General features: G+C 37.3%; 7 protein-coding genes and 2 long non-coding RNA genes across 17 annotated transcripts; 5 read left to right on the top strand and 4 right to left on the bottom strand.

Annotated features, from left to right (window-relative positions):
• Nucleotides 1-57,615: 57,615 nt before the first annotated feature.
• Nucleotides 57,616-178,832, bottom strand: Cadps (calcium-dependent secretion activator 1). The gene is given in 26 exon segments (XM_068296871.1): nt 57,616-57,882; nt 57,952-58,091; nt 59,394-59,774; nt 81,886-82,195; nt 82,698-82,865; nt 83,342-83,483; nt 84,039-84,195; nt 86,249-86,461; nt 104,237-104,349; nt 104,410-104,699; nt 104,759-104,946; nt 105,010-105,069; nt 105,071-105,147; nt 131,394-131,600; nt 131,660-131,835; nt 131,895-132,001; nt 132,068-132,212; nt 132,270-132,500; nt 132,568-132,582; nt 132,675-132,925; nt 132,986-133,217; nt 133,278-133,453; nt 171,584-171,751; nt 171,811-171,931; nt 177,626-177,997; nt 178,567-178,832. Coding segments are annotated over 25 exon segments (4,602 nt in total). The 5' UTR covers nt 177,955-177,997; nt 178,567-178,832; the 3' UTR covers nt 57,616-57,677.
• LOC137583170 (uncharacterized) lies at nt 169,480-170,058 on the top strand. Its single transcript, XR_011033376.1, has 3 exons — nt 169,480-169,650; nt 169,743-169,843; nt 169,930-170,058. It is a non-coding gene; the product is annotated as an uncharacterized lncRNA (long non-coding RNA).
• Nucleotides 178,833-179,243: 411 nt separating the features above from the next.
• Dyrk3 (Dual-specificity tyrosine phosphorylation-regulated kinase 3) lies at nt 179,244-189,193 on the top strand. 3 transcript variants are annotated; one of them, XM_068296544.1, is made up of 7 exons: nt 179,244-179,331; nt 179,600-179,838; nt 179,901-181,424; nt 181,544-182,433; nt 182,578-183,184; nt 185,482-185,874; nt 188,318-189,193. In XM_068296544.1, the coding sequence occupies exons 3-7, from the start codon at nt 180,029-180,031 to the stop codon at nt 188,617-188,619; spliced, it is 3,588 nt and encodes a 1,195-aa protein (XP_068152645.1). In that variant the 5' UTR covers nt 179,244-179,331; nt 179,600-179,838; nt 179,901-180,028; the 3' UTR covers nt 188,620-189,193. The 3 variants fall into 3 exon arrangements, with proteins under 3 accessions (XP_068152645.1, XP_068152644.1, XP_068152646.1); XM_068296543.1 differs by having other exon boundaries at nt 179,600-181,424; XM_068296545.1 differs by lacking the exons at nt 179,244-179,331; nt 179,600-179,838 and having other exon boundaries at nt 180,376-181,424.
• A 3,993-nt stretch (nt 189,194-193,186) lies between these two features.
• LOC137583037 (uncharacterized protein PF3D7_1120000) lies at nt 193,187-203,359 on the top strand. 2 transcript variants are annotated; one of them, XM_068297919.1, is made up of 12 exons: nt 193,187-193,252; nt 193,884-193,922; nt 196,983-197,300; nt 200,507-200,557; nt 200,739-200,884; nt 200,938-201,104; nt 201,191-201,916; nt 201,980-202,113; nt 202,253-202,747; nt 202,824-202,969; nt 203,036-203,117; nt 203,174-203,359. In XM_068297919.1, exons 2-12 carry the CDS (start codon nt 193,908-193,910, stop codon nt 203,174-203,176), a joined length of 2,283 nt encoding a protein of 760 aa, XP_068154020.1. In that variant the 5' UTR covers nt 193,187-193,252; nt 193,884-193,907; the 3' UTR covers nt 203,177-203,359. The 2 variants fall into 2 exon arrangements, with proteins under 2 accessions (XP_068154020.1, XP_068154019.1); XM_068297918.1 differs by having other exon boundaries at nt 200,736-200,884.
• PIP4K (phosphatidylinositol 5-phosphate 4-kinase) lies at nt 203,305-210,043 on the bottom strand. 2 transcript variants are annotated; one of them, XM_068297926.1, is made up of 10 exons: nt 209,891-210,043; nt 209,568-209,779; nt 209,415-209,512; nt 208,777-209,026; nt 208,583-208,713; nt 208,356-208,524; nt 207,058-207,209; nt 206,893-206,987; nt 203,541-203,605; nt 203,305-203,473 (listed from the first exon to the last, which is right to left on the bottom strand). In XM_068297926.1, the coding sequence occupies exons 2-10, from the start codon at nt 209,586-209,588 to the stop codon at nt 203,357-203,359; spliced, it is 1,098 nt and encodes a 365-aa protein (XP_068154027.1). In that variant the 5' UTR covers nt 209,589-209,779; nt 209,891-210,043; the 3' UTR covers nt 203,305-203,356. The 2 variants fall into 2 exon arrangements, with proteins under 2 accessions (XP_068154027.1, XP_068154028.1); XM_068297927.1 differs by having other exon boundaries at nt 209,568-209,775; nt 209,891-210,032.
• Nucleotides 210,044-211,987: 1,944 nt separating this feature from the next.
• On the top strand, nt 211,988-233,501 carry Mitf (transcription factor Mitf). 5 transcript variants are annotated; one of them, XM_068297920.1, is made up of 9 exons: nt 211,997-212,432; nt 214,678-215,008; nt 215,070-215,189; nt 215,263-215,682; nt 228,105-228,125; nt 231,549-231,708; nt 231,789-232,030; nt 232,104-232,268; nt 232,340-233,501. In XM_068297920.1, exons 1-9 carry the CDS (start codon nt 212,257-212,259, stop codon nt 232,913-232,915), a joined length of 2,211 nt encoding a protein of 736 aa, XP_068154021.1. In that variant the 5' UTR covers nt 211,997-212,256; the 3' UTR covers nt 232,916-233,501. The 5 variants fall into 5 exon arrangements, with proteins under 5 accessions (XP_068154024.1, XP_068154022.1, XP_068154021.1 ...); XM_068297921.1 differs by lacking the exon at nt 228,105-228,125 and having other exon boundaries at nt 211,995-212,432; XM_068297923.1 differs by lacking the exons at nt 232,104-232,268; nt 232,340-233,501 and having other exon boundaries at nt 211,988-212,432; nt 231,766-231,972.
• Nucleotides 233,502-233,610: 109 nt separating this feature from the next.
• Nucleotides 233,611-234,600, bottom strand: Arf4 (ADP-ribosylation factor 2). Its single transcript, XM_068297928.1, has 4 exons — nt 234,419-234,600; nt 234,077-234,339; nt 233,889-234,014; nt 233,611-233,811 (listed from the first exon to the last, which is right to left on the bottom strand). Exons 1-4 carry the CDS (start codon nt 234,483-234,485, stop codon nt 233,725-233,727), a joined length of 543 nt encoding a protein of 180 aa, XP_068154029.1. The 5' UTR covers nt 234,486-234,600; the 3' UTR covers nt 233,611-233,724.
• Nucleotides 234,601-235,534: 934 nt separating this feature from the next.
• Nucleotides 235,535-238,884, bottom strand: LOC137581707 (uncharacterized). The gene is made up of 3 exons (XR_011033229.1): nt 238,129-238,884; nt 235,685-235,733; nt 235,535-235,625 (listed from the first exon to the last, which is right to left on the bottom strand). It is a non-coding gene; the product is annotated as an uncharacterized lncRNA (long non-coding RNA).
• pho (pleiohomeotic) lies at nt 238,349-240,745 on the top strand. The gene is made up of 5 exons (XM_068295952.1): nt 238,349-238,899; nt 238,964-239,075; nt 239,134-240,024; nt 240,158-240,277; nt 240,337-240,745. The coding sequence occupies exons 1-5, from the start codon at nt 238,782-238,784 to the stop codon at nt 240,500-240,502; spliced, it is 1,407 nt and encodes a 468-aa protein (XP_068152053.1). The 5' UTR covers nt 238,349-238,781; the 3' UTR covers nt 240,503-240,745.
• Nucleotides 240,746-243,447: the final 2,702 nt, after the last annotated feature.

The following is a 243,447-nucleotide window of genomic DNA, read 5'->3' as shown; positions in this document are numbered from 1 at the left end:
TGACCAAAGTCACAGTTTTCCACATATCGTTCCTATGGGAGCTATATGATATAGTCACCCGATCTTTATCAAATTCGGCACAGTCATTAACAGATATACTAAACTAACAAATGTTTAATTTGAAAGCAATCGCGGTAAAAGTAACGAAGTTATTTATAAAAGTCACTGTTTTCGACCGATCGTTCCTATGGGAGCTATATGATATAGTCATCCGATCTTGATCAAATTTGGCACAGTCGTTTATAAGCGTAATAAATCTCTCTAATATTAAGTTTCACGATAATAACATAGAAAATAACGAAGTTATTGAGAAAAGTCACTGTTCGTGACTTTGGGGTTTGTATGGGAGCTATATGATAAAGTGGTCCGATCCGGCTGAATCCGAGATATACAACGCCTGCAGTATATACAAGCCTAGGTGCAAAATTTCAGCTCTGTAGCTCTTACGGTCTAGGAGGAGTTTGCGTTGATCCAGACGGACGGACGGACATGGCTATTTGAACTCGCCTCGTCGTGCTGATCAAGAATATATATACTTTGTATGGTCGGAGATGCTTCGTTCTATGCGTTGCACACTTCTGACCAAAATTAATATACCCTTTTTGCAAGGGTATAAAAATATTTGATTGACCTATGCTAATCTATTTTGTTTTTTCTAGCAATCTAAATGAAACAAAACTAGCATTAATGTAGATATCTATGTAAGTACATAAATATATTAAATGTTTAATAAAATATATATATAATATATATAGGTTATAATATAAATTACATAGCATATACACAACGAATATGTAAGCAACAATATTAATTTTAATATTAAAATAAATTTTTAAAAAAGGGCGGGGGTGTGGGCGTGGACAATTTCAAAATCCGAAACTACTAAAAACTCATACTAATATACATAAAAAATTTCAGGCTTCTATCTCTTCAGGGACAATTAATGCCAAAAATTCGGCCTTTTTTACCCACAGTGCAGTGTTTCGTTGTAATCGTTGGGCCCAAGATGACGTTGAATTTGCTGTGGTGTGGTTTTTAACGAAGTTTTAGATTAATTATATAAATGACAATGAAATATACTCCATAGGTTACCTAACATATATCATAATGAGAAAAAAATGAAATAAATTTATATTGTTCTTTAGTAACAGTGGGTAATGATTGATTTCAATAAAATGACAAATGTGCAAATTTTATAGATTTTACGAAAGGCTGACTCAATTTAACACTGTCTTTAAACACACTGGGTTACTATTCAGACGGTTTTTGCATTTTTTGTGTGGTCTATGAGCGACATGTGCGAGGTAGTGTATTTACGTGACCATATGACGACGACTAATTTATCCTCAGCTTAGATAGCTCCCTCATCGAAGTAAAACGAGGTATTTGGATCTTAGGTTTTTCCGGAATTCATCACCATCCTTCAGCGCTTAAAGTTACTGTGTGGTGAACCACGTGGCGTTTGACCCCCCTCAGATTTTGAAACTCCAGCTACGAGATTCCGAGGCCTAGGCTATCTCAGCGCTAGTAATAAATATTCGATTTCTCGTTCCGCCTGGGACTGTGAAAATATGGTTTTAGTTTACTGGGTCTGAGAGTTATAACCTCACTCAAATATATAATATCACCTTATAACTCTCGCTTTAAATCGACGAACTTAAAGGCTGTAGTGGGCACTGTACTACGATTTCTAGAAATTTCACGAGTATTGGCTAGATAGCCTGGTAACGATTTTGTTAAACACGTGGTATTACGAATTGAAATTTCTTAATAAGAACAATATATGTATATTATACAACTTATCGCTTTAGCAGACCAGAATAGAATGAACTGGGAACTCAAACACGCGTCTTAGGCGAAAGAATTCGCAAATAGAGCTTTATAACGGGTCTTTTCCCAAAGACGTGGCGGCTTTTAGTTGGCCGATGTGAATGCATTAGTTAACTGACTCAAAGCTCAAACTCAATCCTGCCATTAAGTTGACCATAATCTTATCAGAGTGAACGTTTTCTGATTTTATCTTTATATAAGCGCGGGTGATTTTAAAAAAAAACAGAGGGCCGGGGCTAAATTCGCAAATAGAGCTTTATAACGGGTCTTTTACCAAAGACGTGGCGGCTTTTAGTTGGCCGATGTGAATGCATTAGTTAACTGACTCAAAGCTCAAACTCAATCCTGCCATTAAATTGACCATAATCTTATCAGAGTGAACGTTTTCTGATTTTATCTTTATATAAGCGCGGGTGATTTAAAAAAAAAAACCAGAGGGCCGGGGCTAACTTCGACCGCGTCAAAGTTTGTATACCCTTGCAACTTTTTTGTTAACTCTTTCCTTACCTATTAGCCATCAATGTGGAAGAACGTTTTATATAAAAAGGCTTATGTTTGCGAAAGAATGGCCTACAATCATAGGAAATAACGAAAATATTGATCATAATCACTGTTTTCCACTGATCGTTCCTATGGGAGCTATATGATATAGTCATCCGATCTTTATCAAATTCGGTCACAGTCATTAACAGATATATTAAACTAACAAATGTTTAATTTGAAAGCAATCGCGTTAAAAGTAACTAAGTTATTTACAAAAGTCACTGTTTTCGACCGATCGTTCCTATGGGAGCTATATGATATAGTCGCCCAATCTTGATCAAATTTAGCATAGTCGTTTATAAGCGTAATAAACTCTCCAATATTAAGTATCACGATAATAGCATAGAAAAAAAATGACTTAAATTACTAGTATCTTAAATATAAAAGAAAGAAACGTTTGTGCTACGGTAAACCGTATAGGAATATTTCATATATGTTTTCAAATAATTATTTTTGTTAAAGGATTAACTCATTACTCACGAATTTGGTATACTTCACAGTGCACATTGGGTAAAATTCCCAAAATTTTGGCATAAATTAAAAATTTTTTTTTTTTGGAAAATCTGATTTTTTTTATTTGTTTCTAATTAAAAACATTCCAATATGTGTAAAAATAATTTTTAAAAATTAACCATAAATTAACATCTGAACTTGCTTCACAGAACGACAACTCGACTCCTCTTTTAATACATGCCGCATTGCTTTCGTCAAAAAAATTAAAAGAGACAGATACATCCTTTGTTCTGAAAAAAGCCATAAGCAACGAGAATTTAAGTGAGATTAAAAAAAAAACTGGAAAAAGGTGACCCATTGCCACTAAGTGTTGATGAAGCATTAGCTTTTCTGATTGAAAACGGATTGACCAAACAGCAATACCTGAGCATCAAGGCCCTTAACAAACAGCAAGGATGTGACATTTATCCACCTTACGCAAAAGTAAGAGAAAGTAAGCTGAAATGTAGACCTGAAGAAATCATGTACTCCGAAACTAAACCACACAGTGGATCGTATTCTGGAGATGCAGCAAGACGTTCTTGAAATATCCAATTCTTCACGTTGTACATTGATGTTAAGCTACGGCTTCGATGGTTCTACTGGACAAGGCATTTACAAACAGAAATTTCAGGAAAATTACCTTATCGGATTAGACCATTCACTATTTGTTACACCGATAATCCCATTACAATTAGTTGATGAGTTCAATCAAGTCATTTGGCGTAATTCTACTCCACAATCTGTAAGATTTTGTCGGCCATTAAAACTTCAGTTTATTAAGGAAACAACCGAACTCATACTACAAGAAAAATCTAATTTGGATGAAGAGATAAAAAATCTTCAAAGTCATTTGTATATTTTCAAAGAAAAAAGGCTCCTCGTTGATTATAAACCCCACATGAAGTTAATTGACAGAAAAGTTTTAAGCGTGTTAACTGGTACGAATTCATGCCAAGTATTCCCATTATGTGGAGCAAAGCCAAGTCAAGTGCTAAAGACCTTTGACTTCAAATCAGGAATATTTGCTGTTAATTCCAAAAGTCTGCAATATGGAATTAGCCCTCTACATGCATGGAGTAGATTTCTGGAGTTTGTACTGAAAATATCATACAGACTAGAAATAAAATGAAGCAAGTAAGTCGACTCGTCGACTTGGGTATACCATACACCAGGTGAAACAAATATTTCAAATTTCGAAAACCAAATGTATGTCTATTAAATTGTTTTTACATGTTTCATACTATGTGCTATCTCGCTCACTCTACGAACTCACGAGCACTCTAGCGCCGCTACTAGCCAACGGCCAATTCTGGCCTTGTGGACCGCTTAGTAAAATACGTTCATACGGATATTTTGCATGTTTCTTGTCCGATTTCAATAAAATTTGGTAGTTTTGTAGAAATAGATAAGATTAATTAGTCTGCCGAATTTGAATGCGATAGTCAAAAAACTACAGGAGGGAATCGGGTTTTTTTTCTAAATTATGGAGGCGGAAGTGGGCGTGGCAAAATATGACAATATATATACTCTGCGCGCATATTGAGCCAGTATACATACTAAATTTGGTGACTTTAGCTTTGTTAGTTTTTGATAAAATCAGTTTTGTTTAATTTGCGGTGGCGGAAGGGGGCGTGGCGAAAAGTTTAAACAATTAATTTCTGCGCGCTAACTAAACGGGTATACAAAATAAATTTGATGTCTCTAGCTGTTATACTTTTTAAGAAAAATAGTTTTATGTGATTCCTGGGAGCGTAAGGGGGCGTGGCCATTATTCCAATTAACTCTATACATTTGCATACTACAAGAGTATACATACCAAATTTGGTGGCTCTAGCTCTTATAGTCTCCGAGATCTGCGTGTTCATACAGACTGACGGACGGACAGACGGACATGGCTAGATTGACTCGGCTGTTGATCCTGATCAAGAATATATATACTTTATAGGGTCGGAGAAGCTTCCGAAAAAAAAAAAAAAAAAGTCAACGAAAACAGTACATCCAAAAAAGGCTTTGGAATGAAATGGGTCTTAATGTGGACAGTCCCAAACAAAATGGAAGTGGGAATACAAATGATGGCAATACAGCACGAAGAGCTTTTGAAAATGTTAATACTTTCTCAAGCATTTTAAGTTTTGATAAGGAAATTCTTAAAAACTTTTACATAATATTAATTGCTATCTCTTGCGAGAATAATGTGAACTGGAGTTTTGGGAGAAAACGCTTCTGAAGCTCGAAATAAAATTTATAAAAACGATCGAAAATCACATGATAGAAAGTGCAGCCGGTTGGAAAATATAAGTGATGTATTCAACAGAGCACATGACTCATCTGACCCACTTATTTCAAGCCTTAATTTAAAAGCACGAGCTAAAGCAAATAGGAAGAAGAAAATACCCACACACTTGGAAAGAATGCTGGTTCAACAGAAAGCCAAGAAGAGGAATATGATTCCCAGGATGATGAAGACAGTGATGAAGACACTGAAGTTAATTGTATTGAGTTGGAAGAAGAAGAATCAGAAGAAGAAGATGATGAATAAGTTGAAGCATTTGCCCCGGTAAGAAAAGCAAATTGACAAAATATTTGATTGACCTATGCTAATCTATTTTGTTTTTTCTAGCAATCTAAATGAATCAAAACTAGCATTAATGTAGACATCTATGTAAGTACATAAATATATTAAATGTTTAATAAAATATATATATAATATATATAGGTTATAATATAATTAACATAGCATATACACAACGAATATGTAAGCAACAATATTAATTTTAATATTAAAATAAATTTTTAAAAAAGGGCGGGGGGTGTGGGCGTGGACAATTTCAAAATCCGAAACTACTAAAAACTCATACTAATATACATAAAAAATTTCAGGCTTCTATCTCTTCAGGGCATTAATTAATGCCAAAAATTCGGCCTTTTTACCCACAGTGCAGTGTTTCGTTGTAATCGTTGGGCCCAAGATGACGTTGAATTTGCTGTGGTGTGGTTTTTAACGAAGTTTTAGATTAATTATATAAATGACAATGAAATATACTCCATAGGTTACCTAACATATATCATAATGAGAAAAAAATGAAATAAATTTATATTGTTCTTTAGTAACAGTGGGTAATGATTGATTTCAATAAAATGACAAATGTGCAAATTTTATAGATTTTACGAAAGGCTGACTCAATTTAACACTGTCTTTAAACACACTGGGTTACTATTCAAACGGTTTTTGCATTTTTTGTGTGGTCTATGAGCGACATGTGCGAGGTAGTGTATTTACGTGACCATATGACGACGACTAATTTATCCTCAGCTTAGACAGCTCCCTCATCGAAGTAAAACGAGGTATTTGGATCTTAAGTTTTTCCGGAATTCATCACCATCCTTCAGCGCTTAAAGTTACTGTGTGGTGAACCACGTGGCGTTTGACCCCCTCAGATTTTGAAACTCCAGCTACGAGATTCCGAGGCCTAGGCTATCTCAGCGCTAGTAATAAATATTCGATTTCTCGTTCCTCCTGGGACTGTGAAAATATGGTTTTAGTTTACTGGGTCTGAGAGTTATAACCTCACTCAAATATATAATATCACCTTATAACTCTCGCTTTAAATCGACGAACTTAAAGGCTGTAGTGGGCACTGTACTACGATTTCTAGAAATTTCACGAGTATTGGCTAGATAGCCTGGTAACGATTTTGTTAAACACGTGGTATTACGAATTGAAATTTCTTAATAAGAACAATATATGTATATTATACAACTTATCGCTTTAGCAGACCAGAATAGAATGAACTGGGAACTCAAACACGCGTCTTAGGCGAAAGAATTCGCAAATAGAGCTTTATAACGGGTCTTTTCCCAAAGACGTGGCGGCTTTTAGTTGGCCGATGTGAATGCATTAGTTAACTGACTCAAAGCTCAAACTCAATCCTGCCATTAAGTTGACCATAATCTTATCAGAGTGAACGTTTTCTGATTTTATCTTTATATAAGCGCGGGTGATTTAAAAAAAAACCAGAGGGCCGGGGCTAACTTCGACCGCGTCAAAGTTTGTATACCCTTGCAACTTTTTTGTTAACTCTTTCCTTACCTATTAGCCATCAATGTGGAAGAACGTTTTATATAAAAAAGGCTTATGTTTGCGAAAGAATGGCCTACAATCATAGGAAATAACGAAAATATTGATCATAATCACTGTTTTCCACTGATCGTTCCTATGGGAGCTATATGATATAGTCATCCGATCTTTATCAAATTCGGTCACAGTCATTAACAGATATATTAAACTAACAAATGTTTAATTTGAAAGCAATCGCGTTAAAAGTAACTAAGTTATTTACAAAAGTCACTGTTATCGGCCGATCGTTCCTATGGGAGCTATATGATATAGTCATCCGATGTTGATCAAATTTAGCATAGTCGTTTATAAGCGTCATAAACTCTCCAATATTAAGTATCACGATAATAGCATAGAAAATAACGAAGTTATTGAGACAAGTCACTGTTTGTGACTTTGGGGTTCGTATGGGAGCTATATGATATAGTGGTCCGATCCGGCTGCATCCGAGATATACAACCCCTGCAGTATATACAGGCCTACGAGCAAAATTTCTCTGTAGCTCTTACGGTCTAGGAGGAGTTTGCGTTGATCCAGACGGACGGACGGACGGACATGGCTATTTAAACTCGTCTCGTCGTACTGATTGAAAACGGATTGACCAAACAGCAATACCTGAGCATCAAGGCCCTTAACAAACAGCAAGGATGTGACATTTATCCACCTTACGCAAAAGTAAGAGAAAGTAAGCTGAAATGTAGACCTGAAGAAATCATGTACTCGAAACTAAACCACACAGTGGATCGTATTCTGGAGATGCAGCAAGACGTTCTTGAAATATCCAATTCTTCACGTTGTACATTGATGTTAAGCTACGGCTTCGATGGTTCTACTGGACAAGGCATTTACAAACAGAAATTTCAGGAAAATTACCTTATCGGATTAGACCATTCACTATTTGTTACACCGATAATCCCATTACAATTAGTTGATGAGTTCAATCAAGTCATTTGGCGTAATTCTACTCCACAATCTGTAAGATTTTGTCGGCCATTAAAACTTCAGTTTATTAAGGAAACAACCGAACTCATACTACAAGAAAAATCTAATTTGGATGAAGAGATAAAAAATCTTCAAAGTCATTTGTATATTTTCAAAGAAAAAAGTCTCCTCGTTGATTTTAAACCCCACATGAAGTTAATTGACGGAAAAGTTTTAAACGTGTTAACTGGTACGAATTCATGCCAAGTATTCCCATTATGTGGAGCAAAGCCAAGTCAAGTGCTAAAGACCTTTGACTTAAAAACAGGAATATTTGCTGTTAGTTCCAAAAGTCTGCAATATGGAATTAGCCCTCTACATGCATGGATTAGATTTCTGGAGTTTGTATTGAAAATATCATACAGACTAGAAATAAAAAAATCAATTCATCAATATACAAACAAAACCATTTTACTCTCATATTATCACATATGTAAATTTCATAGCATACTCGATTTTAATGAAAATGTTTCTTCTAGTTCTTCTAGAGCTATATGATATAGTGCTCCGATCCTTATGGTTTTCATACTTTAGTTTTGCCGGGTAATAAAAACCCCCGAAAAAATTTCAGCCCGATAGCTCTTAAGACGGCTGAGTAAAACGCGTACGCACAGACGGACGGACAGACGGACATGGCTATATCAACTCAGCTTCTCATGCTGATCAAGAATATATACTTTATGGGGTCGGAAACGTCTCCTTCTGTGCGTTACAAACATCTGATCAATTTTATAATACCCTCTGCAAGGGTATAAAAATTGCGTGTTAAGGGATCTGAAAAGGAAGAAATAAGTCAACGAAAACAGTACATCCAAAAAAGGCTTTGGAATGAAATGGGTCTTAATGTGGACAGTCCCAAACAAAATGGAAGTGGGAATACAAATGATGGCAATACAGCACGAAGAGCTTTTGAAAATGTTAATACTTTCTCAAGCATTTTAAGTTTTGATAAGGAAATTCTTAAAAACTTTTACATAATATTAATTGCTATCTCTTGCGAGAATAAAGTGAACTGGAGTTTTGGGAGAAAACGCTTCTGAAGCTCGAAATAAAATTTATAAAAACGATCGAAAATCACATGATAGAAAGTGCAGCCGGTTGGAAAATATAAGTGATGTATTCAACAGAGCACATGACTCATCTGACCCACTTATTTCAAGCCTTAATTTAAAAGCACGAGCTAAAGCAAATAGGAAGAAGAAAATACCCACACACTTGGAAAGAATGCTGGTTCAACAGAAAGCCAAGAAGAGGAATATAATTCCCAGGATGATGAAGACAGTGATGAAGACACTGAAGTTAATTGTATTGAGTTGGAAGAAGAAGAATCAGAAGAAGAAGATGATGAATAAGTTGAAGCTTTTGCCCAGGTAAGAAAAGCAAATTGAAAAAATATTTGATTGACCTATGCTAATCTATTTTGTTTTTTCTAGCAATCTAAATGAATCAAAACTAGCATTAATGTAGACATCTATGTAAGTACATAAATATATTAAATGTTTAATAAAATATATATATAATATATATAGGTTATAATATAATTAACATAGTATATAAAAAAAAAAAAAATAAATAAATAAAATTATTTTTATTATTAAAATAAATAAAAAAAGGGGGGGGTGTTGGTGTTGTATATATTAAAATACAAAATATTAAAAAACTATAATATAAATAAAAAAAAAATTTTTGGCTTTTTTCCCTCCAGGGAGAGGGATTAAAGTCACTGTGTGGTGAACCACGTGGCGTTTGACCCCCCTCAGATTTTGAAACTCCAGCTACGAGATTCCGAGGCCTAGGCTATCTCAGCGCTAGTAATAAATATTCGATTTCTCGTTCCTCCTGGGACTGTGAAAATATGGTTTTAGTTTACTGGGTCTGAGAGTTATAACCTCACTCAAATATATAATATCACCTTATAACTCTCGCTTTAAATCGACGAACTTAAAGGCTGTAGTGGGCACTGTACTACGATTTCTAGAAATTTCACGAGTATTGGCTAGATAGCCTGGTAAGGATTTTGTGAAACACGTGGTATTACGAATTGAAATTTCTTAATAAGAACAATATATGTATATTATACAACTTATCGCTTTAGCAGACCAGAATAGAATGAACTGGGAACTCAAACACGCGTCTTAGGCGAAAGAATTCGCAAATAGAGCTTTATAACGGGTCTTTTCCCAAAGACGTGGCGGCTTTTAGTTGGCCGATGTGAATGCATTAGTTAACTGACTCAAAGCTCAAACTCAATCCTGCCATTAAGTTGACCATAATCTTATCAGAGTGAACGTTTTCTGATTTTATCTTTATATAAGCGCGGGTGATTTAAAAAAAAAACCAGAGGGCCGGGGCTAAATTCGCAAATAGAGCTTTATAACGGGTCTTTTACCAAAGACGTGGCGGCTTTTAGTTGGCCGATGTGAATGCATTAGTTAACTGACTCAAAGCTCAAACTCAATCCTGCCATTAAGTTGACCATAATCTTATCAGAGTGAACGTTTTCTGATTTTATCTTTATATAAGCGCGGGTGATTTTAAAAAAAACCAGAGGGCCGGGGCTAACTTCGACCGCGTCAAAGTTTGTATACCCTTGCAACTTTTTTGGTAACTCTTTCCTTACCTGTTAGCCATCAGTGTGGAAGAACGTTTTAAATAAAAAGGCTTATGTTTGCGAAAGAATGGCCTACAATCATAGAAAATAACGAAAATATTGATCATAGTCACTGTTTTCCACCGATCGTTCCTATGGGAGCTATATGATATAGTCAAGCGATCTTGATCAAATTTGTTACAGTCATTAACAGATATAATAAACTAACAACTGTTTAATTTGAAAGCAATCGCGTTAAAAGTAACGAAGTTATTTACCAAAGTCACTGTTTTCGACTGATCGTTCCTATGGGAGCTATATGACATAGTCATCCGATCTTGATCAAATTTAGCATAGTCGTTTATAAGCGTAATAAACTCTTTAATATTAAGTTTCACGAGAATAGCATAGAAAATAACGAAGTTATTGAGAAAAGTCACTGTTCGTGACGTTGGGGTTCGTATGGGAGCTATATGATATAGTGGACCGATCCGGCTGAATCCGAGATATACAACCCCTGCAACACTACGTGCTCTTACGGTCTAGGAGGAGTTTGTGTTGATCCAGACGGACGGACGGACATGGCTATTTGAACTCGTCTCGTCGTACTGATCAAGAATATTTATACTTTGTATGGTCGGAGATGCTTCGTTCTATGCGTTGCACACTTCTGACCAAAATTAATATACCCTTTTTGCAAGGGTATAAAAACTCTTCGTTTGAAGGTTAAATATTTTAGAGAAAAATCCGATCACTACAAGTATGTAAATGAATAGAGTTAATTGGAATTTTGGGCACGCCCCCTTACGCCCTCAGGAATCACATAAAACTATTTTTCTTAACAAGTATAACAGCTAGAGACATCAAATTTGGTTTATATACTCGTTTCTACCAAACTACCAAATTTGATTGAAATCGGACTAGAAACTTGCAAAATATCCGTATGAACGTATTTTACAAAGCGGTCCACAAGGCCAGAATTGGCCGTTGGCTAGTGGCGGCGCTAGAGTGTTTGTTATTTGTCGACGAGTCGACTTACTTGCTTTATTGAAATTTCTTTCCAGCAACTCAGTTCATCAATAGACAAAAAAAAACATTATTACTCTTTTTACTATATGATATAGTGGTCCGATCCTTTTCATACTTTATCTCACACGGGTAATAAAAAGAGCGCAAAAAAAAAAATTGCATCGCGGTAGCTCCTAAGATGGCTGAATAAAACGCATATCAACGCTATATCAACTCAGCTTCTCATGCTGATCAAGAATATATATACTTTATTCGGTCGGAAACGTCTTTTTCTGTGCGTTACAAACATCTGACCAGTTTTATAATACCCTCTGCAAGGGTATAAACATACTTTTCAAATAAAACAAATAAATAAAAAATCCAAGATTATCGTTGAAATAAACCAATATTCAATTTTAAAGTTTCGACTTTTTGTAAAAAGTATAATTTATTCCCTTTTACTAAAAATGTCGCAACTTTGGACTGCTCTAGCACCCATGAGCTTAACCGATTTCAAAATTTGGATTTGCGTTGCTTTGAATGCTCTTCGGAAACTCTTCACCTTCATGCCGTCAATCCATGCTGGTGCTGCGTAAAGAGCCGTTGATGTAGTAACGCTAGAGAGCTTCAGGTGGTGTGTGTTTAGCAGAATGCACGATAAAGCGTTTGGATTTGGCTGTCTCTCGCCAGCGTGTTTCAGGTGCTCCCTAAAGTTGAGCCTTGTGCTTAGTAGAATGCCAAGGTATTCGATGGCCCTTTTAGATTCTATCACCACGCTGCCCAGCCGTACTTTCGCAGATTCCACCATCTTCTTGCTGCTGATACGCGCAGCCTTTGTTTTGTGAGTTGCCAACTCGGGGCCGACGGCCTGCAGCCGTTCAGCGCTTTCGATGGCGGCATTCGAGCATTCTTCCACCTTATTGACGGTCTTAGCAAGCACGGCTAGAACTACGTCATCAGCGAATCCTGTGATGGAAGTGCTAGGCTGAAACTGCCGTACTGATGCTCTGCGAGCCTTTCGTTGGCTTAGATTGCTGGACTCTAAGACTTCACCAGCAATCCTCGTCTACATTTGCTTGGCTTGTCAATACAACTATTAGGTCACGTGGCTCAATCAATTCATCCAGGTCGCGAATAATTGCGTGTTTGATTGCAGCAGGGACACGTATTCCGGCTGACTCCCCTGCTTCAGCTCATCCTTCAGCAACTGCTTCTCCACCGAGGCCCCCCCTTAGCTCTAGTAGCAACCCGTCTTTTGCAGTTTTCTATATGCTTCGAGCTGGTGTGTGGATTCGGGAGCAACGGCTCATTTATGTGGCAGGCGCAGTATGTTTGCGAATTATGTTGCACATGAGGAAGATGTTGTATTGGCCAACAACAACGTCATAAAAGCAGTTGGCAGAGGTGGCGTGCTTGTACAACACTAACTAGGGTTGGAGACGAATTTTATGTCGGTTGATCGAGCAGTCGATAGACGATGCACTGTGACTTTCGACAAAAATTCAGCGACGGTTCGCCAAGACGACGAGATGGTACTAATAGCAGAGAGGCAAGGAAAGCTCTTTGTATTTACGGAGACAGTCAATCGAATATTGTTAAACGCAGGATGGTGACTGGCATGGAAAATGTGGATTTTTCCGAGAAGATGCCATGTGTGATTTGTATGAGAAGCATGATTCATACTCAACCTTTCCCGTCAGCGTCTGAACATAGAGCTCAGCATCTTTTGGAATTTGTACATACAGATGTATGTGGACCTTTTAAGCAACGTTCTCTAGGCGGCTCTTCATATTTCTTGACATTCATACACGACATGTCGAGACGAATATTTGCTTATTGTCTAAAATCGAAGGATGAAGTATTCGAGAAATTCGTGGAATTTAAAGAGATGGCTGAAAGACAGACTGGCCAAAAATTGAAGCCAATAAGAAGTGAAAACGGCCGAGAATTCATCAACAGGCGTTTTCATGGGTACTTAAAGGATCATGAAATTGTGCGTCAGTTGACGGTTCCATATAGCCCTCAACAGAATGGAGTGGCTGATCGAGCAAACCGGACGCTAGTCGAGATGGCTAGATGTTTGCTTGTACACGCGGATATGCAGGAGTTTCTCTGGGCAGAGGCAATAATGACACCGTGTTACATTCGAAACAGATCACCAACAGCAGCTTTAGTTGGTATGACACCTTATGAGGCATGGACTGGAAGCAAACCCAATGTGCAGCGTTGTTGAGAAACGGGATGCAATGTTCAAGGATCGAATGACGTGGTTTCGATTGTTGAATCCCCATGTCCAGCACAAACAGTAACAGGTTTGGAAATGCGGTGGGACGAATCAAGTAAAGATGATCTGGAAAATGAGGAAGTTGTTAGCGCTGAAGACTTCGATAATGGGAGTTTAGGGCAGAGAGATGATGAAGCTGGCCAAGCGGAAGAACAAGAACTGGAACAAGAGAAACGGCAGGAAGGACAGATCGGTCCTGGAAGGCCACGTTTGATTCGCACCGGTTAGCCAGGACGTCCCAAGAAAATATACAATCGTGTAAACAAGTTACATGTAAAGGAACTGGATTTGCCACAGACATTTGATGATGCGATGCAAGGTAAGCAATCTTCATTCTGGAAGACTGCTATGGATAAGAAATATGAGGCTCTGTTGGCAAATAAGACATAGACACTGGTAGATTTACCCAAAAGACAAAAAGCGATTGGTTCAAAGTGGGTATATACTATCAAACGGAGTGGCGATAGAAGCGTGGAGCGGTATAAGTCTCGGTTGGTGGCTAAAAGGTGCTCACAGATATACGGCGTCGATTATACCGAAACCTTCTCACCAGTGTGTCGTTACGAAACGATACAGCTAGTTTTGGCTATAGCAGCGGAGCTGAAACTATATCTGCACCAAATGGATGTGTGCACAGCCTATCTTAACAGTGATCTAAACAAAGTCGTCTATATGAGGCAGCATCAGGGATATGTGGACAAGGCAAATTCACAACAGGTGTTGAGGCTGAATAAAGCTATATATGGATTGAAACAAGCAGGAAGGGAAAGGAATGCCAAGTTGAATGCAGCGCTATGTGATCTTTGATTCACTTCTTGCAAGAACGAGCCGTGCCTTTATCAGCAGGATATAAAAGGTGGACTTTGTTTGGAACTAATATATGTAGATTTACTTATAGCTTGCCAAAAAATGGATGACATGATCGCAATTAAGGCAAAGATTGCGATGAAATTCGAATGCGTCGATAAGGGTCCGTTACGAGAGTTTTTGGGTATGGAAGTAGACCGGAATGATGATACAGGCAGTATCGTGATGAATCAGGATCAGTACAAAAAGGGCATGCTTCAAGGACATAGTATGGAAGTGTCAAGCAGTTGCTACTCCATTGGATGCTGGTTTCCAAGTGGCGTGCAGAGACGAGAAATGCGTCATACAGGATGTGACAATGTATCAGTCAGCAATCGGAGAGTTGATGTGGCTTGCATTAACATCAAGACCTGATATCTACCATTCAGTTATCAAATTAGCGCAAAGGAAAAAGGAACCTCACAGTGAACATGTTGCAGCAGTTAAGCATGTTATGAGATATTTGGCAGCAACGAAGGATCTTAAGTTGCACTACCGATCGTGTGGAGATGCTCTTACGGGATACGCTGACGCAGATTGGGGCGGTGATGTGAGCAACCGCAAATCGTAAACAGGGTAAGTGTTTTTCGTGGCAGGTGGCCCTATTTCCTGGAAGTCAGAAAAACAATGCAGTGTGGCGTTGAGCAGCACAGAGGCCGAATACATGGCTATGTCTTCAGCGGCGAAAGAGGCTTTGCATTTGAGGCGATTGTTGATCGAGATTGGATGTGGAGACGCTGGGACATCTACGAAATTGTTTGGAGACAATTTGAGTGGTCAATCTCTGGCCAAGAATCCTGTGTTTCATGCTCGATCGAAACACATTGACATCAGACATCATTTCGTTCGAGAAGTTGTTACAAGCGGCGAGTTTGATCTGGACTATATATCAACTAAGGACATGGTAGCTGATATATTGACGAAAAATTTGTCTAAGCAAAAGCATAATCATTGTGTCAAGTTATTGAATTTAAACTAAGAAAGAAATTGTAATTGGCACACAGAATCATATTGATGCTGGCTGGACCAAGAGAGCTTTTCGATTGACTCTGTGCGACTTTCCAGATTTTTGATGTGCCGCCTGAGGCGACGCACCGACTTGCTGCCACTCGTTGTTGTCCTTCTGGGCAGGGTCATGTCGTCCGTTTGTTCCTTCGCAGGCTGCCTGGCACCCTTTTTTCACCTTGTCGCGTCTTGGTAAATCTCCGCAGTCAAGCTGCCACAGACGACTCAGAAGTATGTGGAGCAAGCCTAGAGATAAATAATTGTTTGCGATGAGGCACTACAGTTAGTGGAGGCGGAGGAGCATTGGGATCCGCAAGTGATTGAGAGCCAGCATGATCCTGTGACTGATCAGAATTCTCGTGAGGGATAGATTGAGGTACACCAGGGCTTGTAATGGGTACTTCAATCTGGAAAGAAGAGCAAAAAGAGGGACAAGAAGATGGTGTAGGCGAAAGTAAAATGGGAGACGAAGTAATAGAGAGAGCTGGCGACTGCTTACGAGGCAACTCAAGGGTACATTTCTTGGGCAATTTCTCAGAAGGTGGAACAAACTTGAATTGCGACAATAAATGAACGCTAGAGTCACACTCGTTAGACAGCTGTTTGGCCAGTTTGTTTAAAGAAAGAAACTTTAAACGAAGATCCCTATACATACGGCTAAAATCAAGCTGCTGGCTGGCACAAGATGGGCAAGTCTAGCGCATTAAGCCAAGCTCAGGCTTAGACACAGACAAACCAGAAAATTTGTCGTAGTCGCGGCCATTGAGGCCAGCACATTTTAAGTGAATAAGATTATCGCCAACAAGATATGGCTCTATACTGATCATCAAAACGATCAGAATGCTTGCAATTAGGTAGACAACAAACCATTGAAAAGACAAAAGAATCACAAGGCAAAAAAAAAAAAAAAATATAAAAGAATATATATAAAAATTTAAATACACAGCACATAGATAATTATTGATAAAAATCAATAATTACAAAATAAAAAAAGAGACAGCTAGAGTGCACAGCACAACAGAAAGTGCAAGAACAGTTGTAAGCCGAGCTTTGAGAGGCGGCCTTACAAAAGTGATTACGCGGGAGAGAAGCTAAGCACAAGCACAAAGCAGAGAGAATAACAAAGCCACTAGCACTTATGGTATGATGGGGGCGATGAGGGGAGCAACTGCAGAAGCAATGACGAAAGAAAAAAAATACAAAAATATGTAAATGCACCAAACACTAATCACGAAAAAGAAAAAACTGTTTAAACTGGTAAATTTGGCGAATTATGGAAATAAAACACAAGGAAGTCAAGCGAACAACACCAGCGAAAGCGTAAACAAACTAATCACAATTAAAAATTGAGAAAAAAAACAAATATTAATAAAAACTCTTTTTGCGTAGCTAAAAAACACGACCGTCACGTCAGAGAGCAGAAAGCTGAGTGATAAAAGGAAAAATATCAAAGAAACTAAATTCGGCTATGCCGAAGTTTATAAACCCTTGCAGTCCTTGACAATAATAATTTTACGTGTTCAAAAAAAAAAATGCATCAAAATACAAACAAAACAATTTTACTTTTCATACTACACAAATTCGTCTTCCCTCATTCCCAAAGCGAAGCACCGCACGCATACACATACAGTTTATGTAGCGTTGCGTCTGTTTTTTTATACCCTTGCAAAAAGGGTATATTAATTTTGGTCAGAAGAGTGCAACGCATAGTGCAGCATCTCCGACCATACAAAGTATATATATTCTTGATCAGCACGACGAGGCGAGTTCAAATAGCCATGTCCGTCAGTCCGTCCATCTGGATCAACGCAAACTTCTCCTAGACCGAAAGAGCTACAGAGCTGAATTTTGCACATAGGCTTGTATATACTGCAGGGGTTGTATATCTCGGATTCAGCTGGATCGGACCAGTATATCATATAGCTCCCATACAACCCCAAAGTCACGAAGAGTGACTTTTCTCAATAACTTCGTTATTTTCTATGTTATTATCGTGAAACTTAATATTAAAGAGTTTATTACGCCTATAAACGACTGTGCCAAATTTGATCAAGATCGGATGACTATATCATATAGCTCCCATAGGAACGATCGATGGAAAACAGTGACTATGATCAATATTTTAGTTATTTCCTATGATTGTAGGCCATTCTTTCGCAAACATAAGCCTTTTTAGATAAAACGTTCTTCCACATTGATGGCTAATAGGTAAGGAAAGAGTTACCAAAAAAGTTGCAAGGGTATACAAACTTTGACGCTCTGGTTGTTAATTCATTTATTACATAAATAACAAAATATATATGTATATATATCACAAATTGAAGGCTGCCAATACGTATTAGGGGGTAACTGCGGGACGTCCCTCGGGGAATTGCTTCGCAAAAACCTATAACCCTTTAGGTATGGCCATTTCGTTCACGCTCTGCCTTTCTTAGGCTGATTCCCACGAAGCCTGTTAAGCTGCTCACTGCTTCCCCGCGTCTGCCAGCATTATAGGCACCAGATTCTCGGTAGTCAGCACAGTGCCGACCGTTTCCTCCAGAAGCCGCCGTTAACTAGTAAATCGCCTGCATGGGAAAAGGGCGTGTTCCGCGTCCTCTACCATTCCTTCATTACATGTCAGGCAGTACTGCACAGCCTCGTGTCCGAGGTAGAGGTAGGATCTGAAACAGCCATGTCCTGTGATGAACTGTGTCAGATGGAAAGTGACCTGTCCATGCTTCCGTTCAATCCATGGCCTGATCGTGGGGATAAGGGTGTAGGTGTACCTACCCTTGCTAGCTGTCCGCTTTGGTGTGCTATTCCTTTTTGCGTCCGCGATGTTCCTGGCCTCGTCCGCAAGTAAGATGGGGATCATGCCTGCAACCACCAGCGCAGCATCCTCAGAGACCGTCCTAAAACCGCTGCAGACCCTTAGCGCGCAGAGACGGTAGGTAGCGGTAATGTACACCGTAGTGTGTATGGCGTTGGCCCAGATTTGTGCCGCATACAAAATGACCGATTTCAGCACACTCATCAGCAATAGTCTCCGCTCCTGTTTCGGTGCTCTCGTGTTCAGCGTTAGCCTTGATAACGCCTGTCCTGTGCTCGATGCTTTCCGTTGAACGTTCACCAAATGCTCTCTGAAGCATAGACGGATGTCTAGCCACACGCCCAGGTACCGGATGGCTCGCTTTGAGGTGATTGTGGAACCTTCTACTTGCACTGAGGCATGCTCAACTGTTTTCGTACTGCTGATCAGGACCGCCTCAGATTTTTCGGCTGTATGTAGTATGTTCATACAAATAATCATTCAATACAATGAGCTCAACTTGTAACACTCTGTTGCAAGTATAAACAATTAAACACATACGCATTAAAATATAATTGTGCACTTGAATATGTTTATACATTGATGTATGTACATAAGCATATTCACATAAATCTACAGCTAAGCATGATCATATATGTATGTACATTTGTATATGCACATACATATATTCACATAAGCAATGTATGCACAAGCGTAACATGAGCAAGAGCCAGGCCAGCGTGTGAACGCTGACCAAGCACTTTGATGCAAGCGCTTCAACAACATGTATGTTTGTACTTACACTCTCCCTCTCTTTTGTAGCTGTCGCATAAGTCTCAGCATAAGAATATATATGTAAACTTAGCTTAAGCAAAATAATAATTTGGAATAAAGAATGATTTCTGAAAACGACTATGCATGCACACTGACGTGTTCATCTTGGATATATTATTTTTACAAAAGGAACCCGGTCTTGGCATATATCACATGGCGACCGTGACAAAGGATCCAAAAGGACCTACAAGGACTCTCCATGCTATAAATTTTCTGTGTTCGAAAAAAGAAACATAAAGCTGCTAACAAAAGCAACAACCAACGGCAGAAGAGCAATGAGAGGCCCAATCCATCAAAACTAAATGCAAAAATCAAACCATCAATCGACGTCAATGTTAGAAGAACACCAACTGCAAATATTAAACACAGCACAAAACATGAACATTTTATTTATTTAAGAAATGAAAATTTAATTTTAAATCAATTGGAATAAATGCCCAGAAGTACTTTCGCAGATTCCACCATCTTCTTGCTGCTGATACGCGCAGCCTTTGTTTTGTGAGTTGCCAACTCGGGGCCGACGGCCTGCAGCCGTTCAGCGCTTTCGATGGCGGCATTCGAGCATTCTTCCACCTTATTGACGGTCTTAGCAAGCACGGCTAGAACTACGTCATCAGCGAATCCTGTGATGGAAGTGCTAGGCTGAAACTGCCGTACTGATGCTCTGCGAGCCTTTCGTTGGCTTAGATTGCTGGACTCTAAGACTTCACCAGCAATCCTCGTCTACATTTGCTTGGCTTGTCAATACAACTATTAGGTCACGTGGCTCAATCAATTCATCCAGGTCGCGAATAATTGCGTGTTTGATTGCAGCAGGGACACGTATTCCGGCTGACTCCCCTGCTTCAGCTCATCCTTCAGCAACTGCTTCTCCACCGAGGCCCCCCTTAGCTCTAGTAGCAACCCGTCTTTTGCAGTTTTCTATATGCTTCGAGCTGGTGTGTGGATTCGGGAGCAACGGCTCATTTATGTGGCAGGCGCAGTATGTTTGCGAATTATGTTGCACATGAGGAAGATGTTGTATTGGCCAACAACAACGTCATAAAAGCAGTTGGCAGAGGTGGCGTGCTTGTACAACACTAACTAGGGTTGGAGACGAATTTTATGTCGGTTGATCGAGCAGTCGATAGACGATGCACTGTGACTTTCGACAAAAATTCAGCGACGGTTCGCCAAGACGACGAGATGGTACTAATAGCAGAGAGGCAAGGAAAGCTCTTTGTATTTACGGAGACAGTCAATCGAATATTGTTAAACGCAGGATGGTGACTGGCATGGAAAATGTGGATTTTTCCGAGAAGATGCCATGTGTGATTTGTATGAGAAGCATGATTCATACTCAACCTTTCCCGTCAGCGTCTGAACATAGAGCTCAGCATCTTTTGGAATTTGTACATACAGATGTATGTGGACCTTTTAAGCAACGTTCTCTAGGCGGCTCTTCATATTTCTTGACATTCATACACGACATGTCGAGACGAATATTTGCTTATTGTCTAAAATCGAAGGATGAAGTATTCGAGAAATTCGTGGAATTTAAAGAGATGGCTGAAAGACAGACTGGCCAAAAATTGAAGCCAATAAGAAGTGAAAACGGCCGAGAATTCATCAACAGGCGTTTTCATGGGTACTTAAAGGATCATGAAATTGTGCGTCAGTTGACGGTTCCATATAGCCCTCAACAGAATGGAGTGGCTGATCGAGCAAACCGGACGCTAGTCGAGATGGCTAGATGTTTGCTTGTACACGCGGATATGCAGGAGTTTCTCTGGGCAGAGGCAATAATGACACCGTGTTACATTCGAAACAGATCACCAACAGCAGCTTTAGTTGGTATGACACCTTATGAGGCATGGACTGGAAGCAAACCCAATGTGCAGCGTTGTTGAGAAACGGGATGCAATGTTCAAGGATCGAATGACGTGGTTTCGATTGTTGAATCCCCATGTCCAGCACAAACAGTAACAGGTTTGGAAATGCGGTGGGACGAATCAAGTAAAGATGATCTGGAAAATGAGGAAGTTGTTAGCGCTGAAGACTTCGATAATGGGAGTTTAGGGCAGAGAGATGATGAAGCTGGCCAAGCGGAAGAACAAGAACTGGAACAAGAGAAACGGCAGGAAGGACAGATCGGTCCTGGAAGGCCACGTTTGATTCGCACCGGTTAGCCAGGACGTCCCAAGAAAATATACAATCGTGTAAACAAGTTACATGTAAAGGAACTGGATTTGCCACAGACATTTGATGATGCGATGCAAGGTAAGCAATCTTCATTCTGGAAGACTGCTATGGATAAGAAATATGAGGCTCTGTTGGCAAATAAGACATAGACACTGGTAGATTTACCCAAAAGACAAAAAGCGATTGGTTCAAAGTGGGTATATACTATCAAACGGAGTGGCGATAGAAGCGTGGAGCGGTATAAGTCTCGGTTGGTGGCTAAAAGGTGCTCACAGATATACGGCGTCGATTATACCGAAACCTTCTCACCAGTGTGTCGTTACGAAACGATACAGCTAGTTTTGGCTATAGCAGCGGAGCTGAAACTATATCTGCACCAAATGGATGTGTGCACAGCCTATCTTAACAGTGATCTAAACAAAGTCGTCTATATGAGGCAGCCTCAGGGATATGTGGACAAGGCAAATTCACAACAGGTGTTGAGGCTGAATAAAGCTATATATGGATTGAAACAAGCAGGAAGGGAAAGGAATGCCAAGTTGAATGCAGCGCTATGTGATCTTTGATTCACTTCTTGCAAGAACGAGCCGTGCCTTTATCAGCAGGATATAAAAGGTGGACTTTGTTTGGAACTAATATATGTAGATTTACTTATAGCTTGCCAAAAAATGGATGACATGATCGCAATTAAGGCAAAGATTGCGATGAAATTCGAATGCGTCGATAAGGGTCCGTTACGAGAGTTTTTGGGCATGGAAGTAGACCGGAATGATGATACAGGCAGTATCGTGATGAATCAGGATCAGTACAAAAAGGGCATGCTTCAAGGACATAGTATGGAAGTGTCAAGCAGTTGCTACTCCATTGGATGCTGGTTTCCAAGTGGCGTGCAGAGACGAGAAATGCGTCATACAGGATGTGACAATGTATCAGTCAGCAATCGGAGAGTTGATGTGGCTTGCATTAACATCAAGACCTGATATCTACCATTCAGTTATCAAATTAGCGCAAAGGAAAAAGGAACCTCACAGTGAACATGTTGCAGCAGTTAAGCATGTTATGAGATATTTGGCAGCAACGAAGGATCTTAAGTTGCACTACCGATCGTGTGGAGATGCTCTTACGGGATACGCTGACGCAGATTGGGGCGGTGATGTGAGCAACCGCAAATCGTAAACAGGGTAAGTGTTTTTCGTGGCAGGTGGCCCTATTTCCTGGAAGTCAGAAAAACAATGCAGTGTGGCGTTGAGCAGCACAGAGGCCGAATACATGGCTATGTCTTCAGCGGCGAAAGAGGCTTTGCATTTGAGGCGATTGTTGATCGAGATTGGATGTGGAGACGCTGGGACATCTACGAAATTGTTTGGAGACAATTTGAGTGGTCAATCTCTGGCCAAGAATCCTGTGTTTCATGCTCGATCGAAACACATTGACATCAGACATCATTTCGTTCGAGAAGTTGTTACAAGCGGCGAGTTTGATCTGGACTATATATCAACTAAGGACATGGTAGCTGATATATTGACGAAAAATTTGTCTAAGCAAAAGCATAATCATTGTGTCAAGTTATTGAATTTAAACTAAGAAAGAAATTGTAATTGGCACACAGAATCATATTGATGCTGGCTGGACCAAGAGAGCTTTTCGATTGACTCTGTGCGACTTTCCAGATTTTTGATGTGCCGCCTGAGGCGACGCACCGACTTGCTGCCACTCGTTGTTGTCCTTCTGGGCAGGGTCATGTCGTCCGTTTGTTCCTTCGCAGGCTGCCTGGCACCCTTTTTTCACCTTGTCGCGTCTTGGTAAATCTCCGCAGTCAAGCTGCCACAGACGACTCAGAAGTATGTGGAGCAAGCCTAGAGATAAATAATTGTTTGCGATGAGGCACTACAGTTAGTGGAGGCGGAGGAGCATTGGGATCCGCAAGTGATTGAGAGCCAGCATGATCCTGTGACTGATCAGAATTCTCGTGAGGGATAGATTGAGGTACACCAGGGCTTGTAATGGGTACTTCAATCTGGAAAGAAGAGCAAAAAGAGGGACAAGAAGATGGTGTAGGCGAAAGTAAAATGGGAGACGAAGTAATAGAGAGAGCTGGCGACTGCTTACGAGGCAACTCAAGGGTACATTTCTTGGGCAATTTCTCAGAAGGTGGAACAAACTTGAATTGCGACAATAAATGAACGCTAGAGTCACACTCGTTAGACAGCTGTTTGGCCAGTTTGTTTAAAGAAAGAAACTTTAAACGAAGATCCCTATACATACGGCTAAAATCAAGCTGCTGGCTGGCACAAGATGGGCAAGTCTAGCGCATTAAGCCAAGCTCAGGCTTAGACACAGACAAACCAGAAAATTTGTCGTAGTCGCGGCCATTGAGGCCAGCACATTTTAAGTGAATAAGATTATCGCCAACAAGATATGGCTCTATACTGATCATCAAAACGATCAGAATGCTTGCAATTAGGTAGACAACAAACCATTGAAAAGACAAAAGAATCACAAGGCAAAAAAAAAAAAAAATATATAAAAGAATATATAGAAAAATTTAAATACACAGCACATAGATAATTATTGATAAAAATCAATAATTACAAAATAAAAAAAGAGACAGCTAGAGTGCACAGCACAACAGAAAGTGCAAGAACAGTTGTAAGCCGAGCTTTGAGAGGCGGCCTTACAAAAGTGATTACGCGGGAGAGAAGCTAAGCACAAGCACAAAGCAGAGAGAATAACAAAGCCACTAGCACTTATGGTATGATGGGGGCGATGAGGGGAGCAACTGCAGAAGCAATGACGAAAGAAAAAAAATACAAAAATATGTAAATGCACCAAACACTAATCACGAAAAAGAAAAAACTGTTTAAACTGGTAAATTTGGCGAATTATGGAAATAAAACACAAGGAAGTCAAGCGAACAACACCAGCGAAAGCGTAAACAAACTAATCACAATTAAAAATTGAGAAAAAAAAACAAATATTAATAAAAACTCTTTTTGCGTAGCTAAAAACACGACCGTCACGTCAGAGAGCAGAAAGCTGAGTGATAAAAGGAAAAATATCAAAGAAACTAAATTCGGCTATGCCGAAGTTTATAAACCCTTGCAGTCCTTGACAATAATAATTTTACGTGTTCAAAAAAAAAAAATGCATCAAAATACAAACAAAACAATTTTACTTTTCATACTACACAAATTCGTCTTCCCTCATTCCCAAAGCGAAGCAACGCACGCATACACATACAGTTTATGTAGCGTTGCGTCTGTTTTTTTATACCCTTGCAAAAAGGGTATATTAATTTTGGTCAGAAGAGTGCAACGCATAGTGCAGCATCTCCGACCATACAAAGTATATATATTCTTGATCAGCACGACGAGGCGAGTTCAAATAGCCATGTCCGTCAGTCCGTCCATCTGGATCAACGCAAACTTCTCCTAGACCGAAAGAGCTACAGAGCTGAATTTTGCACATAGGCTTGTATATACTGCAGGGGTTGTATATCTCGGATTCAGCTGGATCGGACCAGTATATCATATAGCTCCCATACAACCCCAAAGTCACGAAGAGTGACTTTTCTCAATAACTTCGTTATTTTCTATGTTATTATCGTGAAACTTAATATTAAAGAGTTTATTACGCCTATAAACGACTGTGCCAAATTTGATCAAGATCGGATGACTATATCATATAGCTCCCATAGGAACGATCGATGGAAAACAGTGACTATGATCAATATTTTAGTTATTTCCTATGATTGTAGGCCATTCTTTCGCAAACATAAGCCTTTTTAGATAAAACGTTCTTCCACATTGATGGCTAATAGGTAAGGAAAGAGTTACCAAAAAAGTTGCAAGGGTATACAAACTTTGACGCTCTGGTTGTTAATTCATTTATTACATAAATAACAAAATATATATGTATATATATCACAAATTGAAGGCTGCCAATACGTATTAGGGGGTAACTGCGGGACGTCCCTCGGGGAATTGCTTCGCAAAAACCTATAACCCTTTAGGTATGGCCATTTCGTTCACGCTCTGCCTTTCTTAGGCTGATTCCCACGAAGCCTGTTAAGCTGCTCACTGCTTCCCCGCGTCTGCCAGCATTATAGGCACCAGATTCTCGGTAGTCAGCACAGTGCCGACCGTTTCCTCCAGAAGCCGCCGTTAACTAGTAAATCGCCTGCATGGGAAAAGGGCGTGTTCCGCGTCCTCTACCATTCCTTCATTACATGTCAGGCAGTACTGCACAGCCTCGTGTCCGAGGTAGAGGTAGGATCTGAAACAGCCATGTCCTGTGATGAACTGTGTCAGATGGAAAGTGACCTGTCCATGCTTCCGTTCAATCCATGGCCTGATCGTGGGGATAAGGGTGTAGGTGTACCTACCCTTGCTAGCTGTCCGCTTTGGTGTGCTATTCCTTTTTGCGTCCGCGATGTTCCTGGCCTCGTCCGCAAGTAAGATGGGGATCATGCCTGCAACCACCAGCGCAGCATCCTCAGAGACCGTCCTAAAACCGCTGCAGACCCTTAGCGCGCAGAGACGGTAGGTAGCGGTAATGTACACCGTAGTGTGTATGGCGTTGGCCCAGATTTGTGCCGCATACAAAATGACCGATTTCAGCACACTCATCAGCAATAGTCTCCGCTCCTGTTTCGGTGCTCTCGTGTTCAGCGTTAGCCTTGATAACGCCTGTCCTGTGCTCGATGCTTTCCGTTGAACGTTCACCAAATGCTCTCTGAAGCATAGACGGATGTCTAGCCACACGCCCAGGTACCGGATGGCTCGCTTTGAGGTGATTGTGGAACCTTCTACTTGCACTGAGGCATGCTCAACTGTTTTCGTACTGCTGATCAGGACCGCCTCAGATTTTTCGGCTGTATGTAGTATGTTCATACAAATAATCATTCAATACAATGAGCTCAACTTGTAACACTCTGTTGCAAGTATAAACAATTAAACACATACGCATTAAAATATAATTGTGCACTTGAATATGTTTATACATTGATGTATGTACATAAGCATATTCACATAAATCTACAGCTAAGCATGATCATATATGTATGTACATTTGTATATGCACATACATATATTCACATAAGCAATGTATGCACAAGCGTAACATGAGCAAGAGCCAGGCCAGCGTGTGAACGCTGACCAAGCACTTTGATGCAAGCGCTTCAACAACATGTATGTTTGTACTTACACTCTCCCTCTCTTTTGTAGCTGTCGCATAAGTCTCAGCATAAGAATATATATGTAAACTTAGCTTAAGCAAAATAATAATTTGGAATAAAGAATGATTTCTGAAAACGACTATGCATGCACACTGACGTGTTCATCTTGGATATATTATTTTTACAAAAGGAACCCGGTCTTGGCATATATCACATGGCGACCGTGACAAAGGATCCAAAAGGACCTACAAGGACTCTCCATGCTATAAATTTTCTGTGTTCGAAAAAAGAAACATAAAGCTGCTAACAAAAGCAACAACCAACGGCAGAAGAGCAATGAGAGGCCCAATCCATCAAAACTAAATGCAAAAATCAAACCATCAATCGACGTCAATGTTAGAAGAACACCAACTGCAAATATTAAACACAGCACAAAACATGAACATTTTATTTATTTAAGAAATGAAAATTTAATTTTAAATCAATTGGAATAAATGCCCAGAAGAAAGCAGAAGCAGCGGTTGGAACCATCTGATAAATCAAGCGAACCAACCAACAAGGAACACGAATGAACAGTGAAGATATTCCCTTTGCGGAATCTGCTCCTATCGAGCAAAGGGATGCACCGACGCACAGTGGGGCCTTCTGGCATTTAGCATTGCAAAAATCATAGCGTTTAAACCAATAAAGCGATTTCAAAAAAAAGCAAATAATAGAGAATACCTTAAGCTTCAAAATGAATGTTTGTCATGAATGCTGGGTGTTCGTGGTGCTGTAATATTCAAGGTCAAAGTCAGAAAATATTTCCAAGCATGTTTTTCCTTTAAAAATGGATCGAAACCCGGGTTTTTTCAATCAAAAATGGAATTTTTCATTGTTTTAGACGACTATGTAACATTTTTTAATGTTTTAATTTGATTTTTTAACATAATTATAAAAAGAAAAAAACAAATTTTTAAAATTTTTTTTAGGCTAATTTTGAAAATTTGCTATTGATGGCTGATTTTCTTCAAAATAATTTTCAATATTTACATCAGTATCTAATAAACTCAACATTTCGGAACTATAGTAATCCAAATCCTTTCGTGATCGCACGTGTCTCAGTGATGCGATAAATGGGTCCGAAGAGGCTGCTAGCATGTTAAAAAGGTCTTCATTTTGTCTAACACGAGAAGTTTTTATTGTATTAGTGTATCTGAACCTTTTGTAGTCCTTGTTTTTACATTCCTGTGCTTCTTCGGATAGTGGTAAACGCTGATAGAGCGCACAGAAGAGAATATTGCAGCTGTAGCGGCCAGTGTCAATGAAGATCGTGAATTGTCCATTCGTCGGCGTTCTCAGCAATTGGGACTGTGTCCTTCGACTACGTGGAAGATTTTGCGCAATGTCGCGGCCAACATTTACATGAAGTCATTTTTAAAAAGTAATTGGCAGAGATTGTTTTATCATCTCAAATAAAAACTTAACAATAATATTCAAATTTTGTTTCATTTCAATTTAAAAAACCAAACGCTTAAAAAATCACCCGTTATTATATAAGGCTTACCTATTACACAATACATGTGTAACAAAAAGAGCTCTAAGCCAAGCTAATGATCTAGATAAGATCTAACCAGAGTGCAGGGGCTAACTTCGACCGCGTCAAAGTTTGTATACCCTTGCAACTTTTTGGTAACTCTTTCCTTACCTGTTAGCCATCAGTGTGGAAGAACGTTTTATCTAAAAAGGCTTCTGTTTGCCAAAGAATGGCCTACAATCATAGGAAATAACGAAGATATTGATAATAGTCACTGTTTTCCACCGACCGCTATATGATATAGTCACCCGATCTTTATCAAATTTAGCACAGTCATTAACAGATATATTAAAATAACAAATGTTTAATTTGAAAGCAATCGCGTTAAAAGTAACGAAGTTATTTACAAAATTCACTGTTTTTGACCGATCGTTCCTATGGGAGCTATACGATATAGTCATCCGATCTTGATCAAATTTGGCACAGTCGTTTATAGGCGTAATAAACTCTTTAATATTAAGTTTCACGATAATAACATAGAAAATAACGAAGTTATTGAGAAAAGTCACTGTTCGTGACTTTAAGGTTTGTATGGGAGCTATATGATATAGTGGTCCGATCCAGCTGAATCCGAGATATACAACCCCTGCAGTATATAAGTTATGATGTTGAATATGTCCACTGGTTCCTGTTAGGGGTTGCCGTTGGTGGGATCCAGCTTATGGATTGATTTATGTTGATTAGGATGAGATACGATTAGGTATCTGAATCACCGTCCTTGTGGATCAGCAATATATTAGAGATACATAAGAAGAAAATATGTAAAGCGTATGGTCATGCTATGAGCTCTTGGTCAGACGCTGTGTCAGCGTATTTATGCTTATGTGGAATTCGTCACATCGACGTTGCAGCTGCACAGATTCTTCTAAGACTTAGTGCAGGGGCAGTTCGCTAGATTGTTTGTTAACTTCTCCCCTTCTAAGTTCATTGCCGTCCTCGGTGATGCATGACTCTTGGACGAATTTTTGGAGTTTAGCAGCTGACTTCCTCTGGTACCTGCAGTAACCAGCTACGACGAGCCTACAGAGCAAGAAGCTTACAAGTACTCCGATCGCCAACCAAACCTTGGGCGATCCGTTGGATATCATATCATCATTCAACTCCTGGATGGCGTTTAGGTTGAGTTCATTCATTCGCTGTAGCAGAGGTAGACTTAACACATTATCGTGTCCCGTTATATGTAGCAAAGGGGAAGCTGGGATGCCAGGAACCTTGCTTACGACCTTGTTGTGGTTGAGGTACATGGTTCCGTTTATCGTAGCGCTTTCCTCAAACGTTATAAGATGGGTTCCGTTGACGTGTAACGTAGGGCCATCATCTACGCTGATACTCGCACGCGTGTTGACAATAATTATCCCCTCGTTAACCCTTGAAATGGGCTCCAGGTGACTGGGCTGCGTGCGACATATAGCAGAATGTAGTCCGCGAGCGCATGTGTCATACTTAGCCAGTTTGCAAAATGTACCGTGATTGTTGGTAACGCATTCTGTGACTGCCTTCACTCCGTCGTCGCATTCTGCCACTATGTTGTCGTGTATCTGTAGTATGGTGTCCCCATGTAAAACAGGGAAAATAATGACCTTCTTACATAAAAGTTTAATTCTAAGGTAATCTATAATTATATCGATATTACTATCGGACTGAAATATTTTATTGTTGGACGCAGCCATTAAATTAACTATGGTCTCCAGACTGTTGTGAACTGTTCGGTAAAAATAGATTTTAAATCTTCTTGATCAAAAATGGCTGGGTTTATTATAATAGATTTGGCAAGTGTGACAGTAAGCATAAGGTCTTGAATTTCTGTAATTAGCATTCTATTTCTTGCTAGTAAAGTTTCGTATAAGTGTGGGATATCGGTAATTTCACCACTTCTGGACTGTATTATTTTATTAACAGTATTTGTAAGTAAATTAATCTGCCTTTGAGTTTCTGTGTTAATTATTATTTGTCTATTGTTAGATTGAATTAACTGTGCTTCTGTTATTTTAATGCCCAAAAAATCTAGACTTCTTGCTATCCTGTGGTGTATCATTAACGCGGACAAAAGATTTTTAACATGTTTTATGTCTACTTCTATAAATTTTCGCATGTTCGTCAAGGGAAATAATTCAGCCAGTTTTATCGTATCGTCTATGATTTTCGTGAATTCAGTCAGGTTCGTCGAATGTCTTGCTCCCATATTAAAACATTGCCGTCTAGCACGGGAATGTAATTTGCATTGGAGTAGTCGGTAATGCGTGCCCCTGCTGCGGCTAGGACTGACAGTATTATGGTGATTAACTTGTGGGGAATGTAAACAATGACTATAGTGACTTTGTGGTTTGACATAGCAAATAAAGAACTTGATCAAAATTACTTCAAATTGTCTTTATGGACCACCCTCCCCTTAATAAGTACAGAAGTTCCCAGGTCTGCTTGTACGCGTCCCTCAGAACACAACGGGGATAATTTGTTTCCCAACCTTTTATTGTTGTTAATAAATACTTTGTCGCCTACGTCAAATACCCTATTTTGCCTATCTGGGTTGCATCTGTTGAGTTGATCTTGTGCTTTCTTTATTCTGTCTTTAATATTTTCCTTCAAAATAGTGTGTTGTGCATGGATAACGTCTATTGGCTTTTCTTCCGTAATCGAATGAATTGTTTTATTATATTCTGTTGCTGCTCGTACTATGATCTGTGTCGTATCATTAAGTTGTTTATCAATTTTCATGCATCTGGCTATCTCTAGCAATGTACTGTGGAATCGTTCCACTTGTCCATTTGAGCAGCTATGCAATGGAGGTGCGTTTACTACGTCTATTTCGAAATGATTTTTCAACATCGAAGTAATCGTCTCTGAATTAAACGATGCTTCGTTGTCACAATAAATTGTCTTTATTTTTGGAAAAATATTGAGTAATTGCAATATGGGGATAGTAATATCCGTTATTGTTCGGGATAATAAGGGTTGTACAACAGCAAATTTGGAAAATTTGTCCACGCAGGTCAAGAATAGCTTGTGGTCAGTGGAGAATATATCGATATGCAGCATTTCGCCGGGATAAGACGGAATAGGTGTTTGCCCAAGTTCTTGTTTTTTTGGGGTGACGGTCGTACTTAGCTGTGGTGCAGACTTTGCAATTTAAGACGATTTCATTGGTTAATTTGTCCATTTTTGGGAAGTAATACTCCCGGAGTATTTGTTTGATATTTTATTGCGCTGCTCTATGTGCGCGACTATGTTCGGTATTAACTATCTGAATCTGATCATATTTGTTGGTTATATCAGTAACCATGTTCTTGCAATGCCCAAACATTGTTGTGGGGAAAAGTCGCACTAATTCATATTGAAAGGCGGCTAAAGTAGGAAGATCGCAATGGAATACATTTACAACAACACGGGTCACTACAAGCTTTAAGGACTCAAGGAGATCGTTCTTGTCTGTGAATTGTATCACATGGCGAGTTTTGCTGCCGAATAGAATTAGTCTCCGATGCAAGTTGTAGCGCGCCTCTTCTAGGATTACTTTGTTTCTAAAACGATTAACAGGCTTGTCTGTTGTCTCGATTGTGTAGGTCATTGATGCAATTGATTATGCGATTGATGCAAAATCCTTAATAAACACCTTTTAATAACTAGCAAGGCCCAAAAACGATCTTAGTGCATAGAGGCTCTTTGGCTCGGGGTACTCCTGAATTGCCTTGACCTTTTCGGGGTCAGTTTTTGTTCCGTCACTAGAGACGATGAAACCCAAATATTCGACGCTTTCCTTTAAAAATGTTGTCTTTTCTTTCGACACTCTCATGTTAGCGTTGCAGAGCAGCTGGAGCACAGTGTCAATGTGTTTGACATGCTCGGCTTCATTTTCAGAAAATATTAACACGTCATCTACGTAGACGTAGCATATTTTCCCGATTTGTTCCTTAGAACATCATCGATTGCTCTCTGAAATATGCTTCCGGCATTTTTCAAACCAAAGGATAAGCGACAGAATTCGTATTTCCCTCCGTTTACTGAGAACGCCGTTTTCGCGCGATCCTTTTCAGCTAGATAAATTTGATGGTATCCAGATTTTAAGTCCAGAATCGTGAAAAATTTTGCCTTTCCAAGATTCGCTAGAATCATTGGAATGCTTGGTATTGGGTACTGTACGCAGACCGAGATGGTCTTATAATGCCGTCTTTTAACAATTGAGCGATTTCGTTATTAACAAAATCGACTACACCCATATGATATGGGTATGGATATGGGTAAGACTTGGAGTACACTTTTTGGTTGTGGTTCTATTGTGTGAATTGTGGCAATAACTGAAGTGTTATATGGCAATGCCTCGTTAGAGGTCGAAAATGCGCCGATCCTGTTCAGTATTACCTTTTTAAATTCCTCTCTTACGCTATCAGGAACTATTATGTCATCAATGCGTGTGAAATTAACGCTATCGCAAGTATGGTGTTGCAGTGCTTCCGCCGTACTGCCATATGTAATACTACCGCTGTGTAAGTTTAGGGTTACGCCTGCTTGCGTTAGCAAATCAAAGCCTATTATGGCATCAAAAGTATCAAGGGTATCTAAAATGAAAATCGGGGCATTCTTTCCGAAAATTCTCATGAAGCATTATTCTTTAATTTTACTGGACCCATGTATGGAGTTCACAGTAAATGGGGTGTCGACAAGTGTTATGTTTCTTAACTCCTTTACGGGTTTTACATAATTCTTTGCCGCCCCAGTGTCGATTAGAATTTAGGCGACTCTGTCCAGTCATACGCTCTGATGAGTTCTGTCACTTTTGAGATTCGCCGTAAGTGGCGCTACCGCGGGTTTTACCCCAAGCAGTCTGCTGTCTCAGATTGGAAACTGATGGATCAACATCCATCGGTTGTCTTTGGTCTTGGGCTCAAATTTGTTTACTGTTTGATGTTGGGCCCTGCTCACCCTGTTGGGGTCTGTTTTGGACTTGTTTTCCTGTAAAATGGGGGTTTTTCTCAAAATGTTTTCCCTGTCTGGGCATTGAGCGATTCCCTTGCTTGTTATTTTCCCCTGGGTGGCTCCTATCTTGAATTGCTTTAGCATGCGTAGCAGCGAACATGCTCTTTTCTATGCTATTCTCAGCCTCACGAGCCAGTGCTAAAGCCGAAGGCAAATCTTTGGGCTGTGCTGGTATAACTAGAGCCTTAATAGGCCTGCCTTCAAGGCGTGCAGAGCATCGCTCCTAAATTCTGTATTAAGAATGACGGCTGCTTGCGTCATGGCAATTTTATTTGTAATAAGAGTGAGTTTTTTCTCAACCTCATCATAGTACTGCATTAATTCTAGGTCTCCTTGTCTGATTATTTATAATTGATGTCTAAGAACGCGCAGAGACGTTGTTACGCTTTCGTACACCTGTACTTGGGGCGCTTCAATTCTAAATGAGTTCACTTGGTTTCTCAGATGTTCGAGTTCGGCGTGTATCTCGCCTCTTATGCGTTGTTCTTGTGTGTTAAGCGCGGTGCTGACTGCGCTCTTTATTATAACTTTTAACGTTTGTGGATCCAATTCTGTTTGTACTATAATATCTTCGTCGCTATCAGATTCTTTTTTAATGTCCCTATAGGACCAACTCATTGGCAGTTGTTTAACACAGTGTCTTAGCGAATTCAATCTAGCAATATAACCGCACACATTCAAACTCACAATTAAATTCAATGCAAATAAATTCTATGCAAATTAGTTACAAGATCACTTTATGCTGCCACTATTATTATTATTTTTTTAATATTGTTTTTATATTTGTTTGGCTTCAAATTTATATATTATAATTTGTCTTTATTTTTTTCGAACAGTCACTTACATGTTGGTAGGCTGTGGATTCTTAGAGGGTAATCCAATTCCGGTTGGGCGCCAGTTATGATGTTGAATATGTCCACTGGTTCCTGTTAGGGGTTGCCGTTGGTGGGATCCAGCTTATGGATTGATTTATGTTGATACGGATGAGATACGATTAGGTATCTGAATCACCGTCCTTGTGGATCAGCAATATATTAGAGATTACAACTTGTGTTACGGCTAAGTGCCGGAGTTATGCTTCTTTATTGTTAAAGGGTTGTATCAAAACTGAATATATTGAAGGAAAAAAAAAGAGAACTAAACCTAAGTACATAAATTGGAATATGAATCTAAAGCTAAATACATAAGAAGTAAATATGTAAGGCGTATGGTCATGCTATGAGCTCTTGGTCAGACGCTGTGTCAGCGTATTTATGCTTATGTGGAATTCGTCACATCGACGTTGCAGCTGCACAGATTCTTCTAAGACTTAGTGCAGGGGCAGTTCGCTAGATTGTTTGTTAACTTTTCAAGCCTATGTGCAAAATTTCAGCTCTGTTGCTCTTACGGTCTAGGAGGAGTTTGCGTTGATCCAGACGGACGGACGGACGGACATGGCTATTTGAACTCGTCTCGTCGTGCTGATCAAGAATATATACAGTGGCGGACACGAATTTAAGACTTTTTTTGTTTTAGTTTTGATTTTTTCGGTTCCTAAATAACTTATCCGAATAATTTTTTCTTTAAATTGTTGGTTATTGTACTCAGATAATGGACCGTAAGAATGGTCTTCATAGTTTAATCGGTTTATTTCACAGGTGCATTTAAACAAAGAGAAGTCCGTTTTTTGGGGGGCATTTATTTAAGACGTTTTTTCCAAAATCTTAAATATTAAGGATAGACGTTTGAAATCTTCGTAGAAGTTGTAGATCTAGCAAAACTAAGATAAACTGCATCAATATGGGAAATTTTTTTTCAAAACTACCCTTCTATTCTCCATCTCTTTCTTTTCATGCGTATACCCCGTCCAAAGGCCGCTGTTTAGATTGGCCATATTGATAGGCGATGAAAACTATCTAATTTTTATCCGATTTGAATCAAAAATATGTTATTTGACAGGAAATTCAATTCACTTTCTTTCGTAGTTCAAGGAAAAAAGTACTTTAGTATGAATTAGTGTCGTAAAATGGACTCGCCCAAAGGACCAAAAATTTTCATACAAAATACAGATTTTCAATTCGCTCCAAATCGAAAGTTGGGGCTAAATTTAAAAATGTTTGTATGCAGTTTATCTTAGTTTTGCTAGATCTACAACTTCTACGAAGATTTCAAACGTCTATCTTTAATATTTAAGATTTTGGAAAAAAACGTTTTAAATAAATGCCCTGTGAATTAAACCGATTAAACTATGAAGACCATTCTTACGGTCCATTATCTGAGTACAATAACCAACAATTTAATAAAAAAATTATTTAGATATGTTATTTAGAAGCCGAGAAAATCTGAATTAAAAAAAAAAAGTCTTATATTCGTGTCCGCCACTGTCTACTTTGTATGGTCGGAGATGCTTCGTTCTATGCGTTTTTATATTTTTATACCCTTTTTGCAAGGGTATAAAAATACATATGCACACAAGCAATTATAAATCAAAACCTTTTTAACAAAAGATACAATATTCATATAAAAAAAAAAAAAAAAATAACCATGTTGACAGGTACTTTGAAAAAATAAACAACAGGCATCCTAGCATAGTCCAAGACTTAATTGAGGTTTTTAGGAGCGAGGGAAGTAACTCACCTCAACGCTTGATAAACTTGGTACAAATTAGGTTAGCTTACCTTGACATAACGGGCGAAGATTTCCCATTCAAAGGAGGCACTAGGGTACAGATGAGTTTCATTCTCATGGTACCATATGTAAGTATGCTGTTTTTCAAACACAGCAGGCACACTGCGTTTCTACCTAATGGAGGAACCTGTAATGTACACAACCGGAAATAATTCCAGATCATGTACATCCCCTCTTAGTCAAAATCTTTCTTGATCAAAGAGGAGGTCGGGTTCGGCCTAAATAGGTGGCCACTCTCTTGCAGTCCCTGTACATCCGATGTCATGATGGGCAAGAGCACCACAAATCAAGCCGAAGCCAACATATACGGGCTTAATGTATTGAGAAGTTTGGATCCGGTTGGGACTTCTGGCTGTCGGCTAGCAAACAGTCTTTGGGGGGGTTCTTTGGACCAACATATTCTCAACACACCCGTATTACATAAAATAAAACAAAGTCCCTGTTGCACTAATATTACACAATTACTTAATTGAAAGAAATGAACTAAAAAGATAGAGAAAAAGGGATATTAGTGTCGCACGAATAGGGAAGCTACTAAGATGTTATTGTAGCTTCGCGTCTTAACCCACCCAACCAATGATTTTCCCAGAATTTGCTCACCGCTCACGTTTCGCCACAAGGAAGATTACGCACTCTTTACTCAAACATTATAAACGATATTTATTCACGAGGGTTACGGAATACTAAAATACTTCGATAAGTCGGAAACATAATCCGATTGAACTAAACTATTATTATTATTATTATTATTATAAGTATAGGATATAGTTTTAAACTATCAACCTAACTATATTTTACAAGCACTGGCAACTAAGGCCTTCGGCTTAGACGAAAACTACATCCATACACTAGCCTGGGATTCGAACCCGGATCCTCGTTGTTCAGTTGCTCAAATGACTGGGTCACTTAGACAACTCGTCTACCGAGGACTGCATGAACTAAACTAAAATGATGATTATTATAATAAACGATACTCAAATTAAATAATTGAATCATTTCAGACATCCAAAAGCCAAATTAGGAATAATATGTTTTGTTTTGTTAAACCTTAATTGTAAGGTGGATATATATAAAATTATAGATATTCAAAATAAAAATGTTAATTAAAATTTGTAAATCTTCAATTTAAATTATGATTTCAAATATAAATGGCGACTCTGCTCACACAGTCAAAGGCGATTATCGACACAATGATTGACAATTTCCTTTTCTTTTCAATACTTCCAATACTTTTTAGCTTTACTGTACTCGAGATGGTTTTTCTTATTTGCATCTGCAATTAATCTGACAATGAACTCTCTTTCTTTTTGCAAAAAAAAAAACAGGGAAATACCAGATCGGTCATGATTTATGGTTTAGACTTAGGACTTACCCATCCGTCCGGTCCGTCGAAGGCCTTCGTCGTCCGCTGGATGATGCTTAGGAATAAAATATTAGGTTAAATCAAGCGACTGGCATTCCTATGCAACAAATTCGGTCCACGGGACTCTCAATCCGCAACGAAAAAACTTTCTCTGCCCTATTTCTATTCCAAGTTAATTAACTTCCTCAAAAAAAACCCGGTGTCCTTCACGGTGTGCAGCTTTTGAGCGGTGTCTCAACAGAAAAATATCTTTTGCAAATTTACCGAATTGATTTTTCCAGGTTTCCAAAATACAAATCAATTATGGCTAATTTTCAAACGAACTTGTTAGAAATTTACAATAATTCGAATATCCACAAAAAATATAACTTACGATATTAAGATTCACAAAACCCTATAATAATAGTTGTCCTTGATGCTCCAAATTAGTATAAAGTTAATCATTAGGTTTGATGGCCGAGAAAATTTCAGATTTAAATTTATATATTTTTTCTTGAGGAGCGGCGCACATAGGTAGATTTTGCAAAATTAGGCGGCCAAAAGTCAAAAAAAAAAATATTGATGCACATTGTTAGGAGATACTTCCGGGAAACTAACCTCATCATTCCCACCTTTCAAAATAGCGCCCGCGCCGAATTACAGGTAGTCAAACTTCGATTATCATTCACAGTGTTCATATTTAATTCTCGCCGTTTTCAGTGATACATTTTTCCAAAGTCAATATTTATTTTTGCAAAGCTACTATCAAAGTAATTGTGATGGATATCAATAGTCCAGATATGTATCTTTATGTGTTATGTAGTACTCACCAATTTTAAGAATGTTTTGCATACATTAGCATTGTTATAAAAGACCACATTTTTTGAAACAGATTTTTCTAAAAATAAAACTTTCAAAGGGGCTTATAACTACTTTCCCTGTCCGTCCCTGTAATATTTCTTAATTTAATAATTTATTCATAGTTTCAATAATTATATTAAGTTATAGTTGGCCACCTATAGCCACCTATTCACGAAATATAGGTAGTCAAAGTTAGCCCATATTCAATAGAAAAGCTTGCTATTTTAGTATTAAATTAAAAAAAAATTAAATTAATGTATTTTAATAGGAAATTAATGTATTTTAATAGGAAACAATAATATTTAAATATTTTTTCCATTTAAAGTGTATTCTATTGCAAAAATGTTTTTGGCCGCCTAATTTTGCAAAATCTACCTATGTGCGGCGTGGTTAAGGCGTCTAGCCAGGGCGGAAGTTCGTCAGAAAAGAGTGTGACCAATGCATGCGATCGCGCATGATACCACTTCGCTAGGGTTGCACTAATAGAACTATCGAACTTCTAAGCTCAGCTGATCATTTTTATCGATGCCCTTACTCACCACTTACTGAAATTCAAATTAACGCCTTAATTTTCAAAAATAAAACTAACGGCAGAAACTGGGCACTACAACCACAGGATAATACTAGAGCGTGCTTCGGAGTATTAATCTGAAAAAAGACAGTTACTGCCTAATGTCCTTAGCATGATAAGTTCCTAGCAGTTTGCCATTCAAATCTTCTAACATGTAATAACAGTTTCTCTTACTCGAGACTTTAACCATAGCAAGTTCAATTTGGCATTAACACATTTTTGAAAGTTGCTTTGACCAAAATTACGTTTGAAGACTTCTTGTCCAACCTTGAAATTAACCTTATTGGTTTTCAGGTAATATACCTTTGCATTGTGCTCTGCTGCCTGGGCTATATTATTCTTGAGTAAATTACGCCGTAGTGCTAACTGATCGTCCTTTCGTAATACGTTATTCGGTTCATTTAGCTTATTTATCCTTTCGAGAAGAGTGTATTGGGAACCATGTGTGGCCATGTCAAAGCCAAACAAAGCATGGAAAGGAGATCATCCTATACTCTGATGATACAAATTCCTTAGTGCACAGCTTATAGCGGGTATACATATGTAGATCCCATTCGCGCTGGTCCACTTTGAGATAGGCGCGGATTGCTGAAATAATAGATCTGTTCACTCTCTCAGAGGCATTCGACTGTGGGGAATAAATTGCTGTATACACATGTTTTATGCCCAATGTCGTTAACCATGCATTAAATTCGTTTGCCTTGAATTGTGAACCATTGTCGCTAACTAAAATCTCGGGAACTCCATATCGAAAGAATATATTATCCTGCAGATACTCTTGAATCACATTGCTCTTAAATACTTTAAGGGGTTGAAGCCAATGATACTTAAATAAATGATCAACCACTAACAGAAGTCCGATATGCCCACGTTTGCTTCTCGGATATGGTCCCAAAAGATCAATATATAATCGCTGAAAAGGTCTCTCTGATACTACAGCTTGACCCATCGGTGGCTTTAAGATTTGGTTGGGAGCTTTCGTTGACTTGCACGTCTCGCAATTCCGGATATAATCGAGCACTTGTATCACCATGCCAGGCCAATAGAATGTCCGACGTATGAGCTCCAAAGTTTTTGCCATCCCGCCATGTGCAGGTATTTTATCTTCATGCGCTCTTTTGATAACTTCCTTTGATAAACTTTGTGGAATCCATAGTTTCCAAATATTGATTTGGCTGAACTCTGTTCCATCATCATGTTCCGTGCGTATATATACAAACTGATCCATTATTTTCAAATCCGGATATCTGTCTTGTTCTTTTTCAATTTTCTCTTTTAGTTGTTGATATTCGTCGTCATTGAAACTAGATGAGTTCAAATCGACTAAGGGGCGGAGTTCCTCCAAAGCACACAAATCTTCCGAAAACATTCTGGACAATGCGTCTGGTACTACATTATCTTGACCTCTTCGGTGACTTACTTCAAACTTGTACCCTTGCAGCTTCATCGCCCATCTCGCAAGTCTTCCTTTCAAATCCGATTGTCGCATTAACCAAACTAAACTGGCGTGATCGGTTATATGGATGTTCGTCAGACTTTAATTTAATTTCCGATTTTTTTGTTTTTTCAATTTGACCCTGATTTGACCCCTATAATTTTTTTCCTTTACCAAGTGTGTAAGCAAAATCTAATCAATAAATAAATCTAAATATGAAGAGTTGCACTTGATATTTTTTGCCGTTAGTAAGAATTGGACACTTCTTTTAATTTTTTGTTATTATACCATACACCCATAGGGTGAAATGGTATATTAAAGTCGCCAAAATGTATGTAACAGGCAGAAGGAAGCTTCTCCGACCCTATAAAGTATATATATTCTTGATCAGGATCAACAGCCGAGTCGATCTAGCCATGTCCGTCTGTCCGTCCGTCCGTCCGTCCGTCCGTCTGTATGAACACGCAGATCTCGGAGACTATAAGAGCTAGAGCCACCAAATTTGGTATGTATACTCGTGTAGTATGCACATGTTCAGCATTAATTGGAATTTCGGCCACGCCCCCTTACGCCCCCAGGAATCACATAAAACTGTTTTTCTTAAAAAGTATAACATCAAATTTAGTTTGTATACCCGATTAGTTAGTGCGCAGAAATTAACTGTTCAAACTTTTTGCCACGCCCCCTTACGCCCCCGGAATTTACATAAAAGTGATTTCCTTAAAAACTATGATAGCTACCGACATCAAATTTAGTATGTAGACTAGTTTAATAGACGCGCAGATATTGGCTATTTAAACATTTTGCCACGCCCACTTCCGCCCCTGTAAATTAAACAAAACTGATTTTATCAAAAACTAACAAAGCTAAAGTCACCAAATTTAGTATGTATACTGGCATAGTATGCGCGGAGAATTTATATATTTTCACATTTTGCCACGCCCACTTCCGCCATAATTTAGAAAAAACCGATTTCCTCCTGTAGTTTTTTGACTATCGCATTTACATTTGGCAGACTAATTTATCTTATCTATTTCTACCAAACTACCAAATTTTATTGAAATCGGACTAGAAACATGTAAAATATGCGTATGAACGTATTTTACTACGCGGTCCACAAGGCCAGAATTGGACGTTGGCTAGTAGCGGCGCTAGAGTGCTCGTGTGTTCGTAGAGTGAGCGAGATAGCACATAGTATAAGACATGTAAAAACAATTTAATAGACATACATTTGGTCTTCGAAATTTGAAGTATTTGTTTCACCAGGTGTATGGTATACCCAAGTCGACGAGTCGACTTACTTGCTTCATTTTTATATTATGTTTCTTATATTAATATTACAACAAAAATATTTTAGTAACATGTTTTTTATTTATAACTAAAATTAGTCGCATTTTTCTTCTAATTCAATATCAAATGCAATATCCTCATCTTCTGTCCATTCGTCACTTGAATCACCTTCATGATTTTTCAAAATATGATCGGGAGATTCAAGTAGCGCAACAACTTCATTCGGAATATTCATTTTTTTATTTAATTTTTGGCGTTCATTTAGGCAGAGGCTGGATAATAGAGGATCCGACGAGTCTAATGCTCTGTTAAAAACATCGGTTATGTTATCCAATCTACTGCATTTTCTTGCATGAAATCTTCTGTCATTCTTGCATATTTTATTTCTGGCCTCAGATGCGTTCTCTCCAAGCACTCCGACAGGAACTATGCATTTATTCATTATTTGGTGTCCGTGTACCAATACTTTGTGTACTGTCGGTGACATTGGGTACCAATCATACAATTTAATGTAAAGCTCGAAAGTGTGTTAATCTTAAATTCGGAAGATATTGCAATTAATATTATATAAAAATTCTTTATAATTTCATAATTAATTTTTAAAATATCTGAAAACAGTTTGGTATTACAAAAAGCCCTCCTAGCAGTATTGCCATCATTGCTACTACCACTGCCGTTCTGTTTTGGCTTACTTACATTAAGACCTAATTCTGACCACAAGTTTTCTTGAATGTGCTGCTTGCGTAACTGTACAAGCTCTTTGTCCATACCTTTGACGTGCCACTTTTTTATATGAATTCTATAGGATACATTTAAAACAAATTCAAAAAAATCTAATCCACGCATGAAGTGGGCTAATTCCATATTGTTAATTCTCGCTTTCAACATTAAATATTGACGAATTAATATTTTTTGTATGCAATAATTGAGTCGGCTTGGCTCCACACAAAGGACAGGACTGGCATGAGTTGGTGCCAGTCAAAATGTTTAAGACTTTGCCATCAATAAGCGTGCAATGCATATCGTATTTGGTATGCACTATTTTGTTTTTGTAAATATACAAATGATCTTCAAGATTTGTAATCTGATTGACCAAATTGGATTTTTCATTAAGAATAAGGTCCGAGCTTTCCTTGGCAAATTCCAGTTTTAATGGCCGACAGAATCTAACAGACTAGGGGGTCCTATTAATCCATATTACTCGTTTCAATTCATCAATGAGTTTCAACGGAATGATTGTTGTTACAAACAAAGAATGGTCCAGAGAAGTAGGTTCATCAAATTGAAATTTTTGTTTGTAGCAGCTTTGGCCTGTTGAACCATCAAATCCATAGCTAACTATTAATTTACAATACGATATGTCCGATAAAGTCTCGAGAACCTCCTCTTGCATAGTAAAAATACGGTCCGTAGTATGATCCAGTAAGTGTTGTAAAGAAACTTCCGCTTTTGTTTCGGAAATACGGATTCCGGATGGTCTGCATTTTAGCTTGGCTTTCGCAACTTCTAGGTACGGAGGATAAATATCAGATCCATGCTGTTTATTCAACAATTTGATGTTTATGTATTGCTGTTTCGTCAACCCATTTTCTATGAGGAACGCCAACGCTCTTTCCGGGCTGATTGGGTTCGGCGGATTTGCTTCAAGTTTTTTTCTAACATCGCTAATGTTAAGTCGTTCATCACCCGAAGTTTTGTTTAATAAGAAAGCAACATCTTTTTTTATTCGATTTCCTTGCCGAAATCAAAGCAGCGTGTATTAAGAGTGGAGTTTCGTAATTTTCCTTTGACGCGAGCTCTGATGCTAACTTTCTTTTTAAACGACATCCTGCATTTTCATAATTTAAACATTTACGTCCAGCTTTATTTGGAGACGTCTCGTGCTCACCAAAAGTAATTACAATATTGCCATCAAGCCAAGTAGAATGTTTAACTTTAAATCGATCTAACATTCGATTGCATTTCAACAAACATTTTTTTATGTAGTGAATAAATTCCTCGACTTCTTTTTGGATAATTTTTTGAAGATCTTCATTCACATTGTTGTTAAAAGATTCGGCAATAAACGATATTACAGCGTCTTCTTGGCGGTTGTTGCAGCTCCAAATTTCGAGCAGCACTGAGCGTCTAAACTTAAGCGCACCTACAACATGTCAATTTTCAGGAAAAGGGGCAAAAACGGGCAAAAGTTATTAATTGGACCTTATAGTATAAGGATTAGTTAATTACCCTTAAGTAAAACTGCCGAGGCCTAGCGAGGACTGTTAAAGCAATACTCCACAGAACACAAACATATTTGTTAGGGTTAAGCTAAAAATACAAATGAACAACACATTGCACAGTTACACAAAAACACAGAAGTATACAAAATCACTTCGGACACTTATTATACATACCTTTATTAACTTTTTCCATAGTAACTTTTAATTTATGCGATTAACAAACAAATTTAATACAGCTGAAAAGTTGATCTATTTGGCGCGCTTTTTCACGCTGCAATGCAACTCTAAATCAGCTGACTTTGTAAAATTATCAAATAAAAAAAAATATTTTGATTCTATCTATTGAATTTAGAATTGGGAAAAAATATTTGTTTGGCGATTTGAGACAACAAAAAAATTTGATTAATGCCAAGATATCGTAATTTTTTCCCATAGTTGCAACGCAGAGATCGTCTAGGTATCCGAACACACAATATTTCAGATCTGCTGGGATTAGATCGTCTATTTAACGCGCCATGGTTTGCGAAGCGTTGCATAATCCGAACGGCATTACGGTGAATTGGTAAAAGGAAGGGCCGGGTATCGTACAAGCTGTTATGGGTTTGGATTTTTCTGAAAGGGCAATTTGCCAGTAGGCATCTTTTAAATCGATTTTTGTTATAAAATTGGCCTTTGGCAGTCGTGCGAAAATTCCATCTATGCTTTGCAGAGGGTACTTCATTTATTTTTCTTGCATCCAAACATAATCGCATTTTTCCTTGTTTTACCACCATACGCATAGGAGAACTCCAAGGACTATTGGCTTTTCAACCGCTGGCGACACAGGATAGAAGCGTTGCTTGATTGGAGTTGCTCCTTTGATCTTTATGTCATGAACAATAAGTGGAGTTCGACCTAATCCTTGTTGTTTAAAATTCGGAAACAATTGAATAACATCCTTTAATCTTTTCTCCTGCTCTGGTGTTAATAAACATTTCTTTTCGTCATCAACCGAGTGAATATTTTTATCTAATGTGGGAGTCTTACAACGAAATGAAAATTCTGGACATAACTCAAAAGATTTCCAGAAATCGATTCCCAAAATAAGTCGTTTTGCTAATGATGGGATAATAAAAAGAGAAAGAGGTTTTCGCTTGCTTTCATATTGCACCTCTGTTCTTACTATTCCGGTAACTGGATGTCTTTTCCCATCAGCTGTGGCCACACTTGATATAACGTAACATTCGCAAATAATCGCAATTTTTAAGTTAATTGCGATCATGTCATCTATCTTTTGGCAAGCTTTAAATAAATTCTACACATATTAGTACCCAGCATATTCTACTTTTTATATCCTGCTGATAAAGGCACGGCTCGTTGTTGCAAGAAGTGAAGTCAAAGTCACATAGACGACACCCACTTTAAACCAATCGCTTTTGTGCCTAAGGTAAGGGTAGGTGTGCATGTTTTATTTGCCAACAGGTCCTCATATTTCGTATCCATAGTAGTCTTTAGTAGTCTTAGTCTTTATAATAGTGAATATCTTACGAGCCGATATTCCCTGCCCCTGGCCTGAAACTTGCCTCGCCATCTTTTATTTAATGCGAATACTATTAACCTAAAAATGAACATACCCTGCAAATTTGGTTTCCTTCCACATCACGCCTCATAAGGCGTCATGCCAACTAAAGCTGCTGTTAGTGATCTGTTTTTATTGTAACAGGCTGTCATTAATGCCTCTGCACACGCTGTCATTAATGCCTCAATAACAGCATGTAGAAGCACACATTTTGCCATTATGACAAGAGTCCGGTTTGCTCGTTCGGCTACACCAGAAAAACGAAAGACCGAGGGAGACAAATCTTGAGGGCATTTGCCTCATATCGAGACTCAAAAGCGCAGAGTGGGAAAGACAATAAGAGAAATGCATGCACTTGTCTAGCATGCGTGGGGCCCATGGAGCGAGATAAGGGAGAGCGGACACACGTACACTATGCGTGTGCGAGGGAGAGTACCGGTGGCTAATGCAGGTGCTCTCTGACTACGCTGCTCATCAGAGCCGAGCGTGTGGAGATCGGGTGAAACCGAAGCTCAATGAAAGCATAAGTGGGGGCCAAGCAAGCCCAGGAGACGGGTGAGGTGCGCATCGTGCCCGAAACAAGTGCAAGCAAGGGCAGCTTGTGGGTGTGTGAAGGTACAAGTCGAAGAAGGGGAAATGAAACAATGTTCGTTCGACTTGTTAGCAATAGAAAACCCATATCTTGTATATGAATTATGCGCGATATGATTAAATAAGATGCTAGCATGTAAAATAATCATACTATTTAACATAAAATATAGACTAAGTTAATTATAGTATAGATGTATAGTTGAATATGTAGAAGAAAATAGCAAAGCTGGTAAGACTAATGGATCAGGGGAAGCGACGAACAACGGCAGCGTCGGCAGAGGAGTTAAGGCATAGGGAAGTCAATGTGAGGAGTTGGGCAGGCAATGGGAAGGCGCCGCGAAGGAGAGAAAGGGACGGAAGCCGGCAGCACGACTAGGAAGCGAATGGGCGCGCAGCCACAAAGAAAGTGGACACATATGCGCCAAGGATTTGCGGGACTTTCACCACGCATAGCAACAAGAAATGCGTGGGTGAAAGCAGAGGGCCGATGGAAAAGTACCAGCTGTATAGCGGTACTACACCAATCAATTCCTGAGGCCGTGGGAGCTGCCTATATAAAGGCAACACACATCAAGGAAGTCATCAAGTCAACAAGTCGTGATCAACCAAGGAGTTTTAAGGCCTTACGAGTAACCTTAAAGCTCAAGTAAGTGAAAGCAAGTCCTGTACAAAGGATCAAGGAGAAATACAATAACTGAGAAGGCCTTACGAGTAACCTCTCAAGTTATCGGCAACCAATAAGTCCTTTGATTATCATTCACAGTGTTCATATTTCATTCTCGCCGTTTTCAGTGATACATTTTTCCAAAGTCAATATTTATTTTTGCAAAGTTACTATCTAAGTAATTGTGATGGATATCAATAGTCCAGATATGTATCTTTATGAGTTATGTGGTACCCACCAATTTAAAGAATGTTTTGCATACATTAGCATTGTTATAAAAGTCCACATTTTTTGAGACAGATTTTTCTAAAAAAAAAAAAAAATTTCAAAGGGGCTTATAACTACTGTTCGGAAACCAACTGCCTAGTTAGACTGTTTAAGGCGCGACCGCCTATTTGATTTATTGTTCAATTTGTATAAAGTTACAACCGGTCAATTCAATGGTCTTCTCTAAAAAAAACCCTAAGCTTTTACCCGATATCGATTACATATCGACATATGTTTTGTCTACTTTGGTACCTGGTAGTGACCTTCAGGACTTTTTTGCTCATGTCAATTAGATCGGATATTGTTATCCTTGTTATCTTTACCTCTCAAATACTCTACTGTAAAGTCGTACTCTTCCAATTCTAGCCGCATGCGTGTTAGTTTTGAACTTGGGTTGACCATGGAGAACAAATATGTTAATGGTCTATGGTCTGTTCGCACTGTGAAATGTTTTCCATATATACATTTATGGTCGAAAATATGTTATTGCCCAGTGTATTGCTGCTAGCTCTTGTTCTGTAGTACTCTTGTTGCTTTCACCTTTAGTGAATGCTCTTGATGCATATAAAACTGGAAGCTGGAGTCCATTATAGTTTTGTGTTACAACTGCACCACATGCTTGTTTGCTTGCATCTGTGATTATGGATTAGTAGAGAAAAAAATAAGAAACTATCATATAACTTCCAAGGATATTCTTAAAACAGCAATTACTAAAGAGTGGGAGAAAATTTGAAGCCAGGAGATGACGAACTTGGTAAAAAGCATGAAGAGACGCCTTCAAGCTGTCATAGAAGCCAAAGGGGGCCCAACGAAATATTAATTTTTAGTTTATTTTTATTTTTTTTTGTATTTTTCTTAATCTACTATGAAATTGTGCCATTACTTTTTTGGCGTAAAGATGTGCCTATTTTTTAGTTTATAGAACAGAACTGAAAATAATGGTAGAAAATTGAGTTTTCCTTGGTCACGGCATCACGGGTGAATGTCTGGACCGATTTTACTAATTCTTTTTTTTGTTGTATTTGTTATTATTAAGAGTAGGAAGTTTAATAATAATGTTTTTGAGTCACTACATTTTGTCTGTCTTTGTGTGTCTGTTACAATCGAATTAATGCATGTGTGTATGTATGTTTTATGTATGTATGTATGATGATTTCTAAGAACAGGAAAGAGTCGATGCCACGTCTTCTTTTCTCGTTCCCAAATTTAGTGACCAGGGTGTTGGGTTGGTAACTAGCGCGAAACCGATGAGCAACGCGAAGCTAGAAATTTTGTGTTTAATCCCCACAGAGCTACATTCAGTTGTAATGTGGCAATTGATTACAGTTCAGCGAAAATTGTTGCTATTGGACAAATGAGTATTGTGTGTCCACATTGCAAGGCATTGAATTTCAAAAATGAAGCCCCTTGATTGTGTTGCGTTAGCGGCCAAGTCAAATTGACGCCATTGGTACCGCCGCTCCGTTTCGAGGAATACATTCATCTTCGGGATGCCATTAATGCTGACGGAAATGCACAGAATGTTGGCAGAACAACTATTCTCCCAGCAACATATTGCAGCAACATATCCCAGCAATTATTTACTAGCCAATCACCCATTGGTCGCCACGATATCACTGCAAGGGTGTTCAAAATGAAATTAAAATCACTCATGGATTTTATTTTTAAGCAGTTGAGTGGCAAAAACGCGGATTACCACATGCACATATCCTCATTTGGTTGGTTGAGAAGATAAGACCGAATGATATTGATCATGTGATATCAGCAGAAATTTCCGATTATAATGAAGAGCCACTGTTACATGAGGTTATTGCAGAAAATATGATACATGGTCCATGTGGAATATTAAATCCCATTTTTCCGTGTATGGTTGAAGGAAAATGTTCAAAGCGCTACCCAAGACAATTAGTAGCAGAAACTCTTACTGGAAATGATGGATATCCACTTTATCGCCGCCGATGACAATGAAAAGTCAACAATAGTCAAAGTAAATCGACAGGACATTGAAGTTGATAATCGTTGGATTGTTCCGTTTTCGCCATTACTCTACAAGGCATATAAAGCACACATAAACGTCGAATTTTGCCATTCCGTAAAATCCATAAAATAAATTTGAAAGTATGTGAACAAAGGTAGTGATATGGCTGTTTCGGAGTTGCTGCCGAAAATTCAAACGATGAAGTCACTCAATATCAAATAGGCCGCTTTCTTAGTAGTAACAAAGGCATGTGGCGTATATTTTCGTTTCCTATACATGACCCTACTGTTTTTCACTTGGCCGTACATTTGGAAAATGGTCAACGGGTGTATTTTACAGATGCAAACGTATTACAACGAGTTGACAGGGCACCATCGACTAACCAGCTTCTTTGAAATGTGCCAGAATGATGATTTTGCCAGAACGCTACTTTATTCAAAAATTCCAAGATATTGTACCTGGAATAAATCGTCAAAAAAAAATTCTAAGGAGCAAAACGAGGACAACCAGTTATAGGTTATCCCCAAGTATTTTTTCACCGATGCACTAGTCCGTCTTTATGCAGTCCATCCCAGTCCATATATATGTTTCTATTTGGGTTTACTGTTAATCAATGTTTGTGGTCCAACATCATTCCAACATCAGCGAACAGTTAATGGTGTATTGTGTGGCATATACAGAGAAGCCTGTCAACATTTGGGATTGTTAGAGAATGACACTCATTGGGACCACACTCTCGAAGATGCTGTGATTTATTCAAAGCCTAAACAAATACGAACATTATTTTCTATAATTTTGTCTACATGCTTCCCATCAACACCGATTGATTTATGGCATAAATACAAAGATCATATGGCGGAAGATATATTGCATCAGATGCGTCTTAGAACATCAAATGCGGATTTACAAATGAACGAAGAAATTCACAATGAAGCATTAATTATACCATACAATGGTATATTAAAGTCGCCAAAATGTATGTAACAGGCAGAAGGAAGCTTCTCCGACCCTATAAAGTATATATATTCTTGATCAGGATCAACAGCCGAGTCGATCTAGCCATGTCCGTCTGTCCGTCCGTCCGTCCGTCCGTCCGTCTGTATGAACACGCAGATCTCGGAGACTATAAGAGCTAGAGCCACCAAATTTGGTATGCATACTCGTGTAGTATGCACATGTTCAGAGTTAATTGGAATTTCGGCCACGCCCCCTTACGCCCCCAGGAATCACATAAAACTGTTTTTCTTAAAAAGTATGACAGCTAGAGACATCAAATTTAGTTTGTATACCCGATTAGTTAGTGCGCAGAAATTAACTGTTCAAACTTTTTGCCACGCCCCCTTACGCCCCCAGGAATCACACAAAACTGTTTTTCTTAAAAAGTATAATAGCTAGAGACATCAAATTTGGTTTATATGCTCGGTTAGTTAGCGCGCAGAAACTAATTGTTTAAACTTTTTGCCACGCCCCCTTCCGCCCCCGGAATTTACATAAAAGTGATTTCCTTAAAAACTATGATAGCTACCGACATCAAATTTAGTATGTAGACTAGCTTAATAGACGCGCAGATATTGGCTATTTAAACATTTTGCCACGCCCACTTCCGCCCCCGCAAATTAAACAAAACTGATTTTATCAAAAACTAACAAAGCTAAAGTCACCAAATTTAGTATGTATACTGGCATAGTATGCGCGGAGAATTTAGATGTTTTCACATTTTGCCACGCCCACTTCCGCCTCCATAATTTAGAAAAAAACGATTTCCTCCTTTAGTTTTTTGACTATCGCATTTAAATTTGGCAGACTAATTTATCTTATCTATTTCTACCAAATTTTATTGAAATCGGACTAGAAACATGTAAAATATGCGTATGAACGTATTTTACTACGCGGTCCACAAGGCCAGAATTGGACGTTGGCTAGTAGCGGCGCTAGGGTGCGCGTGTGTTTGTAGAGTGAGCGAGATAGCACATAGTATAAGACATGTAAAAACAATTTAATAGACATACATTTGGCCTTCGAAATTTGAAATATTTGTTTCACCAGGTGTATGGTACACCCAAGTCGACGAGTCGACTTACTTGCTTCATTATTTTAATTAATGACATGTGCTTAATGCTTACCAACAAAGTATTGATACAAATAGAAATGATAGCACCCAATCGTCCAATGCACAACTCATTTGATCAAGAATTGAAACATTAAGAGAAATTGTTAATAGAACAGTACCCCTTTTAATCAACAACAAAAATATGCCTATGATACGCCCATGAAAGTAGTGAACGATGGAACTGGCGGATTTTATTTTTTAGATGCTCCTGGTGGAACTGGGAAATCGTTTCTGTTATCATTGATTTTGGCCACGATTCGATCGCAGAATGGAATCGCACTAGCCCTAGCTTCATCAGGTATTGCAGCTACGTTGTTGGAAGGCGGTCGAACAGCTCATTCAGCTCTCAACTTGCCGTTGAACCTTCAAATAAATGAAACTCCAACTTGTAACCTTTAAAGGAATTCTGCCATGGGCAAAGTGCTGCAGCAAACTAGATTGATCATTTGGAATGAATGTACAATGGCACATAAAAAATCTTTAGAGGCATTAGATCGCTCAATGCAAGATTTACGAAATAACAGAAACCGGTTTGGTGGTGCAATAATACTATTGGCAGGTGATTTTCGACAAATATTGCCAGTTGTTCCACGCTCAAAGCCAGCTGATGAACTAAATGCATTTTTGAAGTCGTCCATTTTATGGAAATAAATTAAAACACTTAAATTGAGTATAACTATGAGTCTTGAATTGCAGGAAGACCAGTCTAGAGAAGTGTATTGGTAATGTTAATATTGCTGTTGATACATCATCGGGATACATTACATTCCTTACCAATTTTTGTAACTTTTGTGAATCAAACACCGAACTCATGGGGATGGTTTTCCCAAACATAGCTCAAAATTACGTAAATCTCGATTAGTTAGGCGAACGTGTTATATTGGCCGCAGAAACTGTTGATGTAAACGAAATGAATTTTCAGATTCAAGAGAAAATAGCTGGCGAATTGAAGAATTACAAATCAGTTAATTCCGTTACTAATGATGATGATGTTGTCAATTATCCAACAAAATTTTTAAATTCACTGGAATTACCAGGCTTACCATCTCATAATCAGCAAGTAAAAATCGGATCAGTAATTATTATGTTTCGGAACATAAACCAGCCACGTCCGTGTAATGGCACCCGGCTTGCGGTGAAGAAATTGTTGAACAATGTCATAGAAACAACAATTTGAAAAGGGAAGTACAAAGGCGAATATGTTTTAATCCCACACATCCCTATGATACCGAACGAAATGCCATTCAGCATTAAGCGTTTACAGTTTCCAGTGCGGCTTACATTTGCAATGTCAATAAATAAATCGCAAGAGCAGTGTATGTAGCATCAACATACAAAATCCAGGTTTTTCACATGGCCAATTATATGTCGCCTGTTCCCGTGTCGGAAAACCAACAACATTATTTATTTACGCGCCAGAACTTAAAACTAAAAATATAGTTTATCAAAAAGCATTCGAGTAGAGAGAAGCAGTGAAGAGTACAGAGCTTAGTGTTTAAATCAGAGGTAGGCACCCATAGCCCGTGCGGGCACTTTTCTTCGGCATATGATCGTTTTACCATCTGTGTGCATGCCGAAGTCAACACGAAGTGCACTTGAGAGCGTAAAAACCGAATTAGTCTGTTGCAGCATTTCGACGCGAGCGCATCTATGTCGCGTTGTTGGATAACTGCACATGAAAAAATTAATTTGGGGGTTGTTTTCTCATTTATTTTCTTGTGTGATTGAGCCATATTTTATTCACTTTTCATTTTTCGCAGTGTAAAGCACACACATACACTGACAGTTTGAGCTGGCTCTCTTTGTGCCTACCCCTGGTTTAAATGAATCCTAAGAAATAAACACTATTATGAAAATATATATTTGTTATTTATTTCATTAAAAATTAGTAGTCATTTTCAGGTATAGCGAGACCAGGGAATTATGGATTCATTTTTATATGGAGGATTCAGTTCAAATTGAATAGGTACTCATACCTATGATAGGTCAGCTATACAAAATAAAGTAGTGCATTATTGCAACGCTAAGGCGGTACGAAGTTCGCCGGGTCATCTTATAGAGAGTAAGTTTCCCAGATAGTGAACATAAATTTCTTCAAATGTACTTCATCGGTGATGATAGAGACGAAGCCAATGCACGATCTAGAATATATACCTCCGTAAGCAGGTCCATCATTCCGCAGCTACAGGAGCTTCTCCACAATCGAAGAAATTTAATGCGTTTGTTCAAAATAGAAATAGTGGAGGTGGGGGCAAACTGGGAAAAGATTCCTAATCAGGCGGGGGCACAGCGGAGCGTGGCATGGTTTCTAACATACATACAAACTTACAACAAGTAAGCTATTTTTGGTCTACACTATAAATTACTAGAAAATTTTTTATATGGCAAAGTAATGTTTGCCGAGTTTTCTAGTTTCCAATGAAAATAAAAAAATTTTCATTAAAACAATTTTTTTCAGGGCCAATGAAAAAATTTTCATTCAATTTATTTTTTTTCAATGCCAATGAAAATCAATTTTATTAGAAATCCTTTTTTTAATGCCAATGAAAAGAATTTTTTTAGCAATATTTTTTCCAATGCTAATGAAATGACCAATGCGTTAGGAGCGACTCTGTTTGATATACATATCCTTAAGCATTAAGTACTTAGCATACACAGCATAGCATCGAAAATTTACCGCATTTTTCCGATAAATGATTTCGACAATTAAAAATGATTGAAAACACCATTTCTTGTAGTTGAAAGATTTAAATATATTTATAAATTAATGTATACATATTTCGTCTAACTAAAGTTTATTCAATTCTTGGCTATAAATATTGATACAATTTCGAATATATATGTATTTTAAGCATTTATTGTTCTAAATTAAGGAATAATATTTTATGTTTGGGAAAATAGTTATAAATTAACCGTAACCACAATAAACAGTAAGTACATACATATTTAGGGTGAAATAGATTAATAAATTCCACTCTTTTTAAAAATATAATATACATGATTTGTCTTAATTTTAATATTTTGAAATTTCACAAGTGGTACGAATATTGTGCTAAATGGAAAACAAAAAATATGTAAAATATGTTGTCTCGCCGACTTACGTACACCAGGCACCAGTAAATCAAATATACTTTAAACTTATAATAACAAACGCAATTATGACTTTTTGAAAAATTCTGTTCACATGCTTTTTAAAGGCTTGATCACTTTATATACTGCACGAGTCTACATGCTATATTTGGGGGCTCTAGCTTTTATAATCTCTGAGATGTAGGTGTTCATACGGACAAGGCTCGATCGACTCGGCTGTTGATCAAGAATTTTAATACTTTATGGGGTCTGAATAATCCTTTAGTAGGCGCGCAGACATTTGTTGTCAAAAAATTTTGCCACTTCGGTCCACTTTTTATTTACCTGCAGAGACTATTACAAAACTGGTCAGATGTTTGTCTAAGGTTATATTCTTAATCAGCATGATAAATTGAGTCGATAAAGCCATGGCGGGATGAGCATGAGTAGATAAAGCCATGGCAAATGATAATATTGGTAAGATATTTATAACCTGTTTGAGATAGTGCCTTAGAAAAATCGAAAGGGAATTGGAGTATCTTTAACTAATGAGGCAATGGACTGAAATGGACATTAACTAATAAGATCGAACCGAATAAACAGAACACAAGGTTTAGTTAAAAAAATCTGCCAAAATGTTGCCACGGTCCTTTGCACCCAGTGATCGGTCTGAATCGATTTAAAACGAACACTCACCAACGCCCACAAAAGGCTTGCTTGTACCTTGTTTAATTAAGGAGATCAAACCTTTGGCTTTAGCCAGTTGAAGTGATTCGATATTTGTTCACAATTACACTTTCCGATTGCATGTGATCAAGTGGCTTTTGCCAATATCTATCGATTCTTTAGTTTCTCATGTTAATTGATATCAAAACGCAAAGGGCGAATTGTGATTTGGTCATATTATCGGATATAATAAGGTCGGACAAAACCATATTACCAAATATTACATAAGGCAGTACTTGTGGAGCTTTTTTAAAGTTCACCGGCAACAGACATACAATGTGGCAAGACATATGTCGCTATTGCAAAGCAACAAAGCAAATACTAAATTTAAGATTATGTCAACATTGGATAAAGCTGAAGCTGTTGAAAGATGTACAACATGCGTCACAAAAGACTGCTGACCCTTTTCCTCAGTTGGAGTTCCTGGCTTTTTGAGGCTGGCTATAATTACCCTTGAAGAGGTTATTAAACAATTGGTCAGATGTTTGTTATACATTAGGAGACTTTTGCGACCCTATAATGTATATTACTAATCAGTTGAAAAGCCGAGACGATCTATTCATATCTGTCAGTCCGTCAGTGCGCATGTACTTTTTTACAAAATGTTAATGTGGCCTCGCCGACTTCGGTATACCATGCATCAAGTGAAACAAATATTTGAAATTTCGAAAGCCATGTATGTTTATTAAATTGCTATCTACCTCATTCTTGTAACTACAATGCACTCTAGCGCCGCTACTAGCCTTCGGCCAGGTTCGGCCTTTTGGATCGCTAGGTAAAACACTTTTAAACGCATATTTTAAAATTTCACGCCCACTTCCGCCTCAATAATTTAGAAAAACCGATTGACTCCCGTAATTTTATGTCTATTGTAATCAAAATCGACAGACTAATTAATCTTATTTATTTCTACCAACCCAGAATTTTATTGGAATTGGATTACAAACATTCTAAATATACGAATGAACGTGTTTTACGGGGCGAAGTTGGCTCCAAGATAGTGGCGGCGATAGAGTGCTCGTCTGTTTGTACGAGTAAGCGGGACGACGATAGTTTTAAATCTTTGTGAGATGGTTACAAATAGCTTAAAAAACAAAATTAAATATAAATTTTTGGTAAATGTTTACTACTACTACTCGGGCCCAAAACGCGCTTAAACTACATAATTTTGGTATCAAACGAAAGAGAAAAATTCCACGAGCACGGTGCGCCTTGGCGATTTATTTCGTAGTTTTTGAGTAATTAACAAAAGAAAATTTATATTTTTAGCGGGACTATAGCTAAAAGTAGCTGTTTCCGGCTAAAAAAAAGCTGTTCAATTTTGAGATGGTGTTGCCAAATGCCGAATTTTGGATACTCGAATACGCGGGCTTTTTTTTGCCAGAGCAGCCGAATATTCCTCGACTTTAGAGTTAGCTTTAGCCGATTTTTCCACTTTTCAGCACTGAAATCTCGAGTAGTAGTAGTAAACATTTACCAATTTTTTTTTTAATAAAATAAAAATCCAAAGTAATAATTATTATTAAACTAGCTGCACAGTGTGTTTTGCTACACATAAATAAAATTTATGAATGATTTGTATACCCCTGCAGATGGTATTTTAAAATTATTCAGATGTTTGTAACTCACAGAAGGAGGCGTAAGAAGAATTTTTCGCCACCTAATGTACCGATTTATGTATGCTTTTGTAAAATAAAAGTAAAATATAGCGCCTAAAAACATTCAAGAGTTCACCCTTCACAAATAAAAATGCTCGTTTGATTTTGATATATGTTTATACACATTTACTATACATATACAATATACATACCAAATTTGGTGGCTCTAGCTCCTATAGCCTCCGAGATCTTCGGGTTCATACAGACGGACGGACGGACGGACAGACTTACATGGCTAGATCGACTCGGCTGTTGATGATGATCAAGAATATATGTATGTATATACTTTATAGGGTCGGAGAAGCTTCCTTCTGCCTGTTACATACATTTTGGCGACTTTAATATACCATTTATTTCTTTGGGATAATTATTTTATTCCTAAGTTAAAATAATAAAATTTATAGGCAATACTTGTTTATGAATATAATGTGTATGTTTAACAAAAACCTCACCACCTATTAAACTTTAAGCACTTTTTATGAACTCAAAAATGTCGTCCTGTGTTTTTTATTCCGGCTCTCTTGTGCAATTTTCATCACATATCTAAACTCTGTAAGTTATTAACTCGGATGAACTCCCTGAATCAGTGGCCACAGTCGTAATTACAGTTAGGCCTGTTGATTTAACCTGGTACGTTTCTAGAGCAGAATTTTAAAGTATAAGATTAATTATGAGAGTAGTAGGAAAACAGGCTTCTGTTATCAGAAAATTGTTTCTATAACTGTGCAACTCTGACCGGAGACATGGCTACATCATTTCACTTCGTCGTGCTGATCAGAAACATTGTATTAATACATGTGAATGTGTATAGAAAAAACTAAAAAAAAACTGTTTTTGGCTTGCATACAAGTGAATAGTCTTTAGTGAGCCGCACTCTTAAAAATGTTTATATTTATTACCCTTTGTATACATCAGAATGTGGGATCGTCGGATACCTCTTTAAGCTTTTTCTAGTTTCAGAATTTTAAAAATCTTTTAGGGTTTGAATTGGTGGATTTAACAGTATTGTGCATTAACGCCGCTGTAATTTAAGTGAAAAAAAATCGACTGCAAAATATTTTTATATGGATTATTCTATAAGTATTGTTGCGAAAGTAAATAATCATTTGTTAAAAGTAAATTTTTTGATTGATAAGTAAGCAAGCTAATCTCAGAGCTTGTGAGCACTGAATATTAAAAAATTATTAATTAATATTTGCATATTCCCGTGGACTTGGCTTTTTAAGATATGAAGCAACGATACATAGGTCATTTTTTTAAAGCGCTTTCGAATATATTTAACAGTTGCAAAATAATTTAAGACCTTAGCAGTCGTGTAGTTGGATAAATTGTTTTTTTTTTTTTTTTTTTTGGAAAAGTTTGTATTCAGTTGATAATTTTTGTTACATGCATGCAGGTACCCAAACGAATAACTTATATAACGACTTTGAAAAGTGTTATTTAAAACCAACTGCCACTTCCTAATTTCGAGCTGAGTCCACCTATCCCCTTTCCCAACAAATTACCAACGCGCCCAGCTACTACATTGGTCACAGCAGCAGCTTGCGCTGCCGCAATTTTTGGCTTTGGCAAACTTCGAGAAGCATTAGAACTAGCTTCTTCACCACCGTCTTCCTCATCTCCATCTCGTGGATCGTCATAGAGCCTGTATGATTGGGAAAAACAACTTAATAACTAAATTTCTAGTTTAAAATTTATCCAATTCGCTACTTACTCGTCTCCCTCGGTCACTTCTGGCATGGTTAATGCGCATGTTGCTTCTTCGGTTGCCATGCGTTGCGCTATTGCCTGATATGCTTTAGAATTTAGCTTATCCTCGAGTATTCCTTGCAGTTCAAAATCGGAATATATTTTCTACAAATTAAGTGTTAAATTATATAAATATTAATACATTTAATGAAGTAGTGAAGTGCATCAGGTGTACAAATATTTTGATTTGGAACATGAAATGAATGCCTATTAAATTTGTTTTACATGCCGCATAGCACATGTTATCTTTTTCACCCTCACAAAAACACACGAGCGCCGCCACTAGATTACGGACAACTCCGCTCTAATGGGCCGCATAGTAAAACTCGTTTATACGTATTGACGTAAAGTCCGATTTTAATCAAATTTGGTACGTTGGTAGATATTAATAGGTCTAATTAGAATGCTGAATTCGCTTCATGTAGAAATCCGTTTTTTTCTAGATTATGAAGGCGAAGGTGGGCGTTGCAAAAATACTAAACAAATCTACGTACCAAATTTTGTTGTTCTAGTTTTATTAGTTTTCCGAAAACAGTTTTATTGGATTTGCAGGGGCGGAGATGGGCGTGGCAAAATAGTTATAGTCTTAGAGAAATTGCCACAGGGACAGACAAGGATAGATCGACTCAGCTGTTTATTCTGATCAAGAATATTTATAGTTTATGGGCTCGGAAATGCTTCCTCTTACACGTTACATACATTTTGGCGACTTTAGTATATACTTAGCCGAATTCATCTGTTTGGATACCCTTTTTTATATCCTTGCAGAGGGTATTATAAAATTGGGTAGATGTTTGTAACGCACAGAAGGAGACGTTTCCGTCCCCATAGAGTATATATATTCTTGATCTGCATGAGAAGCTGAGTCGATTTAGTCATGTCCGTCCGTCCGTCCGTCTGTGCAAATCAACTTCACGCCGCCATCTTAAAAGCTATCAAGATGAAACTTGATATTTGAGCTCCTTATAGCCCGGAGCAGATAAAGTGTGAAAATTGTCGGGATCGGACCACTATATCATATAGCTCTAAAAGAAACATTTTCATAAAAAGAGAGCACATGCATACACACACACAGACGCAATGCTACATGAACTGTATGAGTATGCTTGCCGTGCTTTGCTTAGGGTATGAGGGAAGAAGAAGTAAAAATTGTAGTAAAAAGAGTAATAATGTTTTGTTTGTGTATTGATGAATTGAGTTGCAGGGAAAGAAATTTCAAAAAGTAAAAATGTTATTGCCAAGTGCAAGGGTATAAAAACTTCGTCATTTTTTATATTTATATTTTTATTGCATTTAATAATTCTCATTGAAGACTAATATTCTATAATGGGTGCCGAAAAATTTTACAAAGCTATAACTATAGTATTGAAAAATATTAAATGTGTAAATTTATTTTGTTTTAATTACCTTAATTATATGAGATATAGATGTAACTTGGGCATAATGTAGAGCATGATCCATGCGTTCTGAAAGCCAGTTCGACAGCATATTGACCTGATGAGAATACCATTGTTCAAAAAAATTCAGCGTCCATAGATCATCACCAATTTTTCCTCGTATTTGATCCATGTTATTTCGAAAAAAATTGACATATCCTTGACCGAGATCCTTTCCTGAACTAGAGACATTCGTAAAGCTGAGAATCGAACCAATCAGGCTGCCCTCATCATAGCGGGCCAGTTTCGACAAAGTAGACTCTAGCACTGACATAAGTTTACCGCTCAGCCCTTGTGTCATGGCTACATTCGCCTTGTCGATCTGATCGTCGATTTTTGCGTGGAATTTGTACTAAATGCATAGAAAAAGATAATGTAAAAATGAATTCTTAACGAATAACAATCGATATCTGTTGTCTCAATTATATCTCAATGATCCACAATAATCTATAATAATTCGTGACTTGAGTTCTGAACTCTTTTCAATTAAAAATGAAGTAAGTAAGTCGTCTCGCCGACTTAGGTATACCACACACCAATAAAGCAAATATTTCAATTTTATTAAACAAATGCATTTTCACATGCTTTTTACAAGCATTTCTTAGCATCTCGCTCACTCAAGCATACGAGCACCCTAGCGCCCTTACTAACCAGCGGCCAACTGCGTCCTTATGGAAAAACGTTTATATGCATAACTCGACTACAAGCATATCTTAGTTTCTCGCTCACTCAAGCATACGAGCACCCTAGCGCCCCCACCAACCAACGGCCAACTGCGGCCTTATGGAAAAGCGTTTATATGCATAACTCGACTATTTTTTGTCCGATTTTTATCAAATTTTACTTGATATTAGTATCAAATTTAAGTATGCCATATTTGATTGCATAAGGTAGAAAAATACGGGAGATAATCGAGTTTTCTCAAATTACGGAGGCGGAAAGGGGCCTGGCAAAATCTTTACACATACATAGTGTGCGCATTTACTAAGCAAATATACCAACCAAATATGGTGTCTCTAGCTAGAATAGTTTTTGAGATAAACGGTTTTTTAAATTTCAAATAAACTTGATCACATGTACTACACGAGTCTATATACCAAATTTGGTGGATCTAGCTTTTATAGGCTCCGAGATCTGCTGGCTCATACGGACAGACGGACATGGCTAGATCGTTACATACATTTTGGCGACTTTAATATACATACCGTTTCACCCTATGGGTGTATGGTATAAAAATATCAAAGAAGCTAACTTTGACTAAGTCTAGAGAGCTTCATCAACAATTTGGACGAGATTGCCTCTGATTCTCGCAAGCAGTCCAATAATAAAGCGGTCGATTTTAGTGCGTCGTCTGTAGAATGGAGCACCTCACTCACCAACGCGAGAGGACGTTACTCGAAGCCTTCGCAGGTCTTGAAGTGGCCTTGTTACACAATGGTGACAAAAATACTTTCAGCCGCGCGGGCGTTGTAAGTTGCAGCCAATTTCGTGTGACGTCGTGGGGGCTGGGAAACGTGTTAACAGTAGGAGAGCCACCTGCCTGACGAGCTCCCACAGACGTCAGCATGGAGCGATACTTCAGAAATGTAGGCATTCTCAACGGAATCGTAAAATTGTAAATGCATATGCAGCCAGAAGATCATATGGCCGAACAGTTCACGGCCAAAATAGAGGCAGCCTGTAACGCAAGCATCTCCAAAAACAGGGCCTACAGGAAGCACAACCAATCCGTTTTCTGGTGGAATAGCGGAATTGGAAGTATCCGCAAAATATGCCTAGCGTCACTTCGCCGTTATACACGGATAAGGAGACTGGGAGAGGGAATATGGGCAAAGGTAAAGGTAATCCAATCTATTGAATAACAAAGCTATTTAGCTCGTTCACAGCACATTAACAGCCGCAAGAGAAACCAAGAATGTATTGCCCACAGCTCTAGTTTATGCATTGAATTCAAACGGATCATACACCACTTGTCGTGTTGTCTTTGATAGTGGATTAAACTATAATACATATCGGAGCATTGTATAAGATTACCAGGACTCTCACGCTCATTATCTCGAATAATTATCTCAGGAATTTCTTTAATCAAGGCCGATACTACAAGAGGAATCAGAGCTGCACAATTGAAATCCAGGTATTCGAAGCATACACTAGATATCACCGCTCATGTTTCAGGTAAGATAACCATATAAAATATTGCCAAAGGATGAAGGATGTCCGGCTATATTGCGAGTTTTCGATGGATTAGAACTGGTTGATTCACTCAAAACCAGCGCCATGCATGTGTGTAGATAACCATGAAAACATACACATAATATTTGGGTGGTCGCCTCAATTGCAGCTAAACAAGTATCAAATACAGCATCACTGTTGTTAACGATCGATATAAACACATCGCTCCGCAGGTTTTGGGAATTGGAAGAAATACGTGGCAGTTTACCGGTTGTGTTGAGCTTCCATTTAAACGTTCGGATGCCAAATTCGGAGGTACTCTTTAGGGAGCAGTATCTCGATTTTATTTAGTAGAACCTCGACTTCATAAGGATAGAAAGTTAAAGGCAGGCTACATCTCACTGAGACAAATGCACATTCTTGATGAGGCAGAGAGGACGAATGCACCGCAAGAACATATGTTTTATATGCCTAACCATACAGTTCTTAGTACCAAATTGAATTGTAATTGCTAGATCTTATTTCTAAATGAACGATGTTATGACGGGAGTAATCAGCAAAAGATAAACTTATTCATTTATAAAGTCGAGCCCATCTAGAGCTTGGAAAATGGGTCTCCATATACCGGAATCGTTTATGTAAAAAAAAGCACCATCGACATCAATCAATTTATCGGGAATACACTGGGAATCAGAGTCTGACATCTTTAAATATGGTATAAGCTTGAGCGAATGCACAAAAATTTTAAAATGAAAAGTGTTATTAGACGGATTATGATTGGAAATCGGCCAAAAAAACAAATCGCTTCACGCAACAATCGCACCTTCTTTTGCGAAAATCGCTACTCAATTAAGCATGCGTGCCAAAAAGCTCGATGCTGTGTACCCAGACGAAGATTCTAGACGACGTTGGGCTTCTACGTGATGGAAGTCGCCTGAAGAATTTAGGGTTAGGCCAAGCATCCGCAAATCGTTCGTCAACGTTTCTAGATAATGGGAGCCAGAAATCTAATTCGTAAGGTTACCCACAACTGTCTAAGGTGCTTCAGACAGTGAACACATACCAACTAATGGCTTCATTATGGGCAGTGAGAGTTCGGCAAGTATTTCCGTTCAAGAATACAGGCTGCTATTATACTGGCCCAATCACCATTAAGACACACGAGGGAAGAAACGCTCGAAATGAAAAGGGTGCTATTTTCAATATATGTATGTATGTATGTCAAAATAAATCGGCAAATCTCTTTCTCCCCCGCGGCATCCTGACCCAGATGGTCCAGTACGAACCCTGAAGATAAAGACAGCTGCAAGAGAGATGAACCGTCCCATAACCAAGGTGGCTCCTCTGCCTGTTTCAGAAACCTAATTTCAGGGCCCGGCAGTTTGTTTAGGAAGTCGTTTGTATTTTATGATTTCGTCTTTATGATACGTGGACACACTTTTTTTTTGCTGATGCATTATCAAGCGTCATGGTAAATAAACAATGTATGTTGAGTTTAGTTAATTACTTGTTGGCCAACAGAAAACATCACAATGAGTTGAAAAAATCTATATTTTAATTTAATACGAACCAGCAAAATTATTTTATGTATCACCACAAAAAAATTATAAGATTCGATTAGAATTGAATTGAGTAAGTTCATGCTTACAATTAAGTAAATGCGTGTGATTATTGAATGCAGACAGCATCCAACGAAAAGAATACTGAACGAACCTGCTCAAATCAAAAGGGCATATAAGTTAAGCACTTATTTAGCGAACGTTGACAATACTATGCGCAGTACGTTCAAGTGGCCCCTACGACACCAGGACAAAGCCTCTTACGCGCGAGCCCAAGCAGATAACTGACCACCTCCCACCCGACCGACCGAGGGGTGCAGCCGTATAACGCACGGCACGAATCGAATACACAATAGAAAAAACAGACAAACAAATAATACTAAAGTATGGCTATCTATTAACTAAATGGGATAGGATAGATGTTTTAAGTGTATTAATAGAAAACTCTGAGCCGATTATAGGGAATAGAAGGTTGTAATCAGGGCAGAGGACCAAAAAGGTTCATGAATGGCATAGTTAGAAGAACAACGACTAAGGGATGATGGTATCAAAGGATGTCTACTCCGTCTACATGGTACCGACATATTTACATGAGCTAATAACTCAGGCGAGTCGATATCACCAATTAGAAGCTTGTGCATGAAAATAACACCAAGTATAACTCTACGGTTAGTTAGGAAAGGAAGGTTAATCAAGAGAAGTCTACTAGGTTACGAAGGCAAATTGATATTGCGATCCCAGCTTAAGCCACGAAGAGCCAATAGCAAGAACTGCTTTTAAACGGATTCAAGTCTAATCTGGTACGACTCATATTGAGGTGACCAAATGGAATATCCATACTCTAAAATTGGACGGACAAGCGAAGTAAAAAGTAGTTGTGTAGGGGTCGTCAAAGTCTTTTGACCATCTTTTAATGAAACCCACGACATTCATGGCCTTTGCGGCCTTTGTGTTAAAATTTAACTTATGGTCCATAAGTACGCCCAAATCACTTATATAAAGGACTGTTGTTTAGAAAATAAGTGACCAGTTGAGGAGAGTTACGAAAAAAAGTCATTACCTTACATTTGGTAGTGCTAAGTTTTAATACTGTTTAAGATAAAACATCGTGTTCATCTGAAATGGCTTCACCGAATCAGATTGAACAAAGAAATATACAAAACATAAAACAAAAATAAGTCATAAAGACTCAAATGACAATTATTGCAGTATCAAGTAACCGACTCTGAGCATGAAATATGTATAAACAATTTTCAACCCCCGAAAAACGTGGGTCATTAGAATTTTTTTTTATTGTTACCTCCTAGAGCCTTATATTCCCTATATAAACTCCATACTTTTGTTAATAAAATCAGTTCATATTTTGAATTCAACAGATGAAGATGGTGTTTTAGTTTTGCGGTGCTGAAACCCTATTGAGAGTTTTTAAGATCAGATTGTAGCCGACTAAATGAATCTGTATCCTTATAAGTGGGACAATGCTTAACATCATCAGCATACATAAGCACGCAATGACTGAAGGAAGATCGTTAATGAATAATGTGTGTGAGGTACACCAGAAGTCACAGGATTGGAATTATCATAACTCGGAAGACATAAACCCAAGTCCGTCAACACATGCCCATTAACCGCATGATCATTGGCCGACCCTATTTCATCATTACATGCAATATCCATTGGTCAACCCCACTCAATCGTCACATGCCCATTTGTCGCATGATCGCCTATCCCAAGTAAGCTTTCGAGAGGATAAACACTCTGCACCCCACTTTCCCAGGCCCTCGAAGAATGGTGTCGGGTTCGGTGCATACCCAGAATCACTCCACAAATTTCGGCAGTAAACAAAGAATGGTTCTGATCAATTGTGTTAACAAAGAATGGTCCCACGCACTTAGTGGACTATTGGACTCAGCCAACGCCGCCTGCGACGACGTCAATTACCCAAGCCTTCATGCAACATAATCGAAATCTCCGGTAACTTCGCTTTAGCTCCGCGGAATTCACTCAAAAGTCAGAATTAAATATACTGTACTTGTAATAAAGTGACTTAAAATAAAAACTTTTTTATACCGTGAGTGAAGGAAGTGTTTAATTGGCGCCCGAGCAGGGACCCTGCTATTTAAAACTTGATCGAGTGTTAGTGAAAGATACCAGTGGTCGTGGCCGAGAAAACGCGTTAAATGCCTTAAGTGTCAACGAAATAAAAACGCTATATCGAACTACACCAAGAATCAGACAGAAAACTGATAACCCAAAAGTGTTTGCCCAGGAGCGTTTATACGTTCAACGTATAAACGAACCCCTCAGCGAACCCTCTTACAAGCCGATCAGTAAAAGTACCGAAGATCTTATTGCTACTAAGTTAAGCAAAATAAATTTAAGTGAATGAAAATTAAAATAAGAAAAAGAATTTGTGTAGACACAGTGGAAAAAAATTGGGAACCAAAACAAAAGTTAAAATTTAAAAAAGAAAGAAACAAAGGAAAGCAGAAGATAAAATTTTTATAAAATCCTTAATTAATTTTTTCCTCACTCAAAAAAGAAAAGAAAAAGAATGAAAAATTTAAAAAGAAACTAGTTATAAGTAATCTAAAAACAAAAAAGGAGAGAAAAATAGAAAACAACCATATAATATTGAAAAATATATATAAATATATATATATTATATTTTTCGCGACGTCATAATATTCTCGATATCGTAACACCTTTTTCCTTAAAGTAAACCCGGTTTAAAATATTTTTTCCAAAATGACTAAAGACAACTGGGTTAAAGCAGCAGTCCTCCAGCAGGGTGGTATTCAGTCAGCAGCTTCCGATGCTCCGACAGCATCCACCTCAAGTGCAGCAACCGCAAAATGAATAGAGGCACTGTCAATACAGGATTAGATGTAGCTATCCAGACAATTTTGTCGTCTCAGCTACAGGAAATAGTGAAGCAATTAAATTATTCTCAGCCAGGACATATTCCCATTTAGGGACCAGGCAGCTAGGGTCCAGGATAACTGGCATGAATTAGACAAAGTGCCAGACATTGTAAAAAATTTTGACAAATTTTTAAGTAGTCGTGAAGAATTCTCAACATGATTTGATCACTTTAGAATATCAGCTATTCACCATGACCCAGAAGGGCGCTTCTGTTCATCAATTCTACTTCGCCGTTTACCAACAGATGTCGTTAGTACTCGACCAAGTAGAAACAGTGGGTTATATTTCCGAGACTATGAAAGCCATGGCAAAACAGGTCAGAGATAGGGCTCTAGATACCTTCATCAGAGGACTTAACGGAGATCTCTCAGACAGAATGAGCTTAGCTTAACCCAGAGATCTGAGGCATGCATTGCAATTGTACGAGATGTATTTTTCAACGCACCACCGAGGCCATTTTCTCCGAGGCCTCAGCCAGCACCAACTCCAATGGTTGTCGACGGCTCTATTTTAACAGAAAAATATCAAAGAAGTTAAATTCGGCTATGCCGAAGTTTATATACCCTTGCAGTCCTTGACAATAATAATTTCACATTTTCAAAATTTGTTTTCTGCAACTCAATTCATTAATATACAAACAAAACAATTTTACTCTTCATACTATGTACAATTTGTTCTTCTTCTTCCCTCATTCCCTAAGCAAAGCAACGCACGCATACACATACAGTTTATGTAGCGTTGCGTCTGTGTGTGTATGCATGTGCTCTGTTGATTTGATGATGACGTAGTAGGCAGCAAGCAGAGCTGCCGGCAGCGATTGAACCGATTTATATAGACTGTAACTTGTGTTCTATTTATCCGATCAGGGTCAAATTTTGGGATCTGAGATTTTATATCAAATTCTATTATATTGGTAAATTTCATGGGGATACTCCAATTTTTGCAAAAATTTTTGTTCCAGAGCTATATGATATAGTAGTCCGATCCCAAAGATTTTCATACTTTATCTCACCCGGGTAAAAAAAAAGCTCCCAAAAAAAATTTCATCCCGATAGCTCTTAAGATGGCTGAGTAAAACGCGTACGCACCGACGGACAGACGGACAGACGGACAGACGGACATGGCTATATCGACTTAGCTTCTCATGCTGATCAAGAATATATATACTTTATGGGGTCGGAAACGTCTCCTTCTGTGCGTTACAAACATCTGACCAATTTTATAATACCCTCTGCAAGGGTATAAAAAATTAACTACATGAACAAGCCAAACGGTAATTCACCACAACAATTTGCTCTCAAAAGAGTCAACCAGTCTACTACAAATTTTCCCAATAAAGTACAGAGGCAACTCCATATCGAAACTGGTATATCAGGTCAACAATATATCACCATACCACCTCATGAAAAGCATTACTCCGATATGTCCGATTATCAGGCTGTTTATCAAGGCCAAGAAGACCTTTTCGAATTAGTCCCAAATTCTGAGGTTCGTGAAAATCAACAGCAGGAGGAATATTTTACCTCACAAGGGGACATTTCAGAGTTAGTCCCACAGAATAAAGAGGAAACCGGATCACAATCACAGGAGCCTCAACAGCCACAAATTGAGGACACCGTTAATTTTTTAGGTTAAAGTGTTCCTCTTTGCCATACTTTGTTGTCCGGGACAACAAACCGCATACAATTTCTTAATAGATACCCGCTCGAACAAAAACTATGTCCAACCAAAAATCGCCAAAAATGTCAAAACGAATGAACATAAGTTTTACCCTAAAACCTATAACTTTCTTCCTATTACCTAATTTGAATCCGTTCCATGGAATTCTAGGTAATGACACACTAAGAGAATTAAACGCTATTATTGGTGTAGAGAAAGATCTACTATATGTCAACAATACTCACGTTGTTAAAATAAGCAGATGCGAGCCCATCAGGTCCATACGATCAAATCAGATGAGCTCACCAATCAGCAGAAACTAAGGTTAAAGGCACTCCCAGAGGAGTACGAATCGCTTTTCGCAGACCCAAATAAAAAGTTTACTTATGCTACTAATGTCCTAGGAAAAATCCGAACGACAACAGACACTCCAGTCTACACCAAACATTACCCGTACCCAGCTTCTCTCAGACAAGTAGTAGAAGACCAGCTTCAAGAATTACTACGAAATACGATAATTCTCCTGTACGGATAGTCCCTAAAAAGAGCGACAGCCATGGGAATAAGAAATAAAGGATGGTCATTGATTACAAAAAGCTCAATGAAGTTACAGTTTCGGATAAGTATCCTATTCCTGAAATCGGAGAAATGGTTGCACAGTTGGGCAACAATTTTCTCTGTTCTCGATCTAAAGAGCGGATTTCATCAGATTTCCCATAAGAAATCTGATATTGGAAGGTAAATGTTTACTACTACTACTCGGGCCCAAAACGCGCTTAAACTACATAATTTGGTATCAAACGAAAGAGAATTCCACGAGCACGACCTCAGGTGCGCCTTGGCGATTTATTTCGTAGTTTTTGAGTAATTAACAAAAGAAAATTAATATTATTAGCGGGACTATAGCTAAAAGTAGCTGTTTCCGGCTAAAAAAGCTGTTCAATTTTGAGATGGTGTTGCCAAATGCCGGGCTTTTTCAATCTTTTGTTCGCACTATTCTCAACAAACGAAAATATTTTTGAGTTTACAATATTTCTTGATTTTATAGAACAAATATAGTTTAGAAACAATATTCGGCTGCCAGAGCAGCCGAATATTCCTCGACTTTTGAGTTTAGATTAAAATATTTGGCTACCAGGGCAGTCAAACAGCGCGCCAAATAAAAAATAGCGTTTGACAACACTGAAATCTAGCTTACCCGATTTTTCCACTTTTCAACACTGAAATCTCGAGTAGTAGTAGTAAACATTAACCCCTCTCTCGATCACATTTCGAGAGATCTCATTCGAAAAATGGTAAATGTTTACTATTACTACTCGGGTCCAAAACGCGCTTAAACTACATAATTTTGGTATCAAACGAAAGAGAAAAATTGCACGAGCACAACCTCGGGTGCGCCTTGTCGATTTATTTCGTAGTTTTTGAGTAATTAACAAAATAAAATTAATATTTTTAGCGGGACTATAGCTAAAAGTAGCTTTTTCCGGCTAAAAAAAGCTGTCAGATTTTGAGACAGTGTTGCCAGATGCCAAATTTCGAATACTCTATTACGCGGGCTTTTTGAATCTTTTGTTCGTACTATTTTCAACAAACGAAAATATTGTTGAGTTTACAATATTTCTTGATTTTATAGAACAAATATAGTTTAGAATACAATATTCGGCTGCCAGAGCAGCCAAATATTCCTCGACTTTAGAAATTAGATTAAAATATTTGGCTACCAGGGCAGTCAAACAGCGCGCCAAATAAAAAATAGCGTTTGACAACACTGAAATCTAGCTTTACCCGATTTTTCCACTTTTCAACACTGAAATCTCGAGTAGTAATAGTAAACATTTACCCGAAAAATTTGTTACGGCTACATTGATGATATAATAATATTTAGTAAATCCGAGGAAGAGCATTTCCGATATCTAGCTCTAATATTTTCTACTTTGTCCAAAGCAAATATGAAGGTCCAAGTAGATAAATGCAAATTCCTAAGACATAGTAATTTGAAGGGAGGGAGTTAAAACCAAAGAACCTAAAACAACTAAGGTCCTTCCTGGGATTAGCTAGTTATTACAGAAGATTTATCAACGATTTTGCTAAGTTAGCTAGACCCTTGACCGCGTTATTACGAGGAGAACATGGCAGAGCTAAAAAGAATGTCTCAAGCAAGATCGAAATCCGATTCGGTGACGCCGAACTCGATGCCTTTAAGAAAATAAAAAATGCATTAGTGTCACAAGACGTGATGTTAGCATACCCCGATTTTAAACAAGAGTTCCATCTAACCACTGATGCCTCAAACTTTGCATTAGGAGCTTCTTTAGAACAGAATAGTAGACCCGTTACATTTCCTTACCGTGCGTTATCCAAAGCTGAAGAAAACTATGCCACAATTAAAAGAGAAATGCTAGCAATAGTATGGGCATTGGATAAGGCAAGGATGGATGTATACTGCAGATCCAAGGTGATCATTTACACTGACCACCAGACTCTCACTTATGCTCTCAGCCCAAAAAATAACAGCACAAAGCTGAAAAAATGGAAAAGTTACCTGCAAGAATATAAGTACGAGTTGAAATATAAACCGGGTAGCTCAAATGTGGTAGCAGACGCACTCTCTAGAAACCATACCAGCACCTTAGAGCTTATACAAATTATACATATACGGCCAAATAGAAAGATTCCATTCCACTTATGGGTAATTCCGAAATCACTTACACGACTTTCGGAAGCAGAATAAAACTCTATATGTGAAAGAAATCAAAGAAAATCAAATTTTTTACAATTAATCACTAATAATTTTTTAAAGTACTTTTAGAGTACTATCAGTCGTAATAAAAATTTTTCGCTTCCTGTTTTTATCTGTTGAGAAAAAAGCTCCAAACGAGCGGTCACTCACACGACATCAAATATAAATGTATAATATATACATACATGAGATTAGACATCGTTGCTAACAATCGCCAAACTCTCCGAATTGTCTGAGAATTTTAAACTTTGAATATTTTTTGCATATATTAGAAATGTTAACCCTGCAAGCATTTGGAAGACTATTTTAACAGAAATCGTCTTGATGAGTCTTTTTTGAGTCCCCTTGACGATTAAAAAACGACTAATCTCCTGGGCGATTGAAAGAGGACTCATAAATGACCCTTCCTTATGCTCAAAGTATGATTGGTTTGAAATACAAAAACGAAATGCAAAGCAAACGCCATTACCTATCTATTTACCTTTTTATTTTTGTTATTTTTTAAGATCATATATGTATAATAATAAATAAAAATTATATTAAAAAACAAATTATTTTCGTTGCAAATTATTGAAAATTTTATTCGAATATGAGTCAGAAATGATAAAATTATGACTCGTGGAAGACTCTTTTATGATTAAAAGATGACTTGTGGAAGACTCTTTTATTATTAGAAGATGACTTGTGGAAGACTCTAAAAAAAGAGTCATAAGCGTCATAAGGGAAGCTTCGCCTCGCCCTTAATTTAATTTAATTTTCTGAGTCACTCACACGACATTTTTTCCAGTACAGTTTTCAATGTATTTACATAGAAAATTTTAGTTATTTTATAAGTATTTCATTAATACAAACCAAAATAAGAAAGGGATTTTTTACGAGTTGTTAGCGACTAATAAATACTCTATCCCAGCAAGCATTTTTGAAGTTAACAGAGCATAATTGAGTCTTTTATGAGTCGCGCGACGATTGAAAATAGTCATATTTGCGCTCATTTTCTGATCATAAATGGTCCATTCGTCGGGAGAAAATGGTACCCTAGCCGCGACTCATCTATATGAGTCGCCTCTGACTCTTTTTTTAGAGTCTTCCACAAGTCATCTTCTAATAATAAAAGAGTCTTCCACGAGTCATAATTTAATCATTTCTGACTCATATTCGAATAAAATTTTCAATAATTTGCAACGAAAATAATTTGTTTTTTAATATAATTTTTATTTATTATGATCTTACAGAATAACAAAAAAAAAAAAGGTAAATAGATATTCAAAATAAATTGATATATTGTTTGCACTTTGCACTTTCACGATCGAATGACAAAATTTTCACATTTCGGCATGTGCTGAAGAAAAAGTGCCGTTTAACTTATTGTTAGATCTAATTGTAAGCCTAAATAAGAATCGCTTTTGGATCAGCCAAGCAAGCAGAGTATGAGTGCACAGTAAGAAAGCAAAACCAAGCAATGATCATATTTTAATCACCTGCATGCTCATTTGGCGATTGCTTTTCATTTCGTTTTTGTATTTCAAACCAATCATACTTTGAGCATATGGAAGAGTAATTTATGAGTCTTCTTTCGATCGCCCAGGAGATTAGTCGTTTTTTAATCGTCAAGGGGACTCAAAAAAGACTCATCAAGACGATTTCAGTTAAAATAGTCTTCCAAATGCTTGCAGGGATGTTAGAGAAAGAAAAATTTATTTTCAAATTGTGCCTAAAGAATATATATTAATTTATGTATGATTTTTGGGAATAGGAAGTTCGGCCCACTTTTATTTTCTTTTCGGTGTCATATTCCCTTAGGTTAAAAAGAACCGACTTTCGACTTCAATTGGATTCTCTGCCTTTATTCCTGTAATTTCGGGCTAATTGTCTTAGTGGGTCTTTTTTATTTTGACCAATACCGCCTTTGATTTTCACTTTTTTTTATTTATATTTTCTTTCTCCATCTAGATTTCAATTATGTTGATATGGCAATTCTGTACTGTATCTGTCAGCCGTGTACATGTGGCAACCCTAGTTAAGCTTATGTATGATAAAATTGAGCTCACTCTCATCTAAGCAACCAAACGTTGTAGATCTACATATGTATACTTTTCACAAACCAACAAATTAAAAAAACGATAGCAATAACTTTACAAACAAAAATATATACATGTGCAAAATATGCACTTACGGTCACTCACACGAAAAACTTTCATAGTTAATAAAACAAAAAATGATTTGACAAAATCAACAAACAAAACAATTCGACTCTTCATACAACAATTTGTTCTTCCCTCATCCCCTAAGCAAAGCAACGCACGCATACACATACAGTTTATGTAGCGTTGCGTCTGTGTGTGTATGCATGTGCTCTGTTGATTTGATGATGACGTAGTAAGCAGCAAGCAGCGCTGCCGGCAGCGATTGAACCGATTTATATTGACTGTAACTTGTGTTCTATTTATCCGATTGGATTGAAATTTTGGGATCTTATGTTATATCCAATCCTATCACATTAGCAACCCTTGCAGAGAGTATTATAAAATTGGTCAGATATTTGTAACGCACAGAAGGAGACGTTTTCGACCCCAAAAAGTATATATATTCTTGATCAGCGTGAGAAGCTGAGTCGATATAGCCATGTCCGTCTGTCCGTCCGTGCGTATGCGTTTTACTCAGCCATCTTAAGAGCTATCAGGCTGAAATTCACTAAGAAGAGAACTTTCATCAATCACTGGATTAATAATACAATTAGCCTTTTTTAAATGATAAGGATACGGACTTGGTCGATATTCCATTGAGGAATAAGTTGTTTTGAAAAAACTCGCTAACATATCGGCAATTGTCTGATCAGTGCTAGCTTTTTTATTTTGAAAGGACAAAAAAGATGTTTGCACAGAGGTCTTACGTTTAGAATTAACAAATTCATATAACATTGTGTATTGAGCGACTGTAAACAGAGCGTATTCTAATGAACGACGTGTTTTTTGAAACTTTTTATAATATCGAGTCATTTTTCAAATTGGATATCTCTCGAGAGAACCAGGGAGGTTGTTAAGCCGCTCCTGCCTACCAAGAGGCACGCAAATATCAAAAAGTGAATTCAGAGTATCGTAAAAGAAGCGAACAGCCGAGTTCATATCTCTGCAATTGTATAGATAGGCAGGGCCGCAGAGAGAAAATCAGGGCCCGGGGGTAACCATGTTCGGGCCCCCTACTTCACTTCAAATAAATCCGCTATTTTCGACTGTGATGTATCGCGGGCCCTTCTGAAAACGGCGGGCCCGGGGGAAACCTAGCTGAGAAGCTGAGTCCATATAGCCATGTCCGTCTGTCAGTCTGTCTGTTCGTGCGTATGCGTTTTACTCAACAGTCTTAAAAGCTATCAGGTTGAATTTTCTTTTTATACCCTTGCAAAAAGGGTATTTTAATTTTGGTGAGAAGTGTGCAACGCATAGAACGAAGCATCTCCGACCATACAAAGTATATATATTCTTGATCAGCACGACGAGACGAGTTCAAATAGCAATGTCCGTCCGTCCGTCCGTCAGGATCAACGCAAACTCCTCCTAGACCGTAGGAGCTACAGAGCTGAAATGCACGTAGGCTTGTATATACTGCAGGGCTTGTATATCTCGGATTCAGACGGATCGGACCACTATATCGTATAGCTCCCAAACAAACGGCAAAGATCGGGTGACTATATCATATAGCTCCTATAGGAACGATCGGGGGAAAACAGTGACTATGATCAATTTCCTATGATTGTAGGCCATTCTTTGGCAAACATAAGCCTTTTTAGATAAAACGTTCTTCCACATTGATGCCTAATAGGTAAAGAAAGAGTTACTGGTTTTTCTGTGCTTTTTATTATCTGGAGCAGATCAAGTATGAGAATTATCAAGATCGGACTATTATATCATATAGCTCTAGAACAAACATTTTCATAAAAATTGGAGTATCGCTATGAAATTTACATATGTGATAATATTGCATATAAAACCCCAGATCTCAGAATTTAAATCGGATCGGATAAATATAACACAAACTACAGTCAATATAATAATATCTGCTCTGCTCCCAGCTCTGCCGGCAGCGCTGCTTGCTGTCTACTAAACTCTGGTGCACGACTATAGCCGCACCCTGTTTTTTCTTATAACTCAAAAACGAATAGACATAGAAGAAATCCAAAACTACCGTTAGATAAAGCATGAAGCAAGATGTAGAAATAAATAATAAAAACAACAACATTCGCACAAAATAACTGTAATTTTTCAAATTTCGTTTTGTTCTAAGTGCATAACAATAGCCGCACTTTTCATTTTTTATAAACAAAAACAAAGTATTAACAAATTTATAACAACCTACTTATATTAATAATGTGTGTAACCACCTTTAACTGAAATAAGCTCAAAAATACGATTTGGCATGGAGTTAATCAAATTACTTATATCTAATTGGGAGATATTGTCCCATTCTTTAATAATAGCCAGTTTAAGGCTATTAACATTGCTAAATTTAGTGTTACGGGCATAAATTCTACGCACTAGTAAAGCCCACAAGTTCTCCATAGGATTCATGTCTGGAGAACATGCCGGCCACATCAATGTTGTAATTTCATTCTCATCAAGCCATGACCGGGTCTCCCGGCTGACGCCCACTGATGCGTTATCCTGCTGGAAAACAAATGAATCTTCTCGTTGTGCGCGAAGGCACGGTAGAAGATTCATTTTTAGTAAATCGATACACTCTCTGGAGTTCATATAAGTGCTTGGAAATGCAATCTCCAAGCATCCTGACTCACAGAAAGCAGCCCATACCATGAGAGATCCTCCACCGAAATTTCTCTTCGAGAAATAGACAGGTTCTTTTCTTAAATCTCTCCAATAATATGAGAATCCGTCCGGACCATCCAAATTAAATTTTTTCTCATCCGAAAAAATTATCTAAAATATAAAATTAGTATCTTTTTATAAGAAAACAAATCCGTTGATGAGTACAATAAAACTATCCACAGTACCACCAACAAAACCCCAATAGAAGCATTTTTTGCAACAAAGGGAAAAGATTTCAGAAAACATTTAAAGAAGCAAAATAAAGACCTAGGGTACCACAATAAAACAAAAAAACCAGTCAAAATTTACGATCCAGGTGAAATCATCTACGTTAGGATTAATAAACGGCTAGGCTCGAAACTAATTTCTAGATATAAGCCAGAGGGCCGGGGCTAACTTCGACCGCGTCAAAGTTTGTATACCCTTGCAACTTTTTTGGTAACTCTTTCCTTACCTAATAGCAATCAATGCGGAAGAACGTTTTATCTAAAAAGGCTTATGTTTGCGAAAGAATGGCCTACAGTCATAGGAAATAACGAAGATATTGATCATAGTCACTGTTTTTCACCGATCGTTCCTATGGGAGCTATATGATATAGTCACCCGATCTTTATCAAATTTGGCACAGTCATTAACAGATATATTAAACTAACAAATGTTTAATTTGAAAGCAATCGCGTTAAAAGTAACGAAGTTATTTACAAAAGTCACTGTTTTCGACCAATCGTTCCTATGGGAGCTATATGATATAGTCACCCGATCTGGATCAAATTCGGCACAGTCATTGACAGATATATTAAACTAACAAATGTTTAATTTGAAAGCAATCGCGTTAAAAGTAACGAAGTTATTTACAAAAGTCACTGTTTTCGACCGATCGTTCCTATGGGATCTATATGATATAGTCATCCGATCTTGATCAAATTTGGCACAGTCATTAACAGATATATTAAACTAGCACATGTTTAATTTGAAAGCAATCGCGTTAAAAGTAACGAAGTTATTTACAAAAGTCACTGTTTTCGACCGATTGTTCCTATGGGAGCTATATGATATAGTCATCCGATCTTGATCAAAGCGTATAACTCTCTAATATTAAGTTTCACGATAATAGTATAGAAAATAACGAAGTCATTGAGAAAAGTCACAGTGTTCGTGACTTTGGGGTTTGTATGGGAGCTATATGATATAGTTGTCCGATCCGGCTGAATTCGAGATATACAACGCCTGCATTATATACAAGCCTAGGTGCAAAATTTCAGCTCTGTAGCTCTTACGGTCTAGGAGGAGTTTGCGTTGATCCAGACGGACGGACGGACATGGCTAGTTGAACTCGTCTCGTCGTGCTGATCAAGAATATATATACTTTGTATGGTCGGAGATGCTTTGTTCTATGCGTTGCACACTTCTGACCAAAATTAATATACCCTTTTTGCAAGGGTATAAAAAGAAATAGTAGCCGAAGATCGTAATACCAAAGAATATAATGGATCTTAATGCTGTAATGCTGTAACCTTAAAAATCGATCATGTCATCGAATTAGAAAAATATCAAATGGCCATATCCGTCTTAAAAGAAGTTGTCAAGAATTCGACAAACCTAAGTCCGCATCAGCCTTTTTTGGCCTATGAAATAACCTCGAAAGATGGTGTCGGGTTCGGTGCATATCCAGAATTACTCTACACATTTCGGCAATAAACAAAGAATTGTCTTGAACACTTGTGTAAACAAAGAATGGTCCCACGCATTTAGTGGACTATTGGACTCAGCCAACGCCGCCTGCGACGACGTCAATTACCCAAGCCTTCATCCAACATAATCGAATCATAGAAAATCACTCTTGAGCCTAAGTTCAAATTATCCGGTAACTTCGCTTTAGCTCCGCGGAATTCACTCAATAGTCAGAATCTTTCAGTTATCATTGAATATACTGTAATTATAATAAAACGACGTTAAATAAAAACTTTATTTTTTTATACCGTGAGTGAAGGAAGTGTTTAATTGGCGCCCGAGCAGCGACCCTGCTAAATAATAAAATTTAAATAAAAACTTTATTTTTTTATACTGTGAGTGAAGGAAGTGATTAATTTATATATACATACACACACATACGCAACGCTACATAAACTATGTGTGTATGCGTGCCGTGATTTGCTTAGGAATTGAGGGAAGAAGAAGAACCAGAGGGCCGGGGCTAACTTCGACCGCGTCAAAGTTTGTATACCCTTGCAACTTTTTTGGTAACTCTATCCTTACCTCTTAGCCATCAATGTGGAAGAACGTTTTATCTAAAAAGGCTTAAGCTTGAGAAAGAAAGGCCTACAATAATAGGAAATAACGAAGATATTGATCAAAGTCACTGTTTCCCACCGATCGTTCCTATGAGAGCTATATGATATAGTCACCCGATCTTTATCAAATTCGGCACAGTCATTAACATATATATTAAATTAAGAAATGTTTAATTTAAAAGCAATCGCGTTAAAAGTAACGAAGTTATTTACAAAAGTCACTGTTTTCGACCAATCGTTCCTATGGGAGCTATATGATATAGTCACCTGATCTTGATCAAATTTGGCATAGTCGCTTATAGGCGTAGTAAACTCTCTAATATTAAGTTTCACGACAATAGCTCAGAAAATAACGAAGTTATTGAGAAAGTCACTGTTTGTGACTTGGCCGTTTGTATGGGAGCTATATGATATAGTCACCCGATCTTGATCAAATTTGGCATAGTCGCTTATAGACGTAGTAAACTCTCTAATATTAAGTTTCACGATAATAGCATAGAAAATAACGAAGTTATTGAGAAAAGTCACTGTTCGTGACTTTGGGGTTTGTATGGGAGCTATATGATATAGTGGTCCGATCTGGCTGAATCCGAGATATACAACGCCTGCAGTAAATACAAGCCTACGTGCAAAATTTCAGCTCTGTAGCTCTTACGGTCTAGGAGGAGTTTGCGTTGATCCAGACGGACGGACGGACGGACGGACGGACGGACGGACGGACGGACGGACATGGCTAGTTGAACTCGTCTCGTCGTGCTGATCAAGAATATATATACTTTGTATGGTCGGAGATGCTTCGTTCTATGCGTTGCACACTTCTGACCAAAATTAATATACCCTTTTTGCAAGGGTATAAATATTGTAGTGAAAAGAGTAATAATTTGAATGTTTGGTTTGTTGTACTGCTGAATTGAATTTCAGAAAAAGAATTTTGAACAAAGCCAAAGTTAGGTTCCGTGATATTTTATTCTACAATAAAAAGAAGTGAAAAACTGAATTCGGAACCAATACCCTTTACGTAATTAAATTTATTCACTTAATTTTTTTGCGATGTAACATTGTGTGACTAAGTCCTTTGATAGAGCATGTTGAAATAATTGTAGCTCAACTCAATGCATGCATGATCACACACATATGTATGTATACTCTCTCTCGATCGTAAAAGAGAGCAACGACTCGATGAGAGACATAAAAAAGTTAGTCGCGAATAAACTGCACAACCGACCGCATTCCGATTTTCTTATTTCTTATAACAATAGGTTATGGGCCCAGGCAACGTGCCTATGTGGTTGTTGTGGTAATTTCTGGAAGAAATTAGTTTTCGCGCTGTGTTCTAGACGTTTTCTTACAAAGTATATATACACGACTATAATGTCATCGTTATATCAGATTGATAAACTCGAGGACAGAAATTATGACAAATTTGACAATTTCGTTGTTGCCATAGAGACGCGCGACAGTTTACCGTGTTTCGACATGTTATGCATAAAGCTGAGAGAGGAAGGAGAACGCAAAAGAGAAAAACCGATCGAGAGTGCAAAAGCATTTACAGCAGAGCCAGGCACTCATATCCCCCGGGGGACGAACACGTTCGGCTCGTCGTATGCGTGTAACCGAACGGCTGCCGAAGTCCTCACACAAAAAAATCAAGATGGATTTAGTTTTCCTCAGCATTTCGACGCAAGCAAGTCTATGTCGCTTTGCTGAGAGAAGACACATGAAAAAATTGATCGCTACTTTGTTTTTCTATCTTTCTCTTGCATCAGTTTAGCTGCTGTACTCGTTTTCTTGATTTGAGGCAAAATTTTGTCAACTTTCATTTTGCGCAGTGTAAAGCAACTTACGCACACAAGCAAGCGCACACATACAACTACATCTTTTCAGCGCTCTCTTTGACCCGGGCCCTGCTGTAAAATTTACAGCGCTGAAAAGATGTAGTTGTATGTGTGCGCTTGCTTGTGTGCGTAAGTTGCTTTACACTGCGCAAATTGCATGTGACAAAAGCAAGAAAAATTAGAAATGCGATGGAAAACCAATAATTTTGAATTAATATTTTTTTTGAAACTCAACTATTTCCTTTACTTCTATATTATTTGGATAACTTTTTATCCGAAGGAGATCTTCTAAATGGCTATCAGTTAGACTGTTTCGAATAGAATTTTTAATTAATTTCATTGTAGAAAATGTAGTTTCACAAATATATGTTGTGGAAAACATAGAACATAATTCAATAATTCATAATTTCAATTAAAAATATAATATATAATTTTTGCAAAAGTTGCCAGTTACATAAAAAGAATAAAGGCATTAATTTTTTTCATGTGTAGCGATCGAGCAAAGCGACATAGATGTGCTGGCGTCGAAATGCTGACGGCAACTAAATCAACCCTCTGTGTGAGGTCTTCGGCAGCCGTTCGGTTACACGCATACGAGGTGCCGAACGTGTTCGTCCCCCGGGGGATATGAGTGCCGGGCTCTGATTTACAGTGGTGGAAAAGCAATCGATGCAGAGAGACAACTGGAAGAAAAAGCAAAAAGTTTGGAATTGTTTTTCATGTGGTGGCAAAGGCCATTTTAAAGCAAATTGTCCCAGTGTAAGCGGTCGGAAGGTTGCATCGAACCCGAATAAGACAGTACAGTCATCGTTAAGTTTGCTGAACGCCTTGGACGCAACATGTTTTGAACGATCGAACTGGTGTCTGGACAGTGGCGCCACCAGTCATATGGGTTGCGACAGAGATTTGTTTTCAAAATTTGAAAAACATTCGGAGAAAATTGTTTTGGCTGATAATACCATTTTTCAGGCTGAAGGAAAGGGCGAGGTAAAGCTGAATACCGAGTTACGTATACTTACATTAAAGAAAGCCCAAAGGATACGCAACTGAAGACAAAAGAAAGGTACTTCTGTTGAAAAAGGCGTTATATGGACTCAAACAGTCTGGACGGGAGTGGAACTCCAAACTCGATAGTGTTTTGCGAGCTAATGGTTTCATACCTTGCGACAATGAACTATGTCTATACAAACAGCAAGCAAATGGTAATCTATCATTAATCCTTGTCTATGTGACGATCTTCTTATAGGATGCCAGGAGAAATCGGATCACGACAGGATTAAGTCAGCTATTACGGCAGCGTTTGATTGTGTTGACAAGGGACCTGTGCGTCTGTTCCCTGGCATGGAGGTTCACCGTGATGGCGAACTTGGCGAAATATCATTGGGTCATTCACAGTACATCAAGGATCTACTGGAGCGCTTAGTGCAGACCAGCTACAACACCGTTGGAAGCAGGGTATCAGATATCCTGCGATAAAATGGAGTGTAAAAGGGTTGATGCAACTCTTTATCAGTCAATGATAGGCGAGCTAATGTGGCTTGCGTTAACTACTAGACCAGATATACTCCACTCAGTATCGAAAACCTTGCAGCCATAGAGCATGTTTTACGATATCTGGCTTCGACAGTTGGCTTTAGGATTCATTACAAGCAATCAGAAGCGGCATTCACTGTTTTCGTGGACGCAGACTGGGGAGGCGATAAGATTGATCGCAAGTCTTATACAGGATATGTATATTTTCTGGCTGGCGGACCGATTTCATGGAAATCAGAGAAGCAGCGGAGTGTTGCTCTTAGCAGTACCGAGGCAGAGTACATGGCATTATCTACAGCGTGCAAAGAAGCCATTGTATTGCGTCGATTAATTATCGAGGTTGGTTGCGGAGAAGAACATACATCTACCGTTTTGTATGGCGATAACCTCAGCGCGCAGCAATTGGCTAAGAACCCGGTACGCTATTCAAGGACGAAGCATGTGGACATTAGATATCATTTTATTAGACGAGTAGTTAATGATGGCCAGATTATTTTAAAGTATAAGTCTACTAAAGAGATAATAGCTGATATCCTGACCAAGAATCTTCCGAAGAAGAAGCAAGTAGAGTTAACGAATTTGTTAAGTTTAAGATAAATTTGTGGATATACTTGCATTGAGGAAGGGTGTTGAAATAATTGTAGCCCAACTCAATGCATGCATGATCACACACATATGTATACTTTCTCTCGATCGTAAAAGATAGCAACGACTCGATGAGAGACATAAAGTAAATATTCAATTACCCCTTATTTTACATAAATTGCAAAGCTTTTCGTTTGTCTACCTCTAAATCGCAGAGCTTTTCGCAAACCTTACACTTTCTAAAACTTCTTCAATTTGTCACAAAATAAGAGTTTTGCAGATGTTCATACAAATGATCACAACTAATGTTTTATACTCAATTTACAATTAGGAGCTATTCGACTTACCAAATCAATACCATCAATAGTAGTTAGTTTAAAGCTTTGATTTTTAGCATCTAATATCACATTAACCATGGCGCACATCTCTGATGGAATAATATAATCGGTTGATATGAAAGCAACATTCTTCTTTAACCACGACTGAAAAGAAGAATCCGTTCGTTGTATGCACTGTTCAATCATATCAACTGCCATCATTTTTAGTCTCTGCTCCAGGTGTTGTCGAAACTCCGCATCCGGCCAATGAAGGTCTCTTATAAATGATTGCAGTGCGTCAAGTTTCCAAAAGAGATCTTCAGATGTTGCACAGCCATTTCTGAGTATAAAAACGTAAATGTGAACATATAGTTAAATTTTAATAACAAACTTTTAAATTGTAATAGAATGGCAAATTATTTGCTCATTTTACTTTTTTGTACATCTGTCTATTTACAGTTACACAAAAAATTACACATACTACTTTGTACTATACTTTGTTTTCAATTAATATATGTATGCAACTATTAATTGCTATTGAAATCTTGAATTTCATTAACTAGAGCTATAAACATTAATTGAACAAGTGAATTACTAATTAACTATAACTAGAACGCATACAAAATGGGCAATATTATGTTTGCAGTTGCAATTACGCGTATTTCGTGATATGCGAATGCATGGGCTAATAGCAATGGCATTTTAAATACAAGTATGCGGAAAAAGAAGTATTAAGAAATGCATAATAATTGGTGAAAATTAGACGAATCCAAATGCAAAGGCAGTATGTAGTAAGCTAAGAACATGTATGGAATAATTGGGTAGGTGCTTCATTTAAAAACCTCATATCGTCTGCTGTAACAGCCACTGCGGATCGCCTGGGTAGCTTCGGAACATAGAAACTTATATGGTCTTTCTTGCCGCTGAGTAGTGCTGATGGGTTGAGTGCCGCTGTGTTGAGCGCCTGGGCTGCATTATTAAGTGCCGCAGGGTTCAAAGCAGCGTTTATCCTAAAGTTTCACAGAAAGGAGATTACAAGATATGAGGATCGTTGAAAATGCAGGAATGAAATATGAATCGAGTGAATTTGCACTGCTAAAATTATTCAGCTAATCGATAGGAAAATTTAAATAAATTTCTAAAGAAATATTCCTTTATACCCTACAAAACAAACAGTTATTCGTTCAAAAGTGTTTAGTAGCCCTTTCTGGTACCTGAAATGCTTAAAATCGCATTTTTTATCAAGAGCCAATAAGTAAATAAATATTTGTCTGAATTAATTGGAATGAATACCGTAATAAGCCAAATTCAAAAAAGGTTGTGAAAGCTTATGTATTTATACACAGTGCACCCAAAAATAAACGATTTAAATTAAAATTGAATTGAAATAGTATTCACTTAATGCCCAGCAATGTATGTATGGGTATGAAGTATGCTTAAGTGTTTTTGTGTTTCTGTGTTTTCTCAGATTATTTGCATTACTTACCCTTTGCTTTCCCAGCGTTCCTTCTCAAAGCCTTTATGAATTGATTGGGCTATAGAAGATTCCATAAGATCCACATAACGCACAACCAATGGCGCAAATGTATCTCTGAGGTGTTGATGGAAGCGCCCGTTTCGCAAATTATCTTAAATATATGATAAAAGGTTAAGTAACTAAAAATGTTACATAAAATAAGGTCTTAAGTTTTCCTTCCTAGAGGAATGGGGCTAATGAAATGGCAGAGTTTGTATACACTGGCAATTTTACTGTTACTCTTTTTTTAACCAAAGGCGTCAAAGTAAACAAAAATTTAATTTAAAAAGTTCAATTTCCGTGAAGGAACAACTACTTTACTACTTTATCGTTTGTTTATATGACAGCTAATTAAAATAGATATCCGAATTTGATCGAAATTGTCATAATTATAGTTTATGTGCGATAGACAAGTCAATAACTTAGTTTCGTGATAGACCCATTAGTTGCAAAAAGTTTTTCTGATTAATAGATGTAATATATTGTCTTCCCTTCATAATAAAATTTGACATAGTAATTCCCTTTAAACTAAACACACGAATCTCAATATTTATAAAAATGGCGTCAAAAATAAAGAAAACCTCCGACGTTTTTCAAGTTTATCTCCCCAATAATAAAAGGGCTCTTCAATACAAATCATGAATTGTTTATCTAGAACTCGACTTACCATCCACTCTTAAGTAATCATTCAGAATTTGAAATAAAGGAAATGAATCCCATGTATCTGGCGCTTGCTCTGATAGCACTCGATCCATGTCAACAGCGAAAAGAGACCAAAATATTTCAGCATGTTCAACAAGCAGGTCGCTGAACCAAGCAAAAGCCTAAAGTGAAAATAACGTTGAGAGTAAAAAAAATTAAGTTTAAAATTTCACATTAAAATGGTTTTCTTTACTTTCCCAATCGGCAAAAGGTATGTCATATAAATTTCACGGACAATGGCCTTACAACCGTTTTAAAAGGATAATATAATGAATCTAAAAAATGAAGCGAACTGCTTTATTTATTATTTATTTTCTTTTCAGTTTTTAACATCACCGACACACAATTTGTACTGAATAATTGCACGCTACAAATTTTCGTTTATAGTTCATTTAACGATGCAATAATATAAGGTAAGCAAAATAAAAGCTTTCTTATTTTTAAAGGTGCTTGCAACGTACATGGCATGCATTGACGAGGTTGATTATAAATCATTGTCTACAAATACTTTACAAAAAAAAAAAAAATTGTATATTATGTAGCAAACGGCATTATACAAAATTATACAAAAATACACAGTATCTTTATAAAGAGTAAACAATTATATCTATTTGCAAAGAATATAAATAATACAAACTTTTAAACAAATTTTACGAAAATTGTTTATTCAAGTCAGAAACTACAATATATAAAGTTATAACACAAAAACTATATTGTACTTTTTTAAATTCAGAACAAATAAAGCATTCACAATATCTACCGCCTAAAGAAAATGATTATTTTTGAAATATAAAGACGTGCAATATAAAGTGCAAGGTAAAAAAATCTTGTTCTAAGTAACAGTTAGACAATTATTTTTGTTGCGACTGATTGCTGATGATTTTTTAATTTTATGAACAATTTCATGCATTGAAATTAAGTTTTCCACTATAAAACAAAATGGTAAACATCTTGGGAAAGGACAACTGATATTTTTAAATATTCGTCCCATGTACATACGTCGTTAATAATAAACGAAAATGAACATAATTTCCAAAATCTTGAAAATGTTAATTAAATGAAGTAGATGATTATTCTGTTCTGTTCTAACTTTAAAAAATGTTGATAGTTATTTCCAACTAAAACTTTTTAAATTAAATCTTATATTTATATTCACATATGTATATGTACATATGTATATAGCCGGTTCTTTGTTGAACGGAGCAGGACTGTTTCCAAAAGTGTTTGAAAGTAATTCCAGTGGAGGGTCTTATCATATTGGTTAACATAAAAATTTACAATAACTTCTCAAAAAAAAAAAAAAAAAAAATCCAATTAAAATTTTTGGTGTAACGCATTTAGGGTACCTGAAGAGGTACTACCATAGATTAAAAATATTCATAATAAGGTATTTATTTATATTTTTTTCTAATTTACCATAAATTTTATGGAATTTATTCTATTTATTCCCCTTGCAGAGGGTATTATAAAATTGGTCCGATGTTTCTTGTTTAAATTTGTCCGACTTTAAACTGTTTAAAGACATCATTAGTAGAAATCTTTTAAAAATCCACTCGGGGATCCAATCGGGGATTTAGGATACAGCCTTGTTCCGGTTGATAAAGAACGGTATAGTTATATATCTATATGTATATATGTACATCTACACATATTTATAAAAATATATACTTATTAGTAATTAGTTGAGTGGTTAATAATTAAACTCCTATGCGATGCTGAAGTGGAAAGCTTTTATGGTTGCATGTGCGAGTGTAATTGGTTTCAGTTTGATTTATACCATAAATGAACACATTAATAACAGCGTTTCGAATTTAAAGAAAAATAGATTGGAAATATTAATACACAAATTACCCAAGCAAATTATACAGTTTTTTTGAGGAATGTTTTCTAAATTGATCGTATGATTTTTATTAGAGCGATTGTAAATTTTCAATTTCAGCTTTGTTGTCAGCAAAGAAGTCGTGTGCGCTTACATTGCATTTACAGCCATTTAAAACAGATTGGAAAAACTACCAAAAAACTAGTCAAATAGTTCGACCTTAAGTATTTAGCCTTGTGAACTTATATACCAATCTATTTTACCTGACGCCGATTAATGTGCAATGTATCAATGTCTCGAGTATTTTAAAATATAAGTGATTTTTAGTTCATATCTGTTTCAACTGGAGTACATGCCGTTGGTACTGGCGATGTGTAGACAGCATGTGTGGGCATACAGTATTTGAATGGTGCTGATCCATCGGTAGAACCTCCTCTTACTCCAGGATCCAATGTTGCCCTGTTCGCCTGATCTCCCGAGCCTGTGGATACATTTGATGTCTCGCCGGTGCTGTGTTCTTCTGCATCTTCACCAACTTCCTTAATAGTTTTCTTATCCACTTTGCGCAGCTAGATGGATCAGGCATATAAATACACACATACGTACTCATATATATATATATATATGTATATAGTATTACAATTGTATTTTTGTAAGAAGTATGAAAACTATCTTTGGTATTTTAGTAAGGAATTTTTAATTAGTTCGATAACGCAGAGGGTGTTTTAATTTTGGTCAAATAGTTGTACTACGCGAACTGAAATTTTCTATCAAATGTGAAGTTTTTCAAAAACAACAGTGAAAATCGTTTGCCAATTATTATAATTTTTTTTTTTTTTTTTTTTTGAGTAACTGCACTATTTTAAATTTATAATTTATTTTCGATATGGTATTGTAGATATTCTGATTTAATAGTTTATTTTAAGCAACAATTTAATTGTTGTAAAATCAGTTGTTACTAAATCATTAAATGGTAGGTATAATAAGGCGTGTTTTAGGAATATACAACATATACTCCAATTTTAACATTTAAATATTCTAAAAACCTAACGACTAAAACTAAAATACCCTCTAAAAGTTTTAAATAAAATCTTCCTTCTTCATAAGATATTATAGCTATAGGTAACTTATGAGCTTAGTTTTAAAAGGTACGAACATGTTTTCTGTGTATCTGAATTAATACTAATTGTGATATATATTTTTAAAATAGGTAAATGTTTTTCTGCGTCCAGTTCAGCATCCCACGATGTTTTTTTATACTAATGTGAACAGTGGAAAATAGAAAAATATTTTCCTACGTATGTATGTATATCGCTCGGTTAAAAAAATACATATTTACATCAATTCCTAAATGACTGAATTTTAAAATCATATTACACAATAAATCACCTATGTAAAACGTAAAAACTAGTGGTGTTACATACCGTGTAAGTATAGGGTACATATACAGCAATATAAATAAATTTTGGCATGTGGATTGGTAGAAAAACTTATAACACATACAAACACGTATAATAAATACATATAGCAATCATAAGAGTATGATACGCAGTCGGTTAAAACGGATTATTCAAAAATTTAAAAGTTGACATTACGATAGAAAACGTATTTTAAGATATTGCCCTATAACAGTGTAGATTTCAATTTGTGAATATGACCAGTACATACTTATGTATTATATGTACATATGTACATATGTATATGCATATACAAAGAAACAGCTTCAGTTGTTGAAAATAGGATTTAACATAGTTGTTTTTAACATAAGAAACCTCAAGTAGCTTGTCTTTCTTTTTATTTATTTCTGGAAAATTTGATCTTTTTTCTAATGTAATTATACCCTTGCAAAAAGGGTATATTAATTAAGTGTGCAACGTACATAGAAGGAAGCCTTTCCGACCATCTAAAGGATCAGCGCAAACTCCTCCTAGACCGTGGGAGCTACAGATTTGAAATTTCGCATGTAGGCTTTTATATACTGCACGGATTGTATATCTCCGATTCAGCCGGATCGGACCACTATATCATATAGCTCCAATACAAACGGCAAAATCACGAAGAGTGACTTTCCCAATAACTTCGTTTTTTTCTTTGCTAATGCCGTGAAATTTAACATTGGTTAGTTTCTTACACGACTATTAACGACTGTGCCAAATTTGATCAAGATCGGGAGACTATATCATATAGCTCCCATAGAAATGATCGGTCGAAAACAGTGACTTTTGTCAATAACTTTGTTATTTGGAATGCTAAGATTGTAAGGCCGTCCATTAGATTTTTTAAATAAAACGTTTGACGGGACATTACCGTTTGTATGGGAGATATATGTAGATACATACATTCGATCTGGCTGAATCTGAAGCCTATGTACATGCAAAATTTAAGCTGTGTAGCTCTAGTCTCGACATGCTCATCAAAAATATGTACATATACCTAATATGGTCGTAGATGTTTCGTTTTATGCGTTGCACACTTCTGACCAAAATTAATATACCCTTTCTAGCAGGTTCTCTCTCTCTCTCTCTCTCTCTCTGACCATTCTGGCATTTTTCTCAAAATGCCATCAAGTTGTCCTAAAGCCCAACTAGCGCCAACCAAATTCCAATCGAGAGACGTGGCAGCTCACCACCTATGAACGGCGAACAGGATTTCTCAGGTCACGATCTGAAGCAATTACCCAGACAAACATCACCACGTCAGGGCGACACCAATAAAGACGACGCCTTGAAGCAACAAACGGTAAATTCATGCGAATTCTCGTCGATCCGACGACTGTTTGAACATCTACAGCAGAGGTAGGCACAAAGAGAGGCAGCTCAAACTGTCAGTGTACGTTGCTTTACACTGCTCAAAATAAAAATTGACAAAATTTCGCCTCAAATCAAGAAAACGACTACAGCAGACAATATGATGCAAGACAAACAGAAACCAGAGGGTCGGGGCTAACTTCGACCGCGTCAAAGTTTGTATACCCTTGCAACTTTTTGGTAACTCTTTCCTTACCTATTAGCCACCAATGTGGAAGAACGTTTTATCTAAAAAGGCTTATGTTTGCGAAGGAATGGCCTACAATCATAGGAAATAACGAAGATATTGATCAAAGTCACTGTTTTCCACCGATCGTTCCTATGGGAGCTATATGATATAGTCACCCGATCTTTATCAAATTCGACACAGTCATTAACAGATATATTAAATTAAGAAATGTTTAATTTGAAAACAATCACGTTAAAAGTAACGAAGTTATTTATAAAAGTCACTGTTTTCGCCCGATCGTTCCTATGGGAGCTATATGATATAGGCATCAGATCTTTATCAAACTTGGCACAGTCATTAACAGATATACTAAACTAACAAATGTTTAATTTGAAAGCAATCGCGTAAAAGTAACGAAGTTATTTACAAAATCCGATCTTGATCAAATTTGGCACAGTCGTTTATAAGCGTAATAAACTCTCTAATATTATATTTCACGATAATAACATAAAAAATAACAAAGTTATTGAGAAAAGTCACTGTTCGTGACTTTGTGGTTTGTATGTGAGCTATATGATATAGTGGTCCGATCCGGCACTATAACATATAGCTCCCATACAAACCCCAAAGTCACGAACAGTGACTTTTCTCAATAACTTCGTTATTTTCTATGTTATTATCGTGAAACTAATATTAGAGAGTTTATTACGCTTATAAACGACTGTGCCAAATTTGATAAAGATCGGGTGACTATATCATATAGCTCCCATAGAAACGATCGGTGGAAAACAGTGACTTTGATCAATATCTTCGTTATTTCCTATGATTGTAGGCCATTCTTTCGCAAACATAAGCCTTTTTAGATAAAATGTTCTTCCACATTGATGGCTAATAGGTAAGGAAAGAGTTACCAAAACAGTTGCAAGTGTATACAAACTTTGACGCGGTCGAAGTTAGCCCCGGCCCTCTGGTTTCATGTTTGTTCTCTCAACAAAGCGACATAAATCTGCTTGCGTCGAAATGCTGAGGGAAACTTTATCCACCCTCATGCTCTTGAGATTTTTGTGTGAGGACTTTGGCAGCCGTTCGGTTACACTCATACGAGGTGCCGAACGTGTTCGTCCCCCGGGAGATATGAGTGCCGGGCGCTGATCTACAGTTGTTGGTTCAAGGCCATAAACAAGCTCCCAAGGGATCTTCACAGAATTCGGGAAATAGTGGCGATGCCACCACCAATGCCAATAAGTATGGCAACTCGTCTGAGCCTACGATAACGATAGTGGCACCATCAGTAACTTGAAGTCTGGCAACTCCTTCATCGTTGCTCCAGGGATGGGTCTCGCTGGCCAAAGAAATTTTGTTTGACTTCAATGGCACATAAAAAATTGAGGAATATCGGCGAAGCTTATAACCTGAACGACAACCACTTGCGAACGCTCTTTATATGTAAAATGAAGGGAAATGCCCAGTCAATTCCGAACTTTCTCGCATTCGTGAGCCGAAAGCTGCTGCTTTGTGCGATCAGTTGATTACAGTCTTCGGTGAAAAGACTTCTAAATCTGAGATGCGTCGCTAATGCTGGCTTATGCTGGCTAGTCAAGTCAACATCGACGACGCACATATGTAGGTAGATTTTGCAAAATTAGGCGGCCAAAAGAACAAACTATTGATGCACATTGTTAGGAGATACTTCCGAGAAACTAACCTCACCATTCTCACCTTTCAAAATGGCGCCTGCTCCGAATTACAGGTAATCAAACTTCGATTATCATTCACAGTATTCATATTTAATTCTCGACGTTTTCCAAAGTCAATATTTATATTTGCAAAGTTACTATGACCAGATATGTATCTTTATGTGTTATGTAGTACTCACCAATTTTAAGAATGTTTTGCATACATTAGCATTGTTATAAAAGACCACATTTTTAGAGACAGATTTTTCTCAAAAAAAAAATTTCAAAGGGGCTTATAACTACTTTCCCTGTCCGTCCCTGTAATATTTCTTAATTTAATAATTTATGCATTGTTTCAATAATTATATGAAGTTATAGTTGGCCACCTATAGCCACCTATTCACGAAATATAGGTAGTCAAAGTTAGCCCATATTCAATAGAAAACCTTGCTATTTTAGTATTAAGTTAAAAAAAAATTAAATTTATGTATTTAAATAGGAAATTAATGTATTTTAATAGGAAACAATAATATTTAATTATTTTTTCCATTTAAAGTGTATTCTATTGAAAAAATGTTTTTGGCCGCCTAATTTTGCAAAATCTACTGCGGTTCAATGCAACACTGGGCAGCCAAATGCCTTGCCAAGATGCGCTATTCGAGTAAGGACGACTTTCCAGAGCCTGGCGGAACAGCCAGGAGCAGCGGCCCAAATGATGACGCCTACCCAAGCAGAATCCATGTCCATATAACCCAGGACAACAACAATTATGTAAGAAGATTTAATTTCGTAGACATTGCTTATCATTCTATTATTGTAGCGTGCCTCGTAGACTCGGGGAGTTCAATCTCTATAACTAAGAAGTTCCTACCCATCGAAGCGGAAATATATTCAGTCGATACACCCTTTCAAGGCATTAATGAAAGCCAACTAATTGTTTTTGGAAAAATACCATCAGGCGTCCTACGGAAATCACTGTCAGTTTCAATTTCGCACGGAATCCGAATCGCTTCAAAAACTAGGTGACACAGAACCTCGAGAGATTTTTTTTTTAACATAGTAGGGTTGTTATCATGTATCAATAAATTTTCCCAGCATTATTACATTTTTATAAAGCTTCATTAATAAATTATTTGAGACAGAAAAAAACTTAAACATTTGTTATATTGGTCAGATGTTTGTAACGCACAGAAATAGACGTTTCCGACCCCATAAAGTATATATATTTTTGATCAGCATGAGAAGCTGAGCTATGTATGTATGTCCGTCTGTTCGTCTATCAGTCTGTCCGTCGGTGTGTATCCATATAACCCGGGTAAGATAAAATATAAAACGTTGGAAACTTCTGACCAATTTTAATATACCCGCTGTAACAGGCTCGCTATTTTTATAAAAAAAGGCTGTTTAAATGCTTTTTATAATAATAACACAGTATCTCGCTCACTCAAGCATATGCGCAGCCTAGCGCCCCCCACCAGCCAACGGCCAACTCCGGCCTTATGGAAAAATGTTGTCATGCATAAGTTGGTTTTTTTTTGTCCGATTTGGACATTTACTGGTATGTTTATAACCTTGCAAAAAGGGTATTTTAATTTTGGTCAGAAGTGTGCAACGCATAGAAGGAAGCATTTCCGCCCATATAAAATATATATATTCTTGATCAGCATGACGAGGCGAGTTCATATAGCCATGTCCGTCCGTCCGTCTGGATCAACGCAAACTTCCTGACTGTTAGAGCTACAGAGCTGAAATTTTGCATGTAGGCTTGTACATATATACTGCAGGGGTTGTATATCTCGGATTCAGCCGGATCGGACCACTATATCATATAGCTCTCATACAAACGCCAAAGTCACGAACAGTGACTTTTCTTGATAACTTCGTAGTTTTTTGAGCTTTTGTCGTGAATCTATTAGTGAGTCTATTATAGTTTTAAATGACTGTTCCAAATTTTATCAGGATCGGGTGACTATATCATATAGCTCCCATAGGAACGATCGGTCGAAAACTGTGACTTTGATCAATATCTTCGTTATTTTCTAGCTAAGATTGTAGGACTTTTTTTGCAAACTTTAGCCTTTTTAGAAAAAACGTTTTCCCACTTTAATGGCTATACGTAAGAAAAGTCACCAAAAAAATTTCAGGGGTATACAGGGTGGGCCATTTAAAGTGGAAGGATTTGTTTTTGCAATAGCAAAGTAGAATGTGGAATTTCAAAAACATTTTTTTGAAATTCATTTTTTTGTGTCCAAGGAGATTTGTTCTAACTACTCTTTGAATATGATAACTCGTAAATGACCGCCTCTAGCCTTGACCGCAAAATGTGCCCTTTTTTCGGCATTTCGCATCACTTTGCCCAACGTTTCGGCCGATATGGCAGCAATTTCTTGTCGGATATTGTCATTCAGCGCAGCCAGGGTCCTTGGTTTACCACTGTATACATTGGATTTTAAATATTACCATAAAAAAAGTCCGGGACGGCAAATCAGGTGATCTCGGTGGCCAGTCATAATAGCCGTTTTTCGATAATAATCTTACGGGGAACACTTCGCGCAATAAATTGGTCGTGACAGGCGCTGCCGTCCTGTTGGAACCAGTAATTATCCAATTCATTTTTATGAACAAATGGCAATAAAAAATCGGTAACCATTCCCGGTTACCGTTGCTCCATTTTCGTTTTCAAAGAAGTACGGGCCGATAACTTTATCGGCATAAATGCCACACCACACTGTAACTTTTTGGTCGTAAAGAGGTTGCGTTTTGATTAATTGAGGGTTCTCAGTAGCATAAAACCGACAATTTTGTTTATTACCTCCTCCATTCAAGTTGAAATGCGCCTGATGAGACATTATGATTTTTTGCCAAAAGCCAATCTCCGTGGACCTCAATAAATGAATTTAAAAACAAAATTTTTTTTTAATTCCACTTTTTACTTTGCAATTGCAAAAACAAATCCTTCTTCTTTAAATGGCCCACCCTGAATAAACTTTGACGAGGTGGAAGTTAACCCCGGCCGTCTGGTTCTGGATATTAATATAAAATTAAATTGTGCCAAATTTAATAGCATAAGGTAGATAATTACGGGAGACAATGGAGGGGCGTGTCAATATTTTCACACATTATAAATCTGCGCATTGATTAAGCAAATATACAAACTAAAAAGGGAGTCTCTAGCTAGAATATTGTTTGAGATAAACACTTTTTTTAAATTGCGAGGGCGGAAAGGGGCGTGGCAAAAATTTTTAATAAATTCGATTGCTTTACATACTATACGAGTCGGCATACCAAATTTGGTGGCTCTATCTGCTATCGTCTTGTTTTCATACGGACGGACGAACGGACAGATGGACATGGCTAGATGCACTCGGTCGTTGATACTGATTAAGAATAAATGTACATACCTTTTGGGGTCGGAAACGTCTCCTATGCGCTACAAACATGACCAATTTTATTAAACCATCTGCAAGGGTGTAATAATGCTAAGCAAACTGATGTCAGCAAAGCTTTTGATTTTGTTAATCATACTCTATTACTTTTTAATCTGAACGACATGGGGATCCACCTCTCTTCCTTTCTTTGGTTTGAGAATATCTAACAAATAGAATACAGAATGTACTTTTAAAGTCTTCTTATTCCAACTACAAGGTAGTCATTCCTCTGCTTTTCACACTATTCATTAACAATCTTCCATCAGTCATTATTCATTCGCGTGTGATTATGTATGGTGACGATGTCAAGCTTTGTCTCACTTTTAAAGAAATAGACTCACTTAGTCGGCTACAAGCTGATCTGAAAAATTGTTTATCTTGGTGCCAGTTTAATCTATTAAGTCTTAACAAAACTAAGATAATGACGTAACTCTCCTTAAGTAATCACATTTTTTCTAAGTAATAGTCCCTAAGAACGTCTTGATAGTAAGAATGATTTGGGCGTACTCATGGTCGCAAAGGCCATGGGTGTTCTGGGTTCATTAAAAGGTGGTCAGAAGAATTTGACGATGCATACACAACTTAAGTTCCATTTTAGAGTATGGATCTTGCATTTGGTCACCTCGCAGCTGACTAGACTTGACGCTTACATAGTGACGTGCATTAGACGGCTGCACTGCTCGGGCTATCCTGGTGTCGTAGGGGCCACTTGAACGCATAGTAAAGTCAGCGTCCGCTATTTATTCTATGTTTTTTTTACTTATATAAACGCAAATTAATATACCCTTTTTGCAAGGATATACATATAAACATTCTTTCTCATTGTTTATACCCTTGCAAAAAATTATATATTAATGTCAGAAGTATGCAACGGATAGAAGGAATCATCTTCTACCAAATCAACTATATATATTCTTGATCAGCACGACGATACGAGTTCAAATAGGCATGTCCGCTGTCCATCCGCCCGTCCTTCCGTCCATCTGGATCATCGCTAGACCTTGAGAGCTACAGAGAAATTTTACATGTAGGCTTGTATGCATAAATTGTATATCTCAGATTCAGCCGGATCGAACCACTATATCAAATAGCTGCCACACAGACGGTAAATTCACGAAAAGTGACTTCTCTTAATAACCACGGTTTATTCTGAGCTATTGAAAGTTAATATAATTAGATAAAACGTTTTCTACTTTGACGGCTATAGTTAAGAAAAGATTATCAAAATAAACTTGCAAGGATATGCAAACTTCGGAGCAGTCGAAGTTAGCCCCGGCCTTCTGGTTTAAAATTTTAAGGTACCTCATTTTTTTAGGCCGTCGATTAGACTTTTTAGACAAAACGGTAAGGAAAGATTAACAAAATAAAATTGCAAGGGTATACAAACTTCGTGATCCAAGGTAAAACCGGCCCTTTGTTTTTATACCCTTGCAGACGGTATTATAAAATTGGTCAGATGTTTGTAACGCACTGAAGGAGGCGTTTCCGACCCCACAAAGTATATATGTACATATATTCTTGATCAGCATGAGAAGCTGAGTCAATATAGCCATAACCGTCTGTCCGTTCGTGCGTATGCGTTTTACACAGCCGTCTCAAAAGCTATCGGGTTGAATTTTCTTTTTTTTTTCTGTGGTTTTTATTACCTGGAGCAGATCAAGTATGAAAATCTTGAGGATCGGATCACTATATAATTTAGTTGTATACGAAAAGTAGATGAAGGAGTTGGACTATCGCCATTTTACATATGTGATAATATTGGATATAAGACCTCAGATCCCAAAATTTGAATCTGATCGGATAAATAGAACACAATTTACAGTTAATATATGTACATAAATCGGCTCTGCTCAAACGCCGGCAGCGCTGCCAGCTGCCTACTACGTCATTGTTCAAACTTGGAATCAACAGAGCACGCGTATACACACACAGACGCAACGCTACATAAACTGTATGTATGTATATAAGTGCCTATCACACCATGCAGGGTAAGAAGAAGAATAGATGGAAATAATATTTGGAAGATTTCGTCTGTGCATCGAGTTACAGAAGAAGAGTTTGGAAGATGTAAAAGAAATATTATGGCCAAGGACTGCAAGGGTATATAAACTTGGGCACAGCCAATGCCAGCTTTTTATACCATACACCCATAGGATGAAATGGTATATTAAAGTCGCCAAAATGTATGTAACAGGCAGAAGGAAGCTTGTCCGACCCTATAAAGTATATATATTCTTGATCAGGATGAACAGCCGAGTCGATCTAGCCATGTCCGTCTGTCCGTCCGTCCGTCCGTATGAACACGCAGATCTCGGAGACTATAAGAGCTAGAGCCACCAAATTTGGTATGTATACTCGTGTATTATGTACATATATAGAGTTAATTGGAATTTCGGCCACGCCCCCTTAGGCCCCCAGGAATCACATAAAACTATTTTTCTTAAAAAGTATAACAGCTAGAGACATCAAATTTAGTTTGTATACCCGTTTAGTTAGCGCGCAGAAATTAATTGTTCAAACTTTTTGCCACGCCCCCAGAAATCACATAAAACTGTTTTTCTTAAAAAGTATAACAGCTAGAGACATCAAATTTAGTATGCAGACTAGTTTAATAGACGCGCAGGAACTGGCTATTTAAACATTTTGCCACGCCCACTTCCGCCCCCGCAAATTAAACAAAACTGATTTTATCAAAAACTAACAAAGCTAAAGTCACCAAATTTAGTATGTATACTGGCATAGTATGCGCGGAGAATTTAGATATTTTCACATTTTGCCATGCCCATTTCCGCCTCCATAATTTAGAAAAAAACGATTTCCTCCTTTAGTTTTTTGACTATCGCATTCAAATTCGGCAGACTAATTAATCTTATCTATTTCTACAAAACTACCAAAACTACCATTTTATTGAAATCGGACTAGAAACATGCAAAATATGCGTATGAACGTATTTTACTAAGCCGTCAGAATTGGCCGTTGGCTAATAGCGGCGCTAAAGTGCTCGTGTGTTCGTAGAGTGAGCGAGATAGCACATACTATGAAACATGTAAAAACAATTTAATAAACATACATTTAGTTTTCGAAATTTGAAATATTTGTTTCACCTGGTGTATAGTATACCCAAATCGACGAGTCGACTTACTTGCTTCATTATATATTTTTTTGCACAAAGTGGGTTTCTAATATTTTGTGTTTCCACCTTTACCGTTACCAACCAGGCTGGATTAGATTGAATGGAATTTAGATTGGAGCAAAGTCAGTTGTTAATTTTGACAAAAATTATCCTATCTATGTATATGATAGGAGGGATATTCGGTCTTCATCGATTGTTCTTTTTCCCTTGATGAATGACCCATGGGTACGAAATAATCCTTTTACCAAATTATAAACCTTTTTTCTGAACACTTTATAAGATTGAGCCAATTGCGATGCTGAAATACCACTTATAAACTTTGTAACGATCTCAAACAGTGTTTCAATAATTGCCTCTTCTGTTTTCGCCATTTTAATACTTCGTTTCCGAATAATCAATCTTAATATTTTAATTGGTACTTTTTTATTCCAATGAAGGCAAACACAACTTAATTCTGGAAACTAAGGTGAAAGAATAAGAGCACATCTACATTGTGAACATTTTTTTGTAGCAATAAATAACTGTGTATATAGTTTTAACAACTGTATATTATTTGTTAATTTGCTTATAATTATCTCTACATACCGGATTTTTTATATTTTTCATCTTCATTGTATTCTTGAATGATCAAGCTTCAAAACATAGAATGTTTCGTTGTTGTAATTCACTTACAAATACTTTTGACCACTCCTGTATGTAGCTTGTGGTTTTGAAAATGCCTTCTTTCTTTACGCTACAAACATCTGAACAATTTTGTAACACCCTTTATAAATTTAAATGTCTGAGCACATTAAACAAACAATTTAATATATTGAATATATTGTCACTGGTTAACTTCATCACCGCTTTCTCATTATACATCATTATTGAGAAATTCATTGGATGTGAACTTCGACATGGACACATGGATCTTTAAGGGGGAAAAAGGCTTTAAAAAATGTTTTTTTTAAATGTTTAAAAATGTTTTTTTTTAATTTTAAGCATTTGAAGAATTTGCTTTAAGTTAAGTAAATCAGAAAAAAACAGACAAAGATATATATGGTATACGTATACCATGCAGGTGAAACAAATATTTTAAATTTTCCATGTCTCACTTCTAGAAACACACGTGCTCTCTAGCTCCTCCACTGTCCCACGGCCAACTTCGGCCTTTTGGATAGCGTAGGTGGCAAAAATTTTAGATAATCATAATCTGCACAAATACTAAACAAATTTAAGCACCAAATTTGGTGAAATGTGAGAAAATCAGTTTTATTTAATTTGCGGAGGCGGAAATTGGCGTGGCGAAATTTTTAACAATGAATTTCTGCGTAATAACCAAGCCGGTATATGTACCAAATTTAATGTCTCTAGCCGCTATACTTTTTAAGAAAAACAGTTTTATGATAATTTTGGAGGCGTAAGCCCGCATGGAAAGAAATTCCACTAAATCTATATATTTACACGAGTCTACATATCGAATTTGGTGGCTATATCTCTTATAGTCTCCGAGATCTACTGGTTCATATAGACCGACGGAGGGACATGCCTACGTCGACTCGGCTGTTGATCCTGATCAAGAATAAATATATTTTACGGGGTCAAAAAAGCTTACTTCTCCCTGCAACATACGTTTTGGTGACTTTAAAATACCATTTCACCCTATGGGTGCATGGTAAAAATACTTTAAATTAATTTTTTGACGAACAGCATTTGCCAAGTCGGAGAGCACTCTAGCGGGAAAACTATTTGACCGTTTTCAAATTTTTTTCACAAAATTCTACACATATGTATATATATAAGCAGCGTTTTTAAAAAAAATTTTTTTTTTAGAATTTAATATTAGTCAACAGTTTGGCTGAAAAACGAAATTTTTATTTCAAAACCGTGCCAAAAAAGAAATTCGAAAGAAACGGTTTGTCATTACCAGCGGATATCTTTTAGCTTTTAGAAGCAATTAAATTTTTTTGCTAGGATGATCCTGTTCCTCAGCACCGTAAACCATATTTAAATTGCTTCAGCAAATACGTATGTATATATACATACAAATGTCAATGTCAAATACATATTGTCACTCATCGAAGTCGGTCGTGTTTTTTTTTGCGCTCTCGTTTAATTTTTGTTTTTCATTCTTTCGTGAAGCTAATTTATAATATTCAATTTAAATTCATTGCCTTACTAATTCTTAATAAATCGCTATACTCATCGCGAAGTTTGCGTTAAATTTACAAACATTTATATAAATTTATAATCAAAACTTTAACAAACGAAAATATAATTTTGTTGTTGCGCTGCTTAGTTTTTGATTTCGTTCTATCTTTTGCTCCCACCCGCGCTCTCAATTTACAGTTCATAGTTTGCTTTTGTTTGTGTGGTGTTAATGCTCTCTATTCTTTTGTTTTCTCTTTTGATCGCGCTCGCGGCCGTTAACTTCGCGCTTGTGACAAGTTTTTGTTGTTGTGTGTTTTAATACAGATAAGTACAAATATTCTCTCTTTTTGTTTTCTCTTTCTAATTTGCATATTGCAGTTAGCTTTTGCCTTGGTTTGTATACGTCTCTCTTTACATACATACATATACAGTTGGCTGTGTGACAATGTAATGCACTTTAAATGTGCTGGTTACACAGTCAAGGTGCGGGACAGTATTGCACAGGGTGGCGGCCTTAAATGGGGCTGTGATTCGTGTCGTGGTTTGGAGCTCGAGATGCGAAGTTTTATGAAACGGACTGGGGAAGCGTTTAAAACCCTATCAGCTGGCGTTCATAAGCTCCAAGAGGAGCTTTTGGCGATGGAGGTTCGATTCAGAAGTTCTAAACTTTTGATTGAATCTCCGACGCGCAAGAGGGCCAGGTTTCAGGGCGCGTCCCTCAGTCCGTCGGCACTTTCGTCTCTACCAGTTCCGGCTTTCGACATTGACCCAATGTCACCAAATGTACAGCAGCTGATGTCGTTTAGGAGTCCGGCTTTGGCAGGTGTGGAGTCTCTTCCCATTTCCCCTGGAGACAGTATCCCACCTACTAACACGATATCGGTTGTAGTTTCCGAACCGTCCGGGCAAACATCCGTTTCCAGGAATATTGCCAATAAAGTAGTTACAAGAGGAGCTAGTAAAGTGCTGGCTGCTTCAGCTGTAGCCGCTACAGCTGTGCCTAGTATTCCTAGTTCCCTTGTTGTAGTTCCACTCAAAAAGCAAATTTTTATTTCGAGGCTTGATCCCAATACTACTTCTGAAGAAGTCATAGCCTACATCCAGGGCAAAGTTCAAGCACCAAACATTGCGGTGGAAAAGTTCCGTTTCTCATATACTCGGGACATTTCGTCCTTTAAAATAGGTGTCTCCCCAGATCTTTTTGGCCAAATATGTCATAAAGATTTTTGGCCGGAACACCTTGTTGTAAAAGAGTATACAATAAAAAAGAAGAATCGGCCTCCGATTAGTTTGCTACCTGCCTCTGTGAATAACGTTCCTTCCGGCTCGTCTGCACCTGTTGGCGAGTCAAAAAACTAATTTCGTCCCTAACTCTGGGACTCTATCAGAACGTACGGGGACTAAAGTCTAAACTGTCTAGACTCTATGTAGATAGTATTGCCTTTGACTTTCATATTCTTGCCTTTACTGAGACTTGGCTGAAGCCTGATATTGCTGATGCTTCAATTTTCCCCTCAAAATATTTAATATATAGACATGATCGGACTATCCGTAATGGTGGTGGCGTTTTGATCGCTGTTGACTCGGCGTTCTCGTCTCAAATTGTCCAGTCCTCCAATCAGGAGATTGAATTTGTTTGTGTTAAAATTTCGTTTAATTCTTTTTCTGCCTATATTACTTGTTCGTATATTCCACCACAGTCCGACTTGGCAGTATACACTCACCATTTGGAAGCTATTCAACTTATATCCTCATATCTCTCTGACAAAGACTTGCTCGTTGTTCTGGGAGATTTTAATTTACCTGAGATTGCCTGGACCCTCTCATTTGATTCTTTATTACTGTTGCCCTCCTTGTCACATTGTTTCATAGATGGTCTGCTTGAGTTGTCCCTAACTCAAATAAATCCTGTCCGGAATAGTCGTAACAGATCACTAGATCTGGTATTTGTGTTGGATTCTTCCAACTGCGATATTTCCAGGACTGATCCCTTAGTTATCCCCGAAGACAACTTTCATCCAACTCTGGATATAACCATTGACCTTCCTTTTGGTGTTATGTCTCGACATATTACTTGTTCGTATATTCCACCACAGTCCGACTTGGCAGTATACACTCACCATTTGGAAGCTATTCAACTTATATCCTCATATCTCTCTGACAAAGACTTGCTCGTTGTTCTGGGAGATTTTAATTTACCTGAGATTGCCTGGACCCTCTCATTTGATTCTTTATTACTGTTGCCCTCCTTGTCACATTGTTTCATAGATGGTCTGCTTGAGTTGTCCCTAACTCAAATAAATCCTGTCCGGAATAGTCGTAACAGATCACTAGATCTGGTATTTGTATTGGATTCTTCCAACTGCGATATTTCCAGGACTGATCCCTTAGTTATCCCCGAAGACAATTTTCATCCAACTCTGGATATAACCATTGACCTTCCTTTTGGTGTTATGTCTCGACATAATAACTCGATGCCTCCAACCCGATGTTTTCGAAAGACAAACTTTACTAAACTTAAAAAACTTTTGTTAACTAATGATTGGACATATCTGTATACTTGCACGGATATGGACTCGGCCATTTCTGTATTCTATAAAACTCTTGAGTCTTTCTTTGATGTTTGTGTCCCGCGTGTGACTCTAGGATGGTCTGATAGACCTGCTTGGTTCTCACGTGAGTTATGTAACTTGAAGAACGTAAAATCGAGATGTTATAAAAGATTTAAAAAATCCGGTAAAGCATCGGATTTTTCACTAAATGTAGTTGCTCGATCAAATTTTATGGTGCTGAATTCACAGTGCTATAAGGATTATCTTCAGCGATGTAAACTCAGGTTTTCTCGCGATCCAAAGCAATTTTATAAATTTGTAAATGTTAAACGTAAGACATCGGTGCACCCGTCTTACTTGTCTTTCGAAAACAATAAAGCTGACAATGATCAGGCAATTGCCGACATGTTTGCTGATTTTTTCAAAACAACTTATTGCTCTTCGATTTATCAAGCAAATCCTCCTTATCCTCATCACTTGCAATCGTCTAATTGCATTTTAGACCCTGTGTTTGATGAAAGTTCGGTTCTTAGCGTGCTCAGTTCCGTCAAACCAATATATGCACCTGGCCCTGATGGAATACCAGGCTGCGTTTTAAGGTTTTGCGCGGAGGCCCTATGTAAGCCAATACTTATTGTTGTTTACACTGTCCGTCACATCTTCCGCCTTCCCGCCTATCTGGAAGGAATCATATATTATTCCTCTTCATAAAAAGGGGAAGAAGTCCGAAGCCTCCAATTATAGGGGTATTTCTAAATTGTCTGCCATACCCAAAGCATTTGAGAAAATAATAACATCTCAATTGCAGCATTTTTGTAGTTCAATCATTTCGTCATCCCAACAAGGGTTTAAAAAACGTAGATCGACAACTACTAACCTATTAGAATTTACATCTCACTCAATTAAAGGGTTCAAGACTGCCGTGCAAACTGACGTCATTTATACTGACATCAGCAAGGCCTTTGACTCCGTTAATCATACTCTGCTTCTATATAAATTAAACGCACTTGGCATCCCCAGCCTTTTGCTAGATTGGATTCTTCAATATCTTTCTAAGCGTACACAAAAGGTCCTCTTTAAGTCTTCATTTTCTAAGACCATCCAAGTGACCTCTGGAGTACCTCAGGGTAGTCATTTGGGTTCATTGCTATTCACTCTTTTTATAAATGATCTTCCATTGGTAGTGTCACATTCTCGGGTGCTTATGTACGCGGATGATGTCAAGCTTTACCTCAGTTTTAAAGACATATCATCTTCTAGCCTACTTCAATCGGATCTTAATGATCTTCAGAGTTGGTGTGAAACAAACCTATTAAACCTTAACGGCTCTAAATGTAAAGTTATGTCTTTTTATAGATGCACTCCATATTTAGCAACTTATTATCTTAACGACACTGCCTTAGAGCGGTTAGATATTATCAATGACTTAGGTGTTCTTATGGACCATAAATTAACTTTTAATCCTCATATTTCTGCTACAGTTAGTAAAGCTATGAATGTTCTTGGGTTTGTGAAACGATGGTCAAAAGAGTTTGACGATCCGTACACAACCAAAATTCAGTATACTTCTTTAATCCGTCCTATCTTAGAGTACGGAGCTTGCATATGGTGACCTCAATATGAGATTCACCAAAGTAAAATTGAATCTGTTCAAAAGCAATTTCTGCTTTTTGCTCTTCGCGGTCTAAATTGAGATCGCAATGTCAATTTGCCATCATACTCCAGTAGGCTTCTTTTAATCAATCTTCCATCTTTAATTAATCGTAGAGTAATGCTTGGTGCTATCTTTATTCATAAACTTTTAATAGGTGAAATAGACTCTCCTATTGAACCAGTTAAACCTATCTGTACCCCGTAGACCTACTAGAAATTTTATTCCTCTATCCTTAAAACACTGTAGTTCTAACTATTCTTTGCATGAACCTTTTCGAGTCCTATGTTCTGATTACAATCTTCTGTATCCCGTAATTATATCAGAAGCCTCTCTTTCGCATTGTACGCGTCAACGTCCAGACAATATAAAAAAATGTCAATGTCAAATGTCAATTTACATGCCTATAAAACAAACAGTCGTGGATTTTTTTTTATCTTCACAAAATATGTTTAAAAAAGCTTTTTTGAGCTTTAGACATGTAATCATACATATCTATATAAGTTGGTTTATAGATACTGATCAAGAATATATATTGTTGTTTAATTGCCAAAAACAGTTAATTCCTTTTGAACATAAAAATTATCTTGTCATGCAAAGATAATTAGCTGAAAGAACTATTTAATCCAACATTTAGAGCGCTATAATACTGAGTAAATAAATATATTACAATTATTGTGACCTTTCTTATCAACTTAATTGTATTAAACAACAATTAAGTCGCAAAACACGCACATTTATTTTTCCTATTCCCTTTTGAATTAAGAACATGCACCGAATGACAAAAAGATAACTTACTTCTCCATAGTATTCCTCATTTTGTTGTAGTAGGTCAACGCACAATTCGGACAAATGGATTAAGTCCTCAAGTTTCTTTGGTGGCGGCACAATAATTTCTCCACGTAAGTCTTCTGTGAAAGGATGATATTGTATTAGATGAAATGGGCAAGACTACTTATTAGACATATCACCTTCAATTTTAGCTTTATTTGAAAGCCTTGTGTAGTTAACAAGCGCAGCTGTTTCCAAACTCTTCTTGATCATCTGACGAACCTCTTCAGGTGGTACAGGTGTAACAATATCCTTCATTAGAACTCGCTCCAGCAAGGACAGTGTAGCTTTTAATGCTCCTTCTGGGCGGCCAAATGGAAAACAATGTCTAAAGTTCGTGATTTGAAATTCAAGTAGCTGGCGCAGGCGCTCCTTAATCTCTGCAAACTTTTCTTTTTCCTCATGCGTGATGCTTCCTACACCATCAGGTCTATAAAAATGATACAAATGTTGCAGCTAAAACCAGGGGGTTTAGCATCAGTATATTACCTATTTCCATGGACGTGACTTGCACAGAATGCGAACGAATAATGTATTAAAGTGGGGTCAATCATATGTTGCTTTTCGGCACGATCCAGTAAATCAGATAGATAGCACAAATGCCTATAGCATCCACGGACGCCGTAGCGAGCGCAATACTCGTCTAAAACAAATACTTGTCCTGGACTAAACCAACCCTATGTATGTTAAAAACAATGCAATAAATCACATTTTTTAAAAAGCTTTTTAAATAAACTCACCAATGATGCATACGGGTCGTTCAAGCGATATTCAAGAGTTAGATTTTGCAAAGTTTTAAAAAAGATTGGCATGGTCAAATGTACACGGATCCGCGCTTATATAGTCCTCCATGCCATGTTTTCGTGCCTTATCCGCATCTTAAAAAAAAAAGTAAAATCTTTATATTTATAGCTGTGTTCACAAAAAAAGCAGTGCCCTTAAGATTTGACTTTATACATAGTTGATTAATCATATTGTAACGATCCTTTTTCGTCCTTCGGGATATTTACAATTAGCTCTTGGGCTAGGTTCGGCACAACAAAATTTATTTTGTGCCCCGGTGAAATTAGAATAGGTTTGTTTAATGATTTGTCTTGGTGGTATGTTTATTTACGATTGTTTATGGGCTTGGTTGGATATGACAAGTTTCTTTTAGAGGAGTCCCGAGCTCTTTCCTGGAATTTCGGTAACAGGATATATCCTTGTACCTTCCAATATGCTGGGGATCGTCCTGGAGCAGTTTGACCTTACTCGATTCTTGCCTAAACACGGTGTTTTAGTCCTATTCCAAGGACTTGCTGGTTATAGGATAATTTGAGAGGTTACTTGTAAGGCCGTCTCGAATTATTCTGACTTTTCTTGATCCTTTCACTTGTTTTGTTTCACTAGTCTGAGCCTTTAAGGTTACTCGTAAGGCCTTAAAAACTCCCTTGGTTGATCATGACTTGTATACTTGAGTCAATTAGTTCCACGTCTAAACTAAGACTACCGGCTCTGTCGAGCGTGGTCCCTTAAATATATCCCGAGATGCCCATAGGGCGCTGGCTGCGGCGTCGTGCTGTTGGCAGCGGCGTTGGGATCGTGTCAGAAGTGGGTCGCCTCTTCCGGCGAATTCTGCTGTAGTATGTTCATACAACTAATAACTCAACACAATGAGCTCAACTTGTAACACTTTGTTGCAAGTATAAACAATTAAACATATACGCATTAAAATATAATTGTGCACTTGAATATGTTCATATGTATACATTGAAGTATTCACATAAACATATTCAAGTAAACATACAATTAAGCATGAACATATATGTATGTACATTTGTATATGCACATACATATATTCACATAAGCACTGTATGCACAAGCGTAACATGAGCTAGAGCCAGGCCAGCGTGTGACCGCTGACCAAGCACTTTGATGCATGCGCTCCAACAGTATGTATGTATGTATGTACTGACACTCTCCCTCTCTTTTGTAGCTGTCGCATAAGTCGCAGCATAAGAATATGTATGTAAACTTAGCTTAAGCAAAATAATAATTTGAAATAAAGAATCATTCTAAAAACGACTATGCATGGACACTGACGTGTTCATCTTGGATATACTATTTTTATCGAAGGAACCCGGTCTTAAAAATATATATAACATGGCGACCGTGACATGTGAAAAAAAAAAAAAAAAAAATGAAAAAAAACAAAAAAGAAAAATTAATCTAGAATTCATGTGATTTTTCTATTATCAACTCTTGGGTGCTGCTCCAAGGTGCACTCCCATAACACACATACGTTTCTCCAATTGTTTACAAAAAAAAAAAAAAAGAAATTAATTGGAATTTAAAAACAATAATGAAAAAAAATAATATGAAACATTAATATGAAACCAATTAAATAACAACAATATACATAACAACAAGATACTGATGTCCACGGAACCCTCCTTCGAGACCGCTGTTCCTAACGAACAAAGGGATTTGCCGACGTTGCAAGAGGCTTTGCAGGCAAATCCATTCGATGGACCACGGCCACTAACAATAGAGGAGTACAGGGCCCGGCAGCAGAAGAGAATCCCAAAGAAGACGAAACGAGGCGGTGAGGTGAGACGCCTACTCACCCAGAAAAGACTGCAGCAGGATTTGCTAAAGGCCAGCACCAACGAAGAAGACCGACAACGCTGCATAGAGCGTATTGAGGACATCAAAATTGAACTGCGCCAAAGAGCGCAGAAACGCAAGCGGGCCGCAGAAATGCGCAAGCCTTAACTTGCCTTTAAGTTAATAATAGTAATAATAACCCTAATAGCAAGTTGAAGCACGAAAGTGCAACTTGCGAATTACTAACTGTCCGATAGGCTATTACTAACAATGTGGTTGGAGATTTTTTTTTTTTTAACAATAAATGAAAATGAAATGTATACCTGAATTGTGAGCCAACCACATTTTCTATAATTTTTCCACGTCTCTGGCTCGCTGTGCAAGACACAGTTGAGATAAATTTTATTTCTCTCTTACTTTTTTTTTTTCTATTCACAAATAATTAAAAATAAAAAAAATACGCATGAATCCATAACAAATTCAAATTCAAATTCAGAAATTTTATGAAAAAAAAAAATTAAAGTAATTGCTAAAAAACAAGTTTTTAACCTGTCTTTATGAACTTTTTGCTCCATGTTTCAATAAACATTTCGAATCTGTCAGAAAAATAGTTTCAAGAAAAATAATTTAAAAAAAAAAAAAAAAAAACTTTAAATGAAAAATAAAAAAAAAAAATTTTATATATATATATATTCTTGAGTTAGTATTTTTTTTTTTTTTTTTTCTATATGCACCCTAATGCGATTCCAAAAGACAGTAACATAGAAAAAGTTGACAATATGTTAGATCATGAATCTAAAGTAGCGGATTCAACCGCGAATGTCATAAATAATGTCGAAACTGTCTCGGTTGATTTGAAAATCATAACCTTAATGCTTGTAATAATTGTTATTCTTTTATTAACAAACGTTTTAACAAAACTATATAAGATGCACAATAAGAAAGATGCCTTAAGAAAAAATATTCCAGTAGGGCAGATAACCAAGATGTTGTTTAAGACGATAGACATAGTAGAAAAGTGTATAATAGGGAACCCAACTTTAGAATAAATGCTTTGATACTTTTAATTGTGCAGCAAGCCCATTAATAATATGTAACAACAAAATAAAAAAGGGCATAGTAATGAGTACATTACCATGTGTAATGGTAAAAACAGTAGAAGAAAGTACAATGGCTAACCAAGTGGAATTAGACAGGCAATATGTTAGACAGGTTTCCACTTCAGTTCCTGAATTTGATGGTAAAAAGTTATTATTAAACAGATTCCTAACTGCATTACGCATTGTGGAAAGAACTAAGGGAGACCAAGAGGATATAGCAGTTGAGGTTATAAAATCAAAAATAACCGGCACAATCCTCTATAAAGTAGAAAATGAAACCACTATTGCAGGGATAATAAATAAGCTCAAAGAAAATGTAAAAGGAGAATCTCCTGACGTTTTAAAGGCGAAACTAATGAACATAAAACAAAAAGGCAAAACTGCTTCCCAGTATGCAACCGAAATGGATAATTTGCGGAAGCAACTGGAGGCAGCCTTTATTGATAACGGATTAGACCCAATCAATGCGGAAAAATTCTCTACAAGCGAGTCTGTTTCTGCAATGATTAAAAATTGCGAGCACGAAAAACTCAAAGTAATATTAGAAGCTGGAAACTTTGTAAATTTCAATGATGTAATGGGTAAATATATCCATTGCAGCACGGAAATGACTGGAAGTGCAAATACAGTATTATTTCAACGAGGCCGCAATAATAGAGGAGGTAGTAACCATTACCAAAGAGGTAAAGGCAATGGCCGCGGAAACTACAACTCCAACTATAACAATTACAATAACAGAAACAACAATAGAGGTGGTCGATATGTGCAGATATTTCAATTATAAAAGAAAATTCCGATGTCTTTCATGACATACAATTCAATAAAATCATAGACATTCGAGGCATAGGTGAAGGAGTAATTAACTCCAAAGGACTAGCCTCAATTGAATTACAAACAGGGAAATACATTATTCCATATAAATTTCATTTATTACATTCAGATTTTGCGATCCCTTGCGATGGAATAATAGGACTAGATTTTATAAAGACTTTTAATTGACAATTAGATTATAATACTTCAGAGGATTGGTTTATAATCAGACCTTCAAACCTAACGTATCCCATTAATGTACCGATAACATTTAGTTCTGGTAATAATTCAACACTTCTGCCAGCGAGATCCCAAGTGATACGCAAAATAGATTTGTCTTCAGAGGAAGAAAGCATTTTCATCCCAAATCAAGAAATCAAGCATGGTGTTTATATTGCAAACACTATTGCCCAAACCAAAAATATTTTTGTCCGATTTTTAAATACGACAGATAAATGCCAACTAGTAGGCATTAATAAAATAAAATTCGAACCGCTCTCAAAATACGATGTGGTTCAAACTTCAAATAACAATAGAACAGAGTCTGTTATTAGTAAACTAAAGAAAAATTTTCCAATCATGTTCAAAAAGCAACTTATGGAAATATTCACCGATTATAGTGATGTGTTCGGACTTGAAACCGAACCAATCACAACCAACAACTTTTATAAACAAAAATTGAGACTTAAGGACGAAGAGCCAGTATATGTAAAAAACTATCGATGTCCGCATAGCCAAACCGAAGAAATTAAAAAACAAGTAGAAAAGTTAATTGAACAAAATATTGTTGAACCATCGATTTCACCTTATAATAGCCCACTCTTGCTAGTCCCAAAGAAAACACTTTCGGGATCTAAAGAAAAAAACTGGCGATTAGTAATTGACTATCGTCAAATAAACAAAAAATTGCTGTCAGATAAGTTTCCGCTCCCCAGAATTGATGATATTCTTGATCAATTGGGAAGAGCAAAATATTTTTCTTGCCTTGACTTAATGTCAGGTTTTCATCAAATTGAACTAGAAGAAAAATCAAGAGATATAACGTCTTTTTCAACAAGCAATGGCTCATATCGTTTTACACGATTACCTTTCGGTCTAAAAATAGCACCTAATTCATTTCAGAGAATGATGACAATAGCATTCTCGGGGCTTGAGCCAAGTCAAGCTTTCCTCTATATGGATGACTTAATCGTTATTGGTTGTTCTGAACAACATATGATTAAAAATTTAGTAGATGTTTTTAAACTCTGCAGAAAAAATAATCTAAAACTGCATCCAGAAAAATGTTCATTCTTTATGCATGAGGTGACATTCCTAGGTCACAAATGCACAGATAAAGGAATCTTGCCAGACGACACAAAATTTGACGTCATCAAGAATTATCCAGTCCCACATGATGCAGATAGTGCTAGACGTTTCGTTGCATTTTGCAATTACTATAGACGTTTCATAAAAAATTTCGCCGAATATTCCCGGCACATAACAAGATTATGTAAAAAGAATGTTCCATTCGAATGGACAGCAGAATGCGAAAATGCATTCCAATACTTAAAAGAAAAGCTCGTTCAACCTAATCTATTGCAGTACCCGGATTTTAGCAAAGAATTTTGCATAATCACAGATGCAAGCAAACAAGCATGTGGAGCAGTTTTAACACAAAACTATAATGGACTCCAGCTTCCAGTTTCATATGCATCAAGAGCATTCACTAAAGGTGAAAGCAACAAGAGTACTACAGAACAAGAGCTAGCAGCAATACACTGGGCAATAACATATTTTCGACCATATATATATGGAAAACACTTCACAGTGCGAACAGACCATAGACCATTAACATATTTATTCTCCATGGTCAACCCGAGTTCAAAACTAACACGCATGCGGCTAGAATTGGAAGAGTACGACTTTACAGTAGAGTATTTGCGAGGTAAAGACAATTTTGTGGCAGACGCCTTATCGCGGATAACTATATCCGAATTAAAAGATATGAGTATAAAAGTCCTGAAAGTCACTACCAGGCAACAAAGTAGACAGAAAAACTGCGCAGTTAATAAAGAAGACCTTTTGCCAAGGCAAAAACTTCAAAATGCTTCTAGGCCCAACGTATACGAAGTCATCAATAATGACGAGGTACGAAAAGTAGTGACCTTGCGAATAACAGAATCTAAATGTTCACTGAAACATGGAAAGAAAGTTATGGCAAGAATTGAAGTTAGCGATTTGTATACCAATGGAATTCTCGACTTAGGTCAGTTCTTCCAAAGGCTTGAAATGCAAGCCGGTATACTTGAAATCAGCCAACTAAAACTGGCACCGAGCGAAAAGATCTTTGAAATTATTTCAATAGATTCTTTTAAAAATATGGGCAATACTATATTGAAAACATTAAGAGTAGCGCTACTCCAGCCGGTGACCCTAATAGAAAATGAAAAAGAAAAAGAAGCAATACTGTCTACATATCATGATGATCCAATTCAAGGAGGTCATACTGGCATTACCAGAACGCTGGCAAAAATCAAAAGACACTACTATTGGAAAAATATGGGACGCCATATCAAAGAGTACATAAGGAGATGTCATAAATGCCAGGTGTCAAAAACGACGACACATACGAAGACTCCCATGATAATAACAGAAACACCAGCGAAGGCTTTTGATAAGGTTATAGTGGACACAATAGGTCCACTACCAAAATCAGATAATGAAAATGAGTATATTGTCACATTGATATGCGATCTGACAAAATACCTAATAGCCATTCCAGTTGCATCTAAGAGTGCAAGTAATGTAGCTAAAGCTATATTCGAAAATTGTATACTACAGTACGGTCCAATGAAAACACTCATTACGGACATGGGAACTGAGTATAAAAACCAAATTATAACAGATATATGCAAGTACATGAAGATTAAAAATCTGACATCTACAGCATACCACCACCAGACCTTAGGGACAATAGAACGAAGTCATAGAACATTCAATGAATATATTCGTTCATACATATCAGCAGATAAGTCCGATTGGGATGCTTGGATACAATATTTCACTTATTGTTACAACACAACAGCCTCGGCAGTGCATGAATATTGTCCATACGAACTAGTATTTGGAAGACTACCAAATCAGTTCATAGATTTTAACAAAATCGATAGAATAGATCCAATATACAATTTAGACGACTACTCTAAGGAAATAAAGTTTAGAATAGAAATAGCATATAAAAGAGCTAGGATAATGTTAGAAAACCATAAGTTAAGTAATAAAAAATACTACGACAAACATATTGCCGATTTCAATTTAAACATAGGAGATAAAGTTTTATTAAGAAAAGAAATAGGTCATAAACTAGATGCTAAATATATAGGGCCTTATAAGGTAGTGAGTATAGAAGAAAATGACAATATATTAATAGCAGTTAATAAGAATAAATACCAAAAGGTTCATAAAAACAGACTAAAACCATTTTCGGAATGATCAACCGAAAAAAAAAAAAAAAAAATAATTATCATGATACTTAAGTAATTTTTACAAAAAAAAAAAAAACAAAAATCTTTATGGATTCATCTATTATTGAAAACAAATTCACGCAATTTCGAAAAACAAGAGAAAGAAAATTTGCCTAAAGAGACACAAACAAAAAAAAAAAAAAAAAAAACTTTCCTAAGATACACCTTTACTTTACCTTTTATTTTACCTTTCTATATAAATAATCATTACAATAACTACATAATATTACGTTATTCTCTAAAAGGGGAGGTGTAGTATGTTCATACAACTAATAACTCAACACAATGAGCTCAACTTGTAACACTTTGTTGCAAGTATAAACAATTAAACATATACGCATTAAAATATAATTGTGCACTTGAATATGTTCATATGTATACATTGAAGTATTCACATAAACATATTCAAGTAAACATACAATTAAGCATGAACATATATGTATGTACATTTGTATATGCACATACATATATTCACATAAGCACTGTATGCACAAGCGTAACATGAGCTAGAGCCAGGCCAGCGTGTGACCGCTGACCAAGCACTTTGATGCATGCGCTCCAACAGTATGTATGTATGTATGTACTGACACTCTCCCTCTCTTTTGTAGCTGTCGCATAAGTCGCAGCATAAGAATATGTATGTAAACTTAGCTTAAGCAAAATAATAATTTGAAATAAAGAATCATTCTAAAAACGACTATGCATGGACACTGACGTGTTCATCTTGGATATACTATTTTTATCGAAGGAACCCGGTCTTAAAAATATATATAACACTGCTTACCGGCAATATTCAAAGAATGGCTAGGCTAAAAAGTGCTTATGCTAGAAAAGGGAAGTGAAGTACCTAGTGTGTCTTGGGTCACATATTTTGCTAGGGTCGCATAAACATAAGTTGCTTACATGGCTAAGTGTGTTTACAGGAAATAAAAGACGTATGTAGCTTAGTTGACTAACAGTGATATGGGTCGCGATGCACGCGTGCTGTGTGCACTCGTTTAATTTCCCCCTGCAATGCACTTTCATACGTATATCGTATCTATCAGATAGAGGGCTTCCCCATCGTTCATCCCTCCCCCTTCGGTTCGCATATTCCCCTATGCAATGCACAAACCATTATCGTTTCATATAATGCATGCATGCCCCCCCCACGCATCTTCCCGCTTGTACGAAATCGCCAGCGGTCGCATGTGGTTCGATCGGTAATGTTTGATCGTAAATCATGGGATCGAGCCATATTGGACTTGGTTGCCCATCGCATGTGTGTGCATATCGGTTTCTTGCATTATGCTTCCCACGCATCTTCCCGCTTGTACGAAATCGCCGACGGTTGCGTGTGGTTCGACTGGCCACGTTTGATCGTATGCCACTTCGATCCATCAGCAGCGGATTCGGTCGTATATCGTACGTTTGGTTTGTGTCTCGGCTATATCTTGTATCTGGTGCATCCTTTGCACCGCTTGATTGTGTTGTTGCTGGCTTGTTGTGTGGGATATTATAGTTAATTATAATGTTCCTCACAATATTAAAAACCATTGTCACCAATATTTTTATACCCTTGCAGAGGAAAAACGCACAGAGACGTTTCCGACCCCATAAAGTATACAGCTGCGAACTTAAAAATAGCATCACTTGCTGAGGTAATGTGGTCAAGGGATTCCTAGACTTATTTTAAGGTTCAAGGAACATGTGAATATGTTTTTGAACGTGGAATATTTCCTACTAATGGACGCCAAAAAAAAAATTCTATCAATATCCAACGTTTTCAAAGATTTTTACAAAAATCCTTGATATACTCAAAAAATACCCGAAACTGAAAATAGCACCACTTTTCAAATATTTACTCAAAATTAAAAAATAACAGAAAAAAACAAAACTAATTAATAAGTTATGATTAGAGATTCAAAATATTATTAAATTATAAACTTAATATTTTGTGGCATTGCCCTTATTGGCAAGAACCGCTGCACATCGTCCTGGTATTGAGTCAACCAGGTCTTGACAGCATTTGACCGTTATTTTTGCCCAGGACTCCTGGATTACTTCCCAAAACTTCTCAATTTTTGTTAGTAATGAAACAGCAACTACTTCTTTAATATCAGACCAAAGAGTTTTAATGAGGTTTTGGTCTGGTGACTGTGCCAGCCACTTCACTACATTTAGATAATTTGCTGAGCACCACTGCCTGGCTTTCCTACTTGTGTGCTTTGGGCCGATGTCCTGTTGAAAGGCTCATATTAGCGGTTTATTATCCTCAGCGTATAGTGACAATAAAATATTTACATGAACTTGGTGACCCATAATCGATTTGTGGACTAATATGTGACCGACACCATAATAAGAAAAACAGCCCCATACCAATGACACTGATTCTAGACTCAGGATTTTTGTAAAATTCTTTGAAAACGTTGGATATTGATAGAATTTTTTTTTTCTGCTTCCATTAGTAGAAAGTATTTTACGTTCAAAAACGTATTCACATATTCCTTAAACTCAGCCATCTTAAAAGCTGTTTATATGAAACTTGGTATTTGAGCTACTTATAACCCAGGTGAGATGAAGTATAAAATCATAAGGATCCGACCGTATAGTTTTATACGAAAAGTTGGTAAAGCAGTTGGAGTGTCGCTATATAATTTACATATGTGATAATATTGGATATGGATAGGGAATAAGAAAAAAATGTAGTGAAAACAGCAATAATGTTTTCTTTGTGTATTGTTAAATTGAGTTGCAGAAAAAGAGGGTATATAGACTTTAGCTTCTTTGATATTTTTTTTTACAAACTTTCTTTAACAAAGAATTAACCGGGCTACAAATGTTGGGAAGATATTTATCCCATATATCCGTCCGTACTGGACTTTTGCCCATAAATGTCAAATAAATCTTGACCCACTTAACTTTATGTTTTCTTTCTCGCATTTTGCTAATATTGAAATTTTATTTATTTGACAACAATACCATAAACTTCTTTTATTAAATTCCAACATAAATCTGCAAGCAACATGTCAAGCCATGATACTGATTTCGGTGTTAAGGTGCTAAGGATATTTACATATAAGCATACATAATTAAAATTGAGATTGAAATGGTGAAGCGGTTCATTGTTTAACACAGATATTTCCAAGATTCAGAGTAGAGTTGGGCATGGGCTGGGTTGTATCGTGTCACGTCGTGACACGATGGGCGCCGGCGTGCTCATGTTGAAAAGTTGAATTTTGTCCATGGGCGTGCGTGTTCGTTCAGAGCAACGTGAGCACGAAAAAACCAGTAGTCGAACAAGAATTAGAAAACTACAATGCCACTGAAACACCGTCCACTGTGGATGTATTAAGTTTTTGGAAAGACTCGGTTAAAAAAGGGCTACGGGTACTAGCCCGTAGAGTATTAAGTATTCCAGCTAGCACAGCTACGACGAGCGAAAGGGTGTTTTCAACCTCGGGGCAAATTTTAAATGAGCGACATACTCGACTTTCGAGCTCCAACCTTGACAAATTATTATTTTTGTACAAAAACTTGTAAATTATAATATATGATTGTTATACATATTGAAAATTGGACGCAAAAACGTGGAAATTTAATAATATAAAAAAAAAGTAAAAACAAAAATCAAGTAAAAAATTTTGTGCTAGGCCGTGTTGTTTTTTTTTCAATACCACAGATAAACCGAAGCTTTAAACTTCTTTCTAGATTTGTTAAACAGACCATAGAAAAACCATTAGAAAACCTATTAAAATAGTAAATTTTGCTAGCTTCTAAGGCCAAAAGAAACGATCTCCTCGAACTTCATAAAAATTTCTTATTAAAGCCGATTGGAAGTCGCCATATTGAAAACTGGCACGAAAATGTAAATGAACGTAAGCCTATTTTTGATATCTGTTTATTTTTTAACGTGAAAAAATAAACAGTTTTATGTTCCTTGTTACGGTCAAATATGACTGTGACGCACGGGGTTTTGTTTGTATTAAAACAAACTTAAGTAACAGTTTATATAGCATTTAGTTTATTTAGCGCGATTTTACAACATGTGTGATGTAATTTGACATTTTAAACGAAGAAGGCTTTAAAAAAGTTTGTCGCTTTCTTCCACTGGTGCCATCACAGACTGACGCCAAACTCTCGGTTGGTCCCGCTCGTGTTTTTCAGGGCTGCCATATCCCAGTATTTTCAGGGCTGCCGGCTCCAGCATTTTCGGGTTGACGGTTAATTTTTAAATTTGTAATGACGGCGCTAACAATGACCCCACATGAAAATTCAATAAGATACGTTACAAAAGATGCATGCCAGTTCGAGAATACGATTGGGTCTCATTATGTAGCTTGGACCTTTTTTCATGCTAGACATTTGCGGTATAAATGCATTTATGATATACACCAATGTAATAATGGATCCGCAAGTGAAATCTGTCGACGAGAATATTTAAAAATATCAAAGAAGCTAACCTTAGCTGTGCCGAAGTTAATAAATTATTTTTCTGTATCAATGCACAGACAAACCCTTCCAAATATAATTTCCATTTCTTCTTCTTCTTCCCCATTCTGATCAGCATGAGAAACTGAGTCAATATAGCCATGTCCGTCTGTGCAAATCTACTTCATGCCGCCATTGTAAGAGCTATTGGGATGAAACTTGATGTTTGAGCTACCCATAGCCCGGATTGAATACTAGGGGCAGAAAAACTGAAAAACAGGTTACTTGCTCACTATGGTCATGAAGAGGAAAATGACAATAGAGGGAACGTGATTGATGAGGATCAGGCGGATCATTTAATTTAGAAGAGACTCAGTTACAGCAGGGTGTAAATAGTTTCTCCAAAGAGAATTCGGTTCCATTGTTTCGTTCATGGTTTTCTCTAAAGGATGTAGAAGGCAGCGTTTATGGTTTTTTTTTTTTGGTACTAATAGCCCTGATGTTAATCAATGGATTACGGAAATCGAAGAATGCGCTCTTACTGTCGGTTGGTATCAACTTCAACTTCGTGTACGCCAAACAATTGTAAGGTGGTGCTACCAAATTGTTTGTTCGTAGTAAGCTTTTTATTCGAAATTGAAATACGTTACAGGAACTTGTAATTAAAGAATTCGGAATTAGGGTCAGCTGAAATACACCGTAAATTGAGTAAGAAGCAGCAGACAAAGAACGAAATGTTACAGGAATTTCTTTATGCCTTGATGGAATTTGCAAAACCAATAGGTTTGGAAGATGAGAGTGTCATTAAATATTTCGTCCATGGTAGGATAGTCGTACAAATAAAGCTTTACTCTACCAAGCTAAAAACATAAGACAGTTGAAATTTAAGATGCTTATCAGAAGATGCGTAGTTGAGAGAGGAGCGGAAGGCATAAGGAAATGTTTTAAATGTCGAGATGCATTTCGTATAAAAAAGGATTGTCCCAAAAATGTATTTAAATGCTTTAAATGCAATTAATACGGACAAAAAACGTCACAGTGCACTACCAGGGTTCTAGTGAAACAAGAATCGACTAATTTGATACAGACAGAGAACGTATCCGAACTATAAGGTACATATGTTTTCTTCTTATGGGGTAGAATTGAAACCTGTGGTGCATTCAAAAGACACTTTTGAAGGATCATGCGATCAAAAGTGAGTGTCATAAGTAATAGAATTGTTGCGAAATTACGTATTGGTCAACCAAAATATCTCCAGAAGCGTCTAATGGGAATTGGTGAGGTTCAAATCATAACTCTTGGAAGTGTTACAGTCCCAGGCGAAGGTGAAATCATAACTCTTGGAAGTGTTACAGTCCCAGTTAAAATAGACGGAATGGATATGCGCATTGATTTTCCTAGAAATTTGGAATACGCATAGTGTCGAAGAAGAATGGGGAAAAAATGGGAAATTGAGCGATAACTTTTCAAACGGATTGCGTCCTAGAAAAATTGAGAGGAGCAATGATTTTTAATACAGTCATTCTATCGAATGGATATTTTCATTTGCCGGTGGATGAGCACTCACAGAAGTACACATTTTTCGTGATTTAAAATGGGAAGTATGAGTTCAACTATTCGTATTGAAGTTTTTTTTAACTGATTAAGTGACGCATAGGCTAAAAAAAGCCACAACTGGCGGATGACCGGTCAAAGGTAGTGAGAAAGTTAGTGGAAAATAAGGGGTATAAAGATTACTATATTTCCAACCAGATTTTGTCACTAACTAAACGGGTATACAAACTAAATTTGATGTCTCTAGCTGTTATACTTTTTAAGAAAAATAGTTTTATGTGATTCCTTGGGGCGTAAGGGGGCGTGGCCGAAATTCCAATTAACTCTATATATGTACATAATACATACCAAATTTGGTGGCTCTAGCTCTTATAGTCTCCGAGATCTGCGTGTTCATACGGACGGACGGACAGACGGACATGGCTAGATCGACTCGGCTGTTCATCCTGATCAAGAATATATATACTTTATAGGGTCGGAGAAGCTTCCTTCTGCCTATTACATACATTTTGGCGACTTTAATATACCATTTCACCCTATGGGTGTATGGTATAAAAATAAGATTTATCGAGTGGTAGCGAACTGTGTCGCGTGTATTTTGGTAAATCCTAAGGCCGGTAAACAAGAGGGGTATTTGATTGCAATAGATAAAGGCGATAGACCGTTAGTCACATACCATGTAGATCACGTAGGGCCAATGGAAATGGAAAAACCATGTAATCATATTTCGGTTACCGTTGACGGTTTCTCAAAATATAATTGGTTATATTCAACTCACAGTATAGGGGCTAAAGGGTGATTAATTTGTGCTGTGCACTCTGATGGTCCATTTAGAATAATTTCATATAGGGAAGATGCGTTCATCGCTCACTCATTTAAAGATTATTCTGATTGGAATAACACACAGCATTTGTTGAGCACTACAGAAGATAAAATTTTAAAAAACTAGCACGTTGTCCCTCGCAAGTAAACTAAAAATTTACACAGCTATCGTGGTACCAACATTCACATAAGCCCTTTCTATTTGGGGCTCTGCAGCTACATTTACTGTCAAAAAGTTTCCGATAGGGGTAGTGGTTTCCCTTCATCAGAATTCAAGGCGTTCTTAGATAATCAGGGTGTGCAACTTGAGTATCGCTATGAAATCTACTAAAATGATAGTATAGGATATAAAACCTCAGATCCCATAATTTGAATCTGATCGAATAAATAGAATATAAGTCAGCTGTGTTCAAACGCATTGCACTACAGGTTGTACAATCGTTTTTGGAGCATTTAATTCAAAAATCTATGTTTAACATTAATTTTTACTCTCATTGCACTGCATGAAGTAAGTTGTGATTAAGGCCAATTATGGCCTTGTGGACCGCTTTGTAAAATACGTTCATACTCATATTTTGCATGTTTCTACTCCGATTTCAATAAAATTTGGTAGAAATTGTTAAGATTGAAAGGTCTTTGATTGCGATAGTCCAAAAAACACAGGAGGAAATCGGTTTTTTCTTAATTGTAGAGGCGGAAGTGGGCGTGGCTAAAAATGAAAAAATGTATACTCTGCACGCATACTAAGCCAGTATACATACTAAATTTGGTGACTTTAGCTTTGTTAGTTTTTGATAAAATCAGTTTTGTTTAATTGCGGGGGCGGAAGTGGGCGTGGCAAAACTTTTAAATAGCCAATATCTGCGCATCTTTTAAGCTAGTCTGCATACCAAATTTTATATCTCTAGCTGTTATACTTTTTAAGAAAAATAGTTTTATGTGATTCCTGGTGCCGTAAGGGGGCGTGGCCGAAATTCCAATTAACTCTATACATTTACATAATACACGAGTATACATACCAAATTTGGTGGCTCTTACAGTCTCCGAGATCTGCGTGTTCATACAGACGGACGGACAGACGGACATGGCTAGATCGACTCAACTGTTGATCCTGATCAAGAATATATATACTTCATAGGGTGGTAGAAGCTTCCTTCTGCCTGTTACATACATTTTGGCGACTTTAATATACCATTTCACCCTATGGGTGTATGGTATAAAAAATTATAAAAATGTTCTTGAAGTTGATCAATATCATTATCAGCATAAAAAATAAAGACACTTGAAGCAAGCTACTGCAAGCAACTGCAAGCTACTGCTACTAGCGTAATAGACGCGCAGATATTGACTATTTAAAAATTTTTCCACGCCTACTTCCGCCCCCGCAAATCAAACAAAACTGATATTATCAAAAACTAACAGAGCTAAAAACACCAAATTTAGTATGTATGTACACTGCATTGGTATTCGCGCAGAGTATATATATTTTCATATTTTGCCACGCCCACTTCCGCCTCTATAATTTAGAAAAAAACCCGATTCCCTCCTGCAGTTTTTTGACTATCGCAATCAAATTCGGCAGTCTAATTAATCTTATCTATTTCTACCAAACTACCAAATCGGACTAGAAACATGCAAAATATGCGTATGAACGTATTTTACTAAGCGGTCCACAAGGCCAGAACTGACCGTTGGCTGGTGGCGGCGCACAGTTGGGCCTCTGCTCGGATAGCGTTGCAAAAATACGTTTTTTCATGATCGCGTTTGGCAAAAATTATATATGCAATCGATAGGAAATACTTCAGAGATTATGAATCCGAAAAATTTTTTAAATCGGTTGAGATTTATGGGTGCTAGAGGCGCCCAAAGTTGAGACATTTTTAGTGAAAAGGAAAAAATGATAATTTTTAAAAAAAATCGCAACTTTAAAACTGAATATTGGGCGATTTCAACAATCGATCTTGGATTTTTTGGTTTTATCTGAAAAGTATGTTCTTTATTAATAGCATGTTTCATAAATTTTAATAATTACTTAAATAGTTATTGAATTAGAAGCGTTTAAAAAATGAACTAAATATTGGCATTTTTTGAACTTTGATGGAATAAAACTAGCAAGACTCAACTAGTATCACTACCGGACTATATACACTAGGTAGGTGAAATATTTACCTATCAGATGTATATAGTCCCAATATGCGGAGACCTGCGACAGCGATGCGTAAGCCATAAAACTAAGGCAACCTCGCCTAAAAAATGCGCTGCAGGTTTAAGGAAGAAGAAGAGCGCATGCGTATTGGCCTGTAGCTTCTTTGTATTTAAATGATAACATTGCGTAATGCTGTTTTGCAAATACTACCTTACATATATGCCTTTCTACAATGATAAATTGCTAATTACCTGCTTTGGAAAAAATGACAAGACTTATTATTGACAAGACTTGTTATTTAAGTTGATGAAAAGTTTGTCCTATTTGTGGGTTGGTCGTTTTTATTTCCGTTTACCTAATTGGATGTAAATATTAAGTTGTTTACCTAATTAATACAAAAAGGGTAATACCGAAACACGAATGATGGAAATCTTTCAAGGAGATTTTTTGAAAATGATGAAGTGACATCTTTTATAACAGGGGTTAGTCAAGAGATCATTAAACGGTTGGCTGTTATCTTAAATGTTATAAATTGCAAGGAAATGGTAAATGGTGAAAAATTTGCCGAATATACTTCAAAGACTGCTCATCTTTTGACTGAATTGTATCCGCAAAAAAAACTTACCCCAACGGTACATAGGATTTTGGCTCACAGAAAGGATTTAATAGAATATCAGTGTTTACCACTTGGAGAGCTATCCGAAGAAGCACAGGAATGTAAAAACAAGGACTACAAAAGGTTCAGATACACTAATACATTAAAAACTTATCGTGTTAGACAAAATGAAGACCTTTTTAACATGCTAGCAGCCTCTTCGGACCCACTTATTGCATCACTGAGACACGTGCGATCACGAAAGGATTTGGAAAATAGCAACTATAGTCCCGAAATGTTGAGTTTATTAGATACTGATGTAAATATTGAAAATTATTTTGAAGAAAATCAGAAATCAATAGCAAATTTTCAAAATTAACCTAAAAAAAATTACAAAAAAATTTTTTTTTCTTTTTGTAATTATGTTAAAAAATCAAATTAAAACATTAAAAAATGTTACATAGTCGTCTAAAACAATGAAAAATTCCATTTGTGATTGAAAAAAATCGGGTTTCGATCCATTTTTAAAGGAAAAACATACTTGGAAATATTTTCTGACTTTGACCTTGAATATTACAGCACCACGAACACCCAGCACTTTTGACAAACATTCATTTTGAAGCTTAAGGTATTCTTTATCATATGCTTTTTAAATTTTTGAAATCGATTTATTGGTTTAAACGCTATGATTTTTGCAATGCTAAATGCCAGAAGGCCCCACTGTGCGGCGCTAGAGTACTCGTGTGTTTGTAGAGTGAGCGAGATAGCAAATAGTATAAAGCATGTAAAAACAATTTAATAGAGATACATTTGGTTTTCGAAATTTGAAATATTTGTTTCACCTGGTGTATGGTATACCCAAGTCGACGAGACGACTTACTTACTTCATTTAATTCAGTGTATGCAACAATTAAGGTGTTATGGTCTGAATAGGGATTCCAAGGAGAAGGAAAATAACCCAATCTTCATTCCTCGAATTCAAAATATGAACTCATTTTATTAACAAAAGTATGTAGTTTATATGGGGAATCTTAGGCTCTAGGAGGTAACAATTGTCCTTAAAATATTTTATTCTAATGAGACTCAAACCGACGATTTCGGGGGTTGAAAATTATTATTATTTTGGGCACAATGTCGGCCACTTGACGGATGGCTGGATGCCGTTGTGATCTTTTTGGTTAGTTTAGAATCACAAGTGTTTTTCTGCTCTGTGGATTTCAAGCAATAACTTACTAGGCTGGCTGCAGTGCTGTCGATTAATATTGACTGTAACTCGTGTTCATTTATCCGATCTGATTGAAATTTCGGAATCTGAATTTTTATATCCAAGACTATCACATAAGTAAATTTCGTAGAGATACTCCAATTTTTGCATTTATTTTTTTTCTAGAACTAGTTGATACAGTGGTCCGATCCTGACAATTTTTATAACGCTGCCGGCAGCAGAGCCGACTTATATTGACTGTAACTTGTGTTGTATTATCCGATCGGATTGAAATTTCTTACGGTTTGATTTCGTTACGACACTAACGATGGTTAGTGGTTACGGTTTAATCCGTCTAACCACCTGTTCATAACGTGCGAAAATTAACTTCGTTCCAAAATAGATATTAAGTTATTTAAATATAAATTTACTGAATAAAAAATAATCCATGTTAAATGAAGTAAGTAAATCGTCTCGCGGACTTCGGTACACCATGCATGCATATGTGAGCAAATATTTAAAATTTCGAACACCAAATGTATTTCTATTAAATTCGTTTTACATGCCTCATAGCATATGCTGACTCGCTCACAGCATACGAGCACTCTAACGCCGCCACTAGCCTACGGCCAACTCCGCTCTAATGGACCGCCTAGTAAAACTCGTTTATACGTATGTACATTTTCTATGTTTCTAGTTCGATTTTAATTAAAATTTGTTAGATATTGGATAGTCAAAAAATTGCGACAGGACAGGCTTTTTCTAGATTATGAGGCGAAAGTGGGCGTGGCAAAAATTTAAAATAAAATTAATCTGCGCGCATACTAAGCAAATCTTTATACCAAATTTGGTGGTTCTAGTTTTGATAGTTTTCGCTATTAATTTGAAATATTTTTCGGTGTGCGGAGATGGGCGCATCTGATGTCTCTAGCTAGTAAGTCTTTGGGATAATCCGTTTTATCTAATTCGCATGGGCGTGGCAAAAATTTGAACTAAATTTGAACACCGAAGGTATAACAGGGGTCTAAGTGACTCTAGCTCTTATAGTCCTCAAGATCATGATTGGGATGCCCAAAGAGTTATATTTATATTCTCATCAACTACAACGCACAACATAAGCGATGACATATTAAATAAAAGAAAGTTGCCTTCAAAAATAAAGATATTCGCTGGACAGAGTTCCAAACGGTGATATCATAGATACTGTTTAAGTAACGAAATAAGTTTTCGTAGCCAACAAAATAAGTTTAATATTTGAAAAGTACCAGAGGTCAGATTGGAATCCAACCATGAAACACATTGCTGATATTATAGGTACACTAAAAGCCTGCGAAAGCGGTATGGCGTTTTGTTTACTGTTTAACATCTATAGAAATACATGTGGAAATCGCATACTCTCCAACTATAGACTCGTGCATTTTGTTTAGCCTCAAAAAGCGCTTCAAGAGAACTGACAATAGCGCTAGAGTAAATAAATAAACGCGGAGAATGGATAAAAAAAGAGAGTCGAATGGAAATTTATACTAGTTTATACATACTAGCAAAATTCACAAAATTTTGGAGGCTACTGGGAAAGGATGGGATTGGATGCTTTAAAAGAGAATCCGTTGCAAGTAATCCCACTGCTGCAAACTGTAAAAAAGGTTTAATAGGATGCGGCGAACCTACGAATTTGTTGTCGAACTATTGCCAAATTTTTTTTTTTTTTATGATAATATTTTTTTTTTTGTGTTGTCTCCGCTTTAGACAGCTTTGACAAATTTGAGCTTTATAAATTAAGTCAATGTTATCGAGCAATCGGTGTTGGTCGTCTGTCCAAAAGATGCAGACGCTTTAGCCTACGCCTGGAGGTGTTGACGGCCAAATCATTGGTGTGAAACTCATAACAGCGCCGGGTCACGATCTTATCGATGGAAGACTGCTTAAGGCACTACTTGACAAAGCTATAGACTTTCTTGAGGTCCTATGCAATGCTACATTTCATATTCGACACTTTCCAGCTGTCTGGAAGCTTGCTGTAATTGCAATGATTCCTAAACCTGGCAAACCTGAGGACGAAATTGGTTACTTCCAGCCAATTAGCCTGCTGCCTGTGCTCTCCAAAGTTTCCGAAAGAATACTTCTTTCTTTCTTCTGGCACACCTGGGTAGCCATGAAGCTATCTCGAATCACCAATTTGGCTTCAGGAGTCAGCATGGTACGACTGCCAGCATTGCCACATATTTGGACGTCACGATAGACAGAAGATTAAATTGAAAAACATCTTCAAAAAACGATAAGCAAATGTACCAGAAAACTCAAAATTCTGGACTGGATGCTCAGAGGGTCTAGCAAGTAAAGTAAAAATTTACACAGCTATCGTGGTACCAACATTCACATTAGCCCTTTCTATTTGGAGCTCTGCAGCTACATCCACTGTCAAAAAGGTCCAAGCTATGCAGAATAAAGCGCTTCGTCGCATTACAGGAGCAGAATGGTACGTGCGAAACCTAGTTCTCCACCAAGACCCGAGCCTACCTACTTGCTTTTGCTAGACACTAAACATTTAACGTTATAGCTCGTAAATGACTGCTGACAGATTCGTGATGTCACAAAATAAGTGTTGTTCAATGAGACTTTGAAAAAAAATTTCGATAGCTTGGTTAATGTAATAACTCAAGGAGCAGTTTTTTATACCATACACCCATAGGATGAAATGGTATATTTAAGTCGCCAAAATGTATGTAACAGGCAGAAGGAAGCTTGTCCGACCCTATAAAGTATATATATTCTTTATCAGGATCAACAGCCGAGTCGATCTAGCCATGTCCGTCTGTCCGTCCATCAGTCCGTCTGTATGAACACGCAGATCTCGGAGACATTAAGAGCTAGAGCCACCAAATTTAGTATGTATACTCGTGTAGTATGCAAATATATAGAGTTGATTGGAATTTTGGACACGCCCCCAGGAATCACATAAAACTGTTTTTCTTAAAAAGTATAATAGCTAGAGACATCAAATTTGGTTTGTTAGCGCGCAGAAATTATCTTTTCAAACTTTTTGCCACACCCCCTTTCGCCCCCGGAATTTACATAAAACTTATTTTCTTAAAAACTATGATAGCTACCGACATTAAATTTGGTATGCAGACTAGCTTAATAGACGCGCAGATATTGGCTATTTAAAGATTTTGCCACGCCCACTTTCGCCCCCGCAAATTAAACAAAATTTATTTTCTCGAAAACTAACAAAGCTAAAGTCACTAAATTTAGTATGTACACTGGCTTAGTATGCGCGCAGAGTATACTGTAGTTTTTTTGACCATCGCATTCAAATTCGGCAGACTAATTAATATTATCTACTTCTACCAAACTACCAAATTTTATTGAAATTGAAAATTGATTAGAAACATGCAAAATATGCGTATGAACGTATATTACTAAGCGGTTCACAAGGCCAGAATTGGCCGTTGGCTAGTGCCGGCGCTAGAGTGCTCGTGTGTTTGTAGAGTAAGCGAGATAGCACATAGTATGAAGCAGGTAGAAACAAAAACAATTTATGTAGGCAAGCAATCAGAGCCCGCTTGGCAAACGGTGGCGGCGAGACCAGCGAAAAAGGCGATACCCAAGAAGCGTCCACCGGCTATTTTGGTCCAGGGAAAGGACAACATTTCATACAGTGAAATAGTAAAGCTGGTTACTAGGAGCCATGACGAGAAGCTCATTGCTGTGGGCGACTGCGTTCGGACGGTAAGACGGACCGCGAAGGGAGACCTGCTGCTCGAACTAAATCCATCTGGCGCCGAAATAGTCGACCAGCTGAGACAGGACATAGGAGTGGCGCTAGCCGGACAGGTAGAGGCGCGCGCACTGTCAAACCTCACCAGGATAGATGTGCTGGATATGGACGGCGAAACCACGAGGGATGAGATAGTTCGCGCGTTAACAGAGCAACTGAGCGTGCAAATCGAAGACACGCATATTAAAAGTCTGCGCCCAGCCCATAACGGCTGTCAAAGGGCAATCTTATGCGTCCCGTCAGCAGTGGCCGAGATCATCTTGAAGGCCGGTACCCTCAAGATAGGATTTTCTGTGTGCCGCATCCGCAAAAACACATCGGCGGTCAGATGTTATAGGTGTCTGACGTTCGGCCACGTAGCAGCTCGCTCTTCGGACCCGGTGGACAGGACAAATTGGTGCTTAAGGTGTGGAGGCAAGGACCATAAAGCGAAGGGTTGCAGAAATGGGTATAATTGCTGCCTATGCGATGCCCGAGGCATAGCCAACAGAGCGCATGTAGCCGGCAGCCAGCGTTGCCCATCGGCTTCCAAGAGCGGACCAAATGCGCTGTTTTTCCGGACGCAGCATGATTAGATTCTTACAGCTAAATCTAAATCACTGCGATGCAGCCCAGGACCTTCTGCTGCAGACTCTAGTGGAACAGAAGAGCGACGTGGCCCTTGTTAGCGAACCATACAGGATAAAACCCAGCAGGAACAGCGTGTGCAGCGGATCAAGCAAGGCCGCCATCATCGTCTGCAGCACTCACATCCCACCCCTGACGAAAGTGAAAGCTGCGAGGCGACGCCCGTTTGCACACACCCTGCCTTTTCGTCGGTGATTTCAACGCCTGGGCAGTTGATTGGGGCAGCACCTACACCAACTCAAGGGGAAGAGCGGTTCTGGAAGCGTTCGCCCAACTGGACATAACCCTGCTAAACAGTGGCGGTAGAAATACCTTCAACCGCGCGGGCTATGGTTCGGTGATAGACCTGACGTTCGTCAGTAGCTCACTGTGCCGAAACGCGACCTGGGAAGTCGGCAACTTCTACACCGCCAGTGATCACGAGGCCATACTGACCGTTCTCGGCTCCAGAGAAATCCTGCCTGTGCCAATCCCGCAAGAGAAATCGTACAAAACCAGCAGCTTAAGAGAGAGCCTCTTCAAAAGCTCTATAAACGAAGCTACAATTCAGGTGGACAGCGCTGAAAATATGGCAAATTGCTTGGCTAGCTCAGTCCTCTCGGCATGCGACGCCAGCATGAACATAAGAAGGACCTACGCAGGCCCCCACCGCCCGGTCTTCTGGTGGAATGAGGCGATCTCCGGAGAGCGGCAATCCTGCTTCGCTGCAAGGCGGCGGTATCAGCGTGCCAGAAAGAGCGGCGACCCGTCTTGGCCCATCCTGACGGAAACTTTCTGCTCGGCTAGGAAGTCACTCAAGAAGGCAATCCACTCGAGCAAGCGGAGTTGTTTCCTTGACCTATGCGACTCGGCGGAAAATGACCCATGGGGCAGGGCATACAAAATCGTGATCAAGCGCATTTATGCCTCGAAGCAGCGACCACCAACGGATCCAGAAATGCTTAAAGACATCGTGGCAGGACTGTTCCCGACGGATCAGCATCAATCTCCCCTTCGCAGTGGAGCCTATTGAGCGGGAGGAGATACGCGCGTCAGCAAAGAGGCTGAAAAACGGCAAAGCACCCGGCCCAGACGGAATCCCAAACTCCGCCATAAAACTTGCGATGACAGAGAGACCAGAATTATTTACCGAAGTCTACACCCAGTGCCTGCGAGAGGGCTCTTTCCCTGCAAGGTGGAAGCTCCAGAAATTGGTGCTTCTCCCGAAGCCTGGCAAGCCTCCAAGCGACGTGTCTGCCTACAGGCCGATATACCTTACACTTTGGGCAAGGTTTTAGAGTCTATCGTATGCTAAAGGCTGCAGCAGGGGATTCAGGATGGTGGCGGACTCTCTACGAACCAATTCGGTTTCCGGAAGGCCCTGTCCACCACAGACGCAATAGCCAGGGTTGTAGACACGACCTCGCAGGCGATCAAGGGCTCGAGGTGGAAAGGCGGCACGAAGAAATACTGCCTCGTCGTCACGCTAGACGTGAAAAATGCTTTCAACACGGCGGACTGGGGGCGTATTCTGGATGCCCTTCAGTCGTTCAGCGTTCCTGCCTACCTGCGCGTCATCGTGTGGAGCTACTGGCGAATCGTACAATGTTTCGGCTGGAGTACCCACAAGGCTCTGTCCTAGGCCCAACATTATGGAATGCCATGTACGACGGCGTCTTGAGGCTGGCTGTGCCTGCTGGTTGCCAACTCATAGGATACGCAGACGATGTGGCCCTCATAGTGGTGAGTAAGACCATCAGACAGGCCGAAGATGGGGCGAACTCTGCAATAGCGACCATCATGCGTTGGATGAGCTCCGTGGGCCTGAGCCTGGCAGCACAAAAAACCGAAGCGGTGCTGATTAGTAGCCGAAAGATCGTAGAGACCGCCACAATCCTAATCGACGGAAACACGGTGCAATCAAAGCGTGCAATTCGCTACCTCGGAGTATGGATCGACACCCGCCTCTGCTTTAGGGAGCACTTGGCGTATGTAAGCGAAAAGGCAGCCGCGAGCGTTCGTGCCCTCTCAAGGATCATGCCGAACACGAGGGGCCCCAAGCAGGAGTCCAGGAAGCTGCTAATGATAGTCTGCAGGTCGATCATCTTATACGCGGTGGATCGTCGCACAGGCTAAGCGCGCTGCGAATCTGCTCGGGTTTTCGCACAATATCTGACGATCGCCGGAGTGGTGCCTATCGACCTACACGCAAAGGAGACGGAATTTATATCTGCTACAGAGCGTGGAACTTTGGCCAGGCGCCGCGCGCGATCGGACGCTAGAGACGCAAGCATAAACCTATGGCAGGCTAGATGGGATGCGTCGGACAATGGCAGGAGGACCCACAGATTAATCCCGAACATAAGGAAGTGGACAGAGAGGACTCATGGTACGGTAAATTTCTACCTGACCCAGTTCCTGAGCGACCATGGGTGTTTCCGACAGTACCTTCATCGTTTTGGGCACGATAGCTCTCAATGCTGTCCAATCTGCCCCGGCGAAATAGTGGACAACGGCAGGAGGGCTCTTGAACGGGAGGTAAACGTTGAAATATGCGCCGAAAATCTTGTGGATCTGATGGTGGCGAGAAAAAGCATGTGGGAGGCGGTGAACAGTTTCGCCGCGTCAACAATCCGCGAGCTGCGCTTAGCCGAGCGTGGCAGGGCTGGACCTGAAGCGGCATAGGAGGTAGCAGCTATCCTGCGAAGCAATTCCCTCGAGGAAGTACCGCAGGATCCCGGCCGCCACTGTTGCCAAAGCAGCGACTCTCCCATTTTTTCCTCCTTTTCTCTGTTACCCACCTTCTTCTTCCTTATATGTATTTATTTCTTTACCCTATCTTTCTGTTGTTAGCCCTTTCATCTCTGTTCTATTTTGTTGCTTAATTAATAAATAAATAAATGAATAAAAAAAAAAAAAAAAAGAAACAATAGACATACATTTGATTTTCGAAATTTAGAAAAATTTGTTTCACCTGGTGTATGGTATACCCGAGTCGACGAGTCGACTTACTTCATTTTTTTTTGTTTGCTCTGGTCATTCCCTGACTTTTTTTCACTTTAATGAAAATTTATAGTCTTTTGAGCATGTACATATGTATGTACATATGTATGTATGTGTGTATGTAAAATTACCACTTGCCTTGACTTTTTCGGTCAATCGTACTCTTAATAACTCTGTATTTCTGTGCGAGCGTCGCTCTTTTCGGTCGGTAAAGTGCTCAACCGAAAACCGAAAAAAAAAAATATCAAAGCAAAATTTGGCTATGCCAAAGTTTATATACCCTTGCAGTCCTTGTCAATAATAATTTTAAATGTTCACAATTTTTCTTCTACAAGTTAATACACAAACAAAACATTATTAGTCTTTTTACTACAATTTGTTCTTCTTCCACCATTCCTTAAGCAAAGCAACGCACGCATGCACTGTTGATGAAGAATGACGTAGTAGGCAGCAGGCCTCGCTTCCGGCAGAGCTGGGAGCAGAGCCGATTTATGTTGACTGTAACTTGTGTTCTATTTATCCGAACAGATTCAAACTTAAATTCAATATTATCACATACATATGTAGCGTATTCTTAGCGATACTCCAACTTCTTCATCTACTTTTCGTATAGAACTATATGATATAGTGGTCCACAGAAAAAAAAAAGAAAATTCAACCCGATAGCTTTTGAGACGGCTGAGTAAAACGCATACGCACGAACGGACAGGCGGACATGGCTATATCGACTCAGCTTTTCATCAAGAATATACATATTTACTTTACTTTACTTTTTACGGAAACGTCTCCTTCTGTGCGTTACAAACGTATGACCAATTTTCTAATACCCTCTGCAAGGGTTTAAGAACAAGGTATGCTGCTTAGACCGAAATCGATTGTGCTCGATTTTTTCAGTTATTCACGTGAGCAAAGCGTAGGGAAAAACTGTAAACAGTTATTTGGGAGCTACTTTAAAAACATAAATTGAGATAGTGTAACTGACTTCTTACGCGCGGCAAACTTACCTCCTTGAATTTTTGACATGGCAGAGTTTTTGTCCTGTGTGATGGGTGGCGTAGGCTTATGCAATTGCCCAGTTGCCCTGTACATGGCCATTACCCAAAGACTACATTCGTTTTCATCATCACAGGCAAATGAAATGCTATCTCCCTCGCGCACGGCGTTGAAGAAAAACCGCCCGCCGTTAAGGTCAATGCCGAACATAAGATTAGCTAAATAATTTATCATCAAATTAAATTTTCTACCGAAATTATAGGTTAGAGATTATTACCGCTTGCCGCCTCAATATAGTCTACTGTATACCCATCTAGTTGCATCATCTCAGACGGCTCGGATTTTTTCTCCTTGTAACTGCACATTGCAAACGTGTATTGGGAAACTTGAACGAGGACAAAATAACGCCGCTTCCATTTTTTCCACACCGATTTTCCAATAGCATATAGATGACTAAAGCAGTCGTGGTAGTTGCATAATATTTTTTAATTTGATTGCGTATCTCAACTTACCCACAATGTTTCATATTCAACGGTTTGTCGAGTCGGCATCCTATCTTGATTCTTAAATCTTGATCGGGTAGATTTTTAGGCACTATCATGCGATGCCACTCTGGCGACTAGCGAAACAAAAACGAACGGATATTTATTCTAACCACCTGAACAGTAATTTCGTTCAAACTTACTTTGGACGATAGTGGTGTAGGCTTTATTGTGACTTTTCCTAATTCTTTATCCTCAAGCGCAAGCATTCCCGGATTTTCGGTATATAATTTGACCTTTACCACTGGTAAAGGATGGGTGGTGGTGAAGTCTCCTTGGGTATCCCACCTAAATAACATTAGGCAATAAATCACGCAGCAGCAACATTGATAAAAATTTTCTTACATTGGCTTTGAAGCTTCGGCCTGATCTGTCTGTAGTTTCTCACCGTTTTCAACTTCCATTGTGCAATAGACAATTCGATTTGGTGCTAAAGACTTAAGCCCTTTAACTTCCATAACAATAACTTCTAGCTGAAAGGTAAGGACAACGTCCAACTTTGTTAATTGTGTTGTGCCGTCTTCGGAATCGCCTTCTAACTTAGAAAGAGAACCGTGGGAACGCAATATCATTTTTCTAGAAGTGGATTATATTAATTTAAAGGATTTTTAAAACATTATTTTAAGATGTATTTATTACTTACAGGAAAGACGGAGTGCTATGATAACATAAAGGAACAGAATATGAATAAAATTGAGAGATCAGTAGATAAAGCTGTACATGCCTTAAATGAAACGAAATAACACATACCTATGGTTATAACGCTTTAGCTTCTGCAACCCATATTTACTATCCATATTGCCCTTGGAAACTGGCAGCGATTCTAGATTTGCCATTAAAAGATTAATAGATGACTTCAGTTCCTCAATGTATAATGATTCCATCTCCTTCAGAACAAATTTCGGCATAAGTTTACGATTTTTCTCCATTTCACCAACACGCTGCATTCTCCCATCCAATTCGCGTCGAATAGCCGCTGCCTGCTCGTCCGCCGAATCAAGCTGCAGAAAATCAATAAATAAAATAATAACTGGTAACATAGTGTACCATAAGAACCTTACCATTAATGCGTTAAATAGAATTTGATGTTCAAATTTTTTAACTGATAATATTTGCTGAAACATATCGTACAATTGCTCCTTGGAAAGAATTAATTCGCTGTTGAGTGACTGTTGCATCCGCGACGGTCGCTTTGAGTCCTCGTCACCACTTCCCTTTAGTATGATGTCAAATTTTGCCATCCAAGACGTTAATACTGTTTCCTTACTAAGGCCATCAATCTCTGGTAAAGACCTTTGCAAATCGATATTATAAATAGATAATTAAGTGCATAACACAAGATTTTAAGCTTACCTGACACGCTTCTCAATATTATTTCGAAACACCTCGCGAAAATCGTGTTGAGAGCATGCACCAGATTGAACCATTTTTAAGACACGTTCGGACTTCAAAAATACATCGTGATAACTTTGTACAGCATTTTGAAAGGCTTCGTCTGCCATTATTTGCGTTTCCCCCTTTAAAAATGCCTAAAGTACAAAATTTTTAATTTATTCAACTTTTATCAGCAACAATGCTCGTTTAAAATATATGATAACAAAACTGAATGAAAACAAGGCATCCTTAAGCGAGAAATGGTTTAAAATTCTTGGCGAGCAGCAAGACGCCCAGAAAGGTGCCACCGCACCATGGAAAATAGTTTCATATTTTGTTGTTGTTTGGAATTGTCAAATTAATATTTATTTCAAATTCGAAATACTTCACATAGAGAAAAAAATTTTTTTTATGTATTTGTTGTACCATTTATATCATACACCCATAGGGTGAAATTGTATATTTAAGTCGCCAAAATGTATGTAACAGGCAGAAGGAAGCTTCTCCGACCCTCTAAAGTATATATATTCATGATCAGGATCAACAGCCGAGTCGATCTAGCCATGTCCGTCTGTCCGTCCGCCAGTCCGTCTGTATGAACACGCAGATCTCGGAGACTATAAGAGCCACCAAATTTGGTATGTATGTGAGATGGGATAAGGTAGTTGCAGAGTGGTGGCAACTCCCTTATGCAGATTGGCAACGCAGCAGTAGTCGTGAGGTGTCATGGGAAGTCGGCAGTCGATGTTCAGCAGTCGGTGTTCAGCAGTCAGAAGTAACAGCAGTCAGCAGTAAGAAGCCGATAAATCAGCAGTACACAGAACCCGAGATTTAATTTAGATATTGTAATCATTATTCGCCCGTCCACGATTTATAATACTATTAATAAACTATAATATAATACATTTGGGGACTCAATTGAGGACTCCATCTTACATTTGGGGGCTCAACCGATCGCGGACTTTGAAAATTTGTACATGATTGGAAAGCTGACAGTGGAAAGAGTGAGACAGCGAAAATTTTCGACAGCAGAAAAAACGAGAGAGCGAGTACAGTCGGACGAAAAAACGAATTCCAATTTCGCAAGAAGACGCGATGCTCTGGCGCCAAACGAAATAGGCAAGACGAAAACATCAAACGAAACGAAAGAAGAGACAGCAAGCAGACGCGAAATTCTGGCGGAAAACGAAACGAAAATAGAGACAGCAAGTAGACGCGAAATTCTGGCGGCAACCGAAACAAAAAAAGACAAACAAAACGAGACGAATACAGCAAGCAAAAAACGAAGAGGAAAAATCGCGAGCAAGATTCCAATAAGAGAGGGGAAGCTTCCAACAAGAGTGTTACGAAATCGCATCATTATGTCGGACCAAGAAGACCAATTAGCCCCGATGTCGCACCCAGGTGAAATGATGAATGAATTAGAGGCAATTGAGAACAAACATGGAAATGATGAAAACCCGGCCGGAATAACTGCAGCAATGCTAGTTGAGAACACCGCGACTCTTCAACAGCTGGTCCACCCGCGACTTTGTGATACGTGTTTTTGTTTTTGTGCTTTCATCTCTTTTTATTCTCTAGTTGTGAAGGCTTACTCTGCACATTAACCCTTGTGTCAGAACTGGTCAGTATATTCTTATACACAGAATTTTAACCCTTAGAATTTTTATTTTTTGTATTTCCTTTTTTAATTAAATTAAACTTTTTGATAAAATGGTTGTCTGCTCAAAAAATAATTGCATAGTTGCCACTAATGCGGTTGACTCCCATGATTATATTCTGTGTTGGTTGTGTGACAATGCGGTTCACGTTAAGTGTGCAGGTTACACAGGCAGAATCAAGGAGTCTATTGCTAAAGGTGGTGGCTTAAAATATGGATGTGATGCTTGCCGAGAGGTCGAGAATGAGATGCGCTCTTTCATGAGGCGGACTAGAGATAGTTTTGACACTTTAAGGGCAGGTTTTAATAAACTCCAAGCGGAGTTTACTGCGGTGGAGACTCAGTTCAGAAGTTTATCGCTTATGAATGAGTCTCCGAAACGTAAAAGGACCAGTCCTTGGGGTGTTTCTGCATCTGTAGACCCGCCAGCGTCTCTTATCGTCCCCGACCGGTCTCATGCACCGTCCACTCCTAATGTACAGCAATTGATTTCGTTTAAGAGCCCGGTTGTGAATGCTATTAGTAAGGAATTACCGGTATCACCTGGGAATGATCTCTTAAAAACGATGCCTATTGTAGTGTCCGATGTGTCCGGGCAATTACCCATTCCAATGGAAATTGCCGATAGTTCTAAAAGTATCGAGGGCCCCGTAAACAAGTTGACTGCTGCAGTGGGTGACTTGTCCAACGTTACTGCTGCGGCTGACGCTTCAGGACCGCGGCCACTCGTTGGCATACCACCAAAGAAACATATATTTGTTTCTAGGCCAGACCCTGTTGTCACATCTGATGATGTAATAGCCTATATTCGGAAGAAAGTTAACGTCTCGAATATTGCGGTGGAGAAAACAGAAGGTACTTTTTAAGTCTTCTTTTTCCGCTTCCATTCCTGTGACTTCTGGTGTACCTCAAGGTAGTCATCTTGGCCCTCTGCTCTTCACACTATTCATTAACGATCTTCCATCAGTCATTGTTCATTCGCGTGTGCTTATGTATGCTGACGATGTCAAGCTTTGTCTTACTCATAAAGATACAGATTCATTTAGTCGGCTACAAGCTGATCTTAAAAACTTTCAATCCTGGTGCCAGTTTAATCTACTAAATCTTAACATTACCAAATGTAATGTAATGACTTTTTTCCGTAACTCTCCTCAACTGGTCACTTATTTTCTAAACAATAGCCCTTTAGAACGTTTAAATAATATAAATGATTTGGGCGTACTTATGGACCATAAGTTAAATTTTAACACCCACATTTCCACCACGGTCGCAAAGGCCATGAGTGTTCTGGGTTTCATTAAAAGATGGTCAAAAGAATTTGATGACCCCTATACAACTAAAGTTCTTTTTACTTCACTTGTCCGTCCTATTTTAGAGTATGGATCTTGCATTTGGTCACCTCAATATGAGTCGCACCAGATTAGACTTGAATCCGTTCAAAAGCAGTTTTTGCTATTTGCTCTTCGTGGCTCAAGCTGGGATCGCAATGTCAATTTGCCTTCGTAACCTAGTAGACTTCTCTTGATTAACCTTCCTTCTCTAACTAACCGTAGAATTATGCTTGGTGTTATTTTTATGCATAAGCTCCTAATTGGTGATATCGACTCGCCTGAGCTATTAGCTCAGGTAAATCTGTCGGTACCATGTAGACGGAGTAGACATCCTTTGACACCTTTATCCCTTAGTCGTTGTTCTTCTAACTATGCTATGCATGAACCTTTTAGGGTCCTCTGCTCTGATTACAACCTTCTATTCCCTGTAATCAGCTCAGAGTTTTCTATTAATATGCTTAAAACATCTATCCTATCCCATTTAGTTAATAGATAGTTATAGTATTATTTGTTTGTCTGTTTTTTCTATTGTGTATTTGTCCACGCGATTCGTGCCGTGCGTTATACGGCCGAGGGGTGCGGTCGGTCAATGGGAGGGGGGCAGTTATCTGCTTGGGCTCGCGCGTAAAAAAAAAAAAAAAAAAAAAAAAAACTATTTTCTCTGAAAGTACATGCCGACGAAATAGACAAAAAGAATGACACTAAGTTGGTGGTGAAGAACTTTGCCAAAATCATCCCAGAATTCTGCGGGGAAGGAATGTCTGTACAACAGTGGTTCCAAAACTTTGAACTCAACGCCGATGCATATGGATTGAACAATAAACAAACAAATCGGACACAAGCTTTCTTAGTTTTATTGTGAAATTTTTTCAAAAACTAAAGACGTACACATTTAAATTTTTGGTTTTATTTTCAGTTAAAGGTCTTACAATTCTAGTGAAACAAAAAAACAACAACATTTCATTTTGTACTTAAAACGAAAAAAACAAAAAAAAGTCGGATTCTTGCGCTCATCGCATAATCGGACACTGACAAATTATAAGACCTTCAACTGAAATCAAATCAAAAATGTACATTCTTCTTAAACATTTAAAAAAATTTCACAATAAAACTTAGAAAGCTTGTGTCCGATTATGCGATGGAGCCACTGTACGTTCAAGCCCGAGCGAAAATGACTGGTACCGCCGCTCTATTTCTCTAGTCTACGGCTGTCTAGGAATATGAACAACTTCGCCAGCAAGTCCTAGAGGAATTTGATTGCGATCAGCCATGCAGTGCCGAAATTCACAACCCATTATCTCTATAATGGGTTCTAAGTTTTATTGTGAAATTTTTTTAAATGTTTAAGAGGTAAGAATGTACATACGTAGAGACGTATGAAGTCCGATGGTGAAAGTTTTCATGAGTACATTTTACAAATGAAACGGATAGCGATTCGTGCCCGTGGGATTATTGATATGGAGTCAGTTATCAAACACATCGTTAATGGATTGAACCTAAAGATTGACTACAAATACACGTTGTACGGCTGCAAGTCACTGAAGGAGCTGAAAGACAAATATGACATTTATGAAAAAATCGCCAGTACCAACGTTAAGCCCGAAGCAGCAAAACGAGTTCCGAGTTCAATAGGAATGACAGAAAGCAACATTGCTTCAAATGCGGATCAATGGCGCATCTGCGCAAGGACTGTAAGGAGGAAGTCAAGTGTTTCCGCCGCAACCAAAATGGACACATGTCCAAAAATTGTCCTACTTCCTACTCTATAAACATTGTGTATGAAGAAAACCGACTCAAATCATTGCAGATAGGCGAGGTTAAGGTAAAGGGATTGATAGACACCGGAGCTGACGTGTCTCTACTCAGAAAGTCTGTGTTCAGCAAGTACGTCTTTTCTGAGAGGACTAGGACAGAACACCACACGTCCAGTAGGTCAGTTCAAGGCAGAGGTGCAGATCGATGGTATTTGCCTCACACACACGTTTCTGGTAGTGGATGACTGCACAATAGGAATTGAATAACTGTTGGGATACGATTTCATGTCAAGGTTCCAATGGACATTAACTCCCGTGGGATATACATTCGCACAGCTATTTGAGGAAGAAGCTGCCAACCAAAATCAGATAAGTATTTACAATGTAGTCGAAACAAACACTGACCCTGAGGTGCCTTCACAGTATACCAATGTTGTTCAATCGATGATTAAGGATTTTGGCAAAAGAAAGCAGACAGCTGACTGCCCGATCACGTTGAAAATCGTGCCTGACGACAACATCAAGCCTTTTAGGCACGTACCAAGCCGAATAGCCATCTCCGAAGCAGATGTGGTCAAGCAGTAGATCGACGAATGGCTAAAGGATGATACAATACGACGTTCATCATCTAACTTCGCCAGTCGTACAGTTATCGTAAAAAAGAAGGATGGCAATAATCGAGTGTGCATTGACTACCGGCAGTTAAACAAGATGGTATTGAAGGATTGTTTCCCGGTGCCTATCGTCGAAGATGTTTTGGGAAAATTGGGCAATGCAAAAGTTTTTACCATCATGGACCTTGAAAATGGATTCTTTCACGTTCCAGTTGAGGAAAGCAGCAAGAAATACACCGTATTCATTACGAAAAAGGGCCTGTTTGAGTTCAACTGCGCGCCCTTTGGCTTTTGCAACTCCCCAGCCGCTTTTATCCGTTTTGTTAATGACGTATTTCAAAACCTCATTAATGATAACGTTCTCGATCTTTACATGGACGATATCATAATACATGCCGAAACAGTCATGTCAGAAATTGCGAAATGTTCTTGGAAACGGAAACATAAAACCGGGAGCATAGTTTTAAGCTTGAGTAAGAAAGATGTTCCTCGGGAGGTTGCCAAATGGGTTCTATACTTGCAAGACTTCGATTTTAAGGCAGTACACAGACCAGGAGAGCGGCTAAAACACGTGGATTACCTAAGCCGATACACAAGTCAAATAATGTTAGTATCGTCAGTAGTCACAGCGAAGATTAGAAAAGCTCAGCAAGATGATACGATGATTAATGCGATTTCCGAAATTCTTACAAGGAACAGATTTGCTCGCTATACCAAAATCCCTAGAAAGAGAAATAATTATAGAAGCTCACAACGCAGGACACTTTTCAGTGCAGAAAACTATGCACGCAGTACAACAAAGTTTTTGGATACCACATCTGGATGGCAAAGTGATCCAGATAATAAACAATTGCGTTAAATGCATTATCTACAACAAGAAACTTGGCAAAAAAGAAGGGTTTCTTTATCAAATCGACAAAGGATCCGAACCGCTGCACACTTTACAAGTGCATCACCTCGGCCCGATGGATGCCACATCAAAGCTGTATAAATACATATCTGCAATGGTCGATAGTTTCAGCAAATTTGTATGGATGTACCCAACAAAAACCACTACAATGGATACAATGCCGACGAGGTCATCAAAAAGCTACAGGAATGGTCAGATATATTCGGACATCCAGCTCGCATTATAAGTGATCGTGGATCAGAATTTACATCGTCTAGTTTTGAAGAATATACGAACCAGAATGGAATTGAACATGTTTGGAGCACCACTGGAGTGCCAAGAGGAAATGGACAAATTGAACGTGTCAACCGATCGATCCTTAACATTATATCCAAGTTATCATCGGCCTGAGAGATGGTATAAGTTCGTACCGAGAGTTCAAAAAGCGATTAATTCTTCTGTCCATAAGTCCACAAAGCGGTCTCCATTTGAACTGATGCTCGGCGTGAAAATGAGGAGCGGAACCGAAAGCGATATCTTACAGTTGCTCGAGGAAGAAATTCTTGATACCTTTGACTAAAAAAGGCAAGAGATGCGTGACAAAGCAAAAGAAAATATACGGATGGCTCAGAAACGTTATAAAGAACAGTTTGATGAAAACCGAAAGAACGAGGTTGGATACAATGTTGGAGTTCTGGTGGCCATTCGTAAAACCCAATTTGTAGCAGGCAAAAAGTTGGCAAGCGAGTTTTTAGGACCTTACGAGATAATGAAGTTGAAACGTGCAGGACGCTATGATGTTCGAAAAGCAGCAACAGACACCGAGGGACCAAAACATACGACCATTAGCAATGACAAGATAAAATTGTGGAGATTTGTAGCAGAGAACGAGGATGCATGGTCATCAGAGGCTGATGACTAATCAGGAAGCCCGAATGTGAGAAGGGATAAGGTAGTTGCAGCGTGGTGGCAACTGCCTTATGCAGATTGTCAACGCAGCAGTAGTCGTGAGGTGTCGTGGGAAGTCGGCAGTCGATGTTCAGCAGTCAGCAGTCGGTGTTCAGCAGTCAGAAGTAACAGCAGTCAGCAGTAAGAAGCCGATAAATCAGCAGTACACAGAACCCGAGATTTAATTTAGATATTGTAATCATTATTCGCCCGTCCACGATTTATAATACTATTAATAAACTATAATGTAATACATTTGGAGACTCAATTGAGGACTCCATCTTACATGCATACTCGTGTATTATGTAAATGTATAGAGTTAATTGAAATTTTGGCAACGCCCCTTTACGTCCCCAGGAATCACATAAAACTATTTTTCTTAAAAAGTATAAGAGCTAGAGACATCATTTGGTTTATATGCTCGTTTGGTTAGCGCGCAGAAACTAATTGTTCAAACTTGTTGCCACGCCCCTTTCGGCCCCGTAATTTACATAAAACTGATTTACTTGAAAACTATGACAGCTACCGACATTAAATTTGGTATGCAGACTAGCTTAATAGACGCGCAGATATTGGCTGTTTAAAAATTTTGCCACTCCCACTTCCGCCCCGCAAATTAAACAAAACTGAAACAACAAAACCAAATTTAGTATTTATTATATAAATGTTTATTTATATGTTTATTTATATTTGATTTATTACAAGCTACAGTTTTGTGCGCTTGGAGTTCGAATTATAACTAACTAAACATTATTAAATAAACTACCCAAGAACCCTAAACATTGGCCACCGGAATGCTGACACTGCGCCTCGTGCCGCTAGCAGCGGTCAACGTCTTGCGGGCCGGCTCATATTACCCAGACCGTGGGATCGCTGACCCAGCGATTGTGGCCACTGCCAAATGCAGTATTAGCTATGTATATTCATTTCGCTTAAGTGGAGGCCGTCCCCGGACTTCTGTAGGTCAAGAGACTTTTGAAGAGTTGTTACTAAGTTGGGTCTCTGGAGTCTGCGAATGGCCAGATAAATTGCGAACCAAATTGTGACAATCCCAATAGTGACACTGCTGCTCAATACAGGGCCCGATATTATTTTTGAGCGTAGTCCAGTTATATGCCGGAGATTGTTTATGCTCAGTTCATGGAGGAAAGGCAGGCTTAAGTGTTCCCGGTACCTCGTAATGTTGATTTGTGACTCGGCTGACACCATTGGCTTTTTTCTGAGCACATCATACTTGTTGACAAACATTGTTTGGTTGATGGTAATCTTGTCGGTGAATGTCACCAGGTAGGTGCCGTTCACCCTTTTTTTGTTGCCGACTTCGTCTATGATGTCTATGGTGGCGTTGTTGATGACAACCATTCCCTCGTCCACAACTATTAAGGGTTCCAGGTGACCTGGTCTGGAGCTACAATGGGCTTGAGTTCCGGCTACTAATTGTTGCGTGCAGCCATTCGTGGGCGATCTTTTGCAGAATGTTGTCGTTACCGCCAATTGGCAACCCTCGACTGAGAATAGCTCCATACCACAATCAGCAACTACGTTTCTGTTATTAAAATCTAAAATTATGTTATCCCGCTCTACCGGGTAAAGGCTGATTTTCTTACAGACAGATTCTGGGTGAGGATATTTGATTAAAAAGTACAAAATGTTAAAATTTTGAAAAATCTTAATACTACCTACAATACCTAAACTGTTTGAACAAATTTTTACGTCTTCCCTTTTGTTGAGGAACGGTTGCTGAATTCTTAAACTTAAATTTATTTGAATGTAAACGATCTTTGTATTTTATTATTTTTAACTTTAAGTTGCATGGTCACACCGTTTTGGCTGATGCAATAGGTAGCGTGTTGTGAAAACGAGAAAATGTATGTTGAGTTAGTTAATTGCTTATTGGCCAACCGAAACCATAACCATAGAGTAAATAAAAGTTTTTTATTATTATTAAACGAACCAGCAAAGTTAATTTATGTATCATCATAAATTTGGTCCTTCGAGCCGGATTTGGATTCTGTTGGGATAAGCAATTCTACTCAAGTTAAGATGGAAAAACTAAAGGCAACACGCACCAAGTTAAAGTCCAGCCTCACGCGGCTGCTGACACTTTCGGAGAATCCGCCTGAGAACTGCACAGCGGATGTGGTGGATACTATGATGACCAGACTCGACAACGTGTGGAAGGAGTTTGATCGGTCCACTGATGATATGTTTGAATTTCAAGAATCGCAAGGTTACGTCGACCCCATGGGTGACTATGGAGATTATGAGATGAAGTACTTAACTGCACAACTGCACTTAAAGGAACTGGGAAAATTGGTTAACCCAGTAAAAGCAACTAAGGTCGTGGACTCCAGTGAGGGAGTCAACGAAGTAGTGTCGCAGATACTACACAAGCAGATGGAACTTCAACGGGAGTTTTATGAAAGCATGACAGTAAGTGGAGCTGCCTGTTCGGCGTTAGGGGGACAGGTCCAGCTGCCCAAATTACACATCAAGCCTTTTGGTGGCGACTACCTGGAGTGGCCAGCCTTTAAGGATTTATACGAGAGTACCATTCACAACAGGGTGAATCTGGATAAAGCTCAGAAGTTTCAATATCTCAAGTCTTTTCTCTGTGATGAGGCTGCAAGTTTAATAAATCATTTGCCGTTAACAGGAGCGGCGTACGAGACGGCTTGGGCAGGCCTAATGGAACGTTATGATCGACCTCGTCATGTCGTTAACTCGCTGTTGGATAATTTTAGACGTCTACCATCAACAAGGGTGACAGATGTATCCATTCTACGAAAGATTGCCGATGGGGCGAGTGAAGTTGTACGTGGCCTAGATGCACTTGGCCAAACTAATCGCGACTGCTGGGTGATCTATTTTCTACTGGATAAAATTGATACAGAGTCTCAATGCAAGTGGGTGTCCTACAGCCGTGAGGGGACATCTCCAACCATTAAGGATTTTCTTAGATTTCTCGGAGAACGTTGCGATGAGTTCGAATTAAGCCGCTGCGAACAAGTCGCACAATCAAACGTTAAGAAATATACTCGGATACTGATTTCCACAGACTCAAGAGGGTGTCTTAAATGTGAGTCTAAGGAGCATAACGTATACAACTGTGACCAGTTCTTGGCCCTCTCCGTGGAAAGGCGCTACTCATTTGCTAAGGAGAAACGTTTGTGTTTCAGTTGTCTAAGGCCTGACCATGGTATTTCAAGATGTGAATCCAAGTATAGATGCAAACATTGTCAGGACAAACACCACACGCTGTTACATCGCCAAGTCGAAGAAAAGAGCATTAATCCCACAGTAGCCATGATTGCCGAAACTAAGCAAGGAAAGGAAGCTCAATCTATAGAATCACAGAGTTATTTAGCACGTTCTGCGGTAAATCTACAGCCGCGAGGAAAACCAAGGAGTGTATTGCCCACAGCTCTAGTTTTGGCATTAAATTCAAAGGGATCATACACCACTTGTCGTGTTCTCTTTGATAGTGGATCAGAACTATCATACATATCGGAGCATTGCATGCGTTCACTGGGCCTCTTACGCTCACCATCTCGAATACTTGTCTCAGGAATTTCGTCAATCAAGGCCGATACTACAAGAGGGGTCAGCGCAGTACATTTGAAATCAAGGTTCTCGAAGCATACACTAGATATTACAGCTCATGTTTTAGGTAAGATAACCACTCTATTGCCAAAGGATGAAGTCGACCCGGCCGTTTTGAAAGTTTTCGATGGGTTAGAACTGGCTGATCTACCGGAAACCAGCGCTAAGCATGTGGACATTTTGTTGGGTAGCGACTACGTGTGGTCCGCATTCACAGGAGAGAAGGTATTAGATAAGCATGGAAATATAATTGCAATATCCACAATATTCGGGTGGGTGGTCACCTCAATTGCAGCTAAACAAGGATCAAATACAGCATCTCTGTTATCAACCATCGAAATAAATACATCGCTCCAAAGGTTTTGGGAATTGGAAGAATTAAGTGGCAGTTTGCCGCCGACTGCTGATGATTTAAAGGTCGAGAATCATTTTCGCTCTACACACTTTCGTGACTCAAATGGGAGGTATAGTGTTGAGCTTCCATTTAAGAACTCGGATGTTAAGTTTGCAGATACTCTTCAGGGAGCAACATCACGATTTTATTCAGTAGAACGTCGACTTCAGAAGGATAAAAGGTTAAAGGAAGAGTACACCAAGTTCATGCGCGAATACATTGCTTGGGGACATATGCGCATCCTTGATGAGTCAGAGAAGACGAGTGCACCTAAAGAACACATGTTCTATATGCCTCACCATCCGGTTATTGGTACGAAATTGAGAATTGTATTTGATGGATCTTATAAAGATAAGAGTGGCAGATCACTAAACGATGAGTTACTAGTGGGCCCAAGTATTCAGCGTAACCTAATGGATGTGTGTTTACGCTTTCGACTTTATAAGTTTGTTTTTTGCGCAGACATCATTAAAATGTTTAGGCAAATATGGATTTCTGAAAATCACCGAAATTATCAACGAATTGTATGGAGAGAAAACCCAACTGAAGAGCTGCAACATTACCAGCTTTGTACTGTAACCTATGTGACAGCCTGTGCACCGTTTTTAGCTGTACGTGTGTTAGAACAACTTGCCACTGATCTAAAGCATAGATATCCAACAGCTGCCAAGATTCTATTGGAAGATTTCTATGTGGACGATGTCCTGACCGGAGCAAACACGGAAGATCAACTTATACGTAACAAGGATGAACTTATTCAACTATTAGGTAGCGCACAGCTGGAGCTTGGGAAATGGGTATCCAATACCCACGGAATCGGCTCTTTAGAAGAAGCAGCAGCGACAAGTGTAACTGGAGATGCCTCCTCCGTCAAGGTATTAGGAATACATTGGGAACCAAAGTCTGACATCTTCACATATGGTATAAGGTTGAGCGAATGCACCGGAAGTTCAAAAAGACAAGTATTATCAGACGTATCACGCATATTTGACCCGCTTGGTCTACTGGCGCCGGTCATTGTTCAATTCAAGATCCTTTTCCAAGAGCTCTGGCTTCTTAATCTAGATTCGGATTCACCGCTTCCAACTAAGCTGGCAGACCGATGGCGTAAGTATCGCGAAGACATTATCAACATAAGGCAGTTAAAGATACGGCGTCATATTGGGTATGTCGGCAAACGAATAGAGTTACACGCCTTCTCAGACGCCTCAATAAAAGCATACGCAGCAGTCGTATACTCTCGGATCGTGAACCAGGATGGCAGCATAGAGGTTTCACTGATTGCAGCGAAAACACGGGTCGCTCCACTTAAGCAGCAATCGCTCCCTCGTTTGGAATTATGTGGCGCACTTCTGCTAAGTCGGCTGATCGCATCAATTAAATTAGCTTGGAAGGATCTAGAAAGCACCGTATATGCTTGGTGTGATTCGACAATTGTGTTGGCATGGTTGAACCACTTGCCAGCTAGTTTAAAGACGTTCATTGGCAATCGTACTGCCGAAATATTGGAAGTAATACCAAGGGACTCGTGGCGCCATGTTAATACCAAGCAGAACCCCGCAGACTGCGCTTCTAGAGGAATGCTGGCTGAGGACTTACTCCCGTTTACTCTCTGGTGGAAGGGTCCCGACTGGCTGGCTGAGACACATCTTAACTTAGGTAACGAAGATGATATACAAATCTCTAACTTAATTTCAGAAGACGAGTACCGAAAAGAGTTGAAGGCTACAGTATTAGTTACTCTCGCGGAAACCATGAACGAGTCATCTCCCCTCGAAGAACTCATTGGTCGTGTTTCTTCCTGGCCGAGACTTGTGCGCATTGTGGCATACATTTTACGATTCATCCGACACATGAAAAACCCCCAAGAAAAGTCAGACACTTTCGCCGTAACCTATGACGAGTACAAGGCAGCCAGGAACCTATGTTTGCAGCAAGCTCAAGACGAATGGTATAAAGAACGAAAAGCGCTACGAAATGAAGGATGCGTACCAAAAGGCTCTAAGCTGTGTACCCTGACGCCGATTTTAGATGACAATGGGCTTCTACGTGTAGGAGGTCGCCTCAATAATTCAGAGTTATCATATTCAGCCAAGCATCCGCTCATCTTGCCGAGGAAGCATCGCATATCTCACCTAATTTTGGAACACGAGCATCAACATAATCTACACCCAGGAGTTTCGGCCCTCTTTGTCATCATTCGTCAACGTTTCTGGATAATGGGAGCCAGAAATCTGATTCGTAAAGTTACTCACAACTGTATAAAATGCTTCAGACAGCGAGCACATACCAGCAACCAACTAATGGCCGCACTACCGGCAGTGAGAGTTCGGCAAGCATTTTCGTTCGAAAATACAGGCTGTGATTATGCTGGCCCAATCATGATGAAGACACATAAGGGAAGGACCGCTCGAAAGGAAAAGGGATACATATGTCTCTTCGTATGCATGGCAACCTCAGCTTTACACTTGGAGCTGGCAACTGACCTTAGAACTGATACATTTTTGGCTGCTCTTAGACGTTTCATTTCACGGCGAGGCAAATGTGTGACGATGTTCAGCGACAATGGACGAAATTTTGTGGGAGCCAAAAGAAGTCTTAACGAAATGGAACAATTAGTTCAATCCCAGCTGCACAATAACAAGATAGCAGAGGCGTTATCGATCGAAGGCATCAACTGGAAGTTCATACCGCCACATGCGCCCCACTGGGGAGGCAAATGGGAATCGGGTGTGCGCTCTGTGAAGCTTCATTTACACCGAGTAATCGACCACGCCGTTCTTACATTCGAACAAATGCATACGTTGTTAACACAGGTGGAAGCGGTGATCAACTCAAGGCCTCTTTGTGCCACTTCCGATACAGACGTTGGATATCTTTCGCCCGCTCACATGTTGATCGGTCGTCCTTATACCACAATGCCAGATGGAGATTTGGACCAAGTGCCGGCAAACCGATTGGATTACTGGCAGCAATCTCAGGCCATGTTACAAGGCTTTTGGAAAAGGTGGCATCTTGAGTACCTTACGTCGTTGCAGCAAAGGCCAAAATGGTTAATGAAATCGGCAAACCCGAGGCCTGATGATCTCGTTCTAGTAAAGGATTCTCATACTCCTCCGGCTTCTTGGATCCTGGCCCGCATTATCGAGACGATTCCTGGCCCAGACGGTCTAGTACGAGCCCTTAAGTTAAAGACAGCTACAGGAGAGATGACCCGTCCCATAACCAACGTGGCTCCCCTGCCAGTTTCAGAAACATTGTTTCAGGGCCCGGCGGTATGTTGAGGAACGGTTGCTGAATTCTTAAACTTAAATTTATTTGAATGTAAACGATCTTTGTATTTTATTATTTTTAACTTTAAGTTGCATGGTCACACCGTTTTGGCTGATGCAATAGGTAGCGTGTGGTGAAAACGAGAAAATGTATGTTGAGTTAGTTAATTGCTTATTGGCCAACCGAAACCATCACATGGAGAGTAAATAAAAGTTTTTTATTATTATTAAACGAACCAGCAAAGTTAATTTATGTATCATCACCTTTAACATCTATCTAGATCCAGATCCACTATTTCTCCTTGTCAGCATGGCTTCATGAAAGGTCGTTCGTCGCTTACCAACCTTTTAGAATTGACTACCCTTGTACACCATGGCTTCCGTAAAAAGGCTTCCTTGGCTAATTCACGCGTGCTCATGTTTGTGGATGACGTCAAGATTTGTTATTTCTATAATGATCCTTCTTTCCAACAGTACTTGCAATCAGATCTCGATGCGTTCTGTGATTGGTGCCACGTTAATAAATTACACCTTAATGCCTCTAAGTGTTCTTTTTATGACTTTCAGTCGTTTGTCTCCGCTCCTAGCTCATTACTCTATTAAGTCTGTTCTGTTAGATTGTGTTCCATCATTCAAAGACTTAGGCGTTATGTTTGACCCTAAACTTTCATTTAATGTTCATATTTCTTCAATTGTCAACAGAGCAAGCAGCCTTCTCGGCTTCATTAAACGTTGGGCCAAAGAATTTGATGATCCCTATGTAACAAAGGTTTTATACACTTCGTTAGTTCGCCCTACTCTAGAATATTGCTCGCCAGTGTGGAACCCGCAATATGATGTTCACCAGCGTAGTATTGAATCGGTACAGAAGCAATTCCTTAAGTTTGCGCTACGCGGTCTAAATTGGGACCCGGGTCTTCGCCTACCTTCTTATTCTGACAGACTTCTTCTTATTAATCTTCCTTCACTTTATAACCGTAGGCTTGTTTTTGGCATTCTCTGTCTCCATAAACTAGTCAACGGCGAAGTCATTTCTACCAATTTACTAGATACGCTATATTTGTGTGTTCCCTCACGTCGGACCAGAAACTTTTTTTCTATTCGCCTTATTAGATGTCTGACTAACTACTCTCTTCACGAACCTTTTCGTGTTCTTTGCCAATCTTTTAACAACCTTTGTCACCTTATCTCTCCTTATCTTTCTGTCACTTCTCTTCGCGCTATACTTTTTAATCATCTACAGCGAAACCAATGAAAATATTCTGGACTTGGATTGGCTGCAACTCATCTCCGAACACATTGGCTGTGAATCGGGGCATAGCCTCCACCGGGTCGGGGATGTTTAGTTGTGTATAAAGCTTCTTCATTTAATTACTATCTGTCTTTAGCTTAAGCTTTTTCGTCGACTGCTGTGTTAGTTGACGTAAATAAATAAATAAATAAATCTAATAAATCTGACACACTAATATTTGTGAGATTTTCGTTCGTCATTTCATTGACATTCAAGTCATCGAGGATTATTGGGTTCAACAAATTCGCTTTTGCCAAAGTGGTTGTTAGAACTAAATATTCAAGGTCTGAAATGACCATTCTGTTTTTTGCTAGGATGGTTTTATAAAAATGTTCGTGATTGACATTTTCTGTTTTACTTATTTGGTTTATGGAGGTCGTTATTGCATTCAGTTTTTCCTGTAATTTGTTGTTGATCTTGACTTGCTCATTTTCTGACTCTATTAATTGCTCTTGTTTAAACTTGATCTGTTCCCAGTCGTCAAAATCGAGTGTTCCGGCCACTACTTTCAATGCAGTGCCTAAAATGTTTAAGCTTCTAGCGCCTCTATGATGAACCATCATCGTTTCTATTAGCTTGTCGATTTTCCTAATGTCTGTCAAAATAATTATTTTAATATAATCTTCCTTTAATAATTCAATAGTTTTCCTGGTCTCGTCCGCGTATGTCCTGTACGAGGTAATGTTTGTCGTATGTCCGAGGTAGCTGTACTCTTTACAAACACGTCTCCGTCTAGTATCTGTATAAAGTCTGCTTTGGTATAGCCCGTAAATTTCATGGTCATTGTCGCGTGTGTCCTCAGTATTGTCAGTATCAGTATAAAGTCCGTTCTGTAATTTCTGATATTATAAAATAGTCTTATTACTCTAGTAGTTGTGTGTGCAAACCTAATTTTAGAAAAACAATTTTAGAGGTTCTATTTTAAATTGTCCTTATGGACCTCCCTCCCCTTTATAAGAACATTAGTTCCTAGGTCAGCCTCTACAATTCCTTCCTTGTACAAAGGAGTAAGTTTGTTACCAAGCCGTTTGTTTGACTTTACCAAGACTTTGTCACCCCGTTGGTACTTTTTGTCTATTCTAGTTCTGTTTTCCTGTTCCATTTGTTTGTTCTGAGCGTCTTTTATCTTTTTGGCAACTTGCAATCCCTCTTCTACCGCAGTTTCATGAACTGCTTCGATTGGTTTTTTTTGTTCAAGACTGAATGGATTGACCTGTTATATTTTACTGTTGCTAGTAGTATAACATCGATAGTGTCGCTAGCCTGAGCTGTTATTTTGTCGCATGGTGCGATCTCAAGTAACGTGCTGTGGAATCTTTCCCCTTGGCCATTAGATGTACTGTGTAGGGGTGGGGCGTTGACGATTTGTATTTCAAACTCATTTAATAGGAGGGACCGTATTGTTTCAGAGTTAATCGACATTTCATTATCGCAGTATATTGTCTTAACATTAGCAAAGTAATTGACTAACTATAGAATGGCCGGCTTTACGTCAACTATGGCTCTCGATGCTATAGGTTGGACTATCGCAAATTTAGAAAATTTATCTATGCAAGTCAGAAAGAATCTTTTATCTGTGGAAAAAACTTCGATGTGTAAGAATTCTCCTGCGTAAGCTGGTACTGGTGTGGTACCCAACATATGTTTTTTTGGATGCCTGTCATATTTTGCGACAGAGCAGATCTTGCAATTGGCTGCAATTTCTGTGGTTAATTTTCCCATGTTCGGGAAAAAATAATCTTGCAAAATTTGTTTCGTGTTTTCCTGGGCTGCCCGGTGCGCCCTGTTATGTTCGGTCACTACAATTTCTTTTTGTTCCGACTTGTCTGGTACATCTGTAACGATGTGTTTGCAGTACCAGAATTTTGTTGCCGGATACAGTTCAACGAATTTGTGCTGAATGAGAGCAAGAGTTGGCAGTTCGCAATGGCTTGCGTTTACGATTTCAGCATTTATTACATCTTGCAATGTCTGTAAGAGTGAATCAGGGTTTGATGTGCGTATTATATGCCTGGACTTACTTTCCTGGCGTATAAATTATTTTTATCGCCATGTCCATCAATATATGCTTTCCAGCGTGTTAGTTTTGCGTTCGAATTTTTGTCTGATACGGCGAAGGTTAATGGCTGATGGTCGGTAAATATATTTAGGTCTCTTACCCCGTAAAGGTAGTTTCTCAAGCTTTTTAGTGACCACACTATGGCAAGAAGCTCTCTTTCGTTAGTAGCAAAATTTCTTTCGTTATTACGTAATTTACGGGATATCATGGTAATTGGTCCGCCTTTTTGTGAAAGGACACCGCCTAGCCCATCATCAGATGCGTCTGTGGTAAGATCGGATGGTTGTCGATAATCTGGGTAGGCTAAAAAAACTTCTTCTGATGCTAAAATATCTTTTAGCTTGGAGAATGCCTGTAATTATTCTGAAGTAAACTCGACTTTTATTTTCCGAGACATGTTTTTGCTAACTTTTCCATTATCGCCCTTTAAAATATCTGTAAGGGGACCTGCGATTTTCACGAAGTCTTTTATGAAGCAGCGATAATAGCTGGCAAGGCCGAGAAATGATCTGAGATCAAAAAGGGTACTTGGCATTGGAAAATTTTTGATTGCCTGAACTTTTTCGGGTGAAGTTGTAATACCATCCCTAGATACGATAAATCCCAGATACTCCACATTTTTTTTTTAAAAATTTTGATTTTTCCTGTGATACTCGCATCCTCGCGTCTTGAAGGCTTTTAAGGACCCATTCAATGTCCCTAACATGGTCTTCCTTTGTTTCGGAAAAAATAATAACATCGTCTATATAGACGTAGCATGTTCTACTTATCTTTTCCCTAAGGACGTCATCGATGGCCCTCTGGAAAATACCGGGTGCATTTTTGAGACCAAATGGAAGTCTGCACAATTCATACTTCCCATTATTGACAGAAAAAACAGTTTTCTCCCTGTCTTTTTCTGCTAGTGGTATTTGATGAAATCCCGATTTAAGGTTCAATGTTGTAAAATATTAGGCCTTTCCCATGTTCGACAAGATTGTTGAAATCATTGGAATAGGGTACTTGCCATCTGTAGTATTTTGGTTTAGTTTCCTAAAGTCAATTACTAGCCTCTTTTTATGGAAGCCGTTTTCATCTGTTCCAGGTCGGATAATTGTACGGAGATTTTGAGGGTCGAATTATGCCGTGAGCTAGAAGTTGTTAAACTTCTGCGTTGACAAACTCCGTAACGCCCATTGGGAGTGGGTATAATTTGGAGTATACCGGTTCCCCATTTGTTCGAATAGTTGCTACAGTATTTATGTTATATGGCAGAGCCTCGTCAGGGTCTGCAAACGCTCCTACTAAACATTATTAAATAAACTACCCAAGAACCCTAAGCATTGGCCACCGGAATGCTGACACTGCGCCTAATTTAATAGACATATGTAGGTACATACATTTGGTTTTCGAAATTTGAAATATTTGTTTCACCTGGCTTATGGTATACCCCAGTCGGCGAGTCGACTTACTTACTTCATTTTTTTTTTTTTTTAAGTATGGAGGCGAAAGTGGGCATGGCAAAAATTTTAAACAATCATAGTCTGCCCGAATACTAAACAAATCTACGTAAAAAAATTTATGATTTTGGCGGAAGTGGGAATGGCATATTACTGCAGCACACATACCAAATTCGGTGTCTCTACCTATTATAGTCTTTGAGAAAATCGGATTTGTTTCACAGGCAGAAAATATTTTATACATGTATGTAAGGTTTGGATTAATTTAATGTTTATTATAATGGTTATTTAATAGGTTCATGTAAATACAGAGTCAATATATCTGATGCATTTAATAGTTTTAAATCGACTTTTTACACAACTTTGAGACAACTTCGTACTTCGGCTAACGACCAACGAGAGAGACTGCCAACTGTGAGCCGATTACCCAACGAACACTTGCTCCCGAGCCAGACTACCCAGCAAACAGTGTAGTATGGTGCATTGCCAGCTATCTGGTATCTCTATCTCTTACATTCGGCCCTCCTGTTCATCCTCATCTGTCCCAGATGATAATATCTCGTCATTTTCGGAAACAAAACGCCATAACTTCATATTATCACAACTTGTTGATGTGTAATTTGGTCCTTTGACGCTTGCCGCTTTTCTCACGTCATATCGGCCATTTCGTTTTACCTCGGTGACTTCATAGGGGCCTAGATACTCGCTCGCCAGCTTACGTCCTGCGACGAACTGTGTCCTCTTGACCGCTACCATATCTCCCACTCTATAGCCGTGCTCAGGCCGACGTATTTTATCAAAATTCTTTTAATAAGCTTGTTGAGCGTTTTCAATGTTTTCTTTTGTTCGACGACGCAACTCTTCGCGCTCGATGTTAAACTGCGAAATGAGCTCTTCATTTAGGACCTCTAATAATCTTCCATCCGCGTTGTTGTGCATTTTGGTCCCAAACATTACTTCAAACGGTGATGACTTCAACGATGCATGCACATGGGAATTAATAGCTTTCTGGACCTGGTGCACAAACTTGTACCATTTTGCGGAATCATAAGCCGACAGCTTTGCGATGATACCCAAGATAGAACGGTTTACTCTTTCGACTTGGCCGTTTCCTCTGGCTACGCCTGTTGTTGTCCACACGTGTTCCAACTTGTTTTCATTAAGAAACTCAGCAAAGGCATTGGATGTAAACGCCACTCCTCTGTCGCTGATTATACGCCTTGGGAAACCAAACACAGCAGACTAGTCTGTGATCTTTTTTAATAACTTCTTCATAGCCGGTTGACTTAGTAGAAAAAAGCCATACAAATTTAGAAAAAGCATCCACAGCCGTCAGAACATATTTGTATTGCTTCGCCGTCGCGTCCATCGGACCCAAATGATCTATGTGAAGCGTATGCAGTGGCGTATCCCCTTTCTCTATGCAGTGAAGATAGCCCTCTTGTTTGCCCAACTTTTTACTGAAAATAATACAGCTTATACAATTAGCAATCACTCTAGCTACTTTCCTTTCAAGATGTGGGATCCAATATTGCTGTTGGATCGAGTGCATCGTTTTTGCTGTCGAGAAATGCCCCACCTCATGCGACCCTTGGATTACGTCTCGTTCCATCAGTTTTGGAATAGCCAACAAATCATTGCCCTTTACGACTTTATAAAGGAGACCTCCTTTCAGCTTGAAATCTTGATATGGATGTTGTTTTAAAATTTCCAATACTGCCTTGATGAAGTTGTCTTCTAGCTGGGCCTTTCTTATGCGAGTAGTCAATTCCGTTGTTACGACCATGCTTCTGAGCGGAAAACGGCTGAGGAAGTCCACGTGTCTCATCTTATCACCCGGCCGGTGAACTGCTTTAAAAGTGAAGTCTTCCATATACAAAATCCATTGCGAGACTTCTCTTGGTACATCGCTCTTAGTAGTTGTCTGCTTAAACGCTGCACAGTCAGTGACAAGATCAAATTTCAAACCTAAGAGATAGTGTCGAAACTTCTTGAGAGCGAGATAGGCTGCTTTGACTTCCAGGTAATAGCTATGACGTTTGGACTCTGCTTCTGTGCTTTTTCTGCTCCAATAATAAACTGGATGAAGATGGCCATCAAAATGCTGCAACAAAACTGCTCCAAATCCGTCTTTGGATGCATCCGTATGGAGTTCGGTTAACGCTTCCCTTGGGTAGATGTGCAACACCGGCTCCATTACCAGTAAATTCTTTAGTGTTTGCAGCGATTGCTGCTCTGCTTCTCCAATATTAAAAAGAGCTTCCTTCTTGAGAAAGTTCCCAGTACCCAGGGATACATTTACGAAAAAACCCCGTAAGTCCCAGAAGAGCTTGAACTGATTTTACGTCCTTCGGCGTAGCAAATCGACTGACGGCTGCTGTTTTCTCCTTGCCAGGCCAAATACGTCCGTTTTCAATAATATGGCCAAGAAAACTTATGCGTGGCTGCATGAAACTGCACTTCTTCCATTTCATCTTTAAGCCAAATTGGGCTGCCGTTTCAAGTACCATCTTTGTCCTTTGCAACAGCAAATTCCTCCACTAGGGCGCTTTTAAGTTCTTCATAATTGCAAATATTCTCGGATTCTAGAAACAGTTGGGCTGTACCACTCATTTTAGCTCTGGCATAGCAATATTTCTGCTTCTCACTAAGATCATAAACTTCGGCATTTCTCTCAAATACTTCCAACCATTTTTCCACTTGTATAGATTTTCCATCATATTCGCCCACAACTTTTCCAAAGTTTTCCGCAGAAATTTTCATCTGACCATCACGTTTCTCATCGGACAGAATTTTTAGGCTCAGCAGCTGTATTATTTGTTCCATTTTCGCCTCTCCAGACTGTCCAGCTTTCTCTATATGAAATTCACTTGGGCACACTTCAAGTTCATCTGTCATCTTGTTTTGAATTGGAATCGGCGTTGCGGGTTCAGCTTTCTCGCTCTAACTTGTTGTTTTAGATTTAGTATCTGCTATCTCTTTTTGACTCGCACGTTTTACCACCGGCTTCGCAACTTTTTTCCTCGCCTGAGGCGTCGACATGATATTTCGCGCCTTTTTTTTTGTTCTGTCTCTTTTCCTCTCTTTTTTTTTTTTTTTTGTTTTGCCTAACTTTGAGAATTTTCTGGCGACGCCAGGGCGGCTTCGAATTTCACAACTTTATGCAACTGATTTTAAGACCACGTGGATGCAAAGAATGTTCTGTTTTGAATAGTACAACTTAATGTTTTTAGCTACTTGTAACAACTTTAACAACTTTTCAGCAGCATATAACAACTTAGCAACTTTTAACAAAACGACACTCGACTTTTCGCGATCACATATGTATGTTTAAGTCTCTGTATTCGACACGGGCGAGCCCCCAAATGTAAGGTTTAGATTAATTTAATGTTTATTATAATGGTTATTTAATAGGTTCATGTAAATACAGAGTCAATATATCTGATGCATTTAATAGTTTTAAATCGACTTTTTACACAACTTTGAGACAACTTCGTACTTCGGATAACGACCAACGAGAGAGACTGCCAACTGTGAGCCGATTACCCAACGATCACTTGCTCCCGAGCCAGACTACCCAGCAAACAGTGTAGTATGGTGCATTGCCAGCTATCTGGTATCTCTATCTCTTACATTCGGCCCTCCTGTTCATCCTCATCTGTCCCAGATGATAATATCTCGTCATTTTCGGAAACAAAACGCCATAACTTCATATTATCACAACTTGTTGATGTGATATTTGGTCCTTTGACGCTTGCCGCTTTTCTCACGTCATATCGGCCATTTCGTTTTACCTCGGTGACTTCATAGGGGCCTAGATACTCGCTCGCCAGCTTACGTCCTGCGACGAACTGTGTCCTCTTGACCGCTAATATATCTCCCACTCTATAGCCGTGCTCAGGCCGACGTCTTTTATCAAAATTCTTTTTATAAGCTTGTTGAGCGTTTTCAATGTTTTCTTTTGTTCGACGACGCAACTCTTCGCGCTCGATGTTAAACTGCGAAATGAGCTCTTCATTTAGGACCTCTAATAATCTTCCATCCGCGTTGTTGTGCATTTTGGTCCCAAACATTACTTCAAACGGTGATGACTTCAACGATGCATGCACATGGGAATTAATAGCTTTCTGGACCTGGTGCACAAACTTGTACCATTTTGCGGAATCATAAGCCGACAGCTTTGCGATGTTACCCAAGATAGAACGGTTTACTCTTTCGACTTGGCCGTTTCCTCTGGCTACGCCTGTTGTTGTCCACACGTGTTCCAACTTGTTTTCATTAAGAAACTCAGCAAAGGCATTGGATGTAAACGCCACTCCTCTGTCGCTGATTATACGCCTTGGGAAACCAAACACAGCAGACTAGTCTGTGATCTTTTTAATAACTTCTTCATAGCCGGTTGACTTAGTAGAAAAAAGCCATACAAATTTAGAAAAAGCATCCACAGCCGTCAGAACATATTTGTATTGCTTCGCCGTCGCGTCCATCGGACCCAAATGATCTATGTGAAGCGTATGCAGTGGCGTATCCCCTTTCTCTATGCAGTGAAGATAGCCCTCTTGTTTGCCCAACTTTTTACTGAAAATAATACAGCTTATACAATTAGCAATCACTCTAGCTACTTTCCTTTCAAGATGTGGGATCCAATATTGCTGTTAGATCGAGTGCATCGTTTTTGCTGTCGAGAAATGCCCCACCTCATGCGACCCTTGGATTACGTCTCGTTCCATCAGTTTTGGAATAGCCAACAAATCATTGCCCTTTACGACTTTATAAAGGAGACCTCCTTTCAGCTTGAAATCTTGATATGGATGTTGTTTTAAAATTTCCAATACTGCCTTGATGAAGTTGTCTTCTAGCTGGGCCTTTCTTATGCGAGTAGTCAATTCCGTTGTTACGACCATGCTTCTGAGCGGAAAACGGCTGAGGAAGTCCACGTGTCTCATCTTATCACCCGGCCGGTGAACTGCTTTAAAAGTGAAGTCTTCCATATACAAAATCCATTGCGAGACTTCTCTTGGTACATCGCTCTTAGTAGTTGTCTGCTTAAACGCTGCACAGTCAGTGACAAGATCAAATTTCAAACCTAAGAGATAGTGTCGAAACTTCTTGAGAGCGAGATAGGCTGCTTTGACTTTCAGGTAATAGCTATGACGTTTGGACTCTGCTTCTGTGCTTTTTCTGCTCCAATAATAAACTGGATGAAGATGGCCATCAAAATGCTGCAACAAAACTGCTCCAAATCCGTCTTTGGATGCATCCGTATGGAGTTCGGTTAACGCTTCCCTTGGGTAGATGTGCAACACCGGCTCCATTACCAGTAAATTCTTTAGTGTTTGCAGCGATTGCTGCTCTGCTTCTCCAATATTAAAAAGAGCTTCCTTCTTGAGAAAGTTCCCAGTACCCAGGGATACATTTACGAAAAAACCCCGTAAGTCCCAGAAGAGCTTGAACTGATTTTACGTCCTTCGGCGTGGCAAATCGACTGACGGCTGCTGTTTTCTCCTTGCCAGGCCAAATACGTCCGTTTTCAATAATATGGCCAAGAAAACTTATGCCTGGCTGCATGAAACTGCACTTCTTCCATTTCATCTTTAAGCCAAATTGGGCTGCCGTTTCAAGTACCATCTTTGTCCTTTGCATACAAACGTCGGGCGTCTCGGCATACACAATTATGTCGTCCATGTAGAGCTGCATTACACCAGAGTTAATCAGTTCTTGAAAAATATGATTAAGGAACCTTATAAACGCCGCTGGAGAGTTTTTAAAACCAAAAGGCGCTTGATTGAACTCGAACAACCCCTCTTTTGTGACAAATGCTGTATACGGCTTGCTTTGCTCCTCAATAGGGACATGAAAAAATCCATTTTCCAGATCCATTATGGTAAACCATTTCGCCGGTTGTAGCTTTTCCAACACCTCCTCTATAATCGGCACAGGAAAACAATCAACCAATACCATATTATTCAGCTTTCTGTAATCCACGCAAACACGAAGTGTTCCATCTTTTTTTTCACGACGACTACTCTGCTGGCGACATTTGAAGATGATTTTCGAACGATCCCTTGTTCGATCCATTGCTCGACTTGCTTCCTTACCTCGTTGGCTTCATCTGCTGCTAGGCGACTCGGTGAGTGATGGAACGGCTTGATCACTCCATCAGGGATAATCTTCAATTGAATCGGGCACTGCTTTACAACCACTGATGACCCATGATAACTGCTTTCAATCATCTCTTCAACCTCTTTGTTATATTCTGGCGGAGCCATAAAAGAAGATTCTTCTGTGACATTATATATAAGTGCAAACTCGTTAATTGGCATTTCATCTGAATTCTCCTCCAGGAATGTATATCCTTGTTTACTGCCCACCAAACGGAATTTTTTGATCAAATCATCCCCCAGCAGTCCATCGTAATCAATCTGGCTATTCGGAAGTACTATGAACTTTTGGTTTGTGTTCAACTTATCCACGACCACATCTGCAATGAAGTGTCCAATAGGATTTGCTGTGCCATTGCCTAGACCGTGCAACATACGTACATCTTCAATTAGTGCCACGTTTTTGAACTTCTTGAAAATACTCTCCTTGATCACTGGGACTTCTGATCCTTTATCTACCAGACATTCGACTTTTACACCATTTATACGGATTTTCTTTAAACGACTGCGATTGGAAATAACACGAACTTTATCAGCATTCTGAGGACAGTCACGGGATATATGTCCGTTTTGGTTGCACTTAAAGCACCACATTTTGTTCCGGCGTCACATTGATTGCGCTTATGATTTCCCGATCCGCAGTTGAAACAATACTCTTTTTAGATATTTGCCCGTTGTTTTGCTTGAAAAATGGTTTTTGTTGTTCTTTATTGCCTTTTATTTCCGATATATTTAAACGATCATAGATATCAAACTCTTCTTTTAAAGCCTTAAAAGACTTACAACGATACATTGCAAACTTATACTCATTTTTTATATCCAGACCATTGACAACGTGGCTTATAACAGCGGCATCTTCAATATAACCAAGTGAAGCTATCTTTTTCATTTAAAGTAAGTACTCATGCAGTGTTTCACTGTTCTTTCTCTTTCTTTCTTGCAACAGCAAATTCCTCCACTAGGGCGCTTTTAAGTTCTTCATAATTGCAAATATTCTCGGATTCTAGAAACAGTTGGGCTGTACCACTCATTTTAGCTCTGGCATAGCAATATTTCTGCTTCTCACTAAGATCATAAACTTCGGCATTTCTCTCAAATACTTCCAACCATTTTTCCACTTGTATAGATTTTCCATCATATTCGCCCACAACTTTTCCAAAGTTTTCCGCAGAAATTTTCATCTGACCATCACGTTTCTCATCGGACAGAATTTTTAGGCTCAGCAGCTGTATTATTTGTTCCATTTTCGCCTCTCCAGACTGTCCAGCTTCCTCTATATGAAATTCACTTGGGCACACTTCAAGTTCATCTGTCATCTTGTTTTGAATTGGAATCGGCGTTGCGGGTTCAGCTTTCTCGCTCTTACTTGTTGTTTTAGATTTAGTATCTGCTATCTCTTTTTGACTCGCCTGTTTTGCCTAACTTTGAGAATTTTCTGGCGACGCCAGGGCGGCTTCGAATTTCACAACTTTATGCAACTGATTTTAAGACCACGTGGATGCAAAGAATGTTCTGTTTTGAATAGTACAACTTAATGTTTTTAGCTACTTGTAACAACTTTAACAACTTTTCAGCAGCATATAACAATTTAGCAACTTTTAACAAAACGACACTCGACTTTTCGCGATCACATATGTATGTTTAAGTCTCTGTATTCGACACGGGCGAGCCCCCAAATGTAAGGTTTAGATTAATTTAATGTTTATTATAATGGTTATTTAATAGGTTCATGTAAATACAGAGTCAATATATATGATGCATTTAATAGTTTTAAATCGACTTTTTACACAACTTTGAGACAACTTCGTACTTCGGATAACGACCAACGAGAGAGACTGCCAACTGTGAGCCGATTACCCAACGAACACTTGCTCCCGAGCCAGACTACCCAGCAAACAGTGTAGTATGGTGCATTGCCAGCTATCTGGTATCTCTATCTCTTACATGTATATATATAGTTAGTAATTTATATAATTTACATTTATCTGGTAGGCCATGCCCATGTATAAACATACATACATACATATGTACGTGTATGTTCTATAAGCCCTTCTTATAAGTCCCTTCAGTAGCATTTTAACTAAATTAAACCTAAACATAATATATTGCATGTATTTATTGAAATATGTATGTATGCATGTACTTATAAAAAGCCACCGTCAGAGTCGTCTACATTGAAAACATGGTAGAATCAAATATGTAAACTATTCAGTTATTTATTTGTTTTCGTATGTAAAACAAATGTATATAGTTTTATGCATAAAAAATCGATCTTTGATATATTAAAAATCTACATTCAGGCCGAATTGGGCAGAATTTTTTAGTAAAATTTCGGCACGCCAAAACCTATTAAAAACAATTTATTTGAAAATAGTGATTGATATTGATTGCAAGCCAGATACATCTCAAACGGAACAAATGACTCAAATAACAAGGTATGTTAGAACTATTAAGGAGGGAACTCGTTTTATTGAACCGCGTTTTATCGATTTTATTGGAAAAAAAAAAAACAGAGGGCAATAAAGAACCCTTGCAAGTTTATTTTGTTAGCCCTTCCCTATCTACAACAGTTAAAGTGACAAACGTTTAATCTAAAAAACCTAATGTTGACGAAAGAACGTCCTACAATCTTACCATAGAAAATAACGAAATTATTGATCAAAAGCGCTGTTTACTATCGATTGTGGAATTGGAGTCGTTAATAAGTGTAACAAACTTACCAAAATTAAATTTCACGACAATACCTCCGGAAAATCCGTTCCGTTGAAACCTGAGCAATATATGTATACTGTATATACAAGACTACATTCCAAATTTCTGTAGCTCTTACGGTCTAGGAGGAGTTTGTGCTTATCCAGACGGACGGACAGATTACTATAAGAATTCGTCGCGTCGTGCTGATCAAAAATATATATGGCCGGAGATACTTTCTTCTATGCGTTGTATACTTCTGACCAAAATGAATATACCCCTTTTGCATTAAGACACCTTTTTAACAAAACTAAGTCTAAAATTAAAATAATAAAGCTAAGAAAGTTTATATCGGAACCACAAAATTAAAAATAATGAAGCAAGTAAGTCGACTCGTCGACTTGGGTATACCATACACCAGGTGAAACAAATATTTCTAATTTCGAAGACCAAATGTATGTCTATTAAATTGTTTTTACATGTCTTATACTATGTGCTATCTCGCTCACTCTACAAACACAGGAGCACTCTAGCGCCGCTACTAGCCAACGTCCAATTCTGGCCTTGTGGACCGCGTAGTAAAATACGTTCATACGCATATTTTACATGTTTCTAGTCCGATTTCAATAAAATTTTATAGTTTGGTAGAAATAGATAAGATAAATTAGTCTGCCAAATTTAAATGCGATAGTCAAAAAACTAAAGGAGGAAATCGTTTTTTTCTAAATTATGGAGGCGGAAATGGGCGTGGCAAAATGTGAAAATATCTAAATTCTCTGCGCATACTATGCCAGTATACATACTAAATTTGGTGACTTTAGCTTTGTTAGTTTTTGATAAAATCAGTTTTGTTTAATTTGCGGGGGCGGAAGTGGGCGTGGCAAAATGTTTAAATAGACAATCTACATACTAAATTTGATGTCGGTAGCTATCATAGTTTTTAAGGAAATCACTTTTATGTAAATTCCGGGGGCGGAAGGGGGCGTGGCAAAAAGTTTAAACAATTAGTTTCTGCGCGCTAACTAACCGAGCATATAAACCAAATTTGATGCCTCTAGCTATTATACTTTTTAAGAAAAACAGTTTTGTGTGATTCCTGGGGGCGTGGCAAAAAGTTTGAACAGTTAATTTCTGCGCACTAACTAATCGGGTATACAAACTAAATTTGATGTCTCTAGCTGTCATACTTTTTAGGAAAAACAGTTTTATGTGATTCCTGGGGGCGTAAGGGGGCGTGGCCGAAATTCCAATTAACTCTGAACATGTGCATACTACACGAGTATACATACCAAATTTGGTGGCTCTAGCTCTTATAGTCTCCGAGATCTGCGTGTTCATACAGACGGACGGACGGACGGACGGACAGACGGACATGGCTAGATCGACTCGGCTGTTGATCCTGATCAAGAATATATATACTTTATAGGGTCGGAGAAGCTTCCTTCTGCCTGTTACATACATTTTGGCGACTTTAATATACCATTTCACCCTATGGGTGTATGGTATAAAAACTAGACTATCACAGTACAAATACAACAAACGATTTACGATTTTAAAAAGTATCAAAAAAGATATCTTTGGTCTTGTATACCCCTGCAGTCCTTGGCCATAATAAAAAATGCTAAACAAACTGATGTCATATACACGGACTTCAGCAAGGCCTTTGATTCTGTTAATCATACCCTATTACTTTCAAAACTGAACGACATTGGATTTCCACCTCTTTTCCTTTCTAAGGTTCGAGAATATTTAACAAATAGAAAACAGAAGGTGCTTTTTAAGTCTTCTTTTTCCAATTCCATTCCTGTGACTTCTGGTGTACCTCAAGGTAGTCATCTTGGCCCTCTGCTTTTCACATTATTCATTGACGATCATTGTTCATTCGCGCGTGCTTATGTATGCTGACGATGTCAAGCTTTGTCTTACTTATAATGATACAGATTCATTTAGTCGGCTACAAGCTGATCTTAAAAACTTTCAATCCTGGTGCCAGTATAATCTATTAAATCTTAACACTACCAAATGTAAGTTAATGACTTTTTTTCGTAACTGTCCTCAACTGGTCACTTATTTTCTAAACAATAGTCCTTTAGAACGCCTAAATTATATGTCAAGTTTTAACACCACGGTCGCATCGGCCATGAGTGTTCTGGGTTTCATTAAAAGATGGACAAAAGAATTTGACGACCCCTATACAACTAAAGTTCTCTTTACTTCACTTGTCCGTCCTATTTTAGAGTATGGATCTTGCATTTAGTCACCTCAATATGAGTCGCACCAGATTAGACTTGAATCCTTTCAAAAGCAGTTCTTGCTATTTGCTCTTCGTGGCTCAAGCTGGGATCGCAATGTCAATTTGCCTTCGTAACCTAGTAGACTTCTCTTGATTAACCTTCCTTCTCTAACTAACCGTAGAATTATGCTTGGTGTTATTTTTATGCATAAGCTCCTAATTGGTGATATCGACTCGCCTGAGCTATTAGCTCAGGTAAATCTGTCGGTACCATGTAGACGGAGTAGACATCCTTTGATACCTTTATCCCTTAGTCGTTGTTCTTCTAATTATGCCATGCATGAACCTTTTAGGGTCCTCTGCTCTGATTACAACCTTCTATTCCCGGTAATCGGCTCAGAGTTTTCTATTAATATACTTAAAATATCTATCCTATCACATTTAGTTAATAGATAGCTGTAGTATTATTTGTTTGTCTGTTTTTTCTGTTGTATATTTGTCCACGCGATTCGTGCCGTGCGATATACGGCTGCACCCCTCGGTCGGTCGGGTGGGAGGTTGGCAGTTATCTGCTTGGGCTCGCGCGTAAGGGGCCACTTGAACGAACTGTGCATAGTATCGTCAACGTCCGCTAAAAATAATAGTGGTCTGGTTCTAACGATTGCCCGGTTTATAATTAGCTGATATCAAGTTTCATTTAAGCTTTTAAGCTGGCGGCGTAAAGTTGATTTGCACCAACCGATGGACACGGTTATATCCACTCAGCTTCTCATATTAATAAAGAATATATAATAAAGTGGGTCGAAAACGTCTCCTCCTGTATGTTATATACATCTGACCAATTTCATAATACCTTCCGCAATGGAAGGTTACTTAACATGGGTATGGAAAACTTTTCCATAGCATACCTCGCAAATGACAGTTGATCGTTTTTTCTCAAGAGTCTCAACAAAAGACAGTTTGACTAAAAAACTCAACAGAAATGAACTTTTGCCTATCGTTTGCATGTAAATACATACATACATACATATACATAAATGTAAATACCCTTCAGTACCAAATGTCGCCGGGGACAAAATCACCACATATTCCGAACCACTGACGTCGACAGAAAAAAATTCTGCCAGCGCATTTCATGCTGAGGTTAGCCGAAGGCACCCGAACGAGCTTATGCCGTCATTGTACATACATATATATATATACTAGAAAACCCGGCAAACGTTGTTTTGCCATATAAATAATTTTCTAGTAATTTCTAGAATATAAAAATAACAAAAGGCAAACCTTATTTTTAAATTATTATAATTTATCCCTTAATACATTATCAATCTCTTAATGCTACAGCGTGAACAATATTTTTTGTTATTCCATCTTTAGCTAACACAAACAAACTGGATGGTTTACCCACTCGAGGGCATGCCACGTATAATTGTCCGTGTGAAAAACATGTTCTCAAATCTAATCCACAAACAGACATCGTGTGACCTTGGGATTTGTTGATAGTCATTGCAAATGCCAATCTAATCGGAAACTGAATACGTTTGAATTAAATTGACATGTCACGATGTCATTTGAAAGCATGAATTGAATCTTCAAATTGACTTCAGGAACACGTTAGAATCTGGATCCGTGCCGATAAGTATGCCGTTCAATGGTTCCGATGGTGTTTCAATTTCAGGTAGTTGCACTTTTCCTGACGCGCAACACATCCCAGTTGGCTCATTTTTGAATTTCAGAGCATGACAATGCGGACATTCCTTTTCCATAGCACCAATTACTACTTTTGAATGAGCATAATATTCAATATCGGGCTCATACTGAAATGCTAGTCGAAGAAATGAATGTGATGTAAATGCTCGAAGTACTTGTTGATGTTGGTCAATCCCTCTACGTCTGTTGGCTACGAATCTGCGCGCTTCTCTTCGTTCCAATTGTCTTTGTTGGTTTCGCTCATCTCGTACCTCTTGTAATTGTGATGCACGTAACTGCGCCATTCTTACACGGACATCTGCATTACTTTGTTGCCTTTCTGCATCTGATCTTATTGCTCTTCTATCTTGCATGCCTCTAGATCTGTTTGTTTGACGACTCAAATTAGCCCCCCTGCGTGTTCGTGGCATTGTTGTAATAAATCAAGTTGGAAAACTGATTGGTGTATAACGTGTATTATTTTCTTGATCAATAATTAGCGCAGCGAGTTCGGTCGCACTCGAGTTGTAACAACGACTGAACTCGAGACGCACAATTCTTGTGCGCGCCTTCCACCGAACCACACTCGGCGACAGCGACAGAACGCTGGCGCCCCGCTAAAACGGTTCTTCTTAAACCACAAATGCGCCGCCATAATGATGAAATTACTATTATTGTGAAATACCCGAAAACACAAACACACACTCTCACACTCACGCACCGACATACATATGTGTATTTTGCTCATAACATGAGAACACTGAAAGCTGAGTGAAAAATTGTGAGAGGACAACGCATGCGACAGAAGCCGATTTTTGCATTCTTCTTTCTGTCGCATCCGCAAACGTTTCTTGCTTGTATGCAAGTATTAGTGTGTTAAACAAATAAACATTTATTAAAATTATTTAATTATTTATTATTTGGGTATTAAAAATAGATGTTGGCCGATTCTCAGTCCTACACGATCTGCATAAAAAATTTCGTGAGAATCGGTCGAGCCGTTTCGGAGTAGTTTGGTAACAAACACCGCACTCGAGAATTTTATATATATAGATTTCTCATTTGAAAAAAAAAACCAGAGGGCCGGGGCTAACTTCGACCGCGTCAAAGTTTGTATACCCTTGCAACTTTTTTGTTAACTCTTTCCTTACCTATTAGCCATCAATGTGGAAGAACGTTTTATCTAAAAAGGCTTATGTTTGCGAAAGAATGGCCTACAATCATAGGAAATAACGAAGATATTAATCAAAGTCACTGTTTTCCACCGATCGTTCCTATGGGAGCTATATGATATAGTCACCCGATCTTTATCAAAATCGACACAGTCATTAACAGATATATTAAATTAAGAAATGTTTAATTTGAAAACAATCACGTTAAAAGTAACGAAGTTATTTACAAAAGTCACTGTTTTCGACCGATCGTTGCTATGGGAGCTATATGATATAGTCACCCGATCTGGATCAAATTTGGCACAGTCGTTTATAGCGTAATAAACTCTCTAATATTAAGTTTCACGATAATAACATAGCAAATAACGAAGTTAATGAGAAAAGTCACTGTTCACATGATATAGTGGTCCGATCCGGCTGAATCCGAGATATATAACCCCTGCAGTATATACAAGCCTACGTGCAAAATTTCAGCTCTGTAGCTCTTACGGTCTAGGAGGAGTTTGCGTTGATCCAGACGGACGGACGGACATGGCTAGTTGAACTCGTCTCGTCGTGCTGATCAAGAATATATATACTTTGTATGGTCGGAGATGCTTTGTTCTATGCGTTGCACTCTTCTGACCAAAATGAATATACCCTTTTTGCAAGGGTATAAAAATTGGAAGAAGTAAAGCATGATGATTTTTGTCTACGCCAATTCACTTCGTTCGTCAGTGCATTATAGTTATTGTTTTTTCCAACTCCTGCGCGCGTCGCTTTGTACTTTTCGTTTCTTTGTTCATTCGCGATTGAATTTCGTAGGTCGACATTCAAACCAGGAACTGTTGAATTTTTTCAAATTTAGTGTATACAGTAATAAATCAATTTTGTTCTTTTTAGAATCCAAGCAAAATCCGATTCCGGATGAGCCGGCGGAGAATGTGCTAAGACATTGGTTGGCACAAGCCAAAAGAAGTAAAGCAATAAAAAAAGTAAGAAAAATGTAAATATACATAAATATTAAAATTTAATGTAATATATTTAAGAATAAAAATAAACAAATTTAAATGTATACATATGTTATTAAATAAAAACTAATGCGTGTTAAAAAACCAAATCAAATCAAGTTTTTATTTATTTTTGCAAAAATGCGGGGATATTCCACCGACAATGTCGCCGCAATGTCGATTGTAAATCCGAGCTATAATTTCGATGGGACATTGCGTCGATATGTCGCCGCTACTTCGATTGAAAAATCAACCACTATTTTGGTGGGACATTCCGTCGACATGTCGCCGAAATTTCCGTTGAACACACGAGCGACTTTGTTATTCGTCTTCAGAGGAAATTCCGGCGATATGTCGCCGAAAAATCGATAGAATGTCCGAGGCGCTAGGATACACAATGCTAAATGTCGCCGCAAATTTGTATGGCATGTCCCCTGAAATTCCGAGGCGGCATCTGAAAAATTGCCTCGGATTTTCAGAGGAATTTGCGGCGACCGGTACTGAAGGGTAAGAACGCATCAATCGCGTGTGTTTACCCATACATACGCAAAAGACAATTTTCTTCATTTAACTCAAGCAATCGATCAGTGTTTGATTTGAGCGAAATGAAAACAGGAATGACTGTCTCGATCAGAGCGCGAGCGAGCTAAGTCAGTCGCGACAAGAACAGTTTCTGTCTGAGTCTTTATTATTGTGTCAGTCAAAGACACTTACTATTTGCAGACAATGGAAAAGTGTCAACAGTTATTTGCGAGCTATGTATGTGGAAAAGCCGTCATGAAAATACATAAATATTATTTGATGCTGCATTTTTCCTATTCTTGCCTTTTTTTTTGTCAATTTTTTTCAAGAAATTGTGTTTGCTCAATTCTTTTCGGTAGCCGAAGTGTTTCAACGACGACATTGGGTAGTTCGGGCACCGTCGGCTGGTCTTTGCATGTCGACGCCGGCAGAATTTAATTCTGCCGACGTCGGTATAGTCGACGATGCGGCGAGATTGTCGACCGGGGACATTTGGTACTGGAGGGCTACGTCATAACTCATCAACAGAGCACATGCATACACACACAGACGCAACGCTACATGAACTGTATGTGCATCAGTGCGTTGCTTCGCTTAGGGAATGAGGGAAGAAGAAGAACAAATTGTAGTATTAAGAGTAAAATTGTTTTGCTTGTATATTGATGAATTGAGTTGCAGGTAGGGTTGTGAAAATGTGTAAAAAATATCGTATCGATGATTATCATTGTTTAAAAATATCATCAGGTCTTTTGCGATATTTATCACCAAAATATATCGATATATCGGATATTTCTGATTTTTTTCTATTTCTCTATAAAAATCTTGAACCCCCCAAAATAACATTAACTTTAAATGCATTCTAATTTTTGTTTATTAATTAATAATAAAACAATAAACTTTTTTCAACTAAAGAGATCTTATGGTTGAAGTAAGGATACAATAAAATAATAAAACTTAATGACTTCATTTCATTTTTTAAACAATGAAAAATTAATTACAGGTTTATAGAGTGGTGTAAGTAAAATTAGATATATATGTATGTAACATGATTTTACCTCCAAAATTCTTTTTTTAAGGATTTCAAAAAAACTCTTTGTTTTTTATGAACATCTGTCATGCGGCTTCGCGTGTCGTAGACAACGCATTTTATGGCGGAGGCCAGCCGCTCTGAAGGAACCGAGCTACCTGGTGTTATAAGGTAACTCATGGCCAATTGATTTAATAACTTTTTATATAAAAGTTTTTTGCCGCGCTCATCTTTCTTTAAGATTTCTAAGTGAAGTGTGACCAGCCATAATATCAAAAAATATATTTCCAAATAATATCGATATGCGATATATCAGGGGAAAAAATATTTCGATATAAATATTTATTTTTTTTGTAAAAATATCGATATATTTTTACATTGATATATTATCAACAGCCCTAGTTGCAGGGAAAGATATTTTAAAATGTAAAAATATTATTGCCAAGGACTGCAAGGGTATATAAACTTCGGCATAGCCGATGTTAGCTTCTTTGATATTATTATTTTGTAATAATTTAATTTTTTTTTTTCTCAAAATAAAAAAAACATTAGCAACTGATCTGGATATAATTGACTTTAAGAACAGCATTACGTCGGAAAGTCAAAAAAGGGATGTAAGGATACAGCTGTTATATGAAAATCACAAAATTTTAATTTTTTTTCATATGTATCTCTCTCTGTATCTCTCTTTATATGACATCTCAAGTGGCTGGAGACAACTCTCTCTTCTGAAGAGACACAACCCGGATACGAAAAACCAAAAGGTGAGACTTGGAACCTATCTAAAGGTTTTGAACATTTTACTTGGTAAGTAGGTTAATTGTTGAAAGCAAAAGCGTTAGTTTTGATATTTTAATCATTTCGTTTCTAATAATAACTCCAATTTTTTTTAGGAAATTCAAAACACTTCCCTGGGACAGCCAGAATGGGCTTTACAATGCGATGGCCTGAATTAAAAATTTGAAGCAGCAGCTGCCAAATTATCTTAATAAAGAATAAATAAAAATCCAGAGGGTCGGGGCTAACTTCGGCCGCGTCAATGTTTGTATACCCTTGCAACATTTTTGGTAACCCTTTCCTTACATATAAGCCATCAATGTGAAAGAACGTTTTATCTAAAAAAGCTTATGTTTGCCAAAGAATGGCCTACAATCATAGGAAATAACGAAGATATTGATCATAGTCACTGTTTTCCACCGATCGTTGCTATGGGAGCTATATGATATAGTCACCCGGTCTTGATCAAATTTGGCACAGTAGTTTATAGGGGTAAAAAAACTCTTTAATATTAAGTTTCACGACAATAGTACAGAAAATAACGAAGTTATTGAGAAAAGTCACTGTTCGTGACTTTGGCGTTTGTATGGGAACTATATCCGAGATATACAATATATGCAGTATATACAAGCCTACATTTAAAATTTCAGCGATAGTCAAAAAACTACAGGAGGAAATCGGTTTTTTCTAAATTATGGGGGCGGAAATGGGCGTGGCAAAATATGAAATTATATATACTCTGTGTTGAGATCTCGAGATCGCCTAGCGACATTGTCCCCTCAGTCCAGTCCAGACCAGAGGGAAAAATTTCACAGTACCGGCGACTAGAGGGACAATTGTCGCTCAATGGTCCCGTGCACAAGACCCCGGCGATTCCCCGGCGACCGGTACTGAAGGAAATCGACATAGGCCTGCCTTCGTCGTTTTGTAGTCTGTGCTAGACTAAATTATTTTCGTAGCTGCTTGGCCCTCTCCCCACTTTACGTTTTCATTGAGAGTACGAACGTTTGGGTTTTTTCCCAAAGTTCTCTGGAGTTCCATGACTAGGCTAGCGTTTGTAATCCAAAAATCATGCGATGCACAGCGATGCAATTTGACGATTTTAAGTGATAGAGACACAAAGATACATAAGGACATTTAAGACGGGTACACAGAAATCCTACGTTCTGATTTAATGAAGTTATAGAAGATCGCGGATATGCTTAGGATCGCGAAAAAATTGGAGATTAGTCCTTATAGCATTGTTAATTTAGCACCTATAAATTTGACCAAGCTACTGCATAAAAAGATAAATTCGTTTAATACACGATTTTTTAAATCTTTAATAGCATTATGTTCTTCAAGTTGAGTAACAGTAACTTAAGTTTAGTAAAGTTTGTCTTGCGAAAACATCGGAATCGAGTTGGTGTCTTTTACCATAACCCGACGAGAAAGGTCAATGGTTACATTCAAAATGGGGTATAAGAGCAAAGTTGGAGAGAGCTAGGTATTTTTGGAACCAATAAACATATTTTATGGGTTGGCCATTCCATTTTTGCCGGGCTGTGTTAAAACATATTATTGATTCAGTTAATATAAATATTTTTAAACAAAACTTTATGTCAAAAGAAAATTTCTGGAAAAATGATTAATAATGAAATCGAATGATCAGATTTTTTCGCTTTAACACAAGTAAATGTACAGCCGAAAATATCCCAGCCCCATGGGTTGAAATATATAGATCTTCAAAGATTTAAACTAGCACTTTAACATTAAAGAAATCACATGTACCTGGAATCGTTGTGTAATTACGTCCAACTGTTGTTTTGTTATCTTTGGCTGCCGCTTTGTCATGTCAGTGGGCTGCTTAGCATTGAATGGATACGAAATACACCTTGAAATGAACACGTAAAGTTGAATGCGTCGTTTCCGCTCTTCCTCCTCCCTTTCATGTTTTTCCTGTCCGACGATATCGAAAAAATAAAAATGGTTTTCAATCTGGTTTTAAGCGAACTTACATGTGGATCTCCTCCTTCGTGCTTTTCACTGGAAATGGAGGGCGATGGGGATATAGGTCGAGGCAGTGAATTCGCCCTCGAAGATCCAATACTTTGGTTTAGTGTTTCTTGCGACACGCCACTAGATGACAATAGCAACGTTTGATTATTACAATGGATTACCTTTTGAAACTGAGCATCTAATGATGCTCCTGTTCGTGCACCGCTACTGCTGCTGCACAGGTGCGACGGAGCTTTCATCATTTGCAAGTCGACACTGCCAACAGCAGCAGCTAGCTTGTTCTGCTCGGCGTGACATGGGTGCAATCTTGGTTTTGATGAATCAAATTGGTATTGATACTTTTCAAGTTGATACTTTGACTGTTTCGGCTGTTCATGTTCATAGTATTGGTGGTGTGGATGATGGTGATAAGAATAAGGATTTTCTTGCTGCCTATGCAGATTTGTTGATACGCTTGACTGTTGCAATACAATTCTACCCTTGCCGTTCATGGGGTGTTTATAGCTTGAATTACATTTATATGACCCCATTGACATCGAGTACGAGCCGGGACTGGAACCGGTCAGCCCACTACGTAATGAAGATGCCACAATTGATGGTTGATGTGAACCGAGTCAGTTTTTGAAAGTACATGCCAATTTAAATCCAAGCCCAAACGTGAACCATTCACACAACAGCCATTTGTATATCATTTTAATTCATATGTGCAAATAAGTTAATGCGTAGCATGAATGTATATTATTATTTTTTTTTTTTTTTTGATTTTGTTTTTATTGCAATTTTCAGATTTACGATGTGCCAATTCGGATGCATTCATACGTGTGCAGGAATTATGATTTCGATAAACCAAAAAAACATGAGAAAACGAATTAATTTTTCAAACATCAAATTAAAATTTTTAAGATGTGGTATAATTAAAAATTGGAAACATTCTTTTAGAATCTTTCTTTAATCTTTACTTATATTATAATAAGACTGTCTATTACAGTATCTAAAGATGACAGAAAATACTAAGTATAGTTAATGCCGCTGGCCATCCCCTTTGCAACACTGATCGCACCATCTTGGAAACACGAATTTAGGCAAAGTCGACCAACCAAGTTTCATATTGTAAGCTTGAATATATTTTTTATGATTAACGTTTTTTCAGCTGTTCCCAAATTGGTACAGCACTTAGCAAAATTCGTTAATTCACAAACCTGTAAATTTTTCTATGGATAACCTATTCAGAAGAGTGGTAACATTGTAAAAGCAATGTATTGTCTATGTTTAGAAAATATTGGCCAGAAAATGTTTGCATACATATGTATGTCTTTAGAGTGGCCGAACCAACAGACATTCCGCCCTTAAGGCCCACATAGTAAAAACGTTAATACGTTAAACTTGGCTTTTAAGCTACTTTTAACCCGGGTAGGAATGTCAAGATCGGCCCACTATTTCATATAATTATAGAAGAATAGGTGAACATAGGTGAAGATATTGGAGTATCCCTATGAAATTTACTAATATGATAGTTTTATATATAAAATATCAGATCCCGATTTTAATCAGATCGGATAAATAGAACACAAGTTACTGTCAATATAAATACCCTCTGCTCAAGCGGTGCCAGCACGTCATTGCTCGAAGAGCATACGCATATACACACAGACACAACGCTAAATAAACTGTATGTGTATGCGTGCCAATCGCGTCGAGCATGTTAAAAGGGATAGGGAAGAAGAAGATCAAGAAATGAATATGATATTCGGAAGCGTTTGTTCGAATTGAGTTACAGAAAAAGAGTTTGGAACATGTAAAGAAATTATGGGCTAGGAGTACAAGGGTATATAATCATATTATATTTTTGTGGAATACAGTGTTGTACAAGAAGCATAATTTTACGATTAAACGGGCAGAAAATTTGATTATTTTGATTATAAAACAATTTAGAATACTTCCATGCAAATTAATCTGTCCTGATGAAGGTTATAGGGTCCTGAATGCTATGCGCACATTACCAACTCTTTAGGAGCATTATGGATTTATGGCCTTAAAATTATAAAAGACGAAGCTTTAGATTTGATATTCAGTGAAAGAGCTCGTCGCAATCGATCAGAACCAGTTACATGTTCAAATTTTTGAAGCATATGTAGGTATCTACATACATATATGTATGTTTTTAAAAATGACAAGTCTACCTTAAGGCACTTCGGTAAGCACTTTCTGACCAAATATTATTGGCGTGTTGCGTTAATTTTCATTGGCTGAAAGATGCTCCAGTAGTAGATTTAGATAATTATGTATGAGTCAATTATACAGTTCATTACCGCTGATGTCACAAATACAGATTTTGCTTGCTAGCACCAAACCAACACTCACGCTTCTATGAGTGCACAACACAAACGTTTTGAAAAATTTTTTATCGGATTCAAGATTTTTGTACATCTAGTTTTTACCCTGACGTATTTCTTCACTTGAGCAAAAAGCTTTTTTTCATATGAAAGTGTGATCCCTAATTATGGGGACCACAAGTTGCTCCGAGCTCTGACCTAAGGGCACAATTTTTTTTTCAAAAACAAAACGTCTATGCCAAAGTTTATATACCCTTGTAGTCCTTGGCAATAATATTTTTACATGTTCAAAATTTGTTTTCTCCAACTCAATTCATCAATATTCAAACAAAACAATTTTACTCTTTATACTACAATTTTTCCTTTTTCTGCCCTTATTTCCTAAGCAAAGCACGGCGCGCATACACATACAGTTTATGTAGCGTGGCGTCTTTTTTTTTTTTTTTTAATTCGTTTATTTGGTAAAAAAGGAATTACAAATAGGTTAACAAAAAAGAAAACAGTTGGCAACCAAGAAAGATAGGTTTAATCGAAAGAAGGAGAAGAAAGTGGGAGATTGAAGATATAGGAGACTGCGGGACCGCCTGGGGGTATTGCATCGCATTGTAGCGTGGCGTCTGTGTTTGTATGAATGCGCTCTGTTTATGACCTATGACGTAGCAGTCAGCAGGCCTCGCTGTCGGCAGAGCTGGGAGCACAGCCGATTTTTTTATTGACTGTAACTTGTGTTCTATTTATCCGATCAGATAAAACTTTTGGGATCTTAGGTTTTATACCCAATATTATCACATAAGTGTTTCACCTACTTTTCTTATAAAACCACATGATATAGTGGTGCTAACGATTTTCTTACTTTATCTTACCCGGGTTAAAGGTAGCTCAAATACCTAGTTTCATCAGAAAAGCTCTTAAGATAGCTCAGTAAAACGCATACGCACCGCCGGACAGACTGACAGACCGACATCTCTATATCGACTCAGCTTCTCATGCTGATTAAGAATATACATACATATATACTTTATGGGGTCGGAAACGTCTCCTTCTGTGCGTTACAAACATCTGACCAATTTTTTAATATGTACCATCTGCAAGGGTATAAAAACTTTTGCTAAAATTAAGCTTAATATGTAATATACACAGCATTCTTATACCATACACCCATAGGGTGAATTGTATATTAAAGTCGCCAAAATGTATGTAACAGGCAGAAGGAGGCTTCTCCGACCCTATAAAGTATATATATTCTTGATCAGGATCAACAGCCGAGTCGATCTAGCCATGTCCGTCTATCCGATTTCCTCCTGTAGTTTTCTGAGTATCGCATTCATATTCGGCAGACTAATTAATCTTATCTATTTCTACCAAACTACCAAATTTTATTGAAATCGGACTAGAAACATGCAAAATATTTTACTAAGCGGTCCACAAGGCCAGAATTGGCCGTTGGCTGTTGGCGGCGCTAGATTGCTCGTGTGTTCGTAGAGTGAGCGAGATAGCACATACTATGAAACATGTAAAAACAATTTAATAGACATACATTTGGTTTTCGAAATTTGAAATATTTGTTTCACCTGGTGTATGGTATACCCAAGTCGACGAGTCGACTTACTTGCTTCATTTAATTCTTAAGACGGTATTTTTATATACATAAATCAGAAAATAACTTTTATGTAAAGTTGGCTGTTGGCGGCGCTAGAGTGCTCGTGTGTTTGTAGAGTGAGGGAGATAGCACATGGTATGAAGCATGTAAAAACAATAGACATACATTTGGTTTTCGAAATTTAAAAAATTTTTTTCATCTGGTGTATAGTATACCCAAGTCGACTAGTCGACTTACTTATTTAATTTTTTTTACAAAGGGTCAATATGGACCTTCAGGTCTTACTAAACCAATAAGCCTATTGCATCTCACTGCAGCATAAAGGCACCCTAACGCCCCACCAGCCCACGGCCAAATCCGGCCTTATGAAAAAATGTTTATATGCATATCTTGGCTATTTTCCGATTTGGATAAAATTTGGTATGTTGCTGGATATTAATATGAAATTTGCGTGTGCCGGAATAGAATAGTCTTTTGAATTGTAATAATCCGATGTTGATAAAATATGTAGCTATAGGATATGGTAGACCGATTCTAATCAAAATTGGCCATTTGTAGCAAGTAATTTAGTCAATGCTCGTGAACTTAACGTATGTATGGAATCTATATTATATAGTGTTCCGATCCGCCTGAATCTGAAATTAACAACCCGTGCTGCCTGTAGTATGTATGTATGTCATATAAACATACTAGAAAATAGCATGCAACATCCCCAGAGTGCTCTAGCCTAAACTTGTACTCTGTTCCTTCACGAACATTAGACTTTTGACAAAAATTAATAAACCCTTTTTGCAAGGTATAAAAACTTGGTTATAAAAACTTCGGCATGGTCGAACTTAGCCCTGGCCCGCTATTATTTGTTAAGCCTTTTTTAACCGCAGTCGTCACAGAGAAAAACGGAAAAAGTCAATTTCCCGCAAAAGAACGGCATACAAACTTTGGCTGAAAAAAAAAACCCGGACGCATGTAGCATGCCTACTTATTATATGTTATTAAATTTTATACAAATTTGTACTCTATACCAGACTTCATGCAAAATTTCAACTCTGTAGCTCTAATGGTCTAGGAGAAGTTTCGGTTCGTCGTGCTGTCGTAATCGACTTAAGGATTTTACAACAAATATCTTCAGTGAAGTCGATGCGCTATTTCATTACCAGTTGTCAATTTTATTTCAGTTTACTTCAAAATTTTCACAGATTTAAATAAAAAATATAAAAATAATAATAACATTGAGTTGGTCATTTAATAAGGATTATGATGATGATGATGATTTTGAAGGCACGACTTTAATGGTTTTTTTTATGTGAACTCTGATGCAAAACCTAAAAAATTTGGACTCAGCACAAAAAACCTCGGCACCTGACGACCCCAAGAAAAAGTTGTAGGTCTAGTAATCCTTATACATATGTATAAACGGTATGCCACAGACTTTTAACCAGGAGCAAAGTTACATTTCTCGTCAATAGAAACCATATACATACATATGTCTGTATGTATGTATCTACATTAACACATTAAAACTTTTTACTAACATTATGTATACAAAAATCGCATGAAAGCAGAATTTATGTCTTAAATTTTTTGCCGCCAAAGTATGTAAGTATTTGTGTATTTGTAAGATTGTGACAAAAATTAAGATATGTCATATGTACATATGTATGTACCTTTTGAATCGTATATGTATGTATGTATGTACATACATACATATGTACAAATGTATATACAAAAGTACATATGTGCACCAGCGTGCAAAATTTAAAGTTCTGTTTAATTAAATAAGATAGTTGAAAAGTACCCTCTTAATTATAATTTTTAAACTAAAATAAAAGTGAGTGCCCTGCATTTTTAAATAATGAACCGTAGATTAAGATATACACAAACCTGGGTATGCCATTATTAGGAACCTCAAGACATGCACTACCACCATCAGCACTGCTAGTAATCGTCTGTTCATTTTTGGATGAAGCGACGACTGCTACGGTACCACCTATGTTCGCAACGTCTCCCCGAGTAGACATCCTATGATTCCCGGCGAAGTCACCATTAGACCCAGATACAGGTATATTGGAAATTGAACCAGGACCCGGGGCACCAGCCGTTGTTGATGTGACGCCGCCTACTTTATTTGGCGGGACCATACGACCTTTAGTTTGCACATTAACCACTGGGTCGTCATCGCCCTCCTCTTCACTAGAGCTGGGGTCAATCATGATTGACGATTAGTTGTCTCAATCAGATTCAAACGTTAACGACCTAAAAGCAAAAAATTCAATAATATCAGATTACGGCAATTGCTTATATGTATTACATATGTATGTATGTATGTACATACAATCATATATCCCATATATGTATGTGTGTACATATGTACATACATACATAAGTGAGTGAACTTGATCATACTTGTTATTTTTTACACGGTTGCATTTCTATTTGTTAATCTCTAAAGTAAACTTTTTCACACATTTTTGTATTGAAGTTTTTTTTCTAAATAATAACGTATGAATTTTATTTTTAGAAACTGCAGATTTTTTTAAAACAATTATTCGTTTTTGTCTAGGATTATTTGTAATATACACATATGTACATACATACATATGTATGTATATATGTATGTATGTTCTACATGTGTACATACATACAAACATACATATGTAGTTAACGGTCCGCACCCCCTTTTATTCATACATATGTATGTATGTATGTTCTTATGTATTTACATACATACATATGTATGTATATACATAACATATAAGAATAAGCTCACCATGGCTCTAAAACAAGGGTGGAAAACCAAATTTATCAGGAGTAAAAGTGCTTACGTTGGGTGGGGGGAAAATAGTGACAATCCGAAATGCCAAAATTGCTAAACAAAGCCCTTTTAGTTTAAACGTGACCGTAAAATTTTAATTATATTAGGAGTATACTGTCTTTATGCATCTTGATTGATTAAATTTTTTTTAGAATGTATTATTGTAAACAGGGTGCCATTGCTAAGTTTTGACACGTACTTTATGCACTATGTAATACATACACACATTTGGACTAATAAGATTTGACAAACTGATTTCAAATTAAAACAAGACGGAATGATTTTCAAAATCAAGGTTACGTTTTTAATACTGCAGCACTATATACACATATATTCAAATAAATGAAAATACATGAATTCAATATTTAAAACTGAAAATTTAAACACACATACACAGACAAGAGGTAATCAGTAAACTTAAAACCAGAGTGGCCAGACAGGAAGAAATACGATTATTTTATTGACCCAAGGCTGTCCCGTTATGTCACGGAAACGGTTTCGATACACACACATATGTACATATGTATGCCGACAAAAAAATGTATTAACTGATATCGTTTTAACATGTGTAGTCTACCTTAAATATGTTAATATATTATGTAAGAAGTACATTCTCAATTTTAATGTTGTTTCAAAATTACGATACAATACTCAAAATAGCGATTTCCGTCTATCGACTCATCGATGCATGTTTATCGATATATTTATGTATGTGTAACACTGCGTCTGCGTCAATTGATTGAAATTTTTCAGACCTAGAATGGTGCAATCAATGGTAAGCACTTTAAAAAAGTAAATACTTTCTTACATTAGTCGTTCTGTTTGCTTTTCGTAAACCTTTCTAAGATGAAACATAAATTTTGCTTTGTATGTTAATATCAATCAATGCTTGCATGCATCGTGACAAACAGGCATACATACATACATATGTACATATGTATATACATATGTACATACCTACATCCAAATGTGTATACAATATGTGATTAAGTATGTGTAAAGTTGAGTAATTTACAATGAAGTTTTTCTTTTGTACATTTTAGAGTAAGTCCCTTGCAAATTGAACATGCAAGTGTATATTTTGGGACCGTGTCTAGCCAATATAATGTTCACACCACGGACGTACAGGAATTGGTAACGTGAGAATTTCAGCATAGAGAACTGGTATTTGAATGTGGAATTCGGATCAGGAGCAGACGTCATCTCTGAATTGGAGTAAGAGTCCACATAAATTAAGTGCAAAGACGAAAAGCAAAAGCCTTGAAGAGTGCTCATATATAGGGTTGGTTCAACAACAAGGATTAAATTCAAGTATTACTGCAAAGTCACTTACGAATTTTTTAGGCTTTAATGTATTAAGCGGCATTTGTGGTAGCCGCCTTCATCACAACTTACAACTGCGAAAATCAGAACAGCTATCTTACTATTCGTCGCCACAAGCAGAACCAGTCGACTTTCCACAGTCGCAGTTGATGGTAAGGCCAGAAATAAAGCAACACCTTAACAGCAATCATCGACTTCTTAGCCAAAATCACCATACTCATCAGCAAGAAGTTGACACTGGCTCTACCAGAGCTAGCTATGAAATATTCCACCAAAAACGATTGAGCAACTACGATGTGAGCAAAAAACAAACCTGCGTTCAAAAAATCGCGTTATCTTCCAGCAATCAGTTGGAAAATACCAACTTAGATTTAGGCCACTTTAAGCATCCCAAGTTAATCAACAAGGGTAATTGTGATTATTGTGAATGTGTGGACAATAGATTTGGCATCAAGAACGGGATTAATCGAGGCAATATTTTGAATAACACTTACAGTGCGCACTTGTTTGATGACTATAACAGGAAGAAGTACCACAGCCGCAGTAGGAGTACCTTTTGGGCGACACACCAGCAAAGCAATAAACAGTGTGTCGAAAGGTGCGCGGGTTCACTGCAGTCAGTGGGAGAAGACGTTTTTCTAAAAGACAAGCAGCAGGCTTCATGCGATAATGTTACGACAATCGCTTTTAGTGTGGCTTCAGTTGACTTGGATACCAGATTTAAATCGCTATATCAAACCAACCGATGGAGGCAAAGTTCCCTCTCTAATCAAAATGAATTTAAAGTAGAGAGCTTGGAGTTTCTACAACAATCTGCGATTGCGAAGAACGTAAACAACGATTTGGATGTCCATCCAAACATAGTGATGCCAGCGACGCATCAATTAAATCAGTTCACCTCTAGCATGACCCAAAAAATAGTGGATGTGACGTCAATATTGAGTGTGAGATCAAATCCAAAAACTGTTTCCACCACTTCTTCTGGTTTGATGAGGCACCAAAGTTCTGAAGAAAAACGAGGTCTTCGAAGATCTTTAGTAGATATTTCTGACTGTGAACAAAGCGAAATTACTGAATTTTCGCCAAATTACCAGAATCTACCATATACACCTAAAAAACAATTCAGCCAGAAGCAGGAATCAAACTGTTTAAACAATAATCAATCCGGCTCTGAAATTGGTAAATCAAACAACAATATGGTAGGACCACAGCCTAATAGAATGAACAAAGCGGATCTGGATGTGTTTGGAAAATCAGCATCGCACACGGCTTCTACCATTGACATGGTAGATATGCAAATGAACACTCCAAATCAAAAACAGGACCAAGTTCCAGCACAATCGCACTTAAAAGTTAGTCCGAATAACCAGGATCAAATTAAAAATCGCCCTTGCCCAGTGTCTGAAGAAGTCGTTCATTACTTGAGCAGCAGTTACGGAGCATCGTTACGCCTTCCGCCAGATGAAAAACGTGATTTGGATCCGGCACACGGAATCTCAAATTTAATTGCCGATGGCCAGAGTGATTCAATTTCTATAAACAAGAGTAAAGTATCCATTTTGTTTTATATACATATTTAATTTAATTTTTTCTAGTTGATTTTTGAATTTTGTTAGAATTATATTTTATTAAGAAACTACCATCTTTGTAATCTGTGTTTGCAGCGAAACCAAAAACTTCAACTACCACAGCCAATTCGGACTATAGCTTGTGTTTAAATGTTAAAAATTCAAACTCACATAACGAAGGAGTTTCTAAAGAACCTCTCTCTTCGGAGCCACTTTCTGTCAAAAATGAGCAAACAGCGTGTAGCGGAGACTTGGTGATGAGCGTCGAAGGTGATGCTTTCTCATTCCATGAACAGATCATCATGTCTGGTCAGCAGAAATGCGCATTGCACGAAAAACCTAAGGCACTTGTAGTATCGCCACAGCAAGTGATGATTCTTTACTTGCATAAGCTGACGCCCTATGAACGGACTGAAATCTTAACGTATCCACAGATATATTTTATTGGAGCTAACGCTAAAAAACGACCCGGAATCTATGGACCAAACAACTCGGACTACGATAATGAACAAGGCGCTTATATCCATATTCCACATGACCACGTAGCTTACCGCTACGAAATGCTCAAGATAATCGGAAAGGGTAGTTTTGGGCAGGTTATAAAGGCGTACGACCATAAGACCCATGAGCATGTCGCGCTAAAAATCGTGCGCAACGAAAAACGCTTTCATCGACAGGCACAAGAGGAAATACGCATTCTCCACCATCTTCGGCGACATGACAAGTACAATACCATGAATATCATACACATGTACGACTACTTTACTTTTCGCAACCACACATGCATTACATTCGAGCTCCTCAGCATTAATCTGTACGAGCTGATTAAAAAGAATGGTTTCAAAGGATTTAGTTTGCAGCTCGTGCGAAAGTTTGCACACTCTCTATTGCAGTGCTTAGATGCGCTCTATAAAAATGAAATTATCCATTGTGATATGAAGCCTGAAAATGTACTGTTAAAACAGCAGGGGCGCTCTGGAATAAAGGTATGTAGGTGTATAATTTATATTTTGTGTTTTGGTAAGACTTGACTTATGAAGGAGTAACAATAGTTCAAGAAATGAAATTTTATTGTGTAAACACAACTTATCCAACAATTACATTTATCTAAAATTATGTATCTGTTTTAGGTCATTGATTTTGGGTCGTCTTGTTTTGAAAATCAACGTGTCTACACCTATATACAATCGAGATTTTATCGTGCTCCTGAGGTTATATTAGGCGCGAAATATGGAAGAGCCATTGACATGTGGTCATTAGGCTGCATCTTAGCAGAGCTGCTTTCAGGTCATGCCCTATTTCCAGGTGAAAATGAAAGCGATCAATTAGCTTGCATAATCGAAGTACTTGGAATACCTAGCAAAACATTGCTTGCAAACTCGAAGAGGACGAAAACGTTCTTCAGTCCAAAAGGGTATCCACGATACTGCACAGTAAGGACAATTTCTGATGGCATGGTTGTACTAACCGGTGGCCAGTCCCGTCGTGGAAAGCCACGCGGACCACCATGCTCAAAGACCCTCTCCAAGGCACTGGATGATTGCAAAGATCCACTTTTTCTTAATTTTATCCGTGGTTGCCTGGAATGGGATGCTGACAAGCGACTAACACCGTCAGAGGCACTAAAGCATCCTTGGCTACGCCGTCGTCTACCTAGACCGCCCAGTAGTACAAACGGTGCTAGCGCCGACGGAGGAATTAGTGGCTGCATTAGTGGGGACCAATCGCCAGTAACAGGTAAGCATAACAGGTAACTAAGCAAGAAAATAATATCATAACTAGTTTCGTGGCTTTTGTAAAAATAGAACACAAGGTAGGGATCTAATTGATATTATACCCAAAGGAACAATATAGATGCGTTAATAAAGAATGTTTGTGTTAATTTTTGTGTAACATTATCGTCCAATACCCCCTTACAAGTTTTGGCATTACCTTTTCCAGTGTCACTATAACAAACTTTTTGTACAGATACTCATATAGTGTGCAATTTTAGTATTTGTTTGTACTGCAACTATGTGATATAGTCAACTGATTTTGATCATATATTGCGAAATATTAGCTAACTATGTTTCTTGCATGTTGCCGAACTGTGTAAAACTTGAAATGGTCATTAACTTGCTAGAATAGAATCGCTTGCTTGGATTATGATTCAATTTAAAATACAAAGGATAAAGCACAAAGAAGTACAAAAAAACTTTCCTATTTTTATGAACATAGACCACTAATACTGATTTTGCCACCATAATTAGCCAGCAAGTTGCATTATTTATGTACTTTTGCAAAGACTTATTAACTTTTGGTCAGAAATGTGCTACTCATAGAAGCAAGTAACTTCAACCATCTTTATATATATATAAATCAAAAGAACGTTTATTGATGTGTAGCGAAGCACACTGGGCACATATATTAGGGGTGTCTTTAGATCTATAAGACCAAATGGATGTTTTAAAAATCAAAGAAGCTAACATCGGCTATGCCGAAGTTTGTATACCCTTGCAGTCCTTGGTAATAATAATTTTACATGTTCAAAATTTGTTTTCTGCAACTCAATTCATTAATATACAAACAAAACAATTTTACTCTCATATATGTAAATTTCATAGCATACTCGATTTTTATGAAAATGTTTCTTCTAGTTCTTCTATTATATAGTGGTCCGATCCTTATGGTTTTCATACTTTATTTTTGCAGGGTAATAAAAACCCGCGAAAAAAAATTTCAGCCCGATAGCTCTTAAGACGGCTGAGTAAAACGCGTACGCACAGACGGACGGACAGACGGACATGGCTATATCGACTCAGCTTCGCACTCTGATCAAGAATATATATACTTTATGGGGTCGGAAACGTCTCCTTCTGTGCGTTACAAACATCTGATCAATTTTATAATACCCTCTGCAAGGGTATAAAAAATTAATTTTATTTAAATATTCGATAATCCATCATATCCTTTATGGATCTAGCTACTTCACATACCAGGGCGTTTGAACCCGATAACAACAGGACTTCAAAAATATACAATACAAATAAATGCTAAATATTAAAATCAGAGTTGGGATTCGAATCATAGCAACTTATTGCCTTACATTATAACTCATTCAATTCGATTTGTTATGTTTTAATGTTGTGGGACTGAGTTTTACGTTAGCACACTCATTCACTTGAAGTCGATTTTCAAAGTCATTCATTTCGTTTTGAACTCATCACTGTACATACTGCTCGAGTATACATACCAAACTTCTGCAACGTCTATATGGGCAATTCCGTAAAAAGCTCAACTAGGGGATCCAACATGAAAAGCCAAAATCCTATTATTCTTTATTAGGAGTTCGTATATAGTTGAGTTTGTATATATCATGACTTTTGTATATTTTATAGGGTTATTTCGTTAAAATTTTTACCACTTTTAGAGTTCTGTTAATGTTTTCTTAGTTCTCTACCTAAATTCGTAGATCAAATTAGTTATTTGGATCGCTGGAATATTTTTGCGTGTATTTTTTGCTCATATACTATTGTAATTAGTAAAATTGAGTATGTAGCTGCATTGATAGCTGCACTGGATAATCCTTTAAAAAAAAAAAGATAAAGCCAATTTGGAAAAAATCATAAGTACAAATAAAGTTTGACATTTTTTATTTATGCAAAAAAATTTAAAAATTCGAAATTCTCACAGAATTTGTCAATTATTACCAATGGTGTTTTTAGTAGCGGAGCCGATCTAGCCATGAGCGGCTATTAGGCCATCCACCCACTTAATTAAACAAAAAAAAAAAAACGATTATCTGCACCTAAATTTGGCACACTATTTTTATAGTATAAACGTTTTTCACGTTTTTTAACTAAGTCATAATAGCGGAGTTGCCTGTTGGCCGGAGGCGGTTCTAGAGTGCTCCTGTGCTTGTAAGAGTAAGTTAGAATTTCTTTATACATATGTTGCACTGTTTGCCTAGGTCATCTTACAGCTTAATTGTTTTTAAAAATAAAGTTAATTTTTAAAATTAATGCTTATCTATTTTCACTTTTAATATTCACCAGGCAATAATCCTGCTCCGTCCTCTACTTCGGCTTCCTCAACCATGGAAAGAGAAAATAGTAATTGCAGTGGCCGAACTAATATATGCGGTATATCAGATACTAATGCCCCTGGTGTTCTCGGACCGGAGTCATTATGCTCGTTGTCAACTGCCTCAGTTGCACATACTACGGACATAATAACTGATACGCTAAAAAGAACAACCATTAATTGTAGCTGCACATTAGCAGCTAGTATTTCACCGCATTTAAAGCTGACCTCTACACACTCTGCTGATTGCTGCACAAGCAATGGTCTCCGCGGGGCTCAACGTGTTAGTACAACGCCTGGATTCCCACAGTCATCATTATCGTATATGTCAGTGCTTCACAACACTAACCTAAACGGAAATGAACGTAAGAACATAATAAACGACACCTAAGTAAAGATATTGTAAACCCTTTTTAACTCGAGTATGTAAAAGAACTGTAGGCCGATAATCGAACGCATAGATTCAAATTTGAACATATCTTCAATTTGGAAGCTTCCTTACTTATTTTATTGTTTTATTGTTCGGTTCCTAATTAGGTTGTCTTGTTTTGTAAGGTATACCGCTAAGTTCGAAATATAGTTGAAAATGTTTTGATCAGCATGAAGGTTAATATAATTTATTTTACAATGATACGTAAAGATATAAAACTCATCAGTATCCGTCTTTTCGTTTCTCTAGACTTATTCTGATCTTATTCAAATTGTTAAGAACCATTATTAATGTGTATCACATATTCAAATCATTATATTGTTCCCTCAAGTTAAAATTATTTTTTGCAAGCAAAATAATTTTATTATTGCAAGAAACTTAATTGCTGCTGTACGTAATTAAGTGAAGACTCAATATTCTTTAAAGCAAGGGTAAAATTGCTCTTTTGTAAGAAACTTACCATACTTTGCACACGCATGTATGTATGTAGGTCTGGCCAGACCCTGCAAGCGCAAAATACTCAAGAGTGATTTGTGAAATTTTAGCTATGAAATTTGGAAAATATCTTACGATAGAAGATAAGAAATGAAAGAGGTTGACGCTGTTATTATCGTATTTATTTACATTTTTTTGTTTTAAACAATACACAGGTATTTTAATATTTAACCACTTGCATATAGATTTTCCATTGAATACAAGATAAAATGCATTAAAATTCAAAATGGTTCTATACATGATCTCGACGGACCCAGTGCAAAGTAAGGTGTAAAATTTTAAACTTGAATTTTCATCCATTTCCATTTCTTTCTTAAAATCGTTACCTTTAAATCAATTAAAAGTACAAGTCGCTAGCTATGGTAGAAATATGTTAAAATCACGTTCGAAGTCGAAAATGGTCTATCCAGACCCAGGTGTACAACAGCGGGCTGAAACAGCACCCTAAATTTCGGGCAGGTTCGAATATTGCAGTTAGAATTAAAAAAAAGTCATTTAGCCCAGGATGGCCTGGGATGAGATTTTTAACCTACTATGTCTGAATAATTCCAATATATATATTTGATAAAAGGTAACCTGAAAACCATAGAAAACCGTCAGTGTTCTACAAAAAGAATCAAACACAGATGTTGTTGGGCATATTTTATGTACATATTTAAATGAGTATATTTAATGCATCTTAATCTTTTTGTGCGAAGTTAATGTTGCAGATTACAAATGGGTGTTTACAACACCTGAAAGTGGGTTAAGTGTGGGTAACCTCCATTTTAAGTCGCTGCGTAGCTGGTCTTGCCCCATAATGGCCATGTCAATCTTAAGATCTTTAAGATAAAATAAATTAGAAGTCTAAAATGATTCATAACATTGGAGCTTGTTCGAAGAGAGCTTGTTATCAAACAAAATGGGAGTGCTTCTTTTTGACATTAATAATAACGGTCCCAAAAATAGAAGCGCATACCACAAATCCAAAATAAAGCGGAAAAAAACGAATTTTAACCCTTTTCTTTTTATAAATATAAACTTACTGTCAGCGACAACCAGGACATCAAGTTACAAAAAATAACACCACAGCCTCCTCATAACGCCTTTTAGAGTAAACCTACGATTTGTCTCCAAAATTATTTCACTCTTTTATTTAAGTTTCTTAGGCAAGTTTGGTATAACCTTAACTCTATCAAGCGTCATCAAAATATTCGTACAAAACAAAATTTGTCACAATTAATTTCGTTTTTCTCGAAATCATTGTTTGTTCTGAATTCAAATCCATTTCATTTCCAATACTCTGTTTCTATGCGTTTGAATCATTATTGTAGGCTAACATCTATAATATGAACCGCACAAGCTGGTGTTACAAACTGTCTGTGTATTTTGACCGTCCGACATTTTGTTTCATAAAAATATATTTGCAATTGTCAACTTGTCTGAACTAAATTCTATTGCAAAACAGACAAAATAGTACGTTAGATTTGTGACTATTCAAGGAACTCGAAACATAAGCAGATAAATCTTTGACAAGTGCCTTGGCAACTACGATGTTTTAGTGCAATAAACAAATTCTAGCCAAATTTGTTATTATTTGTACAGAACTCCAAATTTCTTGTCTGGGCCCTTTTCCACATGGAAAATTAGTTTGATGCTGATTTTAACAGGAACACGAAGTTTTTTATTAAAAACGAGTTCTTTAAAGAATTACGAAATAAATTGTTGTATGTTAAGGCATAATATTGTTATTATAGAAGGTGATAACTGTCTAATTTGGGGGGTTTCGTTTTGTACTCCTATTTTCAGTAATTATTTCAGTGTACTATAGTTAATTTTAAAAAAATGTATGTTCCATAGTTTTTGTAATGTTCAACTTGCAATAATGAAGTGTTTAATTTCAGGATTGACTACCTACTCGAACGCTTCGTTAACGCATTTGGAACCAGTTTCTTCAAGTTTGGGTTTATTAAGTGCATTTGCTGTTGCAACGGACACGCCAAACTCGGCCACTTCTACTTCCGCGTCTGTATTGGATTATTCTACACCCGGCAATGAACAGCAGCCAACTCCCACGTCCATGGTCGGCGTTAAAATCTATAAACCTTTTGCAACCGACAGTGGTCCTACAGGCACAGCTGAAAATTTACACCACAATCAGTATCAGCACGTACGCAACCTACGAATATCAACTAAAGATATGTAGCAATCTTTGGCAAATATGCAAATTCTCGTCAAATGAATGTTTGGAGGCAGTTCAATATGTTGTTAGCCAACTTAGCAACACACTGCCATACAAGTGATAGACTTAAGGTAACTCAATCGTGCGCATTGATAAAAGTGCACTGAGGCACCAAGCGAGAAAGCCTTGGCATATATACTCATAATCAGATACGGCAAAGATCTCAACAAAAGAAAACTAAACAAAATGAAATTATACATTTAAATAACATAAAATCATCTTGACTATAGGGTTGCATTACATTAAATGAGCCCAATTACACTATGTGTGTTTTATTATATAACACTTACCCACAACGAAATATTGTCTCAAATTTGACGAACAATTTTTAACCATAAGCTAAATTCTTCGTTAAATAATTTACCTACATTATTTAACGAATTCCTGACCGTACTTTTTTTCTGTCTTTAAATATTGGACTTCTATGAAATTTCTAGCATTATGTGTTGCCCTCAATAGAATGTCTGTGCCAAAGGACTATTTCTATTGCATTCATTGAAAGAATTGACACCACATTTATAAATGTATGTAGCTAAAATTGGAATTTTTTTGATTGATTTGTGCACATATAGTATAACATATACATATGTACTAGTTCCTCATTATTCTTTACATAAGTTAACACTGCTAAGGATGTAGTTTCTTCATAGCTTCTATTAAAAAAACTTGCCCATAAAATAGCTACAAAACGTTTTATACTTAGCATTGTTTTTATTTATTTATCAATCGGGTCACACTAGAAGTGTAGCAAAATAATTCAAAAATTCATCCACCAGTTAGTAAAGTAATAACGTAATATTGAAAAATTGCCTAAAGTGAAAAAAAAAGGAAATATTAAAAATATGATAAATACCTAATTTGGTATTTTCGATAAGGGATAAGTTTTAATTTATTTAATTCTGTGTTGATGGGAAATTGAAAATCTTGTCCTTACAATTGACTTACTTTATCGATTTACTAAAAATAAATGTTGTTAATAAGCTGAGTCCTGTTCTCTACCAATTAGATACGCAAGTTCACTCGCGAAGTTACGCAATTTAACTTCAGCAAATCTTTTCAAAAAATAATAGAAGGGCTAAAATATATTTGGCTTCAAAGAATAATAGGAATAGAATTATTTATTTTGTTATTAGACTTATTAAAAGGCTAAATTAATGAAGAAAATAATACAAAAAAAATGGTATAAAGAAATTAGAAATATCGAAAAAGCTAACTTAGGCTGTGCCGCTACAAGCTGCCAACTTGAAGGAAACCCAGAGGGCCGGGCCTAACTTCGACCGCGTCAAAGTTTGTATACCCTTGCTACTTTTTTGGTAACTCTTTCCTTACCTATTAGCCATCAAGAAGAACGTTTTATCTAAAAAGGCTTATGTTTGCGAAAGAATGGCCATCATAGAAAATAACGAAGATATTGATCATAGTCACTGTTTTCCCCCGATCGATCCTATGGGAGCTATGTGATATAGTCACCCGATCTTTAGCAAATTCGGCACAGTCATTAACAGATATATTAAACTAACAAATGTTTAATTTGAAAGTAATCGCATTAAAAGTAACGAAGTTATTTATAAAAATTCCCTGTTTTCGACCGATCGTTCCTACGGGAGCTATATGATATAGTTGCCCAATCTTGATCAAATTTAGCACAGTCATTAACAAATATATTAAACTAACAAATGTTTAATTTGAAAGCAATCGCGTTAAAAGTAACGAAGTTATTTACAAAAGTCACTGTTTTCGACCGATCGTTCCTATGGGAGCTATATGATATAGTCGCCCAATCTTGATCAAATTTGGCACAGTCATTAACAGATATATTAAACTAACAACTGTTTAATTTGAAAGCAATCGCGTTAAAAGTAACGAAGTTATTTACCAAAGTCACTGTTATCGACCGATCGTTCCTATGGGAGCTATATGATATAGTCATCCGATCTTGATCAAATTTAGCATAGTCGTTTATAAGCGTAATAAACTCTCCAATATTAAGTATCACGATAATAGCATAGAAAATAACGAAGTTATTAAGAAACGTCACTGTTCGTGACTTTGGGGTTTGTATGGGAGCTACATATATGATATAGTAGTCCTGAATCCGAGATATACAACCCTGTAGTATATATACCCTTTTTGCAAGGTTGTTTAAACAACGATTTTGATAACCGAAAAAGTATGAGTACAAACCAAACAAACCAACATAAAAGGCACTTATTCATAAAAAAAAAAAACTAATAGGAGGTGGGATAACCCTTTCGGCCAATCGTTTCGACATTAACATAACTAATTTTTGGGTTACGCTAGCCAAAATTTTAAGCCACTCCACCATTTTTACGGTTTTCAACATATCCTTTGATGGAATGGTTCGCTGTCATTCGCCTATGCTCCAGAAAATCCCACAGATGTTCAATGAGATTTAAGTCTGGTGTACTTATGTCTATAAACATCCCTTAAGTAGCGTGTCAACTAAATTGAACCCGAACATATTACAGTTGGACCCCAATTATCCGATCTCCCATTAACCGGACACCCCTATTATCCGGGATGAAGTTGAGATTTTTCCAATGTCTCTTTGGTAAATGTTTACTATTACTACTCCAGATTTCAGTGTTTAAAAGTGGAAAAATCGGGTAAAGCTAGATTTCAGTGTTGTCAAAAGCTATTTTTTTATTTGGCGCGCTGTTTGACTGCCCTGGTAGCCAAATATTTTAATCTAAACTCAAAAGTCGAGGAATATTCGGCTGCTCTAGCATGTATTCTAAACTATATTTGTTCTATAAAATCAAGAAATATTGCAAACTCAACAATATTTTCGTTTGTTGAGAATAGTGCGAACAAAAGATTCAAAAAGCCCGCGTATTTGAGTATCCAAAATTCGGCATTTGGCAACACCATCTCAAAATTGAACAGCTTTTTTTAGCCGGAAAAAGCTACTTTTAGCTATAGTCCCGCTAAAAATATTAATTTTCTTTTGTTAATTACTCAAAAACTACGAAATAAATCGCCAAGGCGCACCTGAGGTCGTGCTCGTGCAATTTTTCTCTTTCGTTTGATACCAAAATTATGTAGTTTAAGCGCGTTTTGGGCCCGAGTAGTAATAGTAAACATTTACCTAATTTTCTTTTGTTCATTACTCAAAAACTACGAAATAAATCGCCAAGGCGCACTTGAGGTAGTGCTTTTCTCTTTCGTTTGATACCAAATTTATGTAGTTTAAGCGCGTTTTGGGCCCGAGTAGCTGTAGTAAATATTTACCTAAATTTTTCTCGTTGCATTTACAACAAAAATTAAATCAGCTGCTAAGCGATGGTGGACGGTGTCAGTAGGTAACGGGTTCAAAGTTATTATAGTGTTGGAAACTGAAAAAGGCGTTATAAATTTGGCGGTGTCTTAGATAAGTGTTGGGAAACATATTTTATGGATTGTGGCGTAGCCAGATAGTCTTGTTTCATGCCGCGTATTTTAAAGTCTGTTTTTTGACGGGTAAATTTAAACCGTGTTATTTCTACCAGTGACAAAACAAATTTTTTACCAGCCTACAATACGTTAAATTTGTTTGGGTACTCTAGTGGGACAACCTCTTAATTAATTAATAATAATTTTTTTTTTAATTAAATATTAGTCAAAAATTTGGCCAATAAACAAATCCGTGCCAAAAAAATTTTTTTTAGAAAAAAATACTTCATTTTTTTGTTTGGATAATCCTAATCGCGCTCACCGCAAGCCCTTTTTTCATAGAGCCTCAGCAGAAGAAAGCGAAAATACTAGCTAAAACATTTAAATTAAATCACATTTTTCTGCCAATTTAAGCGACACTATGATAGAAGATTGTGAAAAAGAGTTATTTACATTTAGTGCCGTTGTAAAAAAAAAAAAAAAAAAAAAACTGTGCTTAAATCTTTCCCCGACAACTGGCAGTTCTTTACTAGAGAAATCAGATCTGCAGATCTGCCAACGCTACGATAATAAGCTCCCTCAATGTTTGCAGTACAAACTACAAACCGGCAACGGAACCTGAAAATTTTCTTCTTTAAATGGATAATTGTGATAGCAATATAAATACATTTCAGAGTTTCAACTTGATATACGTATGTACATATGTATGTACATACAATGTATGTATGTATGTATATACATATGTATGTCTTTTCAGCGTAGATATTAGATAATATTGGGAATTAAAAGTTCCATGAACCCTGAATTTTTCCTTAAAACTGTTGATTCTTTATTAAGTATGTATGTATGTAGGTATTGCAGACAGGACCGCCGAGGTCCGACTAGCGGATTTTCTTTTATTTATAAAACATCAATCGTTTGACTCTTTTCGGAGTCCATACGCATTGGGTATGATACCACATACATTATGGAGTAAGAACTCGAAGCTGGTGCATGGGTAAAGAAAATATTTGTATGTATGTATAATGTTACGCGAAAAAGCTTTCAACAATTTACTCAAGAAAATACGCTGTTAGTTTCACAAAAAAGCTCCTTTCCTGATAGGCCTTTAAATATAGACGAAATTTAAACATATCAACTCATCGTGTCTGCGAACAGTCTTTCTGAATTTACCTTCAGTAACGAAACGGCAGAACCACAATCGGTATAGTTTCGTTGATCTTATTCTAATTCAATAAATACATATAGACATAAATATGTACATTAGTTTTGGGCTTAACGCCTCAAATGAAGTTAATAAATAGGTTATATTCGAATTTACAGAGGCTGTATTGGTCTTTAAATTTCAAGAAAAAAATAGCTCTGAAAATCTGTTCAACTTAATAAAAACCAAAAATAGAATAGCGTCTCATCGCTGCAACGGGTAACACAGAAATTTACGTTCAATATTCGTGCGTGTGTGCATTTTCACTTACATATACACATGGTTTTTTTCTTGTTGTGAATGTTCAGGTGAAGGAAGGTACCATAAATAAACGAATTCCGCATACTTGATCCCAATACATACTTTTGAAGAAAATATAACATAATCCCCGTTCAGATATTTGACTTTTTAGTTAGCGGAATATGAAGATTATTTTCCGTGACATGTCGATCGTTAGGGGCATTATCTTTTATTAGGTATTGTTGATTTAATTTTAAATTGGCAAATTTGAAATTGACGTTACAACGGTATCTCAGAATGTGTTTTGTAACTACTAAATATGTACATACATATGTCTGTATGTGTTGATGTTGTACTCGAGTATTTATCTAATTTTACAATCCTTGTCAAGCGCTGCTGTGAAAAACATATCTAAATGGAAAGCAAGAAAGTAAGCAAACATTTCTTTTTTACCAAAATATTGCTTATAAAATTTTAAAAAGGTACTAAGATATGCGATGCTGGAATTGCAACGTTGATGAATATGTAGACGCAAACTCAAATCACCAGTATCAGCAAGAGACACGATCAGCATATAATGTATTGCAGACTAGGCTATCTCGCTTACTCATACAACTGCAGTTGTCGGATAACTGTGATCTAAATAAATTTTTCACTAGTGAAATATATTATTCGCATACTTTGCCTATTTACATATACTAAGGTGAAATAGACTCTTCTGAGCTATTAAACCAGTTAAATCTTTCTGTACTCTGTAGACCAATCAGTAATTTTATTCCTCAATTTACACTTTACCTTCAACAATGTTTTGCATTAAACTTTTTAAGGTCTCTGCTCTGATTACAAACTTCTTCACTCCTTGACCTAATCAGAGGCCTCTCTTTTTATACCCTTGCAGAGGGTATTACAAAATTGGTCAGATGTTTGTAACCCACAGAAGGAGACGTGTCCGATCCCATAAAGTATATATGTACATACATATGTATATTCTTGATGCTTCCTGAAAAGCTAAGTCGATATAGCCATGTCAGTCGTTAGTCTGTCCGACGATGCTTATGCGTTTTACTCAGCCATCTTAAGAGCTTTCGGGATGAATATTTTTTTTTTGGGCTTTTATAAAGTGTGAAAATCTGAAAAGTAGGTGAAGCAGTTAGAGTATCGCTATGAAATTTACTAATGTGATAGTATTGGATACCTCAGATCCCAAATTTTGAATCAGATCAGCGACCAAATCGCAACTTTTCTTACCTTCTATTCGAAGCTACCGGTTGTCTCAATTTTAACATATGTATGTACATACAAATATATATTCACGGATCATGAGTCTATATAAACTTCTCTTTTTCCTAAACCTTGCCTGGATTCAGGACTATCCAAATTGCTTAAATGTATGTACATATATTCTTGTTCAGCTTCAAAAGCTGATCGGTTTAGGTTTAGGAATGCCCATCTGACCTTGTGAACACCCTAATCTCGAATAGTACGCATGCCGATCAAGTTTATTTAAAATTTTTAACACCACCTCCCGCCCCAAGATTAAGAAAAAGTATGTATTTGCCTTCCGCAATTTTTTAGTTGGGAGCCACCAACAAATCAACATAAAATAAAGTAAGCAAGTCGTCTCGCCGACTTTGGTGTACAATGCAACAGGTAAATCGAAAATTTAAAATTTCGAACACCAAATGTTTGTCTATTAAGTTTGTTTTATCTCGGTCACTTCCACAAAAACACACAAGCTCTGAAGCACCGCCACTAACGTACGACCAAATTGTTATATTTTCCAAGCTTCTAGTCCTATTTTAATATAATTTGGTAGGTTGGTATAAATTAATACGGTTTATTAGTGTGCTAGATTGGGTCCGATAGCTCTTGCTATCATGCTCTATTATTTTGCATTTTTCAATCGACCGTTATCGACAATTTAAAATTAACAGGGAAAGGTTTACCAACAAGCTGAGTTTCAATACCCAGAAAAACGATCTCTTCCTGCGATACTGGCTGAAATATTTTGGTGGAGAAAATATACATATATATTTCAAAAAAAAAAAATAAAAAATTTAATGAAAAATGAAGCAAGTAAGTCGACTCGTCGACTTGGGTATACCATACACCTGGTGAAACAAATATTTCAAATTTCGAAGACCAAATGTACATATGTCTATTAAATTGTTTTTACATGTCTTATACTATGTGCTATCTCGCTCACTCTACAAACACACGAGCACTCTAGCGCCGCTACTAGCCAACGTCCAATTCTGGCCTTGTGGACCGCGTAGTAAAATACGTTCATACGCATATTTTACATGTTTCTAGTCCGATTTCAATAAAATTTGGTAGTTTGGTAGAAATAGAAAGGATAAATTAGTCTGCCAAATTTAAATGCGATAGTCAAAAAACTAAAGGAGGAAATCGTTTTTTTCTAAATTATGGAGGCGGAAATGGGCATGGCAAAATGTGAAAATATCTAAATTCTCCGCGCATACTATGCCAGTATACATACTAAATTTGGTGACTTTAGCTTTGTTAGTTTTTGATAAAATCAGTTTTGTTTAATTTGCGGGGGCGGAAGTGGGCGTGGCAAAATGTTTAAATAGACAATCTACATACTAAATTTGATGTCGGTAGCTATCATAGTTTTTAAGGAAATCACTTTTATGTAAATTCCGGGGGCGGAAGGGGGCGTGGCAAAAAGTTTAAACAATTAGTTTCTGCGCGCTAACTAACCGAGCATATAAACCAAATTTGATGCCTCTAGCTATTATACTTTTTAAGAAAAACAGTTTTGTGTGATTCCTGGGGGCGTGGCAAAAAGTTTGAACAGTTAATTTCTGCGCACTAACTAATCGGGTATACAAACTAAATTTGATGTCTCTAGCTGTCATACTTTTTAGGAAAAACAGTTTTATGTGATTCCTGGGGGCGTAAGGGGGCGTGGCCGAAATTCCAATTAACTCTGAACATGTGCATACTACACGAGTATACATACCAAATTTGGTGGCTCTAGCTCTTATAGTCTCCGAGATCTGCGTGTTCATACAGACGGACGGACGGACGGACGGACAGACGGACATGGCTAGATCGACTCGGCTGTTGATCCTGATCAAGAATATATATACTTTATAGGGTCGGAGAAGCTTCCTTCTGCCTGTTACATACATTTTGGCGACTTTAATATACCATTTCACCCTATGGGTGTATGGTATAATTAATTAATTGGAATAAAATAATTTCTCCAATGATGAATCTTAATACTCTGATACTGGTGTGTTTGTGTTAACAATTGCATTTGGAAATATATGTTTTTGAGAAAAATGTGTATTTCATTACATAAAGAAAAAATTTATTTAAAATTTTAAATCTGGAACAACATCCTTAATACTTATACAGACATTCTAAATTAGAGGAAATTCATTAATTCAGATTTATAGTTGTATTAAAATCACATTTCGTGGTAGTTGGTAAATTTACAATTAATTATTTATTTTAATAGTTCAATACTGTGCTACAAGCTGAGGAGGAGCACCTCAAATCAATGTCGAAGTCAACAACAACAGTAAAGAAAACAATCAAGTCATGCAAGAGCCATCAGAAATTGGACACTTCGGACGTTGCCGGACTAAAACACGACTCCAATAAACTGTTATGTACCATGGAAGTTGGAAATTCCGATGCTAAAACAAAGCTTGAGAATACGAAAAATGATTTAGATATAACTGATAATTATAATATTAATCCAAACGCCGAAACTAAAAGGATGAAACCGAAAAAGTTAAAAAAGTGTGAATATGACAATCAAAATATATCAGTGGTAAGTCAAAGGCGCCACGATTGGGGCTCCAAAAATATGTTTATTTTCATACCGTTTAACTCCAGGAGCCAGGCTTATTGGGTTAAAAATGCCAAACAATCAAAAAATATTATAACTACATACTTTTCAAAAAAAAGATATTATTAATAGATACCAACGCCATATAAAAGCAACACCGTTTTTAATGAGCAAGAAAATATTTGTGAGTCATCTGAGTTTCCATATGTCGAGGATTCAGTGTGCATATAGATTGACGGACACGAATTTAAGACGTTTTTTTTTTTTTAGTTCTTTGTTTCTCGGCTTCTAAATAACTTAATCGAATAATTTGTAGTTCAAGGAAAAAGGTACTTAAGTATGAATTGGTGTCGTAAAATAGACTCGCCCAACGGACGAAAAATTTTCATACAAAATTCAGATTTTCAATTGGTTCCAAATCGAATGTTGGGGCTAAATTCAAACATTTTTGTATGCAGTTTATCTTAGTTTTGCTAGATCTACAAATAAAAACGTCTTAGATTCGTGTCCGCCACTGTACATATGGACTGCTTTTTAAAAAACAGAACAGAGTGGTCTTAAAATTTTTTTTTTTCAAACAATCCTTTTGGTAACAAGCGCTTTGAATTGGGGTAAATTTCAAGAAGTCGAAAAAATGTTTGGTCTGGTTTTAATTTTTGTGGATCTTTTAAATATGATCACTTAAAGTGGTTATTGATTGATCATCGCGTATTCAAAATGCGCTTTATATCTAAACTTGGTTGTGATTTTAATAAAATTTCAAGTTAGTTTTTTAACTTTACCATGGAGAACTCAAATATCATTTAAATTGGTCCATGGTTATTTTGGACACAGTCCTGATTCATTTGACAAAGAACGGGCCATATACATATATACATATGTACATAGAAATATACAGTAGAATCCGGTTATAGCGACGATCAAGGGACCGACGGTTTTCGTCGTTATATTTGAAAGACGTTCTATCAGAATCAGCAAAAATATTTTTTTTTAATGGTTGCGATGTTTGTAATAGATTTCTACATTACACAAATTATATTTTTATTTAAAACAAAAACTTAATAAAGTTGCACTTGGAGAAGATTCGTACGACGCGTCGTCGTCGTTGTAGTTCGGCTCATTTTGCAGTATTGATAGGCACACTACTGCGTTGCTAAGGCGACTGTAAGAACCTTTGTGCAGCTCCTAGGCACATAAGATCACTGACAAATACATATACACATTTTAATAACCCCGTTTAAAGCTTTAACTTGTTTAATTTTTGATTATTTTGATATTTTTGTTTTTTGCTCAAAACGTCGTTATCGGTTGAACTGTGAAAAACATCGTCGCTATAAGCTCTTCGTCGATATAAGCGTACTAACCGGAGGCCTTTTTATATGAGTCGTTAAAACCGGACTCTACTTCTACTGTATCAGATGTTTGTAACGCACAGAAGGAGATGTTTCCGACCTCATAAAGTATATATATTCTTGATCAGCATGAGCAGTTATGTCAATATAGCCATGCCAGGGAGTCTGTCCGTCTGTGCAAATCAACTGCACGCCGCCATCTTAAGAGCTATCGGGATGAAACTTGATGTTGGAGCTACTTATAGCCCGGAGCAGATAAAAAACATAAATGAAGAAATTGAAGTATCTCTATGAAATTTATATGATAGTTTTGTATGTAAAACATCAGATCCCGAAATTTCAATCAGATCGATTAAATAGAACAGTCAATATAAATCGGTTCAAATGCTGCAGGCAGCGCTGTTTGCTGCCTACTACGCCAAAAGCAACGCCACATGAACTAAATGTGTATGCGTGCAGTGCTTTGCTTGGGGAATGATGGAAGAAGAAGAAAAAATTTTTAGTAAAAAGAGTAATAATGTTTTGTTTTGTTTGTGTATTGATGAATTAAGTTGCAGGGAAAGAAATTTCAAAAAGTAAAAACGTTATTGCCAAGGTCTGCAAGGGTATAAAAACTTCGGCGTAGCCGAAGTTAGCTTCTTTGATATTTTTTGATAATGTAGTACCATTCAAATAGTCTCTCTGTTTCTCTTTAGGTCTGTAGATGTGTACATACATATGTATGTTTATTCCAGAGGGCCTTGGCTGAATTCAACGGCGTCAAAATTTATATATCCTTACAAGTTTTTTTTTTTTCTTTTCTCACCTTTGGCCGTCAAAGTGAAAAAACGATTTATGTAAAAAGTCTAATGATTGCAAAAGAATGGCCTGTAATTTTAGCACAGCAAATAACAAAGTTATTGATCAAAGTCAGTGTTTTCCGTTAGCCCCGGCCCTCTAGTTTCCATTTTATTTTGTAACTTGAATAATATTATTTTTCTTTCCCAAGAATACATGTTTTTTTTCTTAAATACAAGTTCGATAAAGAAACTTGCATTTAAACTTAAATTAATAAAGATAAACTTCAAGGCGTGTATGTATCTATTATTTTCATAATGAAACAATATTTATACCCTTACAAAAAGTGTAAATCCATTTTGGTCAAAAGGCCATGTCCGTCCGTCCGTCTGCATCAACGCAAACTGCTCCTAGACCGTAAGAGCTACAGAGCTGAAATTTTGCTTGTATATACTGCAGTGGTTGCATATCTCGGATTCAACCGGACCACTATATCATATAGCTCCCATACAAACGGCAAAGTCACGAACAGTGACTTTTCTTCAAACCTTCGTTTTTTTCAGAGCTGTTGTAGTGAAATTTAATGTTAGTAAGCTTATTACACTTATAAAGGACTCTGTCAAATTTTGATCGGGTGACTATATCATATAGTTCCCATAGGAACGACCGGTAGACTCTGATTAATAACTTCCTTTTTTCGTATGTAAGCCGTTTCGCAAACATTAGACTTTAAAGAAACCCCTTACGGATAGCGCAACAAAAAACTTGCAAGAGTATACAAACTTTGACGCGGTCGAAGTTAGCCCCCGCCCTGTGTTTTTATTTTGATATTATCAGGAATAAAACTGATAAATGGGGTACCAATTATCTTTTGAAAGTGTCAAAAATACGGCGGATGACACTCTCGTGATATGATACTTAGGATTCCATACCTTTAAAACTGAGAGACTATGATTGAATAAAAATACACAAATACTAACTAATTTTATCATACCCTGCATGTACTTAAATAGTGAATTGACCCATATCAATCAACTTATAAAAACTTTTATATTACAGAAAGGCAGTTTTAGCAAATTTGATGCATTGCAAAAGCGTAATTTGATCCATGTACGTTCTAGTGATTCTAGTAAAGCACAAAAAGTTTTCAGTGTAAGCAATTCATTTGTTAACCAAACCATATTATTTACATCCTCGTAACACTTTTAAGTGAATTCGACAACACAACAAATATATTGCATCCTTGATTCTGCAAGCCTTTTATACTATTTATAAACCATTATCTTAGCAGAACTCGGATATTGAGAAGCGGTCGAATTGCCGCCAGTGCGACAAACCTGTCTACAAGATGGAGGAAGTTGTCATACAATTCAAGGGTGACAAAGATATTTATCACAAGACGTGCCTTCGGTGTAAGGACTGTACGAAGCAACTTAAGTATGCACAACACATAAGAAGTGAACCTTTTAGTCTATCTCTAAGTATTTTAGATTTGACAACTATCAAAGTCATGAAGGAAATCTTTATTGCAACATACACTTTAAGTTGTTGTTTGCTCCCAAAATTGTGCAAGACGAAAAGGAGACTAAGCCCCGCAAAGCCGAGCTAATTATTAGAGAGAGCCAGCCTGTTGAATTGCCACCAGACGTGGCCAGAGGTAATTTTCATTCGCATTAAAATGTGTTCATCAGTCGCAATAAATATTTTCATTCGATGCTGATATCACCAAATTGTAATTAATAGCGTCGGACAAACCGGATCTAGGACTTGAAGAACTACAGCAATTAAACGTTCGCTCAAGATTTCAAGTATTCGAAAAAGATTTAATTAAAAACCAGGAGTCACTCCCTGAACGGCCAACATCTACTGCAAAGCGAAATTCGTCTATTTTATTGAAACTCGCAAAGCTCCAAAAGCAAGGACTACAAAGCTGTATTAATGGTGGTGCCAATGAGGTAGATGAATGTGGCCAAATTGATGACAACGATGACTACAAAGGTGATGTAGATGAAAATAATAGAGAGAATGACGAGAGTATAGCAGAAAATGATGATGAAGATGACGACAACGATCTAGCGCTTGTACGCTCCAGGAGACAAACTAAGAGGGAGATACCTGTGGGACTTGGCGATGCTATGAATGATATTAGAACTAAATTCGAGCAGGGGCATATTATGTCTAAAGAAGAGCGTCGGGAGGAAAGGAAACAGGAAATACAAAATATACGTTCTCGCCTCTTCATGGGCAAACAAGCAAAAATTAAAGAGATGTATCAACAAGCAGTTGCCGAATCTGAACAGAATGTAACGTCCATCGGTAAGCCCACAGATGCAGAAATTGGAGACGCAGCGCGGCAAATCAAAGAAAGATTCGAGAAAGGGGAGATGTTTGGAAAAAATAAGGCATCTCTATCTATGGAAACTGTTGGCAACAGTAATTTGCTGGAAGATGCTGATGTCTTTGAGTCCGGCAAGTATAGCTTTCTTATTTGCCTGATCATGTTTCTCATGTAAATTTGTTTGTGTTTGGCAGCTATAAGTAAAAAGTCGCGAAGCATTTTTATGGAACTAGACGCTAACGTAGTGCCCAAGTCTGGATATAAAGGTGGTGCTCAAGGGGCCCAGATAACTCGATCGGCCTCTAAATTAGATGCACGTAGCCAAGAAGTAAATTTCAGTAGTTTTATTTAACTTTTTTCCGTTCGGTTGATACGTAAATCGACCATACATAAAGTTTAAAGGAACTATGCTAATAGCTGAGCTAGTAAATTAATATATTGCTCTGTTTATGATTTAAATTATTAAGCTTGCTGATGTCAACGTGGTAAAATGTGACGCGAAGCCAGATGATATAAAAATTGCAACAGCGGAAATAAGTGAAAAGTTCAAGTTCTTTGAAACTTATCGTCCAAACGAAGTAGAAAGACGGCAGTTTCGTATAACACCTCCACGGGAAGGAGTTGTAAAAATGCCAACTCCAGATTCCGATCAGGATGACCAATTGCATCCTGAATCAAACCACGCTTCCCAATTCGCAGACAATATTCTACAAAAAACCCAAACCACTTCTACCATGCTAAACAAATTTCGTGAAATGGAGAAATGTACTAAATTAAGCCATGACCTTAAAGAACTAAAGCCATTAAAATGCTTCACTCCGCCGCCTGACGATCGACGATATAGTGAAAGATCGGATAGTGAAGAGGAGGGGGATAGTGAGGATAATGAATCCAGTAACAGTTCCGATGGGGAAAGCGACATTGGAAAAAATTTTGGTGAAAATGATAATTCGTTAAAGGAAGTAAGACCTAGATTAAAAATAAGCTTTTAAATTAGTCCCAACCGTTAAATTTTATATATATGCTTTAATTAAATAGGCCCAGATGGCAACTCGCGCTAAGCAATTGCGAGCAAAATTCGAGAAGTGGCAAGCCAACGAAATCGAACGAGAACTAAATGGAAATCAAGTGGATGTTTATTCACAACAAGTCTCGGACGATTCGACCATAGAGAGTGCTAAAACGTAATAAGCATTACCCTACATATATATTAGAGTAAACACATTATATATAACATGCCATATTTCTAGAATTCGGGATCGATTTGAAAACATGAAGAACTTTGATAGTGCATTACAAACTACCCCGCGCCATCAAGTGAACCGTTTTGTGGTAAGTATTGCTAAACAATGTGTAACAACACATTCTGACAATTCTGTAAATTTTAGTAATTGACTGGACATCTTTTATGTTTTTGGCGTACTAATTAACCTGGCTCGGACGATGGAGAATCAGTAAGATCAACGTTTCGGCAAAACTGAGATTTCGCCTTGCAAGAAAAGAAAACGAAACTAAAAACTAATTTATACATACATTTAACAATTTTAATGTGGCAAATACAATTTCGTATCTTATTCTATAGCTTTATCCATAAATTCCAGGAATCTTTTGGCATATTGTTCGGGATCACATGTCGATATTCCGTCGACATTACTTCCATATTTCACTGTCTTTGCTGCTTTAGCCGCCTGCAAAAAAAATTTAATATTTTTCCTAAAATGGCAACTTACTGGCTAAAAATCATATTTTATATACCTGCTTTTTGACCCCATATTGAGTCAGGACATCTATAATTGCAATGAAATAGATCTCTCGTTTCTCTGCAATTAAATATGTTTACACAAATCATAAAATTAGCAAGGGTTAATTATATAAGGGATTAAGTTTTAAATGTACCAAGGATATGTCTTGTTTCTAAAAAAAAATACAATATTTCAATAGTTCTGATAATGACATATCCCGACAAATATAAGCAGAAACCGGGACACACATGACCAAATTCTTAAAATTAAAAAAATGTTCATATATTTAAAAATTAGTTGTCTGTAGCTCAACTCGGCTTAACCATGAACCATGACTGATTGTGATAAGGAAACATTCGGTTAAAATTTCTTTGACTATTCATCCCGAAGCAGCACAAACTATATGTGTTAATTATCAGAAATATAACAAGAAATAACGGAAAATCTTGCATACAGAGGTTTGAGGCTTATCTTCCAAAAGAACTTTAAAATAATTTGAAGCAGTTTTGAAAAAAAATTGGACGCATGTGGTTGAGTTTAGGGATCTTGTTAGTTATCTTGTAACTTATTTCTACCCAACGTTTTGTAATACTTTATAGTCGGACCTCTGTTCAGGTATTTGTATCAGTGTTGGACATTGTTGGATCAACCAAAGGTATATTAGTCTCGGTATCTTGGTTTATTGTGCTTACAAAATGAAACTTTCTTGAAAATCATCAACATTATTCGACTTGGGTTAACGTATCTGAATTACATTAATTTGATAATTATTTTATATAAAAAAAAAAAAAAAAATAATATATCGTCTGTTATGCAGTAGAATCCGGTTATAACGACGCTCAACGGACCGAAAATTTTTGTTGTTATATCCGGAAGACGTACTAACCGGAGGCCCTTTCATATAAGTTTGTAATGGGATCAACCAAATACTCATCGAACTGTAGTCGCTATAACCCGATGGACGTTATAAGCTGAGTCGTTATCACCGGATTCTACAGTTCATTGAATTTCGAAAAAAAACGCTCGCCGTACGATTAGTGCCGCGTTAGTCAAGTTAATTAGGAAAATGTTGTTTATCTTCACATTTTCAAACCTTAATCTGGTTCTTGGCGTGTTTTAAGAAAACAACGATATAATAATTTGTCAAAATATTTTGTCTGACTGTCGCTCCACCTCGCCTGCACCCTCATGATAAAAATTAACTCTTAGACAGACAATCCAATTTCAGAGCAAGGCCTGCTTTTATAGTGCCAGCGGCGTCGAAAACAATTTTCAATTATATCCTTCTATCAATCTATGTATTGCTTTATTTTTCAATCCAAATTTAAATTAATATAATTCTTATTAGAAAATTTGTATTTCTATAAAGAATTTAATTAATTAAATTCATATTTTTATAGGACGACGATAAATTAAATTATTTGGTATAATAAATAAAAATAAAACGTACTAGTTATGGGCGTTATGGGCATCAATGCCAAGTGCTTAATTCTTTGATTTTTTAATTTTAGTCATAGGCAGCACAAAAGGTGAGCAGGTTGTCTCTTCAACGTTAATAGTAGTTGGGAATTCAAACTACATCAAGCGACTAGAACGGCAAAGCAGACTTCGCCTTTTTTATGCGCATTCCTGGGCCCCATTAGAATTAGTGTAAAGAGCTTTGCCGACTTACCTACTTCATTTTTTTTCGAAACCGCTCATTGATAGCTTATAGTCATTACTACATATACTTAATTTCATTGAGATCGAATGACTAAATTATATGGCTGTCATATAAACAGACGATGAAAGGGCAGGGTAGGAATGAATAACAAAAAAAAGCTTGCAAGGATATACAAACTTCGGCGCGGCCGAAGTTAACCTCGTCTCTCTGGAATTTGGTAAATTTGCTGAGTTCGGAGGATGGAAGATGAAATAGTTTGAACTGATTATTTTCGGGGAGTGTAGAATATTCAATTATAATAGCAATAAACAAAAAGAGTGACATACTGAAATGACAAAATCATTTCGACAATTCATGCATGCATCGTTTAAATACTTATTTGTTTTTCATGCCTTACTTAGAGTACGAAGATACGAAAATACAACTTTAAAAAGTTGAAAAAAAATGAAAAGCTCGCTAAATAAATAGTCGAAGTTATTTTTAAAATGAAGTAAGTAAGTCGTCTCGCTGACTTAGGTATACTAGTAAGGCAAATATTTCAATTTTATTAAACAAATGCATTTTCACATGCTTTTTATACCCTTGCAAAAAGGGTTGTATATCTCGGATTCAGCCGGATCGGACCACTATATCATATAGCTCCCATACAAACCCCAAAGTCGCGAACATTGACTTTTCTCAATAACTTCGTTATTTTCTGTGCTATTATCGTGAAATATAATATTAGAGATTATTACGCCTATAAACTACTGTGCCAAATTTGATCAAGATCGGATTACTATATCATATATCTCCCATAGGAACGATGGGTCGAAAACAGTGACTTTTGTAAATAACTTCGTTACTTTTACCGCGATTGCTTTCAAATTAAACATTCGTTAGTTTAATATATCTGTTAATGACTGTGCCAAATTTGATCAAGATCGGGCGACTATATCATATAGCTCCCATAGGAATGATCGGTCGAAAACAGTGACTTTTGTAAATAACTTCGTTACTTTTAACGCGATTGCTTTCAAATTAAACATTTCTTAAATTAATATATCTGTTAATGACTGTGTCGAATTTGATAAAGATTGGGTGACTATATCATATAGCTCCCATAGGAACGATCGGTGGAAAACAGTGACTATTGATCAATAGCTACGTTATTTCCTATGATTGTAGGCCATTCTTTGGCAAACATAAGTTATTTTAGATAAAACGTTCTAACACATTGATGGCTAATAGGTAAGGAAAGAGTTAGCAAAAAAAAGTTGAAGGGTATACAAACTTTGACGCGGTTGAAGTTAGCCTCGGCCCTCTGGTTACAAGCATATCTTAGTATCTCGCTCACTCAAGCATACGAGCACTCTAGCGCCCCCACCCACAGATTTTTATCAAATTTATGCTGGATATTAGTATCAAATTTAAGTGTGCCAAATTTGATTGCATAAGGTAGAAAAATACGGGAGATAATCGAGTTTTTTCAAATTACGGTAGCAAAAAGGGGCGTGGCAAAAATTTGAAATAAAATCTGCTGGTTCATACGGACAGACGGACGGACAAGGCTAGATCGACTAGGCTGTTGATCAAGAATATATATACTTTATGAGGTCGGAGAAGCTTCCTTCTGCCGGTTACATACATTTCACCCTATGGGTGTATGGTATAAAAAGTTAAGAAAAAAATAAAAAGAAGCTCGCTAAATAAATTGATTTACCTTCAACACTTGGAATGGCGTATATGTCAACTTCATAAACGACTTCTTTATATTGGGCACCTCTTGGCGAGTCGGGGGGTGTATTATAAGTCCAACTTTAATCAATGAAACACAATAGCTTTTAAAATGTAATTTGGGCTGTGTAATTTTATTTTATTTTCTTACCGTTCGCCACTATCACACTCCTCACTTTCGCTGTTCTCGCTGCGTCCTGTAGCCTGTGCACTATCGCCTTGTAGGGCTTCCTCTTCTGCCCGCACACAGTCGTGTATCCCAACCAATAGGGAATAATCCATTATATGCAGTTTAGTTAGGAGCTGTTTTAAAAATGATAGTATATTTTGGTAAATCGATTTTGTAATTTCAAAACGGAAGAAGACGTGGACAATTTAAAACAAACTTGATCACCATTCATGCTAAACGAGTCTATATACCAATTTTGGTGGCTTTAGCTTTTTTCGCCTTTCAAATTCAAGTATGAACATCCGGACAGACGAAACTAGCTGGCTAGATCGATTCAGCTGCTGATACTAATCAAGAAGTAATGATAGAAACCGCAACCTTTTTATACCCTTGCAATAAGGGTATATTAACTTTGGTCAGAAGTGTGCAACGCATTGAAGAAAGCATTTCCGACGATATAAAGTATACATATGATGATCAAGAACGAGTTCATATAGCCATGTCCGTCCGTCCGTCTGGATCAACGCAAACTCCTCCTAAACCGTTAGAGCTACAGAGCATGTAGGCTTCTTTATACTGCAGGGGTTGTATATTACGGATTCAGCCGGATCGGACCACTATATCTTATAGCTCCAATACAAACCTCAAAGTCACGAACAGTGACTTTTCTTAATAACTTCATTTTATTTATTGTATTGTCGTGAAATTTAATATTAGTAAGCTTATTACACTTATAAACGACTCTGCCAAATTTGATCAAGATCGGGTATGTAAGCCGTTTCGCAGACATTAGACTTTAAAGAAACCCTTGAAAACGTTTTTTCCTCTTTGAAGACCATAGGTAAGGAAAGAGTAACAAAAAGTAAAGCAAGGGTATACAAACTTTAACGCGTTCGAAGTTAGCCCCGAAAAAAAATAAAAACGCTTTTTATATTTTCAGTCAAAAGCATTTTAAGTCTCATATGAGTTAATTTTTGGTGTTTATATAATTTTTTACATTAAAGGTATATTTCAAGTCCATTATATTTAACGGCATTATTTGAAGTATAAGTCCTGGAACGCACGACTAAATATTAATTCAACTATTTGTTGAGAACTAAAATGTATATGTTCCTTAGACAACAACTTTTCTTTTACTTTTAAGATTATCGTTTCTATTTTATCTACGAAAGAAATGGAAATAAATGCATTGCTTTAATACTCCTTTAGAACCACCCACCACGAACTGTGTATGTATGTATTTTTTTTTTTTTTTTTTTTTTTTAGCCTTTTATACTTACATCAACATCATTGTTCAGGGTATCCATCAGTTTCTTTTTTGCCTCGTCGCCAATCTCCAACTTTACTTTTTGTTTTATAAAATCATTGTCCTTGAACGTAGGTAAATGTTTTTCAAGTTCTTTTTCAGATGCTTCTCGATCCACAGTGCTGCCTTTTAAATCGAACTTCCTAGACAATTTTTACTTTTTAATAAATAATTGGTTAACACTTGATTCATTACCCGTACTTGTGAATAGTTAAATGGGAACTAAAAACGTTTCTCATGACCACAAAATAATATTGCACGCTCTCCACTGTAACCCGATACATTCCTAGGTACTGTGGTAAAAGAGTCTTTCCATGCCGCTCAACGACGTACTGAAATTTTATAAAAAATGTTGATTAATCAAGATGCTTGGAAATCAGGAAATAGGTACTCACTGGATGGTAATGTTTTAAGAATGCATGCATGCGCTCGATTTCTTCAGATGTCAAGCTCTTAATTATGAAGAATTTGTCGTAGCTCTGGTAAAACTGTGCTCCCGACTTACCCGATGAGTCGATTCGGATCGGTTGTGATCGAGTCAACGACTCGCGAAAGTCTACATCGTCGACACCAAAACGTTCACGTAAATTGCGAAACACCAGTGGACAATACTCTTTGACTTTAAAATGCGAAGGCATGTTTTCTCTACAAGGGATAATAAGGATAATATTCTTATGATTAGATTAGTCTACTGCTTAGTTTCTATCTATAGATAAGTGTATCTATAAGTAACGATCAAAGCGCCACAGGAGAAATTCTTACAGGATCCTTTCAATTTAAAAGGTTGTAGGGAACATTTGTATATTAAATACAATGATTCCGAAATCTTTAAAAAGACAAGAAGCTGCTTCTTGTGTAGCTTTATTTTCTATATTCATAAATATTGAAATATTGTTATATGCTTGATCAGAGCAATCCTTTTAACAACAGAAATTAAATAACTTCTCGTTTAATTAAACGAGTCGTAGTTTTAGTTGTTCCTACATGCTTCACTGCCCAACTGGAAGCATTGAGAAGCATCTAAAATGCGTACTTGTTAAATAAATGGTTGTCGACTTTGATTTTGGAATAGGCCCGAAAGTCATCCGGCAGAAGCATCACTGGGACCATCACGTGACTTAGCTCATTGATCTGTAAATTGCTAATTAAGAGTTATTCCTTCGGAGGACAGGAGTAGGCAACTTACGGTATGGTTTATTCCCCACATAAATACGCTCAGGATGGGTTCGTTAGCTCGAAATAGCTTTACCTTCTGATGCTTCACTCTAAAGTGCTTCTTTTTTAAAATTCGCGGCTGCGACGACGAAGATATTTTTTTTCCATTTTCTGGGATGGCTGTGACACTATTGTCCCTGAAAAGTCAATCCAAGTTGGTTACCACGACACGGCGGAAACTACCTAAACGGATGCGTAAATATATATATATACAAGTGTATTCCGTTTGTTTTGTTTTGTTTGGGTATGTGAACAAGTAAATATAGTAATTTGTTATAAAACAATTATAATCACCAGTGTATATAAAATTACATCCACTTTTTAGTTCCACTTTAAAATACGCAATACACACGCAAATTCTGATAGGCCTGCCAACTCGCTGTCTTAGTGTTGCAAAATTTTCTGGTACAATATAATTGTTCACCAAGTTATCGTCACTGTTATAATTACTTATCGTCACTCCTCTGTTAACCCACTGTTAATTTTTTTGGTATTTTTTACTTTTTTAGTTTTATATTAACTTTATTGAAATAAATAAAGCGCTTATTGATTACAGCTAGATTAAACTGGCGCAAAATGCAAACTGGTGAGGAACAAGGGAGAATAATATATATATGTATATATATATTTGTTTAAACCGAATGAACCCCTTTTTGAGCGTTGCAAAAACGGTGTGTCAATTTTTGAGACGCAGAGAATGAAACATCTTCAACCATACTTTAGTATACATATGTACATATATATTCTTCATCAGCACAATGAGGCGAGTTCATGTAGACTTAGGCCGACTATATCATATGACAGTCCTTTTTCAATATAAAAAAAAAACTTGCAAGCGTATAAAATCTTTGGCGGTAGGTGAACCTCGGCTTACAGGTTTCCATTGACAATGTGCCCGACTTTTTAAAAATATTTTAAATACCATCGCTAACACAGTTTTAACATTAAACAACTGTTTAACAGTTCGATTTGGAAGTTGGAGTTCTGAAAAAAATACCAAATTTGGAACTGCGTTTGCGCAAACCCGTATTAGGAGAAGCGCGAAATATTTTAATTTACATATGCACCTAGTATAGCATTAAATGGAAAATGATTTCCTTGCTAGATATATGTAAAAAGTCCAGCTTTGATTTACATAATAAACCGTGCTATAGAATTTCAACAGGAAACAAGTCACTCGACGTGCATTTAAAAGGAGGGATTCCTTTAGGTAAACTTATAGAGCTGATTGGAAATCCGGGGACAGGAAAAACACAAATGTGGTAAGTAAATCCAAAAGTACTGCATTTATTCGCTTGAAATCAAATACCATTATTTGCGGTAGCATGAAGCTCTGTCTTAATGTACAATTGCCCAGGACTTTTGGTGGCCTAGAGGGTGAATCTTTGTTTTTTGACACAAGACGCGATTTTAATCCTAACCGTCTTAAAGGTGAGTGTCAGATAGTCTGATGACAGAAATCCCTAAGTAAAAATTTCGTGTTCAGAACTAGCCGATGAGTTTGAAAGACGTTATTCAACAGCTGGTGAATCGAAAGCTATGAATGCTAAACAAATGCTTCGCAATGTCCATTATGTTCAATGTTCTAGCCCGGCTCATTTGATAGCTCAAGTGCGAAAGAGTAATGAATATCTAGCAGCAAACCCAAATGTAAGCAAATACACATACACATTTATTTGCCGTATTAAAATGCATTTAACCATTGTTTCCACTTTTGTAGATAAGAATAATTATTATCGACTCTTTATCTTTTGCTCTTCGCATGATACAAACAGTTCGTCAGCGCTATGAGCTCCTGCTAGAATTGTACGCCAGCATGCGAAGTATGTTGTACCAGCATCAGGATCAGGTGACTGTTAGTAAATTCCATTTTGCCAACCACCAGCTCCTTACCATCGTAAGATTTTTTTGTTTATTTACAGTGGATAGTGACAAATGTATTCACAAATTACTACAATAGGAGAAGCAAAAAATATTGCCGAGTAACTGGCATGGGAAGAATGCATTCAATTTTGGTGAATGAGAGAATTTGGTTTTCGCAAAACGGTACCTATTACCTTGGTAAAAATGAAAAAACTCGGAGGATCATAGAATAATAGAAATTACTCAAACTATGAGATTTAATATGTGGGTAGTAATTTGTTGCAGCCAATCGCTATCGATTCTGAAGCGGTTGTTCATCGATATCAACGAATATGGTAGGTGCAGATACCCGACTGTTTTTTAATGCATCACCTTTTTAAATATAGCATAAATTCTTATGTGTATTATGTTGCCTTTCTGTAGAAGGACACTTCTTCGGGTATTTGCTTGTATTTATACATATTTATATCACAAAGATACATACATATATCGACATCGACTACGATCACACCGCTAAAGCGCTAGCGTTATCGTGACTGTGACGTTGCTGTGGTCATATTTACTGACATTTCTGGTAGTTGTAGTTTCTTAAGTCTTGCTGCAGAGCCTGCAACGCGGCTGGCATAACTCCCGCGAATATGTGGAAACGTATTCAATTAGTTTCAATTACAATCACAATTTATTAGTACAATTCAACTCTGTGATCGACTTGGATACGGGGCGAGCAGACGAGTACACATAATAAAACGTATAGAAGTTCGCACTTACTGTTTCATTCGCACATCTATCACCTAAAAATGGCGGAATCTGGAATTGATCTGGGCTTTGACATGGAATTCGACTTGAATCTGAATTTGCTTAACGACAGCACCGAAAATATGGATTTTATGGCAAATGTTACAGCAGCTGGAAACTCTGACAATGTCGAGTTTTATGAATTAAAGTCGACGCGCTCTTTACGGACCGACGAAATGTAAGTATAATGTACATAGATGCATACACATATACTTATATATGTCAGTATGAGTGTACATACATAGATAGATACAAATTGGAAAATAAACAATGGGTTAGAAAATATATCTATGTATGTATGTACATATTTCTGTGTGTTACAAAAATACTTACATATAATGATACTCATGTACATATGTACATATGTATGTATGTACGTCCCTATATAAATGTACAACGCGATATTATTTTGCGCATGATTAGCGCTCTTTTATTATCTTATCGGCCTACGGGGTCTTAGTATCACTCATACGAGTGTGTGCGTGTACATATGTATGTTTGTACATATATGTGCATACAAACGTGAATAAAATAAATGTCTATCTTTTTACTCATTAGAGAATATCTGTGGATATGTACATCCATGGATGTATGTTTGTAAGCAGATACAAATTATATAGATGTGTGTATGTTTATAAGCAGATACACTTTAAATCGATTCTGTTATACTATGATGTGATGTAAGTTTGTTGGAATGATGTATGTATATACATACGTATGTACACAGATTTATGTATGTATGTATGTACATATATACATATGTATCTTTATAATAGCAAAGTGTTAAACACTACTTTATATACATCAAAAATACTTATGTAAATTTGTATGTAGATGTGCGTTAAACTTTTTTTGTTTCCATCACATTCATATTTACATATATGTATTTATATATAAATACAAATTTACATAGGTAATTACCAAAGTTTTTTTGTCAAGAATTTGTTACCCAGGCAGTATTTGATTAAGTAACAGCATATAAACAAAAAGAGAGGGTATCCATTCGTTTAATTTTGTTCTTACCATACAGATTTTGCAATTTTATACATATATTTTTAATCAATACTAAATCCAAAAATGATTGGAAGTAAAGGCTTTCGACTGTTACCTCCATTTTAGCTCATAACAATACTTACATATGTGGCTAATGTTTGCATTGCAATCATAAAAATATTATAATTGTTGAAAAAAACAAGAAGCGACGTGTTTCATGTTTTCAGTGTGTCACCTAAAGTATGTATGTAGGTCCGCCCCTGCATAAAAAACGCTACTATGATGTGAAACAAAGTTTATAAAAGCATTTTGGTTGCTAGCGCATGTGCGGTTGCTTGCCAAATTATAAATGTATGAACATACATACATATGTACTTTACACTATATGTTATTAAAAAGAAACAAATATAGGGTTACCATTAGCCTGATATTCCAATATTTAAAAACAACATCCAAAATAGACTCGAATGGAGTTTCTAACCCAATTTCGTTCTTCATCTCCGGCTCGTCTTAGTATGAAAGAGGCAAAATACTACACCCTGTATGGTACAACAGCCAAATACATGTATATGAATGTGTGTATGTTGGTGTGAGAAGTAACGATCTCTTAGCTATTTGGAAAAAGCTTTGCAGATTTGTATTCAAGAATCGGACGACGGATAAGCAAGATCAAGGTCTTTAAAATAATTTGTGCGGGAAGGATAATTTCTTGTTACGCATATACTATAGTATTATGTTTTCCTATTGGAGCAGAAAAACTAATACAAATGCCCTAAAGGGCTTGAGCAAATCCACTGAGGATACTCCAATAGCAAGCTCCGGCAACTATCATACTGAGTCACCAAGAGAGAGCGTAATGGCTTCATCTAAAGATGTGTCTTATGGTAGCTACAGGCAGAAGGAGAATCCTATCTCACCGACATCAGAAAAACGGCTCCAAGAATTCCAAGAGTTTTTAGTACGTGTTCAGAAGTGGCAGATGTCGTCAGCTACGCCTTCCGATAATGAAAATGTCACAAATTATCAAAACGAATCTTTCCCATCGACTCGGGTAGTACCTGTTGAAGTAGGCATAGAGCCATCAACCGTAATGGAACTAGACGACACAGGACCTGCAACACATGTAAAACCACATCCCTTAGATAATGGTATAAAATCTATTTCAAACTCTGCGGCTACAACGAATATACGAGTTACAGTTGGAATAGATAAAGATTTGGAAATGATTCTTGAAATGGACCCAAGTATTGTTGATTTGGGTGACATTGTTGGCGCCGAAAAAATTGAGTCTCGCGTCGTGGGGCTTCCTCCACTTGCGGGTGGGTAGGTATTCGTAGGAGAGATACACATGTAGAGGCTAATCCAAATTCGTTAAAAATATTTTAGTTATAATTTTTTTTTATTTATTAACTCTTATTTAATATTCCCAGACCAACGTTTAAGACTGCCACTCCGACGTCACGCACACAACTTAAACTTCAATTACAACGGGAACAACAGCAACAGGAACAGCAGCAGCAAATGTTAATGCAACAGCAACTCACTGTAAATGCACCAGATCAAACCATAAAAAATATGTTTGGTCTACAAGTCTCCAACGAACTTGAATTTGGGGGAAGCAACAGCACCAGTGCATCCAGCTTAGAACAAATGTCACAGTTAGTTCATAAAGATTGTGATCGCTTACATTCGCCAACTCCAGGTTCTTTAAAAGTACCGTTGCAGAGTATCGGAGTTGATGTGCCGCCGCAAGTGCTCCAGGTAGAAGGAATGATTCTTTTGACAACTTGCTTTAAATGTTAACCAAGCTTTTGCCTTTCAGGTGAGCACAGTACTTGAGAATCCCACCAGGTATCATGTAATACAAAAGCAAAAGAATCAAGTTAGGCAATATCTCAGTGAGTCATTCAAGCCATCTATTTGGGAATGTCCAAACTTTAATGTAAGTGAACTCTTTAATAATGTTCATTAAAATTTTTATATTAAGTCTGTACCCTTTTTCTCAATAATTGTAGTCTAAGCATGGGAACGCGCATACCTCAGCGTCGACTGGCAATCTGCAGACTTCTTCCTTGGCCAACAGGAATCTTCAGCTCGACCGACCAAATAGCTTTGGAGGTGACATAAATTGCAAGCCAACAGTACATTCAGAAGAATCGGTGCAGTTGTCGCCTTTTAATCAACACGAGCAAATATCTGTCAACGGATTGGATAATCGCAGCATTGGAGATGGAAGTCTTCCATTGCCGCACTCACATCCGTATTGTAAGGCCACATCAAGCTTAAACTCTCCCTTAACTTCACGACCTGCAGCTACCATGATAAGTGCCATGCGTAATTCCAATATCTCAGGCGCAAGTACCGCAAGTCCACTTCAATCTACATCAGCTCCTATGTCACCCAGCTTGAGTTCAGTAGCCACTAGTGCCTCAGAAGTAAGTAGTACTATACCTATGTATATACATATAAAATAGTCATTAAAATAATCATTCGAATTTAAAACTTGACAAAATGTTTGTAAAAGGCAAAGGGGAGCCTTTCGAATTCCATTAAGTATACAAATGTATATAGCCCCATAAGTCTGTTCTAATGAACACCTAGATCTCGAGACTATAAAAGCTAAAGTCTTCAAATTTATATATATATATATAAAATGTTGTATCCATACATATACATTCTTGATCAGCATGAGAAGCTAAGTCAATATATCCATTTCCGGCCGTTTACTCAGTCGCCTTAAAAGCTACATATAAGAATGTAACTTGGTATTAAAGCTATTGATAACCTGGGTAACATTAAGTATGAAACCACTATATCACATAAAAGTATACGTAAAATAGGTGAAGGAGTTTGAGAATCCCTAAGAAATTTACTATAGTTTTCGAATCAAAACACAAGATCAATATAAACAATATATGTACATACATCGGCGCTGCCAGCAGCCTACTACGTCATTGCTCAGAGCATACGCATACACACACAGACGCGACGCTACATAAAATGTGTGTGTATGCGTTCCGAACGCTGACGAGTGTATTTGCATGCAGTGCACATGTAAAATTGGTTTGCAAAGAGCATGGGGGAAGAAGAAGAAAAGGAAATTGTGAGTGTAGTGAAATAAAAAGGGACTTTGAAGTTTGTGTTTGTGTATTGATGAATTAATTTACAGAAAACGAATTTTGAACATGTAAAAATATTTTTTCAAGGACTGCAAGGGTATATAAACTTCGTCATACTGACGTTAACTTTTTTGTAGTTTAGTATGCGAGCAAAAAGACAATTGGCTTTTGCAATTCCTTGATTAACACAGTCAAATTTGGTCATTACCTTTACTGATGAGTTGTCAGATTTAACAATGTCAACACAGTGATCCAAGGTGAAATAAGTTGTGAAGTAAACGCGGATCATTCGGACAGGATGATCTGGCTATCCATCCTTTTTAAAAGGATTGAATAACTGAATAACTATACCTGTTTGCCCTAGAGATTTACTAAAGGAGACTCGAGTAAGATAGTATGTACATGTACATATATGTATACCTTTTCAGAGGTAAAGAAGCGGGGTGGAAAGCATAGACAACAACAAAAGTGCCGTTTCCAGATATTTGGAAAATTAGCACCTGTCGTATCGGTCAAAAAATTTGATACGGGACCGAAAAATGTTAGAGGACTGAAATCAAACCATATGTGAAATATAACCATTTTTATGGAGACGTGGCTGAACCTAAAATTGCATCTATTGTTCCAAAAAAAAATAATCTGATGTATGTATGTAGGTTGTAGGTATGTTGCAGTTTGTCTGTATTAAATTTCTGTCTTCATATTCCGCCATTGTCAGTCGTTCATAGTCCTTCAGACCGGCTTCATAGTATGAAATATTTGGACCATAAATTAACTTTCAACTCAACTTTTTGACTTTGAACTTTCTTTATCCTTCGTTTGTTTGTCCTATCCTAGAATATGGAACTTGCATTTGGTCACCTCAATATGAGTCGCACCAGACTAGTCTTGTGTCAGTTTAAAAGTAGTTCTTGCTGTTTCTATACGTGGCTTATGCTGGAATAATAACGTTAATTCTTTTTTTTATTCTTCAGATTCCCCTTCCTTCTTTATGTAACCATTAAATTATGTTAGGTGTAGGCACAATCTTTAAATGGCGAAACAGACTCGTTTGAGCTATTGATTTACGTTAATCTGTCGGTACCAGTTAGACAAACTAGATGTCCCTTTAACTCTAAGTTGTTGCTCAACTTACAATGACTTCTACGAACCTGATTGCAACTACCGTTACCCTCTAATCTACCTATAGTCTATATACATACATATGTACATACATATCAAGTTTAAAAATCTTGTGCTGTGGCAACGATTATCTTTAATCATTTGGAAAAAGCCAACTTTGTCTGAGCTTTAGTTGATATAACTTAGCAGGGATAGGTAGTTCTAAACCTTTAAAAGGGTTTTAAAGGTTTCCTATAATATATTCCTTCTTCTCCAATATTTGTGTATTTCCCCTTGAATTTTGGGGGTTTATTTCAAAATTTATTTTTAATTTCTATCGAGGTGATGTACCATAAATTATGTAAGCGTAGCCCTAACTATTTTTTTTAGTGAATTTTGAAATAAGGCTAAAAAAAAAAGACACTTTTAAATTTTTTAAAATTGATCGTACAGTAAGTTTTAGTTCTAGTAAAACTAAGATAAACTGCATATCACAAAGTTTTAATTTGGCACCAGAAGCTGAATATAATTGTGATACATACTACAAGAGTCTACATACCGAGATCTCTGAGATCTATGTGTTCATAGCGACAAACGGACGGACGGACAGACGGAAAAGCCTAGATCGACTCGGGTTTTGATGCTGATCATGAATATTTTTACTCAATAGGGTAGGAAAAGCTTGCTTCTGCCTGTTAGTTTATTTTGGTGGTACTAAAGTCAATATACCATTTCTCCCTTTGGGTGTATAGTAGAATTATGTATCACTTCGATTTTCTAAAAAAAATTGTCTACAAAAGAATTATCGATAACATTTCCTTTGCTAGCAACGATTGTAAAGTTTTTAAGCTTTTTGTCAGCAAGCTACGTTGTAGTTTTACACATTTTGTTGCGATCGGGTCAATGCTTATTTTAGTAGTATATTGCGTTTCGTGGAGAGACGAGCAGTGGCTGTGAATCGCCCGCGTGGCTTTGATTCGACGTGACGTAGTCGTCGCGCAGCTTATACAAATACAAGTTATAATTAATATTTATGTACATAGATGTGTACAATGTACATTGTATGTATGTATATACATATATCCGAGCACACTTATGCCGTGTTAATTGAAAGAATAAGTGAACTACTTCTCATTTTTGCATATTGCTTTGGTAACTATGGTTGTGCTTTGATTTAAATGACTTGTGTTGGATTCACGCAAGCGCATTGGAATAGTTGTTCATTTGGCATTTGTTGTGAAAATTAAAGAGATACCAACGGCACCGGATCTCAGAGCCGCTCCAGTATTAATTTTTCCGAGCCAGATATAAAGCGAGCTCTGAGAAGAAGAGAACTATATTGAACCAGAAAAACCCATAAAGTGGCGCCGACGTCACCAAGACTACTGGAAACTATGCCGGTATTGAGTTTAATGTCACGCCGGCAGACAAAAGTAAGAATAGTGTATGGAAATTAATAAACATACTTACTGACAAAGTGACTTTGAATCATGCATCTTTATGGTAAAACCATTTTTAAACTAATTCGATAGATTTGCAAAACATTTTAAATGTAACCAGTTTTGTGAACTTTATATATAGCATTACTATAAGTTTATAAGAGAGAAGAATCTCCGGATCTTTTTAAAGTATATATGTATATAAAGTATGTATGTATGTATCTACATATATTCTTGACCAGCACGACGAGTCGAGTTCATGTAGCCATGTCCGTCCGTCCGTCCGTCTCTCCATCCCTCTGGATCAACGCAAACTCCCCCTACACCGTAAGAACTACAGATTCACGGATTCAACAGGTTTGGACTACTATATCATAGAGCTCCCAAAGTCACTGTTCGTGACTTTTCCCAATAACTTAGTTGTTTTCAGCTATTGTGAAATTTAATATTTGTAAGCTTTTTACACCTTTAAACGACCGTGCCAAATTTGATCAAGATCGGATGACTATATCATATAGCTCCCATAGGAACGATCGGTCGAAAACAGTGACTTTGATCAATATCTTCGTTATTTCCTATGATTGTAGGCCATTCTTTCGCAAACATTAGCCATTGATAGCTAATAGGTAAAGAAAGAGTTACCAAAAAAGTTGCAAGGGTATACAAACTTTGACGCGGTCGAAGTTAGCCCCGGCCCTCTGGTCTTGATTAGCATGAGAAGCTGAGTCGATATAGGATTGTCCGTCCGTCCCTCCGTCTACCATCTTAAGAGCTATCTGGATGAAACTTGGTATTTCAGCTATGTACTCTTAGCCCGGAGCAGATAAAGTATGAATATAAAATACTATATCATATAGTTCTAGAAGAAACATACATAGATGAAGCCGAAGTTAGCTTCTTTTATATTTGTCAATAACTTTGTTACTTTTGATGCGATTGCTTTTGAATTAAACATTTGTCAGATTTTGTATCTGTTAATGACTGTCCTAAATTTAATCCAGATTGGCATGCTAAGATAGTAGGCCGTCTATTAGACTTTTTAGATAAAATGTTTCTCCGCTTTGACAGCTATACATAAGGAAAGAGTAACAAAAAACTTGCAAGGGTATACAAAACTTTAACGGCGTCAAAGTTAGCCCCGGCCTTCTTGTTTTTTATTTTTAAATTTTTCTAAAAAATGCCTGTCAATGGCTTTCTGTTGCTTACTTCAAGTCAAATTTAAAAACTTTTATTAGATTTTGAAGCCCAGGGCTTGAAAAAGCAAGTTTTAAAAATGATTTTCTGAATATGAGCAACATTTGAGATAACTTTCTGTTTGAATTACATAAACAGAATCGGCGCTATTTTCATTAAGCAAGACAACCAAATAATAAATTATACAAGTTAAAATATATTTTTTTGAAAATAATATACCACAAAATTTCGAATTTCTTTTCTAATGTGTATGTATAAATTTGCATTCAATTAAATCAACGAACCAAAAAAATACATATGTACATATTTTAGGCCTAACATCATTTTGGTTTATCGAAAACTGCCCTAAAACTTATACAATGTCAACAACAGAAAACCGACTGTAATGTAATTGAGATACTTTCGATAGAATTAGTTAAGGAAGAAAGATTTTCTCTGCCCGACCATCGCTGATTTTTCCTGATTTATCATAATTAGACTAATTGTAAGACTGCACAGTCTATTTTGTTTCGTGCCCAAGTATTCAAAGTAGTAACCATAACAGAATGTTTTCTTATGTCGTCATCATAAAATCCTGCCGATGTTTGTATACTCGTACTCTTTAACCCTTTATCTAAAAAGTCGAATTTCTAACTACAATCCGATGTTTCATTATTTTTCGACGAAAGTCTTTGCAAGTCTTTCATTACTTTACATATAAATAGAAAATATTTTTTAATCTTTGCAATAAAGTCAAAACTAGTATACTGGGTATAAATTGACAGAACTTTAATGAACATTTGCTCTAATTTCTTTTCATTAAAGACAAACAAATTAATCTCATATCCATTTATTTTCAAGCTGATTTGATCCACCCTAATAAATAATATGTACATACATACATACATATGTGTACATAATTATATCAGACAACTGTCAACGTCAATTTCATGACACAAAAAACAAGGTTATCATTTTCCAGAATGTTACAGTCTTTCACACAAACATATGTACATACTCTTACTGCCACAATGACTGGACTGAGGAAACGCATAATTTTGTGTACACACTTATATATTTTTGTATGTACGTAAATATCACTTATATGATTGTTAGCGAACAATGTAAAAATTAAAGCCCAAGCCACTTATGTGATATTCATATGTTCTGACAAATGAAAGTGTGTTTGTTCACTTTAGAAAATTTGATTAATTGAAACACGATAGCAGACCCACATTGATCCCTAATATAGAATACAGACGATCGCCAAAGACTACAAAGTTTCTACCATTATTAATGCAGTTCACATTTACGCATGTGTGACACAACTCAAAAGTAATTATACCATGCACCCACAGGGTGAAATGATATATTGAAGTCGCCAAAATGTATGTAACAGGCACAAGAAAACTTTTCCGACCCCATAAAGTATAGATATTCTTGGTCAGCATCAACAGCCGAGTCGATCTAGATAATAGCTAAATATTTAATATATTTGACCCGCTTCGGCCTCCACAATTTAGAAATACCGCTTGGCTTTAACAATTTACCTATCGATATTGAATTAAGCAATCAAATTAGTCTTTTTAATTTCTACCATCTTAGTTAATTTGATTAAAATCGGGCAAGAAACTTGAAAAATATACGCATAAACGTGTTTTACTAGGCGGTTCCAAAGGCCGTAGTTACATACATGTATATACATACTTATGTACATTAAAATTTTATATATTTGTTTTACATGGTGCATGGTGTAACGAAGTCGGCGAGACAACTTAGCATTTCAAAAAAAAACATTTTTATTTATCAATCATTTTTTTTTTTGGTCAATTCGATGTACATATGTACATACATAGATACCAATGATTTTAAGAAGTTTCATTACGATTGGGTAACTAACTTTATGTACATATGTATGTATGTACATGTATGTATGTACATATGTTAAAAATCTGATACATTTCTTAACAACTTAGAAATTTTCTGGCAATAATTGTAAATTAAAAAAAATATGCTTCAAAAATATTATACATATGTACATACATATATTATTATATTAGCCGCATCGCTTTAGCTTGAGTTTATAGGCTGTTTGCTTGCGGAAAGTCGTTCCATTATCATATGTTTACAGTGGCGGCAAAGTTTTTAGGACATTATATATTCTTGATCAACATGAGAAGCTGAGTCGATATAGCCATGTCCGGTGGCTTTCAAGCTATCGGGATAAAATTTTTATAAGCTTTTTATTACCTACGTGAGATCAAGTATAAAAATCTCTAGGATCAGACCACCATATCAAGTAGTTTTATACGAAAATAAGGTGAAGCAGTTGGAGTACGAAATTTATTAATTTGATAGTATTGGATATAAAACCTCAGATCCCAAAATTTGAATCTGATAGGACAATTAGAACACAAGTTACAGTCATTATAAATCGGCTCAACTCCAGCGCTGCCTGCTGCCTACTAACACATTTTAATGCAATGTCCCAATTCTAAACCCGGCAAACGGGACACTTTTTCTAAAATTTAAACTATTGACAATACACATTAAACTCTTTAAGAAAGTTGTAGGTCTATGATAAACTGTATTCAACAATTATAATCCAGAATCCACTTTGGGGCCAATGCAAAATTTTAATTTTGTATGTGTTTTTTGGGTCTTTCATAACGGAGTCTTACGGTAATAATTGATTTTGAAGTGTTATTTTTGTTGAACTATAAAAAAGTGAATTCAATCCCCCGTCAAATGAGATATTATTCATCAAAATAAAAAATAGATTCACTTCGTTGCCTCGCCATGGTTCCTTCGCGGAAATTTGAATTTTTAGATAAAACGTTTTTCCGCTTCGACGCTCGAAGTGAATGAAATAGAAGCAAGTCCGGCAGAGCCAAAGTTATTTTTAAAAAAAACTTTTCATTTTAAATATGCAACAACAAGAACCAAAAAATTCTGCAAAAAAAATATCAAAAAGGAATAAAATTGGTTTAAAAATGCTTGTTGGGACTAAATGTTAGCACAAAATGTATTTAAAATTTGTCTTGGGAACTTGCCCCGTTTTGCCCCATTGTATAAATCGAGTAAGAAGGTAAATACGAAAAATACATACACATATGTACATATGTATGTTGTTGCAATCGTTACTTTTCTATAAATCAGTTGAGAATGTTAACCTTGCGTCTCTTTCGTAATAAGCTTTGTTAAGTGGTTTTTTATTTGGCTTGTCAGCTCTGAGACATCAAAAACAAAAAGCTTAGTTACCTGCATCTTTAGATAAGGTTAACAACATGCAGTTCTCTCCATTCGTCAGTTTAGTATTTATACCATGCACACAAAGGCTGAAATGGTATATTAAAGTCGTCAAATGTAAGTATATAACAGTCAGAAATAAGCTTTTCCGTTCCCATAAAGTGTATAGCCGAGTATAAGTATAGTACATAATAGCCGAGTCGATCTAGCCCTGTGCGCCTAGGGCCAAGTTTATTATCACTTATCGACACGCCCTCTTACGTCCTCGCAATTTGAACAAAACTAATTTTCTCAAATAAAAACATTAAACGTACATATTTTCTACATTATGACATTTTGGTAGCTTAAAAATTTTCACTCTTCCATCCGCCCCCGTTATTCGTAAAAAATACCAGAGGGCCGGGGCTAACTTCGACCGCGTCAAAGTTTGTATACCCTTGCAACTTTTTTGGTTACTCTTTCCTTACCTATTAGCCATCAATGTGGAAGAACGTTTTATCTAAAAAGGCTTATGTTTGCGAAAGAATGGCTACAATCAGGAAATAACGAAGATATTGATCAAAGTCACTGTTTTCCACCGATCGTTCCTATGGGAACTATATGATATAGTCACCTGATCTTTATCAAATTTGGCACAGTCATTAACAGATATATTAAACTAACAAATGTTTAATTTGAAAGCAATCGCGTTAAAAATAACGAAGTTATTTACAAAAGTCATTGTTTTCGACCGATCGTTCACCCGATCTTGATCAAATTTGGCACAGTAGTTTATAGGCGTAATAATCTCTCTGATATTAAGTTTCACGCAGAAAATAACGAAGTTATTGAGAGAAGTCACTGTTCGTAACTTTGGGGTTTGTATGGGAGCTATATGATATAGTGGTCCGATCCGGCTGAATCCGAGATGCAACCGCATATAGTATATACAAGCCTATGTGCAAAATTTCAGCTCTGTAGCTCTTACTGTCTAGGAGGAGTTTGCGTTGATCCAGACGGACGGACGGACATGGCTATTTAAACTCGTCTCGTCGTGCTGATCAAGAATATATGCTTCGCTCTATGCGTTGCACACTTCTGACCAAAATTAATATACCCTTTTTGCAAGGGTATAAAAAGACATATCAAAAAACAATTCATCAAAAATTCAATTTTAGAAATACAAAATTTTAAATACAGTATGGATGCTTTGTGGGTTCAAGCTTCAACTCATATCATATATTTACTGAAATTTTTAAGTGATTTCTTTTGCACAAGTAAATACTAATTGTAAGCTGCATTCTTTTCAACCAGAGAAAGGATGTTAGTAAACAATTATATATTTTGTAACAGTAGTAATGAGTTTACAAAATGATGACATTATTATACTCTTGCAGAGGGTATTACAAAATTGGTCAGATGTTTGTAACGCACAGAAAGAGACTTTTCCGACCCCATAAAGTATATACAGTGGCGGACACGAATTTAAGACGTTTTTCTTTTTTTTTTTTTTAGTTTTGATTTTCCCGGCTCCTAAATAACTTATCCGAATAATTTTTTCTTTAAATTGTTGGTTATTGTATTCAGATAATGGACCGTAAGAATGGTCTTCAAAGTTTAATCCGTTTAATTCACAGGTGCATTTAAACAAAGAGAAGTCCGTTTTTTTGGGGGCATTTATTTAAGACGTTTTTTCCAAAATCTTAAATATTAAAGATAGACGTTTGAAATCTTCGTAGAAGTTGTAGATCTAGCAAAACTAAGATAAACTGCATACAACAATTTTTGAATTTAGCCCCAACTTTCGATTTGGAGCCAATTGAAAATCTGTATTTTGTATGAAAATTTTTGGTCCTTTGGGCGAGTCTATTTTACGACACTAATTCATACTAAAGTATTTTTTTATTTGAATTACGAAAGAAAGTAAATTAAATTTCCCGTCGAATGACATATTTTTCATTAAAATCGGATAAGAATTAGATATTTTTTTGCCTATCAATAAGGGACATTTTACGCCAATCTAAACAGCGGCCTTTGGAAAGTTTTGCTAGATCTACAACTTATTCGAAGATTTCAAACGTCTATCTTCAATATTTAAGATTTTGGAAAAAACGTCTTAAATAAATGCCCACAAAAAAACGGACTTCTCTTTGTTCAAATGAACCTGTAAAAAAAAAATGGATTAAACTATGAAGACCTTTTTTACGGTTCATAATCTGAACACAATAACCAACAAATTACAGAAAAATTGATTCGATTAAGATATTTAAGAGCCGAGAAAATTAGAACTAAAAAAAAAAAAAAAAAAAGTCTTAAATTCGTGTCCGCCACTGTACATATATTCTTGATCAGCATGAGAAGCTGTGTCGATATTGTCAGAATCGGATCACTATATCGTATAGTTATAGAATCTTTATGAAATTTACTAATATGATAGTTTTGTTTAAAAATCATCAGATCCCGAAATTTTAATCAGATCGGATAAATTGAACACAAGTTACAGTCGATATAAATCGGCTCTGCTCAAAGCCGACAGCTCTGCCACCAGCGTATGACGTCATCGCTCGAATCAACAGAGCGCACGCATACAAACACATACGCAACGCTACATAAACTGTATGTCAATTGCAGCATATACATATGTACATGTATGTATGTATGTAAAGTGGGGAGAAAGAAGAAAAATTAATGAAAATAATTGGAAGGTTTTGACTGTGCATTGATGAAATGAGTTACAGAAACATGGACATGTTTATACCATACACCCATAGGGTGAAATGGTATATTAAAGTCGCTAAAATGTATGTAACAGGCAGAAGGAAGCTTCTCCGACCCTATAAAGTATATATGTATATTCTTGATCAGGATCAACAGCCGAGTCGATCTAGCCATGTCCGTCTGTCCGTCCGTCTGTATGAACACGCACATCTCGTAGGCTATAAGAGCTAGAGCCACCAAATTTGGTATGTATACTCGTGTAGTAGTAAATGTATAGAGTTAATTGGAATTTTGGCCATGCCCCCTTACGCCCCTAGGAATCACATAAAACTATTTTTCTTAAAAAGTATAGCAGCTAGAGACATCAAATTTGGTAGATATACTTGTTAAGTTAGAGCGCAGAAACTAGGTTTTCAAACTTTTTGCCATACCAAATTTGGTATGTAAACTAGCTTAATGGACGCGCAGATATTGGCTATTTAAAAAATTTGCCACGCCCACTTCCGCCCCCGCAAATTAAACAAAACTGATTTTCTCGAAAACTAACAAAGCTAAAGTCAACAAATTTTTAGTATGTACACTGGCTTAGTACGCGCGCAGAGTATATATATTTTCATATTTCGCCCGTCACTTCCGCCTCCATAATTTAGAAAAAAACTGATTTCCTCCTGTAGTTTTTCGACTATCGCAATCAAATTCGGCAGTCTAACTACCAAATTTTATTGGAATCGGACTAGAAACATGCGAAATATGCGTGTGAACGTATTTTACTACGCGATCCATAATGCCAAAATTGGCCGTTGGCTAGAGGCGTCGCTAGAGTGCTCGTGTGTTTGTAGAGTGAGCGAGATAGCATAGCAACATGTAATAATATTATGGCCAAGGACTGCAAGGTAAATAAACATATCTTCTTTGATAATAACAGCCATCACAATGTATCTCAATTTAATGGGAACTTAAATCCAAATCTTATAAAAAAATTTGTATCAAAGCCTGGCTGCCTTTGGCATAGTCAGCAAGTATGCAAATTAAGTATACACTAAACGGACACTTGCTGATCCGAACCGGCTGAACTGATATATAAAACACCTTCAGTGTTTAGAAAACAATTTCAATTGCAATTTCAGCCCGTAGCTTTTATGGCCAAAAAGGAGTTTGAGTTGAAATACATATATACATACGGGCGAGCACGAATAAAATTTAGGTCACTCCTTTTAGTTTTTTATATGAATTAAGTCGTCTCGCCGACTTCGGTATACCATGCACAAGGTGAAAAAATATTTTAAATTTCGAACATGTATGTACAGTGGTGGTCAGCGGGTTAGCCCCTTTTTTTGATTTTGAATTTGATTTTCTCGGCTCCCAAGAATTTATTTATCCCAAGAAGTTATTTGTTGGTTATTGTATTTAGATGATGACACGTAATTATTATCATGCCAGCTTTCGAGGTTTTTTTTTTACAGGTGCGTTTGAACAAAAATGATACATGTTCATTAAAATCCGACAAAAATTAGATAGATTTCATCTCCTATACTTAAAAAAAAAAACTAGATAAGCAAAATTTCCCACACATCCTACGTCCCTTTTGTTTGCACGCATGTATTGGAAATTTTGCTTTCCTTTTTTTTTTAAGTATTGGCGATTTGGTATGTAGTTTATCTTAGATTACCTAGATCTACAACTTTTTCAAAGAATAAAAAAAAGGGGCTAAACCGCTGACCACCACTGTATATGCCTCATAGCATATGCTATCTCGCTCACTCTCACATAAATGGATAAATGCATAAATTTGAAATATTAATAATCTGAACGCATACTAAACAAATCTACATACCAAATTTAGTGGTTCTAGTTTTGTTAGATTTTGAGAAAAAATTTAATTTTAATTATTTAATTTTCGAAAAAACACGCAGATGCGCGTGTACTAAGCCAATGTATATTGTTTGTTTTTTTGGGCTTTATTATGTGTACATAAACTTACACCATTTCTGAATACCATTTAACAATTAAATATTAGGTTATGCTTATGTATATTAATTCGAACTTTTGTTTAACACTTCAACCTTTTTATGTTTGCAGCTTCCCTCATTTGACAGTGACGTAAGTAAATATAAATTTAAAATTAAATGTACATAAATTTGTCTTTTTCGATTCTTACATTTACCCCACTTCTGTAACAGTTGCCTTTTAGCAACGGTTACAGATACATACATACATATGTATGTAGAACGGACCGGTCTGTTAACGCTGGTAAAGAATATCTGAATGTACTTTATGGGATGGATGACATTAATAAGATACTATTTCACGTATTGGTGATTAGTATAAACATACTTGTTTCATTTAATGCATGTTATACCGTTGTCGGTAGTTGAGTTAACTTAATAACTAATTCCTAACCTGCCCCACATAAAAAACCTTAAAACCATTTGAGAATATTACTTTTATAAAACATTTCCTATCTCATACACATGTATGTATGTACATATGTATGTGTGACTTCAAATCGTTATACACCAAATGGGAATTCGTCACACAAGCTATCTCTCTCCTTCTGTAAACTCCAATGGCTATGGTACTCTATTATTCCGAACAGCTCAGGCAACGAAGAAATGTCATGCTATGATCAGTCCGAAACCAAGAAATCTTAATCTTATCTTAAATAGTAACTTTCCGTAAAAAGTAAAATAAAATATATAGTGAACACGATTAGGTTCAGATGTCGCCGTTAAATAGTAAGCAAGTAACATGTAATAAACTTTATTATATAAAGTAAAAATCTACAGAATGAAGTCAAAAAGTCATCTCGGCGACTTGGGTATACCATGCTCCAAGTGAAACAACTGTCTTAAATTTATGAAACCACCTGTAAAAAAACATTTTTACATGCTGCTTAGCAAGCATATGCGATTGCATAGATAGCAGCGTCACCAGCAAACTCCTTTCTTATGGTTTATGTAGTGAAAAATGTTTATACGCATAATATGTCTATTTTCCGTGCAATTGTATTCAAATTTGGTACCTAGAAGAAGATTAATGAGAATTTTTACTGTACCAAATTTGATTGCAATAGTTAAAGGATTGCGGTTGATAATCGCGTTAAATCAAATTACCGCGGCGGAAAGAGATGGGACTTTTTACACAAACAAAATATACGCGCTTTTTTAATGAATGCACATACACATCCAATCTTTAGGTCTCTAGCTGTCATAGGCTATAAGAAAATCAGTTCGGTTGTATTTCGGGGGTAGAAGGGGGCGTTGCAAAAACTTTAAATGAAGTTGTCATTTTATTTGGTGGCTCTATCTCTCATAGTCACCGAGATCTATATATGTACATATGTTGACGGACAGAAGGACAATTACGGTCAAAAAGCTTTCTTCTTCCTGTTACATGCGTTTAGGTTACTTGAATATATCCTATTTCATCTTGTGGGTGCATGGTATATTTTATATACCATGCATATACTGTCTAACTCTTGATCACAAAATGTCAGCGATGATGGTTGTTTTGATTTAAAATTCACAGTATGTCTAAGCTATTGACTCTGCACTGAAGCAGTTGTGTACAATTTCAATTAATTCAAGCCCCATCCTACAAATTTGGTTAAGGTTGTCTCGCTGAAATGAAATGTGTGTCATGCTCGTTGAAGCAAGTTGAAATCGAATTTGGTAGCACTATACAGTGTAGATATTTTTTTATATCTATATACATACATATGTACATACACATATGTACATACTTATTTATGTGTATAGTAAAAAATATACTTACATGCATGCATATATATATATATATATATATATATGTACATATGTATATATATATGTATGTACATATGTATGTACATATGTATGTACATATATATACAAACACGTTGATAACTTGGTATTCGTAAGTCTATCTACCGAGTTTTGTAGTTTCGATGTTTAAGTTGATCACCTGCACGTGTTAATTGGTTGTGCAACTTTTAATTTTTTTGTACCTGTGGATTACATTCGTAATTAATAATTCACGACTAATCAACAAAAAATGTTATTGACAAGGCGTATTTGTTCCAAATGTTGAAAAAAGTAAAAACCTGGGAAAACTGCATTTTATACCCTTATAGACGGTATTATAAAATTAGTCGGATGTTTGTAACGCAGTAAAGGAGACGTTTTCCAACCCACAAACAATATCTTTATATTCTTGATCAGCGTGAAAATCAAAGTCGAGAAAACTATGTCCGTCTGCGTGTATTAAGTTTAGATCGGACTTTAATTCATAAAAGGGAACATATGTATCAAGCATATATTATATCAGTTCGACGAGATGAGTTCATATAAGTTAAGTCTGTTCGGCTATCCGTTCGGACAACGATCGATCAAAACAGAGACTTTTATTATTAATGTTGTTTATTTTAGACTAATGTGATAAAAATTAGTATTTGTCTGTTTACATTCTAAAGATTTCGCCAAGTGACTTTTATCAATAACTTCTTTTTTTTACGATTCTTATTAAAATACATATTTAAAGTAAATTAATATTAAAGAGACATAAATTAAATTTACTAAAATTAAAATCTACAAGTATATATGAATTTGGCACTATGGTCAGAAATCTAATTTTGCAGCCATAAACTACAATTTACAATATTAACATTCTTGATCAGCATGAGAAGCTGAGTCGAGATAGCCATGTTCTTCTGTCCGTCCGTGCGTGATCGTTTTACTCAGCCATCTTAAAAGCTATCGGGTTGAATTTTTTTTGTGCTTTTTATTACCTGGAGCAGGTCAAGTATGAAAATCTCTAGGATCGAACCACTATATCATGTAGTTGAAGAAGTTGGAGTATCGCTATGAATTTTACATGTGATAATATTGGATATAAAACCTCAGATCCCAAAATTTGATCAGATTCAAATTTTGGGAACTCATTTTTTATATCCAATACTATCTTATTAGCAAATTTCATGGGGATACTCCAATTTTTATTAAATTTTTTTGAAAATGTTTCTTCTAGAGCTATATCATATAGTGGTCCGCTCCTGACAATTTTCATACTTTATCTCACCCGGGTAATAAAAAGCCCCCCAAAAAATGTATATATTATTCATCGCGATAGCTCCTAAAATGGCTGAGTAAAACGCATACGCACCGACGGACCGACGGATTGAAGGACCGACGGACATGGCTATATCGACTCAGTTTCTCATGCTGATCAAGAATATATATACTTTATGGGGTCGGAAACGTCTCCTTCTGTGCGTTACAAACATCTGACCAATTTTATAATACTCTCTGCAAGAGTATAAAAAGAGTAATAATGTGTATTGATAAATTGAGTTGCAGAAAACGAATTTTGAACATGTAAAATTATTATTGCCAAAGACTGAAAGGGTATATAAACTTCGAAGTTAGCTTCTTTGATATTTCTTTGAACATACTGAAACAAGCAAAGTTAGCTTTCCCCTCAGAAAACTTTAACGATTAAAACAAAATTTAAATATTATTTATAATCATATTATTTAAAAAATTTTAGGCGGACGATCTCCTAGATGATATTTTGCAGAACGATTCGTACAACTTTGACAAAAATTTTAACTCAGAGTTATCCATTAAGCAAGAGCCACAAAACTTGACCGATGCGGAAATAAATGCATTGGCCAAAGACAGACAAAAAAAAGATAATCACAACATGAGTAAGTATTCCAATTTACTGTCAGAATAAAGCTGCTTTATGCCCATTTGTATTGTAGTACTTATTTTATTTCGTATCCAGTTGAGCGTAGGCGACGTTTCAACATCAACGACAGAATCAAAGAACTAGGAACACTGCTTCCAAAAGGCAGTGAAGCTTTCTATGAAGTCGTCCGTGACATTCGGCCCAATAAGGGAACCATATTAAAATCGTCTGTGGATTATATCAAATGTTTAAAACATGAAGTGACACGTCTAAGGCAAAATGAATTACGACAGCGCCAAATGGAGATGCAGAATCGGAAGCTTGTATCTCGGATTCGGGTAACTGTCTATTTGAACATCCACCACCACTAAGAATCTCATTCTCTTTTTATCTTGTTACAAATATCGACAGGAGCTGGAAATGCAAGCCAAGTGTCACGGTATATCATTATCAGACTATAACCAAACATCAGTCTCGGCTCCCACGCCAGACAGCACCTACCTCAAGAAGAAGTCGAGTCCACCAACTTCACAAAGTCGTCACTCGCTTTTAGAGGACCTTGTCGTCGAGGCGAGAGTAAGTTGCAAAGACACATAAGTTTATTAACACTCATTAAAATATTTTCTTCTATTTATATCACTATATAGTTTCCAGCTGTAGCTACCAACGATTCAAATATAACAATGAATCAAATCGACGAGTTGATGGAAGATTGTAATCATCCCGTACAAGGCGGCGATCCAATGCTGTCTTCACACAGTCAAATACTATCTGCACCTCATTCACCTATGGCTGTTCAACTTCAGTGTCCAAATTTCAGCGTCGGAGTCGGCACTAAAAACAATGAGAATGGCGAGGTGGAATCAGACAGTGTTGTGTTGTTTAACGGCTCGTCCAGCGAACTACCTTTGGCCAGCTGCAATAATATAAATTGTAATGCAGACAACAGTTCATGCGGATGTCTTCAGCGGCATTGCCAGCTAGATCCACATCAGCACCAAGTAAAAAATTGCCAGCAACACCACCACCGTCATAGAGAGGCTAGCATGCTTGGCCGTGACCCGCTTCTTTCATCATCACACAACGGACAGCTTGATGACGATCAACGTCATAGTGTTGACTTATCAACAGCCATGATAAGCGATTCTTTATCGTCTCTAGTGGACGATAGTCATAGCGAACCTATGTTGCTCACGCCAGATGCTTTGGATATTGATCTCTGAGCGGCGCGCACCTTCGACTAGCACCAGTTCAAAATTGAAGTAGAAATATTTTTAGTATTATTAATAGTAGCCGACGCCTCGATCCTCGCTATTACAGATTAGTGACCCATTGCTGTTAACGAATTGTTAAATGTTTTTACTTCTAGAAGAATGCATAGTAAAATGATTGTGCTCAATTTGGTGAGCGATTGGATCTGCCCGTCTCAACTCTTGTATTCATTACCTAGTATTTCAATGAATATCTACGTGACTTGGAGAAATGACACAGTACGCGTGAACCTTGTATGTACATATGTACATACATACATGCATTTGTTCGGGATTGCGCGTTTGTACAATTTTTGTTTGCATTCCATTGTCAAGTCTTCTGGATAACTAAACACTTGGCAGATAGCCACAGTTTTCTGCAAGTCCTTTTGTACTTATCTGCACTTGAAACTTTTTTTATGTAAATGTACATATGTACATATGTAATTATATACATCTTCTCACCAAATTTTTAAACGCTTGTTTAACAAGGCGCTGTTACTGTTTTTTCTACATGTGTGTTGTAAAATTTGTTGATTTAATAAACATGTTATGAAAATCTTTGTTAGTTTTATTATTAATTACGTAGTAAAGCATTTCACATTAATTTTGCATTTATTCATGTCTGTCTAGAATCACCCCTTCACTGCAGTTTGAAAATATGCGAGTAAGCTTAATATACACGTACGCATTTATTTAGAGTCTAATCAATTGTGTTCAGTGTAGGACAATACGCATTCCTAATTTACAAGACGAAGGGCCGGCCATTTCTCGAGCGTCAATCATTTCTTGGCCAGCTCCGCGGACAGCCAGTCCAGCCCCTCATAAAGACCATGCCCTTGCGTGGCACATGTGGCTTGAATGAACCACTAAAAAAATAAAACAATTAAAGGGTAATTGTGTTAAATCAATATTGACATGAGTATCGGAAAAGTATTTTTCTTACGTGGCGGTTTCTTAACTGATTCAGATGCAACTTATCAGTTAGTTCAGCTGCACTCATGGCATTGGGCAGATCCTGCTTGTTTGCAAAGACCAACAAGACTGCGTCTCTTAGTTCATCCTCTTGCAGCTGCGGAAATACCAGAACAGAAGGCAACAGGTTATAAATCCAAACCTTTTTTATATACATACCATGTTTTGCAACTCCTTTTCAGCCTCGTTTATACGGTCACGGTCGTTAGAGTCCACGACAAAAATCAATCCCTGTGTGTTCTGAAAATAATGACGCCACAACGGTCGGATCTTGTCCTGGCCGCCCACATCCCACACAGTAAAACAAATATTCTTGTATTCAACAGTTTCCACATTAAACCCAATGGTGGGAATTGTAGTTACAATTTCACCTAGTTTGAGTTTGTATAGTATGGTGGTTTTTCCGGCCGCGTCCAAACCAACTGCGGGCGAAAACACCAATAATGAGTCAACACGAACAATAGCAAAATTAAAACATAAAACAACAAAGAAAAAACATACCCATCAGAATCCGCATCTGTTTCTTCCCAAAGAGGCGCGTCAGCAGGCTGGATATTGTCAGTCCCATCTTATAATTTATTCTTCGGGCACTTTATGTTTTTATGAATCGCCTAGAAAATAATTTTACGATAAGAACTTGATTATTTCCGATGTGGCACAATCTACGTATTCTTTTAGATCTGGCAGCATTATTAACAGTGATGCCAGACCGGTTATAAACTATCTGTTTACTAGGCCCGATTCCCACTCGGTCCAACTTTGGGGAACTCTTGGGATTAACGTTGGATGTAAAACAGCGATTCCCACTGGCCCCGTCCACCATCTCTATACAGCTGACATGGGCGCAGACTTGTCGCGAGAAAAATTAATAATTTTCTGTTTACAAATGTTTTAACATAGAAAAGAGCATTACTTTACATATATTAGCCATTATTATTATATTTACACATATAGCCGTATTGCATTTATATTTCTGTAGGCCTATGCCTATATAGTATATACATATGTATGTATGTACATACCTGGACGAAAGCATATGTACGTACATATGTACATATGTACATATGTACATTCATAAGTTTGTGTGTATGTTCCCTTCAGTACCGGTCGCCGCAAATTCCTCTGAATGTCCGAGGCGATTTCTCAGATGTCGCCTCGGACTTTCAGGGGACATGCCATACAAATTTGCGGCGACATTTAGCATTGTGTGTCCTAGCGCCTCGGACATTCTATCGAATTTTCGGCGACATATCGCCGGAATTTCCTCTGAAGACGAATAACAAAGTCGCTCGAGTGTTCAACGGAACTTTCGGCGACATGTCGACGGAATGTCCCACCAAAATAGTGGTTGAATTTTCAATCGAAGTTGCGGCGACATGCCGACGCAATGTCCCAGCGAAATTATAGCTCAGATTTACAATCGACATTGCGGCGACATTGTCGATGGGATTTCCCTGCAAAAATAAATAAAAACTTGATTTGATTTGGTTTTTTAACACGCATTAGTTATTATTTAATAACATATGTATGTATACATTTAAATTTGTTTATTTTTATTCTTAAATATATTACATTAAATTTAAATATTTGTGTATGTATATTTACATTTTTCTTACGTTTTTTATTGCTTTACTTATTTTGGCTTGTGCCAACCAATGTCTTAGCACATTCTCCGCCGGCTCATCCGGAATCGGATTTCGGATGGATTCTGAAAAGAACAAAATTGATTAGGGAATGGAAACTTCATAATATTTTAACAACTTTTACCTTTATTACTGTGTACACTGAATTTGAAAAAATTCAACAGTTCCTGCCCCTACGAAATTCAATCGCGAATGAACAAAAAAACGAAAAGTACAAAGCGACGCGCGCAGAAGTTGAAAAAAAAAACCAGAGGGCCGGGGCTAACTTCGACCGCGTCAAAGTTTGTATACCCTTGCAACTTTTTTGGTAACTCTATCCTTACCTATTAGCCATCAATGTGGAAGAACGTTTTATCTAAAAAGGCTTAAGCTTGAGAAAGAAAGGCCTACAATCATAGGAAATAACGAAGATATTGATCAAAGTCACTGTTTTTGACCAATCGTTCCTATGGGAGCTATATGATATAGTCACCTGATCTTGATCAAATTTGGCATAGTCGCTTATAGGCGTAGTAAACTCTCTAATATTAAGTTTCACGACAATAGCTCAGAAAATAACGAAGGTATTGAGAAAGTCACTGTTCGTGACTTGGCCGTTTGTATGGGAGCTATATTATATAGTCACCCGATCTTGATCAAATTTGGCATAGTCGCTTATAGGCGTAGTAAACTCTCTAATATTAAGTTTCACGACAATAGCTCAGAAAATAACGAAGTTATTGAGAAAGTCACTGTTTGTGACTTGGCCGTTTGTATGGGAGCTATATGATATAGTCACCCGATCTTGATCAAATTTGGCATAGTCGCTTATAGGCGTAGTTAACTCTCTAATATTAAGTTTCACGACAATAGCTCAGAAAATAACGAAGTTATTGAGAAAGTCACTGTTTATGACTTGGCCGTTTGTATGGGAGCTATATGATATAGTCACCCGATCTTGATCAAATTTGGCATAGTCGCTTATAGGCGTAGTAAACTCTCTAATATTAAGTTTCACGATAATAGCTCAGAAAATAACGAAGTTATTGAGAAAGTCACTGTTTGTGACTTGGCCGTTTGTATGGGAGCTATATGATATAGTCACCCGATCTTGATCAAATTTGGCATAGTCGCTTATAGGCGTAGTAAACTCTCTAATATTAAGTTTCACGATAATAGCATAGAAAATAACGAAGTTATTGAGAAAAGTCACTGTTCGTGACTTTGGGGTTTGTATGGGAGCTATATGATATAGTGGTCCGATCCAGCTGAATTTCAGCTCTGTAGCTCTTACGGTCTAGGAGGAGTTTGCGTTGATCCAGACGGACGGACGGACGGACATGGCTAGTTGAACTCGTCTCGTCATGCTGATCAAGAATATATATACTTTGTATGGTCGGAGATACTTCGTTCTATGCGTTGCACACTTCTGACCAAAATTAATATACCCTTTTTGCAAGGGTATAAAAACGATAACAACAATGCACAGACGAACGAAGTGAAGTGGCGTAGACAAAAATCATCATGCTTTACTTCTTCCAATTTTTTCCCTTTTTTCAAATGAGAAATATATGTATATACATACATATATGTATGTACAATGACGACATTAGCTCGTTCGGGTGCCTTCGGCTAACCTCAGCATGAAATGCGCTGGCAGAATTTTTTTCTGTCGACGTCAGTGGTTCGGAATATGTGGCGATTTTGTCCCCGGCGACATTTGGTACTGAAGGGTTGTCTTAAAAAGATCCGTGAGGTATTTCCAAATAAGTTGAAATTGTTCGCCAGTGGCAATCAGGCTTTACCATTTGTTTTGTTAAAACATTTCGGCATAAAATACAGCAAAAAATAAAAGGCACAAACAAATTTTTAAATATTTTTTTGGAATCTCGTATGGTCCGTTTCCCACTCGATCCATCGCCGAGGAACGGTTGAGATTAACCACTATCTCTTAACAGCTGATCTTACAGCTGCCACATTCAGACTTGGTGCATAGTGCAGCAAGAAAAATGTTTAAATTTGAATGTTTGCTTGCAAACTTATTGTGATGTAAGCATATTAAATAAATACATGCAATATAGTTTAGGTTTAATTTAGTTGAAACGCTACTGAAGAGAAGCTTACAAGACATGTGTATGTACATACATATGTATGTATGCTTATGCGTATGTGTATACAAGGGCATGGACATATGTATGTACATACCAGATACATGTACCGGGATCGCTATTTAAATTCTTAAACTATGCAGAATTATTTTAACAATTACTATATACATATATAAACAGAAATTTTAAATACATGTACATACATATGTATGTATGTATTTATTTTTCTCGATGCACTTTGAAACAAGTCTCTGCCCAGTACATTTTTCTGGCGGAGATACATATGTACATACATACATATGTCGTTTTTCTAACGGCGGAGATATGTCGTTACCCCGACGGTTCAAGTTAAGGAAAGAGTAACAAACAACTTAACGATCGAAATTAACCCAGGCCCTCTGATTTAAAGTTCAATTCAGCTCAAAAACTACTGCAGGGATGCTTAAAAAACATACAATTTATGCATGCATCAAATACCGACCGTTTCACAGCCACAACCACACATGCAGTTCAAAATTATAAAAATTTATTTTATTATACTGTGCCACCACATTATAAAAAACTTTAGATGTATTAACCAGCGATGGAAAATGTTACTTTGTGGAAAAATGAATGATTCAATGGATGTTACATTTGAGAGTGTATCATCTCTAGTATTTATCGATAATGTTATCGGCTATTTCTTTCATTGCATTATCTTTCGTTATGTTCTGTGCGTTTCTTTTTTGTTGTTATTTTTCTTAGCAACACAAGAGGAGTTTAGAAGCTCATTTAAAAACCCTTATACTTTTGAAAATACTTGTACTTCCACTTGTGTTAATTAAATCAAACACACACAATCCTGTACAGTTAATTTTGTTTGCATCTCACCCTTTGAGGCAAAATGAGACTGTTCTTGAAGTAAAGAATAAGTTCGCGCGATTTTATTAAAATATTTTCTCTTAACATTAGTCCCTGGCAAGAAACAAGTCCCTTATTCTGCAGTCCGTATTTATTGCACTACGCCGCTAAACTAAAACCAAACCTCAGTTGACTTACTCATACATATATGTACCTGCCCATACACACACACCTGCGTCAACACAAGCATACAGTAATATATGCATGTGTGTGTAAAGTACAAAGAACTTAGCAATGGATCCTGATCCGCACTCTCTCGCCGGCATGGCGTACGAGCGCTATGGTATCCTTGTGGAAGACGAGGAAATCACAATTGCCAAAGCCGATGTTAATATTCAAAATATGACTGATGGTAAGTTAAAATTGGTTCCAGCTGCTTTCTTGATTGATTTTCACAAACGTTTCTGGTGTTACAGTTTTACTGCCCTCAGGATTGGGTGAGCCTTTTATTCAGGAACCGCACTTCAGCTCAGAAGATAAATCTGTATTGAAAACAACAGATGGTGTTTACCTGTCTTCTGCTAAGATGTGAGTAGATATGAGACTTTATTTTATGCCATCTTAATGTAATTATAACAATTTACAGAAAGAAGGAACCTAAGCCACTTACCTTTACGGAAGAGCGGGAGCAGGTTTCCCATGTTTCCGCAACTTCAGATCTGGTTGGTCCCGCTATTCGATCAAGGCGTTGGGAACAGAAGCTAGTCCAAATAAAGACCATGGAGGGTGAGTTTAGTGTCACCATGTGGGCATCAGGGGGCACTTCCGATGACGATGATGTTTACTCTGAGTCTGATAATACTTTGCGAACTCGAGCTTGTGCCGAAGACGGTGATCTCATTCGCCAGCAAGCAGCTTGCGGTCCTGTTGATACGTTTCTACACGAGCAGATGGTATACCAACAGGTATACCCACATCAAATAAGCTTAGGTACATTAACAACTGAGCAGTTGTCTAAGGAGAAGGTGCCAACAGCACCAATTCACATTTCCATTCCCCCATCGAAACCAACATTAGCACCAACTTGTGGTCCACATCCAGTCATCAGCACTTCAATGGAAATGGATAGTCAAACGCTACTGGGAATAGACAACAGCTGTGACGTAAATACGGGAAGTGAAACATTATCCTACGGGTACCACCAGTCTTTGGCTAATTCCGCCGAGTCTGCCATCTTAGCAGCCCCTCCGGCACAGCTGCTCATTGAAGAAGCTAATTTAGGACAGTCAGCCATGGAGGATGATAAGAAAATCGCCTGCCCCCATAAAGGTTGCCATAAAACTTTTAGAGACTCGTCTGCCATGAGGAAACATCTGCATACGCACGGGCCTCGTGTCCACGTATGCGCGGAGTGTGGGAAGGCCTTTGTAGAGAGCTCAAAGTTAAAACGACACCAACTGGTCCACACTGGCGAGAAACCGTTCCAATGCACATTTGAAGGCTGCGGCAAACGATTCTCACTAGATTTTAATTTGAGGTGAGCTTGAACTGTAATTTTAATATACCTTATTGAACTTGCTGTTCTACATTGGAAGTGAAATGGCAAATTTAATTGAAAACATTATCGCATGATTTTTTCAAACTAATTGTTGTTTTAAAATTTTACGCAGGACACACGTGCGAATCCATACTGGAGATAGACCATTCGTTTGTCCCTTCGATGCTTGCAACAAAAAATTTGCCCAGTCCACGAATCTAAAGTCGCATATATTAACGCATGCAAAGGCCAAGTAAATTTAAGAATTTTCCTTCAGTAGTATTATTGTATAATAATATTTTTTAACTTCAGGAGAAATGGAAGCACCTCCCGCCATGGCACTTGCTCGAACAACGAGGCGGAGCCGCACAGCCCACACAGTGAGGAGACATCCGGAAGCCTAATAAAATCGGAATTGGGAGATCACGTGTCCTCTACCGCCTCCGACCACGCCCCATTCATAGTGTATGCAGACTGATGCGTGTCCTCTTTAGATAATTATAATTTTATACATGTACATACATATTTTTTTGTATATGTAAAAGTTTACGTTCGCCAACACATTTTAATTCTGACTTGATTTAAAACGCAAATCGATGAATTTATTCACAAGAGCTTGATTGCAGATGAATGTAAAAGTATGGTACATGTCTTCAGCTCCATTATAAGCTAAACCGATTAAAGTTCTGTCAAAGAAAAATAAAATAAGAATACAACACTATATACATAGGTTCATTTTCTTTAATTAATCCCTTGGATTACGCTTTATTAGTCTAATGAAAACTTGTGGGCATATACTGATATTAATCTATAAGGCCGACAATTTGAATTTCTCAGGAAATAGGTTATAATGAACTAAATTATAGCTTTTTTGAATCATCATCGGATTCTTGCCAACTAGACCCCTTTTAGTTTCCAAAAAAAGTTAGTTTCATTAGAAGTTCGAGGCTAAATTTTAGTTCGGGATTCATAAATACCAAATCTGTAACTGGTTCTTTATGATGAATGCTTGCAAATTTCTTACGAAAGATGAAGACGATTCATGATACATAGGTATATTACTGGCTCTTAGATATTTTAAAATAATAAATATAAAGCTATTAGCTAATGGAAGGACGAATACCTTAACTATAAAAGTAGGGGAATATCGTTAAGGTTGGACAGTAGTCATGACAGTAGTTCGACAGTTTGACATGATTGTGTTCACTCGTGGCTTTTCCTTTTTTTGGACCATAAACTTTTCATCCCAGCTATTTTCCGAGACAATTCAGTGAAATTCAAGATCGAACTGAATTAAAAAAGATTTTAAAGAATTAAAAAAAAAAGTTCATAATTTTTAAAAATTTTTATAATATGGAATGTTTTTCACTTAGCCAACTTCGACCATTTCAAAACAAATGGGACTAAGTCGACTGCAAGAACTATTTTCCTTTCTAATTTTGAAACTCAATCAATTTATTTTGAAAATTATTCTTTAACTCTAGTTATGTTCATTATTTTATAATATATAAGAGTTTGGACAAGTAAGAAAATTTCTTATCAATTAAACTCCTGCTAAATATTTCTTTCGTATTGTCGAAAAGTACAATCGGCCCGATGGCACCGCAGCTCAGGGGGTATGAAAGATCTTAACGAAGATCAACAGCAATCAAGTCGATATGCTCGATTCGCTTTAAAATTCTAAAGTATAACACTTGCCTACTAAAAATTTTTTCTGATTTTTTAATTGTTGAATTTAAGATATCTTTTGATCCTTAAGAGAAATTACATAATTTATTTGTACTTATCATGTTAAAATAAAATAAAATTGCAATTGAAAAAATTTAGCTGTCTTTTTATACCCTTGCAAAAAGGGTATTTAAATTTTGGTCAAAAGTGTGCAACGCTTAGAAGGAAGCATCTCCTACCATATAAAGTATATATATTCGTAATCAGCATGACGAGGCGAGTTCCGTCTAGATCAACAATCAACGATCCTAGACCCGAATAGCTACAGAGTTTAAATTTTGCATTATATATACTGCACAGTTTGTATGTCTCGGATTCAGCCGGATCGGACCACTATATCATATGGCTTCCACACAAACGGCAAGATCACGAACAGTGACTTTTCTCAATAACTTCGATACTTGTTAACCAAAGCTCCTGTATGAACGATCGGTGGTAAATATTGACTTCGCTCAATAACTTAACAAACTATGCTAAGATTGTAGGCCGTTCTTTCGAAAACATTAGACATTTTGTAAGGAAACAGTAACAGAAAAACTTGCAAGGGCATACAAACTTTGACGCGGTCGAAGTTATCCTCTGTCTTTTGGTTATTATTCCTTTTCAATACTCTAGTGAGTTGCATGACAAATTAAAAAGGCAAATGAAGTCTTTTTAACCCTATGGGCGCATGGTATAAAAATAATTGCGAACCTCTCTAGATTTAGATTTAAAAATTTGTTGTAACAAATTAATTGAAATCTATTATTTTGTGCACAAATTGAACCCCGCAGAAAACTTTACATAAAAGTTATTTTCTGATTTATATAAAAATACCGTCTTAAGAATTAAATGAAGCAAGTAAGTCGACTCGTCGACTTGGGTATACCATACACCAGGTGAAACAAATATTTCAAATTTCGAAAACCAAATGTATGTCTATTAAATTGTTTTTACATGTTTCATAGTATGTGCTATCTCGCTCACTCTACGAACACACGAGCAATCTAGCGCCGCTACTAGCCAACGGCCAATTCTGGCCTTGTGGACCGCTTAGTAAAATACGTTCATACGCATATTTTGCATGTTTCTAGTCCGATTTCAATAAAATTTGGTAGTTTTGTAGAAATAGATAAGATTAATTAGTCTGTCCAATTTTAATGCGATAGTCAAAAAAATACAGGAGGAAATCGGTTTTTTCTTAATTATGGAGGCGGAAGTGGGCGTGGCAAAATATGAAAATATATATACTCTGCGCGCATACTATGCCAGTATACATACTAAATTTTGTGACTTTAGCTTTGTTTGTTTCTGATAAAATCAGTTTTGATTAATTTGCGGGGGCGGAAGTGGGCGTGGCAAAATTTTTAAATAGCCAGTTTCTGTGCGTCTATTAAACTAGTCTGCATACTAAATTTGATGTCTCTAGCTATTATACTTTTTATGAAAAACAGTTTTATGTGATTCCTGGGGGCGAAAGGGGGCGTGGCCGAAATTCCAATTAACTCTATATATGTACATAATACACGAGTATACATACCAAACTTGGTGGCTCTAGCTCTTATAGTCTCCGAGATCTGCGTGTTCATACGGACGGACGGACGGACAGACAGACGGACATGGCTAGATCGACTCGGCTGTTCATCCTGATCAAGAAAATATATACTTTATAGGGTCGGAGAAGCTTCCTTCTGCCTGTTACATACATTTTGGCGA

This window comes from Drosophila tropicalis, unplaced genomic scaffold, assembly GCF_018151085.1.
Source record: "Drosophila tropicalis isolate 14030-0801.00 unplaced genomic scaffold, ASM1815108v1 contig_859, whole genome shotgun sequence".
Lineage (NCBI taxonomy): Eukaryota > Metazoa > Arthropoda > Insecta > Diptera > Drosophilidae > Drosophila > Drosophila tropicalis.
This window is presented reverse-complemented; position numbering and strand designations above follow the sequence as displayed.

Excerpts from the sequence above, each read along its gene's own strand:
- Arf4 (XM_068297928.1), bottom strand. The coding sequence starts at position 234,485 with ATGGGACTGACAATATCCAGCCTGCTGACGCGCCTCTTTGGGAAGAAA. Across the intron at positions 234,340-234,418 it reads ACAGATGCGGATTCTGATGG|TTGGTTTGGACGCGGCCGGA; the intron begins GTATGTTTTTTC and ends TTTCGCCCGCAG. Across the intron at positions 234,015-234,076 it reads AAAAGGAGTTGCAAAACATG|CTGCAAGAGGATGAACTAAG; the intron begins GTATGTATATAA and ends GTATTTCCGCAG.
- pho (XM_068295952.1), top strand. The coding sequence starts at position 238,782 with ATGGATCCTGATCCGCACTCTCTCGCCGGCATGGCGTACGAGCGCTAT. Across the intron at positions 239,076-239,133 it reads TACCTGTCTTCTGCTAAGAT|AAAGAAGGAACCTAAGCCAC; the intron begins GTGAGTAGATAT and ends AACAATTTACAG. Across the intron at positions 240,025-240,157 it reads TCACTAGATTTTAATTTGAG|GACACACGTGCGAATCCATA; the intron begins GTGAGCTTGAAC and ends AATTTTACGCAG.
- LOC137583037 (XM_068297918.1), top strand. Across the intron at positions 197,301-200,506 it reads ACAATCAAAATATATCAGTG|AAAGGCAGTTTTAGCAAATT; the intron begins GTAAGTCAAAGG and ends TTTATATTACAG. Across the intron at positions 202,748-202,823 it reads ATGATAATTCGTTAAAGGAA|GCCCAGATGGCAACTCGCGC; the intron begins GTAAGACCTAGA and ends TTAATTAAATAG.
- PIP4K (XM_068297926.1), bottom strand. The coding sequence starts at position 209,588 with ATGTGGGGAATAAACCATACC. Across the intron at positions 209,513-209,567 it reads TGTGGGGAATAAACCATACC|ATCAATGAGCTAAGTCACGT; the intron begins GTAAGTTGCCTA and ends AGCAATTTACAG. Across the intron at positions 209,027-209,414 it reads GACAACCATTTATTTAACAA|AGAAAACATGCCTTCGCATT; the intron begins GTACGCATTTTA and ends TATCCCTTGTAG.
- Mitf (XM_068297920.1), top strand. The coding sequence starts at position 212,257 with ATGGCGGAATCTGGAATTGATCTGGGCTTTGACATGGAATTCGACTTG. Across the intron at positions 212,433-214,677 it reads TCTTTACGGACCGACGAAAT|ACCAACGTTTAAGACTGCCA; the intron begins GTAAGTATAATG and ends TAATATTCCCAG. Across the intron at positions 232,269-232,339 it reads ACCTTGTCGTCGAGGCGAGA|TTTCCAGCTGTAGCTACCAA; the intron begins GTAAGTTGCAAA and ends ATCACTATATAG.
- Dyrk3 (XM_068296543.1), top strand. The coding sequence starts at position 179,729 with ATGTGGAATTCGGATCAGGAGCAGACGTCATCTCTGAATTGGAGTAAG. Across the intron at positions 181,425-181,543 it reads TTCAATTTCTATAAACAAGA|CGAAACCAAAAACTTCAACT; the intron begins GTAAAGTATCCA and ends CTGTGTTTGCAG. Across the intron at positions 182,434-182,577 it reads AGGGGCGCTCTGGAATAAAG|GTCATTGATTTTGGGTCGTC; the intron begins GTATGTAGGTGT and ends TATCTGTTTTAG.